Source organism: Nematostella vectensis, chromosome 7 (assembly GCF_932526225.1).
Source record: "Nematostella vectensis chromosome 7, jaNemVect1.1, whole genome shotgun sequence".
NCBI classification, from domain to species: domain Eukaryota; kingdom Metazoa; phylum Cnidaria; class Anthozoa; order Actiniaria; family Edwardsiidae; genus Nematostella; species Nematostella vectensis.
Genome location: NC_064040.1, coordinates 11,847,385 through 12,076,001, shown reverse-complemented (window position 1 = coordinate 12,076,001; position 228,617 = coordinate 11,847,385). Strand labels below are relative to the sequence as shown.

Genomic DNA, 228,617 nt, shown 5'->3' with positions numbered 1-228,617 from the left:
AACATGTGACTAGCAATTAAATTATCACGTGATCAGCACTTGAATTAACATGTGACTAGCACTTGAATTAACATGTGACTAGCACTTGAATTAACATGTGACTAGCAATTAAATTAACACGTGACTAGCACTTGAATTAACATGTGACTAGCACTTGAATTAACATGTGACTAGCAGTTGAATTAACATGTGACTAGCACTTGAATTAGCATGTGACTAGCACTTGAATTATCACGTGACTAGCACTTGAATTAACATGTGACTAGCACTTGAATTAGCATGTGACTAGCACTTGAATTAACATGTGACTAGCAGTTGAATTAACATGTGACTAGCACTTGAATTATCACGTGACTAGCACTTGAATTATCACGTGACTAGCACTTGAATTAACATGTGACTAGCACTTGAATTAACACGTGACTAGCACTTGAATTAACACGTGACTAGCACTTGAATTAACACGTGACTAGCACTTGAATTAACATGTGACTAGCACTTGAATTAACACGTGACTAGCACTTGAATTAACACGTGACTAGCACTTGAATTAACACGTGACTAGCACTTGAATTAAAATGTGACTAGCATTTGTATTAACATGTGACAAGCATATTTTAGCACGTAACTCTGCATGTGAACATGGGAACAAGCGTATGAAATGTGAAATTGTTCCTCGCTTGAACTCTGAAATAAATAATGGTGATAAAAAAAACAAGTGATCCAAATATTTCCCTTTCATAACTTCATGATAAACACAGCACAACATTTGTTTTACGGACGGTAGATTTCATGGCAGGGTTGATTGAACGGCAGATTCAGATTCTGGAATCAGATTTTCAAGTTCGGTTCGTTTGCTTGTTATATTCTACTACGATCGCAACAATATAGATTGTGAACTGTGATTCGGCCAGTCCCTAGTATAAGTACGAGGCATATGTAGCAGGAGATAATAATAATAATCTAATACTAATAATCATAATAATAATCTTAACATGTATACCGAAAATTCAGGGTGTGAAGCGCTGTTGATCTTGACGAAAAAACGAGCCCGTCAGCTCCGATAAACAATGTCTAACTCGAGCTGAGGACTATTCTGCTGCTTTTATAAATGTTCACGAATGTCTATACTTCCCTTTTATAGTTACATCATTTCGTAATACTCGGAGAATTTGTATAAAAAGAATAGTTTATTTTTGGCACATCTGAAGGCAAAGATTACCATCATTTTTTTGCGGGAAACACCCCTATGTTCTTTCGGTCTTGTAACAGGCGTGTATTTGGGGAATATAGTAATCTCGAGGTTTAGGAATTGTGTGTCGCAGAAGCAAATTAAAGGGGGAGGCTTGGGTTGGGGCTACTTCTGACCAGTAGCTTTGAACATGGGCTTTAAATATCCAAAAGAATATTTGGATAATAAATTTGAATCAAGGGAATGTATCAAGATAACTTAAAGGGAACCCACAGCAAGTAAATAGAAACGACGTATAACCAATACACAGAGGTAACCACAGGCCACCCGCAATATTAAAATACCATCGCGGTATCCGTGTAACCATGACAAACCCTAAACACCTGTCGTCCCCTATCACGTGACCTAATTAATTCCTGTCCGCGTCTTGTGTACCGCACAACAAGCAGATCATATCACTTGTCACGAGGGGGTTTACCGAGGGATTTGAAGAGCTATTTCAAGAGCAAAGACCCACTCAGCGACATTTGGTGAGTGATGTTTCTCTCTGTAAACTCTCCTAATATTCTATTATCACACTATACTTCTAACGTCGTGAGGGGTAGAGGTGTCGATTTCCTATTTGTAACTTTGAAATCTGAAACAATTTAAAAATGGTGGTATCATTGTTATTTGATTCTAGAAATAAATGGGCCAGATTATATTTGAAACATAAATATTTCTTGCATTTTTTTTATGTTGTGTATTTCCTGGGCATTTTGCACGTGCAGCCTTTCGATGAAATTTTGAAATCTATCTCTGTGAACACAAGATAGTATCTTTCACTTGAAATATGCATCTGTGAGATGCATAATTAAATCATAGCATATTTCAAATACAATTTCTCTTAAATCGTATTCCCTTGCTTTTTCAAATTAGTACTTGATGGACTTATAATGACAAAAACTTGCAACAGTTTTTATAAGTTAATGTTTTATTCCACTTGACTCTAAAGAGATGCTTGTCAACTTTTTTCACTATGCGACATTTTCGTCTTTTTAATTCCCTCCATTTTACCACAAACCCCACAGCAAAGAAACCTCATAACGAATAATAAACTGTGGTTTCGAAGTGCTAATGTACATCCATTCATACAAGGGATAAGGATTAAGCGCCACAAAATGCTTAACATCACGGGTTTCACGGGTTCTGTTGGAAACATTAAAAGATCGCTTTTAAATCGTAAATTGTTGGGAATACTTGAAAGCCGACTTTCGTAAAAATAACTATTTAAGAGGCTTTGTTTGCTGTATCAGTCTCGGGGGTCAGTTTTGATAGCAATCATAACATGAAGATAAACCATAGGAGACAAACTCACAAGAGAGGAATAAAGAATCTCTGGAAGGAAAGGTGAAGATAATCTATGTCAACAAAAGGGAAAAACAGGTTTTTGCTTGTCGCTTTGGAGAAAATCTCTATTAAATCCAAGGTTAACCTGGATTAGAGGGAGTTTGACCATTATACATAAGCCAATCTTGAATCGTGTTGCATTAGGAATGACATATCTGTGTGATAAGTGATTTTCCATTTCGAAAAACGATCCATTTTTCCCTGATGTAGCTGCAGACGGTCAGGAATATTGGCTTCGTGCGCGTTTCATTAAGAGGCAGACGGAAACACAAACTTTTTGGTAAGCAAGAATAGGAAAGAAATGTAAACAATAAGCATTCTTTTCCAATTCTTTTTCAATTTGTTAATGAAAATAATGATCTAATGCTTGGAGCAAGAAAGTAAAGAATATAAATGCGTTTTACTGTTATATAATTGTCAGTAAAATGATAAATTAACTCCTTCCATTGGATTTTATGTGTAAAACATCCGGGGTTGATACCAGACTTCCCTTTTCTGGTATGTTACAAATAATGTGACAAATATACTTTTTATAAAATTGCACTATTCATAATAATGATAAAAGAATCTAGAAAAGAAAATATCAGAAGGCATCTGTTTTTTTAAACATTTTCAAGCCTCTGCCAGCCGCCGTTTTGCCCTGTCAATTGTGAAAAAGCATCTTTTTCCATCGGCTTAATAAGAGAAGCTACTGCAATATTTTCGATTGAATTTGGTAAAGGAAGTATAATATTTGCTTTGAGATGGTAATATCGTAATATATAATGTATAGACAAATAATTTTTTTCCAATACTAAATGAATTCGCGTGTCACTTATGCACGGGCTGCTGTGCGGGCACCCTGTGTCCTCCACTGCCATTCGCCTTACATACTTTATTACAATAAAGTACTCGCTATTCGGAATACGCAAGTGGAATCGTGACATAGGAATATTTTTCGTTTTTAATTTGTATGTTCGTTAGCATTGCATAATACTAAAAAGATCTCTTTTTCAAACATTAAAACGTTTCCTTTGTCTTGCTGTTGTGGGATGTTTTAAGGCAATGCGAGTACTAATAATGCGGCCTACATATCGTGTCTAAGTGTAACCGATATACCGGATTTAGCACCAGGAGATATCCATGTTTCATGCTGCTATAGATAACTACATACTTACTAAGCTGATAAACGTTAAAACATGGATCAACATGATTGGAATTCATCGGATCGAATTGCATTGTTTGTTCTTCGTGTGAAGTGCACCAATACTAAAGACGCTCGGTTCTCGTTCCACAGATGGCGTGACTAAAACGAGCTGCAATGAACACTAGATGACAGAGACTGTAGTCATTGCAATCGAACTTCGATTGCCTTTTAGTAAACTTGAGAAGACTCAGCGAAAGGACCACCACCATGGAGATGCTCACATCAATAGAAGTGTGGATTTTTGTAACCGTATTCTCGGTACTTCTGATACTTACTTTACTAGTCAACGGTGTATTGCTGAGACTCATATTCGTGGCATTGAGGCACAGGCTTCGCCACCCGCGTCTAAGGCACTTTCTCGCGAGCCTCGCGTCCGCAAACCTGATAGCGAGCTTTGTGAACCTGCCACTATGCCTCTACGCCCTGATCAAAAGCGAGGTCCGCAACACAGACGAGATTACAAAGACCACAAGCGATGTTTATTACTACAGTTTCGATGTGTTCTATGCAGTTTTATGTATTCTACATATTAATATGCTGATGACGGAGAGGCTGTTTGCAGTCGGCTGGCCCATCCATCATCGCATAGCCCCTGAAATGCCCGATTACGTCATCAGCGTAGGGATATGGCTAGCGGCTGTACTCATCTCCACTGCGTCCTACTTGGTGTATAACCACACGGACTTCCAGCACCTTTCATTCGTGATTCTGATTAGCTGTATTGCGGTCCCTACTTTAGTCGCCATGCTGTTATTCGCGTGTATCCTCGCGAGTTCGAATCGCAGGAATAGGACAATGGCGCTGAATAACGATTTCTCCCTTTCGGTTCTCATCGCTATAATGCTTGGAGCCTTCACGGTGACATGCTTACCGCTGCATTGTGTGAACTATCTGAGCTACTTTTGCAAGGACTGCGGGCTCACGGAGCCCTATTACGTCATAATGATGTCACTAAGGAGCCTGCAGTACAGCTGTGGTGTGTTCACTCCAGCGGTCGCTCTGTTTGGAGTAACCGAACTACGTAGGAACATGTCCTGGTGCTGTTTCACGTGTTGTGCTGTGGACGAGGACTCGAACAATGACCTGTATCACATGGAGGTACCCGGCATGCTTCGCGCCGCTCCAGGCTCGCAATGCATGCTGACTAGAGTGACGCCCGCGGTCAGCACGGAGAATATCCAGCTGTCATTCCATGAACAGAAAGTTGAGACAAAATGATAGGACGATCCACGAAAGCTTTAATGCTAGCTAATGTCAGTTGTTACATTTATCTCAATAAGATATATATTAAAAGTGATGAACTGTGTAAAATTTGTTAGCGCGTCGGCCTCTCACCGCTGTGGCCCAGGTTCGAATCCTGGCTCTGACTGGGGATTTTTCCGGGTTCCTGCCTTATTCGAATTTGTGTTACAAGTGAGTTGAAGTTATTCTCCTGCGTTTCCTGTCTTCTCGGATAACGACACTAGACCGGAGGTCCCGTCTCTTCAAGCTGCACTGCACCCCAGGGGGGTACTCCCTATATCCATCGAACGGGGATCATCATCTTATCTTTTAGGGTGTAAATTTGGAATCTTGGGTATCTTTTAGGGGTAAAAATGAGAATGCAAAAGTTTTTTCTAACTTGGTATTTTTAAGGGTGCTATTACAGCCATCGCTCATCTAACTTGTAGCTCATGAACGAGCGTTAAAACGTGTCAATCTTCCATTAGAGTCAGGTTTAAATGAACTTTTTTATTACAAATTATTTACGTTTGTATCTTTTAGGGGGTAAATTCATGCCTAACCACGCCCACTTTTAGGGTTAAAATATAACCAGACCACGCCCACTTTAGTATTTTTAGGGTTGTTTTTTAAAAATATCCCAACGATAACCCCCGTCCGTTTGATATCGGAGTACCCCCTTGGGCACTGTACTAACCTGCACCTACCTGTAGGGACGTAAAAAGACCACCACGAAAAAATCCCTCTGGCAGTGACCACCCTCAGGGACAGTGCTTACTAACAATACACACATGCGGGCACTTGGTGTGGGGCCTAGCTTTGTTGTGCCTTCCGCACCATTATAACTGGTGGAAGTTGGTACAAATTAGATCTTGAGGGGCATGGGATGCTCGTATCTGTTGCACCTGCTTTTTATGTGAGACGGGTCAGGGCGCTGAATCCCGAGGGGACTTTCCATATAAGTAGACGGGGGTGATCGTCCTATCTTATAGGGTATAAAGTGCTATTATCCACTCTTCACATCGTCCTATTCTGCTATCCCCTCGCGGGGGGGGGGGAGGGGGGCCTAAGCTAGTGGATCATCCTATGCGAAAACTGGACATAAAAGATATGTACTCGTTTGAGGCTCAATAAAATTTCATTCCTCGTGTTTGAGTGTTTGGGTGCTTCTGTAGCATGATATCCTTTCAGTTTACGCATTTGCCTTAAAGCGCCTATTCATTTCTGTCCTAAGTGCTAAGAGATTCAAGATCAAGGCAATAACATTTGTTTGAAATAACTTGTTCGAGAATTCTATGATTTTTTCAGTAAAGCGGATTGTTATGAAAAAGGAGCTTCGCGTCGACTGTTGGTCAAGCTACAGATTATACCTACAAAGTGAAGGTAGTATTGCACCTTTAAACTTTTCCTGCGTGAATGGACTTTGCAAAAGACTTTGCATCCTCTTCCCCTACGTTAGACTGCTTAGCAGCCGCTCTTAGTGTCACGCAGCTTGTGCGGGAAGCGTGCGTGACACTACGAGCGGCTGCTAAGCAGACTACCCCTACATATCCTCTTTTCGTTTTCTCCCTCTGTGACGACAGACTGTAAACTTATCATCCCCCCGAGTTTTTTATGACACAATTTAAACACATGATGCAAATTCTTGTTCTAGCGCCCGGTCTTAAATGCCCTCTCTCGCTATAGCGCATTTTTAGGCATAAATACACTCTTTAACCCCCCTCTTCCAGGTAACCACTCCTCTTGCGTAAATGAAACCCTAACCCTTGTTGACTAATGGGCCTGCTTCTTCCACAACACACCCCGGCTAATATCAAAGACATGACCCTGCTCCTCCCCACACCTCCCCCCCTTTAAGCTACCCCTAGGGTACCACCACCCCCTCTCTTTCCGGCTAATATCAAAGACATGACCCTGCTCCTCCCCACACCTCCCCCCTTTAAGCTACCCCTAGGGTACCACCAACCCCTCTCTTTTCGGCTAATATCAAAGACTCGACCTTACTCCTCCCCACACCTCCCCCCTTTAGGCTACCCCTAGTGTACCACCATCCCCTCTCTTTCCGGCTAATATCAAAGACATGACCTTATTCCTCCCAACACCTCCCCCCCTTTAGGCTACCCCTAGTGTACCACCACCCCCTCTCTTTCCGGCTAATATCAAAGACATGACCCTACTCCTCCCCACACCTCCCCCTTTTGGCTATCCCTAGGGTACCACCACTCCCTCTTTTTCCGGCTAATATCAAAGACATGACCTTACTCCTCCCCACACCTCCCCCTTTTGGCTATCCCTAGGGTACCACCACTCCCTCTCTTTCCGGCTAATATCAAAGACATGACCTTACTCCTCCCCACACCTCCCCCCTTTAGGCTACCCCTAGGGTACCACCACCCTCTCTCTTTCCGGCTAATATCAAAGACATGACCCTACTCCTCCCCACACCTCCCCCCCTTTAAGCTACCCCTAGGGTACCACCACCCCCTCTCTTTCCGGTTAATATCAAAGACACGACCCTGCTCCTCCCCACACCTCCCCCCTTTAAGCTACCCCTAGGGTACCACCACCCCCTCTCTTTCCGGTTAATATCAAAGACACGACCCTGCTCCTCCCCACACCTCTCCCCCTTTAAGCTACCCCTAGGGTACCACCACCCCCTCTCTTTCCGGCTAATATCAAAGACATGACCCTGCTCCTCCCAACACCTCCCCCCTCCTTTAAGCTACCCCTAGGGTACCACCAACCCCTCTCTTTTCGGCTAATATCAAAGACACGACCTTACTCCTCCCCACACCTCCCCCCCTTTAGGCTACCCCTAGTTTACCACCACCCCCTCTCTTTCCGGCTAATATCAAAGAAATGACCCTACTCCTCCCCACACCTCTTCCTCTTTAAGCTACCCCTAGGGTACCACCACCCCCTCTCTTTCCGGCTAATATCAAAGACATGACCCTACTCCTCCCCACACCTCCCCTCTTTAGGCTACCCCTAGGGTACCACCACCCCCTCTCTTTCCGGCTAATATCAAAGACATGACCTTACTCCTCCCCACACCTCCCCCCTTTAGGCTACCCCTAGGGTACCACCACCCCCTCTCTTTCCGGCTAATATCAAAGACATGACCTTACTCCTCCCCACACCTCCCCCTTTAGGCTACCCCTAGGGTACCACCACCCCCTCTCTTTCCGGCTAATATCAAAGACATGACCTTACTCCTCCCCACACCTCCCCTTTTAGGCTACCCCTAGGGTACCACCACTCCCTCTCTTTCCGGCTAATATCAAAGACATGACCTTACTCCTCCCCACACCTCCCCCCTTTAGGCTACCCCTAGGGTACCACCACCCCCTCTCTTTCCGGCTAATATCAAAGACATGACCCTACTCCTCCCCACACCTCCCCCCCTTTAAGCTACCCCTAGGGTACCACCACCCCCTCTCTTTCCGGTTAATATCAAAGACACGACCCTGCTCCTCCCCACACCTCCCCCCCTTTAAGCTACCCCTAGGGTACCACCACCCCCTCTCTTTCCGGTTAATATCAAAGACACGACCCTGCTCCTCCCCACACCTCCCCCCCTTTAAGCTACCCCTAGGGTCCCACCACCCCCTCTCTTTCCGGCTAATATCAAAGACATGACCCTGCTCCTCCCAACACCTCCCCCCTCCTTTAAGCTACCCCTAGGGTACCACCAACCCCTCTCTTTTCGGCTAATATCAAAGACACGACCTTACTCTTCCCCACACCTCCCCCCCTTTAGGCTACCCCTAGTGTACCACCACCCCCTCTCTTTCCGGCTAATATCAAAGAAATGACCCTACTCCTCCCCACACCTCTTCCTCTTTAAGCTACCCCTAGGGTACCACCACCCCCTCTCTTTTCGGCTAATATCAAAGACATGACCCTACTCCTCCCCACACCTCCCCTCTTTAGGCTACCCCTAGGGTACCACCACCCCCTCTCTTTCCGGCTAATATCAAAGACATGACCTTACTCCTCCCCACACCTCCCCCCTTTAGGCTACCCCTAGAGTACCACCACCCCCTCTCTTTCCGGCTAATATCAAAGACATGACCTTACTCCTCCCCACACCTCCCCCTTTAGGCTACCCCTAGGGTACCACCACCCCCTCTCTTTCCGGCTAATATCAAAGACATGACCTTACTCCTCCCCACACCTCCCCTTTTAGGCTACCCCTAGGGTACCACCACCCCCTCTCTTTTCAAAGAAATGTTTACAATGGGTCTTAGGCAACTTAGCCATAGAACCTTGTCTACCAATGGGCCTTCCCCCTCCCCCAACACAACTTACCCCTCGTCCCTTCCCCGGACCTAGACCAGATGAAAGCTGACACCCTTGAACAGGTTTACAATAAACCCTTGTCTACTATTGGGTCGTTTGCTAACCGGAGGCCCCACTTTGCGTCTAAAGCTTGACTGCCTGCAAAAGAGATATCGGTAGTTCTTTTCTGGCGGATTGCCTTTCGCTCAGCAGGATAGAATTACGGCACGATAATTACACTAAAATCTGTCGGGATTAAGATTCCGCGGAGAGCAAGCCGACGCTAAACAATCAGGAACACCTCCGTTGAGATCTGTATATTAGATAGCTCCAAGAAGTAATGAAGACGTTTGGGCTGCTTGTAATTATTTTCAGTGTAATAGGTAAGTTGGTGGGTTTTGAACACTAATATATGAGAAGAATCTAATCATATTGTCTGAATAAACACGCAAACGGAGCAGAAAAGAATCATGGATGCAATAAGGTCGCTATCCTTACCCCAATTCGCAGCATCTAAAAAATAATCGTGTTACAACGATGCTTCAAAGTTATCGAATTCAGATTGATGCCCAGATTTGCCTGTTATATTTAAGTAATCTTTTATTAACTCGAACTCGAAAACCGAGTAACTGGAGCTCCCTGCTAACGCTATAATTTTTTTTATTTCCCTTGCCCACATGACGCGCTGTAAACTCAATTTTTTTTAAAAATAAAATTTCAAATCGGTTAGGAATTCCATTTTTCGGCTAAGTCCCATCACGCATAGCTTTAATCACGCATAGCTTTTAGACTCAAGCCCTCGCCCTCGCTAAGTCGAGCTAAACGGGGTTTGGAGTTCTACTGTATCATAATGTATTCATTTGTTTCAGGCATGGGCCCTGGAGCCAAGCTTGACCAGAAAGCGGTGGGTGTTTGTTTTATCGTGTTACAGCCAGTTACAGCCACTTAGACCGACTAGCTTCTGCTACCTCCAAGGGCTATGTGCTCACATATCCTTCTTTACTCTAGCACGGGTCTAGCTCTACATAAATTCTTCTTCCGTCTTATAGCCTACCTATAAATATAGTCCAGAGTGCTATATAAAGTTATTGTTATTATTGTTGTTTTTGACAATAAAATTAAGTTGTTCCTGCTTGAGGCGGACATGAGGTTTGTCGAGCGAGACTAAACAGCTTGTGAAGAGAATCGGAAAGTCGGACAAGATACAAAAAAATCTCTCGAAGTTGCATCCGATTTTAAGTCGAGCAGACAACAATGGGTGAATGCACACAAAATCGGCTCGACAAGTCGGCGCGTGTCGCCTTATTAGCCGATGATATTCCATGACTACTTTAGTGTCTTTAAAAAAGGTCGATCAACCACTCCCTTATTATTATTTATAATTGAAAATACAACAACTTCTTTTCAAGAAAACTTCGGAAATAACAACATACGAATGAAGTCTGATACGTTATTGAAGATTTGGATTGAAAATATATTGATTACTCGCTTGAATTAGGTGAATTAGATGAATTAGATGAAAATTAGCTGAATTAGATGAAAATGGATACTTTTTGCGGCTCAGCATTGAGCGGGAGCATAAAATGGCGGCGTGATTGATCTTCTTTAAGGGAGGATGTACACCCGCCCCGACTCCTCGTCCCTAATTCTAAAACCAAAACTTTATCGATGTTTGATGTTTGTTGTTGATCAGATTCCTGGAGGGGAGCGCGTGAGCCGGTTGCGTGACGCTTGTGAGCGTGACCCTTATACTCCTTGGGAAAGCCTGACGCGTACCGAGCGGCAGATTGCGTTACATCACATCCTAGTGAACGAGAAGCAAAACATCTTGTATTGTTATGTGCCCAAGGTCGCTTGTTCCAACTGGAAGCGGGTGATTACAGTTCTCGATGGCAACGCCTCAGATACGGGTATGCACTTCTGTCTGAGTGACAGGCGCGTTGACAGCAGGGGCGTGTCAGGGGCTCATAAGTAGGAGCAATAAACTTCCTCACATTCTTGTATTATATAGGTGTCACGGCGTTTCCTAGGATCAGGCTATTTTTAGACGAGCGGATTAACCAATCAGATGCGACCATAGTACGTACGTTTTGGCTGAGCTCAACTTCACGCGCAGTCTCAGACAAAAAGCTATGTTTTCTCTTCGGTACTTTGACTTTTGTTGCTCTCTTCTTCCATGATGAATCCAACTTTATCTACGAATTTAAATTCTGGCTTGCAATTCTTTTGTTGAACAAACAAAACCAACAGATGATGGATAAAGAAATATTCTTCTTAACTGAAATTTGCGCGTGCAGCCTCACGTCACTAGCGCGCGCGACCAACGTCAATGTAGCTGATTGGCCAGTTCGTGCGCGCGCGTCTAAAAATAGCCTGATCCTAGGAAACGCCGTGACACTTATATAATGCAGATGATTTCCCTTCCCACTTATGAGCCCCTGGGCGTGTCTAGAGAAAAACAAAGGGTGGGGTCCAGAGAAGTAATTCACTATCCACGGATTAAACGGCAAAACGTCATCTTCATCTTTAATAGGTCACATGATCCATCTAGAGTGGTCCGGACCCCCGAGACGTGCCTGGATAGGATTTGCTTGGGTGTATGATAGGGGTACCTAAAACGCTTATTGATAGGCGACGGGAGGGGGTTGCCACTCCCACATTTACTCACATGAATTGGCTATTGAAAAAGAAAGAAGGGGAAATATTGTCTTTGGATTTATTCGATGCCTTTATTGGTGGTCCTTGCTTTCCCTTTTACAAAATCACCAATGAATTACTAGGCACAGTCTGATATTTTTCAATAACACTTGCCTTGCAGAGACCATCAAGGCGGTGAACCATGAAGGTTTCAAACGGCTTTCAAGTTTCTCCGCAGAGGAGATCCGGTACCGACTTCAAAACTACTACAAATTCATGTTTGTGAGGAACCCCCTGGACAGGCTTGTCTCGGCTTATAAGGACAAACTCACGGGAGATAACGGCTACTACTTTGAAACCTACGTTAAACTGATGATCAATAAATTCCGCAACAAGTACGAGGACACCAAGGCGCCGCCACCTGGCACCAAGGGGGCAACGATCACGGAGTTCTTTAGATACTTGACAACGACTCAATTGGCAGCTATGGACGAGCATTGGATGCCGTATAATCTTCTATGTCAACCGTGTATCTTCAACTACGATTTCATAGGCTCTATGGAGAATCTAGACGAAGACGCCGAGGAGGTTTTGCGGCTGATGAATGTTAATGATCTCGTGCGCTTTCCGCGAAAACAGCGCATGTACACGGAGCGTGCGCACAACCCGAGCACCGCTGAACTTCTATCGCAGATTCCCAAGACGATGCTCAGATCTATTGTACATATTTATCGTAGGGACTTTGATTTATTTTCTTACGAGAAACCACAGTAATAAGAGCTCTAAATAATACAGTAGATAGAAGTAGAAGCCATTTTTCTTTGTCGCGCTCCAGGGTCCCACCCTCTCATACTCAAGACAGACAGACAGACAGACAGACAGACAGACAGACAGACAGACAGTGTATAATTTGGTCTTATACAAAGAATTCCGTGGCACGAGGGGGAGGGGAGGATTGCCACTTTTCAGCCTAACAGTCTTGAAATGTAAGATAGTGGTTTTCAAAATCCCGTGCAACAAAATGTAGTTGTTTAAGTGTAATAGTCAAGCCAGAACAAAAGAGAATAAAGACATTGGTTTATTAGCACTAAATAAACTAAATAGTATTTGACGGGTTTTTGAAAACCACTCTATAACAACAATGCAGTAACCAAGTTGCATTTTATTTCATTTTCACTTTATTAAGGCCAAAGATGCACAATGTTACTAAGTATGAACGTCCCAGAATCAAATTCTTTAAAAACTTGAAAAAAACATTTCAAATTAAAAATACCAAGTTACCTGCGATGCACAAGGCACGTTAATGTATTATCTGGACAATACAATCTTCTAAGAAAACTATGCTCTTTGTTTATTGTGATAATATGTTGGGTGAGTGACAAAATGTTGGATGGGTTTGCAATTTTGAAAAGGACAAACAAAGCTATAACGAAACGGTAACATCTTCTATTATATGTCCATCATGTGGAATATGTCCTTGCCATTCAAATAATAAATCTCGCTATACGATCCTAATGGAAATCGGAAATTCTTTGACGACCTATAGTACATCGAACCGGGTGGGCCGACTGGGCTGAAAACGTCTGAGAAACGTTCTAGAACACTTGATCGCCAGCAACGAGCGGGCGTGTCTATGATGCGGTAGGGGTCGAGGAGAATGCAAGCTTGACAGTAAATATGGTCTTTGCAGCTGAAAGAAAATACAGGTAGACAGCTGTTTATAAGCATATTCAGGCCTGTAAACACAGGGGGGGAGGGGGTTCTGCTAGAAGGGATGGTTAATTCATGCCCCCGGGGTGTGACAAGTCCAGAACGGCTGCGAGCAAGACTATGGTCTAAGAACCTCCCTCCACTCCCCTTTAGCACCCCCTTACCTTCCCTCATCTTCCCCCTTTAATTTTCCCCACAACTCAAATCAAAACTTTTCTTTAACCAAACAATCTATACACTACACTACGCCCAATATACTGGTTGGCAGTGGTGACGCGTGCTTACTTGAGTTGCGGATGACGTAATGATTGCACATGACGAGAGCCTCAAGGGCCTGGGTCACAGATTCCCATTCGATGAGACCTGACGAAGTCCTTGCTGTAAACGTAAAAAAAAAACACATTTAATTTAAAGCAACTTATCTAACTTGCAGTATTTACTTACTCGAGCTAATGTCACAAAATTAATTCCAGCAAATTAGTTAAAAGAATCAGTTACTAGTCAGAAGCTTCTTGAAGAGGCAATATCACAGTTTATCAAAATGAATAACAGCCTAAAGTGCAGTTGTTGCTGGACTTGTGAAAATCCTATAGATCTATAATAATATAAGGGAAAAAACCGCGGTACCTATATAAAGGGGCCACCATTGAGACAAGTGGCTGCTTCATAGGCGACATGCACAAACAGATCACGTGACTGGGTGGCTCTCACGCGCTCGGGCTTTTGGCGCCAAAATAACAACAAAAAGCAACTTATTTAGCTATGAATAAGCCAGAAAGTTTCATTTTCGGAAAGTTGAAGGATTTTATCTCTTTAACCTTTTATGGCATGACATTCTCAGTTATTTCTTTGTTTATTTTTGGCTTGAGTTTGTACATAAGTTAAAAAGTCGCCTGATCAGTTAGTACAACTTGCCTATTAGAGGTAACTATATAACTTCATGCACCAAAGGTTGGCCTACCATTTCCAGAGGGTGAAAACATTTTAATAGTCTTTGGGGGAGCTACGCCACAAACTTGACACATCTGAAATATGGATAATAAAAGGTATAATCAGATGCAAACAAATGTTTTCTGCCTAGTTCTTTTCTTTTTTATAATATCTACAGTAATAATATCACAGTATTTAACAAATTATTAACACATCACAAAAATTGTGCAACATCAGAGGCTCTTCTACCCATCCAACCACTGGACGTTTTCATGTCAAACGTTTTGGATGATCAATTTGAAAAATGATCCAACAAGCCACTACACTCATTTTTTTTTATAAGAACCTTTTTATAAGAACATTCAGCCTGGGGTTTACCACATGCTAAGAACATGCCAAGGCTTAGAGAGCAGCAAAATGCTGAGTTTTGTTCGTGTGATGCGTTCTAGAATGCCGATGGAATTGGTTTCATAATACACCCTTAAATATTATTGCTATTGTTCATTTGCGTAATTATCTTCTTCATATTTGATTGAGTATCTTATTCTCATATACACTAAAACTTAAAAACATTCTTAATAACATCTTTAGCCTTAACTTACTCCAAAAATAAGAACGGCCATCAACCTCAACTGATAATTAGACGTTTTTATAAAAAGAGTGTATTGACAGGTCAAGGATTCACATTCACAAATGAAAAAAAAACCCATGTGTCTGAGCAAAGATGGGATAAGGTCATTCATGCAAAATAATTCAGTCAATTTATGTAATGCCAACTACTGTAATGTCAATGGATCAGCGATAGACAGTAGTGCTGTCTTACCTCTCTTATTTGCTCCTCGGTACAGTCAACAGGAGCGTTGAAGAAGTGCAGAACCTTCATTGGCGTGAACACACCTGGTCACAGTCAGTCAAGGAAAACAGTACAGGAAACAATTTAACATGGTGAATAATTTACAGCCGCAGTTGTTCAAAAAAGCTTTTTCATTTCAAGTTGACAACTTTTACATACAGCTTCATAAGAGTTACATGTGTAGAATACACTATTACTAGTATTTAGTTCACATCTTTGGAATTAGTTAGAAAGAACAGCTGGGCTCTGAATGCCATTACTCTAACATCCAAAGAAATAATAATAATAATAATAAAAAAAAAAAAAAACCTCTTAATAGCAGTATAAAAACCTTTTAATAAAAATATGAAAACCTTGACTATGAAGGATCCTCTGGAGATTGCTAATGTGTGATGATTAAGTCATTAAAGGATTCGAGAAAAGAAAGACGTGTGTTTTGAAAAACACTCTGCTTGATAACTCTTCTTATTACTAACTAATTACTATTTGAATATCAAGGATACGGTTTTTACTGCTGGCTGTAGCACTGGTGAATCTGTTGTTCTTGGAATTGTCAAAACTCTTAAAGGAGGGGCTACCATCAGGAAGATTTGGCACATTTGCTGGTTCCACAAGGTAGTCCTGCTTGGAGAAACTAAAATGGACAAAGATAAAATTTTCTCAAAATCAACCCCATTTCTAAACATATACAGTTTAAACAGCAAATGTTGATAGGCAAATGAACAGTAGGTATCATGGCTCATTTTCATCTGAATTTAGAAGAATATTGAGTCAATAATACAATAATTTGTTTAAGGCCTTCAATGGCTACACAGTTAGAGCCAGGCGGCTCTTACTTCGCTGGAGTTCATTTATAGCCTTTATATTTGTATCAACATATCCAAGTATCCACAAACACCTTTTGGTCCAGGAACTACCATTTGCCATTTGCACAGACAATTTCTTTTATAGGTGGAAAATAACTGATGTGCAGTCTTTAGTAAGCAAACCACCCTTAGGAAATAAAAACAAAATAACAACAGAACCATCTGGAAAGTAGCAAGAAATATTATGTGGCAAGGACGACCATAATGGCTAATTATTATGCCTAAGAGGGATGCATGTTTGAAACAGGTATTTCCTTACATTTTAACAATACCTTTGCCTTAGGGAGATTCCCCTAAACATTGTGTACTACGCTTATCTCTTGTTTACCTGAACTCCAACTGCTGGTCAAACAGTGTCATTTTAGAGAGATTTTCCATCACAGTGTTACAAGCCACATGCTCATGGAGCTCTGCCATGGCAGTGCCCGGTTTGCCCAGAAGGAACTTAATCTGTTGAAAAAGAGTAAAGGGTTAGTGCTTGGGATTAAGGAAGACCAGTTACAGGGAATGGTACTAAATATACAACACAAAGGGAGGCGAGTATTACAAAGCTGGCTCAGTACTTACGGCTTAAAGGTACAGTATAACGACTATTAGCATAGCCGTCAACTCACCCGCATTAGGCAGGTGTCACAAGATTTTGGACCTCATCACAAGCCTAATTTTTGTGAGAATGTTCATACATTCTTTGTATTCACCGGCACTCACTCTCTTGGATTTCCCCATATATTTACTGTATTTTACCTGATTTTCCAAGATTTCTGTCCAAGTTGGGTTGACAGCTATGTATTAGAGATATTGTCTACTTTGCTTTTGTAAGAGCTTATTGCAGATGGAGGAAAACAAATAATTCACCCACCTTAATGACATTGCCATAGCAACAAAGAAGATTGAATAGCCTATCACAGTTCATCTTATCTTTGTCTAGCCCGTAGACCATGATGACGTTCCCACCCGAGGGGTGGTTCCTGTATGTCTGCATCTGTGGCGCCTGCATGGGCTGTGCACCATACCCCATGGGCGGGGCTCCTCCATAGTTTGGCGCCCCTCCATAGGCTGGAGGACCACCCCCGTAAGCTGGTGGTGGTGGGCTCAGGAGACCTTGTTTTGGTGGAGGATGCCCAAGCATACCTGGGAGATAAGAGCATGAGTCAGCAAACAAACAAACGTTATCACAAAAAGTCTAAAACTCTTATGTCAGGGTTGTCTCTAAGATATTTGTCTAAGAAATTCAGATTGTATGTGTAACACAAAGAGAAGTAAAAATGTTAACAAATACAGCATTTGCATAGGTACAATCCTGAATTAATATTTCCATTTATAGGATATTGGCATAAGGTAGAGACAAGCCATTGTGTTTTGCGCAGTACAGTATTTTGTTTCTGTACATGGTACTTTTGTACAGTATTTTCTTTTTGTATTGAAGCCTGTAAGCTTGCATCACCGGTATGAGCTTGTTTAAGGCTTGTCTTGCCACTTTTGATATTGCAAAAGCAAAGCTCCTTAGTATGATAAGTGTGACGATGTGCTGTCTTGATTGATGTGTCTTTGGTAAACCCAACATGCTTTTTGTGATTGTAAGATGTTCCAACCCCCACTGGAAATAGCATTTGTTTGGTATAAAATTTAACTGCTCTGCAGGTTGTATGCAGGCAGACCATGTAGCCATTTTGCCTCAGATGGTGGGGGTGTGACTTCAATCTTATACTGTTGTATTGATTGTGCTGTTCAGTGTAACTTCACGTGGATTATTGGTTTTAAAGATGCATGTTGCATAAAAGCTTTTTCTTTTCTGTGGATGACAGTTTTGCAGATTCATGTTGTAACAACTGTGTAGCCATTTTGCTCCAGTTATTTGTTTGACCGCCTTTTTCTGGTGTTGTATTGATTGCACTGTTCAGTCAAACTGTATAAGTTCTTTGTGGATAATTGTTGTTCTAGATTCATTTTGCATCCTTGCAGACTGTGTAACCATTTTGCTTCTGATAGGGGTGAATGCACAATTTATGGTGTTGCGTTATTCAGTAAATATTCTGTAGGTAATTCGTTTGTAGATGTATTTTGAATGCTAACAAACTGTGTAACTATTTTGCTTCAGAGATGAGTGGATGCACCTCCATGCATTTCTTGTATCAGTCTTTGTTGTTCTCATTGTTCTCATTCTGTTTACAGGAGGCTGTGCAGGCTGGTTTGATACAGTAAATACACCTTTTGCTGTTCGGTAACGGGAAAGGGACATTCATTTGTGCCAAAAGTTACATCGATAGTGTGTATTGTATGTTCATCAACATCGCACGAAACATCATTTAGCGTGACTCGACTTTCAATAGCAATAATTGAATATTTGTGAACATTCATTAGCATCAACGGAAAAGCAATAAGGCACTTGGACATTCAATTCGATTGGAACATTCTTTTGCGCAATGAAAATTCAATTGCATGTTTGGACAATCAGTAGCGTTTAATGACAATCAGTTATACGAAATAGATAGTTCATTAGTGCTATTAACATAAACAAGGACAATCAACAAGTCTTTTCAGACAATCACGTTCATCAAGGTGACATTCATGAATGTGGTTTGACAATCATTTGTTCCATTCAAACAAACATTATAAGAAAAGAAAATATTAGTTTTATTTCGATTTTTGAAGTGACATTTATACCTGAAATTGATCTCTATTAACACAGCGAAGTATATAGGTTTGCATAAAATAAAACCATTGCCCACATTTCGCTCCCGTGACTGTTCCTATGTTGTAGCCTCCGATGTTGAGAAATGGGCTGTGGTGCGGTAACTTTTTAGCTCAGTGTTTGGGCCGGTATCTAGTGGGTTATGGTGCGCTGGTGCACCGTCGTAATTAAAAATGACGTTTTCGTTGGGGTAAAGATTCAGTTGTGTTTGTGAAGTTGTTGAATCTTTGTGCATTCATTCCCGCGATGAAGAAAAGTGGAAGATAAGACCGTTAGTGGGTGAAATAGCCAAAGTGACTGCGATATTTCTTCCAATTTGACCACATACTTGGCGATACACTCTCACCCCTCTTCTAGCTCTTCCCTGTGTTCGAGGGGTTTCTTGGCAGCATTTCTCATACAAACGTTTTTTGTTTTTCTATAGCGAACGAGTGAGTATGTATTTTTTGCTTTTATAAACTCTCCACTAACTCTTTCTATTATTTATAACTGATTGTCAATTAACGCTACTGATTGTCCAAACGTGTAATTGAATTTTTGATTGCATGCAAAAGATTGTTTATTCCATCCCGAATGAATGTCCAATTGCGTTATTGATTGTCCGTTGATGCTATTGAATGTTCGTGCATGTTCAATCATTGTTATTGAAAGTCGAGTCACGCTAAGGATGTTTCGTGCGATGTTGATAAACGTACAAAGCACGTTAACGATACAACGTTTGGCACAAATGAATGTCCCTTTCCTGCTATTGAACAGCAAAAGGTGTATATGGCACTGTATGGCATGCAATTGCATAGTTGTGCCAAACATACTGTATCTCAAGTCACACTGCATTGTTATGTTATTCAGGTTGCAACTGTTAACCCTGTACTGTGTCTCTCAAATTGTGATTTTTGGTGAGTATCTTTCTTCTGTTGGGCTTGTACTGAATTGTAAAAACAATGAATCAGTAGGCTCTTGAGGTGTGAAATCTATTCTGTATAGTATGTTTGATTTTGTACTGCACAAGGACTCTCTTCTGTAGGGTAGATTCAATTGTGTATGAAAATTCTCTTGGAAGTTGTGCACTGAAATTTTTGTTGCATTGCCTATTACTTCTGTGTCATGCATTCTGAGATGTGCTGGGGGTATAACATCTCTTCTGGGTTCTGGTTGTAAGCAGGAATGCCCAGGTGTCAAGGCTGTTGAATCTCTTCTTTGCAATGAAACGCAAGGTCTTATATTTGCACCTATTTTTCAACCCTCAACACGGCATGTATCTCAGTGAAAGTTTGTCAGGCTGCGTCAAGAGTGATGCATCTCTTCTTTATGATAAAAGACAAGGTATGAGCTAAATATTCTTTTCCTCAAAATGGTGTCTGACCCAGTAAAGGTTTGGCAGGCTTGGCTGTAGTAAGTTATGTAGTAAGTCTGCTTTGTCAAGAGTGTTGTATCTCTTCTGTGCAATGAAGTGAGCAGCAATTGAAAGATGTGAGCACCATATTCTTGCATTCTGAAGATGGCATGTACTGGTATCTCAACTTAAGTTTGGCTGGCTTGGCTGTAGTAAGTTGTGTCTGCTTTGTCAAGGGTGTTGTAGCTCTTCTGTGCAATGAAGTGAGCAGCAATTGGAAGATGTGAGCATCATATTCTTTCACTCAGAAGATGACATGTACTGTACATTTATCTCAAATTAAGTTTGGCTGGCTTGGCTGTGGTAAGTTATGTCTGCAGTAGGCTTTATGGCATGTGTCTCGATAGAGTGGATAGTCTTGACCCTGTAATGTCTGCAGTTGGCTTTATGCAGTGATAATCTTCAAGTGTATGATTCTGTGTGCAAGTCTGAAATGGAAAGTGAAGGAAACCAGTGAATGCTTAAATCTCAGAAATATCAAATCATCTAAAAACTACTGAATTCAGGTTTATGCACAACCAAGGAGTGATACCTTATGGCATGAATCCCAGTGGTGCTGGTTGGGCCAGTGTAGTTTTATGAGCCATCAGCCTAATGAAGACAGCTGTAACACTTATAGCATGACTGCTGGAAATGCTGGCTTGATCAGATTTACAAGCCAAAAAGACACTGGAGCTTACAGTGAGAATGAAGGTTAGTAAAATGTAAAATAAAATAAAGTAAAATTTGGAATGCTATAACCATAGAGACCTGATATGCTTGCTTCTTAAATAGTAGACGATTACAATTAACCAATATGTTGTTATTATCAAAATCAAAATAGCTATTCCTTCAGGATAATTCTAGAAACAGAGCAAGCTCATATGTAAGAAAAATATGGTAGGGTAGAGCCCCACCATAAGGTCACCCACTTAAACAAGGACTTGTGACACAATATAATATATGCATTGACCAATCAGAGGATAGAAAATGTGTCCCTTTACAAATTAAAAGCTTGATCCAAAGAAGTGAGAAGAGGTATAGTATTTTGGAAATCTTGGTGAGAGTTCTAAGAATTCACAAAACTGCAGTAATAAAAGGCAGTTTTTTTGGGGACAAGCATGTCCTAATTATTGGTGTTTTAGGTTCAAAGGACATCCTTATCAGTGAGGCTTTAAGGCATAAATAAAGAGGTGCATAACTTATGCGTACATGTCTTACCAGGTCCTTTATCTTGGGTGTAGTCATAAGTCTCAGAATCATTCTTGCGGACATTCAATTGTTGAGCCTAATGAAAAAAAAATGAAAAGAAAATTAAAACTGAGTTGTTTTTTCTCTTGAAGAAGACACTTTCATTCTAATTACCTTAAAATGCCTAAAACAATGTATCATTCAAAAGAATGCTGATTAATCTTGAAGTTTGTGTTAGTTTACATTTGAAAGTTCTAAAGCCTACAGCACATGAAAGAAAACAGAGCAACAATCCAAAACTGAGTGATGACATAAAACTGATGAAAATGGAAGTTACTCTAGACAGTATTAGTGCACAGAAGCCCAACACAGGGACATGAGAGACACAGGGACATGAGAGACACAGTGACATGAGGGGCACAGTGACACGAGAGACACAGTGACATGAGAGACACAGTGACATGAGAGACACAGTGACATGAGAGACACAGTGACATGAGAGACACAGTGACATGAGAGACACAGTGACATGAGAGACACAGTGACATGAGAGACACAGTGACATGAGAGACACAGTGACATGAGAGACACAGTGACATGAGAGACACAGTGACATGAGAGACACAGTGACATGAGAGACACAGTGACATGAGAGACACAGTGACATGAGAGACACAGTGACATGAGAGACACAGTGACATGAGAGACACAGTGACATGAGAGACACAGTGACACAGTGACATGAGGGACACAGTGACATGAGGGACACAGTGACATGAGAGACACAGTGACATGAGGGACACAGTGACATGAGAGACACAGTGACACGAGAGACACAGTGACACGAGAGACACAGTGACACGAGAGACACAGTGACACGAGGGACACAGTGACACGAGGGACACAGTGACATGAGAGACACAGTGACATGAGAGACACAGTGACATGAGAGACACAGTGACATGAGAGACACAGTGACACGAGAGACACAGTGACACGAGAGACACAGTGACACGAGAGACACAGTGACACGAGAGACACAGTGACATGAGAGACACAGTGACATGAGAGACACAGTGACATGAGGGACAAAGTGACATGAGAGACACAGTGACATGAGAGACACAGTGACATGAGAGACACAGTGACATGAGAGACACAGTGACATGAGAGACACAGTGACATGAGAGACACAGTGACATGAGAGACACAGTGACATGAGAGACACAGTGACATGAGAGACACAGTGACATGAGAGACACAGTGACATGAGAGACACAGTGACATGAGAGACACAGTGACATGAGAGACACAGTGACATGAGAGACACAGTGACATGAGAGACACAGTGACATGAGGGACACAGTGACATGAGGGACACAGTGACATGAGGGACACAGTGACATGAGGGACACAGTGACATGAGAGACACAGTGACATGAGGGACACAGTGACATGAGAGACACAGTGACATGAGAGACACAGTGAATGATTTGACTACATACCCTTGAGTACTCAATTTTGAGAGTGTTGCATCCTGTGTAGATATCAGCACCATTCAGAGTCTCCTTAGCATGTCGAGCTGCTTCAACACAATCAAATCTTGATTCTCTGTCAAGGTTGACTTCCTTAGTTGAGAGCATCATAGCTGAAGTACACTCTACAACTGATTTACACTCTGCAACTAGTATTGAAGAGGTGTGGCATATATTAAAGTCATAGTGTCTAAATCAAAGTATGCGCAGACAGGGCAGATAGACCTTTCCTTCTACAGGAGTTCTTAAGTGTTCTCTGCTCAAAACCTGGTCATCTTGTTTCAGAAGTCTGTATCACTGAAGAGTTTCAACAAGTCCTGGCAATCAAAATAAAACTACAGTAATACACTTGATTAGCTTGTCTATGAAAAGGATACTCGACCATGGCCTGTAGCCCACTCTTCCTGAAGATGACAATCCGCTGCACCATTCCTTGCTTGCTGAAGATGGTGTGCAAGATATCCTGGGGAGAGAAGATGGGAGAAATGGAAGTCCATGATACTTCCCAATAATTTTAGAGAACAACTTGAACTTGGAACAAAAAATCCCTGTCAGCTTTAACTAAGATTTAATTTCCTTGGGGAACTCGAACTTAAACCTGGTTTAATCAAGGCTAGTTTAAGCTAGTGTTTTATTATCTGACTAATTTTACCCAGGTAACTTGAACTTTCATTATGTTACTCTCTAAAAACTGATTTTTGTCTCCCCAACAACAGTAAAAGTGAAATAAAAATGCATAATGTAATTTTGATAGCAAAGATTTGATTGCTTTTTTATTTTTGACATATTTTGATTGCTGTTCAGCAAAAAAAAAATCACTTAGAGCCAATAATTATTTTCCCTACTGCAATTTTATTGGCCTACCAGTTACCAAGTCAATAAGTTTTTAATCGTTATGGTATTCAATACTCACAGTAGTGACCACATATTGAGGGTTGATGATTGTGATCAGTAAGATCTTGTTGGGCTGGGTTTCTGAGCGAACATGGACATTCCTGAAACCAAACACACATTATTATTCCCTAAATCCATCCTGACTGTTGTCTTTCAAGGGCAACTTATATTACTCTCATTTTCCTTGATGTCTGCTTTGAACAATAATCTTTTCATTGAACAGTCCAACCAAAAGGCACCTTATTTTTCCAAGGACGGATAACCCTCCCTTCTAGAGTGATGCTGATGATGACTTCAAAGGGTGGCTCCACCCTAAAAATTGTACTCCCAGTTGCAATTAACTTGTAGTGGTATTTTTAGAAAATAAGGAATTGATACATTTTGTTTGGAATGCTCTAGAGGTTGCCATATCTTAAAATTCCCCCACAAGCTTGGGCCAGGTAATGAAAATCTAGTATCCCCCTTCCTCAACTGAATTTTTTTTATAGCCATCTCAGGCACAGTATTTAAAGTGATATTTTCTCATACCTGGAGATTTGTTTGCTTTTGGAGTAGTTGGCATATGCTGGTCTACCACACAAGATGACTGGGTTTCCCATCTTTAGACAAATCAATAGCATTGAGTGTTAGTGGTGATCATTCAAGTAGCACTTGGACATGAGAACAAGGTGTAATGGCTCTTAAACACCAGGCTAGTTGTGATCTTTGGTAGCACAGGCTCAGAATTTAGAAGCTAAACATACATTAGTCATATATATCTCCAAAAAATGCATTATATATTTTAATGCTGCCTTATTTGGGCTTTATGTTTTGAGTTTGCATCATATCAAAGTAATAAATAAAAAGCTACTGTATTTCAAATATTTTTAACAAAGCTTTCAATGATGCTAAAGTAAACGTAATTGCATATGTAACTTTGAGCTATGTGTTATGGACTTAAGCAATTGGTAGACTAACCTGGGTTTGATTCACTAGTGTGTTAGCACATGCGATTTCCTGGAATGCAATGAACACAAACAAGTTACAATGTAGTTTATAGTAGAGTGGCATGTTGTATACTGTTAATTTAAAAAAAATATCTCAAGAAAATCAGCCAATCAGAATATGAAAGCTTTGACACAAAACCTCAAAGCTAGAATTTTTCAAAGATCACTGAGTTAGTTCTTCTCCAAGATGATTGGTTAAGTCAAGGCTCCTCACACTCTTATTGTATAATTATTTCAAACATCAGGGGGGCCATGGGTGTATGCATAGCAATATTAAAATTCAAATATAGAAAACAAAGCATGTTTATAGAACGCAAAAAAAGGTTTTATAATAACTTATATCTTGCATAAAAAAGGACATTCTATGACATACAACATACAATTTGAATATGTAGAGGTTCACCAGACATTTTTAGAGACAACAAACAGTGGATACGGAAGAACATAGTCTGTATCACATTTGTTTGACAATATTTAAGGTGGCTGCATCAATTCAAAAGGAATGCTTTCCCAAAAAATCATGCATCCTCAAACCGCTCCCATAAAATCATTATCTACATGATTTCTCTAATTCTTTCAAATTCTATGTAGTGCTAGGTTAAATCCAAACCGATTGCTGAATAATTGAGGTTAATCGAAGTTTGGGAAAAAAACGACTGTAGTATAAATACAAAATGTGAGACCCCTCTGAAATATGCTGTAATAAATAAATCAGGTTTCAAGGATCACGCCTGTGAAATATAATGATATTAGGTTGGGCCGACCTTGCTCTAAGTCCAATATAACGATCTGAACATCTCGAGAAAGATGTCTTGAAGAATCATGAACATACTGCCAATCAAATAGTTCACAGAATAATACTACCATCTAAAAGTAGGAATTGATATGTCCCTTCATAAAAACATGTAAGTATTAACATTTGGAGACTGTGATTTCCGAGTTTTTCGCTTGGAGAAGTAAGCAGCACATTTCTGCCATCATTATAATTCAAACACATCCATTTTGATCGCTTTTAACTTTTGGTAGATTTGGTTTGGACACTTACAGTTTAATTATGATCAAAGCTAATTTATAGAAAAGTAGTTACACCAGATTAGAGTTGAATATCTATGCGGGTAACGACGTAATTTTGCTGTATCGGTTACGCTTCTAGTCTCCCAGAAGCCGCAAAGCTATCTTCGAACTTCTGTTGTTTTGGATTTCAGCTGGAATTCACATGGGTAGCAACTAGCAAAGAGCGGCTTGACATTAAATGGTGGTTCATACGACCTAGCAGATATCATATCCCATCATTAGGCCAGTTCTAGTGCAACCAGCCCCCGTAGATAGCATAAAGATAGGGTTGCAAAAATGTATACTGGATCGAGCTCTAAAAGGGTAAGATGGAGTGAGTAAGGTTGTTTCACGTGCTTCCGTCTGTTCCACTCGCAAACTTGCCGATCTGTACTCACCTCAAATTCTACAAGGGCTTGACGTATCTTAGGCATCATGGTGATACAACTAGAGAAAAAGGAAAAACATGAAGCAAGGCTCATTATGAGAGATCTTAGGGACGAATTTGGTTTGATCTTTACCTGATATTTCCGTACTGCGAGAGGCACTGCATCAAATCTTGCTCTCTCGCTTCGTCTGCAACTCCGCGCACGTGAACGACTCGACTGGGTTCAGCAAAATGAGGATCTCCACCACCATAGCGATTGTTTGAGTCTGAACTATCTACGCGAGCCCTTTTGGTGGGCTGGTTGCCGTAGTTGTACCCGTATCCTTGGACTGCTTCATATCCATGCTTTTCCGCCATTTTATCACTCCTACGTATGCACTCGGTTTACCCAGAACACACTGCGAAAGGCACATGGAGTTTCGACGCCCGCGATCATACCGCTGGTTATCTCAGATTTTTCTTGAAAATGAAAAAAAAAATATGCTATCGATCTGATCACAATAAAGTACTGGTCTATGAGATATTTTTCTAGGATTGAAATTTTGGAATTGTTCGCGAGATATTAATTGCATAAGTCATCATCACTCTTCTAGTGGTAAAAAAGAAATTGACCTCCAATGTACTTTTTCAACAAAAAGGAAGTCTTTTATTCGACGGCCCTTTTATTATTGTTAGGGGTAACTTTAGTAACATTTGTCTTTTCCAATTCTGAATCAAACGAAAAGCTACCATTTGGGAAGTATCATTTCCGGTTGGTGCATTTTACTTCCGGTTTCTTTAGAGTTCGCGACTGCGCCGTTTGACCATGGATAGACGTGGCAAGATGGCGGACGACCAACAAAGTCGCGAAGCCGAGAGTTCCCCTCACAATTTGACCATCACAGACGACCAAAATGCCTCGATAAACATCAGCAATGGTGCATTGGGGAATGAAGCCGATAGCCAGCCTTACAAATATGGTTTTAGTTTGCAGCAGTACTATAAATACTGCCTGAAATATTATCATAGAGGTTTGTGCAATAATTTCGCAAAGTTGATGTTTTAATAGTGTTGATCTACTTCTAAGAATTGCGGTGTCAGCCCTTGTATCAGACCTTGGTGCAACAAAAATGTAGTATTAACCATATATGATGTTCGCTCTATATTGTATGGATGATCCCGGTATTATTTTACCGGATGGGGTGGTCTTTCTGAAAACCAGAAGTGGAAATGATTTTTCGTCCTTTTACTGTACATAGAAATCCTTTTGCACTAAGGGACTAACGGGACCCCCTATAAATAATAGGATCCATTACCGTCTTGTGTATTGTAATTGTCAGTGTTTTGTAAAACACCCTGCAGTGTTTGTTCACTCAATTTGAGACTTTCATATGTTTGCAGCTTTATTTTATCAAGCAACCCAATGGAGACTTCAGACATCAAAACTCTTGCTGATATAAGATCATATCTTTTCGATTTGCTGTAATAATAATCCAAATAATTATTATGTAGCAGACAGAGTAATCTGAATCAATTATTTATTAATGGTTGATAATTTCATTTGTGCTGAAATGTATATTTTTTTTACCCCAGAAAAGAAAATAATCAAGATGACTTATGACGAGAAATTACAATTAACTGCATTCTGGAAGCAGGCTTCTTGTGGAAAATATGACAGCACCAAGTTCCCTGAAGTTGGATATTTTGATGTTATTGGAAATGACAGAAAGTGAGTGTTCCTAAAAGTATTTTTTTAAATGAAATAGATTATACCTTATTTGTTTTGAAGTATTCATTAATGTGACTGCAGAATCTTAGGTGAAACTGCTTGTTATTGACTGCCTAGTGAAATAATGACTGGCTCATTGTCATAAGTAGAAATGATTATGTGGGGGAGGGGGGAAACCTCGAGTCATTCCTTGTATTTACATGAGAGGGGGGAGCTTCTTTCTTGTGGTCTTAGTAAGATTCAATCGCTGTTGAAAGAGGGAGGAGCAAATTGTCCATGCTACCATTACTTTCAAAATATTGTCTAGTTAGTGTGTTATTCCAGGTTCATGATCTTGTTGTCTTTCCAAAATAACTCTTTTACAAGTTAAATACATGCTATGCAAACTTATTATCAGCTTATTATAAGCTATTAAGCTAGAGATATGAAAACAGATCTTGGTTTTTGGGGAAAGTCATTTTTTTCCTTTCAGACTAAACATGATTACCCATTTTTTCATTTTTTGCACTATATTTTAGGAGAGCATGGGAGGCTCTTGGAGATATGAGTGAAACTGAAGCCATGGAAAATTTCTGCATCTTGCTGGAAGAATGCTCTCCAGAACTCAAACCATGGATGGAGGCACAGCAAAAAGAGATGGAAGAGAAACTTAGATTAAAGAAAGAGGAAGAAGAAAGGATACAACGGGAAGCTGAAGAGGCAGCTGAGAGGGAAAGACTGAGGATTCAGGCTGAAGAGGAGGCCAGAAGGAAAGCTGAAGAAGAAGAAAGGTACAAAGATCAGTATTGTATTTTTTACCATTCATGGTGGACAGTATTGAATCCAGGGTGTGGCTCTATGGGTTCAATAAAAGCAATTTAAACCAGAATGATGCCTGTATTAAGGGACGACATTTGAGGGCTCAAAAGACTTTAGTGCTTATTTTATATATTTGACCAGTTTCTAGGACAGGGCTCGTCACGGAGATAACTATGGTTTATAGAGATTGAAGGAGAAAGAAAAAAAGAATGGAGCTGATTTCTTTTTAATTTTTTTGTGTTTATCTAAGGATAAGAATTGAGGAAATCAAAAGACAGCAAGAAAAAATGCTACAGCAACAACAACAATACCCAGTAGCGGCTACACAACAAGTGGATGGGCTTCAGCAGTCGCCGCCACCACCACAACAAACTGAGCAGGTATGGGGAATAGCTATTTGCTCTATACCAATGGACACTCTCTCGTAAGGGAGGGGGGGCAGCTCTTCTCATGGATACCTTTTCAATTTCCTGTTTTGCAACAGTGCCCCAAATCTCAAAGCCGAGAAAATACCAAAGAATACCTGACTCTGAATTCTATACCCAAACACATACCAAGATGATTTACTTCTTCTTTTTCCCTGAACTTCATACCCCCCACAATCAAGATGATTAACTTGCCAACTAAAAAAATTCACAACCCTGAACTCCATAGCCCCCAAAATCCAAAAAAAATTACTCAACATTACTTATTAGAAAGCTAGCCTTCATGAATGATTATGATTGGTAATCAATTCTTATAAATTTAAAGGATTACTGTAGCAGTTAGCCCTAGTTTGGCTCCTATGGCTTTAAGCCATAGGAGGCTTAAAACTCCAAGCATAAACTAGATACTCAAGCAATGATGTAGCTTCTATCTAATAATGGAAACATTTTTTGTTTATATAGAATAAAGTCACTACCCCTTTAGTAAATGGCACACAACGCATCGCCCCTGCTTCCCTATGGACACGCCCTAAAGTCATGGAGTTCATACAGCATGTGAAGTCAGACCCTAGCTCTGTGCTAGTGGTTGGTCGAGGGGAAACGATGACTGTCAGAGTGCCTACTCATGATAGTGGTATGCATATGTTTCTTTATTTGCCCGAGTAATGTTTGTTGTTGTTTTATGTGGTCAAATTTGGTGCAAGCAATTATAAGCGACCAGTTAATAAGGTCTCTGGCTTTTCATCATGTTAAAGTTTAGCCAGACTGCTAATTTTCTAGTTAGTTACAGTAACTATATTAAATTAATGAAAATAAGTAATTTATTTTATTTTATTGTTATTTCTTTAGCTAACATTTTAGTGTTATTTCTTTAGGTAACTAAAGCATTTAAACTACTAAAGCTTTTAGTAGTTAGTCAGTAAATTTTAGATAACAGTTGATGTTTGGAAAAACATAAGGTGTTATTTTTAAGTAAAAATTGGGGTTGCTAAAAAAGTGTTGTTCTTTGAAGAGGCCAACTTTTTGTGAAACCTGGCATGGATTTGACAAATATACATGTCTACAGTAAATTGTTTTGAGTGCAAAATTGAGCAGTCACAGAAAACTCAAGATGACAATTATAAACTTTTTTTTCTCTTTTCAGGGACCTGCCTTTTCTGGGAATTTGCCACAGAGCTCTATGACCTTGGCTTTGGTGTAAGCTTTGAGTGGTCACAACCAAATTCCAAGAATATCACAGTTGCTGTCAATGAATCAGATGAAGATGAGTTTACAGAAGACAGTGAGAAATCTGCTGAAGCTGAAGCAGCTACTGTTGGAGCTGCCAAGCCTAGAGTAGATGAGATCTTGCCGGTTGTGCGGAGACCCTGTCATGAAGAGGTCATCGTTGGCAGTCACATGTACCCTGGACGAGGAGTTTATTTGTTAAAGTTTGATAATTCATACTCATTATTTAGATCAAAGACTTTATTTTACAGAGTCTATTATACTCGATAACTTCAATTTATTGGAAACTTGAGTCTCCTCTTTTAATATAGAGCTTTCTTACAAAATCACTTGAAAGCACCCCATAGCCTCTCTTGATATTGATTCTTGGAATGAAAGATAGTTTGTGAAGGGAAGCTTTCTAAAAAGAAAGACATGTATTGTATGTGGCAGTTGCCCTTGGGCAATGGTGGTGGCAAGGTACTCAAATTATATTTATAAGAAATGGAGGATAGTGGAGGTTGCAGTTATTATTGATGCATATTTTGTAAGAAGAACAGGGTGCAATCCCATCAAGAGTGTTCACACTGTCTTTCGAATTATAACATGACTGAGAAATACCCTATGTTCAATGCAGGAGGAACAATACTAATGCATATCACGAAATCGTTGTTGACTATATTGTCCAGTAGATATCAAAGGATTTTAATTAAATAAACAGATAATTAGTGTAAAACTAAAATAAAAAGTACAAATTTGGATTTCATGTCAAGAATGAAATTTTATGAAATCTAACACAGACTTGGGGTAAGGTGGTATGGTAAGGAAAGTTTTGCCCAAAATCGATGTTTGTTTTTGCTCTACATATATTTTAGTAATCCATAGATGGCAGAACTGGGGAAATCTTTATTGCCAAGGGTCACATCATGGGTAGCAGATACAGAAACAGTATGGGTGACAGGCAACTTCTTATACTCATGCATATCACAAAATAGTTGTTGACTATATTGTCCAGTAGATTTCAAAGGATTTTAATTAAATAATTAGGGACAGACAACTTCTTATTAAAAAAACATTGAGATCAAACTTGTGTTATGAGGTGGCTAAATACAAAAATGCCCAAACACATGCCAGTCTTTAGATTTCTTTTCATGTCAAATCTTAGATTTTTCCTGCTTAATCCTTTGTCACTAAACTTGAGATATGACACAAGTTCAAGGTGTGCACTCCTACTTGGCTGCCAAAAAGTGATTCATTTCTTATTGATGGACCGTCAAATAGGGGGCCCTTATTGTAGGAGTGCAATGTGATCATTTTAGTTGTCAGCTGAATCTGTCTTTTGAAAAGAACAAACGTTCTGGAGGAAAGATTCTGGTGGTCATTTTTTCTGTGCTTTTTGGGCCACTCTTTTGTATCACTTTTCCAAAAATTTATTAGTTGGTTTAAATTTGGCGCCAAAATTGCGTCACCCAATCAGTTGGCAACACATGAGCTCATCCGTCCGCGAGAGATTGGTTCCTAGTATATCTTTGTCTTTACTCTCATAATATTTCAAAAGCTAGCTGTACATTATATTCAAGATTCCTTTGCATCGAAGCTTTTAAATCGAGAAATAGAGAGGAGAATTACAAAGCCGTGAAATTGACGGTTCTTTCTTTAGGATGAGTTTTAGCAATCGTGTTTTGATTTTGTTGATAGTCGTGGTTGAGGTCTCACAAATGGTTCGGGCACATGGTAGTAATGAAAATCCTCTCCACGACTCAAAGATCACGCACGACAAAGAGTAAGTACTGACATTTCCCCCACAATACGGGACTATTTGTACTGTATAATATGATCGGGACGTATAGCCAGAGGTTAATATTTACTGTTCGACTAATCGGCTGTGCTATGATTTTCGCACTGAAATCGATCTATAATAACAAATTAGAAAATAGATTCGATTCGATGTACAATGGCTCTCAAGATTTTATATCAGCTGCCTTAACTAAACAGCTGCTTAAACTTAAAGCATCGACAAACTCGATGTTACGGATTATCGTTTTTACTTTACGTCGCAAATCTGCTTTTTATTGACCATATCCTGGTTTTATCTTTTATGTGTTTCTCAGTATAATTTTGACTTGGCATAATGCGAATGTATAGTTTTAATGTCAGCAACAGCATAAACACTAAACAACGTATTGGCATTGATTTTAAAAGTTGTTCTTCGATCAAAAAGGAAAAATAGCAGGTTGAAATAGCGTAGTACGCCGGTAATACAGCTGGTCGTGAAAACGTTGTCCCCCTAAAATGATATTTCCAGAGTCAGAAATGTCGCGAGATTCATTTGATAAGTATCTACTTTACGGGGAGGAATTGTTGCCTTTTTAAATTTACTCCTCTTTGCAAACTGTAATTGTAACATTGATGAAAAAATGGGTAGGGAGTCTTGGGAATATGTGATGGGGAAATGGGTCTAGGGGAGTATGTGATGGTAAAAGGGGTCTAGGGGAGTATGTGATGGGGAAAGGGGTCTAGGGGAGTATGTAATGGGGAAAGGGGTCTAGGGGAGTATGTTATGGGGGAAGGGGTCTAGGGGAGTATGTGATGGGGAAAGGGGTCTAGGGGAGTGTGATAGGAGTAGGGGGGGGGGCTAGAGGAGTATGAGGGGGATGTGGGGGTAATGAATGCAAGAAATTGCCAGAATAATTAAAATTTGCTGAATTAAAAGTGACTGTTCCGATAAAGAAAGCTTTGTTTATGACATCATTTAGAAGGTACAATTAAACCTCTCTACAACACCTCAAAAAGACTTTGCCCTCTTTGTTTATATTAATGTTTGTCTGAAATTAAACATGACTGTGCCAATATAGAAAGCATAGTTTCTGAAAGCTTTTTAAATGGAACCTCTTTGGAAGTAAAACATCCTCACAACAATTCAAAGAGTTTACTGTGTTAGAGTGTAAGCATGAAAAAAATATAACCAAGGCTTTGAAATTTGTCTAGCGATAGTGTGCACATTTTACTCTAATCATACCTAAACCTTTGCAATGTCTTTCTATTTTAGTCACATAAAAGAGCACCTAAAGGACGAAATAGATATCAAAGATGAAAATCTAAAAGAGGAAGATCTTCAGTTCCATTATTTCAAGTTGCATGATTATGATGGTAACAATAAACTGGACGGGATAGAACTCATGAATGCCATGACCCATTACCATGACGAAGATGCTGCCGAACAAAATAACACAGCACAGTACACTGATGATCAAATGGCTAATATGATAGACCAGATACTGGCTGAAGATGACACTAATAAAGATGGATATATTGATTACCCTGAGTTTGTTGCATCACAGAAGAGTTAGCAACACCCACAAAATTCAATAGATGAGAAACAGCTACAGTGTAGTTCTACACTCTTTTATTTATAGTATCAATGAAGAAACATGCATGATTTTGAACTGAACAGTTGCATACAGCCTTCAATGGTGTCGTTATATCAGAGATGACACATCCAAATTCTTAAATTAAATCTTAGATTTTCAAAGGCATGTGGAAATTCTGCCTTACACCCTAGCGACATAACAATACAACAGAGTATATAAAGGAGTATGCCAAAGAACAATATCAGCAAAAAATAAAAACTTAATATTTGCCATTATGTTGTTGTTACTGCGTTGCAGCTTTGAGCTATTTAAAAAGAATCAAATTTCAAAATGAGCAAAAAGTTGTACACACTGAAATGTTGTTATGTTGCTAATGTTGGGCTTTATTGATTAGAGCTTTCCTATATTGTCAGACCTAAGACGTTAGTGTAAAGAATTGAGTGTAATTAACAAATCAATCTACAATCCATTTCCTATATATTATTTTAACTATCTACATACATAATGTTGTTTTTATTAAATAATTAAAAGGTTGTTAAAATACACTCATATCACAATTTTTAAGTAGACAAAATGGAACATTAGGGACGAGGCAAAACTAATCTATACTTTACAGAGAACTTTGTATGTACACTTCAACTATCATAAACTTTGAGATTGAGAATTATTGCAAAAAGCTGTATTCTGTGCATGATTGTGAGACTGGCTTATTGATGTGCCTCACAAATTTGATCAAGTGCTTCATACATAGCACTTGTGAAACCCCAACACATAGGTCAGTATCACACCTTCACATTAAAAATGCAACAACTCGAAAAGTATACCCAAATTGTTCTTTTTTCCTGATCTCAGTTCAGTTTGCCTTGACAAATGCACTTTGTAAACCATACAACTTGTTTGTCATATTTATTTTAGAATGTCACTCCTTTGTCACCAGAACACCCTTTTCATAGAGCATGGTTACCATGTCAACCTGAAAGGTGATTAAGTTTTCAAAGTTAGAAACAAAGTAGCTGTTTCATATTTTTCAAGGCCCAAGTTGTAGGCGAATTTTTCCTCTGGTTTTAATTGTTCTAACTGTTTCTAACTGCTTAATCACCTTCTGGCTTACTTATCATTCAAAATTCTTTAAGCATTTTCACTGGCCAACACTAAAATGGTTTCTAATCACACCACCTCTCCGTAAGGCACTGGCCAAAAAAACACACCAACATAATTCCGTTTGAATGATGAAAGCCAGACAGCTGCTAAGCAGTTGGAAATTGATGACGAGAGGTCAAAGAAAATAGAATTGAAGTAAATATTATGTTGTTTCTAAGCCTACCTTGAATTCCAAGTTGTCGTGAGGAAGGTCTTTTACTTTCACAAAGTTAGGGAATGCATTCAGAATACATTCAATAGACGGCCCAGCCTGAGAAACAGATCATCGCATGAGACACACACCAATCAAATACTATACCAGTTGGGAATTCTTCTCCACTTTGAGGAGGGTGTGTGGGGGGTCAAATATCCCCTTGCACCCACCCTTGCTAGAAACCTCATGATAAATGGAAGATTCTATTCTACCTTCTAAAATGGTTTCTATTCTACCTTCTAAAATGCACTTTTTTTCAACCCAGAAAAAGTATTGTTTTTGTAAAAAAAACAATACTTTTTCTGGGTTGAAAAAGTATTTTTTTTTTTTGGGGGGGGGGGGGGGAATGCCTTGGACCACAAGAATTATGACTTGTAGTTGTAGCTCATAGATACTACTCCATTTCCTTACATAATATGAAAAGTCCTAGCTGATAGTCATACCTCTGTTTCAAATTCCACCCTCTCTGGTTGCACTTCATGGTAGACCCTGGAGTTCTCCATGGTGTGATAAATGCAAACACAGTCTGCTTCACTCACAAGTCTAAACAAAAATTATTCATTACAACCACCAACGATTGCATAAAGAAACCATGAGAAATACACATCATTACTCACCGGGCCACACCCCTACGTATAAGTTTAACATCAGTGTCCCCTGTAATGGTCATCGTATTAACAATTTTGCCATCTTCCCAAGATGCCCCACTGCCATATACACTATGGCTTCTCTCAGCTGCAATAAAAAAATCAAACAAAGTTCAATAGGAAACTAGTAATATAAATGAAGTTGATTACTACAGGTACAACACGAAAAGTTTAATGAACCAGGCACAAGACGTGCCGTCACACAACAGCTGCTTTTAGCGTGTAACAGTTATTTTGAGAGGTTCTGTTTTCCAGATGTGGAAGGCTAAAGTTAATATGCATCTCAAACACTTAACATATTTCTTCTGCAATAAAAGTGCTCATTACCTTCAGTAAGCACTGGGGGGAGGGCATCCTGAAGCATCCTGACTGCCATCTGGAAAATAACACACCAAGATGAGTTCTTCATTGATCCATCAAGTCTCAGAATGATACATCTGAATGGAAGAGGGGGGGAGGGCTTCCAACTCTCTTGAGGTTGTTGCAATTATCCTAGTTGGGCTTGGAAATCCTTACAATGCAATTATTCCCGAAAAAATAGGAAATAACCAGATTTTGCAGTCTGGGGTATTATTTTAGAATTTTCAAATAAAATTTGAGTGCAAACATCCATTTCCTTGAAACAAGCTAAACTCTTGATAGTTTCTGGTACTATTACAATGAGATTCAGCACTAAAAAAGGGGAGGGGGAGAGGTTTGTTAATTCTTTTTAAAGGGGAGGGTTGGAGAAGTCTTGTTAAATGCAGATTTCGGATGTGTACAGGTTTATCTGTGTGGAATTCCTTATTTTACCTGATCAGCAGCTGCATCGACAGGAGCATGTGAGATCAACTTGGTCATCAACTTTTCTACCCTGCGCAGGAAGTCAGACCTCTCCTTGGTAACCTTGAAATTGGTGGAAAAACAATAGAATCTGATGGTCTACCACTTACTGATCAACAGCTTGTTTATGAAAGTAGTATTTTAAATCCATTTCCATCCACTTGATATATGGCATTCAAACTACCAAATTGTACTAATCTGAAACACCAAAGGTAATTTCCTAAACTTTAATTATTTGGGTTATTTTGTATGATTTTGACTGTTTTAATGCTTTCCAAAATAACACCAAACAGTCTTCACCCTTGCAATGCTGGTGTCATGGAGCCAGAGTCATCACTTGAGCCTGAGTGTATCATGTGTTGCCCACTGAACTAATTCAACAAAAACCCTTGCTTGTGTAACAACATACTTATCCTTACTGTGTCAGAGTTGGCAACTCCAGAATAGTTAAGATAGTTCAAGGGCAGTCCTTGTCTAAACTCAGGGTCTTCTTCAAATGCAACTTGCAAGGCTTGAGGAACAAGCTGTAGAAAAAGAAAACAAAATTTAGAGAGGGATTGAGATCGTTTAAGGGAATTCCTTGTCTAAGCTTGGGGTCTTCTTCGAATGCAACTTGCAAGGCTTAGGGAACAAGAGTAGTAGAAGAAAAAATTCAAAGAGGAAAAAGAAAAAGCATCTTCTTGGACCCTGGTCATAGAGCAGGAGATTAAAAATTGCGCAACACAAGGGTGAATTGGCTTGGTGCTAGCACAACACAAGTGTGTGCCCAGGGGCCCCAGCCCCCCTCCCCCTTCCAGCAGCTAAAAATACAGTTAATGTATCAGACATTATCTAAATTACAGGAGAAAATGCCTTTGGGGCCCCCTCCTGTTAAAAATCCTAGCACAACACCACTGTGAACTGTACAGGACCCGAAACGATCCCCAAAAGTTCCCCAACTGATCCCAGGACCCGAAACGATCCCCAAAAGTTCCCCAACTGATCCCAGGACCCGAAACAATCCCCAGGAGTCCCCGTAATAAACCTCAAGTAATTGCAGTAATGGACAAACAAAAGGAATGTGGATGTATTGGCTTTCAGTTTTAAAAACATATGAAACACTGTAACGTTATTTGTGTAACTATCAGGAAACTAACATTAGCAATAACCATAGTATTAAGATTTTAATATACAACTGCGCGGAAAATACAGTGGTAAAGTCAGAAATTGGGGTCAAATGACAATTCCCGTGATAGTAATTTGAAGAACCAGGCGTGAATAAATCATTTATAGATAAAAAGACTTAAAAGAAAGTCTTTACATTTATCCACAGATAAAACATAAGGTTATTCTTAAGGTTACTTTTGTATGTTTGTTTGTATTCGGTGAATGAAAGACCTATCACGTGCAGACTACATGAAGGAAATTAAAACTCACATAAATATTGCTTTCAACAAAAGCCACATCTTGCAACGGTAGTAAAAGGGTTATTGCGCCATCTTCTCGGCCAAACCGGCTGCCTAAAATGTGTCGGTAAGAATCGCTCATGTGAAATACATGTTTGGTTGACAAATGAATATGTAATTTTAAGGGTTATGTTTACCGGAAACAAGATTTATATTGTCAGAGTCATCTAGTCATGTGTAGAAACTGCAAATGTTTAGAGTATGATGGAAGGTCAACAGATTGGTTGTTATGAGCAAGGCTGTGCTATGTTAATGTTGTATTCCTTTCATTAGCAATTAAAAGTTGTGTATTTGTTTTGGACTCTGTTTATGCTTTAAAAGTTGCAAGTGATTTCTTCTGCTTTCCCTGTCCATTACCGCAATTCCTTGAGGTCGATTTCGGGGACTCCTCGGTATGGTTTCGGGTCCCGGGATCAATTGGGGTACTTTTGGGGATCATTTCGGGCCCTGGGGTCATTTCAGGTCCTGTACAGAACCAGGGAAACACAAGCGCAACACAAGTGGGAACCGGGTGAACACAAGTGCAACACATGTGTGAACCGGATGAATACAAGTGCATAACAAGTGTCCAGGGAAACACAAGCACAACACAAATTGAACCAGGTGAACACAAGCGCAACACAAGTGTGAACCAGGTTAACACAAGCGCAACACATGTGTGAACCGGATGGATACAAGCGCAACACAAATGTGAACCAGGTGAACCCAAGCGCAACACAAGTGTGTATCAGGTTAACACAAGCACAACACAAGTGTGAACTGGGCAAACACAAACGCAAAACAAGTGTGCATCAGGTAAACACAAGCACAATGCAAGTGTGAACTGGGTAAACACAAGGGCAACACAAGTGTGAACAGGGTGAACACAAGCGCAACACAAGAGTGAACCGGGTGAGCACAAGTGTGAACTGGGCAAACACAAGCGCAACACAAGTGTGTATCAGGTTAACACAAGCGTAACACAAGTGTGAACTGGGCAAACACAAGTGTGTATCAGCTAAACACAAGCACAGTGCAAGTGTGAACTGGGTAAACAAAAGGGCAACACAAGCGTGAACAAGTTGAATACAAGCACAATGCAAGAGTGAATTCAAAAGCAACAGAAGTAAACTGGTAACAACACATAAGAGTCAACTGAATAAACGCAAGTGAAACAGGTAACAGGAGTGCTAGCGTCAGCAATATATGATGCAACAGTAAAATGTTTTCGAGTTAAGAAAAATACACTAAATACAGGTAATTGAACTAACGAACAGCCACCTTCTAAAAGGTCAACATATTCTTTACTTTATTAATCTTTGTTACATCTCAATTATCACCTTTATTCACACTTAAAGTTAGCTCAAGTAATCAATCAATCAGCCTTCTCCCTCACAAAAGCCGAGGCGGTTTTTTATGGCAATCACTTAAAATGATAATCCTGGACAGAGATGCGGTAGTGCGACGTGCGCTATCGTGACCACAAAGGTTTAAAATTGCTTCACTGGTTTGGTAGTGAGAATGTAACGTTTCTCGCATCCTTGTTGGTTTACGAATGAACCCTCACTAAAAACTCTCACGTTCTTTCATATTTGCAAATAACAAAAGTAAAAAAAAAACTTAATTCCCATACAAAATATCAAAAATTCAAAATGCAAATATAAATGACGTTCGATTATCAGCCATAATTTCATCATTAAAGTTTTCTGATGAAAATGGATACGCGCTATCATTTTTCAGCTGGCAGACGCGAAAAGAGATAGCGATTACAAAGCACGGGCCTCCTGTGGCGGCCTCATGCTCTCAAACAGCCGAATAGTGTCGCTAAGACAATCACCAGAATTGCTACAATCCACAATACGGCGCGACTAATCTCGCTTGTGATTTCCTTGCCAAGCTGAGTCTCCGACTGAAAGGTATGTAGAGCATCGTCGTCTTTATTGACATGAGGGAACGGCTCGTCGCGGGGAGGCTTCGTCCCTAGAAAATCACACAGGGCCCCCCACCCCTCCTTCACGTCGAACACGAGCAGTCTTTCGCTAGGCACAACCGCCTTGACGTGTTCCGCGTGCCGCTGAAAGCGAACCCGACGAATCGCGCTTCCTGCTGAGGCGGGTAGGGTCCCTAGCAGGGCGGTATAACAGGCGTCTAGGAGAGGCTTGATTCTACGCTGAGTCCGGGATAAAAACCCGAGCCTGTGCAACCAGGAACTCTCCATCTCTTCCAAATGCCGGTCCATGCTCTTTGACCAGTCGTCCGCCTCGCGCGTCGTTAGGATCACCAGCGCGTCGGGAAAATCCACCAGAACTGTTTCCAAAAACGCGCTGGACGGCGCATCGACGACCGCGTCTACGTTTCGAAACATGCGCTTGAAGTCCGGTGTTTTATCGCGGTAAATCAAGCTCTCCCATTCGCTCATGAAGCACTGGAACTGTTCATCTAAATCATAGACTCTATAGCCGAGAATTCGGAGTGCTTTTGTTAGAGATTTCGTCCCGGTTTTCCAAACCCCTGCGCAGACTATCATCATGTTGACCGAGTAGATTCGCGGGCTATTTAGCGTGTTCGCCGGCTTCCTCGTTGAAAGGCGAAGGCCGCTTGCGGTTTTTCTTCTGCTTACGTGTGTTTATGCAAAACTAAGAATTCTTGCGGATCAGGTAATGTCTTGCCTTGGGGTCTAACCCCCGAAGCTGGCGGTAACAAGACCCGGGTTAAGTACCTGATTGAAATACAGCAAACACACGCCGCAAAACCATGGATTAGTGAGTTCACTTGACCAATTACGAGCTCGGAAATTAAATAACCACTTTAAGCAAATCCCTCCACGGAAATTCGCAACTCAAGAAGTCCATAAAAATATGAGTGCAGTATAAATTATTAGATACCGATCTTGATAAGTAGCATAAGCACATGGACCTCATTTAGAATAAGCCGGGATCCATTTACTAGGGGAAGTGAACGTCATTTTCGTGCTTCGTTATTCTATCATGAATCATGACAATCACGATCGCTAACAGCTCCGTGATTCTTGAGGGATACTTTCATTGATAAACGTCAATCGGAAGCTTCATGAACTTCGTAAATTGGGAAAAATAGCTTTTTAGCGGTTTTCTGTGGCTTTTAACTTTAAGTTTAGTTTGGATTGCGTGTCTGGCGGGGAACCTTCCTGGGTTTGAAACCTAAGGTTTTAGCTAAATGGGCTGCTACCGTAATAGGGAAGGAACTACGTCAACTGGTGTTACAACAAAATTGGAATAAGATGAATGTGAGCCGTTATTTTGCTTTCCGCCTTGACATTTACAACAAATGATAAATCCATTTCGTTCAGGAAAATACTACCTCGCTTACGGCCAAAGCTATAGCGATAAATTTTAAGATAATTCATGGAATTCATGTTTAGCTCTAAGCTCTGAATTAGCTACCACGTGTTCTGTTCTACCTATCCTCTGCAACACATAAACACAAACACCCAAAACACAAATAAATATAAAAACAAACAAACCAACCAACACACACAAACAAAAACACAAGAAAAGAAACACTACACAAACAAACAAACATACAACAGACAAAACAACTAAAACACAAAAACAGGCTTTGTGGAGATAAAGTTCATAAATGAATTAAAGGTTAAAGTTTATGTTGTATGCCTTTGTGAAAGCAGAGTTGTTACACCAACATTTGGACCATTTGCCCTTCTATCTGCTGCTGTTGAATTATCTGGCTTACATCATTTCTGGGAAGCCCCCTAGGTGTTCTTCTGCTATATGGAAAGGATGATGTGTAGGGAGTGACTTACCATTTCCAGGAATTCTCCTCATGTGTTTTTCTGGTATGTGGAGAGGGTCATGTGTAGGGAGTGACTTACTATTTCCAGGAATTCTCCTCATGTGTTTTTCTGGTATGTGGAGAGGGTCATGTGTAGGGAGTGACTTACCATTTCCAGGAATTCTCCTCATGTGTTTTTCTGGTATGTGGAGAGGGTCATGTGTAGGGAGTGACATACCATTTCCAGGAATTCTCCCCAGGTGTTTTTCTGGTATGTGGAGAGGGTCATGTGTAGGGAGTGACTTACCATTTCCAGAAAGTCTCCCCAGGTGTTTTTCTGGTATGTGGAGAGGGTCATGTGTAGGGTGTGACTTACCATTTCCAGGAATTCTCCCCAGGTAATCTTCTGGTATGTGGAGAGGGTCATGTGTAGGGAGTGACTTACCATTTCCAGAAAGTCTCCCCAGTGTTCTTCTGGTATGTGGAGAGGGTCATGTATAGGGTGTGACTTACCATTTCCAGAAAGTCTCTCCAGGTGTTCTTCTGGTATGTGGAGAGGGTCATGTGTAGGGAGTGACTTACCATTTCCAGAAAGTCTCCCCAGGTGTTTTTCTGGTATGTGGAGAGGTTCATGTGTAGGGAGTGACTTACCATTTTCAGAAAGTCTCCCCAGGTGTTTTTCTGGTATGTGGAGAGGGTCATGTGTAGGGGGTGACTTACCATTTCCAGAAAGTCTCCTCATGTGTTCTTCTGGTATGTGGAGAGGGTCATGTGTAGGGGGTGACTTACCATTTCCAGAAAGTCTCCCCAGGTGTTTTTCTGGTATGTGGAGAGGGTCATGTGTAGGGGGCGACTTACCATTTCCAGAAAGTCTCCCCAGGTGTTCTTCTGGTATGTGGAGAGGGTCATGTGTAGGGGGTGACTTACCATTTCCAGAAAGTTTCCCCAGGTGTTTTTCTGGTATGTGGAGAGGGTCATGTGTAGGGGGTGACTTACCATTTCCAGAAAGTCTCCCCAGGTGTTTTTCTGGTATGTGGAGAGGGTCATGTGTAGGGGGTGACTTACCATTTCCAGAAAGTCTCTCCAGTGTTCTTCTGGTATGTGGAGAGGGTCATGTATAGGGTGTGACTTACCATTTCCAGAAAGTCTCCCCAGGTGTTCTTCTGTTATGTGGAGAGGGTCATGTGTAGGGGGTGACTTACCATTTCCAGAAAGTCTCCCCAGGTGTTTTTCTGGTATGTGGAGAGGGTCATGTGTAGGGAGTGACTGTCACTTGGAGTGTCTCCCTGTGAGAAAATGAAAAATGCTTGAAAGAAAGACATAAGCAAAAATGCTACTGTATTCTCCTTTACCTCCATTTCCCTTGCTGGCAGCTGGTAAAAAGGCAGCTTAATCAAGGCAGGTTACAAAGAATTAAGAGGATGTACCTGGTGTATGGTGCCTCTGGGAAAGTACAACATGTCTCCGGGCTCAAGGACTGTATCAAGTACAGTCTCACCAATCTCATCTTGAGAAAAGTTCTCTAAAATACAGCAAAATATAGCATAGCAGCCTTTTAGCACTTTTAGGAGCAAAGGATGACTGATCTTCTGGAAACTTCTTTTGGGCATTCAATAACTCTAGAACTAGGGATGGAATAGGCTTAGGGGTGATGTTAAGCACATTAAAATGGAACCAGCCAGAAACAGCTATACTTCATAATGTAAATCTCTTTTATAATAATCACAATTTTCGGACTAGCCAAGAGTGCAATACCTGGGATATAATTTTGATTGAATGATAGTCTTGATGAAATGATACAAAGTTTGGGGTCCCTGGGCATATCACTTTCCCAAGATTCCACTGCACAAACATTTTCAAAGTTGGGTATGGTGGAATAGGTCATATGTTGTTTGTTGGTCATTGGAGAATATACAGAAATTGCTTTACTGTTGAATCCGTTGTATCACGACCCGCGTTTTCAGAACACGATTTGTTTTAGTTTTCTGTTCCGTCAGTAAAACCATTCTGAGCCAATCTTTCTGAGTCTCGCTTTGTGCACTTCCCTGGCTATCCTCTGGACGAAAACCAGACAGTGTCGCGACAGAAAGCCAGGCAACTGCACTAGGCGAGAGATGGCAAGGATCTGATTGGCTTAGAATAATTTGACTGGCAGAACAGAAAATCCCAAAAGACAAAAACAAATCGATGTTTTGAAAACGCAGCAGGGCGATACAACGGATTCGACAGTAAGGATCTGATCAACTCACTACTTGAATATCTTGGGAGTGTCTCTTCTCCATTTCTATGGGAAAAAACAGACAGTAAAATGATTGCCAATGACCATTACATGCTTATTGGGCTTAGTTACTTATCCAGGGGGGGGGGCAGGCAGACCAGTGTCCCCCTCCCCCTTGGGCAAAAGCATGGGAGCACAAATTCACAAATTTACCTCCCAGCATTCTGTAGTAATCAAATAACTTAATTATAATGCCATATTAATCACATGATCACAACTGTAATTAGCATATAGCACATGGTGTTGAATCACAGATCTACAATAAACACATACTTACATACAGTCTTTACCTATGTCTTTCTGATAGAAGAACTACGATAAGGTCACAACACATTCGTTCAATATAAAGTATGGGTGCCCTGCTTCTTTGGGTTGATGCCTCTCCCCTTCCCCCTCCAGGAAACCCTGGATCCGCCCCTCCCTCCAGGAAACCCTGGATCCGCCCCTCCCTCCAGGAAACCCTGGAACACCCCTCCCTCCAGGAAACCCTGGATCCGCCCCTCCCTCCAGGAAACCCTGGATCCGCCCCTCCCTCCAGGAAACCCTGGAACACCCCTCCCTCCAGGAAACCCTGGATCCGCCTCTCCCTCCAGGAAACCCTGGATCTGCCCCTCCCTCCAGGAAACCCTGGATCCACCCCTCCCTCCAGGAAACCCTGGATCCGCCCCTCCCTCCAGGAAACCCTGGATCCGCCCCTCCCTCCAGGAAACCCTGGATCTGCCCCTCCCTCCAGGAAACCCTGGATCCGCCCCTTCCTCCAGGAAACCCTGGATTTGCCCCTCCCTCCAGGAAACCCTAAATCCGCCCCTCCCTCCAGGAAACCCTGGATCCGCCTCTCCCTCCAGGAAACCCTGGATCCGCCCCTCCCTCCAGGAAACCCTGGATCCGCCCCTTCCTCCAGGAAACCCTGGATTTGCCCCTCCCTCCAGGAAACCCTGGATCCGCACCTTCCTCCAGGAAACCCTGGATTTGCCCCTCCCTCCAGGAAACCCTGGATCCGCCCCTCCCTCCAGGAAACCCTGGATCCGCCCCTCCCTCCAGGAAACCCTGGATCCGCCCCTCCCTCCAGGAAACCCTGGATCTGCCCCTCCCTCCAGGAAACCCTGGATCCGCCCCTCCCTCCAGGAAACCCTGGATCCGCCCCTCCCTCCAGGAAACCCTGGATCCGCCCCTCCCTCCAGGAAACCCTGGATCCGCCCCTCCCTCCAGGAAACCCTGGATCTGCCCCTCCCTCCAGGAAACCCTGGATCCGCCCCTCCCTCCAGGAAACCCTGGATCCGCCCCTTCCTCCAGGAAACCCTGGATTTGCCCCTCCCTCCAGGAAACCCTGGATCCGCCCCTCCCTCCAGGAAACCCTGGATCTGCCCCTCCCTCCAGGAAACCCTGGATCCGCCCCTCCCTCCAGGAAACCCTGGCCTCCAGGAAACCCTGGATCCGCCCCTCCCTCCAGGAAACCCTGGATCTGCCCCTCCCTCCAGGAAACCCTGGATCCGCCCCTCCCTCCAGGAAACCCTGGATCTGCCCCTCCCTCCAGGAAACCCTGGATCTGCCCCTCCCTCCAGGAAACCCTGGATCCGCCCCTCCCTCCAGGAAACCCTGGATCCGCCCCTCCCTCCAGGAAACCCTGGATCCGCCCCTGGGGCTGATTGTGCAATTGACACTGACCTGGGGTTGTAGAGTCTCCAGTGTTTCTTCCCCTCCAACTGGATGATGAATGCCTCTATGTCATCGTAGTGAGGGGCAAAGCCTTGTGTGCCAGGAGGCGTAAGGTAACTACAGTTAACAAAAAAAAAAATGCTACAATAATCATCTTAATTGCTTTTGCTAGAGTATATTTGTTCGTAGTGATTCTCTTGGACCCTTGTGTCTTCTAGAGATTTCTCCATGGAGCATTGAAATGGTTTTCTTAAATCGAAAATTGTGTAATCTACTAAATTTAGATGCTAGCATAGATATATAAGCAGAGAGTATTGTAATTTAGAGAAGTTCGCACTTATTAAAGAAACATCTACAAGAAAAATTTGCTTTTAGAGATATATAACCCTAATAAAAAACAAACCAGAGAGTGCTTAAGGTATTGTTCTTCAGGACAAGAACAGTTAGCTTTTCCCTGATTCAACATTATTTGGAGTTGGTAAATTCAAGGCTAGAACCAGATGTCAGCAAAGGGGTATCAATTTCTATGAAGAGAAGAAACACTGAGTGCTTATTTGATGTTTGTGTCTCAAGGGTGGAGGGGCGGGGGGTATTTGGCAAGAGGAGCTCATCAGGGAAGAGCTGGGCACTAAAACAAGCATTTATGGTAAAGGAACTTACGTGTTGGCTCCTACAAAACAACCAAAGTACTCTTGGAGCAGGGAGGTTAGCTTCCAGACCGGATGGCTGAAAGACTGTGGATTCAGCAGCCGCACAGAGCATCCATTCTGAAAAAATTTTTTATTGGGATTCGTAGTTTTCAAGAAACTTGGGATACAACTCAGGAAAAGGTACATGATGATTAACTTTTGTGACAAATAACAATATTGACAATAGAAATTCAAATTGCTTATTTCCAGTCATTGTGGGTGACTTTGAAAAAGTCCCCCCCTGGCTTCCAAAAAGGGGGTCATTTCTTCATATACTATATGCTTTTTCCATATGATACCTATGACAGCACACCCCCCTCAGGCAATCCTGGGAACGCGCCTGCTTAAAGATGGAGGAAGGAGTGACTTACAATAAGTACAAAACTAAAACAAATGCTCATACGTCTATCATGGGGGGGGGGGGGGGACAGACAACAGGTGTTATCCCTGGGGGAGGGGGTGATTTCCATTGTAAAAGACACAGATGGCTGGTAAATGACCTCTCCCTGGGGGGCATAGGCTAACTTACGTTGTAAAAGTCCCAGACGACAGGTGCATGCGCTCTCCCTTGAGGGTTGTGAGTCTCTCTTTTACCATCTTTGTACGATGTGACATCAAGATTACGCGAAAACTGCACATTGCGCTGAGAGAAAAACACAGTAGTAACATCAGTAACATACAATGTATGTAACAGCTACCCTGAATAAAAGTGCACCACTGACGACAATGCTAAAATAATCTCTAAGTGTTATAAGCCCACCCAATAAGGGCCGAAAGGGCGTATTACTAGGCAGACAAGTATTTATAATCTCTTGAAAGATGAGAGGTGAATTCATGGAATTTAGTCTCCTGTAAATATTGTTTAAAATTATTGTTCTAAACCTGAATGGGTACCCTGTGCCCACCCCAAGGCTTCACATATACTTTACAATTAGACTACGAGTTCCAGTTTCTATGAGTCAATAGATAGCCAACGAGGTGTGTAGCGACTATTTGACTCACAGAAAACGAGAACGAGTAGTCTAATTTTAGTATAAATCTACTCATATACTACCTTCAAATAAATGATGATAATTCTCAGTAATAAATAACTGCTTTTGTCGTGAAAACACCAGCTTTTTCGCTTCTCACTATTTATGGCTCAATAGATAGAGTACAGGAGCCAATCAAATTGTGATATTTGTATGTGAGTGCATTTATACTAATGGTGTTTATAAGTGCTTAGGGATGTAAAAGTTAAACTAACGTGTCTGAGGATCTCATCAAGATCCTTGGTGCTAAACCAGCCACTGTTGTAAGTCGGTTGATGGCGTTTAATCAGCAAAGGTTTCCTTTCCCACAGCTCACTATAAGCAAAAAGAAACCAAACTATGCTAACAAGATTTCAACATTATTTTTCAAGACAAATGAAAATAAGCACCCCTCCCCCACCACCACCAACAAAAAAGAAAGGAGTGTTTATAAAGGCAGATTTAGACAGCACAACATAGTGGTATGCAACTCGCCCTCGACATGTCTTAGCCCTGATCTACACGCTAGGACTTTCATAGTCAACCATTTTAGCGGAGTCGTAGGCTGATTTAAACTCTACCACTTGAGTTGTAAAGGTGTCGCATACAACTAAATCGTGCTGACTAACTAAGCATAAAGCAGGACTGACAGTTTCAAACTATTTGAAACAAAAGTTTAACAGCACTTATTTCCATTGGTTATACCAAGCACATCAAACCTTATGAATCATTCCCCAAGGTGTTATAAATAAATCTAAATAGTTAGTAGAGTCTCCCTCTACTAACTGTGGTGAACAAAAGTAATAAACAGACGGTACTCAGTGTTATTATGGCAGTAAGCCCACTCTGTTCAATGAGTGAGGGCCCATGAGTGAGGGCCATCTTGTATTTTGAACTGCATGGTTCCTGGGGATGAGTGCAACATACAGACCCAGGGCATGGGGAAGAGGAGAGAAAATTGCTCACCCCCAGGAACTACTTAGCTCGAATTACAAGATGAGGCCCAATCATTGAAAAGAGCGGGTTTACTGAGATAATACCACCCTGTACCACCTGTTTATTCATTTTGTCCATAGGCTTATTTCTGCATCATGGGTACAAATGGTCAACATTTATGTGGCATGGTATTTTGAAGTTTATTATTTTATAAATAGGTAGAGCATATATTGTACCTGAAAAACTTCTGTGGCTTAACAGGACTCAATAACCATTTGAGGAGCCCCTCCGCTTCTGTCTCTTGTTGTATGGTTCCCTCAGGCAGCTTATTATCCCCAAGGCTGGTACAACTGTATGTGCTGACTGGTCGACTCAATTTCTGTCCATCAGCCCGTCTAGACAAATCAGGCGCTGACCCTGCAGAAGCTACAGACTGCAAACTAGTTTGACTTGTTTTGTTGCCACTAGCTTTGGTTTCTGATTGCAAACTGGCTTGTCTTTTGCTGCCATTACATTGCGTCTCTAATTGCAAACTGGTTTGACTGGTTTTGATACTTCCAGGTCTGGTTTCGCTTCCTGGGACACTGATTGGTTTCTTGGAGGCACGTGGTTCCGTCATAGGAGCATTGCTTGTGCTCTTGCTGTGTGCTCTTCTGGGTAGATGTGTACGAGGAGTAGCTGTGCTAGCAGTCGAGGACAAACGAGGTTTCCCAGACGGAGGGATCTCACGCTTTCTTTTAACAGGGATATTTTCCTCGCTTCCCTTAAATTCCAACCCATTTTCTACACTATCTGCTCTAGGTCGCTTTTTCTTTTTCCCAGATAAATGTAGACTACGTCGTAGCTTGTTTGCTTTGGTCAATATCTTTGAACCATGCGATTTGCTTGTTGTACTATCATCAGTACTAAGCCCAGAAAATGATTCCCTTCGTGAACCACTTTCCCGTCTAGATACCTCGTCGAGCTGTGCCTTGGATGTTATCCTCGTCATTTTGGTGGCGTGGACGGGGCTGTCTTTTGATCTCTGCCACGGGGTTTTTGGTTCACTTGGCGTGTTCTTTGATCTCTCTCTGGCGTTTACTTCAGGCTCGTCCTCTGTACCAGAGCTCGCGCGGTACACGCTAAAAGCAGACCTCCTCTTTCGCGGTAACATTAGGAAGCTATGTGAAATGATTTGCTACGTATTTGCTGGGTTTACTGAACGATTACGATGAAATTGGTCTATTTTGGCGCTGAAATTCAAAATCTGAGCCCACACATACAGCATGGTATCCAGCGGAAAGTAAAACACAGGGAGTCCGAACTAATATCATTCTGAAGACTCTGAATCGAGGCTAGTAATGGCGGTCTAACAGGTGTCTTGTTCACATTTTTTTTAATATCCTGTTCAACACGTATATCTTATCACATTATCTTACATTCAAGACAACGATGAATCCTAGTACAAGCCATGCGGAGAACCTCCGCTTCACACACGGAATGGCGGTGGGATATGTTGTATTTTTGTATTTATCAAGTTTTGTCCTGGAAGTCTTTATTGTGATTCCATTTCTCTTCGGGAATACGCCTTTTTTCTACCTCCACATGTCTGCGTATCTCTACTGCATGGCTAATATTGCCGGATACTATTACAAAACTGTGAAATGCGACGTTTCGTGCGAACAGACTCCTCTGAGCCCTCGCGTTCCCGTTGAATCTTCAAGTGCCTGTTTCTTCTGCCATGACTGCCAAATGAACTCCCCCGGCAGAGCACATCATTGCAATCTCTGCGGTAAATGTATCGACAGAAGAGATCACCATTGCTACTTCATAGCCAATTGTATTGGCCTGGCGAATCTGAGATATTTCATTGTCCTGAACGTGTTTGCTGGTATTATGTCCATCTATTCTGTCACCATCAATGTTGTGTACCTTAGCAGAACGGCCATACCACTATCTCCCTTGACTGTGGATGGCATAATGACACTTATCCCTGTGGTAACATTTTACAAGTGGTTTGTCGGCACCATTGCTTTGTACTACATGTTGGTAGTCATGGTGACATGGCTGGGCTTGGTCCAGATCTTGATAAGTTTCCTTTGTGGTTTCTTCCAAATGCGACTACTTTGGACTGGACAAACTACATATGAATACAGCCATAACATCCATACGTATGATAAGGGCTGGAGGCTGAATTATCAAGAAGTGTGTGGAAGATTCTGGCTGTTACGCTGGTTACTACCACTTCCATCAATGAGGTCATTTGTCTGTAACGATAGAAGTGAGGATACATATACAGTATGGGAAGAAGATGGTCCAAGGAAAGTATTATAGATATGCAAATAAACAGCATGGAAGAAAGATAGTCCAAGGAAAGTATTATAGATATACAGATGGTATACAGTATACACCTATTTCAAATAACGTTGTCATTGCAAACAGCAAATGATGATTGTCAAATGGCAGTTCTACGACCGAAAGGGCCCATAGATCCCAAAATATTTGTTCCGGATTCAGAAAAATATAAATAAAACATACGACTGTCCATTTAATATAATTAATATATGGTTCTGACATCGCTTGCATTTATTTATCACCTTCATTTTTACAAATAATTACTACCCATAAACACCGTTCGGTCATAGAACTGCCATTTCGCAATTGCCATTCGCTGTTCGCACTGACAACCTTTATTGAAATAGGTGTATAGATATAGAGTATGGGAGGAATATGGCCCAAGAAAAGTATTAGATAGAACCAGGTATTAGAGACTTGTGCAGCATAAGGGAAGTGCTACAAAGTTTGTCTATCTTATGTCAACTTATTTTTACAATCCTGTATGAACACGAAATTGTAGCCCAAACAGGAACTTATAAGCTCAATTCCTTTTTTCTGTTATTTTATGGCCCAAGAGCCATAAAATGATAGAAAACTTTGAGGCTCCATGTGTTCCAGTTAAGCCTTAGTTATTTCTATACAGCTGGTACCTGCTTTGTATTAAAGTATTATTATTGTTATTTCATTTTGTTGTACATTAAAAATATAGAGTGTTTTTGTTAACCCGTGAAACAAAGTGTGATAGTCATAGTTAATGAAAATCGGTCTATATTTAACAATTATACCATTTCCATTGAGGTAAATAGTGGCGAAATATCTACAGACAGCAGAAGGCTCGAGGTAGATATTTTTAAAGCCACTATCTGCAGAAATGGAATAATTGTTTTAGTATATAAAACGAGCTTTAGAGCAATTTTCTTTTCGGGAACACTTGCAAATCAGCTGTTACATCCGCCATTTTGCTTGATTTCATGGCGCAGGAAAATATCCACCTCGTAGGTGTATAATGCATTTTTTCTTAGCGAGTTTCTCAACCAATCAAATCGCTTGTTCTAGCGAGGTTCCTGAGTTTTATATACTAATGTATTGTAGGACTGATTGATAGTGTCACTCATATAAGTCTGTATAACTGTCTAGCATGCTGTACTTTTTTGTATATAAAGATATTTTAAAAAGACACATAGATACTTGCAACAAAATGTAACTGTTAAGGGCCTATGGTACTATCTTGTTGCTCCAAATCTCCGTTGCTACAAAATAGAAAAGCGCTACATTCGGTTAAATAGACTAGAATCGCCGCGTCTTCCAACTTGGTTCCGTGGCCCAGTGGTTAGCACCTTTGACTCGTAAGCAAGCGCTCCGGGTTCAATCCCCGGTCGAGTCCTTTTTTTATTTTTATTTTCTTTGAAACTCCAGTTTTAATTTTGAACAGTAGCTTCTCCAACACGTTTTTATGTTCTGGGTCACGTGACCATGAGAGGGGTCATGTGACCATGAGAGGGGTCAGATGACATCATCACTTGTGTCATTTATGTCTAAAACACTTATGTTGAAAGTTCCAAGAGATTTGACAAAAAACAGAAGCTTTTATAAAACAAACAAATTTCCCTAGCAACGGACTTAAAAGATAGTACCATAGGCCCTTAAAGTGTTATAGTCAAGCCAGAACAAAAGAGAACAAAGACTTAATAAACTAAATAGTATTTAATCTTTTTTTTGAAAACAACCCTGACATCTTTTGGAATATTTCTTTAACTACTACACTGAAACCCTTTATCATAATATGGCTAGGGACAGGGTTTATATTAAGTAATAAGAGAATATTCCAAGAAATTGTTAATTTTATTTTACAAACTTACAACCTTATCAACAAAAAAACATACAATAAGGATTCATTTATTTAGAAATGAGAGAATATATTAAGCCTAAAATCAATCTTTTGGAGACCAACACATTTTATATACATAATTTCAATTCTAATTTGTATAGAATTTACATTATATACAAAGTGGTAAAATAAATATCATTCGGATAATCAAGTAAATTTTACCCCATGCGTTAGACAGTAGTTGTAGCAATAAAAATAAATTGTTAACCCTATTACACTCATCTATTTTACAGTAAAATTCACACATGCTATGCCTCTTATAACTAAGGGTCATAACAAAAATATCTTGGCAGCCTTGAGAACCCAGAGGTGGCCAGGACTTTACAACAAGTCCAATAGTCTTGACACAATCTAAAATAAACAAACAAATATTTATAAATAACATATACATTTTATTATAAGTAGACTAAAAGCATAAGTAATCGTTAATCTATAAAATATAGGAGGTTGCTGAGGTTTTCAAACTGTGTTACAGTGGTTTTCATTACTCTGTGAATTCTTGGCTTGATTTCCAAGCAGGTAAAATGACATTTTAGCATCCATTATTCAAACTTACAGTAGTTAGAGATGGCTTTGTCATGTCACTTAGTACTGGCCAATCAAAGAGTGTTGAATGAAAAGTGAATGGTGGAAACCAGAGCTTTTCAGTGGTTGGAGCTCTTTGGAGAGAGTGTAAAGTATTGTTTGTAACTGTAGTAAAAATGCACCCAAACAAACCTGTGCTTTCTGCCCTACAATTCCTCTACGTTTCTTGAGCCTGGCGACAATGACTGATATAGATACCATGGCCATGTAGAGTCCATTGACACTGCGGCTGTATCGGAAATGCTCTGGGTCAGTGTCTTTACTTGAAGCTGCCTTTAGCTGGTTCCACCATCTTTTGATCATCTCTCGCATCATGTTGAGAGCAGCTACAATGTAACTAATGAGAGAGCAGAAAAGATGGCTATGATTTTTTAAATATGGCTACAAATAGTGGATTAATGGAACAATAAAAAAAAAAGTACTTAACTTAAAAAAACGTAGCATATGTTGAATCCAAAATGGGTCTCAATAGGGGATTTGCGCTAAGATATCACGTGACATTTTTGGGTGGCAAATTCAAACATAAACAATCGCCCATCACATCAGAAAACAACGAAAAATAAAATCTTTAAATAAAGCTAAACCATTTCTGAAAAGAGAAATTCTGTTTTTTTTCGTTAGCGCTGAATAAGTTGTTTTTTGTTGCCGTTATTTTCCCGCTAAAAGCCTGAGCATGCACTAATTTGCCACCCAATTAGTCATGTAATCTCAGCGCAAGTCCCCTATTTGCACCAAAGAATATTACCTAGAGATCTGTGACAAATTATTATAGACAAATATTAATGGAAATTATGGTAATGCATTTCGCATGTTATGTGAAATTGCTGCAGTTGCCACTTACTCTTCATATTTTGATGCCAGTAGTCTTTCTAAAGCAGGTAACATCTCTAAACATGCTCCCATTGATAAACTGTGTTCCTCAGGGGCATTCTCTTTGACCCTAAAATACATATTTACTAGGTGAGTTATTTACAGTGGTAGTATTAGCCAGGAAAATCTAACAGCTACCAAATGGTGTCGCTTTTACAGTGCACCACATCACAAACTTTACCTGCTTGTCAGAAGTGGCATGACGTCAACCAGAACAGAGTCATCTTTTAACCTTCAAAACAACATTATCTTAGTACAGCTCTTGGGCTTAGTTCAAACATCGTACTATCCATGAGCCGTATTCAATACAAATGCTTGCAAATAAATTGAGTTGATTGTTTCATCTTCATTTGCATGCATTTGCATTGAATACAGCTCATGGATAATACGACGTTTGAACTTAGCCTTATTCCCTGTTAAAATAATTTTTTTAATTTTTTTTAAAATTTTTGTTTAATTTCCTACTTAGTTATATCTTAATTTTTTTATTTGTAACAGAGTACACAAGTATAAGAGAAAGGCCATGTTGGTGTCATGTTGGGTATATAAGTCCAACCCCTTTTTGGAACCCCTTTCATGTATACTGAAATTAAGCTACACTGTTGCAAGTTTATAGTTCATATACCTTTATTACAAAAGCATTTTGTTATAAAATATGGAATATGTGTCCTCACCTTAATATATACTCCACAAAACCATTGGATGTGTCCTTAAAAAAAAGCAAAAGACTTTAGTTGATCTTACTGTTAAATTTGTTATGTCAACCCTGGCCAAGACCTCCACTACTATGGACACGACTGACGAATCGAAAAAAAAAAAGAGAAATAATTGAAAACAACACCTCTCATTATAAAATCTTGCTATCATATTTTCTAGGATGTCCATCAGTGAGAGTAATCAATAGCTAAGATATCTAACCTTATGCCATAGAGTTTCTGCTGCACGAAGCTTCAGAAGTCGAGATGATAACACTGTTGTCATAGCTAAGTGACCCTTCCTAATCTCATTTGTCTCGTCGGTATCAGAGCTCCCTTGTGCACTGGACTTTCTTGCAGGATCTACATTAAAAGATGGAGTAATTTTAAGACTAGCAGAAAATACCTAGATTCTAATTACAGGTAAATTATGAATAAACAGGGAATGTCTTGAATGTTATTATTCAAGTTCATTTTTTTGTGAATGATGTTTTTTTTTCAGCCATGTTAAGATTCTTATGGTAAAAACCAATCAAATTGGAACCTTATTGGCAAACCAAAAACAGATTGAATTTAATGGGATTTTGAAAGTTATCCTAGTAGAAATTATTAAAATAAAAAGGCTATAAAGAACTCTAATACAGTTGAAGTTTGTGTATTTATTAAATGTTACAGAATAAAATAATCATATTTACCATTCTGATTACTAGAATCACTTTGACTGATCTTGATTGGCTTTTGAGGTGCCTGTTTTATAAACAAAATCAAATGGGGAGATGGATCAAAATTTTGATTAATTCTTTATTGCATAACACATGCTTATGAAATACTTCACCGACAAACCATGTCAAGTGCATTAGAAACCACATACACGTTACCTCGTCGCTTATTGGTTGGTTGATATCTCTATCTTGAAGTGGTTTCTTTGGATCATCTTCTTTAAACCTAAAAGAAAACTCTATATTAAAATATTACACAACACAGCAACAAACAACAGATCGCTACATTAGTTTAGGTTTCAATCTCTTTTTTACTAAAAATGTCTTTTTTGAAATTGTTCTTGCAATAAAAATAGTAAATAAACACTGGAAATAAATATTTTGGGGGGCATCTTTTTTCTGAGTAATTTTCATTCCATCAAATAGCTATCAGTGTCAGAGTAGCACATTACCAATTGGATAAGTTTGAGTACCGTAGTCTGGTAAAATTCCATACCCTTTTGAAAGAATTTCTTCGGCTACAGGTGCACAAACAAAATTCTTCTTTGCTTGGACCTACAAGAGAGTGAGATCGTATCGCGTTAATGAAATAACGACACGGTATTACGCGGTTACGATATGAAAATACTTTCGTCACGACTTTTAAAAAATGTTCTACATTTTCCAGAAGGACAATGGACAAAGACCAGGAAAATATGGCGTTTGATTGTATATTGGAACATTTTTGGCGGTCAACAACTAAATGAATTCGTTAATTCGCGTGTCTGTGGAAATCGAGGCGTTACATTAACATTTTAACGCTAAAAGTCAGATATCTGGCAGGAATAACTTAATATTGTACTACAAAAACGTAGATTCCTTTCAAGTAACCCTCTGCTTACAAAAAGATAATTAAATAAAACAAAACCAACCCAACCGAACTCCATTCTATTTGGAGTGCCCGCGTTCCAATAGACAGGGATGAATAATGAGTAAAGTCGGAACACATGCAATCATATCTTACAAAGCTGCAAAAGATACGAGGATTCTGAGTTTCTTTGCCTAAAATAAATCCACAATAACAATAAAGATGAATTGACGCGCGCAATCTGCAACTCCCGTTAGCACGAAAAACATTTTTTTTTTTACCTTAGCGTTCTCATTGGGAAAATGATCATTGAGATTTACTTTATTGGTCTGGTTCTTCTTTATATCATCGGCGGTCCATTTGTACTTCGCTTGCGCCCAATCGTAGTAAAAGTGACCGACATTTTCTTCAACGCTTCGCTTCTTCAATGCTGCCATTTTGAAAATTCGAATGGTCTCAATGCTTCCAAATATGGGCTGTAGTCTCGGCCAATCAAAACTCAAGACCCCGTGATGCAATGCGGCCGTGTATTATCTTCGAAACGAAAAACAAAGATGGCGGACGGTTTCCGCCTCAATACAGTGGACCTCGTCGAACAGGTAAATACACACTAAAGCTTTAACGATATGTGATACGAAACGATTAGAAAGACTCTACCAAACTTCATCTTACAATCGGCATTCCGTATTGTGATTTTTTAACCCTTGTCCGATGATGTATTGATGTTGCTTGGGTTGAAACCAAGCAGCAAAGTGCAAGCAAGTACGAAGTTTATACACTCCATAAAATCATATCGTCAGAGGTTTTGTTGGAAATATTTGAATTGATTAAAAGCATTAACACATCGTACATATCATAAGGTATAAATCACAAAGTTGAAAAGGTATGTTAATGGTTTCCATGATTTATACAACACCAACAACAAAAATAATGTGTAATGTTTTCAAAGGGCAGTGAAACAAAGATAAGGCCATTGAATCCATCTAGATTTTTATTTGTGTAGTGCGTTTGTGTTAAGTATTCGTCTAAATATTTCAACTTGATAACAATGCTAGTTTGCTTTGGCATTTTCTTTTTTGTATTTCACCCGATTCCACACTATTTTACCTTATTCCTTGCAAAGTTGAGTGGTGGCCTATGTGGACATCAAAAGAAAAATAACGAGAGTTACAGTCTTTCTAGCTCCCACAGGTTTGCGATTAAATGATCTTTGGGAGTAAAATAAAAGTCTAAATACTGCCAGCCTAAATAGGCACTGCTATACAGCATGTCCCATGCAATAAGAGTTTCATCTTTACTAGTCATCTTTACAGTCAAAGAAAACAAGGCTACACTATCTTCTCCAGGGGTGGATCTAGCTTTTTGGCAGGGGGGGGGTTGACCCAAAAAAATTTTGTCATTATTTTACCTTCATAATGATTTTGGAATGAAACAAAAAAAAAGGCAGCCCAAGGGGGGGTTAAATCCCCTCCCCCTCATAGATCTGCTACTGTACACTAACCAGAAAGTGCTAATTTGCTTACCCAAATTTGCAGAAAAATATCTCAAACCCATCAATTTTTGTTGTGGATTGCTGACTTTGTGAAACATTCTTGTATGACATTTGTATGACATTGTATGACATTTGCAGAAAAATATCTCAAACCCATCAATTTTTGTTGTGGATTGCTGACTTTGTGAAACATTCTTGTGTGACATTTGTGGGAACACATAGCTGCTATTACTTCATCCCTTTCCTGGTTGCCTATTTGTGCGCATGGATTGACATGTCAGATCTGGGAATATGTTTCAGGAGAAAACAAGCCCATTTTCTAAAAAAAAAGCAATCAAAATAATTGATTGTGTGAAAAGTGCTGAGTGAGAGTAGATAAGTCTGTGTAAGTGTGCACTATCAAACAGTAACAAGAGTTTGGACTTTCATTAAGGCATCACTCCATTTAAAAGGGGTTTCTTTATCCTTACTAAAACAGGGATTAACACAACATACTAATTTCTTCAACTTTCCCTACATCTTTTGTTCTTAGCTTGAGTTCCATTTGTAAATATCCACATCTATGGCTATACAGAGATACCTCTAATTACTTTGATGTAAAACATGTCAATATGATAATTATTTTGATGTAAAACATGTCAATATGATAATTATTTTGACGTAAAACATGTCAATATGATAATTATTTTGATGTAAAACATGTCAATATGATTGTTGTAGATCGCTGTTCTTGGGTTCATCAATGGGGGCGAGCAAGGAAAATCTTTGTACAATGCATTCGTCTCAGCCCGTGTTGGCTATGAGATTTACAAGAGGATAACAGTGTCCAGAGCAGATCGGCTCAGGGTAAGATGCTGATATATATTGAGATATCATACTGAGAGCACAAGCACCCATAAATATGTGGGTAAGGCCAGCTTTTTTGTATAGACATTTTGTTGCACAAGACCTAGACTTAGACTAGATTTTGCTGGGCAAAATCATGACTAGGCATTTATCTCTATGATAATATTATTAACATTTTTATCCTGAATTGTACTATTAACCTGTCACTAAAATGGAAACTTTAAAAAAATGATCCCTTTTGCTAAAATCTGAAGTCACAAAATCTTCAGACTTTCTGCATTATATCCATGATTATGCATCCCCCTTCAGTAAAACCTGCATCCTGATCATGTTATACTTTTCAAAGTTTCATGCTTCTATTTCAATATTGCGTTTAGGCGCAGACCATCGCCAGGGTGGCACAGTATGTGAAGGCTTACCCCAAGGCTAGCGACGCACAGATGAAGGCCATGCTAGAAAAGGAGATTGGGATGTTTGCACAGCAAGTCGCACAGAAATAAACCACCACCTGTCACAATTACATCATAAATCATTTACACCATTAGCACATTAAGCCTATTGACATTTTGCATACTACTTCAATATTCCTTTTTTCCTATTCCTTAGAATCATATTGAAAATACTTTACATTTGATCTTAGACTTCGTCAGCAACACTTTCGTATGTGTTTTCCTTCAATATTCAAACACCAATAAGGTGGAGAAACCTCCAATTTTTACATTATCTAAAAACACAATTTTAAACTTTTTTGTCTATAAAAAAAACTACATACTTACAAAGTTATCAAAACACTTTAATCACAATAAAAAGTGCAAATTTTATACCAACGTGTAAAATATGTAAAAAAAAGAAAACGTTCAATTAAATTTGGACTTTGACATACGAGTGTCGACCATGTGTGTGTGTGATTTACTAAAACTGACACGCGGTATTATTGTATGGAAGATCATGCATTTTTCGTTACCACATTTCACTCTTGATTTGCCTGTTTCACTAAATGTATTTTCTGTCTCCGCCCATAACTATGCATAGCCCTGTCTTCTAGTGTATTTTTATTGTATTTTGACATTCCTAAAGGCCTGGCTAAACTAGAAGACATGTCGAGCGACCCGAAAATGTTCCTCAGCTATTCGAAAAACATTTCTTTGTCGCCGCTACTAGATTTGGCGCGTAACAGTGTTATTTAAGGTGGCTAAACTAGGAAACGCAAATGTCGCACGCTACATGTCTCCTTGTTTAATAGCGAGGCCTTGAAATTAAGGCTAGACGTTATTGCCTATTGGATGTTGGAGTCCTCAATTTAAAGGCGAAACTGCATTTTAATAAGCCATAGTGTAACTAATTTGACCGCAAGTAAGCAGACGCCTCTGGTGTATTAGACGCACCTGTTTTTCATGGTTTATTATCGGGAGATAGAAAAAAAAATGGCAACAAAATCCAACTTTTTTATAACTGTGCCAAAGAGAATAACATTTCACCAGACGTATTTGGGTGGTTAAGTACATAAGAACCAACAGAATGCACATCTTTTTTTTTATAAACGTCAGCGGAGCTAGATGGTCTAGATATTTTTTTATGTTGATCTCTTAAAACTTTAAACCCTACTTGCGAAAGCAGACATATACTCAACGATGCGTTTCATAGAGTAATCACGTAGTTTCGATCTGTGTGAAAACCCACTACAGGAAATGAAAGTCCCTTGACTCCGGTTTGGCGCGCTTCAAAGAGGACACTATGCCTATAGTCAAAATTAAGTCAAGTGGCGGTTATCATAATAATACCACGCCAGTAATCTTTTTTTACCCTTATAGCAGCATCTAAGCTATTCAGCAACGCGCCCACGCACGGATATTTTAGATTTATACTCATTTTGAGACCAAAGGGAGACCTTCCAGGTAAAGCATACTAGCTTGGAGTTTTTCATAATAGCTTCGAGTTGGCAATATTTGTTTTGTGGCATCAGCCTTTTAAAGTACCAGCAACTTGATATTCCGAATCTTTTGGTAGCGAAAGTAGCTCCTCTAGATTTCTATCCATTTTGAGACGAAAGGAACACCCTTCAGGCTTAACATATTTGTTTTGTGGCAGCAGCCATTAAGAATACCAGCAACTTGATATTCAGAATCTTTTGGAAGCGAAAGTAGCTCTTCCGGCCAAACAAAGCAAATTTATGCTGATGCATGTTGTTTGTCTTTTTTTCTTCTTCTTGGGTTTCGTTTTCGATCATAGAAAATCTAAACGGGGGCCCCTACTTTTTGGTCATTGTATGATGATTGGTTGGAATCTAGTGGTTGCGTCAACAAAGATATATTTTTTTCCCCGAGCTATACTCCCCCGGGATCTCAGAGGGGGTATTTAAATGAATGGTGTGGTGAGGGATTGTCGGATTTCACACGTGTTCTGGACTTGAAGTGAACAAAATGGCGAATAAGGTGAGTACGAGGTCTAGGTCTAGGTACTGTGTTTTCATGGAAAAGAGTTTGGTTGAGGATTGTTTACTGCCTGGAATGTACTCTTTCCGAAATCTCAGATAACCAAAACGGCTAGATCTCTATAAAATAGATAGAACGTCCCACATTTTAAGACCTTTGATTTCTTGAATTTCTGTCTTATGTGTAAGCCTTTTTGCTAGAGCTGTTAGAGTTCGTTTAGAGGGTATTTGAAGAGATATTCTTAGGGTTCTAAAGATCAACCTGAGGTAAATGCTCAAGAAGACAGCCGTATACATAACAAGCCACTACCAAAGGGAAACTCCAACAAAATAATACCCGAAGTAAATGAAAAAAATTGCCTTCTTCAAAATAGTATATTGTATTTTAAAATTGCCATAAAATAATAAAAGATTTGCACGATTTACGAGCACATCCTAATTTATCGGGCCATGGGGGTCCTTTAATAGTTTGCTAATATGGTACATCCTGTTACAGAGTAAATCGCTAGACACCAGCCCAGCACCAATGGTAGTCGATGGCAAAGACCAGGAAGTGTTTCCTGCTTTTCATAAGCTCGTTTCCAGGAATCAGTACGGCTCAGCTCCTGGACACTACGTCAAGGTCCTGGACAACACGCTCGCGGCTGTGGGTGTGGGAACGGAACCGGAATGTGAGTACAATGTCATAGTAAGCACGAAACACTGACGCTTTGTATATTTAACCACGGGATCTAGGATAGTTTTACTCCAAACTGATGTTAATGTTAAATAAATACTTTTTAGTACTGAATAAACCCCGTACTCCTCCCTCAATTGGTTGTATTTTTACTGGAACTGGTTGATTTCCTTGTTTTCGCTTCAGCACCGAGCCTAGTCCCTACGCATTTATGACCTTCAAAGAAAGCGCTATGTTAGCGCCGCCGCCTGGTAAAACTTGACCACGGCGGCGCAACGGAAACGTTTTCTAAATGGGGAAGGGAAAAAACGCGCCGCTGTGGGGCCGAGTTACTCATTTAGCAGTGTTTAGCAGATGAAGTGATTACATAGTGCGTCTTTCACTTTCGAGTAAAACTATCCTAGCGCCCGTGATGTAACGAAACCTTTGAGAGAAACAGAGAAAGTGAGAATTTCTTGCCATAGCCAGGATTTGCCGAGGGGGTGGGGGAGGGTGCACAGGCAGTGCAATAATATAGGAAATATCCCAGCCAATGATCCGTAAATTGTGAGAGGTAACCTGTACTACTGATAAATTTAAAAGGAAAAAAAATAGTCATATGTCTTACATCATGGTCCATCGAACAGATGTTACAAAAAAAAATGCATTGTGATTATTTCTAGATAAATCGACTCATCGATAATATTATGTTATGGACCTTGGGTCTTTGAGTCATCGCGAGAGCCTCATCGCAATTTTTCTTGCAACTTGCAATGCGACCATGACAATTAAAAATTGCGATTTACAATAGCATGAAAACACAAGTGATTTTTTTGCAATGTTGCGGAAAGTATAGAAAACAAGTCTACTTTTTTTTGCAACCTGTAACGCAAAAAAAAAAAAATGGTATTGCAAGTTGTAAAAGGGGAATACCACACGCAAAACAAAAATGGCATTGCAAGTCGCAGGAAAAATTGCCTCGTATTTATTAAAGCCACGCTAAGACCGCGCTCGCGCCGATCATCAAACAAGAGGTTGATCTTGAAACGTAGCAAAATCGTAGCCATGGGGAAGGCCCATTTTAATGAAGGAAAACTGAGCGTACCACCAAGAGCTAGGACGAAAGAAAAAATGGTCCGCTTAATCGGTAAACGAAACCCCAGCCCTGTCACCACGTAAACTACGTTAAACTGTAGGTTACGCAATTCGAAAATCAGGGTGTATTCTATTGTTTATAATGTGTCGTTATCTATGTTGTGTAGCGACATTTAAGATCTACAGCAGTCTGGTGGATCTACAGACAGAACTCAACATATTGGCCAGCTATCAACATCCGAACACTGTGGTCGCAGTAGATAAAGGAGGCGACGGTAAATACAGGGTCGTCTTGAAGGTTCGTGATTTACGCATAAAGTATACTAAAGAGGTCTGGCCTCTGACTTGAGTCTTTTAGCAATAAAATCAATGCAATCTTATAGTCCTAGTAAAACAATTCATATTGCTAAAGCAGAAAGGCTGATTTAACAGCACGATTTAGTCCACGAACCCTCTACAACTCGAGTCTAGAGTGTAAATCAGCCTACGACTGACGCTACGATGCTCGACAACGCAAGTCGTAGTTTGTAATTCAGAACTAAGACATTTCGTGGGCAGGTCGTATACGACTAACTCGTGCTGTCTAAATCAGCCTTAAAGCCGCATTAACACCAGTTTACTTCCGGAGGTCCAACAGAAACCTCAACCGTTAAAAGACAAAAGAATCTATTAGAATCCGGGATATTTAACATGCCATCTGCTCTAAATTATCAATCACATCCTCAAAGAAACTTTCAATAAACACACTGCTTTCAATATTTGAAATATTTTTCGCGTTTTCCGTTAAAAATTATCGGAGATTGTTACGTAATCGACCGGAAGTAAACTGGTGACAATGCGGCTTTAGAGTCGGATCAAGAGAAAGGAAAGTTTTTTTTTAAATCGACATTTGTATTCTTCTTTTTTTGGTTTACTTTTTGGCGTAAAATAACGTAGCTATAAAATCGTCGAATTGACTTTTTTTTGCTGCCCTGGGTACCATACCGTCAGATTCGCGAAAAAATAGGGCTCTGGTACCCGGGTGTCTGCTGTTTATTGTTAGTAAATGGGACAGGTCTAGGAGTATTAAAAGAGTTTGGGGAGGGGCAGGCCAGTAGCCAGGGGGAGTTCGGGAGAACCCCACCCCACACTCGACTGGACTACTACGAGGCAGGACGAGCTATCTAAGAGAAAATGGTCCGCTTTATGGGTAAAGGAATCTTCCTCCCCCTCCCCACTCAAAATCCTAGGTACGAGCCTAAGGGGGTTGCTTAATGCGAAGAAGTGGTAGGTATTGTTTTATTTCTTCATTTTACGAAGCGAACATGGTGGCGCCCACGGTTCGCTTGGTTCGCTTTTCGATCCTGAGTGTGATAAAACTTGAGCGAAAAATGTTACAATTTTATTGTTTTTATTCAGGAGCTCCCTGAAGGCTACGTCCAAAGTCTGACCAACTTCCGAGGAGTCAAACAAGAACACCCGGAAATCCTGTTCAAGAAAGCCATTCCTGCGGGCTCTGAGTTTTGCAGCTACGTGTCAATCATAAGTGACAGCAAGCCAATCATCCTGGGGTTCGACAGAGAGGGGCACCTCATGGATCCGACCCAAGTGGAGATGGACACGGAGGCGGCAAAGTTAAGGATCCACGAGGCGCAGGAGTATTAGACGGGATACCTGTGGCATGTTGTCAAGGGTAACAGGGTGTTTCATTGCAACAGGATACACTAGTAGGCGAAAAGGATTTGTTGCTAGGCAACAAGGCATACTACTAATTAACATGGTTTGTAACTAATGTATGTTACTGAGCAACGAATTTGTTACTAGGCAACATGATTTGCTACTAGGCAACAAAAGGATATATCACTAACAAAATGGATGTTTGATTAGATTGCTGAAATTATGGACCTGTTAGAAGTTTCAAAACATGGAAGCCCGGATATTTTTGTAATAATAAAAATGTGATAGTGAAGTAGTTTGTTTGATTTTTATTTCATAGAACATGTCATCTATTAGAGCATGTCAGTCAATATTATGCCATAGATTCTCATGGTCGCAGTTCCACTTTTGGTGAGGCAAAGCATATCTTGCTCAAATTGTAGACATTAAAATGTCGTGCTCAGTAACATTCCTCCAGTGTCGTTTTTGTTATTTTCAGCAAACTTCCACGTTTAGAGTAATTAGAAAAGACTACAATACATTTGGGAAAGGGTTTAAGTTGTCTCAAATGGGGAATTGCGCTAAGAGATCACGTGACCTTTCTGTTCGTCAAATTCAAAACGAAATAATCAAACAAAAAAGTTAGAAATAACTGCGCCCGTCACACCAGAGAACGAAGAAAAAATTAAATCTTACATTGAAACTAAACCCTTGAACCCTGAAAAAAAAATTCATTAGCGCTTTTTGTTGCTGTTATTTTGCCGCTAAAAGACTGAGCGCGCTAGTTTGCCACCCAAACAGTCAAGTGATCTCTTAGCGCAAGTCCCTATTATCATAATCAAGTCATCATAATCCTTTCTCCATTTAGTCCGATAATTATTGTTCAGGCCACCTCGGGATAAAACAGTAGTAGTGCTTCTATGTTAAAGGTTGCATGCGCCAGGTGCGCGAACCAACACCTTGACCGCCAACCCCTTGACCACCAACCCCTTGACCGCCACCCCCTTAACCACCACCACCTTGACCACCACCCCCTTGACCACCACCACCTTGACCACCAACCCCTTGACCACCACCACCTTGACCACCAACCCCTTAACCACCACCACCTTGACCACCACCACCTTGACCACCACCACCTTGACCACCAGCCCCTTGACCACAAACCCCTTGACCAGCAACCCCTCGACCACCAGCCCCTTGATCACCACAACCTTGACCACCAACCCCTTGACCACCACCACCTTGACCACCACCCCCTTGACCACAAACCCCTTGACCACAAACCCCTTGACCAGCAACCCCTCGACCACCAGCCCCTTGATCACCAACCCCTTGACCACCAACCCCTTGACCACCACCACCTTGACCACCACCCCTTGACCACCAACCCCATGACCACCACCACCTTGACCACCAACCCCTTGAACACCACCACCTTGACCACCACCACCTTGACCACCACCCCCACGACGTACCCCTCCACAACAACCCCTTCCTCCCTTTCCCCCCCCACCAGCCCCTTGATCACCAACCCCTTGACCACCAACCCCTTGACCACCACCACCTTGACCACCACCCCTTGACCACCAGCCCCTTGACCACCACCACCTTGACCACCACCCCCTTGACCACCACCCCCTTGACCACCACCACCTTGACCACCACAACTTTGACCACCACCACCTTGACCACCAACCCCTTGACCACCACCATCTTGACAACCACCACCACCTTGACAACCACCACCTTGACCACCAACCCCTTGACCACCACCACTTTGACCACCACCACCTTGACCACCAACCCCTTGACCACCAACCCCTTGACCACCATCACCTTGACCACCACCCCTTGACCACCAACCCCATGACCACCACCACCTTGACCACCAACCCCTTGAACACCACCACCTTGACCACCACCACCTTGACCACCACCCCCACGACGTACCCCTCCACAACAACCCCTTCCCCCCTTTCCCCCCCCTTTCCGAGCAATTGCTGGGTTCGCGCCTTGGTTGAACTTTTCTAAGAATAACGTTCGGTGTTCGCCCGACTTATCGCCTCTTGTCACCCTTAAGAGTCTTGTTCGACCGCAACATGGTATCTGTAAGCTGGTATTTCCCAAAGCTCTGTGCAAATCCAGGTTCATTCACGGCAGTAACTTAACCCAGGTCGATTTGAAGCTTTGTAGAGCGAAATTCAGTAATCACTGGGCATCTAAACTCTGTTTTCTGTTCCACTGTACAGATTGTACAGATCTTATCAGAGGTTGTCTATTCAAGGTGACTGCCACACCCTTTAAACAGATTGACAGCACTGTGGCACCCATCTTTTATGGTGTTTTCGTTTAGCCATTCCAGCGGCGCGAATCCTCTTTTCTGTCCACTGGGGTATACCATTCTGGCAATTTGATGGCTGGATTTAACCGATAACTTTAAACACAATAATAAATTAATATCTTTTAAATCATCAATCGATATAATGTATTTCTAACACATGATATATGCGTCTTTAAGAAAAACACGGCGACTTACTTGACACAAAGCTCTTGGTTGTGCACGTGATCCGTTGTGACGTATACCACACTTCTAAGGACTGCGGGAGTCTTGAACAGGAAATTCGGTTCACGGTAATATCTGGACAAGAAATTATGTAAAGGGGTGTGTGTCACAACCACCAAAATCGTGGGAGTGTCTAGAGAAAAACCACAGGATGGGGTCCAGAGTATTTCTAATTATTTTTCTATCCAAATACACTCATAAAATTAACCGTCTTTTAAACTCCCGACAAATAAGGGGTCAACCGGAATCAAACTCATATTGTTACATGGGCTTGGTGGGTTACGGACCCTTTTTTGTAAGAACGCCTAATTTTTAGTTGAGGCTGGGCCGTTCTTATTTCTGGAGCATTTTAAGGCTGAAGATGTTCTTAATGATATTCTTAAATTTAAGTGCTTATAAAATATAGTACCCAATGAATTATTAGGAGGAGAATTCTACAAATGATTAATAGCAATAGAATATAAGGTTGTTATTAATAAACATATTTTAACACTGCATTTTAGAACACATAAGACTCGAAAAACAATATGCTGCTGCTATCTTAGCCTCAGAGTGTTCTTAAACTTTGGTGCAATCTCAGCCTCAACGTTCTTATAAAAAGGTTCATATAAAAAATAATGTAATATATGAATGATGAATAGGGTTATCAATTGCGCGCCAATTCGTGTCGCAATTCTTTCTAAGCAATCTGAGAACTACCTTGACCACCAACCTCTTGACCACCAACCCCTTGACCACCACCACCTTGACCACCAACCTCTTGACCACCAACCCCTTGACCACCACCACCTTGACCACCAACCCCTTGACCACCACCTTGACCACCAACCCCTTGACCAACACCACCTTGACCACCAACCCCTTGACCACCACCACCTTGACCACCACCTTGACCACCACCACCTTGACCACCACCACCTTCCCCAACACCACATAAAAACAACATAAAAAACATACGAGATCTGAGACTGATCATTTGCTCTACTCTTAAACTCTCTGTGCAACAGCACAAGCAAATGTTGAACAAGTCTGTCACTATTGGGGTACCATAAAAATGTTGAGCTCACAAAATTATACTTTGTGGTGTTGGGAGATATCATCGAGCTGTTTGCACCCACAGACAATAATATTGGAAAATATATTTTTTATACGCTTTTTGTGCAAATGCTTTTGGGTGCCAACAGTGTTGGTGGAAATATCACCGTTTACACATGCATTTAGAACGTGGCATCTTGTCACATACTTATTAGGAACCAGCCTTAGAAGCTCTTCAGGAAAGGTCTTGGCAAAGTCATAAGAGAAGGGTAGAATGTTTGGTTTGGTGCCAGGTGGGGCGTGGTTCACCTTATGACCTGCTGCTAGTGGATGGGCCACCATTGTTCCATCAGACCTCTGAGAAAATGATAGAAAAACACATCTCTACAACTGCCTGAAAGCTATGCACAGAAAAATAATGCTTAACTGTTGTCACCAGTACCATATTTACTCTAATAAGCACTGGAGCTCATAGACTCTGAGACAAATATTTAATGAATGAAAGTTTATTGAAATAATATTAAACAAATAAAAACAATCTTCAGTCTTCTGTGTGAATTCTGCGTTTTTTAATAGGTGCCTCCCTCGAAATAAGCGCCTCCCCCAAATATGCCCCCTGTCTATAAGTCGAAAAATTTAATAAGCTCCAGGGTGCTTTTTCGAGTCAATACGGTATTATGGGATGAGCCACCCTTGTCACATCCGACCTCTGAGAAAATGATAGACAATCACATCTAGAAAAGCCTTAAAGCTATACACAGAAAGGTGATGTTCAACTGTTTTCACAGTATAGCAGGCTGAGGCTCCCTTTTACAAGCTTTTTTTTTTGGTATTGAGATATAATCCTTATATCTAAACACTGGGTTAGGTGTTGCTGATATTGATCTGTGGTTATATACCTGTATATCAGTATCCAGACCTTTTGGATCTACGATACAACCATCATATCTTGACATGAGGTAGGTGTTGTCTTTATCAATCCAGGGATAGTTAGGCATCTTCCGTATGTAAGGAGGAAGGTACTGAAAAAAGGATTAAGATTATATTTTGTGTTAACAAAATGTAGTGGCCATACCAAGCATTTACTCAAATCAAACAGAGCTTGGGGAAGTGAGCAAAACAAATTATAGGGGAGCTTTATTTCAAACAAATATGCTAACCAGCCAAGCACAGGCCACAGGTAGCCAACACAGGGACCGCAAAGATGGAAGGGCTGGTAGTGCTATAGCCCTACCACTTTTGGCTTGGGTTGATTTTTTCAGGGCTCCAGATATATTTTACTTGTTTGTCTTGGCCAAATTTTTAGCCCTAGCACCTTAAAATGGTCTCAGCAGTCCCTGCAATGACAACAAAAATATGTTGTTTAGATTGTTCTTGAAACACCAATCTCATTTTCTGAGAGTTTCCTGCTTACAAGAGAGTTGACTGAACTTTAACTTAAATTACCCTATTCTTGACAAATAACTAAAAAATTTTTTAGGGGTAACAGGATAGTGATAATAGATGCAATTACACAATGTAAAAATTGATAGTGCTCTAACCACAAGGCCAGGGTGAAACATTACAACAGTCCCAGGTACAGCCGAACCATCTAGAAATACTCCTGAAAACACAATGAGTGTAAAACAACACATAGATGGCGCACTACAAGAGCATCCATTTCCATCAACTCAGTCAAGCAACTAAAGCCTACGACACACTAGGTGATTTTGGATGCTTGCATGAGCGAGTTCAATCACCATTGAATCAGACCTCTAGATACCAGCAAATTCACCACCTCGGAAGCAAACAGACCTGGAGATTTACAGCTGACGATTGAAATTCACTTATGTATAATCCCCTAGTGTGTCATATGGTTAACTGAGATATTTTCAATCAAATACCATTAATAAACTATCAGACTTTCATTGTGGAAGGTTATTTTGAAATTTCTTGCCTACAGACTGTTGTATTATCAAATGTAAACAAAAACAAGTGATTGACTGATTGACATTCACTATGCTGGTCCTGAGTTACTTACCCTCACCGGCCTCTGGGTGCTGAATGGTTGATGGCTTGATTGACAGTGAGAAACTTTGTTTGCTTTCACTTTGTAGGTTTCTCAGAAGCTGTATAACCTAGACAAAACAATTATTTCTTTTACCATTTAATTTATTATTTTATTTATTTACACATTTTATTAATGTTCAAACAGGGTAAAAAACAGGCAGCATTCAAATGAAGATCTTAGTTTTACGTTTTTATTTTTGAACCTCAGATTTGGAAATAAGAAGTTTGATCTTAAAGCCTGATCTTACAACCTCAGAAAAATAGCCTTATTGCAGCATATCCTTATATAATATACAGTGCCAGCATTATTAGAGTTTTAAACAAAGTGCCAGAACACACTCATTTCAGCAAAATGATGCTGCCAAGAATAATGTTATTTGATCTCGCTTTTTTTATAAATTGGTGAAATAAGAATGTTGCTGGAACAAAATAGAAAATTTACCATTCACTTTAAACACAGTGGACATTTGTCTCTGCTATACCTCTAGTCATTCACTTATTATAAAAAAAATATTGGGGAAGGGGCACATGCCCCCAGTACCCCACCCCTTGTTTCTGCCCTGCTGTCACTCACACATATGTATATTGTATCAGCTTGAGGCGGCACAAGCACATTGTTCTAGATAAAAGCACAGCTTTTTGCATGTGTTCGCTTACACTTAAAAGTAAACAATTTATAGCCTTGTTTTTATCAATGGGCAATTTGTCTTAAAAAAGGTGGAAAATGTCCAAGATGAAACAAAAGTTAAAAATTAATTGAACAACAATATTACTTTCACTGCATGTTATAATGTAAATAAAGTGTTTGATTTTTGGTAGGGGTACTGTACTTGCCTGTTTTGTCACACATGCATGGACCTCCTGATATTGCTTATCAAACTCTAGAGGATCAGGGGGAGACATCTTTACATTTTGACCCCCACAGTGTCTATAGTAGTAGGTCATACAGTACAAGTCCCAGATATCTATGGCTTCTTGATAAGACTTGCTGTTTTTTGGGAGGAATCGAAGGGCTGTTAAACTAGCACCCATCTGAAAGTGTTCAAATAAAGTAGGAGAAATTAGTAATTTGGTATATCATTGTATGGAGCCATTGCAGTTTTTAACCATGCCCGCTATCGAGAAATCCAACAGGTGCGCACACAGGTTTCGCTGAAGTGGGGAGCGCAGTCATAGGTACATTTGGGTGGGATAGCGTCTGATGGCCAAGGAAGAGTGTGCAAACCCTGTGCAACCCTCTGTGTATTCTGTCTCACTTGGTTTATGGTGCGCAGTGCACCTATGGATCTATATATGGCCTGTAGCCCACCTTGAAAATGCATATTGGCATAACTTCCAATGGCAAGATTGTACTTCATATAAACAGCCCCTTTGGAGAACCTAGATATTTACATGGGAGTTATATACAGTGGAATGGGTACTGTCATTGCCACCTTGAAAGTTTTGTGAAGTAATCCAAAAAGAATAAAAGAGACATGCCATCCGATTGTCACAAACATCACTAGCCAACCAGCCTGGCAAAGAAATGCTACAATGCACATCATGGCCCATCAGAATCCTGCTTGTTATGAAGTTTACATCAGAAAGCTGTGATTCTCACATGATAATTAACCAACGTTTATTGGACTTTGAATTGGTGGTAGCATGCAGCACTGATTTGCTTTAGTCATTGCTGTGTAAATACATGTTTTTCAGAGGTTCCTTGTTCAAGTTGATGTGTAGCTTTGCCAAGAGAGATTAAGCCTGAAAACTGAAAGAGTTGGCATATATTTGCTAGATCCTCTTGGATAAGGCATTTACCCCCCCCCCCCCCTCCCCCTTCGATATCATATATTTTACTGCTCTTTCATGTAATTGTTGTATGGATCCATATAAATATTTTAGATCCTCTTGGAAGGAAACTTGTGGCACATTATACACGCTTACACGTTTACAGTTCGTGTTACAACTCAGTCAAAGAAAACAGCGCGCTGTATAAGTAAATAATATACCCCACGTAATATGACAAATTTGAGAAAAGGATAACCACTTACGACTTCACTTCTCTCCTTATCTATCCATGCTATCAAGAAAAACACAATTCAAAACAAGAATTGACCAAGAAGGTCTTCACCGTCCGCCATTTTGAAATAAGTAGTTTCAGTCCCTTTCCTGCACAGGGTACCCATAATTTTCTACATTGATATAACTGAAAGTTCCGGAATATATTCATACTCGAACCGTTTTTTACCAGAAACTCCCCACCCCCCTTTTCCGAGACCGCGAAATAAGGCGCGACACGGATAAGTGAACTGATAGAAACAAACAGGAAGAATACTTTGCTAGCAGGGTACCCCCGGAAACTATAGTTTTTAAATGGACTTAAGTATCATATAATTATAAAACATACTGCATCACAATGAATAGCTTCTTGGAAATGGCGTTAATATCTGACGGGTCCACAACGAAAATCTGAAAATAAACCTCAACCAGGCCAAAAAATTTTGAAAAAAGTTTGAACAACCAATTCTTAGTGAAAAGGAACATCGACACTTCAAACATAATGAAACGAGTGACCCGTTCTAAAATCATCAAATGGTGGTAGCATTGCTCATTAATTCTACCCAAATTATTAAATTGTTGTTTGTTTTTATATATAAATCATTTTTTAAGCTTGCCTAAGAAAATACTTTTAAATAATACATTTGTCATTTGCATCGTAAATAAGCTGCATTTCCCATTTGTAGCTGGATTACACCTTAAGCACTTAGGGAGCCTATGGTGTATTTGGGTGTAGCTTTTTAGGAGATAAATCTTTTTGATATTTTTTATCAGGCAGAGTTCTTGGTCTCATTTTCTTATCACGATGAGAGTGACAAAATATAAAGGAATAAAGATATATTTTGTGTATTTGACTCAACCATTAAAAAAAGGTTTTGTTTGCGAGTGATTCATAGAGCAATATTTGAGAATGAAATCATTCTTTAATCTAAATAAAACTTAGTATCAATAATATTTGTGTTATTCTCATTCTTATTTATAGTTGTCGATAGATTGACTACAAACGTAAAACTAAAAAGAGCGCTTTATATAACCACATAAAAACCGAAGTTCAGAACAAAATAAGTCTATAATTCATTCTGCTTTTGTGATATTATTTTGGTAATTCATTACAAGGTATAATAATTCCAATTTTATCAAGGAGAATTATGTAAAATACCACGCTTTATTTTCTTTTTGCAAAGGCGGTTTTTACAACGGATATTGAAGTGGGTTTTAAGAGTAGTAGTAGTGTTTTGGCGCAGCTGGCGCAACTTTTTGATCTCCCCAAATTTCATTCCAAAATGGCGCGAAAGTCTCCGCGCACCTCCGCCAAGCCTCGCGACCTGCGCATGCGCGAGTTTGCCAGAGATCTCTTGCACGACCACGCCCACCTGTCAATCACTTTGTCACGTGATAGCCACGCCCACCTGTCAATCATTTTGTCACGTGATAGCCACGCCCACCTGTCAATCATTTTGTCGAAAACCTGTCAATCATTTTGTCGAAAACCTGTCAATCATTTTGTCAAAAACCTGTCAATCATTTTGTCAAAAACCTGTCAATCACTTTGTCAAGAACCTGTCAATCATTTTGTCAAAAACCTGTCAATCACTTTGTCAAGAACCTGTCAATCACTTTGTCAAGAACCTGTCAATCACTTTGTCACGTGATAGCCAAGCCCACCTGTCAATCACTTTGTCACGTGTCGCATCTAGGGGGAGCTCGAGGGGGCTAGCCTCTCAGCCTTACATCTAAAAAAGCTTTTGAAAAGTGGTTTAAAGACATGGCTGGTTTGATAGAAATGGAGAACCTGAAGGTGAAAGATCTGAAAGCCCTCGCCAAGGAGCGGGGTATCCCAAGATATTACTGGATGCGGAGAGACGAACTCGTCGGAGCGCTGACCAGCACGTCACCACCACCACCACCCCGACGGGTTCCTTTACCCAAACTTGTCAAAGGGCTGCCACGACCACCCCGCATTACCCCGTCCAACACGTCGGAGAGTATTCTCGACGGCCCGATACCTGAGATTAATGTCCCTATTCTAAAACCCTCCCAACCCCCACGGAGTTCCCGCGTCCAATCACTCAAGCATTTTGCAAACAGGGCGGCCAACTCGATCAAGAGCGAGTTAGACAAGTTTGCGGATTGGATACTATCTTATGTCCCCGAGCCCGTCAAAAAGACCGTCAAAGAGGCTGCAGATAAACGGGTCAAACGTCTGAAGGAGAGGATTAAGCGTCTACACGAGGAGGTGGAAGATCGCTTCACACCCAAGGAACAACAGACGGCGTTGAAGGGGTATCTTAAAACCCACGGAATAGCCGGGCAGAGAGGTTACGACCCCAAGACATTCATCGCCAGAATCAAACCGAAAGTCTTAGAGCTCATCAGTCAACAAAAAAAGCCTATCAAAGTGAAGTTTATCTTTACTTGCGGGTTTATAAAAGAGGATCCGGCTACAGCTCAGATCGAAGAAGAACTGGGATATTTTCATACAGAAAAGCCCGAGATTGTGACAGAGTCGACTGATCTCTCTGATTTGTTCGATACGATGACAAATTATTTACTCGGATTAGTTGAGCTGTTCCAGAAGCAAGGCTCCGGATGGCAGTTTGACCAAGTGGAATACTTTGACATCAACATAGATCCCTTTGAACCGCTTTCTGGGTCTTCCTATATTCCGCTGCCGCCGAAACTAGCGTCTAAGAAGGCGATCATCAATGTTAAGAACGAGAATGATCACGAATGTTTCAAGTGGGCAGTAACCTCTGCTGTGTATCCTAGGGAGAAAGATCCTCAAAGGCTCAGTAAACAAATGATAGAGAACTCTGGGAAATTCGACTGGTCAGGGATAGAGTTCCCCGTCTCACTAAAACAGATTGACAAGTTCGAGAAACAGAACCAGTATACGGTTAATGTGTTTGGATACGAAACCAAAGTATATCCATTGAGAATCAGCGAGAAGGATCCAGATAATGCAATCAACTTACTTCTCATCTCGGATGATGAGACGAATCATTACTGCTGGATAAAGAATATGATGAGATTAGTATCTACTCAAATTGATGAGTTTCATCATACTCGTTTTTTATGCTGTAGATGTCTGAACTCGTTTCGGTGCAAACAATCATTAGAAAAACATTCTGAATGCTGCGGCAATCATGAAGCGGTTGGAATAGAGATGCCTAAGATAGATAAGGATGGAAATCTACCCCACATTAAATTCAAAAACTACAACAGAAAAATGCGTGTCCCCTTTGTTGTCTATGCCGACTTTGAGAGCTTCACAGAGAATATAGACACATGCTCCCCAGATGGGAGTAAAAGCTTCACTAAGCAATACCAGAAACACAAACCGTCTGGTTTCTGCTATCTCATCAAGTGTTTCGACGGAGATATATCCCCACCCGAGCTTGTACGATACACAGCTGAATCTCCAGACGAAGATATCCCACAGCTTTTCGTAGAGTCTTTGGAGTCAGACATTAAGAAAATTTACGATAAGTTCAGGTTCCCTAAGAAGGTGAAAATGACTCCGAAGGACAAAATCGCCTATAACGACGCCACTCACTGCCACATCTGTGAGGGTGGATTAGGGGAAGACAAGGTTTTGGACCATTGCCACCTTACAGGGAAGTACAGAGGTGCTGCTCACAACGCGTGCAACTTAGATCACAAAATTCCAAAGTTCTTTCCTGTTATCTTTCACAATCTGTCTGGGTACGACAGCCATCTATTTATCAAGAACCTTGGTACATCGGAAGGTAAAATAAACTGTATACCTAATAACGAGGAAAAGTATATTTCTTTCACAAAACAGATTGTAGTCGACAGTTTCACGAACAAGGAGGGCAACAAGGTTGATGTTAAACGTGATATCAGATTTATCGACAGTTTCAGGTTTATGTCGGCCAGTCTCGACAGTCTAGTGGGTAATATGTCAAGGGAGTGCTTCAAAAACCTGGCGGAGTACTATGAGGGGGAGGAGCTCCAGCTGTTGTTGAGGAAGGGTGTTTTCCCTTACGACTGGTTCGACGGCTTTAGCAAGCTCGACGCAACACAGCTCCCACAGAGAGAGGCATTCCACTCCAAACTCAACGACACCGACATATCGGAGGAGGATCACCTGCACGCGCGGAGAGTGTGGGAGGTCTTTGGGATGGGGACCATGAGGGATTACCACAATCTGTACCTAGAGTCGGATGTGTTGCTTTTAGCTGACGTTTTCGAGAACTTTAGGGACGTTTGTCTCAAGAATTACGGTCTGGACCCCGCTTGGTACTACACAGCGCCAGGGTTGGCTTGGGATGCAGCGTTGAAGACCACCAAGGTGAGGCTAGAGCTTCTAACGGACTATGACATGTTGCTCATGATTGAGAAGGGCATCCGTGGGGGTGTCTCCATGATAAGCAACAGACATGGGGAAGCAAATAACCCTTACATGAAGGAGTATGACCCTGACCTACCCACAAAATATATCACCTACCTTGATGCTAACAATTTGTATGGCTGGGCGATGAGCAACCCTTTACCGACTCACGGTTTCAGGTGGATGGGTGACCAAGAGCTGTCAGGTTGGAGAGACCGCCCATGCATTCTGGAGGTTGACTTGGAGTACCCTCACCACCTACATGACTTACACAACGATTACCCACTAGCCCCGGAATCTATCGGGCTAGGCAATGTGGACAAGTTGGTCCCCAACCTTAACGACAAGACAAAGTACGTTATCCACCATGAGACTCTGAGACTTTATGTGAGTTTTGGGCTAAAAGTCACCAAGATTCACAGGGGTGTCACTTTTGAGGAGTCTGCTTGGCTGGAGCCCTACATTGACTTGAACACCGATCTGAGAGCCAAGGCGACAAACGATTTTGAGAAAGATTTTTTCAAGTTAATGAACAACTCCGTCTTTGGTAAGACTATGGAGAACATTAGGAACAGGGTGGACATTCGGTTGGTGACGGACGAGAAGCAGGCCAAGAAGCTCATATCAAAGCCGAACTATCAACATCGCACCATCTTTTGCGAGAATCTAGCCGCCATCCACATGAAGAAGACAAAGCTGATCTTCAACAAGCCTGTCTACTTGGGCATGTCCATTCTGGACCTGAGTAAGACGCTCATGTACGATTTCCACTACAACTTCGTCAAGCTCAAGTACGGTGAGGATGCAAAGCTCTTATTCACTGATACTGACAGCCTGATGTATGAGATCGAGACGAAAGACTTTTACGAGGACATCAGCGGGGATGTGAGGTCCATGTTCGACACCAGCAACTTTCCGAAGGGTCACCCATCTGGTATTGAGGTGGGTGTGAACAAGAAAGTCATCGGAATGTTTAAAGATGAGGCTGGGGGTCAGCAAATCACAGAATTTGTAGGACTGAGGGCCAAACTTTACTCGTACAAGATGGATGAAGGTAAAGAAGAAAAGAAATGCAAGGGCGTCAAGAGAGCAGTCGTCAAGAAGAGCATCGGTTTCGATGACTACAAGGATTGCTTATTTGGTAAGAAACCTCAGATGAGACTTATGAATGTCATCAGAAGTCATAAGCATGATGTTTACACTGAAACGGTGAACAAGGTCGCTCTATCTCATGAGGATGATAAACGGGTCATCTGTGATGATGGTATTCACACCTTCGCTCACGGTCATTTCAGAACGCTATTAGGTGGTGGCTCAGTATCTTCAGGGACGACTTGAAGTTCTTCCCTAACGAACGACCTCCTTGGAGCGCCTTCGGAGAGGTAGTACAACACAGGCTGTCCAACTGAAACAACACTGCGTGATAGATCAAACACTTTTAAACTCCAAATAGGATCTGTGGCTCGTCTGCGTTCACCTCCTTCCTCTTCTCCAGGAGCTAACAGATATCTAACTCTAACCCCTGGTGGTAGTCTAACTTCATCAAGTCCAACAGGCCGCTTATACGTTGGAGGGTCAATATCAACCTCTTTCAAACCAATAGATTTTGCAGGCTCTTTGCTAGTAATTCTTATGGGTTGACTATTCAGAGTTTTCAAGACACCTGGCAATCGTTTCACCCAAACTCTGGACCGATCATCGCTAATCATTTCTTGAGCATACTGATGAGAAAACAACCTCTCCGCCAGTGTTCTATTGGCGCGTTCGACAAAAGCCTGTGCGCGATGGTTCCCAGCCTCGCTTCGCTGGATGGTGACACCCTTCTTTTTCATAATCTTCGTTACCTCTCCCCTAAATTCTGTCCCCGGATCGACAATCACCGTATGAGGCCATTTAAGTTTTCTGGAGTATATCTTTTCAAACCCTTTAGCAATTCCACTCGAATCCTTGGTAGTCAGTGCTTCTGCGTCTTTATATCTCGAGGCAATATCAATCACGACCAACGCGTAACGGTAGGTTTTTCTGCCTACGTTATCGTGGGGCATAAACAACAGATCGGCTTGGTGAATCTGATTAGGTTTATTCACAGTCCAATGCGGTCTGGGGACATACTTTGGAGCTGGGAGATAGATCTGCCACAACGCCTGTTTTTCAAGCCACCTCTTAGCCTCGGCTTCACTGACTTTAGCGACACTAGCTAACTTAGAAATAGCTGAATACCCTTTCCAGTATCCATCGGTGGAATAGTATATTTTTGATAACCTGCTTTCGTTACTCATTTAAAGATTATCTCTCTTTTCTTAAAATAAAAGATGGCACAAGCGATATCAGAAAAAATTAACCCAAACAGGATCCCACGGGAACCCTTCGGCCTGAAAGCGGAATCGTCGCTGAATCGGATTACATTCAATCCCTCATCGGCAAGTCCTGGAGAAACCCTCTATATAAATATTCCAAAACTTGCTGAAAATGTAGTGATTGTTCCAGGTAGTGTATCCTTACTATTTGACTTAAACGTCGCAGGACACGCGAATAATACTCTCGTCAACAACGTTGGTCGAAACCTAGTGTCGAGACTCAAGATTCTCTTCGGCGGAGAAACACTACAGGATACTCAAAGATACGATCTCTTTCAAACCTATCACGACTTATACTTACAAGCTGAAGATCGTGAGGATAGAATAAAACAAGGTATCTCCTCTGAAAACATGAGGAAGCTCAGGACAAATGCAGGTGACAAAGCGACATCAGATGCTAAGGAAGTAGCTCTTGCAGCAGTTCACAACACCAAGTACTGCATTCCACTCGACCATCCTATTCTCGGCGAGCATGGGGTCTTTTATCCAAAGGCGTTACCTCATCCGCTAATCTTTGAAATTACTCTAGCCCCAGTTTCCGACGTCGTTGTTTATGCTGACACGGTCAAGACTCCAACGTACACAATCACAAACCTTGAGTTGGAATATGCTTGCATCTCAAGTGAATACTTGGCTCGTGAGGCGTTGTCGGCTTATCAGGTTGGTAGAGGATTCTTTTACGAGAACGTCATTCTCCACAAAACGTTCACCATTTCCAAACCTAATGATGGTGTCATAAACGAGCACATTAATCTGCCGAGGAGGTCAATGACAGGGATATTGTGTCTGTTCACAGAGAGCTATACAGGAGGGGCAAGGGATTCCGAAAAGTTTGTCAATCCAAGTATCACATCGATCAACATTAATGTGGATGGCATGCCAAACCGTCTCTACTCCAAGGGGATGACACCGCCGGACCTCTGGGAGTCGGTAAAGAAACGTTTCGGTAGAGAGGGTGTTAAGCAAAAGGATTTTTACGCTAATAACAAGTTTGCTCTGTGGGTCGACTTGAGGGCACAACCAGATAACAGCATTCACGGAGGAGGTCTGGTCTTGAACAACACGCGGGACGGAGTAAAACTAGAAATGAAACGAAAAGTTGGAGGGACGGGAAACATCACCTGCTACATGTTTGTAGTAGCCGACGCGTTGATGGAGGTTATGAACTCGAATTTGAGAGCAATCATGTATTAAAAAGGACTTGTGTGATAATACAAAAAGAATGGAAGAATTACGGGAAAAAGTTCCTTTTCATTGTATTATCACAGGACCTACTAATTGTGGGAAGACAAAGTACCTCACGGAACAGCTCCGGGGGCCGTTCCGGCATGTGTTTGAATACATTGTGTTGATTTGTCCGACTTATGCGAAAAACAAGTCCTATCGTAGATTTGCTCACGGAGATAAACGTTTCTTGGTATTATCGCCGGATGCTAGTAACACCGATGAGATTAACGAGTTACTAACAGATTGTGCGGTGCTATTTTCTGGTACAAATACGTTACTCGTTTTGGATGACTGTGCTGTATCGAAAGATCTAAAGCAACGCTCGAACAAGTTTATCAATCTAGCGTTCTCAGGGAGACACGAAGGATTATCAGTGTGGGTATTGACGCAACAATTAACATCCATAGCAAAGCCCTTCCGTGATAACGTCGCCTGTGTGGTCACATTCCATAATCCATCTCAAATTGGCACCAAAACACTGTTTGAAGATTATGGAGGTGATTTAGACGTCGAGACTCGTAAAAAGTTCGTAGAACTGCTGAAAACTGAAAAGTATTCCAGACTCTGTTTCTGTCTACGGCATCCATTCCAAAATTATTTGGAGATTCCTACCACGCGGTGAGCTCTAGGGCTAGCCCCTCGAAGTGGTTTAAAAACATCTTGGTCTACTTACAAAATAAGATGGCAAGCGTCGAGGATTACATGGAAGAGAAACCCGAGTCTGAGGGAGCCCGAGGGGCTAGCTCGAAGGGCGAGCCTCCCGAAGATGATGTTGAAGTCAAACGAGAATCGCTGGCTATTCTCGCATCTCTTGGGACTACGAAGGAATTTCTTGGTGTCGGTATGAGTCTTGGTGATATCAAGAAGCTCTCGGCGAAAGACGTCGAGAAATACTTTGTTCGCTACCAGACTGTCTTAGGCAAGCAAGTTACTGATGGATTAGTAGAATCAGCACTTCAAGTGGTGTCTCAAGTCATTTCCTACGTGGTTCCTGTAGATGACACCGAAGCGCTTAGCAAAGACTTACAGAACGACGAGTTGGTTAAACGCGAATTGTCAAACTTTGCAGGTCTCTTGGTATTGAAGGGAGGAAGGATGGTAGCACTTGCTAGTGCCCTCTTTCGGGTCGCTTAGCATGTTAAACTAACACCTTCACAGGAGACTTCCAACAAACTTCAAGAAGTTTCAAGCACACCTGAGCAAGCTCTTGAGCACACCTGAGCACGTCTAAGCAAGCTCTTGAGCACACCTGAGCAAGCTCTTGAGCACACCTGAGCAAGCTCTTGAGCATGATGTGATTTAAAGATTCTTTATTCAGTGAGTAAAGAATCATGTCTGACGAAAATCAAGAGGTTGAGCAAATCACAAAGGACCCTCCCCCCAAGAATAAGAGTGCTGCTAGAGAGAAAGACCCTAAAAAGGTTGCGTCCGGTAAGAGAGTTGCCGAATATAATAGGAGGTGTAGAGAAGCGCTCGCTAGGGAAATGGAACGCGAGGCGGAGGCGAGTTCGGAAGACGCTGCACGAGCAGAGACACCCCACCAAGAGGGAGCTCGAGGGGATAGCCTCTCGGACGCTTGGATTCCAGAGCTATCGTTTACAACTGTACTGGCTCTAGTCGGAATAGGGCTCACCGCATTGGATATGTATATGCGTTTTTACAAAAAGACGCCCGAGACCGAAACTTTCGAGAGACCTGCCGCTCGAGAGGCTAGCCTCCCGAACGCGACGCCTAAAATAGGAATGTTGTGATTTAAAGATTATCTGAATCTGTAATAAATAAAATCATGTCAACTGAAAACAAACTTGTGAAAACGATCACCGACTCAGCAGTCATCATCGGATTAGCCGCCGGTATGGGTTATGTTGCTAAAAAGGCTATGAAAGAGTCATTCATCAGCGACCCTTCGTCAAGTGTTACAAACTACGCTAAATGGGTTGCTGTCCTGTCCGGTAGTATGTATCTGAAAGATTATCTGGAAACACAAAAGATTTTGCCAAAACCGCTGTAGGCGACTTAAAGATCTTATAGATTGATTAATAAATGGCGAGTATAGCATTTATGATTGGTGGAGCTATTCTTAATGCGACGGCATTCGTTGGAGGGAGTTACCTAGCGAGATACTTATCTTCTGACGCTACTCATGTTGATAAAGAAAAAATAAGACACGATAAAGCGCTTGAAAAGTATCAACAAGCAATGGGTGATTGGCAGAAAAAAAGACAGGAATACCAGGATTGGTTGGAGGAAGAATATAATAATAAACTTCGTGCGGATGAGAATGATAAGGAGACCGATCAGGCCTTCAAACTATACGCTCAAACACATCCAGATTTTGATTTGAAAGAGCCTGAGCTCTCAGATTACTACAGACCAAGTAGCAACCAAAAGATGGGAGAGATGGCATATGTTGGAGGTGGAATGTTAGCCCTTGGCTATGTAGCGAGTAGGTGGATATGAGCCGGCACGACTTAAAGATTTCTTATTTTCAAACAAAATAAGAAATGGATATAGATTTTGATCCCACAACAGAAGAAGGTAGAGAAGATTTGAATACTACTGTAGACGAAGATTATGACTCTCTTATCCCAAACGATGGTGAGGGAAGAGAATCATGGAATGAAAGGATTTCAAACAGATTTGGTAGAGGTGCAAGCTATGTGATTAGGAGGTTGACCGACTTATGGAAAACACGAAACCCCGGGAGGGTTGTCCCCGAATACATGGAATTACAGAATATTGGAGGTTCTTCTTCAACGGACACACTTAGGGTAGACCTTTTGTTATCGAAATATCCAGATCTTGATGAAAATTTAGTTCAGATTTCAACGGATGAGAGAGGAAAACAATTCATTTCCTTCTATTCTGCGAGAAAAGGTGGTTGGACTATACCAGAAAGGTTGTATAATGAGGACAGGACGGTGCGGAAGAGTGTTGACGACAAAATCAGATCCGGAAAGTACAAGCAAATTCAGATTCAACTCGATGAACTAGACGCTACAGGTAATACACTCAGAGAAGAAGAAGAGAGAAACACCGAGCAAATGAGAAAAAATAATGAGGAACGAAGTGAAACAACTAACCAAGAAAGACTAAGAGCTATAGATCGTAAAAATGAAGAGCTCAGCGAAAGAAATTCTGTCATAGATGAGACTTTGGAAGAGAATCAATTGGAGAGAGAAAACCTTGAAGAGAGAATGTCGTTGAAAGATCGTGTTAAAGCGATTTTTAAGAAATACGGATTTACCACCGTTGCTGTCGTTACCGCTGTTGGCGTTGTTATCGGTGTTATTGTCTCTAATCTGAAAGCTGGGCTGACTAGTGTTGCAAAAGGTGTTGGAAATGGTCTGAAAACAATAGGCAAAAAATTAGGAGAAATACTCCCAGGAATGGTTGGTGCGATAGCCAGTTTCATCTTTAGAACGGCGGGTGAAGTTGTTGGCTTTTTAGCTAAAAACGCTTGGCTTCTCATCGTCGCTGTCGTTCTGTACTTCGTAGAACGATTTAAAAGTAGACGGAAATCATAACAAATGGTATTACTCTACATTGAAGGGAACGTTGGCGACTTTACCGTCTATTTAGAACACCCTATTGAAAAGCCGCGGTTTATCGCGCTGCGAGGATGTGCGTTTCATAATCGTTGTAACAGTCTCTCAAGCGAGGGGACGGTCTCCGACGGTGAGAACATTATCCTTAGGATCCCCGCGGGGCAGTATACGATCGAGACGCTAAAACGTCAAATAGATGGGGGTATGCGTCTTGGTGAAAAGTCAGTCTCTATTAGAGACTCGTCACTCGAAGTTCATCGGAACGTCGTGTTGAATGAGCCGCTCGCCTGCCTGTTAGGACTCAAGACCAGGGAGCTGGAAGCAAACACTCGCCACGAGATAAAGATGATAGGTCACGAGGCTATTTTTATCCACTGCGATCTTGTGAACGCGTCCGACTCCCTCCAACAAGGGGCGCCCTCACAAATCCTAGCAAGTGTAGAACTTGATGAAGGAAAGATATACCTCAATCCAAGCGATCCGGTACGGGTTAGCACCACATCAGTCGGTTACGTGAGTAGTCTCCGTCTTAGTATAAAGGGCGGTGACGGAAACACAATAGAGCGCGGTCTCTACCCGATACGTCTAATTTTAGAAATCACTTAAAGAATAAACTCTCCCCATAATAAAGCTATGGAAGAGTACAACTCAATCTACCCGAACGCACCCCGAGGGGTCAGCCCCTCGGGTGACAACTTCAGACTCCAAAAGACCCACGATGTTTTGGGAAGTTTGGAGCAAGAAGTTAAACATTACGAGAACGTGAGGAAAAAGTATAAACGAGGGCAGAGCGTGTTTTCAAAGTTAAGTGTGGTCTTAGGACTCTTATCCGTCATTCTTGGGTCTAGTGGTTTGGGGACTTCTCTGTCGGGTTTTGGTATCGTCGTCGGAGTTCCGTTGGGTGCTTTGGCCGGTGTTTTCGGTCTCACCTCTGTAGGCTGTGCGGCGGTTTCTAAACGGCTGTCGCAAAAAGTCTCCAAGCACGACCAAACAGCGGCGATGGCAAAGGCAAAAGTAAATAGCATACGCGACCTGGTCTCTAAAGCTTTAAAAGACAACAAAATATCAGACGAAGAGTTCTCTTTAATCTTGAACGAGGTGGACAAGTTTGAGGCTCTAAAGCTCCAGATCCGTCAAAAGTCGGTAAGAGAGGACGAAAAAAACGTAAACATTACCAAGCTGAGGGAAACAGTAAGAGAAGAGATTTTGAAAGACCTGGCGAGTCGACCCGCTCGGTGAAATTTCTGTACGAGAGAACCCCCGTCGGATGGATCTATGAATTGAGATGCGTAAAGGACTGATTTAAAAACATCTTATATGTCATATAAGATGAAGTTTACAGAATTTGTGAAAAGGTACCCTTACTATTCACGCTTTAGGTTCTCTGCCGACGAGCATGGTGATGTGCAATTCGTTTTCAATGGGGACGAATACGATCCATTCGACAAGAATGGGAATCTAGTCAAAACGTTATATCACTTCCCTGGTAATAGCTGGAAACCCGAGAATATCCAGGATTTTCTAGTCGCCGACGACACACAAGCATACAAGGAAACGATCCAGCAACTGTTTGGGTTCCCAAAACAATACAGACTAGACGCGCGTGCAGAGTACAAGATATTGCCGTGGGACGAAAACCCTACGAGAAATAATTACGTCTCTTTCGATGTTTTTATAACACCAAAGGTGAAGACACACTTTGTTTTTAGGGACATATTCACCGACAGCATGCTAGTATTCAGAACAGCAAAGGAGGCTAGTAGGTGGCTCGACGCCCCGAACCTCAGTTATTGGAGTCAAGCCTTAAATTTTGCTATGTTTTGCGCGACTGCTGGATGTGGTGTGACGCGTGACATGATTGACGACTCTCAAGTGGGGTCATTCTACAGATTTCACATCATTTTCACTATCAGACGAATATTAAACGAGCTACAATGCCCTCTTCCAAAAGATAGGCTCTTTAGTTGGAATAAAAACTTTTACAGCGAAGCGGCTTACCAAAAACTAAGAACAGAATTCCGAACTGGTGACGATTTCCGGTTCCTCGGACCGATAAATCATGGGTTAGGGAACGTTTATAATTATGATTATCACGGCTTGTCATCTTCTAACGACAAGTATAAGCCTTATGGCACCATTGATCAATTACACGACGAATGGGACGCTGCCAAAAGCGACCACGAACACATGAATCACTTTGAGATCGAGTACCTGAAAGACCTTAGAACTGGGTTTCAGTATGAGTGGTTCTTTCCGGAAAAATCAATGGGGTTAACCAAAGCTGGGTTGTCTAGGATAAACCAGAGCATCGAAGCCTTTGTTTACTGTATTCTAGGCGCGCAAGTTCAGACCCGGTCGTCAATCGTCGGTGATAGCGGTTCAGCTCAGGAAACGAAACAGGTCTTCACGAAACTCTTTGAAAGCGCGGTGGTGGAAAACAGTATATCGAAAAGTATACAACGGTATCAGTTTGCTTTACAACAGGCGAGACAAAAACTAGACCTGGCTTTCGCCCTCGGCTGTTGGTTAAGTCCATCGTATCTTGTGATAAATAACAACACTTCGATCGCTGGCTATAATAACAAGTTACAAAAAGCCACCACAGATATGAAACTGGGGCTGAATCCGATAAATAACGAGATAAAAACGATCCCAAAACATAATATGGGTCATTCAAAGATTGTGTTACCTCATACCGAGTCAGTCACGGCTCACAAACCGGAACCGGAGGCGAAAACTAACCCAAAGCCGGACGTGATTAAACCCACGAACACACAGCACGAAACTAACCTTGCCACGATCACAGCCTTCACGGCTGGTTTAGCTTGGTATCTATTCCGGTAACATGCGGGGTGCATGTGGACGGATGTGACGTACCGCAAGAAGACAATACCTGTTCACGTGCATACCAGACCACCCTGGCGACTGTGAACTCTCAATGTAAATACAAAACCTATTTTCAGAATCGCTAGTTGTTAGGGTGATTAGGAATGTATGTGTTTTGTAACGTGAGACGCGTTACAAAACTGAGTGGGTCAATGTTAATTTCCGTTACACGTTCTGCAATGGTGCTTTTGTCTATCGTGTTCGCATATTTGAGACCCTCCGCATAACTTACAAAAGGGTCTCTGTTTGCCGTGTTCACACATCCCTTTCCCCTTGCAGTCTTTACAGACATATCTCGCTCGTCTGTGCTCACAAATGCTACCGCCGTTACATTCTCTGCACCGCGTTTTTCTCCGGTTGTGAGGGCAGATTTGCGATCCGTGACAATCTTTGCAATAATATTTCACTCTGCCATGAAGACACTTATAATCCGTTGTTCGCTTTACGGGGGATACTTTCGAGTCTTTCACCGTTTGGTTCTCCATTTCTATCAAACCGGTCGTGTCCTTAAATCACTTTTCAATCCAACACGCGATACCCGCCTTCTAGCCGGCCGACGTCTACCTGGCGAAGCATTCTCCCAACATTTCCTTCTCTTGCTCATCCATGCACCAATCCCAAAACCTGTCAGGATGCCAAGCTACTGGCATTAGTTCGTCCTCCAGCTTTCTACGGAATCTCACCTTGTGTAGCTTCTCCAGGAGCTCCTCATGCACGAGACCCCACCTCCACGCCGCACGTAGCACCGCGACAATTTCGTGTAGACCCAAAAACCGCGCGTAGTTCATATGTACAATGAGATCGGTCGCGCCCCACTCCAAGCACAACCTCACAATCTCGAGGTTGTCAGATTCGGTGGCCGGTGTTATAGCATAGTCCGGGTCAAACTCGCTGAAGTTTTCTCTCAGCAACTCTAGAACCTCAACGTGACCGTTGTACGCCGCCTCGGCGGTGGCCCAACCGACATCGACATCGGCACCTAGATCTATCAACAACTCAACAACCCCCACCTGACCTTCCGCCGCCGCAGCACCCATGGCCTCGGTCATGGCCTCTCCTCCGTCGGCACAATACTCATCCATCACCTTCAAAACCTCTACGTGGCCGCCTTTCGCGGCCATGGACGCTGGATACACGAAGTCACAGGCGCCCGACTCACAACACATCTTAACGATCTCGGCGTGGCCGTTCATTGCGGCCCTGACCATCGGCTTTTCGAAATCCGTCGCACCCCAACTCTTACACAACCTCACGGTCTCGACGCACCCCTCCCACGCCGCGCGCTCCATAACGGCGTCAAAGTCTGCGGCTCCCCACCTCGCTAAGGTGGCGGCTTGATCCTCCACGGTGAGATTTGTAAGACTTCCAGCACTTTGCATATCCATTTTGTTATTACATCCACGTCTTTAAACCACTTTTTTCGGATTTTTTTAGACGTGTTAATTCACATCTACTCCGAACTGACAGTTTTCTGGAAATCCTGATTTCTCTGGAAATCAGGAAACATCATACCACACCAGGCGTACCCAGGACTGTGGCCACTTCTCTCGCTTTCCTACTGATGGTTAACTCGGAGACGCCCGTTCTTTCGGAGAATTTTTTAAGTGTAATATCAACCCCCTTTAGCCGTACCCAGTAATAGGTTAAAGCGACCGCAAAGGATTGTGGGCGAGCGCGATTCAACTCAGACGAGCGGTTCTTAGATCTGTAGTAGAGCTGGGCCACCTCCCCCTTCTGTGCGGGGGACGCCGAGAATCTGTCCATCACGTCGCAAATGTGGTCCACGACGGTGGGAGACGTTCCGTGTAGTAGGTAATCTTTAGGCATGTTAATACTGAAGATTTTTAAACCCTTAAGGCAACTCTTCTTGCTCAATCCAAAAGTTTCCATCAAGGTTTTCGGTGTCTGACACTTACCGGACATCTTGTAGGCGTAGTAGATACACGCAAAGACGATCGCCTTCCGTGGGTCGCCGCGAAAAATCTGGCCTTTCGTCACCTGAGTGTATATCTCGTTAGCTTTGGCTACAATTACCCCGCTAAAACCCATGTTCTCCACATCCTTGTCAATATTTCTATCCTCAGACCTACGTACCTGGACCCGACTTGGATTCGAAGACCGTTTGCCGTCGGAATGTCCGTAAAAACCCCATTCCCTTTCGTGCGCGATCACGCGCTGCATCTGTTCCCCGCACTCTAAGCAACTAGCGACCCCGTCTTCTGTGACTAGGTCGTCATGATTGCAAAGGGTGTTACTACTATCCTCGTCTCCCAAGAAGGCTCTACTAGTCTCGTATTCGGTGAGGGCTCGATCAAACAGTGCAAATTCCGGCACGAGGGTGGGGACGTTAATCTCAGGCACCGGTCCGCCGGGGATATTGTATGGTGGTGGTGACCGATCTTCAGCCGTACGTTCAACTGTTCGTTCCTCCATTTTATTAAACTGTTCACGTCTTTAAACCACTTTTCAAAAGATTTTTAGATGTGAAGCTGAGAGGCTATCCCCTCGAGCTCCCTCTGGGTGTGATGTGTGTGGTTGCTAAGACTTCCGAAGGGGTCCGCGTGGGGGGCGGTGCGGTCTAAAGTCTCCACACCACATTCGTGGACTAGTATCTTACCCATCTTTTTTCGCCATACCGTGGCATGGAGACTAACATTGCTAGAACACCAAGGACAATTGTCGCCGCTCCGGACACAAACCCAACGGGGTCGAAGCCTCCGTATTCTGAGTCTTCATAGTAATCAGCGTCACAACAGCAGTGTTTAGGCTCCGCATCCGCAGTGTTACTCACATTCACCTCCAGCACCGAACAACCGCCGGCTGTAGCCGCATCGTTTTTAATCTTCACCTCCGTCTTTAATGTCATTTTATCTAGGACCCCACACGTCTTTAGACCAGAATAGCCTCCCGAGCTCCCCCTAGGTGCGACACGTGACAAAGTGATTGACAGGTGGGCTTGGCTATCACGTGACAAAGTGATTGACAGGTTTTTGACAAAGTGATTGACAGGTTCTTGACAAAGTGATTGACAGGTTCTTGACAAAGTGATTGACAGGTTCTTGACAAAGTGATTGACAGGTTCTTGACAAAGTGATTGACAGGTTCTTGACAAAGTGATTGACAGGTTCTTGACAAAGTGATTGACAGGTTCTTGACAAAGTGATTGACAGGTGGGCGTGGCTATCACGTGACAAAATGATTGACAGGTGGGCTTGGCTATCACGTGACAAAGTGATTGACAGGTGGGCGTGGTCGTGCAAGAGATCTCTGGCAAACTCGCGCATGCGCAGGTCGCGAGGCTTGGCGGAGGTGCGTGGAGACTTTCGCGCCATTTTGGAATGAAATTTGGGGAGATCAAAAAGTTGCGCCAGCTGCGCCAAAACACTACTACTAGAGTTACCTCAAAAAGTCGAAGATTATTTCAAATTGCAAACATTTTCAACGGAACTACCGAGGACTGATGCCTTATAAGATTAGAAGGAAATTAGTATTTCTCATACTCGTTTCTTTCTCTAGTAATTTGATTAAGGTTCCGCCCAGCCAACTACCCGACATGCCGAGCTGAGTCTAACCAACTGTTGATAACATTACATGGCAAAAAGCTGCAAAAGTACGGTGGACAGGTGTTGAAAACGCAAAATATTCAAATGCCTAAAGCTTCCTGCCTTTCCAGTTTTTATTGTATATTTTGAATAAAAAAATCCAAACATAAAACCGTTTAACAAGATCATTTCGCCGAAACATTAGCGTTTATTTTCCTGTTAGTTGAAGAGTATTTGCGGGAGATTTTCTCTGGTATTTTAGATAAAATATGCTCTCATAAAGCCTTAAGCCCAACATTTACTGTCAAGATTAACCAAATCATCGTAAACACGCATGTAATTTGCTTTTAAGTTACCAAAATACATAGGATAGGTCCACAAAATAGTTTTTTCACAATCAATAGACCGCGAAGACGAACTCATCCTTGCCGTTTAAAAAAGTTATTTTCTAATGTATATTTTCTTGGCATACATTGAATGATGACTATTGTTTATGCAAAAGGGCGTTAAGTCATGTTTCACCTGCGTTCATATGAACTTCTTTTACGTACAGTTAGCGGGATAAATAAAACACCTACTGTGCTTTGCGAGCGGGCGTATTTAGTTTGAGTGCATATAACAATTCAATGACGTGAAAAATATATATAAAGGTGGTTCGCTTTAGAATCGTAAAACCATACTACTGAGTCGAGCGAGCGCGCAAATAAAGATGACAGATTTTTATCATACGAGGGATAGCATGTTTATAGCAAACTCTCTGGTCCATTACAATTGCTAATTGATATCTTTTAAGATGCACTTATATCGTAGTGTAGGAAAGGCGTCGCTTTTTCCAAGTCTTTTAGCTCTTTGAGGCGAAAGGGTCTTTGAAAAGTCTGGAGGGTGACAAAGTCGCAAAAAGATAAGACTTCAAAAACCGACGTCGCGAATCAACCAAATGTCCATAATGACATGCCGGTAATTCTGTACAATTGACAAAAAGCTCACTGAATTTCAATTGAGGCGATAATAAGTTATCTTTTGGTCCACGTAATGTCATTTATACTGTTCCTTAACTGATAAACGAGACGAGATAACTTGCGGGAAAGATTCGTAATTCGAGTTACCATGGAATCTCTCGCCCGCCCCAAGAATTCACTGGAAATGTTTTGGATTTAAGAAGAGGATTTTCTGTCTAAGTCAGATCCGAGGAATAACTAATTGGAAGCTGCCAGACTAAAGTTCCGTTTAGTAGAATTATTCTTTTGTTGGCGAAAAGCGAGGACAGTCAGATCAGAAAATGCGTGTAAAAGCGCATGGCCGAGAATATACTTTTCCCAGAATTTAAAGAAATATAATAATGTACGGCTAGATAATAATATACAATATCATGAATAAAGTATTAAAAAAGTTGTTTTTAAAAATCACAATGCTGTCTTTTTTTTTCTTAAATTTAAGTTCGATAGATATTGGTCTATTGGTAAGGTTGATAATGACTTGCTTTATCATTCGAAAATCCTTATTTTGACACTTTGATTCTGTCTTTCAAGAGTACTTCCTCGGGAGACATTTCCACTGTGTTTAGTTTCTACATAACAAGCGGCATTTCTTGTTTATAGGAGAGAATCGTACCGTCTCGCTAAACGAAATTGGGGGTGTGTATTTTCTCTTCTGCCTACACAACGAAAGCGAATAACGGAATCCAACACTTCAGCTGAAGGGAAATTTCTTTCGGCCAGGAAGAAAATAAAATTGACATTTTCGATATAAACGCGTAAGCAAAGAAATATCAAGGGAAAAAAACAAAATTAGACTTAAACTGGACATAGAATAAAGTGGAATTCTTGAATTGTTTAACTATCACGCTATATTAACCCTGTGTTCTAGAACTTTTCTTTAAAAAAGCGGTGAAAATAAGAAATTAGAATCGGAACAGAAGTGAAGGGGAAATTCTATGGTGACTTCCGGGAAACTGGGGCGAGCGGTTGGCAGGTGGGTGGCAAGTATTGCGCATGTGCAACAGAGACAAATAAAATATTACCAAGTCCTCCGAGGAGTAGGGATGATTTGTGTTATTGCAACAGCTGACACCGAGAACAGAGCCATTTTTGTTTGTGAGGAGCTTAACCGAGAGTCTTTGGGATCGAAATAGAATGTACGAGGAAGACCAAGATGTTGACGACAACGAAAGATTGATTCAATGTCCTTATGAATCAAAACATCGAGTAAAAGCGGCGGGGATGAGCGACCATCTAGTCAAATGTAGAGAGAAGTTTTTAGACGAAGGCGAAAAGACCAAATGTCCTTTCAATCCCGATCATTTAATCTTTGCCCAGGAAATGGACTGCCACAAAATGTTGTGCTCCGACAAAAATGGCTTTACCAAGAATTGTTTTGATGATGAAGTAAAAATGAAAGAATCCCAAGAAGAAGAAATTGTGGCGAACGAGGCCACACAAACAGAAATGAAACCCCAACTGAACGAACCGAGTCTCGAAGCGGATGGAAATTCGGAGAAAGCCGGATGTGTGAGTGGGAAAAAAGTAGGCGGAATTGAAGAGTTTTATAGAACTGTGACTGACGAAGAAAATCAAACAGTATCGACAGAAAGCTGCGAGGATTCAATTCCAGAGATCAAGACGTCGGGTGAAAATCGCGGTAAAGAAGGCGAAAATTTTGGGGATAATTCAGAATGTGTGGTGTCACACATGTACGGATCCGAGCCACAGAACCACAATATACCAATTGAAAAGCAATTACCAGAGACGAACAGTGACACGGAATCGTCGACCGATGAAACTCTATCAACCGGGGTTTCTACCGAAGGAGAACAATTTGATAGCCAAGAGAAATCATTCGACTACAAGAAGTATGCGCCTTCAAAAGAAGAACGGGATCAATTTCTGAAGCTTATCAGTCAACACAAGAAGGAAACTACTAGCCAAGAGTCGGAAAAATATGACAGTACAACACAGACATATCCTACGGCATGGCCGCCTCAATACTATATCACTCAACCATACCAGGGAGTGGGAATACCACAATACCAGAACATGCCAGCCAGCTACATTACCGTCACCAACGGCTACCCTATGATGACATCAGTACCACCACAGTCAGCATATCCTGCGGCATACACATTCCAGCCTGGGTATGTACAACAGCCAGGCGTCAACTACGAGTATGGTCCTTTGTACACTGGCAGACCATACAGACCAAACTACAGACGCCGTAACTTCCATAACAACCACTCAAACGGCCGATACAACAGCAACCATTATGGTCACAACAACTACCATAATAACCATTTCAATAGCCATGGTAGACATAATAGTTACAGCAGCCATAATAACCATTATAATGGTTGTCAGAATGGAAACGGGTACCACAGCTATTACTACACTAGCTCTAACGACTCCCATAGCCACGGCGAGACTGACTCCAACAGTTCAGGTCAGTCTGATGTCAGCCTTGGAGAGGAAGCTATCTGCAATGGTAACACCCACTATAGCACAAGTCGACGACAGCCACGCAATAGCCGTAGGGTTTTCCCTCCCAAGAACCCCATAAACCTGGTAAGAGTGGACAATACTACCGTCACAGTGGAGAAAATTGTCCATGTGATTGATACAGATGACGAGAGTCCACCAAGCTTGAACGGAGATCTCTCAGGATCTGACATATCCCCTGAACCACTGGAAGCCTTTGAATTAATGGATGCAAAGAAGAAAACTGAGCGGGAAAAGCTTGGACGCAAGTTGAAAAAAAAGTTGTGTGAGATCCAACAGCTTGAAGCTAAGAAGAATTCTGGGGGGAAACTGGACTGTGATCAGCTCAAGAAATTGTCCAGGAAACGAGACTTGGAGGAGGAGCTTGCTTCTCTTAATCTTGATTGATGAAAGTATCTTCTTAGGATTTGTAAGTATTTATTGAGTTTTTATATTTCTTTAAGAAAGAGTTCAGTAACTTGAACTACTAATTACCGTAAAAACTCAGAATTATGCTACACTGTAGATCTAATTTCCTGGGAAATTGTTTTAAGAGCTTTATTTTTTCATTCTTGACGTTCCTATTTTTTTCAATGCTTCTCCATTGTTTTTAAACGTTTCAAAGTGCTATAAGTTTCTTGTTTGGTTTTACAAAATATTTTATTGCATTGTGATGAACAATTTCATTCATTTTATTAGCATCTTTATCAAGCTTGGTTAGTGATCATAGACGACAGAAAAGACCCTGTTATTTATATACTTGGCAACTAATGGAAGTGTTTGTATTCAAAACACCTAAACAATTCCTTGACTCAAACCTTAATGTTTTATTATGCACTTTTAAGCAAGTCTCTATAAACATAACAAAACTATCTGTAGGTATACTATCTGATATGTTTCAAAGCAAATCAACCAAGTCTAGAAATGTTTTTTAAAGTCTTTAGGCTCAGTCAAAGCCATACAGTTAAGAATTTCAATATGTATTGAATAGATGCGTAAAATAGGATCCCACTTTTGAAAATAGTTCAATTTGAATAACTTCTTTTAATTGTACATGTGGTACTTTTGAGGTCAAAACAAAGTTTTGTTTATAGAGAAACCAGACCTCTATTATTGTTTGTGGTTTTTACTTGAAATACAACATCATTATTTGTGAAAGTGATTAAAGAAAATTCAACATTACATTTTGATCAGCCCAATACCACTATACTTGATGAATTGCCCAAATAGTTTCTTCTTTTTAGTCTTAGAATTCTCTGTTTCCCTGAATAAGATAATTTCAACCTTCAGATGAATATTTTTTATTAAACTATTTTTGAGGTTACTCATTAAAGAAAAGAAAATGCACAATAGAAATACATAAATCTGACAAAGTATCTACTGGCTTTTGATTTTTAACAAAGAAAAGCCATCCCTTTTTGGTTTTTTTTCTTTTTTTCTGTTTTAATCAAGTGGTATTGACCTTAGTGAGTGGGCGGAAGATGGATGATCTTTTCTATTATATATATTTTTTAAATAAATCAATCCAAATCTAATATTTTAGTAATTACATTAGAAAAAGGATGTTTCATAAAATATCATTTCAAAAATCTCTAACCAAAGGTCGATGTGCTGTGTTTTTAAGGACCTTTCTAGGGGAATATTCAAATTTTGATTTGTATTTGAATTGAGTGGGTGGGTTTTTGTGGCGGTGTATTTTTCCTGCTGCACCGATAAACAACTCTGAATATATTTGAATGTCTACCTCTATCCATCTGAGCTTTAATATTTTCCTAGAAGCCACAGAGTGTGTTTGATCCTATTTGTGTATAAGTAACATCACACAAAATCCATATGAATAAACTCAATCACAAAAGCTATAATGCATTTTTACACTGTGTTTTCTATTCATCCTTGCCAGTAAAACGTTTGGACATTGTGACATTTCAGTTTTTTTTACTTTTTTAATATTTGTGATTGCCTTAACAATGTTTTAAATCATTTCAATAAACAATTTTATTTGACCTCTAGCTTTTGGACATAAGATTTTAGAACCATTAACTTACTTGCTATAAGCTCTTTGTGTCAGAGACACAATGGTACAATAATAATATCAGACTTATATTGATTGGTTTTTAGATTTTCATTTGTAACCATTAATTTTCAATAGCAAAATATTCTAAAATTAGAGCTTAACCCTAGAAGGTTTAGTCTGTTACAGTATTTGCACTGGTCTAATTTTACCCTCCAATGTCATACAAAACATTTAGTGTGTAAATTGTCCCTTGCTCATATTTCACTGTCCCCTGTTGATAAATCTCCTCTTAAAGCTGGTAAAATTACATTTTCCATAATAAAGTCTATTTTGCATATTTTAGTTTTCTCTTAAAACTTCACCTATAATATGAAATGTTGAATATTAGAATAATGTCGAACATTATTCTAATGTCGAATAAATGGTTATGCACTTTTCAGCAAGGGAGCTTTCTTCTGCTCTTTGTTTTTGTAGTTCACAAGCATCACCCTTTAGTAAGCATCATCAGACAAATTGTCCAGTCTGGCTCCATTCTAGAGTTGTAATAAGCAACTGAATGGTTGCTTATATACTTATGATGTTGAATGGTTGCATATATATATATATATTTTTTTTTTTTCATGTACATGTATGCAATTACAGTGCATGTTGAATAAAGTAGTCTTGTTTGCAGCTAATTTGAAAAATATGTTAGTCTAGAGATAAAATATTATAGGTGAACCTGACAATGAAGCATTTTCAGGGTTGTTTTACATCTTTTATACTTTAAGTGATGTTCACAATGAGCCATCTAAAAATAAACAATTTTCTTATCCTGTCTCCTGTAAGAGAGATGATTTCGAAAGATGCATTTTTCTTACATTATATGTGCCTTCATTTAAGACCTCTTTTTTATTATAGATTGCTCAAACAATTGTAGTAATTAGACAAATAAAGCTCAGTGAAGCTGGTATCTTTAATTCTAAGTACTTAATCATGAATGATTCGCTGACTCTTTTGAGACAGTTAAATACTATTTTTAATGAGCATTTCACTTAGATACTGCCCCCAGTTTGGTACTTCTGTCTAGCAAAATAATACCAAACAAAAAAAGTACATCCCATTTTGGCAAAATAGAAAGAACACTGAGTAATGTCATTCTACAGTGTTTTTTGGATCCAGAGCAAGCAGTTCTGTCAGCAAAATGTTTTGGTCAGGGATAATGCTACCATAAAATTTATGGTACGATAGATGATTGTATGACACACTCTGAGTTATTTTTCCTGGCAAATGTTGAGTGTTTTTTGAGTGAAATTTTGTTTTTCTAAATATCATGTTTTTTTCTTTAAACAATATGCTTTTTAACAATTGTAGGTTTTAATGAATCTTCACACACGATACATCTACAAGTATACCATTTAAAACACCTATTGAGAAGAAGAATATCGAAAAGGGTGCATGCCTTGTGAGTTTATAACAACATGTCATTTTTCATGTTTATTAAAGTCTAGAGGTAGGGAAAAGTGAACTTCAGAGGCTTTCATCTGGCTGCCATATTTTAAAATTATGATAATGTGTTAGATTATTGAGAAAAGATGTTCCTTTTCTAACATATAAATGCAATAACTCTTGTCACTTTCTAACCTGTACTGCCTCCTACTTTAAAAGCAAAGTACATTTGTTGTCTACTTCTTTCTTTTTTTTTTGGCTGATTACTTAGTTAAATGTTCTTCTAGTCTATAAACCTGATAAAATTAGGGTCTTTAAAGCTAAGTAAGAAATATAAAATGGATGTCACATGCAACTCCGCCTCTTTATCAAAAGCCATTAATTGCCCTGTCTGGAAGTGTTTTTGTACAATTGAACAGTACATTTTAATGTATTTTAGAATTGGAAATTAGAACTGGAAAAATGTTTGGATGAAGCCAGAGATCTTCTATCAGAGCCGAGGGACTTAACATGTCTGATAGAAACACTTGCTTATTTTTCCACTCAAATCTCCTCATATATAGGCTGAATTATGACATATGTATAAGGCAGCTTTCCATGCACCTTCAAAGCCTTTATGCTCTGACTCTTTGGACATTTCCCTATGTTTATGAGCAAGCTAGCTTGTGCCAAGTTTACTTCAAGCCTTATTTTTCTGACATTTAGTATTCGAGTGATCTAACAGGTGGTCGCATAGAGGCCTGCAGCTGACTTTGCTAATGGTGTGACGAAGCGTCAGCCCCATGTGGCTCATCTCATCCTTTCCTGTGCTAAACTGAATGGTTTTTAATGCTCAGTCATACAAATTGCATAGGCACATTTTCAATAAATTTTTCATGACAGTCTGCATAGCAATAATTACACATGAAAGCATTTTTTATCATTGTCAATTCAGACACATGTTTTATAATAATTTTGGACATTATTCTAGATTAGAAATCTACATTTCCCTTTTTTAAATGAATTTAGATTTTTTCAAAGTTATTATCACATACAGATAGAAATATATGATATGTGAAATAAGTATTTTCCCTAGACATAGATTAACATGCAAATGAAGGAAGTATTATGATAATAATCTCCAAAGGTGTATCCATGAATTAGGATTATAATTTTTTTATTTCAAGTACTACTTGTGTATTTGCAGCCAAATGTCTGAGTATAGGCTGAGTAGTCATAATAAAAAGTAGATATCATTCATGTTAAAAGAAGAATATCTATTTATTATCTTCAATCTCAAAGCGATATAAGAGAGTAGCTTTAATTGCAATCTCTAACCACACAAATAATCTTAAAGGGCTAGTGCAGGAGTTACGCTAAATCGTGAGAATAGGATACTCTGAGGTTGCAGTATATAACATCATTATTAGAATCAAGCTCTGGGTATAAGTCTGAAACATTTATTACACTGACAAATGTTGTGTTGATGGCATATTGTACAAGTACAATTGTTAATCAGTCTGGCAATTTTGAGTTGAAACAGTAGGATGAGTTTTCAACATTCCTTGTAAAAAAGGCAATATTACCTTGCTACATTAGTTGCTCTTAGGATGTAATTCATGTTTTTTTCTTGAATTTCTAATTTGTAGATTTCTTCGTCAGCAAGAGCTGGTTGACAGAACTGACAAGCACCAACACCGCCCTTTGCTTAGGTAGGGGAACTATAATACATGGGATAATTAAAAGGGTGTGGTCTTGTTATGGAGATGTTATCTCATCTCTATTGGTATATTAAACCCTTGTTCATATAATTCACCGATGACCTTATTGAAAGGTCGTGTCACAAAAATTAAGGTTTGTATAGATTCCAAATTACCTAACATCAGAAAATTATTTTATTAAATAGTAAGGAATATACGAATAGGGTAAGCAAAGTGATATGCAACACTGACCAGCAATTTGATTACTACATAGCTTGTAGTGACAATTTCACGTTTAGCGAAGTTGAGAGTAATTTGAAAAAAAAACCCGTTAGATATTGTTTGTTCACTTTTGCCTTCAAATGCATGGCACTCAATTATCTTTAGATTATTATTATTTTTCTAAGCAAAGGCATCAGCAAAGTGTTTTATCATTGATCTAGGCATTAGATGTCACTACATCACAGTGTCTGCATAGTGCCACATCATTAGCACAAATTGATCAGAAAGACGTATCTATAATATTGTGATTTATAGAGTTTTCTGATAAAAAAAAGAGGGTATGCTATTAATCGCCTCATATCATTGCCTTTTCTTGGCATTAATTCGCTTCCTTTCAGATTAATGAACATCTGAAATTTAATTGAAATGATTGGAGATTGTTGCTTCAGGAGACAGCTACATCAAAGACATTATCTAACAAACTTAGAGATTAAATTTAAAAAAAAAGATGTTCCCATAAAGACAAAACAGATTGAAATAATTCCTGGAAGTATGACATTTAAACCCCGAAGAGGTCATGATATGTGGAGGCGGTATATTTATTATCTAGGGGGGATATCACGTCAAGAAAAAAAGAAGCAATGTATATTTCTATTATAAGAGTAATATATGCAAAGATATTTATTTAAGACTACCATTATTATGCATGTCTAGAACTGACCATATGAAAGGTTTACGGGGATATATTATAATATTTTATTTGATGGCGTCTCGCTTTTGTTTGTCTGATGTGAATACAAAGGGACACGATTTCTTGAATGAGATTTCTCGAGATTTTTCTCTGCCTCCCTTATTCCTTTTCTCTGCCTCCCTTATTTTTATCCCAAGCGAGAAGTTATACACTGAAATTTGTATAGCACACTGAAATTTGAGGAAACACTGGCAGGATTGTTTGCCCAGCATTTGTGGCGTTGGTTCCACGCCATACTGGGAGATACCAGTGAAGTAATTCGCCAATATTTCTTTTGTCTTTGTGTTCAGTTGAGTGAAGCGGTTCTAGTAATGCCGATCGATGAGGCGCTATCTTTTTTTTTTCAAAATTTCTAAGTTCGCGTGTAATTGGTCGGAATAACATTACTTTTATATATGTGCTGTTCCCGGTTTAACTGTTACGACAACTCGGTCTGCCAAAGCATCCTTTCTGTTGAGTTCACATCATGGCAATTCAAAGCGTACGCCACCCAAAGAGTTTTAAGTTATTCAATCGGGTAAATTCACGAAAATTTTATTTCATCCAATGAAACGACCACCGTACGTTAATGTACTGAAAAAATAATCAAATTTCACGTTAAATGAAAAAAAAAAAGAACTTGTAAAGAAATATAGTTTGGCATTATATTTGTCTATTTCGACATAGTCGGGATAAGTGTTGTGGTGACAGATATTTATTCTACTGGTATTAAATTATTTCAGATTGAAATCGAATTGGCATAGATATTGATAGTTGTAATATAAAGATGTGTATAGTATTATTTTGTCGTTAACGTGACACTGAACTGGACCGGACGCCTGCAGCGACCTGGCGACTTCAGTGAACACTTACTGTCATCAGTGATGCTCACGATTCTAATTTGATTGACTGTGTCTGGCTAGCTCAAATCCTATTGGTTGAATCTTTTTTTATTAATAACCAATCAATCGTATAGCTTTTCCTAAAAGTCTTTTTTTCTGTAGCGGTAGCCATTCAACAGTTGATCGTTTCTGATTGGCTCATTTATTTCGATACCCTTTTTGATTGGCTGCTTGGCTGTCATTTGACTAGTTTGAAGCGACTGATGACCGAATGTGTTCACATTAGCGCGAGTCATAAGATTGTAAATAAAGAAAAATGTGTGCAATATTTCAGGATCTTTAATAACTAAAAACTAAAATCTTAAAACTAATTTATAAGAGACCTATAATAATTAACTCAAATTACAATCCGTAAGATAATAATTACCGAAAATAATCGGCATTTTTTCTTTGAATCTTCCAACCACATTATCATTTTACCCTATAATTCCTGGAATCGCTGCATTTTTCTAAATAATTCAACAGATCTTGTATAGATTTGTTGGTTGTAGTAAATAAAAGAAGCATTTTAAACAGTTCGTCTAGCACAAGTTACCGCTATTCTCATCGTCTTATCAAGCTCAACTTGCATATACGCACACTAGTTCTCCAATAAAACCGGAACACTAACCCTCCCCTCCCTTGTGATTTGCTGTCAAACAAACGAAAGCAGTAAAATAAAGAGCCCATTTAACTTGTTTTTGCTTCCGTCGTCTTCGGAAACTTAGGTTGTCTAATCTTATCGTCGACTGGCAGAAAGGCGTAAGCCAGTGAGGCTGATAAGGCGATCGAGATAAGCGTATTGATTACTGTACCAGGGAAGGGAGTAGTACACAAATTATTTTACCATTCACTTTGTTATCATGTGAAGGAGTGATATAACGTGCAAATAAAGACGAACACGAAAATGTTGTTGTATTTTAACTTTAAACCTAAAAAAAACAGCAACAAAAAGCATCTTATTTAGCACTTGCGGATAAGAAAGATCAGACATTGTTTATTTAAGTTTATTTTTTCGTCGTTCTCTGGGGCGACGGGGAGTCATTTCGGTGTTATATTTTGCCACTCAAGGTCACGTGATCTCTTAGCGCAAGTCTCCTGTCAATCAACCAATCACCTTTTCCCGTGATACTCAAAGCCTTCACAGATCTTTCCACAAAACCTGGTTTTGCTCGACCTTCCATTCTGCCAACTTCCTTTCAGTACAGCTCCTTTGCCAGGTGGCTTCTCCCATTTTTTCGTTTTCCCTCCGGCGCCCAGCTAAGTGCAATATTGCTATCGTTGCATCAATCATCCAAGGGTTTATTAAGCTAGACTAGTCTTTCCCTCCTATTGTTTTACTTAAGTTCTGTTCTCCACAAATAATGGCCTGGTTCACTGATAACCCATGAAGTGCCGCATCCCTGCTCTATCTTCTGTTTTAACCAGGACAAAACTAGAGAATGCGATTTTGCAGTCGCTAAGGCGTGGTGCAGTCTAGCGAGCGAAACAAAACTACCTAAAAAGATACGTCGCTATATCCATGTAATAGAAAAAAAGCATACATTATACAAAAGCATACAAGATATCCATATATCTCGATGTTACATTGCGGATGTACACAGAAGAACATGAAGACAGCGTACACCTATGTCGTTACGATTTAACTGGAGATTCCCTAGAAACGAGTAACATGGTTTGTAAAGATAGGTATATTTTTGTCTTAAGTGATTCCGATCGCAACGCAAAAAGATAAGCCTGATTCCTTACAAATCAATTGTTTTCGTCCTGATCCCATAAACATATACAAACATATAAATTTATATAGGGCCTAGTGAATAATTGTTCGAAGCGCTTCGCATTTTTTAAAATCCTATTACATATTGCCTTATCACGAAACAAAATTGATCCCTGATCCCAGATCGTCGCTACTAAGTGCCCTAGTAGTTTTAGGTTCTCCGTATTGGTATTTTCTTACTGCAATACAGGTTCGTAAACCTGTTCTTCTGTTGGTTCTGTTAACTTCTTTACTTCACTTTTACTTTTTGATGTCAGAAAGATCGTTCTTGATTGTTTATCTGAAGAGTCAAGCAAATATTTTCTGGAATAAGTTTATTCTAAAGAGCCACACTTTTATTTTACATATTTACAACACAGCATAAAGACTGGGAGATCGGAGAGTGAGCCTCATTTCTTTAGTAAAATCTGAGCTTCAAAATGAGGCCAAGTGGGGTAGGGAAACTGCAAAACCACGTGCCTCAATCTGACGCTATTGTTCGAGATAATTACCATATATGAACAATTATAGAACAACACAGGAGAGTAAAATGTAAAAATGTAAAACACAAGTTATGCTTTGGTAAAGACCTCTTTTCGCTGGAATTTTAAAATACATCGGGATCATTCCCTCTAAAATAAAGTCATATTTTTGTTCTTTTCTTGGGTATCCATTCTTTGGTGTGGTTTTGTGTTAACACTATTATTTTTTCACGAAGGCGTCTGGTGGAATGCTTCCCGCAGCCTGAAACACAACATAGGATGTTTCTATTAGTAACTAGTTTCCAATGTACTGATGTCTACAACACATAACAAAAAGAAGAATGTTCTAAGAAAAAGAATGTGTAAAAAAAAATGTACTAAGAAAAAGAATATGTAGGAGAATGTTCTAAGGCTAAGTTCAGACGTCGTATTATCAATGAGCCGTATCCAATGCAAATGCATGCAAAGATGAAACAATCGACTCGATTCATTTGCATTGAATATGGCTCATGGATAATACGACGTTTGAACTTAGCCTAAGAAAAAAATATTTAACAGCTTGATTCATTTTCAGTAGCACGCGTGTTGCTAAGAAAGGCGACAAGCTGCAAGTACTTTTTGCACATCAATCAAATGGGGCTGAACCAATGACGAGGGCACGCCCAAGGCCTAGAGTGCAGTTATTAAAACATTCTTCTAGCTCACTGCCATACAATGTCCCAATAGACCATATTTAGATGTCTATGCTCGGTCCGCCATTTCTAAATATGGTCTATTGACAAACTGTGTCGCAGCTTCTGTCAATAAAGCGACTTTTTTTCTAGTGGTTCAACATCGACCAATCAGATGGATCAAAATAAAATTAAGAACTCAAAATTTGACTGACGTGGGTCAGAAAGCGGATAAACAGTTAGTAATGGTAGGTGAAAAGTCGCAGAATTTTAAGAACTAAAAGGAGTTTTAAAAGCACAGTGACTTTGCGAAACTGTTGTGTCACTCAAACATGTAGGACGATACGGCTAACTGCCTGGCGTTTATTATAGTCGAGAAATAAAACTACCTTAGGAAAAAACTAGCTAAAGAAGGGGTAATCGAGAAACAATCAGTTTAATAGCACATGCAGAAGGAGCTCGGTGACATATAAGAGTTTTAAAAGCACAGTGACTTTGCGAAACTGTTGTGTCACTCAAACATGTAGGACGATACGGCTAACTGCCTGGCGTTTATTATAGTCGAGAAATAAAACTACCTTAGGAAAAAACTAGCTAAAGAAGGGGTAATCGAGAAACAATCAGTTTAATAGCACATGCAGAAGGAGCTCGGTGACATATAAGAGGCTGTTACCTGTAAGGAGGTGAATATTTCGGCTGATTTCTCGTAATTCCACCCATTTTCCGATAGGCACCTGGAAATGGAGTCAAACGTAAACAAAAAGTTTAAAACTAACTACCAAAGCAAGACACAAAATGTATCAGGTTAATACACGATATTTCAGCTTGATTCGCAACACATCTAGAAATATTTTTTTTAAGGAAAAAGATGTAACAGCTTGATTCAATCTCGGAAGCACGCGTGTAGCTAAGAAAGGCGACAAGCTGCGGATACTTTTTGCACATCAATCAAATGGGGATGAACCAATGACGAGGGCACGCCCCAGGCCTAGAGTGCAGTAATTAGAAATACGCTTGGAGCAGTTGTTAAATTAGGTATGTTGCTCTTGTCCGTGTAACTATTCCTTCAACACCTAAAGCCGCATTGTCACCAGTTTACTTCCGGTCGATAACGTTACAATCTCCGATGATTTTTAAAGGAAAAAACGAAAAATATTTCAAAATATTGAAAGCAGTGTGTATATTGCAAGTTTCTTCGAGGATGTGATTGATAATTTAGAGCGGATGGCATGTTAAATATCTCGGATTCTAATAGATTCTTTTGACAATGCGGCTTTAACTTACAGGGTGACAGCATTCTAAACCAACCAGATTCGGAATATAAAAGGAGGGAGAAGGGGGGGGGGGATCGAAATCTTTTTTCCCCGTCCGATATGTTTCCTACCACATTGTTCCAAGTAATCAATTTTGCCGTTTCATTGTAAAGAAAATATTCCCCTTGGACTTATTCCCTTAGTAGTAAACCCAATGATATGTACGGGGCGGACTATTAGAAAATAAAAGGGGCGGTCCGCCAATAAAATGGGCGGACCATTAGAAATGGGGGGGGGGTATGGGTAGATACGGAAAAATATATATACACGATAAAAAAAAAAAAAAAAAACCGGAAAAAAATACATGCAGCCCAAACTAGACAGAAGGAAATACATACAGTAAGAAAAAAAATATTAAAAAAATGTTTGTCTTGGAGACAAAAAAAAATAATGCACGACTGAATCCTCTCCAGCCCCACCCATATCACTGTTCTAATGGCCGTCCCTAAGTAGGGGTGGCACGTGACACTTACTTAAAGGACCATTCTGGGTTCATCTGGGATTGATTCGAAAACTGCAACACCATCTGTTGTTGTTGCTGCAATTAAAAAATACATAATCGATATAATGCGAGGTGCTGTATTATTGGCCAATCAGGGTGCGAGAATCGCAGTAATACTCTCCCTACTCAACGAGCCTGCTATAGTGTGACGTGCGCTACCATTAGCCTATCAGGGTGTGAGGATCGCAGTTATACATGATCAATATACATTTTCTCCCTACTCAATGAGCCTGCTAGTGTGTCGTGCACTACCATAAGCCTATCAGGGTGTGAGAATCGCAGAAATACTTGATCAATATACATTTTCTCCCTACTCAACGAGCCTGCTATAGTGTGACATGCGCTACCATTAGCCAATCGGGGTGTGAGAATCGCAGTAATACATGATCAATATACATACTCTCCCTACTCAACGAGCCTGCTATAGTGTGACGTGCGCTACCATTAGCCAATCAGGGTGTGAGAATCGCAGTAATACATGATCAATATACATACTCTCCCTACTCAACGAGCCTGCTATAGTGTGACGTGCGCTACCATTAGCCAATCAGGGTGTGAGAATCGCAGTAATACATGATCAATATACATACTCTCCCTACTCAACGAGCCTGCTATAGTGTGACGTGCGCTATTTTCTCCGCAATCAACTGCAGTATACATTTTGCATCCCTATTCAATACTTTTCATATAATAAATTGAATTCATATCGCTTTTTTTCAGTCGCCTCTTTCATAACAAATTAAATCCATGTAACAGCTTGATTCACTCTCAGAAGCACGTGTGTAGCTAAGAAAGGCGACAAGCTGTAGTTACTTTTTGCACATCAATCAAATGGGGCTGGACCAATGACGAGGGCACGCCCCAGGCCTAAAGTGCACACTGGTAGCATTAAATGCCCAGGTTGTCAGAGCGCTATCGCTCCCAAGCTTATAAAACTTGCCACAGACTGGCGAGCCATAGCTGATCCAAAATGATGCGGACAAAGGGTAATTTTACTCTAGTCCCAAAACTCTGCAAAAAAGCACTCTTTTTCAGCACAGCTTTTTCTATAGTTTCGTCTGTAAACACCACTGGAAGTAAACTGGTGAAAATGCCGCTTTACGAAGTTATACAATGAATAGTTCACCTGTGGTGTTAGATTCTGCATCCCTGCCGCAGGCACAGTGGTGGCAGCAGGTAAGGGTGTGGCTGACGGCGCAGGCGCCATGATACCTGAACCCACATTAGGCGTGATGATGGATGCTGAGGCGGCTGAAGCTAGTTTCTGTGTAGGAGGAAAATCCAGTTAAAGTCTAATTAAGAGCAAGATTGTGATAAAAATGAAAGAGACAGTCAAGTTAAAGTTAAAGTCAATAGGTAGCGTGTTATAAAATGGAAAGAGGTCTTACCTCAGCCTGCGAGGAAGAAGCATTCCTTATATGCAATTCATCATTGATGATACTCAAACTGTGGATAGAATGGGATTTAGAATAATAGCCATCAGTTAAATCTCGCTGTTGTGTACTCCCTCAAGTCAGTATTTTACTGCCTGCAGTAGCGAGGGACCGTAATAAGTGAAACTTCCAGTCATTTTTGTATCCTAATTTCTTTAAGATTCCGGCCAAACTAACAAGGTATAATGGGAGCTCCCCCTGAAAAAATAAAAAAAGAAAATCTATGATTCTTTAGGGCCTTTCCATAGGTCTGCTATCCCTTAGGGTGTCTCGAGCTGTTTGTGGGAAAAAAATGAATTCTCTAACAGAACATTGTTTGTGCATAATGAAAACAAGTGCGACAAAGTACAAAGGAACTCTATAAACCTACCAAAACCCCTGATTCAGGTATGAAATCTCTTTGACTATGGCCTGTTTCTCTGTCTATTAGGGGTAAAAATATGTGCTACCCAAACTCATTTTGCTATCCTTAAGGGTTAAAATTTATTTTCCAAACGAGCATATGCGGCGTTTCCTAGGGCAAGCTCCCTCCCATCCCTGTGATCAAACAATCGTATTAAAGTTTGAGTTAGAGTTAAATACTCACGCTTTGCCACCAGCAGCAGGGACGGCGACGAAGACTCGCGTAAAAGACCGGGCTGTTTTGTCTTCTGTATAGAATAAATCAAATTAGAACAAGTAGTGATAAACGCTGCTGTACTTTTTCATTCATTAAGGACAGAAGAACTTCTCATTACAAACACGGTATAGTTGCTACACATGTGCAACATTGTGCGAAAATCCTATCTTGTTTCAAACAAATTTCAAAGGGAACAAGTGGCTTATCATAACCGGGCTGGGAGGATATTCTCAAGCTGGCATAGAACGTTTTTGGAAATCTTTTATAAGATAAAAACAACAGTACTGCTCTCGAACATATGTAAATCTGTTCGCGAAATTGACTTAGCCCCTCATGACAAGCTTTGTCATTGGTACTATTAGAACAACCCCTGAGGATCGGTTCATACATTAGCGAACGAGATTCTCATCCAAGGAATAAGGTTAAAACAGCTGCAAGATTTGGTCCAGGAAGTCATAAAGGGATAACAAAGATTGGCTAAATGGCTTGGCTTACCTTCCATAAATAGTCCTCTGACAGAAAACGATATAATAGTCGACTGCAAATGCAGAGAGAAGGCTAAACATTAGTATTTGAAGAGACAAAAAAAGTGCCAGAAAGGCACTCAAGGTATTCAAAGGTGGTAGGTAACATTGAACCAACAAAGAAAGTAGAATATATTTGTTACAGCTTGATTCACTTTCAGAAGCATATTTGTAGATAAGAAAGGCGACAAGCTGTAGTTAATTTTTGCACATCAATCAAATGGGGCTGGACCAATGATGAGGGCACGCCCCAGGCCTAGAGTGCAGTAATGGGATTCGCTTCCCAGCACATATCTCAGCACACTGTGACTACTGAAGCACCCTCCAATTTAAGAAAATATGGCAAAAGAAATTGACTTCCCTTGAACAACCTACATTGTTTTATTAATTTGCAGTTCTCTAAGAGATTGAGGATACTGCCTGCAGCTGGAGAACAATAGGCGGAACGAAATGGAATCTAGTATAGTGGTATCATTTGTTTTAAGTGGGAGCCGCAAATTGCCATTCTATAATGTTATGTACATCTCATAGGAAAGCAGAGTGAATATATTCCCATATACATAATACCTACAAGTAGAGTTGTACCCACCAAGGTTAGGTTAATATCAACAACAAAACTCGCCAAGTCGTGCTTGGTTCCTGGAAAATCATTCAGCATTGCGACCACAGACAGGCGGTTATGCTTGATCAATGCTGCACGATGGTCTGCAAGCAACAAAATCAACTCTATGTCAAAGATCACTCATTGTTAGGGATACTAAGAGTAGCCAACAATAGTACACAGGGAAACTATGGAAGAGAAGCCCTCTAAGATGCTTGATAGTAACAATGTGTGCGGTCATACTTAGGAAAGATTTTTTCAAAGGCGCTAATCTTATGACTTTAGATTCATCTTTCTCAATTTAACCCGGGTTCTCCACCAATCTCAGATTTTGAATCTGTAGAGTAAGGTATTCAGCTAAGTATAACATTGCTACATTATCTCATGTACACAAAAGTCACACGAAAAATTCAAGGGAAACTTACAAGTATCTCTTCGGAATTATTTATCAATATAACAGCTTGATTCACTTTCAGAAGCACGTGTGTAGCTAAGAAAGGCGACAAGCTGTAGTTACTTTTTGCACATTAATCAAATGGGGCTGGATCAATGACGAGGGCACACCCCAGGCCTAGAGTGCAGTAATTCTTTGAATGACAAAATCTTCATTCCCTTTTTGTAAGTTAGTAATGCTTGTGATATGGCGCAGATAAAGTGATTAAATTTCAAACTTACCAGTTTCAGTGACTCTCTTCATATTTCGACTGTTCCTCATATAGGGACCTAAGGAGGGTCCTCTGAAGATGGGAAAAAAACATAAACAATTATATTTGATTCAAATCTTGAGGGTTATACTGTAACACTGTACAAAATTGGAAGCTAATTCGTTGGCTTGGTATAATCACAAAAAATATGGAATTTCTATATCAAATCCATAAATATTATCCAGCTAAAAGTGTGTAAGTTATAGTATTCAAAGGCATCTCAAACAAATAGGCAGAATACCAAGGTGAATGTTCTTGAACCGAGTAATGAATATAGTATTAACTGGTAGTCAACTCAGAGTTTTCAAAATTGGCAAAGTCTGCCCTATTAAAGTTTTAACAAAGATAATATCTTATCAGAGTTGACTACCAGTTCGTTGTTATTTTATAAAAAAATAGTCAAATAGACATAATTCAAAATTAGTACAGATTCAGCCAATGCACATAGAATTCTGACAATGCATAGCTTTTATTCACAAAATGTTTACCGTGAGCCCTTTGTGCTGGAGTTTGCCTGTGTGTCCACACACATTGAGAATATTGCCTGCAAAAAAATAAGGTCAACAAAATCTATTGAACCTTTTTTCAAAGAAGGGTTTTCAACCTGTGGACTGAAGTATAGTAATATTAGTCTGAAGTATGGCAAACTTAGTCTGAAGTATAGTAAACTTAAGCTGAAGTATGGTAAACTTAGTCTGAAGTATAGTAAGTGTAGTCTGAAGTATGGTGAACTTAGGCTGAAGTATGGCAAACTGTCTGAAGTAAGCTTGCAGCCTTGTTACTGAAATTCTTTATTGGCTCTTCTTTGGTGCTTCAGGTTTCCTGTGGTTAATGTTGTGTCTTCCTAGCCCCTATTGCTTCATGGCAAACCACAGGGAACCCAAACAGAACACCAGGTATCAGGCTTGTGAACATAACTTTTCAGTTGTTTAAAAACATACACAACACAAACCTGATCGTGGTAAGCATCAAGTAGAGGCTGTCTGTCCCCAGAATCATAGATCTTGAAGTACCTTGCACAAAGATAAGGAAGGAAAACATTCTGGCAACACTGGTAAGCTCATAGGACATAGGATACTTGCAAAGAATTATACAGGATAAAACAAAACAATGTCAAGTAAAGAAGAAAGCAAATAGAATCAGCTTCTCTTTAAGGGTCTTGTTTTAAACACAATTAAAAGAGACATTTCCTGTTACCAACCCATAAATAAAATATGGAAAAAACTACCTGTTTGGGGTAAATGCTTAAGAGGGGTTACAAAAGGCCCTTTTTTGCAGGTAAAAACAGCAACAATGCTGAAATGTAGGTTTTTACTAACAGGGGTGCTCGATAAGTAGCTTGGAGTATAAAAAGCACTGCTACATGAGGGGGGGATCTCAACTAAACATTCTTATTAAGCAGATATCAAAAGACCATTCATTGTATTTTCACATGCATGCAAATATGCAAAAACTGTGTGCAGAAAATATTTGCATCCCACTGGAAAATTTTGCATCACTTGAAGGGTCCTATCATGAGTTTTTTCTCATTTGTATTTCCTACGGAAAAATCCATTTTAAGAAGAAGAAAGAGAGAAAAGGGGTAAAGGAAGAGTGCATATCACTGTGGCACATTTCAATTTGTAAATTTTGACTGACATTACAACACGGCTGTCATTCATATCACCTTGCTGCCTCTGTCAGAGGGTTGAAACAGTCTGGCTGGAGTTTGATGCAAAGTTAAGCATAACCCCTTCTGCTGCCATGACTGACCCTGCCAAAAACTGGTATTGACCCAAACACTGGTATCTACAGTGTGTAGCACACAGGGTACAGGTACAGTTGGTTAACATTGAATATAGCACCAAATAGGCTTGGATTTACATGCATTATGGTGGTCATATCTAGTACCACTTTAGTAGCCTGTGGTAGCTACATACTCTTGGTAGGGATAAGAGGGAAAAAGACATAAAGTAGATAGAAGCAAAGAAATTGCTTTAAGTATCTATAACCAGGACAAATTTCTGGCACCATTTGTCATAAACAATTATATGTTTTCAAGCTTGATTTTCATTGGATAAAAATCTGAACTGGATTTATCAATCTTATTTGACCAAAAAGTTGCACACAAATAATTGGCAAAGCTCATGGTTGCATGCTAATAACATGTTCATGTTCTCAAAAATGGCCCCTTGACATTACTGCATCCCACAAAGGCATCAGATAGTAAGGAACTAAGGATGTGTCAAATGTTATGATCAACAGAGCAATGCTTTTACTCCAAGCAATTATCACACTAAAATTAAAAAAAAAAAAAGAATATTCATCAGCAAAATTCAACAAAAATCAAGGTTTTGGATTTGGAATATCAGTTTAAAACTTTAAGAGGAACAGCTAATGGTTTAGTGTTTTCTCTGGAAGCTATTCAAGTTTTTTCTCCATTTTTTGACTCCAGGATGTTGCTCCATATGATAGGCACATCAGCAATCTATACATACTGCTCCAAAAACTTGAGCACCAAATCTTTGACAGCGGGGTCGGGGATGTAGCTTCCCTGTTGATAAAGAAAAATTAAAATATAAAAGCTTAAGGCTTAGCCTCAGTTTTGTGCTTGAAGAAGAGTCTACAGTTTAAAACCCTTGTAGAAGCAGTATTATTTTCAATAAAAGAAACAAAAAAGTCTAGAATTAAGGGATTCAATTTCTAGAGATGCAATACCTGTACTGTTGGCAACACAGTGGAGGTCTGCAAGTCAAACCCAATTGGTGGCGGCAGCTCATTGCCATCCTGCATAAGGGATCAATCACATTTATCATAAATAATAAGTCCCTTTTTTTATTCATACAATTTGTTACACTACTGTAGTTCCATGGACAAAAGGGAATTCAATACAAGGCAAAAATGTAAATTTGAGATGAACTGTACTTACAAGATTTGTGACTTTTGGAAACCTACTTCTGACAGCACTGGAATAAAATAAAACTGCAGTCAGATCTAGCTGAATTAGCTGAATACTATTCTTTTTTCTATATGATCCCTACATATGACTGTGCACCCCCCCCCCCCCCCACCAACCCCCACCTCAGCCAATCCTGGGTACGTGCCCGCATAAGAAGTCATTTGATATTAAGGTCGCAAATTCAAGTCAAAATAAACAAAGAAATGGTTGCACTCATAATACAGAGGAAAGATGAAAAATAAAATATTTCAATAAAAACAAGCCCTTTCTTACAAACAAACTTTGTGGCTGATTCATAAGCACTAAATCAGTTGCTTTTTGTTGTTATTTTGATGCTAAAACCCTGAGTGCATGTTAATTTGCCACCCAAAAAGTGACAAGATTTCCTATACAAGTAGCTTTTTGTCAGTCTATCAATCTTGTTTTTCAGTCTATCAATCTTGTTTGTCTGTAGTTGATCTGTCAGTCTATCAATCTTGTTTGTCAGTCTATCAATCTTGTTTGTCTGTAGTTGATCTGTCAGTCTATCAATCTTGTTTGTCAGTCTATCAATCTTGTTTGTCTGTAGTTGATCTGTCAGTCTATCAATCTTGTTTGTCAGTCTATCAATCTTGTTTGTCTGTAGTTGATCTGTCAGTCTATCAATCTTGTTTGTCTGTAGTTGATCTGTCAGTCTATCAATCTGTCAACCTGACAGAGTACAATATCTGATGGTAGATCAGGATCTATCCTTCTGTCCATTACATGGTTAATTCATTTGTCCGTGTGTAACCATATCCATCTTGTTGTTTGTGTGTACTTATTGGTCAATCTGTCTGTCTGTCTAATTATCTAACTTTCTACTGATCTTCAAATTCATCTATCTCTGGAACTATCCATGCATCTATTCGTCAATCTGTTGGTTTACAGTATCAATCAATCTGTCTATCTGATCATCCATCTTTATGCTCACTATTCCAGTGATTATTCATTATATTAAAATGTATGTATTTTCTTGCCTGACATAGGCTGATGATTTCCCCTCAAATGATTTACAGAATGTGTTCCCCGTCAGATTTAGGGTGACTAGCTCCTTGAGTCCCTTCACTTTGTCGAGTTCATCAATACTTTTTAACTGCAAATAAAAATTTTTACCTCTCCATTAGTGTTTAACAAATAGATTTTATCTTTGCACATTTGTCTCGCATCTGATAGATGCACAGATGACATCACAGCGTGCCGTGAACAATAAGTATGCAATTAGACGAAGAAACTTTTTGTTTTATACATCAAGTAGTTTTATGAAGGGTGCACCCATATTGACGCCAAGAGTGCATGCATCCTCTAACAAAACATGCACCTTTGACCAATCAGAGCATGCAATTTAAGAGGTTGTTGTATAATAACCCTTAAAGCAGGCCAGTCTGATAATATTTTTAAATTTACACACACTACTAGGTCTCAAAAAGCTTCCCTTTTTATCAACTCAATGAAATATGTAAGTAACAGAGAAGCGTTCAATAAATATTGTTAATGTATCAGTTAAGTTTCAATCAATTGTTGTATTTATATCTATTACAAAAATGTTGTACACCAACTTTTTAAAAAAAATACTTACAAAATTTGTCATTGTTGTATTTTTATTCATTTTTGGCTGTTTCTCTAACCCATTTGCAGGTTATAATTTGGTGATTTGGTGATTTCCATGCTTTTTTTGGGTAAAACAAAACAAGATTGCAATTGCTACTTGAACAGTCTAATTCTTCACTAACAACACTGGAAAAACACCAGCAGACACTTTCTAGACTTTGAGTAAAACCAGCCATGATGAGAGACTGACCATAGTGTTGGACAAATTGAGGCACTTGATCCCAGGTGCCTGTGTTGCCAGATCTTTGAAATGGTCCAACTGGAATAGCCGGTTATTGCTGACATCTAGGGACTCAACCTGATATAAAAGAAGAACAAGGTATATGAAAATAAGGGTGGTGTAGATCTGTTGCAGAGCCTGTGGTGTTTTAACTGTGTTAAATCCTGGATCCATAGACTAGGGACTTTGAATCCCTCACCTTTTGGATAAGGGCATTAAGTTCAAGGTCCTGTCTCTCATCATACTTTATCAACTTGTATTGGGAGACGTAAAAGAACTGCTGGCCCATGGTATGTATGGTCTTCAGTCAAAGGATTTATTCACAAACTACAATAACATTCATGATTGTTAAGTGCATGGAGCATTCCTTGTCTAGGTACTGATTTTCAGTCAGTCATATGTATAGCGCATTTGATCATGTCTTGTAATGTTAATTTGCACTATACAACATTTCATCTCATTTTCAAATCACTAAAGCAGCCATCACTTCAAACATCATAGATGTTTAAGAATAGTGTGTCATTCAAAGGGTATTTTAGGGTACTTTACTTACATCAGGGCAGTTTTCTCCAATGAGTTTTAATATTTCTTGAGCAAGTGGATACTTGTTCAGAGCTCCAAAAACATTATTTGCTTTTAGAACTGAAATAAAAAAGAAAAAAGGCATTTGAATGTAGAATAAAAATAATTCAAATTGGGTTATATATTGTAAGTACATAGCAATCTGTATCAAACCAAAATAATGATTGCAAAATAATCTCAGAGCAGACTATGCTCCAGGGATGCCAACTCTTCTGGTTTTGCCGGGAATCCCAAGATTTCTCATTTTCTCTCAAATGAAAAATTCAAGATTGCTGCCATACTTTTACTATATTTCTCCTGGGAGAAATGCAGGAAAATTCAGCATTTCAAGGGAATTTCCATATTTGTGAAGTCCCAGGGCTCATGTCCCTATATGATACACTAGAAAATGGAAGTTGTAACAAATACTCGTCTACATTAATTAACACTTCTTCAGGATGGACAGACTCAAAGGGTCTATGTACCGTACCCTGAAGAAGTTTCTTATGGCAGAGTCAACTATGTATTGTATACCCTAGGCAGTGAACACACAAAGGGAAATTGGAACTGATGTACATCAGGAATATTCATTGCCATACCTTCATCATGGAACATGTCTGTAAGATCCATAGTTTTTGTTTGAGGATTGTATCGATTGCTAAGACATTCCTAAAAAAAATAGTGATTGATCAGAATATAAAGTGTTTATTAAATTAAGGGGGAAAATATTTAGTAAAATAATGGGAAATATCAAAAGTATTTGGGATCTGTGGAAACCTTGAGAACTTGTTCATTTTCTGGACTCCACTGACTGCTACCGCCTCCGCCTCCAGCGCCGCCTTTGTGACTTTTAAATGGTTTCTGGCTTGGCCGTACTGTAATTATCAACTGCAACAAGGAGAAAAGAAAAACACTCAAGCACAACAAACACACTTTACAGAAATAAAGAGTCACAACTAACAGTGATCAATTCTAAACTGGAAAAAAAACCTATTAAGTGGAAACATCTTAGGGTCCTGACCCCATACGCAGTTCTGCTCAAGGTTAAACCAATCAGCTATCGAGCTATGATTTGGGGTTTGCACGGCGCAGATCTGCGCGGTTTGAGCCAATCAGACGTTATAGATCTCGGTGACATCAAGGAGGTGTTGACATACAATAACCAGACTACTCTGTATGGCATAAATATCTGGTTGACATGGTTACATGTCAACAGGGGTAAAGCCTTTGTTAATTCTCAAACAAAAGGTAAAACAAAACCTCTGAAAGTCTGAACGAAAACACCTTCCTTTGACTAAATACAATAAGCTAAAAAGGAGCGACATTATTTTCACAGGTCCTCTTTTATTATTATAGTTTCTCAAATTGATACTTTTTGTGTTTGATATGTGTATTATTTTTAGCTTACTTGAAGGGTGCTAATTTGGCGGGATTGTTTTGGCGCGTTAAGAACAGTGTCTGTGAAAGTTGAAACCTGTGACTGCATTGCTTCTATCGTGCAAACTAATCAGATGCACATGAACCATATTTGAAAAACATGCAAAGGCAATCACAATCAAGGTTTATGCATATCTTTTGCTAATCAAATTCACTTTTCACTTTGATGTTTAAAGCCGCATTGTCACCAGTTTACCTCTGTTCGATTACGTAACAATCTCCCCCATTTTAACGGAAAAAGCCAAAAATATTTCAAAATTTTGAAAGCAGTGTGTCTTTTGGAAGTTTCTTTGAGGAGGTGATTGATTGTTTAGAGAGAATGGCCTGTTAAATATCTCGGATTCTAATGGATTCTTTTTGTCTCTTAAGGATTGAGGTTTCCGCCAGACTTCCGGAGGTAAACTGGTGACAATGCAGCTTTAACAAGCTTCAAAAGCCACCGTGACAAAATTAAAAAAATATTTGATTGTGAAATACAATACATTTCAACTCATTTTCTGATGATCCAGTATACCTAATGTTCTCAGGCATAAAAATGTCTCAAAGCAACCACAAAATAGTCTGCTTTTACAGGTTTTAAGGTGTGATGTCAACAAGACAAGACTCAACTGTTCTAGTACTCATTTGTTCTCAATTCACCAAACACTGATTTTCAACTCTTCAAATTATTGATACTTTAGATTTTGTCATGAAGCAACAGTAAATGGTGAATTATAATAAATATTCTTGGTTGAATTCTTGCTTGTATGTCCCTTGTTAGCCACACCTTTGTTATTGTTCTCATTTAATATTGGAAAGCATAAAATCTCAAAATAACCACCTAGAAACAAAGTTTAATACTTTATATACCAAATTCAATAGAAAATATCGCATTTGCTTCCTCAAATGAGCCGATGGAAATGGATACATTTTTACACTTGGTACTTCGCTAATAGGCTATATAACAAACCTTGGAGCCATCTTTGACTGTAATACTATGACTAACACGTTTGAGAGCTTCCGCTGCTCTTGAGCCCTCCACAAAAAACACAGCACTTTCACCCATGTAATGGAACTGCAAAACAATCACAAACTCAGATAATTTCCTGAGAAAACATTAAATTGTTTCAGCTACCTGAGAAAAACACTATGTAGCTACTGCGCATATAGCTTTTTGGTAAGATAATACTGTTAATCTTTTTTTTCAGGCTGTGCACACTTTGCATCTTTAGCGCTTTACAAAGATATACATACAGTATAGTGCCCAGAAAAGCACCATATTCTTTACATACTGTAACTTTCACAGTTAAACCTGATAGGAACAATTTTTGCTTTACCAAAATTTAGTGATGATTTATTTTCACTTTCTTCTCTGAGCCACTTGAAATGGTGCAAAAAAGTGAATGCTTAAAACAAAATTTGAAAGTTCTCTTCTTCAAGATAGATATTTTTTCTCAGAGATTTGAACAAAAGAGTTTGTTACCTCAACAGGTTGGAATGCCTCCTCAGAAGAACTTTGCAGCCGTTTGATGAGCCATTCTTTGTCATGGATCTTGGCCCTGTTAACCTAGTGACAAACAGTAAGCAGAAAATTTTGTCAATTACCATAGATTCTTCGCATGTTTGATTCACAATAAATCGTCATAGAAATAGATTATATCAAAACAACATTCTACTATCTTTTGTGTTTAAAATCTAAAACTGCGCTCTTCTGTCAATCAAAATTATCGATATTACACACACACACACACAACTCCAGTAAATTGGACACAATAAAATGGATCTTATCAAGTTTTAAGATTTAGTTATTCAAATATGACTAGCCTAAAATATCTAACAATAACAGAAAAAATCATAGCAATGAAATATAATTAAAATGGTGCAATGTTAAGGTACTAGCACCGGCTATTTTGGGGTAATTTGTCCGTTAATAAATATAGAAAGTTTCTCTCTACTTAACACCATGGCCAGCCATTGATGATTATGACTAACACACATACCACAACTCTGTGCCAATCTGAATCAAATGATTTCCATCCAGAGTGTTGTCTCTGCCCAAGTCGTGACTTGATCCCTCCCCCTGCACCACCTGATCGGTCATCATGCTGATAGCCACGCCTACTAGGGGGTCGCGCGCCATATGGTGTGCTGAAAGAGAAGAAAGAAACCCTTTTTTCAAGAGTGCTTAACTTAGATGTATTTGAAGATTTCTTTATCATTTTTTTGGCACATCTGAAAAATACAAATGTCATCGTTTAGCTGATGGAGAATGTGACCCAAAAGATGCATCCGTGCTTATCGCTAGATTCTAAAGTTGCTTACTGGTTTTTATAGACCAAAAAAAAGCCTTGAACCTTACTTTTACCATAGAGAACATAGATAATCAGGATTTTAACACACATGTTCCCGTTCTCGCTAGACTGTGAAACCTGTGGTATTCATTTGGAGGAAAACGACTGAAATCAGACGTGATACGCTTTCTCTTATAAATTTCTATTGTTTTACAATTTTGAATTTCTGCCGTTATCATTTGCGTTGCTGTTGACCTTGTTTAAGTTTCGTAATTATTGACGGGTAACACAATTACTCAGGCCAAAAGCCCAGATTTTGAACAGTAAAGTTCATTTGGCTACTTACAAGAGAACACCATTTTCTTCTCTAAGCTTGCAGTGTTACACATTTTTTTTTCATTTAGGTTAACCATCCTGTCAAGTGATGGTTTTTCCAGCATATTGGCCCATTGAGTGGATAGCCTTTTACTTACTATCGTGATGTGTAGCCCCCGGTATTATCATCTGCATCCCCCATGCTTTCATCATCTTCCTCGTCGGCTAAGTAAGACCTTGGATTGGCATCTTGTCTACCACCTCGCCCCCCTCTTCCCCTATTATTGCCACCCCGTCCCCTTCCTCTTCCACGACCCCTTCCTCTGCTTCTGTAGCTGCCTTGGTTGTTGTTGTAGCCTCCTCGACCTCTACCTCTATTACTCTGCCTATCATCCTCCATGCCGTCACCTGAGAAAAAAATTTAGTACACCTTTAGAGAAGATCCTGAAACAAAAGAAGCTGTTCTTTTCATGGACAGTTTCAAATGTAAATATATGCAAGTGAACATGAAACAATTAACTTGATTTGTTTGCATGCATTTGCAATTGGATGGCACATAAAAAAAATGTCATTCAAATGAATAACTTCTTAGAAACGCCTTAAAACCGTTAGATGGCTATCTGTTACAATCTAAAAAATGCAAGTGGTGTTGTAGGTGGCTGATAGCGCTTGAAGATGGCAAAGTATTATGATTATAAAGTTGTAAAGAGGGCTAAAAAGATAGATTTTACAGACATTTCAAGGTCCCTGCCTCTTCATTGGTGTATTGTGTAGTAACAACACACATGTACACATTGATGAAGAGGCAGGGACCTTGAAATGTCTGTAATATCTATCCTTTGTAGTGCTCCATACCAATCTATAATAAATCTATAACAAATTTTGGGGCAAGCAGGCAAATTATGCAAGCTGAAAAGACTTTTCCTTTTTAATGTTAGAAAAAACAGTTTTGTGTGAGCAAAATATAGTTGTAAAAGATACTTTTTGCATTATGGTGTGTGTATTCTGCCAGAAGCATGTTTCTGTAGCCTCAGTTAACAGACAGTTTCTTTATGTTTGGTCCAAACAGTAAGCTATAGGTTTTGAAAATTATTTATCAACCTTTCCTCTACTTGCACAAAATTCCTGGCTAAATACCTTTTTATTCAAAAAAACATTTGTAAATTCCTTCTCTACTTTCTAACTTAATCATGTACCTACCTTTGTATTTAGTGAAAAGGATTACTTTATATGCTTATCATAAACAAATGGGATCCGGTTCAACAGCGTGGTAAGTTAAATGGTATTGCTTTGGTATATAATTTAGCAATCTTATAAGATCGAACAACGCAATTTAACCGTTAAACTAACAAATAAATATAATAGCTTCGATTACAATATCGTATTTTGTGAGAAGAGCTTGTTATGTAATTGTAAGGAGAAAAGCACAAATGATATGGCGCACGTTTTCTTGGTTCCAAATTATCATCACTTTACCTATGTTACTATTGAAAGTTCTTGAGCCGTCGCCTGACGTAGTCACCGAAAAAGCTACATCCTTCATTGCTCTGCCAAATATCCCCGCCATTTGGGGCACTGTTGTAGCCAATTTTGTTGTATCTTTATTTATAGTAAACGACAAGAAGTTTGACCAGTTTGAATAAAAATCTCAAGTTTACTTGGCATCCTGGCCTTAAAGAGGCAGGCGCGGTTACTTGGTCTCTGGAGGCTTGGCTCGAATGTAATTTTTATAATATCTAAATACAGTTGAAGCTCTCGTAAGCGACCACCTTGGGAACTGAAAATTGTTGTCTTTAACGGAGCTGGGGGTCGTTTCTCAAAAGTCCCGATAAACCCGGAAAGTCACCCGGTACCCTAACGGGCCCGGTAATTACCGGGAGTTTTGAGGAACGACCCCCAGGTCTTTTACGAGAGCTCGCTCTCATAAGCGACCACGGGGCGCCAAAAACTTGAACAATAGGTGTTGGTCGCTTACGGGAGCTTAATTAAAATGGAATCTAAAAGTTATCGTGATAATATTTTTGTTTATTGCTTGATTTTAAAACTAGGTATTCGACTTATCATAAGAGTGAGTTGTTTTAATGGCGATTGTAACTGGAAAAAGGATAAATCGTGGAGCTGGCAATGGACTAGAGATTCCTTGCATTTATACATTTTCTGGAGACAAAGAAATGTCAATCCCATGGTTGAAATTGAAGTTAGAAAATTGTAATTATGAAATTCTTTAATGGTTGCCTACTGGAAAGGCAGCTTTTGTGAAACATTACAACATTTCCGCTTTATATGTGATTTCAGCATGCATTGGATATGATAGATGTTTATCAGGTGTTGACTGATGTTGTAAAGCCAAACATCATTGTGGTCGCTAACGAGAGCTTGAAAATAAAGGAAAATCTCAGTTGGTGGTTTGAAATTATTGGTCGTTAACGGAGCTGGTCGCACCGATAAGTTGGTCGCTTACGAGAGCTTAGAATTACAGAGTTTGTGTGACAATTCAATCGGTGATTCGTGATCGTGGTCGTAATCGGAGCTGGTCGCTTACGAGAGTAAGATATCTGAAAGATGCATTTTGTTCTTGTCTATTCTCATATTTCAATCAACGCTTTATTTTAATTTAGAACATAAGGTTAGGGAATAGTATTGTCGGGGAGGGGGCTGGCTGTGTTGAAACAGTACAATGACGTCACGATCTGGGTTCAAGATGGCCGACGTCTTAGCACAAAGAGAACAACACACAGTTCGTGTGCTAAAAGGACCACATACAAGCACTAAAGAGCGCAAAAGAGCCAACAAATCCGATTCCTCAGATGATGAAGATGTGGAGAGTATTACCAAAGATTTTGAAGTCTGCGTTGCCATTGGAGATTACACTGCAAATGACAAGAGCCAACTCAGTTTTGAGAAAGGGCAGAAATTAGTTGTGCTGAGTAAAGAAACGAAAGATTGGTGGTGGGTGGAGCTAGAAGGTTCTTGTGGATATATACCCGTGAGCTATGTAACTTCTGAGGAAGTTCATAGACGGAATTTAGCATGGCAAGACGATGAGTATTTCGCCGATTATGGAAGTTTGAAAATCCATTTGGAAATGTTGAAGGACAAACCTCGTACTGAAAGCTACAGAATGGCCATAGAACAGGGGGCAGGTTATTTCAAGGATAAAGTTGTGCTTGATGTGGGATGTGGCACCGGAATCTTGAGCTTGTTTTGCGCACGAGAGGGCAAGGCGAGTAAGGTTTATGCAGTTGAGGCAAGTGAGATAGCCAAGCTTACTGAAGAAATAATAAAGCAAAATAACCTTGATGACAAGATAACAGTGATCCAAGGAAAAATAGAAGAGGTGGAATTACCAGAGAAGGTTGACATCATCGTCTCAGAGTGGATGGGGACATTTTTAGTGTTTGAGTTCATGTTGGAATCTGTGCTTACTGCAAGAGATATTTGGCTCAAGCCAAATGGCCTTGTGTGGCCTTCGGAAGCCAAACTTTTCCTTGTTCCCTGTTGTACTAAGACAGCTTATGATGAGGTCATTCACATCTGGAGGGATCAATATGGCTTTGATTATTCTCCAGCAATTTCTAAGGCAAAGCAAGAGTTTTTATCAAGACCAATCTACAACCATGTGTTCAACTATGAAGATTGTATTTCAACTCCCCAACCAATCATTAAACTGGACACTTTAAAAACTGCTAGACATGACCTTGAACACAGTGCTCATGGTTTTGAGTTTGTCATTGAGCAAGACTCTATGCTGTATGGTTTCTGTTCCTGGTTTGATGTGCTGTTTGGGAATATCCCACATGGGGAAGACAAGAGGAACTCAGCTGTGGTACTGTCGACAGGGCCTCAGTGTGACCTCACTCACTGGAAACAAGATTTGTTCTTGCTGGACATGCCATTACCTGTCCAGGAGAATGACCTCATAAAGGGATCAATTTGTCTGAAAAGGAACCCTGACTTCCGGCGTCATCTTAGTGTGGTGTTTGATTTTGTCATCCTTCATCCAACAAACCATAGAGACCTAGAAGTTATGCATAGTGTTGAAAAAAAGTTCGTCATTTGGAGGTAGATTCAGGTATGAACATGTATTTTAAGTGTTCAGGCATGTACCCAGGGGGGGAGGTGCAGGGGGTGCGTTCGCCCCTACAACAGCAAAAAGTCCACTTCCGGTTCGAAAAAAACTATAGTTACTGCAATGGATTAAAAAGAATCCTTTTTGTTTTTTGGGGGGGTGTTTTTTTATCAGAAAACTCCCCTCTCCCTCCACCCCCCCCCCCCCCCCCAGCTAGGTCCATTTTTTGTATTTCGCACCCCCTAAGAAAAATCCTGGGAACAGGCCTTGTGTCAAGACATATCAACATAATTGGTGGTGTATCATTTTACCATGTTTGTGGTGTTACAGTTTATTCAGATATTAACAAACAATACAGTATGTTTGCTAGCTGAACTTAAAGGTTTTCCGATGAGGTTTGATAATGGTCAGCAAGGTAACCAGGCATTTCTCCAATGCAAAAATAGTTCATTATCACGCTAGTGCTTGGGAATATTTAACATTTGTCAAGCAAAGTACTCCTGAGTTTTAATTGCTGTGTCATAATAAGTAAAGCTGCAAAATTTCTAAATGTTAGAAAAACAAACAATGCCTTTTTAAAATTTTGTTCACTAATTTTTACAAGGAAATAACTGGTCGGACATTGATGCCCATCCACTGCAGATGGCAGACACATTAAAAACTTGAACAATAATTTTCAAACTTTGCAATTTAAATTAATATTTATATTGACTCAGTTCTAGTCTCTACTTTTTAAAACCAAGTAAATTTGTTGTACAATTCTAGCATGATAATGTTGTATGAATTATGCATTGTATCTCCATTATTTAAAAAAGGGCCTGCTATGAAGCTTTGCTCAAACGTGTAAACCAAAAACCCTCTTTTGTTATTTTTTTTTCTTGAGCTTCCAATTGAGGAGGTTAACACAGGACTAAAAATGTTAATGAACAGCCTCTGTTTGTTTTATGAGAGGATATTAGATCATTGATTTGTGAATACGACTTTGATCCAAATTTTACATTGAGTTAGAAATTTGTATTTTTGCAATATTTTAAAATTATATCAGATTATTAGTATTTTATGGCTTTTATGATGTAAAGAGGTTTGTTAGTCTGGCGGATATGTGCAGATTTTACCTTGAATTGCGCACTTTTTGCTAAAGTTACCAATTTTAGCATAGTGATAGTTTTTAATACCCCTTACAAGAAAGGCTGTAGAGCCAAGCTCAGTTCGGCTTTAATTTTTTATTAATAATGGATATTGGTTTGGCCTCCATTTTGAACCGGAAGTAAACTAGCTTTTTCCAAAAAATAAATAAACTCGCACCTTTTAAGAAAGTTTACTCATAGACAAATAAAATATAAGTCAAAGAATGCATCTAAACCAAAGCTTTCTGAAAGTAACCGCAAATCTTTCATTTTTGTAACTTTTACGGTAACAACCACTTTGAACCGGAAGTAGTCAAGTATAATACTGGCACGCTTGTTTTCACTTTGTTTCAAGAGTAGTTTAGGGGAATCTGATTTAATCACGGGTTATCTTGGGATATTAAGCTCCACCAATTGATTTCAACGTCTGTAAACGACCGCACACATGAATATGTGAAAGTGCTACAAGATGAATGTCTTTTGCTAGAAGGTGCGGTGTGAAATAAACGTCCCAGGTTTTACTATCGACTACTTCCAGTCAAAGCTGGCTATCTCCTATAAAGTTCCAAAAATGACAAATTTGCGGTTATTTTCAGAAATCTTGGGTTTAAATACATTCTTTGACTTTCATTTTAGTCGTCTAGTGGAAAACAGTATCAAAATGTGCAAGTTTATTTATTTTTTAGAAAAAGGTAGTTTACTTCCGGTTCAAAATGGCGGCCAAATCAATACTCCTTATTAATTAGAAATTAAAGCCGATCTGAGCTTGGTTCTATAGCCTATCTTGTAAAGGGTATTGAAAACTATCACTATGCTTCAATTGGTAACTTAAGCAAAAAGTGCGCAATTCAAACACATATCCGCCGGACTATGTTTCAATTACAGAGCTTATATTTTATGTTTCATAGAGTATTTTATTATATCTATAGAGTTTAAATAAATTGAAAAAAAAAATGCCCTGGATAATCTTTCTTATTGTTCATTATTTAGGCGCGTCTTAATTTTTGCGAAAATTTCTTTTATTTCGCAATCACGGGGAAAATGTGGTAAAAGTGTTCTTGTTCCTGAGCAAAATAAGCAGAAAAAGGTAATGCTTAACATTAACCCTCCTTCATAACAATTTTTTTGTAATAATTTTGTAATTACCATAATAATTTTTGTAATTATCATCATGTTATTTAGAAATCCGAGCCTAATCCTCATTTAGATCATTGCTTCTGCACAATTAGGTTTGAAAAGTATATATATATATAAATATAAGCGAAAATCTTCTAATATTTATTCATCCAAATACTTCTTCGCATAACAATTTCATAGTTTTTAATACTTGGCAACAAAAACTTGTGCCCCTGAAGTTAGGGTATGCTAAAAGACGCTCTTAACAACAACGTTTTTTCATCCTCAGAAAATGAAAACACAAAACATTACTTGTAGAAAAACAATATTTAGTATCAAATATGTAGAATAAAAAAAAACACCGGTTGTGGTTCATTTCAATAAATTCGGCAATGGTACCTCCCCTCTAAGAAAACATCTGTTCCGCTATTTGAAATAATTCAAATTTCTGAATAACGTTGACAAACAAAGCTACTAACTCAAAGCTACTAACTCCTTTTTCACAATTTAAATATGAGTGCTTTTGATGCATTCCGACCATCCATTACATTATTAAAAGTATTCAACATTGACAATACTATTTTTCTTCGCCAAATGAAACAGTCCCGTTTTATTTAGTTAGTGCAGTCCGTGAGGGAATTACCCACAAAAGGTTCCCGAAGCACTCCTTGATATTTGTTTGTTTTCGTATACTAAGAGCTTTATGCAAAAAGGATTATGGGATACATTTTTTTTCATTTCGGAGAAGGTCGCAAATTACTACGAATGGTACGAAATGCTATAATCTTTACTCGACCCTATACTTCGATTGCAAAGAGAGAAAATGAAATTCGTTTGATATATTATTGATAACCATCCTTTTTATTTCCAATTGCACAGATAGTTTGAGGTCACGAAATTGTGTTTTTCTTCTTGTTGGAAACTACAAGAAACTAGTGGAACAAATGGTCGGTTTTACAGGCCAATAAAAGATATTTGACTATTCCCCATACCGCATAAACCGCTATTGTCTTCTAAAGCTGAGAGGAAGGATTCATTTAAAGTTGATATTATCGACCATTTGTACTTATCTCGAGAAAATTGTTAAGTAATCCATGGGGCGTCTGGATTCATGAAACATTTAAGACCTAAACATACTGGCAACACTGACATGATGAGAAACAAGCTGGGAATTTTCGGCTGAAGATTCGTATCTTATATACACGGTAAGAGACTTAATGCTCTAAAACTCTTGTATAGAATTATTTGCAAGCGTTTAATATCAGCAAAAGTGATAACAAGGATGTCACGAGTTCAGGGCAAATTAACCCCACAATATTATATGTTTACGCGAAAGAATGCTAAATAGGAACTTCATTTATAAAAAAGTACCACATTACAAAAGGAAGCTAGGCGGAAACATAGCCAATCCCAGCGTTTCTTTTGTTTTATGTTTACTCCATGTCTTTGTTCGTAAAATCACAAAAATGCCTTTTCCTCAGCCCATGAGTAAGATGTTAGTTTGATTTTTGTTTGCTACCCGTGATATATCCTTTTTGTGGTATGCTGTCAAGTTTATTTGATTTTGACTTATTTCCTATGATCTATTCTTCCTGGAAGTAGAGGGGGAAAACACCACTGCATTTTGATGACAGCCATTCACAGCATCGCAAAGATTTTTGTAAAATCTTTTATCATAGTCACAATCAGGCTCTCTTTTATTTATGTTTACATTATTTTTAGTAATTAGAAAATAACTTCCCAAAAGCATCTTTATCTTCGACTTTCCAAAGTCAATCGTTACAAATGCCAAAGGGATTGTAGATACGGCAATAAAAATGGTATTCTCAACAGCTCTACTTTTAGAGGCTAGGGTGAAAAAATGGCAGATTATAGAACCCTTCCTTCCTTCCTTTCTTCTTCCTTCCTTCCTGAGTCCATCTCCATATAAGGAAATTGAGAAGAGCGTTTGACAGGTGATAACGCATCATGTCGATGACAGTGACTGTCCCGTAGTGTGTTTGTGCCGTGACGGTGGCGTGACATTACAGTGACGTGAATATATCGTGGCTATCACGTTGCCTGACAAAATCGTGACGATGAGGTGGCAGTACACGTGACAATGTCGTGCCACTACAGTAGACGTGACGTGACAAAACCGTGCCGATGAAGAGTCGATTAAGCTAACCTTAACGACACGTGACATAACAGTACCATGACGACGAAGTGACGTGTACCAGTACGCGCTATGGACAGCCTTAGTTGTGAATCTCTTCTTCGTGTGGTTGAGTTTTTAAATTATTTTATTTTCTTTCAGAAATGGACGTGTTCTGCTTGGTAATGCTCGTCATATTCTGCTGTGGTCACGTGGTACACTCTAGGTAATTACCAGTCTCCTAGCGTGATATGACGAGTAGTATTGCAGGGACGGAATGCGCCTTATTTTTAGAGAGCTCTTAACGGTGTGTTCTCATTCAAGGACAAATCAATTCTCAGATAGCATCCCAAAAATTATAGTAAAAAGGCGAAACTGGCATATCCTTTGATATAACACTCAATTTCAGGTACTTTTTTAAAAGTTATGTTCCGTGTTCAACCACCACTCCAGTAGGAAAAACTACTTAAACGCGAAACCACGCTATAAAAGGAGCGTGCTAAGGGCAGTGACACCTTCAGTTGTCGCTCAGCCGTCGAGCTGTCAAGACGTATCGGATTTTCTTATCGAAATCGAATATTTGGTTCCATATTTACTAGCAAAGGTAAAAAGAACCATTAAGTTGAGAAAGATGAGTAAGTTGTTTGGGTTTTAAAGGACGCATTCAGAGTTTTATTATGAAATTTTGTGTCTTTCGCTCTGCCTAACGGTTAGTCTGCCATGCTGGTTCTGATTTCCTTTTATAGCGCGGTTTCGCGTTTCGTTTATTAGAGCTAAACTAAACAACTAAAAGCTATTGTACTTGGTCTCCTTTTCTGATTCTCTTTCCATATATATATATATAGTACATAGAACCCGGGATATAAAACTCAAGAACAAGCGATTTGATTGGTTGAGAAACTCGGGATAAAATGCAATATACACCTCCTAGAAGGTGGATATTTTCCTGCGCCCCGAAATCAAGCAAAATGGCGGGTGTAACAGCCGATTTGCAAGTGTTTCCGAAAAGAAAATTGCTCTAAAGCTCGTTTTATATACTAGGATAATTTCGTCGGATAGAAAATTTACCTCGAGCCGAAGGTATTTCGCCACTATCCACCTTAATGGAAATGGTATAATAGTTAAATAGAAAATCTTTATACCCGCTGTATGTCTGCCTGAGTGTTCAATATAAAAGTCCTCATTTTGGGAACGCTTTTGGTCATTGGGCAATGAAGCTTTTCCTTGTTTCTTGTGTGAAAACGTTTGCCGGTTTTTTTCTGCTGGATTCTAGGCCATCAAACAAACAAGAACACGGCAAACTCCGAAACGATACGGCCAGCGGCAACTTCACTGCATCGCAGAATAAGAGTTTTGTTAGTCAAAAGCTTGATGAGAAAAATGTAAATAATAAAGTGAGGCACTTGGACGCATCTGAAATGCTCAAAATACTTCTGAAAAACTACGACCGACGGATAAGGCCTGGCCTTGAAGGTAATCGACCTTCCTATCTCTCATCTCCTGTTCATTGTACCAATGCCTGTCGTTTTTTGTCCATAGACTTTTTGCAGTTAGGAGAGCTTAACTGCCCTCATCCTTTTCGTGCTTGCCCTGGTCATCTCTTGTTTTCTGTATATCTATCAACCTCATTGGGCGTCAGGATTTCTTATAGGTGGCCCAAAGGACCCAATAAATACCTCTCCTGTATTTCAAATAACATTTCAGCATTTACTGCAGGTTTGGCTGCAAGAAGGGAGAGGGTTTACCCTTGGTGCGCGCCCAAGCCTCCACTTTTTGCGTTAGGTATTTGCCTCCCCTTACAATACCGACATTTTTGCCACAGAAGGTCCAGTTGAAGTGCAAGTCAACATGTTTGTTTCGTCAATAGAAGGGTTTCAAGAGCTTACCATGGTACGTATTAGCTATTCTGTTTATAGTTGATCTGCTGATAATTTATCGTTATAATCAATTTATTTTGTTATTATCCTGATTTAGGACTTCTCCATGACGATCTATTTTCGTCAATGGTGGCGTGACTCGCGCTTGGCGTACGGTGACATGTACCACAGGGATTCCGTGACAATAGGTGGCGATATACTCAAGCAAATATGGCTTCCCGACACGCACTTCGAGTACGAGAAAAAGCCCAAGGATCGCACGCGTGATCATGTGTTCTTGTTGAAGCTGTGGAGGGATGGTACCATCATGTGGAGCAGAAGGCAAGTCATGTCTTACAGAATGCAAGGGCACCCAACGACGGAAATTTCACAACCGGCCTAAAATGAGTTGAGATACCGTTTTTATTCGTTTGCAGTCATTTTTATACAATATAGAGCTTTCCTAGATATTTTTTATTTGTTCGGATTTGCTAGGCAAAATTACAGCCATCCGAAAAATCTCGTTACTCATCCCGGGGCATCCGAAACTCCTAGCGATTCTAAGATCCGAAATGTCTAGGTAATGTCCATTGTATACTCGCTCCCGAAAATACTAGGGTTCCTTTTTTTGAAGCATGTCGGAGGTAAAAATCTCCCGGAGATTTTTTGGCCAAAAATTGTGATGGTAGTAACAAATGCAACTCCGAAAAACATAGGTGATCCAGCTCTCTTCCCGAGAGACATAGGTGATCTAGAAATATAAATTCTGAAAAAAGCAGACATTTCTAGGTCGACCCTGAAATCCGTATGTGACCTTGCTTCCGAACAGATATTTGACCGAAAATGGTCGTTTGGGTGCCCTTGACAATGGCACACACAATTGTACCGTCATGTGGAGCAGAAGGCAAGTCATGTCACACACAATAGCACACATAATGGTACCGTCACGTGTAGAAGAAGGCAAGTCATGTCTCACACAATAGCACACATAATTGTACCGTCACGTGTAGAAGAAGGCAAGTCATGTCACACACAATAGCACACATAATGGTACCGTCATGTGGAGTAGAAGGCAAGTCTTGTCACACACAATAGCACACATAATGGTACCGTCATGTGGAGTAGAAGGCAAGTCTTGTCGTCTCACACAGTACCACACACAATGGCACCATCACGTGGAGCAGAAGGCAAGTCATGTCACACACAATAGCACACATAATTGTACCGTCATGTGGAGTAGAAGGCAAGTCTTGTCGTCTCACACAGTAGCACACATAATGGTACCGTTATTTGGAGCGGAAATAGCTTTTCGCTAAAGGGGAGGCTTGGCTCGGTGGCAAAGGGGGGGGAGCCCAAAGGGGGATTTAAACCCACTAAACCCTCCCCCTAGATCCGCTACTGAAAGGCAAGTGATGTCTCACACAATAGCACACATAATGGTACCATCATGTGGAGCAGAAGGCAAGTCATGTAGTCTATGTATCATGTGGAGCAGAAGGCAAGTCATGTAGTCTATGTAAAAAGCGATATAAAAAAAACATATCTTTAATATTCAAAGTAACTAAGTGTAAAATACTTCAGATTCAGATTTCGGCATTTTTTGTAACCTTTTTGGAAATGATATAGGAGCGCTGTACTGACTGAGGGTGGGGGTGGGGGGGTGGGGTGCGCAGAAATAGATATCATATAAAAAAAACATAGTATTTGAAGATTCCTTAATAAGAAATTACCCACTTTTTGGCCGACAAGAAGAGTACGCGCACCCTTCGGACCTCCCTGTGTACGCGTCTACGATATCCATGTTTGCATAGACTCTTGCTACATACTTGATTCATTCCAGCGATTCTATCACAACAACCTGCGCCATGGACCTGCGCAGCTACCCAATGGATACCCAGAGATGCAACTTCTCCATTGAAAGTTGTAAGTGACATCAGCTGGAAGGCGATAGCGCTGAGCAGGGGTATGTTAATTTCCATAAGGTGAACTAAGGTAAGCTGAAGTAAGAAGAGATACTGCAAGATAAGTAAAGATAAGTAAGGCTAGAAATACACGTAGTATTCCTCTCTGTGCTGTTCCAGTTGGATACCCCATCATTGACGTCCGTCCAAGGGTATGTTAATTTCCATAAGGTGAACTAAGGTAAGCTGAAGTAAGAAGAGATACTGCAAGATAAGTAAGGCTAGAAATACACGTAGTATTCCTCTCTGTGCTGTTCCAGTTGGATACCCCATCATTGACGTCCGTCCAAGGGTATGTTAATTTCCATAAGGTGAACTAAGGTAAGCTGAAGTAAGAAGAGATACTGCAAGATAAGTAAAGATAAGTAAGGCTAGAAATACACGTAGTATTCCTCTCTGTGCTGTTACAGTTGGATACCCCATCATTGACGTCCGTCCAAGGGTATGTTAATTTTTATAAGGTCAGCTAAGGTAAGCTGAAGTAAGAAGAGATACTGCAAGATAAGTAAAGATAAGTTGGGCTAGAAATACACGTAGTATTCCTCTCTGTGCTGTTCCAGTTGGATACCCCATCATTGACGTCCGTCCAAGGGTATGTTAATTTTTATAAGGTCAGCTAAGGTAAGCTGAAGCAAGAAGAGATACTGCAAGATAAGTAAAGATAAGTAAGGCTAGAAATACACGTAGTATTCCTCTCTGTGCTGTTCTAGTTGGATACCCCATCATTGACGTCCGTCCAAGGGTATGTTAATTTTTATAAGGTCAGCTAAGGTAAGCTGAAGTAAGAAGATATACCGCATGATAAATAAAGATAAGTAAGGCAAGAAATACACGTAGTATGCCTCTCTGTGCTGTTCCAGTTGGATACCCCATCATTGACGTCCGTCCAAGGGTATGTTAATTTTTATAAGGTCAGCTAAGGTAAGCTGAAGTAAGAAGATATACCGCATGATAAATAAAGATAAGTAAGGCTAGAAATACACGTAGTATGCCTCTCTGTGCCGTTCCAGTTGTATACCCCATCAATGACGTCTGAGCAAGGGTTTGTTAATTTCTATAAGGGGAGCTAGGACCGGGGAGCTAAGTGTAAGCTGAAGTAAGAAGAGATACTGCATGATAAGTAAAGATAAGTAAAGTTCGAGATGCACTTAGTACGCCAGGGCTGTAGCAGGAGGTGGGGCACTGTGGGCGTGTACTTCCCCAAGTACTTTAAAAAAATGTAAGGAAATGAACAGTTGGGGCGTGACTGTGCCCCTCAATATTGTAAAATGTTTCTGTATCTTGCCCCCCAATATTTGTTTTTATTTCTGTATCGTGTCCAAAATATTTTCTTTTTTTTCTGTATCGTGTCCCACCAAAAAAATTCCTTATGGTTTCCCAATATTTGAGGCTCTGTATGTTGCAGTGCAGCAGATGTTATAATGGCAGAATGAATAATATGACATGGGGTGGGTTAAGTAAAGCAAAAGGCCATTAAGCATTTCTTCCCATCTGTCCTGCTGGGTTCCCAATATCGCTTGATATGTACTCCCATCGTTATGTAATAAACGGGAACGTCCTCCCATTGGAAAATCCACCAAGGACGCGTAGGATGAGGGCCAGTCATTTTTTATTTTATTTTCCGTGCTGTTGATGTTGGCAAAACCTACAAGGAACCAATAAAAACCTATACAATGAATTAGTGTAAATTAGGGCTTCCTATATCGAATACCATCCAGGCGCGTTCACAGGGGGGTGCGTGTTATGGTTTGATTAGGAATTTTTATTCAAAAAATTTCTTAAAAGATGAGATCATTTCTTACCGCCATCAATAGCAACCTTGGATTTCCCTAGATGACATCGTAAAAGAATGTCGACTTTGTTGTGGTTCTGGTTTATAAGCCACTATCATATCCTTTAACTTTCTTTTTAGCCTCCAAGTTGTAAACCCACCATCGAAGCCATACATGACGATCTAGAGCTATAAAGTTGATAGGAGAAATGTCTCTTACTTTTTCCTTCTCTTTTGATGGGAGAAATGATGATGGGAGAAATGTCTCTTATTTTTTCCTTCTCTTTGTGCTGTTCCAGTTGGATACCCCATCAATGACGTCGTCTACAAATGGCGTCTCGGTAGAAGCGATGAGGATATTAAAGTAAAACAAGACCTTGCTCTCACAAAGTTCACACTGTGGAAAATCCAGACTTTTACAAAAATTTCGCATTATGTCACAGGTAAACACTTGTCCAAACAAAATACAAGTGATTTCCAGGACCAGGGTGATCTCCCGATGTACTTTGCCGACTGTTATCTTTTTCCAGGGTCTTTTTCAGGGATTGTTGCCGAGTTCACTATGACAAGAAGAGCGCTTTATTACGTCATCCAGATCTTCTTGCCATGCGCAATGATCGTCTTTCTCTCTTGGGTATGTCTATCCCCGCCATCCAATATCTGATGTATGTTTTATGATTTCATTCATGATGCCAGTCATACATGATATTAAAATGTGAAGTAGTATTTGCTCGAGATTTATATAGAAAATGTCATTAACATTGTTTGTCTGTTAAGACTACGGTTTTGCCCAGGGCTGCCCCGTATAAACTGAAAAACATAAATGATTATGCCAAGTGTATTCAGCCACTCTCCTGTGCATTTTAACATCCTTGACCCGCCTTTAGTACGGATTCATTTTGCATATGGCGTCAATAAAGTAATCTATTGACCATAAGAGCTGCAAAACAGCTATTTAGGTTTCAACTTTCAAGCTATGTCTTTTGTTATCCCAGTGACGCATCATTTGATTCGTCGCACTACTTTCTTTAAGATATCATTTTGGATCGATAGTCACTCGACGCCCGCTCGTATCGCTCTCGGGATCACAACTGTACTATCGATGACGACACTTCTTTTCGGCGTCCAATCGTCCCTGCCAAAGGTCCCGTATGTCAAGTCCCTGGATGTTTACATGTTTGTGTCGTTCACGCTGGTCTTTGCGTCTCTGATCGAGTACGCATGCGTGCATTACAACATCACAAAAAAAGACAGGGCGGTGTTCCAGGTCGCCCAGCAACAGAAGCAGACCCACATGGAGAAGGCCACAGTAAGGATTTAGATTCATCAGGTCATGAGAACTATGAAAGCTGATTTTCCCGGAGATTTTTCTCCAAAATATGTAGCCTACGTAGCAAGCGTTTCTGTTTCAGCAGGAATAGAGAGCGAGCGAAGAGTATGGCCGCGCGATAAATGTCTCTATTCCTGCTGAAACTAAGAAGAAACGCTTGGTACCCAGGCTACAAAATATGATCAAGAAATCTTCAGAAAATCTTCAAGATTCATATTCCTCTGTTTTGTATTGTTTCGCTCCTCCCCGCTCCCTCTAATGACACAAAAGCACACCCAATTCTAAGTCCCCTACAAAGCAAGTAAGATGCTGTTGAAATAAGAATATCTGCTAGTAATATTACATGACATGACTATAAGCCTGCTTGCTCTCATTCGGGTTATATGTAAATGTTTTGTTTTCGAATATTGGGAATCCTGTGTTGCTCCTGAAGGCCGAGGTGCACTGGGACTGCAATCTTGGATATACCAGCGCCAGATAATAGTTATCAGTACAATAATCTTTATCCAGCGACATACATTAGAATAAGCTCAGAAACGCCAAGTATATCATAATCTAGCCTCTCCTGGGACCCATTTTTCCATCTCTCTATTTCTTCCTGCATCTCGGCTCCATGCTACTTCATACTTAGCTTGTTGTTCCGTGTTTTCAAGGGTAACAAAGAAACCGTTCGACTGCTGCGAAGAATGAAAGGTCAATCGATGAACTTCAAAATGGCAGCTTTTGGCCGACTCGGGCCCACTTCAAAAAGCTCAACCGAGGCGGCGGCATGGTCAGCGGTAAACCTCGTACCCAGTGCTTTGGATGGAAAATCGGTGCCTTCCGACGAGAACCTGGTGCCGAGAGTGAACTTGGTGGATCGCTACTCCCGTGTTTTGTTTCCATCATTCTTCCTAGTATTCAATATCATATATTGGCCTATCTACATGCTATAGAGGAATATCATATATTGATCTATATATGCATTAAAGGAACATCATTTACCCAACGCTGTTGTGACAAGTGATACCGCTGACGCCAATTACTACAGGTTCGGTGAAATGCCTAGGGCTCTGGTTTTGGCTTGAAAGTACTTAAAAGTAATAATGCAACAGCATAAGAAAATTAACAAATAAATGAAAAACAATTATATAAATTATCAATTGCCAACAGGGTAGAAGTTCTGTTACGAAGCTAGATTTAGTTATTTGTAGTCCCTAGCGGAAACATAAAATTAGCCTTGTAGTCTCTTCTGCAAAGATGTTTTTGTAGGAAACTCCCTATAAGTCAGCTTTATCATATTAATCAATATTTGTGAAAGGCTCAGCTCAGAGGAATTCCCACGGTACTCCAAAACTTTTCTTTTCAGCTGTTCCAAAGATTCTAATCTAAATCACATCCTCAGTATCCGCCCCTGACGGGGCGTAATTAGCCGAGTGTAAACCGTGAGAACCACCCCGAGCCGAGCCTCATAAAAGGGGCCTGCACGCTCTAAGTAAATCAGTGGATCATCAGTGCCATGAAAGATCCCAGAACTTGGTACCTCTCGTAACAGCAAGTTTAATAAAATGTTATGTAATAAGCTTTGTAATAAGCTCAGTATGTATATAATTAACAAAATACAGCATGGAAAATGCTTTGTACAGTTTTTATTCACTTGTTGTTTTGTATCAAAAAAACTCACTCGTTCGCTGCGCTCACTCGTTCGTTTTTTGATACTGCACAACTCGTGAAAAAAAACCGTACGCGTGCACTTTCCATGTAGTCTCTATTCACTGCTCGGAGGCAACCGCAGGGAGCAAGTCTATTCGTCGATTCGTGGTAGTGTACTAGATGGGAGTCGATTTTTCATGTCAGGTAACAGTCATGTCACAGAAGCTTTTAGTGCGTTACCGGTTCGATCGCATGGTTCGCAAGGAGTGCCAAGTTCTGAGTTCTCGATTTTCAACAATCTGCAGGCCAGCAGTCGATTTCTGGGCATACGCGAGATGTACATATGGAAGTCAATATTTCTTGTCCAGTCATGTGAGTTTCATGTCCAGTTTCACGACCAAAGCGACCGCGACTCCACGGTTCCTTCGGCCCATTTGAGTTATCAGTCGTGTTATTCGAAGAATGAAGCAAAGAAAAAAACATACATCGAGTTTTACTATCGATTACCAGAATTGCGTATATGGTCTAAAACTATGTTCTTGAAACCAACCATAATTTAAAAAGCAAAAATACACATATCAATATTTGGGTGACCTTAAATCTCGCTCTCATTTACGTATACACGGGTACTTAAAATTACAGTAGGTAGACGTAGCCCTACCTACACGTACAATATACCCCACTGGCTTGGGTATCCTGTGGAGCCGCGTCTTTGCGTGACATATCACGTGCTATCTTCATTTCTCAGAATGCTATTAATAGTTTTAAAAACAACATTCAACACCAAGTATCGCGTATAAGAACTCGTGATTTATCTGAACTAGCAGATTCCAAAAAAGATATCGGGAAATTGTCTCTACTAACGGATTTCCGACCATGGCGGTGAGTATAATACAAAAACTCAACAGTTAGTCTCAGTGAATTCAGTAGCTGAAAAGGTCAATTAGCGAAGAGCCCACAATAACCAACATATATTTGAAAAATCACTTTAGGAATTAAATATCTTTTAGCCATTTAAAAAAGTTCGAACACCCATTAGGTGTTCACATGATAGTTTTGAAGGAATCGAACATTTCTTTGAAAGTCAATTAAGGAAGTGAACTTTTACTGATCACTAATTTCCGGTTCACTAAGATACGAGCAAATTTGTGACTAGATCGATGGTAATAATAATAATAATAATAATAATAATAGATTGATCTTCGTCCTTGCTTTAAAACAATCACAAAAGCGAGTTAAATTAGAAGTGTAATTTATTTCTATTGTGGATAGAGTAAAAAAAAAACATTCAACTCATACTTTGCAGCTTTCGTTTTTACAAAGTTACATCAATGTCCCGGCTTTGACATAATACATACTCTAATAAAATACTTAGTTGGATATATACCGATTCTTATAAGCAGATTTTAATAATAATCACTCCTCGAGTCTTTAACGCGTTTAAACACATTCTCTCCAGAAACTTCCCTGCTAGCAGAGGCCTCATTTCTCTGTATTTCGCTGGGCTAGCGGAAATCCAGAAACTTGATCTAATAAGCCTTGGGCTATCACGCGCTTAAAAAAACGCAGTGGCTATTCGTACGGATCCGTATCCCGACTTCAATTTTCTATTCGTACGGAAGTTTTACTTTTTTTACTTTTTTCTTCGAATTGAAATGCAACTAAGAATTCTTATTGCCATAGATATGCTAAGGAGTATCAAGCGATAAAATAAAGCATTAAAGTTTAAAATATGGGCTCGTGAACATTATCGAGCGGCAGAATCCGCTACACTTTGAAAATCTCCGGGGCCACGCGTGAATGGAATTTGATTCTCTTTTCAAGTTATCGTTGAAAAATTTTTTGAATTTTATACTTTACCGGGAGAATAGTCTACCAAGGAAAAGCAGCAAATATGTTTCACCCAAGAGTTATGGATACTTTAGTGTCTTTCGGTAAAAAAAAACGAGAAAATATCCTTCCGTACGAATAAGCTGCTTCGCGTGCTATTCATACGGACATCAAAACAAGCGCATCAGACAGTTCACAAATGATTTGAAATTGTATTTAAGGAAGAAAATTACACTAATATAGAAATATTGAATAGACTGGTGGACATATGAAGAAAACGTTGTCGTTTTGAGGGACTGGTACCGAGGAATCTTTCTTTTCAGATACTTCCTGAAGAAAAATGAAGAAAATACACTTTATTAACCGAGCGCGAGGTCCGTACTGAGAAATCTCAGCCCGCGGGAATTTTTGTACAGACCGAGGCCGCAGGCCAAAAGAGACCAAGGACTGAGATTTCTCAGCGCTCGGTTAATAAGTAGTATTTAGTTGCATTTCAATTCGAAGAAAAAAGCAAAAAACTTAAACTTTCTTACGAATAGAAAACTGAAGTCGGGATACGGATCCGTACGAATAGCCACTGCTTTAAAAAAACATTTCGAAACTTCCTCACGTTTGGATACTTCGTGACGCACGAGATAATAAAACTAACACAACACATAATATGTCTGTCACTATGGTTGCGTACCCAGCACTCGGGGGAAAGGTTAGGCAGTTAAAGGGAAATGAGTGCATAGATTTTGACGGCAATTCAAAAAAATAGGGGGGTAGGGAAAGGGGGGGGGGGGAGGCTGCGCACCCCCTGTTTACAAATATTCAACAGTCAGATATCCAGATATCGTTTTTGGTTGATGATGAAGCGGCAAGGAGTCTTCCCTGCTAAAAGAGGCTCCTTTTCTCTGTGTTTCGCTGGGCTGGCGTTCGCGAGGAAAACAGACTGTTTTTCCTCGCGAACGCGAGCCCAGCGAAACACAGAGAAAAGAGGCCTCTGCTAGCAGGGAACAAGGAGTCCGAATTTTTGAGCAGGTTAACCTTTGCTAAATGCCCAGGGAAAGTCCAGAGAGACGATAAAAAAAAAAACAATTAAACGATACATTCGGCAGAGAAAACAATACCGAGCAGGAAAAATTAGTTACCTCTCTCTCAGATATAAAACGATCTTCCTAATTTATGTAACTAGTCTAGGCCGTAAAGGTTTTTGAAATTTCTGTCTAAATATAAATAAAATATTGTTTCCACCACTCGAAAATAAACTTAATATCCTCGCGCCACCGTGTAATATCCTCTATATATTAATGGTACTTAAAATTCACTGAATGACAAAAAAAACTTATCCTATACTTTTTGTTTTAACAGAATGTTCATGTAGACCCAAATATCTTAGTGGAGGAGAATGGGAACGCTTCATCATCGTCATCATCATCGTCATCATCATCGTCATCATCCCGAAGAAGTTCAGCTAGCAATAACGATTTTCTGACTGCCACTAGCACGCTAGCTATGTTATCAAATGGCCTATATCACAGACAAGGACGAAACTCAATAAACGGACTTCATGAACTAAGTACAGATACCAACTACGGATCGCTTGTCACAAACCAGCAAGGTATTTCACCAAATAATGAAAGTCTCAGACCAAGAAATGACTCAACAATCGGCTCAGACGTTTTCTACCTTGCCTCGCAAGAGGCTCCAAGTACATGGAAATGTGCCGTCTCCTACATGTGCTGCTTTTGTAGCGCTCTTGTCGATGGAGATTCCGGTTCTAAGCACCTTAGTATATTCCACTGGACAATCACGGTTACGTTTGGCATCGTTCTTCTCCTCGGGAGGGAGGCATCTAATGACAAAGTTCCTCTGTCCGTCTTTGAGGTCTTCCAGGCGATTTACATGTGTTTAGCTGTTATATGGATGTCTTGCGTGACATACTGCTGTCAAGGCCGCTGTTGCATTCCTAAACATCCAAAGTCACGCATTCCAGGTTATCTGATTTTCGGAGTGACTTTTTTTCTCGTAGGAAGCTCTTTCCTTACTTTATGCAAGATCGTTGGCATTCTTTTGGGGTTAAGTTGTGAAAAGGAGACGCAGTCTTATAAAGCATCCCATGCTTTGTATCATTTCTCCAAATTCGTCTTCTTAAACTTTCAGTTGTATTTTTTCTGCCGATTTTCGAACAAGTCCTTCTTCAACCGATGGGGCAGCAGTTTTTTTCTCATGCACATTATTGGTGTCAACATGTGTTCATGGTTTTACGTCATCATAGAGGAATCTGCAGAAGACATGAAACCAACCAAACCGCCAAACACCTACAGCCAGTCATGCAATGCAACAATGGCGATGGAAAACTTAATCAAAAAGGCTAACTATTTCTTGTACCCCTTTGAGATCGAATACTCTGTAATGTCTTCAGGTTTGCTTTTTAACTTATGGTACTCCCTCAAACAGCCACCTGACTACAACTCTGTTGAAAGTAGCGATGCAAACAGCGAAACAAACGGTAACGGCATCTTTTCTTCCAAGTTTTGCGGCCTGAGCGCCGCCTGCTCCACGTGCTGTAAATGTAAACCTGAAAGCTCCCCCCAAGGACATGCTAGAACGGTGGCTTTCTGGAAAAACGCCATTTGTGGGTTTTCCATTGGGATAATTACCCTAGTTGGACTCCTTGTTTTGATCATCTGTGTCTATGCTGAGAAGGATGTCGCACGTATTAATCCCTGGAATGCTTATTACGGCGTACGGATTCTTATTTACATTATGATGGCCTTCGCATCCTTGGTGGGGATAAACTGTCTCGTACATTTCCACCCTTCATCTTCTTCTTCCCACACCATTGTTGACACAGTTCTGCTAATGATTGGCATAAGTGGAGCGTTCATATTAACCGGTTTTCAAATCGTAGTGGGATTTACAGAGCTGAAAAGCAAAAGGGATAAAACCTATGTCACGTTTTTCCTGTTAGATGCCGTTGCAGCAACCGTTCAGTTCACGGTGCAAACGCTTTTCGTCATCAGAGCTTTGCTTCGTTCGGCTGAGTCTTACGATAATGAAGTCTACCGAGATGTCAGCATAAGGACTCTCTCATGGTTCATTCGCCAGATTGCGGCGCTTCTCAGCATTGTTAATTTTGCATTATGGGCTATGAACACATTTGAGATCAACTTTAAGGAGATGAATAACCCGGAGATTTCCGTGATAGACAGTACTGTCTGGTCCGTTGTTCGACACATCGCATACCCACTTTGCATCTTTTTCAGACTGCATTCTGTGTTTTGTTGCTTTGAGATCGTCATTAACAGATTTGGTATCGACGCTATTGCAGATAGCAGGCTGCGAAATATCTAGTGAGAGAAGGAGGAGAAGAAGGAAGAATCAGGGGGAGGAGGAAGGAGGAGGGATTGAGGAGTAGCAGTGAGGAGGAGGAGAAAGAATTGGTGGAAGTGGAAGGTGTCTATCATATAAGCACCATGCATGGTCGTTAAAAAGAGTGGATGCCATATTGGATTGTTTCAAAACGTCAAAACACAGGCGCATACGAGATGAGGGAGAAGGGGGGGGGGGGGAGTGCGCAGGGTGGGCGTGATCCCCCCCTGGCGGCCAAAACGTGGATCATTTCAAATACTATTGTCACGCGGGAATTATCACAGGGTGTCAGGGATAAGCTACTATTTTTCACGCGGGGAATTATCACAGGGTGTCAGAGATAAGCTACTATTTTTCACGCGGGGAATTATCACAGGGTGTCAGGGATAAGCTACTATTTTTCACGCGGGGAATTATCACAGGGTGTCAGGAATAAGCTACTATTTTTCACGCGGGGAATTATCACAGGGTGTCAGGGATAAGCTTCTACTTTTCACGCGGGAAATTATCACAGGGTGTCAGGGATAAGCTATTTTTTTTTCACGCGGGAAATTATCACAGGGTGTCAGAGATAAGCTACTATTTTTCACGCGGAGAATTATCACAGGGTGTCACGGATAAGCTACTACTTTTCACGCGGGAATTATCACAGGGTGTCAGGGATAAGCTTCTACTTTTCACGCGGGAATTATCACAGGGTGTCATGGATAAGCTTCTACTTTTCACGAGGGAATTTATCACAGGGTGTCAGGGATAAGCTACTACTTTTCACGCGGGGAATTATCACAGGGTGTCAGGGATAAGCTTCTACTTTTCACGCGGGAAATTATCACAGGGTGTCATGGATAAGCTTCTACTTTTCACGCGGGAAATTATCACAGGGTGTCAGGGATAAGCTACTATTTTTCACGCGGGAAATTATCACAGGGTGTCAGAGATAAGCTACTATTTTTCACGCGGGGAATTATCACAGGGTGTCACGGATAAGCTACTACTTTTCACGCGGGAATTATCACAGGGTGTCAGGGATAAGCTACTATTTTTCACGCGGGGAATTTTCACAGGGTGTCAGGGATAAGCTACTACTTTTCACGCGGGAAATTATCACAGGGTGTCAGGGATAAGCTATTACTTTTCACGCGGGAAATTATCACAGGGTGTCAGAGATAAGCTACTATTTTTCACGCGGGGAATTATCACAGGGTGTCACGGATAAGCTACTACTTTTCACGCGGGAATTATCACAGGGTGTCAGGGATAAGCTACTATTTTTCACGCGGGAATTATCACAGGGTGTCATGGATAAGCTACTACTTTTCACGCGGGATAATTATCACAAGGTGTCAGGGATAAGCTACTACTTTTCACGCGGGGAATTATCACCGGGTGTCAGGGATAAGCTACTATTTTTCACCCGGGAATTATCACAGGGTGTCAGGGATAAGTCTAGTACTTGCAACGCGGGGAATTAACGCAAGTTTCGCTGTTTTTATAACTTTATCATTTTAGACAATTTACCGCCACTTGTGCCGGGAGTTGATAATGCGTTTTGTTTAGTTAGCGGCCAATGGAAGTTGGCCCCTCACTAAATTGTAGGCGTGTCCACATTGTTTTCAAGTGATAGTCGAGAATCGTAAATCGAGCGCCTTTTCCCGTTCCGTATTCATCAACTACCGGTAAAAAGTTGGATTTGACTTCTTGAGCAGTTAACTCTAGGTATCGTCTAGGTCTAGTGAAACTCTGTATAGCCAGGTTTGGTATTAAGGAAGAAGTGCAGAAATGATTGAAATGCTGCCAATTATTGTGACCACGCATGAAGCTTGCCATGCGCACTAGCACAGCAAGCATCTAGTGTGTTATCTCCGAAAGTCAATAATAACCATGTAATCATTACGCAGATCACGGCAAGTCCAAGGGTAACTCACTGGCACACCCATGTAGGAAGGTCACTCTTCGTACACCTATTGGCTAAAAACCTTCCAAACAAAAATAAACGCTTTTCGGGGTGTCAGTGAAGCATTTCCTTTTGGACTTGCCTTGTTACGAACACATAAAAGGGATGCGGTACAATACCCCCCAAAATTTTCTTGTAATCGTCTTGTACACACTGTGTAAGGCATTCAGTTGTAACAGCGAACAAATAAACCTCGGTACCGTCCCAACATCTCGTCTCCAATCGTTGTTACACTATGCTTTTTCCATATGATACCTATGACTTTCCCACCCCTCCCCCCTTAGGTAATCAAGTGTGCGCGCCTGCAAACATCTTTTACTAACAAATAATATTTGATTCGTCTTTTTAAGTTTCGTGTAAGGCCATTGTAAAACAGTGTCTAATGTGCAGTTTATCGCTTTACTGATCAGTAAGTCCATCCTTTTTTGGCTCTATGTGGCAGCATACCTCAAATAGCGCACATTCCCTTGATTTTAAACACAAAACGCGTTCACTTTAACTAAATATAGAGTGAAGCTAAACTTTTTTTTTAACTTGCATACGACACAAAAAGGGAAAACCTCATTTTTGTGAGGAAATACTCAAATTTATTTTATATATATTTTATTTTCTCGGGTGGGTCCTGACCTCGCCTGAAAGGTCTTCATGATACTTGTTCAATTTCCTCTGTTCAGAAAATCTACTTTTAAGACGGTGCATCCCTTTTTTATTTTTGTGTATACCAGATGAATACATTGATCAATGATAAGCTTGTGGATTCAAAAACTGAAAGACGTATTTCATTGCATGCGGGGACAAACAGCTCCTAAGTCCACTCATTGCGAATTCTACTTCTCTTAGAGGGCGACGTATTCGTCAGTCTAAACTGAACAGCCAATCAGGATCGCGCATTTAGATCACACGGGTCGGAGGCATATGCGAACGAGCTTGTTATCACTTTCTCAGGGCGGTCGAGTGAAGGGCTTGCATCTAGTTTGTCTCTTTCTTCTGGTTGTTATATTATTATAAATCGACAAAATGGTAAGTCATACTTAATATATCATTCAGTGCACCCTAGATGCAAGTAGTTTTCTTAAGCGTATGAGACTGTTTGAGATTCAATACTTAGCGAAGTTAGAGACAGAAACATTAACATATTCTTGTTGGTATGTTTTAGGCACTAAACCTCAATACATGTCTCAGATTATTTTACACTTTGTAGAACATTATTTTTTACGCGTATAGTGAGTACAATTTCCAACAACCAATCGTGAATTCCTACACAGAACATCACTGCGTCGCTTTGTTTACTGATTTCTAATGTTAATTTATTATCAAATTACTTAAATCTACTAAAACTGTTAATTATTGTTCAGGGTTTCTCGTATTCGCTGTTAGAGTTTATTCTGTTACCCTTTGCGGGAGTCAGACCCGAGCTTAACCTTACAAGAGAGTTAAATGACTGCACCAACCCTAAGAGAAGGTGCTGAAGCCATCACTTTGCCCATTTGCCCGTGAAACTCTGATTAAGGCTATTGTTTGCGGATTACGCGGTTGTAACTCCAAAGGAATTTTATGAGGGACGTAAAGCGAAATCCCTCGTTTTTGCAAGGATTATGAGCGCGGTTGCATTTAAATTACGCTATCTTCTTTGATAAAACGTTTCGTGTGGAACTGTGCTTGGGAGATTACAAGAGAGGATTTAATAGGCGACAAAAACATAATTATCAAAGATCTTGACCCGGGCGCATCACGGAAATGTAGACTGGAATGGATTCAAGGAACTGACTGCTGTGAAGGTAGCAAACAACTCTTTCAATCAACACACACCAAAAAAACGTTGTAAATGTCGTAAATCATTTTTTGTCATATTCAGACAAAGAAACAAAGCAATGTATTTAAAAAAAATCTATGATATTAAAAGGTCACATCCGATTACAAAAAAGCAATGCGAGGGAATCTGACTTGAAAGACTGAACCAAGTCCCCTTATAATTGAAGTGAAGAAACAACAAATATCGCCTACGCAAACGTTAGAATTGCAGTGTTGTAGAAGTATCATATGTTTACAAACTCAACAGATTGAACCGCTACTTGACTCTGGGTGGCGTAATTTTGAATCGAGATTTCACGGGTCGTTAGTTAGCCATTCAACAAGAAAGGTCGCGTTGTTATCTTAACATCCCTTAAAACGCATTTGTATCTGTTCATTTGATATGGTAATTCGATGAATATTTCTTCAGAATGCCTCTGATGGGGTGATAAAATAGGGAAGGATGGATGATTAATTAGTATAGCATAGAACTTCCAATAAGGGACTGCTAAAATGGACATTTTCGCATTTTTCTGCGATGTTGTTATTGTCACTTACCTAAGCGAAAGTAGAAACACCGCCAAAAGGTTTAGTAACTTTTAAACGACAAAAACCTGTTGTGCACACTAGAGCAACACAAGAAGTATTGAAAATATAGCTGTGTCTATAGTCGCCTTAGATGAGGAGAATTATAGCAACATCTTGGTACGTTTGGGTGTCAAATTATAAAAAAAAAAAAATCTAGAACCCTCTAAAAAAGCAAAGCTTTGTACTTTATTTACCCAAGAGATAAACCGCAATATCTTTAAAAATAAAGAAAAGAAATATATTAAAACCCTATTTACTCAAAGTTAATAAAAAAACAGCAAAATGAAAAACACACTTGTTATCTTGTTACGATGTCAATTTGGAAGCTTACAGTATGCGTTTTCTTCGTTAAAACGTTCGAAGATAGCGTCGAACATAGAAAAAAGTTAATCGAATAAAAAAGCTGAATATACAATAGAATACATACTTTCTAATAATTTACTTTTTTGTTTTGTTAAAAACGGTTAGAACGGAACCAAAAATACAGTTATTTGTTACAGGCTTATTTTATCATCTTTCCACACTTCTCGGCTGTGTGTCAACCGATTTGATCCAATGTATTCAAGCCCTTTAGAGTAGGTTTTCCTTCGTGACGTCCCACTTTAGGCAGCTATTGAGAACAATGTGGAATAATGAAGATGAATTTGTTTTCCAGGGTCTAGAAGGTCTACCAGAGATTCCCGCCGCAACTATTGCAGGTAAAAGCCACGGTTTTTGGGAATCCTAATCAGTTTCCTGTCCAAAAGCGGAAAGCTGTTATTAGCTCGCTGTCATTAATATATTCGCGCACGAACACATCGAGAGCAGGTTTCCACTAAGTCCACTAAACTCAGCTCTGGTCGCAGCTCCGGTTTACCTGTGAAGTCGCCGAAAGACACCACAGGTAGACCGAAGCCGTGAAGTAGAGTTAGTTCTGATGGACTTGCTACATCTGATGATTCCGCTTTTATTGTAAATGTTGTTTAATAAAAGTTATATTATTTCATCAGTTAGTCCATTCAGCTTTTATCGTGAAAAATACGAATTTCACTAAAGTTCTTCCTACATGTTTTGGGTTTCCTGTGGCTTTTATTATGACGTCATCCGAGATCCTTCCTTCTGGGTTGGATTCCCACAGGAATCCTGAATATAGGGCTATGAGCTAGGCCCTTATCTGAAATATTGAATATCGAAGCAAAGTCAGAGGCGCACTACAAAGGGGGCCACTTGGAGACAGACTCTTATTTTGGCTGATGTAAAATTGCCTTACACATTACATATTACGTATAACACAATGCATGTAACACATTACATAATACACAATACACATTACATGTTACACATTCACATTACATATTACAACAAAAGCGGCGCCTATCTTGACGAGCCCAAGTAACTCGAGCTCAAGCGCGCCTAGCGTGACAAGTTCAAGTAACTCGAGCTCAAGCGCCGCCTAGCGTGATGAGCCCAAGTAACTCGAGCTCAAGCGCGCCTAGCGTGACGATCCCAAGTAACTCGAGCTCAAGCGCCGCCTAGCGTGACAAGCTCAAGTAACTAGGGAGGCTAGCCTTGACTGTGAGTAGGAAGTAATAGGGGTTTGATCATCCCAGTTTCATATTACTTTATCCCTAAACGTGTGTTGGTGTTTCAGAATTCAAAGAAGCGTTCAGCCTGTTCGACGCCGATGGCAGCGGCACGATCACAGTCGAGGAGTTATCGACTGTCATGAAAAACCTTGGAGAGAAAGTCGACGATTGCGAGCTCAAACAGATGGTCAGCGAAGTCGACGAGGATGGTGAGAAGCATTACGCGCACACCCCCCCCCCCCCTCGATTGCCCAGAAGCAGTCCTTGTCCTATTGAGGAATCGATTCTCCCCCCCCCCCTCCCCGCCCTCACCCCTGTAAATCCTGGCACTCACCTTTCTACCACCACCAATACGGTATAGCAACAGGGATTGAAGTTTAAAACGGGAATCGGATTTGGTTCTGATGTTAGCCCTGTAAACACGATTGGTATTACCAGGAACAGGCGATTTTACCTTCCTGGAGAGGGAGCGGGGAACAATGGCGGGCGGGTATTCAGCCCCCCCGTCCTTAAAGGAACCTGCAGGAAAGAAATAAAACAAAGAAGACACACACCCTCTTTTGGGAGGGTCCTTTTTTGTAGAGGAATTGACAAAATGGTACTGAGTTTGATAGCAAGCCATGGGAAACAGAGAGCTAACTCATTGTTCAAACGTCGCATCATCCATGAGCTGTATTCAATGATTGTTTCATCTACATTTGCATTGAATCCGGCTCATGGAGGATACGCATTTGAACTTAGCCCCTAGGGCAGGCCTCGACGTATGCTCCCCTCACCCTGGCTATTCTAAAACACAACTTTTCCTTATAGGCAGTGGAGAAATCGACTTCGATGAGTTCTGCGAGATGATGTGGAAAAAGATGAACCAGGAGGAAGAGGAAGGGACCATCATCGATGCTTTCAACGCGTGGGATGAGACAGGAACCGGGATGATGAAGATTGATGACCTCAAGAACATGCTACGAAAACTTCAAGCTGCTAAACTAAGCAAATCCGAAATCGACAAAATGTGCCAGGTCATTGACCCCAGCGGAACCGGACAGTTCAAATTTCAAGGTGGGGGAACCATCCTTAAATCGGCATTGTCACCAGTTTACTTCCGGACGTACGTAACATACCCTGATTATTTTTAACGGAAAACGCGGAAAATAGTTCAAATTGTAAAAGCAGTGTGTCTATTTTAAGTTTCTTTGAGGATATGACTGATAACTTGGAGCGGATGGCCTGTTAAATAGCGCGGATTCTAATAGATTATTGTAATGGTAGTGGTATAGTGATAATGGTAATAATGATTGCAAGTATGATGGAGGTGATGATGGTGATAATGATTGTAATGGCGATGACTCTAGTGGAGAAAACGATTGTGATGGTAATGATTGTGATGGTGATGATTGTGATTGTGATGGTGACGGTGATAATGATGATTGTGATTGTGATGGTGGCCATGGTGATAATAGTGGCGATAATGATAATTATGGTCGCTGGTGATGGTGATGATGATGAAGGTACCAATGATGAATACCATAATGATAACGACGAACAAAACAGTGACCACACTTTTTCCTCTTCTTTATTCCAGTGTTTGTCGACCTACTGGAGAAGAAGTAAAAACACATCATTGCAAAGAATCACGGGAGGGGAGGGTCATGATAACCGTAGACTTAGTAACCAGGCTTTGCACAACCAGATAAAACCCGACCACACCTCCCCCTTCTCTATCGTCGAACAATAACACTACGGCTTGGCACGCTTTAAATGTTTCTTGGAAAACAACCTATATGCCTTAACATAATCCCTGGAAAATATTTTCTTGGAAACTCTTCCTGGAAATTTTTTATCATTTTGCTCAGATGCAAGCTGTTATTTTGCTCAAAGAATTTTAAACTTGTGCACAAATTTTAGGTCCCAGCATGCCTTGCGGGCTAGCTGAATTCGCGCGCATGTCAAATAAATTCAAGCTCCGTCGAGGCTTAATTACATAGACAGCATGTGCACAGAAAGCTGACGGATAATCGTGGTGTTTTAGTTGTCTATAAAGTGTGGTGTTTTGTAATAAACAGAAGTTGGGCGCCCACACTTTAGTCTAATAATTGGTAAGTGTGTAAGCCACAGGGAACCCGCATTTGATGAGGATTAAACCTTTAATAGACAACCACTGATCTAGATGTGAAGCTATCAGATATTTACAGTCGAGAAAAATGTGTTTACACAAGCGCAGCTTTTTTATCTAAGTGATGCGTGCATCGTGTTCCTAATTTACTTCGACTTGGCAATTCTATATGGTCAACAAATTGGGGGGGGGGGGGGGGGGGAACTCTAAAGGTGAGGCATCAATATATAAAACGTATGGCGAAAGGTAACTTATTCAAATATTTCAGTCCAGGAAAGGGTTTGACGGTGGGAGACTATGAACCCCCTCCTTTGGATCCGCCAATACATTGATGCCTTTATTAAATGTCATTTTCTAACATTTTTATAAACTTTTTAACGTGTTCTGGATCGATCTTCATTTAAGTAAAGAGAAACAGTTAAATATTCCCATTATTTTATCTATCTATCTATATTTTTTTATTCTCATTGCGTTTATAGTTTACCTTCTAAAGTTGAAGTTCACAGTTATTGTTCCGTCGTGTGACCCCTGGTTGCCTATAGGAGGTAGATTTTTCAATGGAATTTGCTGTGGTTTTTAATTTGCGTGACCCTCAAACATGAATTTCTGAATGTTTTATAATAAAGTGCACATTTCAGCCTTAATCAGCCTTCGAGATTTGTTTCTTGTTCTATGATGTTCACTTGTACCTTATTTCCATGTGATAAAATGATTATTTATAATTTTTTGAAGTGGGTGGTTTAATGCATAATCAAGAAACGTTTTTGGAAAAAAATCGTTTTCTCGATGCAAAATCAATCTTACAAAATTGTCTGTTTTTATTTTTTTATGTGCTCCACTTATACGTCAGACTTTGAGCGTGTCACGAAACCCTTCGGCTTAAAAAAAATCCCTAAGTTTATGATTTTCCTTATTCTAAATATTACCGGCTCGCCACCTTTTACTCAGGAAAATAAGTCTTAACTACACGTGCGGTGAGAAGACTTCGTTGTTTTTCTTTAAGGAACAGATCTTGAAGGCTCTTCGAGCAGTAACTATTGCGTTACGGTTGTTGTTTGAAGATTACTCTAATAGATTCAGAAACCCCTAAAGCAGATTTACTACTGTGCGGAGGTCCCCACAAAACCTAAAACGCTCGATGATTATCTCCCCTTTCTCTAATATCTTATCAAAAAAATCCACACTCTATTTGGTACTTCACTTCTACCTAATTGTTTCCCTTAGAATTTTGTGATCGTTCTGGAGAGTTTTTTTTAGATAACGACTAGGGTGCAATTTTGTTCCACTGTAGGTCCCCCTTGGGATGAAATTAATATGGCTAGGTCCTAGCCCTAAATGCTTGGCATTGCTCAAGTGGAATTCATGACATTTAATTGTCCCTGTCTGGTATTTTGAGCTCTTGTAGCAGACTTCGCCGTTGTTCTTTTTCTGTCTTCTCGTGGTCTCACTTTTCGCCGTTCGCTCCACAAATCAACCATCAAAATGTCGTGGGTGAGTAGGTATCTATCGTTTGCAGAAACCCAAGCTTGTAGAATAAGATCTTTATTGGGTTATTTATGGGATTGAGAGCGATTTGCGGCGCACAAATGCCTTTTATTCAGACCGGCATTTAGACATATTGCAATACAACTGTCCGCTGCTCCAAAGAATGGAATTCGCATTTTATACTGAATATAGCACTAAACTGTAAGACTCTTTGAACCGGCATATTTCTTCTGGCCTGATGGCTAATTACGAGTATAATTTGTAGAAATAATTTGCCTTGACGTGTGAATCGAAATGAGTTCACGGGGAATTTTGCTTGAGTAAATAAACACTCATCGTTTTGGACGAATGGGCAACTAACTTAAATTTATTCATTATTTTGTGCTTTATATCACACAATTTTATTATAATGACATTATATCCCGGGAAACTGAAATGAGTTACAAGAAAGAGAAAACATGAGTAGTTTTACCTGCTCATAGTATGACAATAGACTGTTGCTTAAGATGTTCATGGTGTTATTTCTAATGTTCCAACGAATTCATATAATCGTGCCCTAAACTGATAATCTTGTTATTTATCTCGATCAATTAAAAGAAATTAATACGCCAATAATAGAAACTGAAAACCCAATTTTACAAGCTACTGCTAGACGAATATGGCAAATCTTTACAATCTATAGGGAGAGGATTAAGGCCAAATAAGTAATTTTTATCTAAATTGTTTATTTATTTTCCGAACCATGATCTACCCGGGTTGGGTGATAATGCGAGCCGTACTTTGTAACTCCGTATATGGTAAAAGTTCTCGCACTGTGCAAGATGTCAGAGTTCTTAGCGTGACTGTTTTGTGTATTGCGTGACACCCCCCTCAATGCTTCTACACGATTTAACGGTTAAATATTAATTTGACCAGTGTTTACCGAGGTTAAAAAATGCTTTTTTCTTGAGGATGAATACTCTTGATTACCACTCGGGCAAACGTTTTTTAGTTTGTCGTGATGTGTAATGGCAGGTGAAAGAGGGTAATGCGCCCGCATTCGAGGGTCGTCACTCAAGATGTAGTTCAAATTAACCTGCTTGCAGGCGGTACTCGGTGTTATCATCGCGGAAAACACTCTCCGTTCGGTGATCGGGCGCCATCTTGAATTTTAAGCTGATGCGGCTTAAAATAAAGTGCGTCTTTGGCCTGTTTTACACTAGGTCGCCCACAAGCTATGTGATAGTCTCAATCTGTCTTGCTGCCGTCCTAAGGAGAGAAGTAGCCAATTTCAACACAACCAAGAAGATCAACGAATGTTAGCCCGATGTTAGCCCAAATTCGATTACTAATGCGAGAGTAAATCATCCTCTAGTAAAAACAAAATGGCCAACAAAAAGAAACAAATGGAGTTATGCACTGGAGATAGATTTCATCCAGTCATAAGTTGTATATTAAACTTCCCCTGCAAATTATTTGTCTTGTATCTTGTGTCGTTACGGTTGTGTCGTTTGGGGTTTTGTTGCCTTTTCATGTCTAAATTTCTAGTGTCTTTCGGGGTTTTGTTGCCTTTTCATGTCTAATTTTTTGTGTCTTTCGGGGTTTTGTTGCCTTTTCGCGGTCTAATAGGGCCGTAGCAGGCCTTGAAATATTAAGAAATATTGGGGGAGGGGGCACAGCCACGCCCCTACTGGTCATTTTATTAAAATTTTTCAAAATATTTGGGGCACGTGCCCCCCAGTGCCCCACCCTCTGCTACGGCCCTGAATTTCTTGTGTCGTTCGGGGTTTTGTTGCCTTTTCATGTCTAATACCCTGTGTCGTTTGGGTTTTGTTGCCTTTTCATGTCTAATACCCTGTGTCGTTCGGGGTTTTGTTGCCTTTTCATGTCTAATATCTTGTGTCATTCGGGGTTTTGTTGCCTTTTCATGTCTAATTTCTTGTGTCATTCGGGGTTTTGTTGTCTTTTCATGTCTAATTTCTTGTGTCATACGGGGTTTTGTTGCCTTTTCATGTCTAATTTCTTGTGTCATTCGGGGTTTTGTTGCCTTTTCATGTCTAATTTTTTGTGTCGTTCGGGGTTTTGTTGCCTTTTCATGTCTAATTTCTTGTGTCATTCGGGGTTTTGTTGCCTTTTCATGTCTAATTTCTTGTGTCATTCGGGGTTTTGTTGCCTTTTTATGTCTAATTTCTTGTGTCATTCGGGGTTTTGTTGTCTATTCATGTCTAATTTCTTGTGTCACTCGGGGTTTTGTTGCCTTTTCATGTCTAATTTCTTGTGTCATTCGGGGTTTTATTGCCTTTTCATGTCTAATATCTTGTGTCGTTCGGGGTTTTGTTTTCAGCAAAAGGACATGTCAAAGGAGCAAATCCAGGGTGAGTAACGAGTGCTAATATAATTTAATAAAGAAACGAAAAGCATAGTAGCACAGTGATGGGCGAGTGTATCGTGTAGGCGTTATCAACTATGCTGGCTTCGTTTGTTCTCTTGATTTTTAATTTCTCAGTAAGCAGCAAAAGGGTTGTCTTTTTGACGTAATGGCGACGAACAAAAGGCTGGCTTCAGGAAGTGTGATAAAGAGACCAACAGTTTCGGAAAAAAACTTGATTTACTTCATAGCCCATAGCCACCTTTTGAAAGCATAGCTAAGACCGCGGCTTTTATTCGCCCGCGACCGCCGCCTGTCTTGTGACGCGGTGTGCGCCATTTGACTTTCCCGCCTTTTCGGTAATTTGGCGTTAGGCGGTATAAGACTTTTAGCTTGATTACCTTTGCCGCAGCCGAGGCATCCACGCCACCACAGGGGGCCCAGGAGGTCCAGTTTTTCTTGAAGAAAAAATGAAACGTAAACTGAGAGAAGCCACTGAAATTCTAATTTCCTTCTACGTTAAATAATTTTCTTTCCTCAGATTTTACATAAGAAACGACTCGCCTTTTGCCGCGCTTAGAAAACAATAGACTTAATTACAGCAGACCGACAATTTGCAAAACGAACCGAGCACACGCTTAATAAGTAGCTTGGCATCGGGCGCATAAGTTACTTCATATGTTCTCCGCTATTTGATAAGTTGTAAGTCACTTTACTCCGATACATCTTAGACGCTATACATGGCCAACGGTAAGTGTGCCGCCTTCACTACATATCAGGCGTCGTCCCTTTGAATAGTTTATTAAAAACATGGTTACAGTAGCAAGTTGGTCCCTGGTAACAGAGGTCTCTCCTTCAACTCAGTCATTCCAGCGAGATCAGGAAGAGGAGCAAGCGAAGAGCAGGAAAAACCATATTGAATTCAGGAAGAACATCCCGAGAACGGTGCCTTGTTGTTTGCGTCATCAGGCGGTGCAATGTCATTCAAGAATAAGGGGTGATAATTTTTTTGTGTGTGTTTCCGTTTTTAGAGATGAGGGACGTTTTCTCGATGTTCGACAAAGACAACTCCGGCTCTATCGACACAGACGAACTTCGTGACGTCATGAGAGAACTCGGAGAAAACCCTTCAGACAAAGAAATCCAGGATATGATCGCAGATGCGGATAAAGACGGTAAGGAAACCTGTATAAACTAAACACTCGGTTAAGATTTACACATAAGGACAATGACAATAAGAACCTGTATAAGCGCAACACATAGCTAGTGTCGCTTGGGTGATGGCGGCGGGGGTGTTAAGGAGGTTGCATTTCAAATTTGAAAGAAATGAAATGCGATAAAAAGAGATGCACATTCTTTAGTTTTGGGACTGCAACCCCCCGGCTTTATCTCCACCCCCTCTCCTCCCCCGTCGCTGAATTTTGGATCTACCAACGCCTGTCGATGATATACAGACGGAAAAAGACCTGTATAAACCGGACGCTCAGCACATGTAACATCGTGGGACAAACATATATGAAAAGTAAGAACTTGTATTAGAGGAACACACAGTTCGGTAGCCCATACGGATAAACCGAACACTTAGCACATGTATCATCGCCATAGCTGTTATCATAATCGTTTTGTCGACGATCAAATAATGTTCTTCTTTTCGTCATTTCTTTGGCATATTGGTACCAAAACAGTGTTAAAAAGATATTATCATGACGAGCAGCTCGGATTATAAAATGGTTATATCGACGCCCCATCGCGCGTAAATACTGTAGAGGCGGTCAGTAGGGGCTTTCATTTATGGAGATCTATCTTTTGCTAAATATCCAGGTAGTGGAGAGATCAGATTCGCGCAGTTTATGCAACTGATGAACAACCAGCTAAGAGCGGGTAGCGAAGCTGAGATCATGGACGCGTTTAATGCGTGGGATAAGGAGGGTCGCGGCGACATCCAGGTCAAGGAACTTCGCTCCATGTTAATGCGAATCCCCGAGAGACTCCAGCGCAAAGACGTGGACAAGATGCTTGCTATCGCCGACCCAAATAGTAAAGGCACCATTAAGTTTAGCGGTAAGTGAGGGAAGAAGCCAAAAGTAAAGACACCAAAAGTAAAGGCACCATTAAGTTTAGCGGTAAGCGAGAGAAGACGCCACAAGTAAAGGAACCATTTAGTTTAGCGGTAAGCGGGGGAAGACACCAAAAGTAAAGGCACCATTAAGTTTAGCGGTAAGCGAGGGAAGACACCAAAAGTAAAGGCACCATTAAGTTTAGCGGTAAGCGAGGGGAGACGCCAAAAGTGAAAAAAAAAAAACGTTTAGTTTAGCGCTTAGCGAGGGACAACGCCAAAAGTAAAGGCACCAAGTTTAGCGGAAGGGTCCTGTTTATGATCTAATGTGATATCGTTATGTATCATGACAGTCGGGCGTAGGCTTTATTGCGATGTGTTGATGGTATAGCGGTAATAGTAGTCATATGGTCCAACTGTCGGTGTTAGGTGAGGTAGTAATGTGTGTAGTTGTGGTGGAATGGTGGTAATTTCTAATTCACCGACCCGTCCTGGATATCTTGGGGGAGAGGAGTGAGGCATGCATAGAGATGAAATACAGAAATACAATTTTTCTAAAATCACAGGTCAAAGTGGGGGAGGGAGGGACAGTGCTGAATAACGTATGCGCATGCGCGTGTTCTGGCGAAAACAAACAAAGTCGTTGTGTTGAATCCTTCGAGTAAAGCAGAACAAAGGTACGAAATGCTTACTTCAGTCGCTGTTTTGACTTACTGTACAGCATTAAAACCATACTGTACAAAAGATGACAGATTTGTTTGATAATGAGGGAGTCATAAAGAAAATTTAAGCCTTAAGTTTGATCTAGTTTTCTTAGCGTTCGCCAAAATGTGACAGTTCGCCGGTTAAACGCCGCCATTGCAAAACAAAAAGGTTGGTATAATCGCGCTGTACTGGAACTAGTCTTGCGTTTTTTAGCACTGTCGGTGGGAGGGGTGCTGGATGTTTTTGGCCGCGGATATTCACAGTATTTATTGGTGGACGGTACACGCCCTACATGCTTCTTTTAGAGGCCTTGCCTTCTAATGCTGAGGTTCAAAGTGACACTGCTTTCATTCCTATTTCAGCATTTGTAAAATTACTGGTATAAGTGGACTTGCACACAGACGAGATGCAAAGAGGAAGCCTACAAATCGAGAAGACATAAGGATACAAAATTTTAATCCCGAGCTAGTGTTATCATTTGTTCATAAGTAGATACCATCTGACCATGTGATTTTAAGTTTGCCAAATTAAATGGCGTGTTTTCCAAATGGTTACTACTTATTTTATCCCCCTATTTTTATTGCCACATGCACCTCTTTTTCAGGGGCCTGGAAATACAAAAAATGGCAAAATATGTTTTATCGTGTTTATATTTTTTAATTATATTTCACGACGTATTAATTTTTCGCACGTGCGTATATTAGTTCAATATTACATAACTTTACTCGAAACAACTGCACAAAAAAAGGGTTTGGATTTGTTGGTGAATTTCCCTTCATTTTCAACACAGAACTTTTGGCTATGAAATACTTTTTTGGCTATAAGCAGGAAAACTGTTCAAATAGATTGTAACGGGTGTTGTTCAAAGATTCGAATTTAAAAAAAGATCCTAAAACAACCATTCTCAAGGAAGTCTGTATCACTCAATTTTGTGCATATCACAAAAAAAAGATATTATGTTATTTTGTTATTGTTGAAGTAAAATCAGTTTAGCTTGCGCTGCCGAATTTCAATAAATTTTATGAATAAGCATTTATATCATAAAGTCATAGATGTAGATATTTTTTACAAAATTTTTTCGTCGTTTAAGTAAAAAAAAACTATCTAGAAAAAGGAAGCATTGATTATTCAAGAATAAGACCCCAAATTGCGTAACATAACACCACAAACCACTACTGATATATGAGATTACAGCAAAAATTTGGCGTACAGATTCAGGCCTTGGTTATAGTTTAAAAGCCTCGCTCAAGACGGTCATATTACAGAAAGGTTTTTACCAATATTTCAAAACACTGAAAGCTCATTTTTTAGGACAAGTACTAATTTATGTGCTTTTATCGATTTTTGTTGTCATCAGAGTACAGAGAGTAGCGGATTCTCAAGAACAATATAAGGTGGTGAACAAAATAAAGATGGCGACTAGCTCTTTTGGTGTCCCACACGATTTTTTAACTAACTTCGTTGAGAAAAATTGCGGACATAAATGGAAGTAAAAAGACGTTTCTCTCGAAGTTTTGACTGAAAAGTATATATCTCTTTCTGTTGTATTGTTTAACTACACTTCAATCTGTTTCCACACCTGTCTATCCGTTAGCAGCCATTTGAAATTTGCAAATACGCATTAGCTATTCACTACTTATCAAAATGCCTTTGATTTCAATCAGTATTGATTGAATTGGATCAAATTGTGCTCATAGCAATCATCTTTACTGGAAAATTAACTTTGTAGGTTTCGTTGCCAAGCTGCTTTGAGAATACAAATTGAATGATAATTTAGATCAATAGTAAGCATGAAATCTTCAGGATGAGCTACTTCCGCACAATATTTATGAAGTTAACACTCGCAAGCGAACTATTGGGCAAACGAGTTGCCAAATGTTAACGTCGGTACCTTCATAAGAGCTCAAATTGATATCAAACCGAAGAAAACTCCTAAAGCGCGGGAATTTACAGCAATTTTTATCAGGCCTCAAATATTTGGGACGACTTGAGAGACTCAATGGGAAACTGAACAAAGTTGGATCCTAAGCACATCACGATGTTTACCCTCAGGTCTATCACTAATGACACTTTAACTGACGAAGTGATCTATGGTGTCTTTGGAGCAATCACTTCAGTAGGTGTAGTCGGTAATGCCTTAATCCTCGTGGTTTTATTCAAGAATCCATCTTTGCGCTCGACCACTCTGTCACTTTTGGGAAACCTGGCGATGGCTGACCTCGTGGGGCTTCTATTTGCGCCTACGCTAGCCCTGGACTATGGTGTAAGGCGTTCCTCGGTCCGAACATCCCATTCACCGCCGTTACCGCAAGTGTCCTTACTCTGACCGTCCTCGCGGTGGAGCGCCACCAAGCCATCCTTTACGCGATGAGCTCAACGAGGTTTAAACCGGAAGGACGACACGGTCCGATACGCGATCCTCGCGATATAGACGTTGGCGTTTCTGCTAATGTCCCCGTCATATATTGCTATGCATTATAGCCTGGCAGAGAAAGGTGCGTACATGTTTTCCCGAGCAGTGAAGTCCATCTTGTTTTCCGCATACTTATTCTAGCGGTTACCATCCCTGTCCGCTACATCCGCATCGTTAAAGACATCTTCTTCAGCAACGCAGCGGCCCCGATGAATGTGCCCGTTTTGGAGGAAGCAAAGAAAAAGCAACGAGTTGTGGGCTTGGTGATCACCATGACTGTCTCCTTTGCGCTTAGCTTCCTACCCACTCTGGTCAACATTTGCATTAACCATTTCTACAAGGGGGTTATTCCCAAAAATGCATCTGGAACCCTAAAGTTTGCCTTTCACTTCTGAACTCTGCTACAAGTTTCCTGATACAGGGCTGCATGAGCCGAAGCTTGAAGACGGCACTAAAACAGATGCTATGCTGTCAACGCCAAATGGTCACTCCCCAATAGTCCCTCATTGAGATACCCAACACGATACCCTACAACCCAGCCACAAAAACCATTGAAGAAGATGTTATCCTGTGAAAAACCAAGGGAACAATCCCCAAAAAGTCTACCCCAATAGCACACCGAAGAACATCTATCCCAAAAAAGCATACCGAAAAAAATGACTAACTTTAACATAATGTATACATGATACGTTGAACTCCCTGGTTATACTAAGTCGCTTCTCTCCTTCGCTTAAAGGGGCTTTCATGATTTGATAGGTGCCCGATAGATCGAGTAGGATAGTTTATTATCATATGAATCATCATTATATTTCTTTTTAAGATCGACGCTGTCTATTACTCTCAGAGAAAACCTCAACCGACAAAGGAACCTAAACTATCAGTCAGATGCTCCCTATAAAAACACTGCTTAATTACAATTTTGAAATATTTTATCGCATTTTCAGATATCATTAAAAGTTAATGTGTATCAAACTTAATAAAGTATTCAGACGACATACGAACGGACGCAGTGTTTACGCTAAAGAAAAACTGAGACCAAAAACACTGCTCACGCGAATGGATTCTCGAGCAGATGTATTATCCTCCACAGGCGCCTCGAGTGTTTTGGCCTTATTTGGAAAAGGGCTTTTTTTATTTCGGGATTTCTGTGGGGTGAGCATGAAAGAGCGGGGACATAGGAGGGAGGAAGTGACCCCTCCCCTTTCCGGCTCCGGTTTAACTCGGCCTTAGTCCCCTGTCTCCTAGAGTAGTGCCACAGGAAGCCCAAGTAATAAAAGGACTGAAAAGCATATAAAAGCACTCGAGATGTCTGCAGAAGAGGCTGGCATTTACGCTAAATAAAATACTTATTTTACATAAAAAGGCGCACAACAAGAATACCCGTATATCAGAATTTATTTTGACACCTATTCAGCTTTTTATCGGTAATATAAGCAATTACAAATATTATATAAACTCCCTTCAGATGGAAAAACTGTGCATTGAAGTTAACATCTACAAGCATATTTTCGTCAACATCTGACATCTCTAGTGCCATGTAAGAATGATAAGTGTCTTAAGTCGCTCATTCCAATGCTACAGAGAACCTGTGTGAATGCTTTCGTGTGCTGACTAACAGCGCGTTATATATCAAGGTGCGTCCTTTAACACTTCCTGGACTTTACGATCTTCCAAAGGTAATAATGAGCCTCAAGGCTTATACATATAGACAGGTTGGAGGTCGAGACAGCTAGTCTACTTCCCTCCTGTTATTGCAACCATCATCTTGATGAATTCTGAAGGGATAAATGGCAAACATCATAAGTTTTTAAGAATGTTGATCAGCCTGTTTTTTTCCCCTTGATGTCTATATTTGAAAATACAACAGTCTGTTTGTAAGAAACATAGGAATAGCTATTTAAGTTTATATTCAAACGGCACAATTTATTTAAAATATCAAAGTTTCTAATGTGTAGTTCTAGAAAATATCCATACCCCCCATGGAAGGGGGCGGAGGTATGACCCCTCAACCCTCTGGAATTTCCAACCCCCTGGAAAAAAATAAATACAGTAACTGTAAAGGAAAATTGGCATTTTACCCCCCCTCCCCTCTGGAAATTCCTGGGCGTTTGACCCCCCCCCCCGGAATTTTCAATCCCCTCAATGGGGGGGGGGGATGGATATTTTCTGGAACTACACAATATCTAAGAGTGCCATGCGAGTCGGTATCCAAAGTTTTTAAGACAGTGCTTTCACCTTCGATGTTGACGGTTCCGTCGCCGTCACTGTCGGCCTCCTTGATCATCTCGCCGACCTCATCCTCCGATAGCTTCTCGCCCAGGCTGTCCAGCACCTCCTTTAATTCCGTGACTGTGATGCTGCCATTACCGTCCTTGTCGAAGATCTGCAGATCACAACGAGTGATCATACCTGTGCTACACTCTGCTGCGTCACCTATTGTGATCACTGCGCGCATATCTCACAAAAAAAAATCACCCAACGAGCATTGCGCACATTATACGAAAAGCACTGACGCACATTATATGACAAGCACTGCGAGCATCTTTCAACGATTTCTTCGTAGATCATCCAACGAGCATTGCGCACATTATACGACAAGTACTGCGCACATTATATGACAAGCACTGACGCACATTATATGACAAGCACTGACGCACATAATATGACAAGCACTGCGCGCATCTTTCAGCGATTTCTTCGTAGATCTTCCAACGAGCACTGTGCACATTATACGACAAGTACTGCGCACATTATATGACAAGCACTGACGCACATTATATGACAAGCACTGCGCGCATCTTTCAACGATTTCTTCGTAGATCATCCAACGAGCACTGCGCACATTATACGACAAGTACTGCGCACATTATATGACAAGCACTGACGTACATTATATGACAAGCACTGACGCACATTATATGACAAGCACTGACGCACATTATATGACAAGCACTGCGCGCATCTTTTAACGATTTCTTCGTAGATCATCCAACGAGCACTGTGCACATTATACGACAAGTACTGTGCACATTATATGACAAGCACTGACGCACATTATATGACAAGCACTGACGCACATTATATGACAAGCACATTATATGACAAGCACTGACGCACATTATATGACAAGCACTGACGCACATTATATGACAAGCACTACGCGCATCTTTCAACGATTTCTTCGTAGATCATCCAACGAGCACTGCGCACATTATACGACAAGTACTGCGCACATTATATGATAAGCACTGACGTACATTATATGACAAGCACTGACGCACATTATACGACAACACTGCGCGCATCTTTCAACGATTTCTTCGTAGATCACCCATGGAGCACTGCGCGCACCACCGTCGGCGGTAGTGGTGATATAAACAAGCCGCAGTGAGTAGAAGCGATGTCATGTTCCGTACCTGGAATGCGGCCATGAGCTCGTCCTCATACGACTTCCCTTTTGTCTTTTTGGACATGAGTTGTAAGAACTCCTCAAAACCGATAGAGCCGCTGCCTGAAGGATGAGATCGATATTTAAAGATTACTAAAGGATTTTAGGAATCAAAGGAATGCTATACCTTATCCAAGAAAAAAGCTTGTCTTTGTGGGATGTGAAGAGTGGATGGGTGTCCACGTGTGAATGTGATGGGGAGAAGGGGAAGAAGTAATAAAGGGGGATAAGGTAATATAGGGAAAGGGAGCAATAAAGAAAAAGGCAATTAGGGGAAGAAGGCGATAAAAGGGAAGAGGCAATAAAGGGGAAAGAGGGAAGAAGCAATCAAAGGGAGGGAGCAATAAAGGGAAAGGGAGCAATAAAGAAAAAGGCAATTAGGGGAAGGAGGCAATAAAAGGGAAGAGGCAATAAAGGGGAAAGAGGGAAGAAGCAATCAAAGGGAGGGGGCAATAAAGGGAAAGAGAGCAATAAAGAAAAAGGCAATTAGGGGAAGGAGGCAATAAAAGGTAAAAAAGGCAATAAAGGGGAAGGGGAATTAAGGGGGAAGGGGAAATAAAGGGGAAAAGGGGATAGAACTGGGAATAAAAGGGCAGGGGGAATAGGAGGTTGGGCGTACCATCTTCGTCCACCTCTTTGATCATTTCTCGAATCTCCTCATCTGTAGGGTTCTGCCCCAGGTTCCTCATGACTGTCCCCAATTCCGCTGTCGTGACCGTGCCATCACCATCCTTGTCGAACAGCGAGAACGCTTCCTTGTATTCTTGATAAAAACAAAGCTTAGAGTTTTTCGATTTTGTAAAGGACAACAGTTACATCATCAATGTCCTTAATTACCATCGTCAACATCATCAGCACACTTATCATCATCATCATCACCACCACCACCACCACCACCACCATCATCATCATCGTTGTCATCATCATCATCATCATCATCACCACCACCACCACCACCATCATCATCATCATCATCATCATCATCATCATCATCATCATCATCATCTTCGTCATCACCCGAAGAAGCAACATCATCATCCGCTGGGACACCGTTATCATCAACCGCAGCGCAACGCAGCAACATAATTAAAATCATCCGCAGCATCATCTGCATCATTATGTTTATAATCTGCAGAATCATCATCATCATAATCCGCAATCATCATCATCACCATCATCATCATCATCATCATCATCGTCGTCGTCGACGTCGTCATCATCATCATCCGCATCATCATTATCATCATCATCATCTGCATCATTATCATCTTCATCATCATCATCCTCTGCAGTAACATCATCATCATAATTGCAATCATCTTCGCATCACCACAACTCCTATCACTGTTCCTCCCGCATCCTTAACTGTTATTGTGACGTTCTTTTTAGGCAATCGTATACAGCCAGAGAGAACAGATTTGATAACTTAATTTACCAAGAGATATATTTCGAGATAAAGAACTTATTTTTATCGAAAATTTCACAATATAACGACACCTCTATCTTTTTTACACCAACGTCAATTTGTAGTAATTAGGCATACCATGTGAACACCTTTATCACTTGACCGCTTTCAATGAATACCAACAACTACTCTATGATAGAAACCCAGAAAAGACCCCTGCCCTAATAACACTCAATGATCGTCACGACTCAGAAGTGAGGAATATATGCTCGTTTTATGATTAGAGACCATTACCATAAACGTGCAACCTCACCTTTAAAGGTTAAAATTTCTTTTCCGTCTATTTAAAAGGCCTTTAGTCAATCGCTCGTTTTACTTTAACAGTTCGGACAACTGTTATGTATAACTGCAAGTTTTTCGAACTACAATAGTGGTTTTAAAATAAAAATTGTAAAAACCCGTACTATGAAGACAGACGAATTCTCACCTTGTGCTATGATTTAAAGATAAGGATTTTCTATTCAGGCACATTGCTTAAGCGATCGAATTTTATTATTGCTGTTACAACGGGCAGTGTAAATTGTACCTGCAATTTCCTCCTCTGTTAAGTCAGCAGCCTAGAGAAGAAAAAGATGCAGTGAATACTTCTTACAAAAATCAAGTTTTTTTATGACAGCCTCTTTGTCATTAAAGGGCGAATTACATAGAATCTATTTTTAATAGATTAATTCAAAATTCCTTTCCATCACTTAAGACACTCTGAACGAAAAGATTTATCTTATCTTGTAATATTAGGATACCAGCTATTTCTAGACGAGAACCAATTGAGAAAATAAGAATTGCGAATGGTTTAGGCCCCCCCTTAGGAAGCACAAGTAGGTATTAATTGAGTATGCTTTCACGTTAGAGTGTTCTTAAGTTGATTTGTTTTTTTTGATACCAAAAAGCTTAGAGGATACGCGCTCAAAAGACTGTCGCCCAAAAAATGAAACCTAGCTTTATACTAGTAAAAGTAATGTAATAATGAGACGTAAAACCATAATTAGAGCTTACCATTTTGTATGTTATCTTGTTTACTGGTTCGGATAAAGAACACGAGGAGAAAGAGAGGAGTGTTCACAGCAGCAAACTTGTAACACCTCACACTATTTGCACAAATAATCGCTTTTCAATGTAAACCAATTAAATTATCGCCTTTTTTGACCAATCACATCTAAGCTTGCGTCACAAAGTATAAATACCTCGCATCAAATTTTACAAAAAACGGATTTCGTAAGGTTGAAGTTCGCGTGACGTCATCGATCTATTATTAAAGCAGTTAGACCACATTACAACTGTTCTGTTCCAAGGAATCTTACAATCACGCATATTAAGCTTGTAGATTTTTTTGTATTAGAGAACTGTTGTTTCATCTTATTCCCTCATATTTTTCTTAGACCTCTAAGGCTCGGATAAAGCTATTTTAGCTGGCACATTGATTTGTGCGTGTAGTAAGACACTGATAACAAAAGTTGACAACAAAATAAAAACACGTTTGATGTGTGAAAATGCTTGAAAGATTGTATAGGTATTTTCTTTTGCATTTGTGGACTGAAACAGATTAGTTAATAATAAAAATATGTTGAGATTTGACGCGAACACCTAGCACAGATGTAATAAGTCGTCTAACCATCCATTAACATCCGACTGAACGCTATCTCAAAGATCTTATCCACTACTTGATCATGTTATAAAACTGTATTCTTAAACTCACAGAGACGGGGTTAAATCACAACAGTGTAAGATAGAAAAAGCGATTTTAAAGAACTCTCACGTGTGAGCATATTTTACACGAAACAGACAGCGTTGGGTCACATCCTATAGACGTAACAAGGCTAGCAAAACGAAATTGGGCATGACGAGGGGTAAATGATGGAAAGAATGCACCAGAAATTCATCAACTAAGAGGTGGGTACCCATCTGATAGCCCACCCGGATCCAGTCTTGCATACTTAAGCTCATCTTATTGGATAATCACCATTTTTTCTATTCTATTTGGACTATCTTTGATATCCAATTGCTTTAAATCAAATGTCTGCACCTTATCCTCTGAAACTCCCGGGATAAGCCAAACAGGTGTATTGTACTTCAGCACAAAGTGTACGTGTGTAATTGGGGGAGGGGTGGATGGGTCTGCTTGCTATTATTACATATTACGAATAGGAATATGAATTGAATACAAGCTGTTTTTCAATATAAATGTGAATCAAAGATGAAAAAGTGCCAAATAAAATCAAAGATGAAAAAGTGCCAAATAAAATCAAAGAATCAAAGATGAAAAGTGCCAAATAAAATAATGGAATTGAACTGCCTCCAGGCTAGGGCTCAGCACAAACGAAGCCGTAACGAACCAGATCATGAAAATGATACATCTTATTCAAATAAGGTTGCTCTCGAATAACCAATGTGCTGCAACCCGCAGTGCTTCATGGGTATCAAATAAATAAACAGATAAAGGCGGAAATAAAACAAATCCAAAAGCTGAAGAATTATTGTGCTTGTTCTTGTGAACATTCGCATAGCTTTTAGATACCAGGATTCAGTCATTAAGCTACCCATGGAGCACTGCGGGTTACGATACAGATGGTACAGGGCGAAATATAATACATTAGTACGATAGGAATTTGAGTTTTTTTTTTTAATGATAATGGCCTTGGCGGTTTGGAAGCTGTCCAGCATTACTACTAACTATCAAATTGTTGATTAACGCTAAAATAAAACCACACTCTTAAATGACTTTTTTTATTATCCCTGTTAGCGTTCATAGATTACGAGAACATGATGGAAAACTTTCACTTAAAACAACTTTCCTTTTATTTACAAAATATTAGGCAGGCAGAAGAGTGTGGAGAGTCATGCACTAATTCCTCGCGTCTTATAGATATGCTACCTAAAAATAACAACAATAGATAGATAAATACATAAACAAATAAATAACGAGTGGTTGAAAAAATAAATAATAAAATCGCTCACAATAAAAAAAAATCTCGTTCTCAAAATACGACTGTCTGTATCTGTATCTCTATCGATATTAATCTAACCCGCAAATAACTAGTAAAAAAACAAATATAACCGATCTCACAAGAAACTGGCTTGAGTTTGTATCTTATACGACACAATATGAATTTTCAAACATATTGTGTTTTTATTCGACCAAAATACTAAGGAATAAGGATTTTAAGAGGAAAACATGCTTACATCCCCTTTCCTATGTTAGTAGGGCAAGAGCCCTTTCTGCCTCACTGAAAATAGTAAAAGATTACAATTAAAATATCAGACGGACAGACAAGTAGGTCTTAAAGTATACATCGCCTTGGGGCATCTGTCATGTCTTACATGACTAGGGTCCCCTCCCCTCTGTAGTTACTTTGTTATTGCTAGGGTCCCCTCCCCCTGTAGTTACTTTGTCATTGCTAGGGTCCCCTCCCCCTGTAGTTACTTTTTCATTGCTAGGGTCCCCTCCCCTCTGTAGTTACTTTGTCATTGCTAGGGTCCCCTCCCCTCTGTAGTTACTTTGTCATTGCTAGGGTCCCCTCCCCCTGTAGTTACTTTGTCATTGCTAGGGTCCCCTCCCCCTGTAGTTACTTTGTCATTGCTAGTGTCTCCATCCCGCTTCTGTTACCTTATCACTTACATTGCTAGGGTCCCCTCCCCCTGTAGTTACTTTGTCATTGCTAGTGTCTCCATCCCGCTTCTGTTACCTTATCACTTACATTGCTAGGGTCCCCTCCCCCTGTAGTTAATTTGTCATTGCTGGGGTCTTCTTCCCCCTTCTGTTATTTTGTCACTTACATGGCTAGGGTCCCATCCCCACCTAATGTCTCTTCATAACTAGGGGTCCCCTCCTCCCTGTAGTTAATTTGTCATTGCTAGGTCCCCTCTCCTCTTAAGTTATTTAGAGACTTACATCGCTAGCGTCCCTTCCCCTCGTTCACGCTCTCTCAAACTGCGGATAATTCTTGGATCATTCCATCCCAGATGACTAAAGGCCCGTACAACCTGTAAACAACCAGGTAATACACATCAAACATGAACAAAACAACAACAAAAAAGGCCAATCCTCTAGGATCCCTGTGTTAGGAAAGCACAGGTAACCCATTTTAGGGTGGTTGGTACCTGAATTCTGACGTAGACGCTTGTATCGAGTTCGAGTAAATCGAGAAGCGCCTTCATCTCTTTTGTGCCCTTCATCCCTAGTGTTGCCTGTTGAGTAAAATATATATCCTTTAAAATAGAGGCTGATTACTGTTTTAAAGGGGGCATCGTATCCTAACCAGCATGCATTTTGGGTGGCCCTTTAGTAAGAGACAAAATATTCAAACTCTTATCCACGAAAATATACCTCACTTTCAGAGTAAGCAAAAAAAAGTTGCAACTTTCTAAGCTGATATCACATCTCTTTTACCGTTTATGATACTTGGTGTTTTGGCAGTTTCATGTACAATAAACTAGTGTATATAAAGCTTGTCTCTGCACTAACAATGACATTTGGTGTAATTTGTTAATCTAACCCAAGCAAGAATCACTTATTACTTACTTAGGGGAGGGAATGGGAGCTAAATAGAGGGGGAAGGGTGGTGTTTAGATAGGGGGGGGGGCATAAAAAAGATGTAGGGCTTAAAAGAATTTTCACAGATCCGAGACGCGTTCGTAGGCTATTTAACCCTAATAAATTCGCTTAAAACACGGTGGATTTCAAACAATCTTACATCTTACAACTAGAACAGCTCAATTTCTATTTACAAAGCATCAAATAATATAGGGAAAGTATTCCTAAAAATGATGAGAGTTTTAAATATTTAAAATAAAAATCAATCACGCAAGTACTGCATAAAGGCCTAGTGTTTTAACAGCCTATGTAAGCCGTTATTTTGTCATCCTAGCAAAGTACCAAGCCTGATAAAAACATCCATTTCCATCGGAGGATTTGGGGAAGCCAATGCGATATTTTCGATTGAATTAGGTAAACAATATATAAAACTTTATATTTAGATGGTTATTTCGAGATTTTTAAATCTTAAAAGCACATTATGCGACTTCCAATTAATAAATTAAAACAATAACAGAGGTGTGACTGACAAGGGTACTCTGCTGCAAGTGACTTATACTTCCGGACCTAGAAGCGGTCGCTTAATAGAGGGTGTCAACTTTATGTGTGGGCACGTATAGGAATTATTCAACTCGTACGAATCGGCATACCCACCAGTGATATAACCGCTCTGCCTCTGACTTCTTCTTTGGGGTCTTCTAGTCGTCTGAAGTGTAGCAAATTTTGTAAATGACTGTTATGCCGATTGAATGATTGGATGAAATGAGTGAATCATGCTTGGCGATGATGGTGATGATGATAATGATGACAATTACAGGGTGATGATGATGATGGAATTGTTGATGAGATTATGATGATGATAATGAGAAAGTGATGATAATGATAATGATGATGGAGTTGTCGATAAGTTGCTAATGATAATGAAAATGCAATGATGATGATAATGATGGAGTTGTTTATAAGATAATTATGATGATAGTAGGGAGCTTAAGAAAAAACGACGACGACAGCTGCGACAACAAGACCGAAAAAAATGCCTTCGTGCTTTGCGCTATAAGTAAATGAACTAAGTAAATGAATAATAGAAAGACTATTATCAGAAACATATGTAAAAGACAAGGGAAATTATTTCTACACTAGAGAAAGCAGTTAGATGATTTTACAGGGCAAACGACCGCATCCTCGATACAACGTAAAACTATGAGTTTTCGTGTCACAGTTTGGTGAAAAACAGCTGAAAAGTACCACAAAGAACGCATTTTCATGTGCTTTTTTTCTGCCGTCATCATCCACGTTACTTAAGGCCCTAGTGTCGAAGTATCATATAAAATGAAAGTATAAAATCCTTAAGCACCTTAATGCTAGTGCGCATGCTCGTTGCCTAAGTCCCATCGCTGCGAGCGCCTCAGAGATCTTTAGCCTCAGCTCCTGGAATAAGAGAAAACAACTTGTGTTAAACCTCGATTGTATAGGGTTATGCACGCCTTGCGTGACAAGTAGATTGTGTGAAGCACGTTGAGAGTGCATTACCAGTGGCGTGCAGCTTGCGTGACGAGATGCGCTTGCATTACAAGTGATGTGTGACTTGTGTGGATGTCAATGTATTTTGCCTGACGAGTGACGTGCAGCTTGCGTGACAGGTGACACCTATTGTGTGACATACCTTATTGGCGTGGTCCCATAGCAGTTTCTCAAGCACGTCAAAAACCTCGTCTTCTGACATCACCTTGAATACGTCACGTGACCCTTTGGAAAAACATGAAAATTAGCTTCCGGTGTATTAAATGCTCTCTCTGCCCCAAGGGGGGGAGGGGGGGGGGCAGGAGGGAAGTTCTCGCTACCGACTTTTTCCGAGTTATAAAAAAATTCACATTTCATAATAGCTTTGTATCTTGTATATCATATCATTTGTTATAGTTTTCGCTCTTAATTTGAGAGCCAAAAGCCGAGCACTGTATATGTTGTGCAATATATTATGTTCAATGCATAACAATTGTCTCGATATACAAAATAATCTTTATTCACAAATCTTACCAATAAAGATGAGAAGTTCTGCGGCTTCTAGCCGATGCTGAAAAAATATTTAAGAGAGTTACCTTTCTTAATATTGACATATTAATATGCACTTGTTTTTATGGATATATAACTATATATAACTGTGTGAAGGACAAATTTGCAGGAATAGACAGTTTTCACAATATTGCGCGCGCACCCAAAATGCCGGGCGAGCCATAGCTATGTAAAATGTCGTACAAAGTGGAGTTTACAGACAAAGCTATTGAAAACAACATAGTGAAAACGGTCTATAAATCAGGTACAGCATTAGCACATCAGTTCCTATTATAGTCCAACCTATTTTGCACTCTATTATGATTTGCACAATTTGGGTACGTCATCGTGTATGTTAATCAGTGATACTATGTATACAAGTCTACCTTCCAATTGTACGAGGAAGACATCTGTTGCAATAACGCGTCCAGCACAACATGGTCCTTGCAGTTGAACTGCTTGATGAGTACATAAAGCGCCTATGAACAACAGAAAAAGTATTGGTAAACTGCATTCATTTATGAGACAACCGGTTTCCTAACGACTTGGGACGGTTGCCTGTGATGGCAGAAGTTGGGATGGTGGCGGGTGGAGTTGTAGTATGGATGGTTGGTAGCTAGGGTAACGCAGTAGTAGGGATGGTGGCGGGTGGAGTTGTAGTATGGATGGTTGGTAGCTAGGGTAAGGCAGTAGTAGGGATGGTGGCGGGTGGAGTTGTAGTATGGATGGTTGGTAGCTAGGGTAAGGCAGTAGTGGGGATAATGGTGGGTGAAGTTGTAGTATGGATGGTTAGTAGCTAAGGTAAGGCAGTAGTAGGGATAATGGCGGGTGGAGTTGTAGTATGGATGGTTGGCAGCTAGGGTAAGGTAGTAGTAGGGATAATGGCGGGTGGAGTTGTAGTATGGATGGTTGGTAGCTAGGGTAAGGCAGTAGTAGGGATAATGGTGGGTGAAGTTGTAGTATGGATGGTTAGTAGCTAAGGTAAGGCAGTAGTAGGGATAATGGCGGGTGGAGTTGTAGTATGGATGGTTGGCAGCTAGGGTAAGGCAGTAGCAGAGATAATGGCGGGTGGAGTTGTAGTATGGATGGTTGGCAGCTAGGGTAAGGCAGTAGTGGGGATAATGGCGGGTGGAGTTGTAGTATGGATGGTTGGCAGCTAGGGTAAGGCAGTAGTAGGGATAGTGGCGGGTGGAGTTGTAGTATGGATGGTTGGCAGCAAGGGTAAGGCAGTAGCAGGGGTAGTGGCGGGTGGAGTTGTAGTATGGATGGTTGGTAGCTAGGGTAAGGCAGTAGTAGGGATAATGGCGGGTGGAGTTGTAGTATGGATGGTTGGTAGCTAGGGTAAGGCAGTAGTAGGGATAATGGCGGGTGGAGTTGTAGTATGGATGGTTGGTAGCTAGGGTAAGGCAGTAGTAGGGATAATGGCGGGTGGAGTTGTAGTATGGATGGTTGGTAGCTAGGGTAAGGCAGTAGTAGGGATAATGGCGGGTGGAGTTGTAGTATGGATGGTTGGTAGCTAGGGTAAGGCAGTAGTAGGGATAATGGCGGGTGGAGTTGTAGTATGGATGGTTGGTAGCTAGGGTAAGGCAGTAGTAGGGATAATGGCGGGTGGAGCTGTAGTATGGATGGTTGGTAGCTAGGGTAAGGCAGTAGTAGGGATAGTGGCGGGTGGAGTTGTAGTATGGATGGTTGGTAGCTAGGGTAAGGCAGTAGTAGGGATAATGGCGGGTGGAGTTGTAGTCTGAGGGGTGGTTGGTGAAAAGAGTGATGGCAGTGGTAGAGGTAGTAGTGGGAGAAGTTGTAGTATTGGTGTTTTGTAGGAGTGATGGCAGTAGTAGGGGTGATGGTGGGTAGAGTTGTAGTATGGTTGGTAGGTTGTGGGTAGGGGAGTTACGACAGTAGTATGGGTGGTTGGTAGGAGGAGAGATGGCAGTAGTATGGGTGGTTGGTAGGAGGAGAGATGGCAGTAGTATGGGTTGTGGGCAGGGGAGTTATGACAGTAGTATGGGTGGTTGGTAGGAGGAGAGATGGCAGTAGTATGGTTGGTTGGTATGAAGGAGCTGTGCTGATGGTGGGGTTACTGGTGGGAGGGACCGTGGAGGTTAAATATAGCTCACCTCACTCTTCTCTTGAGGGAGCAGTGTTGGTAGCTTCTTGATCAGAAAGGCTTTGGCGTGCGGCTCCACTACACACAGCCTACCCAAGCTGATGGCTGCATTGAATGCCATCTCGAATGGCTTGTGGCGAATAAGGTAGACCAGAAGGCTAACCATGGCTTCAAACTCTGGCGTGTGCTATAAGTATAAGTCAAAGCTTAACCCTAAATTTACCGAAAGAACTCAAAGCTCAGCCTAGGCATGAAACACATGTAATGTTGAGTGTATCATTGATGGTAGTATTGAATAATACTTACCTTATCCACGAACGGTATGTTACGAGCTTTGGTCATCGTTAGCAGCAGCTCAGAAACCACGTCTCTGTTACCTAGAAAACAAGAGCAAAAGACAAATAGAAAAAGCGTTAGTGTATCTATACTGATAATTAAAGTAACATAACAACAACATAGTAACATAAAGTAACATGTAAAGTGCTCCTATCTTGTCTTGAAATGTTAATTTGCGCTATGAAAATACTTAACCTTTTATTTATGCATATTTGGGGGATAAATAGGGACTTAGGCAACGACGATGGCAATGTGGACGATGACGGCAGAGCACAATAGAATTGAATGCGGATTCAATAAAAGACGTGATAATGCAATCAGTTTTAATAACTGATTATAGCCGTTTTACCCCAAACCACATAAAAACTCCAATTTTCACGGTCAATTGAGGATACCCTGCTAGCAGAGCTTCCTTCCTGTTTGTTTCTATCAGTTCACTTAATCCGTGTCGCGAGTCTGTTCTTTCACGTTTGAGACCAGGGTAATCGAGGATGTTAATTTATTTTTATCTGTCTCTGACCTCTCTGACTATATTATTCCATTGCAATTAAATTGGAATTTATCTCCAAACGCGGACGCATCATATTCGATTTCATTGTCCTAGTCTTCGTCATCCTCCTTGCTTAAGGTCCCTAATAAGGAGGTCACCCACCTTTTCGGATGTTTTCCATGACAACACGCATGGCATGTGGGCTCCATGTACCTGTAACCATAGCAACATACATGATTGAGTGGGCTATATGAGCCACGATTGGCTAAGGTATGCTGATGTCATTGTCCTACCTAGCAAAATCAAGGACTTGCTGGCTTCGTAGCAAACACGCGCATCGGTATTAGAAGTGAGCTGGGAATTGTAGGAATGCATCAGAAAAAAGCAATGACAGCATCACATAAGGGGATTAGAAATCAAATTCGAACACAGAGAGAAAGCATGATGATCTCGCTAATGCAATGTTCGGCCAGTAAGACCGTTGGTGAGCCCCTGCAAAACTACGCCATATAAGGCAATATAAGGAGGTAAGAAATCAAACGCTTTTTAACAAAGCGAGTAAATACTGTATGATGATCTAGCTTTTGCAACTTTCTGGCCATTAGACTGTTGGTGAGCGCCCGCAAAATACGCTAGAAACAAGCATATGGTAGTTTTGCTAGGAGAATATGCATTGGCTGGAACTTACTGAATCTTGGAGAGCCGTGAGAATATCTGGGTGTCTGCACTGAAGTAGCCCAAGACACTAGGGAAAAGAAAGCGATACATTCTGCACGATGATACCCACAAGAAGGTGCAGCGAGTTAGTTTGCCTACAAAATCTTGCTTTCCATTGTGACAAAAATCATAACAATGGACAATTGAAAACGAATTTACAGGCTTAACTAAAACTCATCTATTCTATCATATTTTCTAAAGGAAGTACGATATCTCACCTTGGCAGCTTCCATGACAATAGTGGGGTTCGCTGATAGCAGCCCTTCCTCCCCCAAAAGAACCTGAAGCAATCAGCCAAAGACAGTTCGAGTTAGACCGCATAATAAGACATCACTTATTTAGAACACCGCAAAGATTCACAAGACAGCTTGGAAAGACAACCACGCACTATAATGAGGGAGGGGGGGGGGGAGGGGAGGTGGGCTCAAGACAAAAGAAATCCAGTGGCAAGTGGCAAGCAACGTTGATTTAAACCAAGATTGTATTAAGACGCTTTGCGTTAGGGCCTGGGGCATGCTTTCCTACAGGAACTTAAAATTTGGTGAACAGTAAAATGAGCACCTGAATCCGTCTCCACTTTGGTCCATCTTCATCCACGTAGCCCGACTGCAGTTTTTCACGTGACCTCTCTGACTCCATCACTGGTGAACAATAAGCAATATCGAGGAGCTGCTTACAGCGTTTACTTACAGCCGCATTGTCACCAGTTTACTTCCGGTCCGACGGAAACCTCAACCGTTAAAAGATAAAAGAATCTATTCGAATCCGAAATATTTAACAGGCCATCCGCTCTAAATTAGCAGTCACATCATCAAAGAAACTTCCAATAGACACACTGCTTTCTATATTTTGAAATATTTTTTCGTGTTTTCCGTTAAAAAACATCTGAGATTCTTACGTAATCGACCGGAAGTAAACTGGTGACAATGCGGCTTTAAAGCCACAAGCAAACAGTGCCAGCATTGCTAGGCCAATCAATGCTATCTTTTTTGGGATCACACGGGTAGAGTTTACCAAAATTTCCTTTTTCTGATGGAGACCCTTGTATGACTGAACAAGGTTGGCTCTATGTGCACAGGGACATTTTGATTCGATAGAAAAAAGCTCATCCTCTAATATACGCCTATTTCAATAAAAGTTGTCAGGGAAAATGGCGATTGGCAAATGGCAGTTCTACAACCAAAAGCAACCATGCGTCTCGAAGAATATGGATAAATCAAAACAATTATCCATTAAAGGTTACCAATGCTTGGCTCTGACATTGCTGGACTTTTTTTAACACCTTTAATTTTACGAATAATTAGTACGCATAAGCCATTTTCCATTTGCACTGACAACCTTTTGTGAAATAGGTGTGTGTATAATGCGACACGTTAACGTGGCCACCAAGAAAAAGTTTTAGGAAATTCAGCCAAATAGCATGCGAGATCACATATTTGAGATGGACTTTAAAACTAGGAAGATTCCGCTCTTATTTTCACTGAAGAATTTCTTTACCTTCGCTGGTTGGCTAGTGATTGGTTTACATCACCAAACTGTCAAGGTGGCCACGGTAGCGTGCGTTACTTCAGATAAAACGTTTCTCGCATCTTTATTGGTTTACTTAACAAAACTGTTAAGGTGGCCACGGTAGCGTGCGTCGTATCAGATAACATATTTCTCACATCCTTATTGGATTTCTTCACAAAACTGTCAAGGTGACTAGGGTAGCGTGCGTCGTATCAGATAACACGTTTCTAACATCCTTATTGGCTTACTTCACAAAACTGTCAAGGTGACCACGGTAGCGTGCGTCATATCCGATAACTCGTTTCTAACATCCTTATTGGCTTACTTCACAAAATTGTCAAGGTGACCACGGTAGCGTGGGTCAAATATCAGATAACTCGTTTCTAACATCCTTATTGGCTTACTTCACAAAACTGTCAAGGTGACCACGGTAGCGTGGGTCAAATATCAGATAACTCGTTTCTAGCATCCTTATTGGCTTACTTTACACTACTGTCAAGGTGGCCACTGTAGCGCGGGTCATATCCGATAACACGTTTCTAACATCCTTATTGGCTTACTTTACACTACTGTCAAGGTGACCACGGTAGCGTGCGTCATATCCGATAACTCGTTTCTAACATCCTTATTGGCTTACTTTACACTACTGTCAAGGTGGCCACTGTAGTGTGCGTTGCACTGTTATAAAACTGATACATGACGTTAATAAAAGATGGAAATGGTGGAGATGATAAAAGATGATCATGATGACAACTTACTTTTCATCGCTCCAATTATCCGCTTCACCATAACAGGTTTCCAGACGTTCTCGTTGCTGAGAGAGCAAAGTAAATAAAAGTTAAAATCCATGTTCTATGGGTAACACACAAATACCATAACTGAAGCACACTGAAACAGATCCTAATCATACCGCTCTGTCCAGGTCGGGCTTGGGAGAGGCGTTTTCTTGCCGAGGTATCGAGGCTGATAGCAGAAAATACATGATATACATCATGAGAATACATACTTCTTAGGGGAATTATCCAGGATTTCTTAAAAGGTGGGGGGACAGGATTTTCCAAAAGGGGGCACCCTCGGGGGACTTAAGAACAAAAAATATATAATAGGCAGGAGGTGAAGATGTTGAATGACAATCTCCCATACACTATTAATGAATTCCATTGATGATGCAAGTTATCAGCGATCAAATGTAACAAAGAACAGGAAAATAGAGGGGATTACTCAAGTATAAGCATGACAGGGGTATCCATACTTTTTTTGGTTTTGATTTTTTCTTTCTTTGGAAAGCTTGTCTATTATTATAATTATAATATTTGTTTGGGGGGGGGGGGGGTGGGTGGGGAGGGGGGTTTCTATTTTCGGATTTTTTGGGGGTCATTAAATTTTTTGCTCTAACACCCCTTCGCCATGTTTTACTGTAGCTGTTTTCCTGGAGAAGCACCCTTCTACTATAGACACATCGTCACCCTATGTTGGGGAATGAGGGTGTGACTAATCACATGGTACCTGTATATTGCTAGTCCTCTTCAGAAGGATTGGTTTTGACGTCACAATCCGGGGTATATCACGACCAGCGCTTACATCCTCGCACCAGTTCCCTGAGTTGCGTGGGTACATCTTATCAGAGCACTGAAAATTGGAACACGTTTTATGGGTTTTACCAAACGACTCATATTCTCTACCATTAACAGTACAGTCTACAAAATGGTGTTAACAATTTATTTGTCTTAGATTGACCCAATAACGATGGTGTTTTCTTACCTTTCTAGCAATTCTCGTCATGCTCGCATTAGTTGTCAGTGGATAACGCTCTATGAGTGACATGTTCTTCTGATTGGCCGTGCTAGGAATTGGTGGTAAGGGTTGGTCACGTGATACAGGCTTGCTGTCAAGTGCAGTCTACAATTAGAGAAATATAGCTCCATTTAGCAGAAATATAGCTCCATTTAGCAGAAATATAGCTCCATTTATCAGAAATATAGCTCCATTTATCAGAAATATAGCTCCATTTAGCAGAAATATAGCTCCATTTAGCAGAAATATAGCTCCATTTAGCAGAAATATAGCTCCATTTATCAGAAATATAGCTCCATTTATCAGAAATATAGCTCCATTTAGCAGAAATATAGCTCCATTTATCAGAAATATAGCTCCATTTATCAGAAATATAGCTCCATTTATCAGAAATATAGCTCCATTTATTAGAAATATAGCTCCATTTGTCAGAAATATAGCTCCATCTATCAGAAATATAGCTTCATTTAGCAGAAATATAGCTCCATTTATCAGAAATATAGCTCCATTTATCAGAAATATAGCTCCATTTAGCAGAGATATAGCTCCATTTATTAGAAATATAGCTCCATTTGTCAGAAATATAGCTCCATCTATCAGAAATATAGCTCCATTTAGCAGAAATATAGCTCCATTTATCAGAAATATAGCTCCATTTATCAGAAATATAGCTCCATTTAGCAGAGATATAGCTCCATTTATTAGAAATATAGCTCCATTTGTCATAAATATAGCTCCATCTATCAGAAATATAGCTCCATTTATCAGAAATATAGCTCCATTTAGCAGAAATATAGCTCCGTTTAGCAGAAATATAGCTCCATTTAGCAAAAAACATAGCTCTATTTAGCAGAAATGTAGCTCCATTCAGCAGAAATGTAGTTCCATTTAGCAGAAATATATAAAAACCACTAAAACAGACAGTAAAAACATTCAATGAGTAGGGTACCCAGCAACTGATCAGAAACAGAAAAGAACAGAACAGGAATACTTGAAAAATCAGTCCTTTTGGATGTGTTCTCGAAGACTACCATTCCCTGAACATAATCCAAAAGCAAGACAGTTCTATGTGAAACACTGACAAATCTAGTTTAAAATAGATTTATCTTATTATTTGCATTTACTTACCAAGTATCCAGTGAGTATCTTGCCATCACTAGGGGGACCACTTCCTGAAGAACGTACAGTGATAGTGGTTATCAGACTATCTCATGAGTTACTTTCACACCATCTTATCATGTGACTTCCTGTCACACCATCTTTTAATGTGACTTACTGTCACGCCATCTTATCACATGACTTATTGTCACACAATCTTATCATGTGACTTACTGTCATGCCATCTTATCATGTGACTTACTGTCATGCTATCTTATCATGTGACTTACTGTCATGCCATCTTATCATGTGACTTACTGTCATGCCATCTTATCATGTGACTTACTGTCATGCCATCTTATCATGTGACTTACTGTCATGCCATCTTATCACGTGACTTACTGTCATGCCATCTTATCATGTGACTTACTGTCATGCCATCTTATCATGTGACTTACTGTCATGCCATCTTATCATGTGGCTTACTGTCATGTCATCTTATCATGTGACTTACTGTCATGCCATCTTATCATGTGACTTACTGTCATGCCATCTTATCATGTGACTTACTGTCATGCCATCTTATCATGTGGCTTACCATCATGCCTTCCCATAGTCACTTCTAGCTTCTCGTCTTGTGGCAGGGGGTCGACAGTGAACTGGGTTGCTTGGCCTATCATGTCATACATGCGGTGAAGTCGTACAAGCAGCTTATCCAGTGCAATTTTCTAAACAAATAACACATATAAGAACATGCATATAGATAGTCATTGCACTTTGCAAACTACATTGCAAAATATTATATCTGCAATGGCTCATAGTTATACTCACATGTACATCAATGACACTGTTGACTTTCATGGGCTTTTCTCTCCAAGGAAGGTCAGACTGGAACGGGGGTCGCTCTACACAAACCACCATGCAAAAAGTTATGAGATACAGTATTCATTTGGACTGCTTGAGAGGTGAATTTAAAAACCGGTATGAAAGGTCATAGGCAGCATATAGGTAGCATAGAGCATTTGTGCATAAGTAATATCCTTTAGATGTATTATTGTAAATTTTGTTGTTGCTCGTTGCGCAACCTCAGTGAATCCAAAATCCTTGTCTCGTTTGGGAATAGCGCGTAGTCAATCAACCATCATTACCAATCGATGGCTTTCATGTTTTCACTGTCGCATCATAAATCATTTGACCTTCTCAGATGAGAAATGGATTTTAAATTCCCCTCTCTTGTGCAACAATGAATTCAACTATACTGTAAATGTATGCATTGACATTTTCTTTTTCTCTCTGTGTTCCATGGCGTCATGTGGTCTTAAAGAAACCCATAACCTTAACAAACCTTGGGAATTCCAACACACTTATGAATTCCAAGACTAGAAAGGTAAGTCCAGCACACCTTTTACAAGGAAGGTATCCTGCATAGCCAGTCCTAGGGCATGCCAGGAACGTGGGTCCAGATTCTGCATGTACTCAGACCACTGAAAGCGATGATGGTCCATTTCCCAGTAGTCCTCCTCTTCCTCCCCCCCATGGGTATCCATTTGCAGGTCCTCTTCTTTGTCAGAAGAACCCGTAGCCTGTTGTCTCACCCCTCCTGGGGAACCCTTTGCTTCTCTATCATGAGTTCTATCCTGGTTCTCTCTTTCCCACTCAAGTATCTTTCTTGGAGTTGTCATTGTAGTTTGGTCTGTTTGACTGTCAGTTGAGGAGGTCACTGATGCTAAAGAACACATATACATCCTTACCACATGTGCACGTCTGCCCATTGTTCACATTCAATACTATATCACAACCCCTCACCTGAAGTCTCTCTATTGCACCAATAAAGAGATACATAAAGGATCAAACTTCAATGAAAATTGTTTTAACAGAGGTGTACAAATAACAAACCAAACTATCTATATTATCTCTGATTTCATAACCCCCAAACAGCCCCATGTTTTTCTACAGTTTCTACAACTTCTGTAGTTACGGTAGAACCTGCTAACTAGAACTCGGCTAACTCGAATTCCCTGCTAACTCGAACTAAGTTTGATTTCCCTTGAACCTAATTTTTCACCACCACATGAAACGGTAATTGTTCTAAAGCTAGTATTGTTTGTATTTTGAGGATTAAATTTGTCGGTCCATAATTGCATGAGTTGTATTCTGTATTGGAAAAAAAGATTTTGATCTAATATCCACATCATGCACACCTTTTTTTTGTGTTGAGAATAGCAGATCACTTGTCTACTGTAAATGTAGAATGCTGTATTCAAAAAGAAATCTACACCACTTAGAATAATACAGTACAGACTAAACAGCGTCACACACGTTTTTTGCGTGTTTTTTGAGTGTAGTTTGAGTGTAGTGCATGCACGGATTTTGCGTGTAAAACTCTGAGTGTACTACACGATCGGTGCGTGTGGTGTATCGACAAAGAAATAAAAACAAGCTGTGACTCTTGCTTACTTACTGTACCATCACACTTAGTACTGGTACTGTGCAATAGGCACTCACCAGTAGTGAGACCCAGGCCCTCATCAAGTTGTACTGAGCTGATCACTGAAGCTGTCTCCCTGTGGTCGTCTTCAGCATCAGACAGGGGTTCAGGTGTGGTGTCACCCCCACCATCATACAGATCTTCCTGTGGTGCTGGTATCTGCTTCAGTCCCGCCAGGGAGGGGCTTGAGACAGGGGCGGGGTCACTACGACGCTTTGTTTTTTTCTTCCTGTAGCATTAGCTTATAGTATTAATGTATGATTGGGGACTTGTGCTTAGAGATCACGTGACTTCTTGGGTGACAAACTAGCACATGCTCAGGCTTTTAGTTAGCCTGCTTGCAGGCAGTACTCGGTTATCATCGCGGAAAATCGGTTATCATCGCGGAAAACCCTCTCCGTTCGATGATCGGGTGCTATATTGTATTCTAAGCCGCACGGTTCCTGGGGGCGAACCGTACGCCTTAGAATACAATATGGCGCCTGATCATCGAACGGAGAGGGTTTTCCGCGATGATAACCGAGTACCGCCTGCAAGCAGGCTAGCTTTTAGTAGCAGCAAAAAAAGTAACAAAAAGCAACTTACCTATTTAGCGCTTACAAATAAAGCCAGAAATTTTTTTCTCAGAAAAGGGTGTTTTTACATTTAAAGATTTTTTTCCATTGTTCTCTGGCAAGACGGGCATAGTCATTTCTGTGTTGAATTTACCACCTGAAAGGTCACATGATACCTTGGCGCAAGTGCCCTATTGAGGCATAAGGCTTGGAAAGAGTGGTCCTACACAGTAATTATCCCACTTTGTGTGAGATTATGACTAGTGTTGGCATTTTTTTATTTAGTCTTTTAGTTCCCTTCATAACGTACCCTTTATGCTTGTCAGTCATTTTTTGACTGGTTGGAGATCCTGCTATCTTTTCTCTTGTCTTGTGCATACTTGCATCAGGTTGAGAGATTGGTGTCTTATTAAACTCAATAGATTCTTGACCTGAAAAAAGCAAAATAAAATCAAACCCCATTACAGAGCATAGAGCGTAGTAGGTATAGAAATATTGGGGGAGGGGCATAAACAGACACACAAAGAAAATATAGGAGACACAAGCATGACCCTGCTTGTCTGCTTAGCAGCCACTCCTGCAAGAATTTAAAAGAATTAGAGAAAATGTGCAAATAATGATTGCATGGGAGCGCTTTAAAAAAATGCATGAATTTTGGGATAAGCATTCCTTTTTAATTGATGCCGGCCACATTAATATGTCAAGAACAGTCTGTCATTTGAACCGTCTTTCTTCACCTACCCCAACATACACACACTACTCATCTCAAGCCACAATTCAGAGGATGTTATGTCTACATATTTTGGGTCAGAGAGCTGTTTGGGTTTGTAGTTGTACTGTCTTTGGTTAGTCAGTGACAAAAACAGTTAATCTTACTTAGGGATTCTAGAACCATCCTGTTAAAGTCATTGATGACGTCTACATCCCTCTGGTTGCCAAATCTATCTGGTGTTTCTGTAATAAACAATCTCTGATGCTGGCTTTCACTGAGTCTGTCCAATAATTGGTCTGATGCTTGGTCTCTGGAAAATTTGGACTTGGTTTGCCTCTGAAGATAAATGAAAAAAAAAATATGGAAAAATAAAAACAATAAAAAGTATATCATTAAATACTCTTTTTTAGTGCCCAGATTGAGGCCCCTCTCAACACTACCCAGAAATGAAAGGGCAACTGTTTTTTTAGCACCAACAAGTCACTCTTTCTAACTATCTAAAAATGGAAGACACATTCTGAACTATTTGTTGGACTTGTTTTAAGCTCCATGCTTGTAAGCTCCATGCTCGTATTACAGCCTCCTCATACAGATACACATGGACATTTTTTTGGCATTGTAGTGTCTTTGGCTTACTGTACCTGGGATCGAGAAGACTGCAAATTAGCTGACTGACAAAACAATCGGGCACTAGAAAGAACTTTCTCCAATCTCTGCTGTAACCATTTTACCCTCTTCTTTGCAGGCTCAATCTATAATGAATTTACTTATAAATAAGCATCAAAGAAATGTTTTGCACACTTTTAAAGATTGATCTGAACAAAGATGTTAAAATTAGTAATACTGTATCCAGGAAAGTGTTTGAATCACATTTTATACAAAAACGAATGGAAATTCTCTATGTTAAACAAAATGTAAGATAAAATACAGTGGGAGTAGCAAATTGGCTGTGACATACCCCAATTTCATACTTGACAGCTTTCTCCAGATCAAGTCTTGCATAAGCTAGCTCATTCCTGATCTTCATCAACACCTGAAAACACGAATAACCATAAAAAATGTCAGCACAAAAAAAGCATGTTGACAGCTCTCCTACCCCCCTCTCCCCCTAAAAAAACAGACAAGTTTAAAGTATGCTTTGGGAGTAATTCAAAACAGTTAACATGGAAATTTAAATGTTTTTTTCATTTCAAGCTTTCGATTTGCACGGTCACATCTATGAGAAACACCACAAAATAAAAAAAGCTATTGCAAAGTCATAAAAAATGTTTTAAATGCACAAAGGTGAGAGTGACAATTACCTTAATAATAAATGTCTGCCATAATAATAATTTATCTAACTAACCTGGACCATAACAATCAACTCTTTGCTCTTGTTAAGTAGAGATTGAAGTTGCTCTTCACTCCGCTCATGATCACCCTAAAACAAACTCACCCTGATTGAGGTTATGTCATCAGAAATATACCTTATCTTTCTATTAACAGAAAAGAGAAGAGCAGTGGAAACCTGTCAAAATAAAAGTTAGCTGCAGAGTTTGAGTTATCAGATTAGACATAACTGAATGATAGTCTCAAGGGAAGTTGGAATCATGTTTAAATTAGCAGCAGTGTTTGAGATACAGAGTTCTAGTTAGCAAGGTTTTACTGCAGTGGAGTAAGACAGATAGAAAAGGGGGTCAGGCAATTATGGACAAGAACACAGATAAACAGATGGATTGGTGAATGGATGGATGGCTAAATTGACACACAGAAGATCAGTTGCATGGGTGAATAGATTAATGGCTAAACAGACAGACAGAGAACAGAAGAACACATCTTGAGGTGCATAACATTAGTTAGGGACTACTAGTTACAAAACTTGAAAGAGGTAACCTTCTATAAATAAACAGGGGAGGAAGAGTGGTCCCAAAAAGGGGGAAGCGGAAGTGACGGGAGGGGGAGGGGGAGGGGGAGGGGGTAGCGTGGTGAGGAGGGTTGCAAGGGTCGTGGTTTCAAAGGGTGGTACCTGGGTTTGACATAGAGTGCAGATAAAAATGAATACAAACATTTAAAAATTGTATCATATTTTCTTTTATCAAGCATATGATTTATACATGTAACGCTTGTGATGCTTGTAACACTAATTTGGTATGTACATGTGAAAATCGCATGTTGATGGCAAAAAAAGACATCCCCCCTAAAAAAATATACAAACAAAAGAAAATAGAGAAGAATAGAAAGAGGGGGGGTTTGCAAGCATCACCCTTCTCCCCCCTGTCCACTGCACCTGATAAATAATATTGTATTGTATAGAACCTGCAAAAACATATTGGCTTGAAATGAATAGAATTTGGGACTAGAAGGCACTATGTTAGTCCAGACCTGGGACTCACTTTGCGCTCGACATTCTGGCTCGCGTGAAAAAGGGTCCAGTATTTATTGCATGCGCATGTGCGAACACGTGCCAATTAGCGATCTTCACGGCAAAAGTTGAAATACGAGCGCGCACAATAATGGACGTGCCTAAGGAGGGTTGATCCCCGCTAGACCTTGTCGAGTGCAGAGCTCCGAAAATCGATCATCGCTAAGTTAAAAAGAATGTTTTGTGCATGTGAAGGAATATCAGCGAACTGCTTGGTTTTTTTTACTATAAAAATGCCAAAAAAGTGTGCGCTCGTTTAAAAAGGCGCTATTGCCTAAAGCGCGCGCGTGAAAATAATGAAAACGGAAAAGCTCTTTGATTGATATATTTTCCAGACTCTAATTATCATCTGTCTTGTTCTCAGAAAAGATTGACAATCAAGTATTTACCCACGTCCAAAATCAGCTTATTATTTCTGAAATAAACCCTCGCTTGTCCCTTTCGCAGCCATCTTGAACTAAGCAACCAGGCCACACCACATATATGTGGTGTATTTTCGCACATGCGCATGCAATAAATACTGGACCCTCTTTCACGCGAGCCAGAATGTTGAGCGCAAAGAGAGTCCCAGGTCTGGACCAGCTCTTTGTAAGCTTGCATAAAAAGCACTGCTCTAAATGTACTATAGTCAAAAGATTAACTTACAGTTGCATCTGTTTCTAATGTCTCCAAGGCTTTCTTTAGAGCTTCCTGTGTGTCTCTGACGAGCAGGACCTGTACAGTCAATCATAAGTACACCTTTGTGAATTAAAAGGGTTTTCCTTGAAAGGCAAAGTATTCTCCTAGATATTACAAAATTATCTCTTTCAAAAAATACCTAATACTTATCAGAAACTTTTGAATATTTTCCTATGTATCCAATGTTGTTATACGTATGACACCATATGCAAGTTGAAATTACTTAAGCTTATATAAGTAAGTAAGTAAGCAACTAAGTAAGTAAATTTACATCCCAAATTGGAATAATGGTAACCCGTGCATTTTATTTTTTGCCGTTTTTGTTGAGAACTGTATTCTTCATAATCTGACCTGTTCCTCAATAAGCGCTTGTGAACGCTTCGCCCGATCTCTCGCTGGTTTGTAACTTGTTGGACTTCGTTCTTCACGTGCAATTGATCGCCTTCCCGAAACACGCGATGCGCGATCAGCCAACGGCGAAGATGCCATGCTACGAAAACAAGCGATGAAAAACCTTCGAATAAAGATGCTGTTCCATTGTTCAAAGTCAAGGAGACTAGCATACCGCGTGAAAAACTAGTATGGTGTGTTACAGTCAAATATATTATGCTACCTTTCAGTGAGGCGTTATAATGCAGCAATCAAATGTTTATTGGTGCTAATGGCAGCGGCCATCTTGTTCTTTCTGTCGCTAGGGCGACGAGAGGATCTTACCACAGGGCTCCCGGACTTACACCGAAAAAGGAAATATCTTTTGCATTTCTATTTCCATTCTTTTTCAATAGCCCAATATAGCTAATATGATCAATAGAAGATGATTCAGTTACCTATAACATTTTATGATTTCATCCAAAACATGCAAAAAAGGTAATCAAAATTAAAGCAAAATAAAGTTGTCGCGATTTGGGCTCCCTGTGCTTTCCCACAATCCACGTGCAAACAGAAAAACAAAATGGCGGCGAACATGGAGTCTGCCATTGAAGACGACAAAACTACCTTCAAATCCCTGGTATGAGCGTGAATGTGTTTATTTTTATATCATAAGTTAGTAGAAGAATATCAAGTCTTTAGCGATGTATCTTTATTTCTATGGTGTTTGATTTTAGGGAGTTGTGGATGCACTTTGTGAAGCTTGCAAGCAACTTGGATGGAAGACGCCGTCGAAGATTCAACGCGAGGCGATTCCCGTTGCTCTACAAGGTACGAAATGTCGACCAGAGGGTTAAGTAATGTCGCCTTTAGGGTAAAGTAATGTAGACTACAGGGTTAAGTAATGTTGACTACAGGGCTAAGTAATGTTGACTACACGATAAAGTAATGTTGACTACAGGGTTAAGTAATGTAGACTACAGGGCTAAGTAATGTAGACTACAGGGTTAAGTAATGTAGACTACAGGGTAAAGTAATGTAGACTACAGGGCTAAGTAATGTTGACTACAGGGTAAAGTAATGTTGACTACAGGGCTAAGTAACGTAGACTACAGGGTAAAGTAATGTTGACTACAGGGTAAAGTAATGTTGACTACAGGGTAAAGTAATGTTGACTACAGGGTTAAGTAATGTTGACTACAGGGTAAAGTAATGTTGACTACACGGTAAAGTAAAGTAGACAACAGGGCTAAGTAATGTTGACTACAGGGTTAAGTAATGTAGACTACAGGGTTAAGTAATGTTGACTACAGGTTAAAGTAATGTAGACTACAGGGTAAAGTAATGTTGACTACACTGTAAAGTAATGTTGACTACAGGGTAAAGTAATGTAGACTACAGGGTAAAGTAATGTTGACTACAGGGCTAAGTAATGTTTACTACAGGGTAAAGTAATGTTGACTACAGGGTAAAGTAATGTTGACTACAGGGTAAAGTAATGTTGACTACAGGGTAAAGTAATGTTGACTACAGGGTAAAGTAATGTTGACTACACGGTAAAGTAATGTTGACTACAGGGTAAAGTAATGTTGACTACAGGGTAAAGTAATGTTGACTACAGGGTGAAGTAATGTTGACTACAGGGTAAAGTAATGTTGATTACAGGCTAAAGTTATGTTGACTACAGGGTTAAGTAATGTAGACTACAGGGCTAAGTATGTTGACTACAGGGTTAAGTAATGTTTACTACAGGGTTAAGTAATGTTGACTACAGGGTGAAGTAATGTAGACTACACGGTAAAGTAATGTAGACTACACGGTAAAGTAATGTAGACTACACGGAAAGTGTCTACTAAAACAGCGGCCAAATAGCATTCTGGGAGATCAACAACAAAATGGCAGATTCGCTGAGCGACTTTCATCAGGATCTGTAAATCTTGGATATTTTTATTAGTTTTTGCAAAACAATAAGCACTTGTAAAAGGTTTGGAATACATGTTTTCTCGTTGGGTCATTTTTTGGCTGGTTTCCTATTGTTTGAAATATTTATGTTTTTTTTGAGCGTCCGATAATAGGGCACTGTCTGATAATAGGTACGACTACCTTAATGTTGACTACAGGGTTAAGTAATGTCGACTACAGGGTTAAGTAAAGTAGACTACAGGGTTAAGTAATTTCGGCTACAGGGTTAAGAAAGGTCGACTACAGGGTTAAGTAATGTCTCATATACCAGAATCATTCGATGAACTATATGTAAGCTTATTGTAGATGGATTGCAAAATGAGTTAAATTTATGCTTCGGAATGTCTAACAAATATACTAAGGTTCAGTCAAATATGGTGATAAAGAGAAATCATTTCACAATTTTCTAAGACATCTTTTCAATAGCAAAGTAAACGGGGATGAAGTGGGAAGCAAAGATGTAAGCTTGCATCTTCATAGAGGATGAAGAGCATGCACATATAAACAGTTTACTATCTCTGCTTCCTTTCCATCACGTTTCCCATTGGTAAGAAAAATGGGCCTTTAAAAAATGTTAGGCAATAAGCAAAAACTATGCTTTTTTATTGGTGTAAAAAAAAAACTGTTTTTTTCTCTTTGCAAAACCACTCCCTAATGATTGTTGATATCTTTTATGCATGTATCATTTTAGGCAAAGATGTCATTGGTTTGGCTGAGACGGGGTCTGGTAAAACTGGTGCTTTTGCATTGCCGATCCTACAGGCACTACTGGACAACCCCCAGCGCCTGTTCGCCCTGATTCTTACACCCACCCGTGAGCTTGCATTCCAGATATCTGAGCAGTGTGAGGCTCTGGGCTCTGGTATAGGAGTTAAGTGTGGTGAGATTCAAAAAATAGAACTTGGCAGACTTCTTGTACTATAGATTACTATAGATCCTACTGTATACAGAGATTACGTGAAGTATCATCTACATCTACTGTACGCCTCTAAATGAAGGAACTTGTCATATAATGATAATTTAATTAATCAAGCGATTAATGAAAAAGTACTTATTAAGATATCAATGATAGAAATAAATTCTTTCAGTATTGTATGAATAGAAACTCAACAAAGTAGAAGCCAAATTTGTTTTTAGTTTTAGTATACTATAAATAGAGACTAAATGAAATGGCCAAAAAAGTTTCAGTTATAGTACACACTTATTTCAATAAAGGTTGCACCCGCGAATCAATATATTGTAACCTGCAGTGGTTCATGGGTATGACAGAATCCTTGTCTCTGAACGCCATGTGAATGTCTAGAAGTACATAAACAAGAATGCTAAAGCTTTTAAAATCTGTGTTTGTTTTTATTTACTCCAATTTTTTTTATTTATTTAATACCCATGAAGCAATGCTGGTTTCAACACACAGCTCAACCTTATTTGAAATCTGTGTAAATAGACACTCAATGGATCAGCAAAGTTGGTTTTAACCCTGGCCACACAAAATACTGTTCATCTATTGGTTTAAGTTATGGTGGATATGAAAAATTATTGTATAGCATCAGTACATGCGAGTTTTTGGCCTGAAAAGCCAGTCATTTCGGTGACCAATGCAGACCTGCCTATAGATTCGCATACACTGTATTTTCAGTAAAGTGCTAATTTGTGCTATGGATAGTCATTGTAATGAACTCAGTCATGGATGCATAAGAAGTACATACATACTATAAGGCTATCTTATTGAGATGAGCCAAGTCACCAGTTTTTCTGAGATGTTTTTGTTTCTTTTAGCCGTTATTGTTGGAGGCATAGACATGATGTCTCAAGCCTTGATGCTCGCCAAAAAGCCCCATATTATCATTGGTGAGTATTTTTATTTTACAGGTAGTTTATAAAAGCTTTATTGATGAGTGGATAATCTATCATAAAACCCCATCTAAACAAAAAAAAAAATAGGTCCATCTGAAAAAAAGAAAAACTGTTCAGCATGAAGAACTGTGCAATAGATAAGTTAAGTGCAATAGAATAACAATAGAATAATGTAGTTCAACTAGAGGAAATTTGGTGATGTTTATTTTAACAGTTATAATTGCACTTTATTTGGTTATTAAAATCAAGCCTTGCTTATGAAATGTTACGCCAATTTTTATTATTAACAGTCTCACATGATTAATAGTATTGTTAGTTTTCAGAAAAGAGAAAACATTTTATAGTGCGGAAGCGCATAATTTGGCTTTCTTCGCGTAATCCAAAAATTTCCGCATAATTTGGCTAAATTTTGAAATTTAAGTGCACAGCTAATGTGTTCTTTTAGGGTTCTTACCTCTATTTATCGTAATAAAGACATATTTCATCGTAGGAGTGTGATATTTCGAACTGAATTTCGAAAACAAATAAAATGACTAGTCATTCTTTGCTAAACTGCAAAGGCCTAGGACTAATAATAAAATACCTTTTTTAATTGGCTGGTGGCTAGGAGCCAATGAAAACTTGCATAAGATATTTTCGTGCAAAAATTGTGCTTTCCTTTGGTACAAAATGTAGTTTGGCGTAACAGTTGATATTCCGTGTAATTTAGCACGTAATACAGTAAAGAATCTTGCAAAATTTTGATTTTTAAAGAAAAATGTATTGCAAAATCCTGCGTAATTTAGTGTGTAATAATTGATTTTCCATGTAATTTGGCACATAATTTAGAAAAAATCCCGCATAATTTTGAGTTTTTTTCTGTGTTATTCCAGAAGCCCAATCTATAGCTTTAGATGTGTCAGTCCATTTATGGAAGAAAAACAGTTATTAGGGTATTCATAAGTTTATTGTTTGTCTTCTTTTGATAGTGTCCATGGATAGTTATCTGTACTTGCAAACAGCAAAAAATGAGCTTTTTCCTTAGCATTTCCAATAGGGATTTAGGTAACAAGATCACATGTTTTTAGTTGTGTTCTTAGTGCTTTTCATGTTGCTAAGTTTGGATTTCTGTATTCTGTTCATTTCTTGTTCAGCCACTCCTGGGCGACTGATCGACCACCTTGAGAATACAAAAGGCTTTAGTCTACGAACTCTTAAATATCTGGTGAGAATCAGTTATCTTTCTGTACCCATGTAGGATATAAGAATTTACAACCAAGGAAGCGGCAACAGTTTTGCCCATGGTTAACTATTTCTGTGAACATCTACGGTAGGTACTGAAATGTTAAAGGTCCTTTTTGATTGCCAGAAAGTGGAATACACAGGGGGCTGTTATCCGTAAGGCATTCTATGTGTTTTCTACAAGCTACAAAACTTAGTTATTAATACTGTAGGGCAATTTGTTAAAGATTGCATAAAATGTAAAAATGTTTGCTCTTTTACAACATTTTTTTGTATTGTATTGTTATGTAAGGGGTAGCTAAGGTATAGGGGGCGTGGGTGTGGGTAAAAATATGAGGTCGTTCTTTTTTGAATAATGGTAACAGTTAAAGTTTCAAACTTAATCTTATTCATCCCCCTTTTCAAAATCTGCCTCAGCATGACTCTAAGTAAATGTGTCTTTGTCATTATCCAGGTAATGGATGAGGCGGACAGAATTTTAAATATGGATTTTGAGAAAGAGGTAAAGAGTATGGCAGGGTCAAGTATACAGTAGTTAGGGATGAGTCCACTCCTGACAAAAAGCACTAGAGAAGTCCCTAGGGAAGTCTCAAATATTGACCATGTCCTTGTGACTTAGGCGCAGTATAGAATAGTGTCAATAATCACTCCTTTTCACGTGCTTGATATGCAATTTATTTAAATAGATAGATTATTTCTTGAACAGTTTAAGTTGCTTATCGGTTATTTTGCTTCTGTTTTGTGTTTGTTGCTCTGTAGGTAGACAAACTACTCAAAGTGATCCCAAAGGAACGGAGAACATTCTTGTTTTCTGCAACAATGACTAAAAAGGTAAATATGTTGTGTTACTTATTTCTCCTTTCTTTTACGATTACCAGGTACATTGTATTGATAGATATAGAAAAAAAAAAACAGAAAAGAAAAGAAAATAGAAAAAGAAAATGAAATAAAGAGAAAAGATATATATGTACTTTGAAAAAGGAAATAGAAAAAGAATATAGGCAATGGCATTATATATTAGGTATATTATTTTATCTAATTGCATGTAACCTGTATTGTTTTCGTTCTGGGTATACAATAAGTTGTTTTTATTGTTGTTTCTGGTAATGATAGTTATTCAAAGTTTTGTGGGGACCCTCAACTCCATTGAAACAGGTTCAATTCTGGTCGAGACATGGGGACAACTCTCTGTTTCTATGCCTTGAATTTGACTTACCATTAAATATATATTACCAGAAGCTTGTGTTCCTCAGTTCCAAGACTATTTAATTTTTGGATATTTAGGATTTTACTATCGCGACGGTTGTATTGCGACCCGCGTTTTCAAAACACGATTTGTTTTGGTTTTGTTCCATCAGTAAAACCATTCTGAGCCAATCAGAGTCTCGCCTTGTGCACTTCCCTGGCTTTCCTCTGGACGAAAACCAGACAGTGTCACCACAGAAAGCCAGGCAACTGCACTAGGCGAGAGATGGCAAGAATCTGATTGGCTTAGAATAATTTGAGTGGCGTAACAGAAAATCCCAAAAGACAAAAACAAATCATGTTTTGAAAATGCGGGTCGCGATACAACAGTTTTGACAGTAATTGTGGAGTGAAGTGCTAAGAACATGGTTGACATAAGCACTACATGTAATTTCTTCAGAACTTTTTTACTCTAAATAATTATTAATAAGAGTATTGATGATAAATACTATCAGTTGGGAAGAACACAAATTCTATCGTTTTTGCTTGCTTGGTTGCCAGGTTCAAAAGCTCCAGAGGGCATCTCTCCAGGCACCCGTCAAAGTAGAGGTTGCAACAAAGTATGTGTGTGCTTTTTTTATAACAAGCATTATAGCAATCTGGGCACTGGCAACAAGGGGTCAGGACTAAAGAGGGGGGGTGCTAATTTGAAACAATTAGTTCCAGCTCAGTCTGCTGGTGTGGGTCAATGTTTTTATTTGGAACAAAGACTAAGTTCAAACGTCATATTATCCATGAGCTGTATTCAATGCAAATGAATGCATATTAAGATAAAACAATCGACTCGATTTATTTGCATGCATTTGCATTAAATATGGCTCATGGATAATACGACGTTAGCATAATACACAAAAAATGCACAAACAGTAGGTTTATTGTCTATTAGATTGTTCAAGATTGAAAAGTGCAGCTCAGCTCAAAGGCTCTTTTATCTTTTAACTCTTAACAACGAGCATAACGTTTTTTTAACGTTTGTTTTTTGATTTTTTGCCAATTGTTTTTTTACATTGTTTTCATTTCAATTCTCCTTGAATAGATATCAAACAGTAGAAAAACTACAGCAAAGTTATCTGTTCATTCCCTCAAAATTCAAGGTGAGAATCAGCTCTTCTGTATGTGGATGCGGTATGTACAAAATCTTCGAGACTTTATGTCTTAAGCTTTTCAAAATGAATAGTAAGTGATAAGCTGATTTGAGCCTATTTCTACATCTTGTAGGACTGTTACTTGGTTTATGTACTCAATGAGCTTGCAGGGAATTCCTTTATGGTCTTCTGTGGTACCTGCAACAATGTTCAAAGGTAATGAACTGTTATTTAATGGGATATGCGATTTCTTAATGTATTAAGACAAGATAGGGGTTGCTTCCCAGGGGCGAGTGGTACTCAGGTGTAGAAGTGATGGGTTGGAGGTGTGAGCTTGGAAAGCAGAGCCCAAAATGTACTGCAGTAGTAAAAACTTACCCCCAAAGAAATTTTCTTTTTCAGAAAGGGCTTATTTTTATTGAAATATTTTTTTATCACTGACATTATGTCTCTGTGCCATATCTGTGTTTATTCTGGCTTGAATTTGTCTCACAAAAGGTCATGTAATTACTTAGTGCAAGTTGCCTATTGAATAAATAGCCTAAATCTTGGCTAATTGTTGACTTCCGTTTTATAGAGTAACCCTGATGTTGCGTAATTTGGGACTCGATGCTGTTCCACTTCATGGACAAATGAGTCAGGTACCGCATTAGCTTTGACACAACAACATGTATGACATTAAAATAATTGAAAATATCTAAAGGTTATGCCCAGTGAATTAGAGAAGGGTTTTGTTTCTACTCAGGCAAGATTATAGTCCAGACTTGGGGCTCTCTTTGCGCCCGACATTCTGGCTCCAGAATGTTGAGTGCAAAGAGAGTCCTAGGTCTGAAATAGCATGATCAGAGGGGTTGGCTGCGCCTACAGTCCCTGTTAGGAATGCTTATCACTTCATTCTAATACTGAATGAGATACAGAGTAGTCTAATCACCATCTAACTTGCATGTGAGCTCGTAACTGATGTGTAGCCTGATGCTTCCCTTGCAGTCCAAGCGACTTGGTGCATTGAATAAGTTCAAAAGCAAAAGCAGGTCTATTCTGGTTGCGACGGATGTTGCTAGCCGTGGTCTTGACATACCCCATGTTGATGTTGTCATTAATTTTGATATTCCTACACACTCAAAGGTATGTAGACAATTGTTTTTTTTTAGCAATATCTAACCCATGTTTCAGTAGATACAGATATTTGACTACACTAAGTACCTGCCCCTATGCCTTGTTTTACTTTGTGCTTATGTATTGTGTGATAAATGGTGTATATTTTCCATATTGGCACATGTCATAGGTTTACACTTTTTCAGACAAGGTTTTGTGTTTCTTTAGGATTACATCCACCGTGTTGGCCGAACAGCGCGTGCAGGGCGGTCAGGGCGGTCAGTCACGTTTGTTACACAGTAAGTGGGTCAATCACATGTTTACTTTTTGGCATTCATCTGATCTGACCTTGAATATTGACCTTGGAGTTCCACTGACCTTGGAATTACCCTCTTAATTCTCTTAATCTCGATTTTGGTGGCCTTTGTAAACGTTTTACCTTGTCGATGGTGCGTGTAGGTATGATGTGGAGTTGTACCAGAGAATCGAACACTTGATCGCGAAAAAGCTGCCTCAGTACCCGACAGTGGAGGAGGAGGTGATGCTACTGATGGAGCGCGTCACGGAGGCACAGAGATACGCGCGAATGGTGAGCAGTCACGCAACATGTCACACAACACAACTTGTCTGGTAAATGTGTCACACACATAAATGTGTCACACACTGGTGCGATTCTGCTGAGAAAACCACATGTCGGCTTTTGTACTGTCTTGTCTATCATATTAAGTAGGATAAACTTCAATCTGAAAAAAGGCAAAAATAAATGATCTAATAAGTAACACTTGCCGCAGTTTGTAATTCTACCGTCACGCAAGGGATGTCGTGACTATCACGCATGGGATGTTGTGACTATCACGCATGGGATGTCGTGACTATCACGCAAGGGATGTCGTGACTATCACGCATGGGATGTTGTGACATCTCTAGTAACGCATACTCTATCTTTTACGCTGTGGATGTTTTCTTTACGCGTGGGGGATCGACTTTATGCGCACACTGGCATTCTACCTTGGCGTTTGCCTGCGATTCATTGAAAGAAAACATAAATGTGTTTGCCTCTGCTTAGGAACTGCGTGAGATAAACGATAAGAAAAAGCGTGCCCCCGAAGACGACCTAGATGAGCAAGAAGTGAAGATACCACCACCAGCCAAGAGGAAAAAGGGCATAAAAGAGGGAGGCAAGAAGAAACGGAAAAAGTAATCTTGGCCACAATGTAAACACAGATGGCGAGATATATAATGTCATGGTGGTCGCAAAGAACGCACAAAGACATGGAAGTTGTCGTGAGTAAATTCAGTGGCGGATTTATCTTGTGGGTTCTATATAACCTTCATAGCCGAATTCTTTTCAACTGGGGATAGCGCATAGTCAGTCATACCACCTTAGCCAAGCAATTTCTTTGCTTTTTGTAGTCAAATGGTTTATGGCGCCACAAAAAAAAAAAAAACAACAACAACATGAAAGCCATCGATTGGTTTAGACGCTTGATTGACTACGCGCTATTCCCAAACGAGACAAGGATTTTGGATTTGCCGAGATGGCAGCAACAAAGAATTTGGCGATAATCTTTGGATCCGCCATTGGATATGGCGAGGAAGATGTGAGGGGAATCGAAAGGGGTTCTATCTAAGAGACAGTGATGACTACAAGAAACGCAATTAAACGCGAGAACAGTAAACGTGACAAAGTGGTTTATGTACGGTGTATTAAAAATATGATTAAATATTTTACTGCTGATTTTTATTGAAATCCAAGTAAAACTTAAAGCAAACGTGTAGGAAGGAGCGCGCATGTATGTGCGTGAAGACATCAAAGCAAAGAGCGCATGTATGTGCGGGGAGACATCAAAACTAAGCGCGCATGTATGTGCGTGGAGACATCAAAACTAAGCGCGCATGTATGTGCGTGGAGACATTAAAACTAAGCGCGCATGTGTGCGCGTGGAGACATCAAAGCAAAGCGCGCATTAGTGTGCGTGGAGACATCACAACTAAGCGCACATGTATGTGCGTGCGAGACATCAAAACTAAGCGCGCATGTATGTGTGTGGAGACATCACAACTAAGCGCGCATGTATGTGTGTGGAGACTTCAAAACTAAGCGCGCATGTATGTGCATGGAGACATCAAAACTAAGCGCGCATGTATGTGTGTGGAGACTTCAAAACTAAGCGCGCATGTATGTGCGTGGAGACATTAAAACTAAGCGCGCATGTATGTGCGTGGAGACCTTAAAACTAAGCGCGCATGTATGTGCGAGACATCAAAACTAAGCGCGCATGTATGTGCGTGGAGACATCAAAACTAAGCGCGCACGCATGTGCGTGGAGACATCAAAACTAAGCGCGCATGTATGTGCGTGGAGACATCAAAACTAAGCGCGCATGTATGTGTGTGGAGACATCACAACTAAGCGCGCATGTATGTGTGTGGAGACTTCAAAACTAAGTGCGCATGTATGTGCATGGAGACATCAAAACTAAGCGCGCATGTATGTGTGTGGAGACTTCAAAACTAAGCGCGCATGTATGTGCGTGGAGACATTAAAACTAAGCGCGCATGTATGTGCGTGGAGACCTTAAAACTAAGCGCGCATGTATGTGCGAGACATCAAAACTAAGCGCGCATGTATGTGCGTGGAGACATCAAAACTAAGCGCGCATGTATGTGCGTGGAGACATCAAAACTAAGCGCGCATGTATGTGCGTGGAGACATCAAAACTAAGCGCGCATATATGTGCGTGGAGACATCAAAACTAAGCGCACATGTATGTTCGTGGAGACATCAAAACTAAGCGCGCACGCATGTGCGTGGAGACATCAAAACTAAGCGCGCATGTATGTGCGTGGAGACATCAAAACTAATCGCGCATGTATGTGCGTGGAGACATCGAAACTAAGCGCGCATGTATGTGCGTGGAGACATCAAAACTAAGCGCGCACGCATGTGCGAGACATCAAAGCAAAGCGCGCATGTATGTGCGTGGAGACTCCAAAACTGAGCGCGCATGTATGTGCGTGGAGACATTAAAACTAAGCGCGCATGTATGTGCGTGGAGACCTTAAAACTAAGCGCGCATGTATGTGCGAGACATCAAAACTAAGCGCGCATGTATGTGCGTGGAGACATCAAAACTAAGCGCGCATGTATGTGCGTGGAGACATCAAAACTAAGCGCGCATGTATGTGCGTGGAGACATCAAAACTAAGCGCGCATATATGTGCGTGGAGACATCAAAACTAAGCGCGCACGCATGTGCGTGGAGACATCAAAACTAAGCGCGCATGTATGTGCGTGGAGACATGAAAACTAATCGCGCATGTATGTGCGTGGAGACATCAAAACTAAGCGCGCACGCATGTGCGAGACATCAAAGCAAAGCGCGCATGTATGTGCGTGGAGACATTAAAACCAAGCGCGCATTAGTGTGCGTGGAGACATCGAAACTAAGCGCGCATGTATGTGCGTGGAGGAAACCTCAAAGTGGAGCCAGCGTATGTGTCGCTTGGGTAGTTGAAAAATGTCGTGGCCTGTGATGGGGGGTAGGGCATTGATATATTTGCCTGGTGGATTGACGATTATCCTCTTCTTTTTTTTTGAGCCCGCACCCCCCCCCCCCCCCCCCCCCAGACCCCGGGATATTGGCCTTTTTTATTAAACGAAGTAACGGAGGATGTGTTTGATTGAACTACCATTCATCACGTGGAAAAAGGAACAACCAATCATCATGTATAAAAATATTTATTTGGCTAAAAAGTATTTACAACTACAATCATCCTGGAATAAATGCGTTGCTATGTCAACTAAAAACATCTCATGAATGCAACAATAATGATAAACTTGTATTGAGCTGTGAAAATGATTCAATGGATAACTTGTTTACCCTTTTAACACAATAAGAAAAACTCAACTTAATGACCGCTTACTCAATGCAAGGTTGCAATAAAATCCTGGCATGTATATACCCATTTACCCCTTTCTCGTTCCTACTCAAACACTAGTTCAAATATAACGGGAATGATTACATGTTTAGGGCCTTTTTTCCATGGTGACAATTGCGAGGGAAAATAACGTACATAGAAAAAAAATATACGATTCCTATTATATGTTACTTGACTTTTTGTGGTCTGCGAGATTCCTTACGAGGAAAGCAATTGTTTCAAGTCAATGAAATTTATAAACATTCATTTTACATCATGAAATATGGCTGATACTCTACAAAATTATTGTGTCAAAATACCAGATAGGCTCTATTTCCAGCCGTCGATAGGCACGTACTGGGGGCTCATAGAAACGAGCTGGAAATCGAGCCTAAATAGCAGATGAATTTGTGATTAATAATTCATTTGAAAATGTGACAGCTTATCTTGCAATGGCTATAAAATAAATGAGCATTTCTCCCTTTGAAATGTAATGATCAAGATACAAGCATCACCTTTGTCGTATAAAGATAACAATTACAAAAAGATAATGCCAAAAGATTTCTTTCATTTCTGGAAAACCAAAATAATTCTGTTAGAATGAAAATGACTTAATGGTTTTTTGGCGTTTTGCGTCGATTAAATTTTGTATTTTGTATAATTTGTAATTTTAGAAAATGTTCACGCCTCATCAAGAATTCAGACTTTGTGTTTTCATTATAGATAATTCAAGCCATGCTTATCATGAAAGAAAATATAATAAACTAATACATTGAATACATATTTGCATGTTATTTCAAAATAAGCAAGCTCTTTTAACTATCTTAAAGATTTTAAGGTATCAGAATCGGCTAATAGAGGTATTTTTTGAAAAAATTGTACAAGCAAGTGCATAAAAGCTCAGGTTTTGAAATCTTGTACCACCAAAGTATGATCATCGAGGAACAATTTTCATTATTTTTTTTTACACCTGATACCATTCCCTAATCCAATTAGGGTTGACCCCCCATTGAGAGTCTAAATTGGGAAAACGCATTTTATTCCTTTGGAAAAATACTTTTTGCGATTTTCTTTTTGCAGTCTTCTAGAATGTTACATTTTCGAGGTGCTCTCGGTTGCGTAATGGGTTTTGAGCTATATCAACAATATTTTAAGAAATTTTGTTTTTCAAGAATTTGACATGGCACCGTTTTTTTAATATTTCGAAAAACGCAAAATGCAACCGAGAGCACCTCGAGTTTAGCGTTAAAAGCATTGTTGGCAAATTTCACTACAAAATATTAAATGCCAAAGGAATAAAATGGTCTCTTAGGTCGACATCTATAATTTTTTCGTATAATTTGTCTAATTTTACAACAAATCGACTTTAAAACGGTAAAATCTGGGTCAAAGAATGTTTTGCCGCCATTTTGAGTCAAAATACTTTCCCTACCCCAAAGGAACCCCAAATTAAGAGTTCTTAACAGAAATAACTAGTTGCTCATTTTTTCTTAAAAAGAAAAAGTCTGTGGAAATTGAGAACCAGTCGTACCTCAACACGTTTGGCATCAACTCGACGTCAGCGCGCGAGAATTTCTGCGACAAATTCCAATTTTTTTCATTTTGTGGGACCGCATGGCTGCTATTACGTCACTTCTTTTCTGATTGGCTATTCGTGCGCGCGACATGTCGGATCTATGATTACAGCCGTCAATTTTTGTATAACGTTATTAGCAAACCGCTGCCAAATACAAAAGCTATCCGAAAATTTCATACAAATACTGTGGAACTTCCAGCTTTCTTTTCATTTGGATTATAGTTTCGCGGCTTTTGTCATATCTTCGGCTAGTAAATCAATAGCTATTACTAGAGTTGGACTAAAAGATATATGTCTACAGCGAGCTCATATAACACGCAATTTAGGCCGACCCCGTTAAAACAAAAATTGAGAACTAGTACAATACAATATGCATGCGTAAACAGCAAAGTAAAATCTCAAAATAGTTATATAATTGAAATAAATGCAATTTCAGACGACATTCCATAAAACATTTGGTTTTCGATAATAAATTTACTTAACGGATGATAACGACGCTCTAAAGTGGGTAGCATGAAGGACTGGTAACCACTTTGCGTTACCGTGGCCAGAAGACTGGTACCCATTGTGCGCTACCGTGCCCAGGAGACTGGTACCCACTGTGCACTACCATGGCCAGGAGACTGGTACCCATTGTGCACTACCATGGCCAGGAGACTGGAACCCACTGTGTGTTACCGTGGCCAGGAGACTGGTACCCACTGTGCGTTACCGTAGCCAGGAGACTGGAACCCATTGTGCACTACCATGGCCAGGAGACTGGTACCCATTGTGCGCTACCGTGGACAGGAGACTGGTACCTATAGTGCGTCACCGTGGCCAGGAGACTGGTACTTATAGTGCGTCACCGTGGCCAGGAGACTGGTACCCACTGTGCGTTACCGTAGCCAGGAGACTGGAACCCATTGCGGCTCATCTTCTAGCCTGGCTATGACTTGTCTAAGCTCGTCAAAAGTTCTCTCAAAGTCCGTATTAGTGATTGTGTGGTCGAAGTAATGACCGTACGCTTCCTCCATTTCGCGGGCTTTGGCCACCATCTCATGGATCTCTCGGTCCTAGAGAGAGATATTGCAATGTCATGAGTCAGTAAGAGATTCAGGGGTAATGGCAAGGCAGACTGACATGAATAAACTTTAGAGCACATACCACTGCTTAACAGTGCTTGATATCTGGGGGTTGTATACGTACCGTAAGTGCGACATTTAGCTTGGGGTTGAAAGGGTCGATTTTTCCTCTCCTCAGAGCTCGAACGCGCTCGTATGATGGTGAAGATATAAAGATGACGTAAGGCTTGATGTTTGATGCACGAAGCGTCTTTAGTGCCTGGAAAAAAATACGAAAGATGTAACTAAACCAGGGGCTTAGCTAGAAGGCCTGCTTGCCACCTCGACCACCAAAAAGCGGACCATTTCTTATTGGAGAATCTTCAGATATTTTACTTTACCCAACAACTACGATCTTTTTATTCACACTTAGCCCTAGTCTCAATACCCTTTTGTTGTAGTTTCAAATTATATTGCCTGTGAACTTATATGCTGAAATCTCGGAATAACCGAATACATAATTCGAATCCTCAAACCGATAGGAGTGGATGCTTTCTCAAACTTGGTATTTTGTTAAGGCTGGTTTAGACAACACGATTTAGTCGTATGCGACTTGCCCACGAACCCTCTACAACTCGAGTCGTAGAGTGTAAATCAGCCTATGACTCCGCTAGGACGTTCGACTACGAATGCCGTAGCGGAGCAGAGATGCTTTCTTTTTGGTAGTGTGTGGTGGCACAGAGACGCGTTATCTTACCTCACAATGCAAATTCAAGATGCAAGTCTTCCCCGCGTTGATGACCATCTTGATAGCGTCGAAGCTCGTGCCGTAGAAATGGTCCTGCAGCTCGCCGTGTTCCACGAACTTATGCGCCACGATGTCCGTCACGAACGTGTGCCTTGGCACAAAGTGATAGTCATGGTCGTTTATCTCACCTGGCTTGATGGGGCGACTTGTGTCTGAGGATGAGAGATGAAATGTTAAATACAACAGGGCACGGATATAAGGGATGCTGACTTTCCATTATTGTACATTGCTGAAGGAATGTCTGCTGACTTTCCATTATTGTACATCGCTTATGGAATGTCAAATACAATAGAGCTCGCATATAAGGGATGCTGACTTCCGGGTCCATTATAGTACATTGCTGAAGGAATGTCAAATACAATAGAGCTCGCAAATAAGGGATGTTGACTTCCGGGTCCATTATAGTACATTGCTGAAGGAATGTCAAATACAATAGAGCTCGCAGATAAGGGATGCTGACTTTCCATTATTGTAAATTGCTGAAGGAATGTCAAATACAATAGAGCTCGCAAATAAGGGATGCTGACTTCCGGGTCCATTATAGTACATTGCTGAAGGAATGTCAAATACAATAGAGCTCGCAGATAAGGGATGCTGACTTTCCATTATTGTAAATCGCTGAAGGAATGTCAAATACAATAGAGCTCGCAAATAAGGGATGCTGACTTTCCATTATTGTAAATCGCTGAAGGAATGTCAAATACAATAGAGCTCGCAAATAAGGGATGCTGACTTCCGGGTCCATTATAGTACATTGCTGAAGGAATGTCAAATACAATAGAGCTCGCAGATAAGGGATGCTGACTTTCCATTATTGTAAATCGCTGAAGGAATGTCAAATACAATAGAGCTCGCAGATAAGGGAAGCTGACTATTGTACATTGCTGTAGCACAGTCCTAAGCATTAGGGAACTTAGGACGGCGGCAACGAGAACGAGAACGATAACGGCAGAAAACAATTCAAAGTGCCAGATGGTGCACTCTGAAGACACATTTGAGCCGTTTCCCACAAAACTACAATATAAAATCTCCAAGTTCCACGGTCTAGCGATAAAGGGAACGCGTGAGCTGAAATGACACCCCATTGACCTCTCAAAAATGTCAGTTGAAAAACACTGTTCCGTAGAATTAAATTCCATAGCTTCCATAGGGAGTATGGGGTGAAATTATGACTGCTTCTTTGTCGGCATACTTACGTGGTATTGCGCCGGCGAAGCGATCTGGATCGTACTGAATGAGGCGCTGTCGCAGCTCCTTCCTGCCGATTTTGGGCGGACCTGTAACCGAACAAGTAATCAGTCCACTATCGCCCTATAAACGGTATTCCCTATTTGATCGGCATTTAATTGGTGTTTTTTCAAAGTATTATGTTTTCTAACGCGAAAAGGCTGTTAAAATTTCCGAATAACTCCAAATAATAGCCTGCTATAGTAGAAGTTGATTTTTTTTGGGGTGGGGGGAATGTCGGAACATGGCTAAGACTTTAAAAACGTCAAAGATATGAAAGCGAGTAAGTAAGAAGCCCTTAAGGTCCAGCTGGTCGCTTGGGTGGAGGCGAAATGGATAATTGACACAAAACAAGCCCAAGGAATCTAACACGGGTGTTGCAGCCCAAGCATCACCTATTAAGACGATCGGTCTTTTTCGTGACGGGTTCGGATGTAATAAGTCGACTTCATCGTACGTAAGCACTTGATCCACCTCAAAAACTGCAAGAAATCACAAGGCAAGTTATGTAACCAGGAAATATTGAAATGTCGCTGAATGAGTACCCTACACCCCAGTTTTTTTTTTCACGCAAAACGCTTGTGTTCTTACAGTGCGAGGCGCACTGACGTGGTCAATAAGAATATCAGGGGGGGATTACAGTAATGATTGTCACGAAGTATTTCTTTGTCTTGTTCGTTGGCTAGTGAAGGAGTTCAAAAGTGGTCACGCTAGCGCGCGTCGCATTGTACATAAATCGTGTCAAACCGGAGATGGGCACGCTAGCCCGTTCGGTGATTTATTCTTATTCACCTTCATTCTGTTGAGCATTGTATAGCACTTTCTTTCTTCGCTTTCTCTTTATACATAGGCATTTCCTCTCTGAAATAAAAAATAAACATTTTTCGACTTGATTCTTTGCGTGTGTTCGTGGAGTGCACACAGAGATTTTGACATAAGGGTAAGAGAAACAGTTATGAGAGAATCTCAGATCATGTTAATCAATAGTATACTTACTCTTTTCTGTAGTTTTCTCGTTGTCGGCAGGCACTGTGTGCTTCATCGATTCGCGTCTAAAAAATCACACTCTTTTGTTTAAATTTTGCTTTTTATAACATCTTACGGCGCTTTTTTTTTTACTCGTGATTCCGAAATGAGAATGATTAGAAAGAAAAAGCGCGCCTTCGTTTATCCCGCGTTCCCATTCCGGAATGGAATGAAGGCCATCCCACTTGTTCTGCTACCTGTAGCAGAATGACTCGAATGCCACTCTGAACATTCTTTACCAAATATTCCCATCCCAGAATGTTAGGGGAAAAAACGCGCCCTTACTCTTTGCTATAATTGAACTGCTATTATTTGACAATATTCCCTGCTATTGCGCGGCACATACATCTTTGAGCAAAAACAAATGTTTATAAATAATTACGACTTCCAAAATAAACTTTGTTTTTTCCTCTGTCCCTATTATGCATTTACTTACTGTTGTTGGAAATGCTTGGAAGGAATTAGGCCAGCTAGTTTCTTCCCTTCCTCGCCCGCTCTCCACGCCTTCAAAAAATATTGTGAAGACGTCTGTTAAACATTTATAGTATAAAAGCATTATAAAAACAAGAAGCAGTATAGTAGAGTTTCATTTTAACTCTTATTTGAGCCAAACAATGTACGAAGAAGTAACAACTCGATAACATTAATGACGAGAGCTTTTGGTATAACAATTACTTCGCCAGAATAGGACTAACAGCCCTGAAGAGGGAGGTGTCGTAGGGGTATAACAATCACTTCGCAAGAATAGGACTAACAGCCCTGAAGAGGGAGGTGTCGTAGGGGTATAACAATTACTTCGTCAGAATAGGACTAACAGTCCTGAAGAGGGAGGTGTCGTAGGGGTATAACAATCACTTCGCAAGAATAGGACTAACAGTCCTGAAGAGGGAGGTGTCGTAGGGGTATAACAATTACTTCGCCAGAATAGGACTAACAGCCCTGAAGAGGGAGGTGTCGTAGGGGTATAACAATTACTTCGCCAGAATAGGACTAACAGCCCTGAAGAGGGAGGTGTCGTAGGGGTATAACAATTACTTCGCCAGAATAGGACTAACAGCACTGAAGAGGGAGGTGTCGTAGGGGCATTCTTGTCTCTGTCTCAGTCAGCCAAAAACTCAGCAAAATACCCAGTCCAAGAAAGCGTCTGTTTCCATCGGCTTAATTTTTTTTTTATGTTATCGCTATCTTCAAAAGTATTTGGTAATCGATTGAAGTTATTGGCTATTTCAATAATTCTTTATATAATTTGTCTTTTAATTATTGCTTGAGAAAGCTAACAACACTGTGACAGACGAGCGGCGCTCTTGAAGTGCAAACCCGCATTTACCTGCCACCAATTCTGGTCCTCTTGGTCGACAACGTGCAGGATATCCCCTCGTCTGAACGCTAGGCCGAGCTCCCGGCAAGGAATGAACTCGTCGTCATACGGGTCGTAGTCGAAGTTCGCGCGCACGTGCACCGCCCGGTCACGTGACAGGGTGCCAATGGACCGGGTCTTGGGGACGAGTAGGAAGGTCAAGGTGCCGTTCATGTCTGCGAGTAGCTCGCACACCTCAGACACGCTCTTGCCCTTCATGTGCACGCCGTTGATTTCCAAGATCTCGTCGCCCTCGTGGAGGAGGCCTGGGGAGAATACGTCAGTCAATCAGGCAGTATAACCAAATATAAATAAAATGCGTGGAAATATTACATAGAGTGTACCAAAACCATGTAAAATCTTTACGCTTAGTTCAAATAAGATTATACAGGTTTTTAACACAGGATTTCCAATTCCATTCGCTTTATGTTAGATGAATACACCTGCTGAATTAGCTTTTCAGGCCGAGGTCTGAGCAAAAAGACCAAAGGCTGAACTTACATATTAAGGTCATTTATTAACGTTTGTAAGCTTCTCGATATAACGCTTACTGCCTTTTCCAACATTCTGCGAACTCTAGTCTACAATTTCCAACTGCTAAACCTCTTTCTGGCCTTCGTCATTCAAACTAACGTGATTTCATTTGGTACTCTTTGATTAGTCACCAACTTGCGGGGAGGTGTCGTGATTCGAAAGCATTACAATGATGACCAATGAGAACGCTTTAAATTGGATTTTGAATGATGGTTGGCAAAAGGCTACTTAGCTGTTGGGAATTGTCGCCGGGAGTTGAGCAAGAATTTTGAAAACTGCAGTAGCATGTGGCCTCTTATGCCAGGTGCACACTAGTGACATAACAACATAGGCTCGCGCACTCTTTTAACTCCCAAATAACGACATGGACACAATGACAAGTTTAATAGAAAAAAAAAGTAAACTCCCAAATAACGACATGAACATGATAACTTTTCTCTTATGTCGTTATGTTTTTGTCATTATGTAGGGCTCATGTCTTAATGTCGAACCATTCACACTTGAACATTTGACCGTAAGAGTGCTCGCGCCCATGTCGTTATGTCACTAGTGTGTACCAGGCATTAACACATACCACTTTTCTCCGCAGCGCCGCCCTTGACAATTCTGCCGATCAACACCGCCCCATCTTCATTTTTGACGGTCGCACCCAGCGGGTCACATGACTTATCGATGCGCACGATCTTGACAGAGTCGTCCTCCATCTGAGACGACTGGTCAGCGTCACTGCTATTCTGACGGCTCAACTCTCGGCCTTCGTTCTCCTCGTTCTCGTCTGGTAGAGCTTCCCTGAACGCTAGTCTGTCATGTGCAAGCAATAATCCCTAACAACGATAATATCACAGCGGTAATCTCAAAATCGAAATCACTAGTTTTGTTTTTAACAATATTTAGACGACTTATGTAACGGTAGTACATATATCTCGACGTTAAATCATGTATTTCAAGGAATATACCCAACAGACTAGTTTCGTTAGAAATTAGCGGCACATATAATATTTTGTTTACAATACCTGCATGGTCGGTGAACTTAACAAACTAGCGAGTTCAACTTCGTCCCTTGTTGAGGGCGCTGCCGAAATCTAAGGACAATACATAATAAAAAAAAATTAGGGCAACTGCACAACAGTTTCATTAAAAAAGGCCAATCACGTCACAATTTTACGCTCCCACACAATACCGAGTCGCACGCAGAATCCGTTCCCATCGCTTCATTGAGAAACTTTCAATCAAATATCGCTTATGAGTATCAGACTATAAGCATGCATGGTTATTCTATTTTTTTCTTGCGAAAAGAGACTGTTGTATTTTTCGATGTAAAAGGACTGGTCGATCGACAACTTAAAATTTAAAGATACAGAGCAAGTGGCTATCTCACTTTAATTAAACAAACAACAACAACAGAACAATCTTTTTGTTTAACACTTTAACCCAACATAGTTTTCTTGTCAAAGTACAGTAACACAAATCCGATCTTTTTTTGTAACGTTCTTTCATTTTCTTTACCTGCGAAGTCAAGTTTTGTGCGCTGGTAGACTGGGGCCGACTGAAGCCTGGCCCACTTCTTGCTCGTTTGAGGTCCATGATCTTGTCGTAAATCTTATAAGAGACATGGATAAGTAAGCACAAAATATTCCTCCCCTACTATCTACTCATTCCTTTACAAACATTTTAAAATTTTACACCTTAATTTAAAGCATGCCCACGCTTATCTTCAGCTGTATATTGATAACTATCATGTCATTATTTCAAGTATAAAATTGAAAAAAAAAAAGGCTCCAACAAATAGAATAGGTGCGTTGCAGCTTTTGGCAGGCATCGCTGTTGCCCAAAAAGCAGCAAAAAAAAAAAAAAAAAAAAAAAAAAAAAAAAACAGGCGCTGGGGTTTCCTGTGGCGAGCGCGAAGTCTCTCTCTCCTTTTTCCGCAATTTATATTGTCCCCCCCCCCCCCCTTAACAGAGGAATTTGACGACCAAAGGAAACCCGCGAGATTCATTCTCGGTTTGTGACGCTAAGAGACGCCGGAGAAGGCTAGGTCCGTTGATGTTCGATAACAAAAAAAAAGTAACTTCTGGGTGGTAAAAGCTTTGCTATCGGTCCTCCTTACAATTTTTAGAGGTAGCTGGGCGGTAAGACGAACATTCTAACGGTAATAAAAATATATACAAAAACGCGACCAATTAAAGACTGCGTATCTGTATACTACCACGCATTTTATAATCAAAGACTACCGTCACTATTGCGAGCGGTTTATAAGCAAAGACTACTGTCAATATTGCGAGCGGTTTATTCGGCTCTGGTTTCGTTGTAAAGGAGCTAAAGCTCACACAACCTGTTGTCTCTTCTCGCCTTCTTTATTTTGCCGCTTACGCTATTACACACGTCACAACATGTAACTTTAACAACAAAAGTACCTTGGTAGCATTTTGGACATCACTGTCGCCTAGGTAACGCTGTACACTAGCCAAGTTCTCTCGATCATGCGCAGACGTTAACTTCGGACTTAATGCTTCAATGCAAGCCATCTCAGGGGATTCCTGTGCTGGAAGCGGCGAGAAAGTACTGGGACGTGCTGTGGAGACCACGGGTGGCCAGTCTGGAGTGGACTGGGAACGAGTTGGAGTCACCGACTGCACTCTTGATTGTTCTGTTGGATTTCGAAAAGAAAAAAAATCAGGAATCGGCGCCCGATAAAATAAAAAAATAATAATAATAACGATTTAAAACAAACGGTGAATTGCGAGAGACTGCATTATATGCAATATTGACCAACAAAAAATTGGTGAAATGAGGGCCGTAGCCCGTAAATGTCTGTAAAATTATTTCCATCTATTTTTAAATACCATTCCATCTATTTAATCATTATGCATTTCAACTTCTCAGATCACTAGTATTCTTAATCCTTTGATATGAATGGAATTTGGTGGCTATTCCGCCGAAAAGGCAACGAAGGCAGTGAAATACTATTTGAAGCAAAAACCCACTTCAAGTAACTCTAGGCGCTACAAATTTTTGCATTAAAATAGGGCGAAGTCGGATAGAAAACTAATATCTTATTTACCTTGGTCTTAGAGAATCCCCCTCCAAGATTCTGGTTTATTTTTTTTTTTTGAGCAGTTGAATATACACTCGATACCGAAAGGTCCGTTTCTCCCGAAAGTAAATTTTAAATGCACAGCACTAAATGACTGATAACAATGCATCACGCTTTATATGGAAATGAGTAAGACAAACAGTGACATAACATCACTGGTGCGATACGATCGAGCATCGTGTTTTTGTGTCGTAAGAATTTACAAGGCAACTTTCGGTCGGTCGCTATGTCTGTGTACTTGCTTGTCTGTCTGAATTGTCTTTTAATCAGTCAGCCTGCCTATCCGTCTGTTTGGCTTCTGCCTGTTAGTTTGCGTTCCCCCTGTCTGTCTGTCTGTCTGTCTGTCTGTCTATTTATTTCTCTGTAAGCTTGCATTCTTGTCTGCAGCATGTCTGTCTGTCCGTCTGTTTTCGAAGTTTCTGTCTGTCTTTTATCTGCTCTCTGCATCTATATCTTTGTCATGTCTACTGTAGCTGTGTGTCTGTCTGTTTTCGAAGTGTCTGTCTGTCTTTTATCTGCTCTCTGCATCAACATCTTTGTCTGTGGCATTTCTACTGTAGCTGTCTGTCTGTCTGTTTTCGAAGTGTCTGTCTGTCTCTTATCTGTTCTCTACACCTACATCTCTGTCATGTCTACTGTAGCTGTCTGTCTGTATGTTTTCGAAGTGTCTGTCTGTCTTTTATCTGTTCTCTACATCTACATCTTTGTCATGTCTACTGTAGCTGTGTGTCTGTCTGTTTTCGAAGTGTCTGTCTGTCTTTCGTCTGCTCTCTACATCTACATCTTTGTCTGTGGCATGTCTACTGTAGCTGTCTGTCTGTATGTTTTCGAAGTGTCTGTCTTTCTTTCATCTGCTCTCTACATCTACATCTTTGTCTGCAGCATGTCTGTCTGTCCGTATGTTTTCGAAGTGTCTGTCTGTCTTTCATCTGCTCTCCACATCTACATCTTTGTCTATGGCATGTCTAGCTGTTTGTCTGTATGTTTTCAAAGTGCCGAGAATTGATCCCGTCTGTGGTGTGTTTCATCTGCACGTCATCTGACTGTCTGACTATCTGTCTGCTTGATTGACTATTTTTCTGTTAGCTTGCATCTCTGTATAATGCAGAAAGTCTGACTGACTGTCCGTCTGACTGTCTGATTATCTCAGTGGTATGTCTGTTTGTCTGGCCACATGTCAGTGGTATCTGTCTGTCTGGCCGCATGTCAGTGTTGTCTGTCTGGCTGCCTGTCATTGGTGTCTATCTGTCATTCATCTGCTGTCTGTCCATCTGTTTATCTGATAGGTGGGTGAAGAAAGGAAATTTGGGTGTCCTCGGGACAGGAGGTAAATTTTACCTGCGCTTGTTGAATTGTTATCACTATCAGTGTCATACGCATTGTTCTGCATGCTCCAAGCTGGAGGCCCTTCATCATCGTCATCCAGCTTTGTCAAGTCAAACACTGCTGTGGACAAGGACTTGTTCTTCTTAAGGTTGGACTGCAGGGGATCACTGGCCTTGTAGTTCCCTGAAAAGTTGTTGTCCAAGCCTTGGGTATCGCTAATCCAGCTTGAATTTGGCCTCACGTTTGAGGGAACATCAACCTATTATGAGGAGAGATCCAGGCATAGAAATACTGTACAGTCAGTTCTGCCACGGTCACAAAATGCTGGAAATTCCTCCTTTTATGAGAACATCTGGGCTTTAATCCATGTACAGTGACCCTAGGGCTATATACCAGTAATAATAATAATAATAATAATAATAATAATAATAATAATAATAATAATAATAATAATAATAATAATAATAATAATAATAATAATAATAATAATAATAAAAACAATAATAAAAACAATAATAAAAACAATAATAAAAACAATAATAAAAACAATAATAATAATAATAATAATAATAATAATAATAATAATAATAATAATAATAATAATAATAATAATAATAATAATAATAATAATAATAATAATAATAATAATAATAATAATAATGTAAGGTGTTTCCAATCAACCTGACTTAACAAACATCTTTTTTCTTATTCCCACCTGGTCTGAATGTACACTGGCTGTCTCAGCGTCAGAGTTGTAGTACACAAACTGAGGGTCGTTTTCTTGGTCATGGATAATGGTGTTCAGCTTCTGCTTGGTCTCTTGGTCTACATGAACATGGCCATTCCTATCTGGGCCATCCACAAACGTCGAGAAGTTTCCTACAGGAAGCATAACATATAACAATTAATGGAAACAATGACGTTAGCCTTAAATGGGATTTGAGCTTGTTGTGGCTCACAGTGTACTGACAAAGAACTCTGTGTGCAAACTGGATGTGCGACTGATAAGGTAGGCACTAGCAGAGGTATGCAAATCAATGCAAACAGAGGCAAGTTGTATCTAGCATAAACTAAATCTGTACCTTGGGGATTATCACCCCGGAGAATCTTCAATGCAATCACTCTGTTCTTCAAACACTAGAAGGACAAAATAAACAGTGTTGAAATTAAATATATATAGAATGGTAACTTACCATACGTTACTATCATTCTGCACCTTTTAGCAGTATCTATTTTAGATGCGGGAATCATTCAGGTCTTAGTTACTGTAAAACCTATAGATAACTCTGAGTCTCAGCTAAGAAATAAGGGAAGGTTATAGGGTGCATGAGCTTAAGTCTATCCCAGGGGGCTTGAGGTAATTCCCTTAAAATAGTTCTGCTATTCCTAGATCCTTTGAAACAGGAATAGGATAAATTAAAAAAAAAAACATACTTAATTCAAAATATTGCCCTCACCTTGTGTATAGATAGGATGACTTCAGCATGGGAGAAGTTTTCCACTGAGGTTCCATTTACTTCTAAGATCTCATCTCCAATTCTGAGGTTTGCCCGCTCTGCGGGAGATCCTGTAAAAGATGTTATTTGAATTGATCAATAACAATATATTTCTTCTGAAAAGGGCGTTATGGATTTGAAAATGAGAGTTTCAAGAACAAGGAGCCAATCAATGCTAGCTTGAGCTTTGAAGGGAAAAAATTAGCAATCAGCAATACAGGGCTTCTGGAATTACCCGCTTGTACGGAAGCGCGTAATTTAGCTTTCTCCGCGTAATCCACAAATTTCCGCATAATTCAGCGTAATTTGGCTAAATTTTGAAAGACAAAAAATTTAAGTGCACAGCTGATGTGTTCTTTTAGGGTTCTTACCTATATTTATCGTAAAAAAAAGGAGAGATATTCTTCGTAAGAGTGCGATATTTCGAACTGAATTTCTAAAACAAATAAAATGACTAGGCGTTCTTTGCTAAACCGCGAAGGCCTAGAACTAATAATAAAATAAAAATTAACCTTTTCAAGTTATTTCATGCATTCCTTCGGTACAAAATGTAGTTTGGGCGTAACAGTTGATATTCCGTGTAATTCAGCGCAAAATTCAGTAAAGAATCCCGCAAAAGTTTGATTTTTAAAGAAAAATGTATTGCAAAATCCCGTGTAATTTAGCGCATAATGATTGTTTTTCCACGTAATTTAGCAAAGAATCCCGCGTAATTTTGAGTTTTTTTCAACATAATTCCAGAAGCCCTGGCAATAGGGGGTAAAAGAATTGGGGTTGACTAAAAATCCATATATAAGCTGCTCAAATGATGCTTAAAGTATTGAAGCCATTTATAAAATAATAATAATAATAATAATAATAATAATAATAATAATAATAATAATAATAATAATAATAACAACATCAACAACAACAACAATAATAATAATAATAATAATAATAAATCAACAGAAAACAAATTCTTACAAAAAACATCTAAACTAAATCAACATAACAAGTTGTGACATGGTCGGCTAACTTAACAAATACATGAAATATGCCAATCTAAACAGATGGGTTTTTAGAGCCTGTTTAAATGGCTCACGGCCTTTTATGTTCCTAATTAGCTCGGGTAGTGTGAAGAAAAAGCCTAAAGAAGAATCAAACATATTTTCAATCGTTGAAGGGTTACAAGAGTACAGTTAGTGCTAATGGGGTAGAATTTGGGCAATGAAAAGATAGTCCAAGTTAGCAGGGAGAAATATTTTAGCTTTTAAACAGAATATGGCTTGGCTTCCAACAGTAAATTAAATTATGACACAACACAATATTTTTACTATAACTGTTTTGTTTACCAAGACCTTTTTAACTGTTTCGCAGGTCCAATGGGGTAGAACTTATTATTTACTTGTTTACCTTGGGCAATGCTGTCAATGTTTGGGGCAAATCCCTCATCCACGCCTCCCATGACAGAGAAGCCAAACCTTTTTTCATCTCCCATCATTCTGACATTGACTGCAAACTCCACTGCTTGTTTCTACAACATAATATTGATGGCCTTTAACTCCAGCTAGCTCCAGTGTATAATGCTGTATTATACAGGACTTTATACAATGATGCTTGTAAATCATGTGTTCTGATTAGTCAAGGGTCCATGAGCTATTGGAAGACACACGCATGACTAGAAAACTAGATTGCACCGTAAGGAAATGTTTTCAATGTTGTATAAAACAAATGGATATCATTTTTTTATGTGCTGTGATCTAGAGGTGACAGCATAGCATGAACAAAGTCACAGAACTCAACTGCATCTTGTTGCATACTTTTTGTTCATGACATCATCAGGGAATCCATAAGAGGACAGATAAAAGCAAAAATGACGACTATTTGTTAAATAGCAAATGAGACAGCACCATACCATGTTATGCTGAGAGTCGCCCCCATAACCGTTTATCAGGTGGTCAGGAACACCATTGCTGAGGTACCCAGGGGAGTCAACATCATCCTCCTCCCCTCCATACATCATTGATAGGTTTGATGGGCGGACGTGGGGGACATTACCATTATGCTACAAACAAAAAGAATGCTATTGTAGATCTAGCTAAATTAAACCAGCTAGAAGAAACTTCTACATAGCTTCTTACCATAAGACAAATAAACAAGAATAGAGACAAGGATTATTTTAGTACTTTAGTAAGTATCACATTATACTATGATTTTCAATATAAAAGAAAGGTATTTAGCAAGAAAAGAAAGGAGGAAAAAGAAATTAACTGACCATGAACAAAATAAATTATAAAAAACAAAAGGAATGGAAGATAAATATTGATTGGAAGATGTGAAGTATTTTAAAAAACATTACCTAATCAAGAAATCAAGTCCTTCTGTACAAATGTGTTAAGTACTTTAGGAAAACACTTGATTTAGCAGGGACCTGAGCCGTGTTACCAGTATGGTACCAAAAGCATAGCTGTCAACCCAACTTGGACAGAAATCTTGTGAAATTGGGTGAAATACAGTAAACATGTGAAAAAACCCAACATAGTCAATGCAGATGAGTACAAAAAATGTATGATCCTTCTCACAAAAATAAGGCTTGTGAGGAGATCCAAAATCTTGTGACACCTAACACAGGTGAGTAGGTGTCCTTATTGGTGTCCTAAGGCAGGGTTTTACAGTGTTACCTTGGTATTGATAAGATTATCACTGCTATTGAAGTGTGATGGGCCGAGAGGCCCTTTCTGGTACGGCATTATCCTGAGTCACCAAAAGCCCCTAAACAATCATGAAAATAAAAGTATTGTAAGTTTGACACAGACATGGTAACTAATCCAAATTCATATTTACTATACCTTTTCCTACTACATCACACTTTGGCTATAATGTTTATCTGAAAGCACATCAATAAAAAGAAGATTAGAAAGAGAAACGAAAATGACTCAAGAACTTATAAAATAGTGTTGGTGAACATTGGATTAATTAAAATTTGTCACACAACAGACATTAAATACAAGACCAGACTGCATGTGAAGATGGGTGAAAATTACAAGGGCACTTTACATTAAAATGATGCTATATATATTTTTATATTCCAAATAAAAATGATTTCTTCAAAAAGTTATTGCTGTTGGTACCAAAACCTTTAAGAGACAAAAAAAAAATAAAGGAAGCAAATAAACCAAAAATATGCTAGCTATGAGTTGGATGAAGAGAATGTCCTCATTTAATCATAATGATAATCTGAAATTATTTGAATTTTTTAGATAAACCTATTAGAAAATTTGTTGACGAAAAACTTTTATATATCACTCAGACATTTTAGATTTGAGGGGTTGGCTAATCTCACAACCCCAAATGAGGCAAACAACTTTTATCACTTCTCTCTTTATATTTCCTCACAATGGCTAAGAACAGATAGCAAATATATCAATTTCCAAATTTCCCTGCTTTTATGAGGACAGAAAAATGACCTTGATTACATATAATATATACAGGATGATGACTTACTAACAAGCTGTAAAAATTTCATGAGAAAATATTACGTAACTATGGTAACGATTTTAAGAGTTTCAAATGGCAAAATTATCAGAATTTCCATACTTGCCATACATGTTTTAAGTATGTATTCATGGTACTACAAAGATAAAAATACAAGGAAGAAAAAAAAACACTTTAAAATTTAAATAAGGCCATATACTATATAAGTAGGGTGTTTTCAATTATAAAACTGATTGTTTCTTTAAGTTCCTGGGATAAAAACTTCCACTTAAACAATGAATATTGCATTATTGAGAAAAATATATGAATATTAAATTGCTAAATATACAGAACATATAAAATATAGACATTAAAAAAACAGTAATGAGATTGTCCTTGTCTAATATCACTGCAACCTATCAATAACTGAGGAACATTTGAAATCAACACGATGGGGGCACTCAGTTAAAAATGTGATGATTGAAACATTACTTTGAAAAGTTTGAAAACACTCGAGATAATGGCAAAATAAAAATAAAACAAAAATTTACCATCCCAGATTATTATACACATTCTAAGACAAACATGCATTCTAGACCGAAATCTCTTCTTTCAATATCGTTATTAGGTGGACATTAATCAACCATTTTCCAATGATTGAAGCAAATTTGTGAAAGATCTTACCATTTTAATATTTGGTGAGAATATCATAGGATTTAATGTAAGCTGGCTAATTTCTAATTCAATCTCCTTATGGAAACCGGTTTGATTGACATATGCACCAGCCAAACTAATTGAAAGAGGTTTTTTCTCTTAACTTTATTCATTACACTTATGGATAAATCAAAGATCATGATTTAGTCACACACTTGGTTATATTATTATAGAGTATAACAAGTCCACTCAGGCTTTCTGTCAGATAAATAATCTAAGTGATTTTATAAAAATAACTGTGTTTCTTTCACGTTTTAAAATTAAGACTAAATTATGACCAAACAATTTTACCCAAATCAATGGCAGGGTTTAAGCCAAATTATGGCATGAATAAAAAAGAGATGATAAGAGGGGTCTAGACACTGTATGTTTTGTATATTAGTGTTATCGGGCTGCCTTACCCTGGTTCCAGAGCCTCGTGCATCTCTCGCTGGCCACTGAATAGAGAGACGCTCATATAATATGCTCAAGGCTCTGGGACCAGGGTAGGGCTTCTTAGGTTATAAGCCCAGAAATGCAATGTTTAATGTCATGAAAGTTTTCTCAGGTGTGAAATGCCTTAAAAACACTACTTTTAATAGTAGCTGTTAATATTTACTGTCACATAGACCCCCTTCCTATCTAAACTCTCTCATTTACCACCCAAACTGTCTTGGGGGGGAATGGAAACCCCATTCTAGGGAAATGAAAAAGCCTCAACGGGACTACAGGGTTGTAGCAAGGGGTGGGGCACTGGGGGAATGTGCCCCCCAATATTTTCAAAAATTATAAGGAAATGACCAGTACGGGCGTGGCTGTGCCCCCCCCCCCAATAATTTCTTAATGTTTTTTATAGTCCCCCCCCCAAAATCTTACGTGGCCTGCTACAGCTTTGGGCTGTGATGAGTACAGATAATTTTGAGATGGGGTTTGTCAAGGTTGAAGTACACGATGATTTTTTCATCAGTTTTAAAATGAAAAGTAGGCTGCACATATTCCTCTATTCTGTGTGTTATATTCCACTCATATATACTATTAGAACACTACAACTATCCCAACTTGAACCACCTGTAGTGTCGATATGTAATGGTTGAACTGTGAAATATTCGATCAAATACTGTGTTATTTTATATAGAATTATCAATAAGAATTAGTTCGAAACAGAGTGCAGTGTAAATTGTTGAAAAGAACACATTAAAAATGTCAAAAAGGAATAAATATCCCAAATGCATTATATAATACATTTTCTCAATCACCTAACGTGAGCCATTATAAAGCATTTTACCTCTAAATTTGACCAAGTAAGGTTTCCTGCTTTTAGAAATAATCAATGGGCAGTTATTTGAAAAAAAAAAACCTATGCACCCAAAATATAACCAGTAAAAACATCTAAAAATTATATAAAAAAACTTCGCTGTTTCGAAACAAATAATCACATACACAATTTCATTAATTAAGCTTATGTAGTACCGATTTCCTGACCTCAACTATAAAACAATCGTGCCCTAGTTAGTTCTAGAAACTTTTTAATCAATCTAAGGATTTGTTAAGTTCGTAGAGAGTGTTTTGGCTAAAGGGTTTGACTCAGAATAACACCTAGACGAACAATCCTGATCTGAACAAACGTAAACAAAAATGGCGCTTTGCTAACAATGCACGATTTCCGGAGTAATACATACAGATACTACTCCATATACCGCAAAGGTTAAAACAAGAATAGAGGAAAACATTTTTAACTATCGTCTGTTAGGTGTTAAAAGTTTAATAGCTGAAAAATGTGTTTAAGGGGCCTTAACAGCGGTCTGGATTCTAGTGTAAAGCTCATAATATTTGATACGACGAGAGGGTGAAAGCCGAAAGGTGTCGAGCGAATGCAACGAGAAATCCAACTTCAACTTAAAGAGCACGATCTTTGAATAAAAATACATCTTTGAAAAGTTTGATATACAAAATTTACAGTATAATCGTTGAACTGCGGTTTCATTTAAGGTTTCTAACCACATTTACAAATAATAATAATAACAATATGCGGTTTGGTTTTCGGTTTGCATCCACCGTCCGTAGACTCCAACATCAACAAGCATATTTGCAATGGATTGGACAGTAAAATCTCAATTATTAGAAAGTCTATTCAGTAGAAATACCGCTGTAGTAAAAGGTTTTATGAGTAAAATTAAACATGATAGAAAAATTTAAACTTACCAGTTGGTTTACACATCCGCTTTGAACACGTCCATCCAGGTTCCTAGTGATAATCTGCAATGTGAAAACTCACTCCAGTCACATTGGTATCCTCGCTATGAAGCTAAAAAAATTAACTCTTAGAACCAATAACCTTAGAGAACCGACACTAACTCGAAGACGAAGCCATAATTTCCCAGACAACCATAATTCGAAGGGGAGAAAGGAAAGATATTCTCGTAAGAAAGTGGTCCGTAGTCGATGCTAGGTTGCTGGTAGATAAGATACGTCGCAATCCAGAACGACAAGAATCAGTAAATTGATACCAAAAACTACAGGAGACTTCACCAAACCACCAGCCTTGTCTGATCTAAGATTGAATCAGTATTGAGGGAGCATTTCCCCCTCTCTACATTTAATCGTTAGCTCATGAATCCATTTACGAAACGAACCAATCTGACATCAGAGAATTGTCTCCAAACTTAGCTAATTTCCGAATATTTCACCAAACTTAGCCCTTTCGAAGATACTGACCATGAATTTGTTTCAGTTCGTGCACGTCTTGGTACAGATCGGTGACATTTGGAGTGGTCTTTAGCCCAGAAATGATTGAAAATAGTTAGGCAAATACTTGCTAGCGAGTTTGTCGTAGACCGCTAGAAGAGTTGTTGCTATTTGTGGAATGTTGTGTCGCCTGATCTGATTGGTTGGCAGACAATAGGGTCGAGTGTGTGTATACTTTCGCCCGCACACCCCTCGAAAAGTCGACACAGATCGAAGTACCCCTTTCGAATATCGACCGGATATAAAAAAATGGATCAAACCTATTCTCGAGTTGCTAATCAAGGTTAAACTCACCCCTCCCCCAAAAAATGAATATACCCCACCCCTCCCCCCAAAAAATTCAAGCCTTGAGATTTTCGGAGGTTGAAAGGTATGTATTATTAGCGAATTAGGCATTCTAGATTACTCTTGTATGTCAAAAATCTAAAAAAAAATTCAAACTTCTTGTGAAAATGGCATAAATAAATCCCTTTTTGTTCTTTCAGGGATGGTCAGAATATTATCAGAAATCTCCCCCCCCCCCATCGCCCCACCCCCCCCCCCCCCCCCCCCCCCCCCCCCATCCTGGAAAAATTAGGTCCACTTTTTCGGATTTTGCCCACCCATGAAAAATCCTGGGTACGGGCCTGATTACTTACTCATAAACCTACAAAGATCAGCAACTGTTTGACTAGCATCTACATACTTCTATAAAACGAAAACCCAATGCTATCTCATTCTATGTGATCTCTTGTGGGACATCCATGATGATTTTGATCTTTGGATCTCTGGATATATCTCACTATGCCTGTAATCTTCAATCTGTTTCTGCAGGTCAATGCATTTGTAATTAAATTCTATGACAGTCTGGTCACATTTCTCTTGCAATTTCTTGTATTTCTGCTCCAGTGCCTTGTATTGCTCCTTCATTGCTGCTTTTAATCTCAATGATTCTGCATCAATGGTCTTATCTCCCATCAACTTCTTTATGAAAGTTGTTCTTTTCTGTTGTTGAAAAAAGGAAATAATCGGCTTAAAACTCAGCTAATGCAAAGACCTCAATCTACATCCACACTGCCTATTTGATGTCAAAATTTTATGGCATTGTATCACTTCATAGCTATTTACTCTTAAGAGTAAATAGCTATGAAGTGATGTAATGCCATAAAATTTACTCTTAAAAGGTGGTGTGAGACCCTGAGGGGTGACTTTTTTTGAAAAGCACTAGAATAATTTTTAACCAACATACATACAACCTATGTGATCAGATAAATTTATTGACATACTTGACAAAACATTGCGTTGCTATGGCAACCAGGGGGGCTTAATTACCCCGAAATCATGGTATCCAGTCTTACAGTGATAACTCCTTTATTTTTTTATCAATAGCCACCAAACTTTTAGGAAATCTTCTACTACAACATATGCATACAATGAAGTATAGAAATTACCCTGGTGATATTTTTCAAATTAGAGGAATATTTTGTCAGAAACTAATATTTGGATATTTGTTTGTCAGGTTTGAAAATTATTTTCAATTTGAGATTTAAAGCAAATGTTTATCCTTTAGGTCTTTGTATAAGAATACATATACTGCACATCCCCTGAAAAAATAGCCAATTCCAACAAATTCTCTGGAAGATATCACTGTTAGAGTATTACTAATATACGGAAATCTCACAATTTGAGAAATCTCAAGTTAAAGATAACGTAAATGTGTAAATTCATAATATGAGGGCAGTGTTCAGATCATACTTTCTAAAATCCACCAGGATCATACAGAGAGCCCTCAGCTTGCTTCTTCTTGTCCTCTTTCTTTTTTCTTTTGCCTCTCAGGACCTTTCTCCTTCTTTTAGATGCCTCCTTACTTTTATACTCTGCAAGCCGAACTCTAGAAGTATCCTCAAGGCCACAGCCTGCTTCCGTATATTTGCCGGCAGGGATTTTGAGGGCTTCCAACAGTCTTAGTACAGAGCTGTACCCCATGTTAAAATGACATACAGCATCATACAAGCCCAATTCCAGAATATCCCTGCCGACATGCACCTCCTTGGGCACTCGCTGCCAAATCATTGCATTCAAACTCTCATTCTGGTTCTGTGTTTTGCCATGTAGGCATTTCTCCAGCAGACTGGCTTCACTTAGCCTAACATATACTGGCTTTACCTTGGCCAGTATCTCCAATGGCAGACCAGCACTGTGCTTAAATGTATTGGTGTGGTCTGCTTTGTCTTTCTGATTTTTACACCAGCTTGTGCTTCCAGTCGGGCAGTGGTCATGCAGCACTCTAGCTTCATTAGAAGCACAATGCATAAGACTAGCATGAATTGCCTTACGCATCTGCTCCAAGTTTCCAACATTTGAACGTATGGCAATGCCATAATAATTCTGTAGTTTGTCAATGAGTGCATCGGTTAGCTTGCCTTTGCCGCCTAGACCTGGGATGTCACGTTTCAGTTTTCGAAGGGAGTTACCAACTCTCTTCTGTACGTGCCCAATACACTCCTTTTTCTTAACTATAATATTGTCAGCCTCATAGACTTTCTCAACTCTATTAAAGCTTTTGCAATCGCCATCACCATAATATTCAGTGTAACGGATATTGTGGGTCTCTACAGAACGATTAAAGATTCGCTGTACACCCTCAGGCTCCATAGCAGGTGCGGAACCCCTGAAGTTGGCCTTGCAGTCGTTGTGATTTGCCTTCCACAAACTGTATTCCTCGCTATCCTTATCTAGATGATCATGCAGCTTGCATTGTTTGCAGGACACCGTAAGGGCCTCTACATCGAGAACTTTCCCTGTGTCAATAGAGATGCCGGTGACACAGCCATTCAGAGATGAAAAGCCCCTTCTCTGCCAGGTGCCATCGAATGAAGCACCGCAATTGGTTGGCCCATCCGATGTATCTGCTTTAAGCTCTTTTGCAGAATCACCCATACTTTTGGTTGCAATTTCCTTTACATGCTTCAGCAGTGTGCGCGAGTTTTTAGTGAATGCCCTCGCAGTAGGTGGTGGCGGCATGTTCATAAGTAAACATAACTTTCTGGCTCCAGTATGTCCCTTTCCGAGTGTTCTCATGCTGTAAACAAGTCTGCGATTCACTTCATAACTTTGCCCTTGAACTTTCGAAGTATAAGTGATATGCTTCCAGTCACAGTTCTGGCAGGTTAGACGTAGCTTCGAGGCACAACCCTTCCGGTTGTGCTCGTCTTCCCCGAGCACGAGGCAGAACTCGCCACAGTCACCACATCGTAGCAAAGCGAAAATATTGCTAAGAATGTCCATATCCACGAAACGATACCCGGTCACCTTAGCATCAGATACCTTTGCAGTGGATTGGGAAGGTTTAGGCACTGTATCTGCCTCGACAGCGGTTTTCGAAAGCTTTCGAAAAGAAGCAGATTTTGCAGGATTGCCTTCTTGAACAGGCTCCATGTCAGTCGAAAAACTCGGTTCGTTTTCCGACTCATTAGGACTGTTTTCAACTCTCTTATACTCGCTTTCCTCTAAATTGAGACTTCCTGTAAAGCGGTTCCCACAAAAACGCCGCTTTTTGCGTCTCTGGTTAGCGAATTTAGGCATATTTGAAGAGTAAAATGGAAGGTTGTATTTTGATTTGATGTTGAAATGTGAAGATCGATATTTAGGAAGGTACTGCATGTAAACTCTCTTGTTAGTGATCTATTCAGTCACGTGGATAAAACACAGGGAACCCAAACAAGAGAAAATCGAAAACCCCATCGAAATAGGCCCTTTGAAATCCGACTTCTAGATCAAAACAAATTGCAAACAGACCGGTTGCCCCTAGCAACGGCTCGCCAACATTTTTTAAAAGCTGAATACTATAGGAAAAAATATATTATCATTTAAATTACACTAGGGCATACATTTCAAGGATAAATAACGGTAACTTTGAGACGAAAATAATTTTTTTCACAATTAATTCAAATTTGGTAAATTTTAGGGTATCATACCAGCTATGAAGTGATGTAATGCCATAACATTTTGACATCAAATAGGCAGTGCAGATGTAGATTGAGGTCTTTGCCCAGGTGGGGACTCCAATAAAAACAGATGTGGGTGATTGTAGGCAAAATCGATTCTAAGCTTGAGGGATAGCACTTTGGGCGTGGTCAACAGAAATCTTACCCAAAATTGCAAATTGGGTGTGGTCGAAGAATTTTTAAGCCTAAGATATAGCAGAATCAAAGAAATCACCCCCTTCTACTTTTCTGGAAAGTTCCCCCAGGGGGCTTATGTTTAGGGAATTGACCACCCAAAAGAAAAAGGATGTTTGTTCCCCAGTGTGCTTTACACATTCAGTGCTGTAGCATTGTCATATACACGAGGACAGGTGCCCTAAGGGATGGAGCATTTGATATTTTAAGGGGGAGTGGTTGATGGCCAAGATGGGAAGACAGGCAGAAAAACTGTCCTGGAAAAAATAGAGCAAAAAAAAATAAAAAAAAATAATAATAAGAATAAGTCAACTCCCCCTGTCAAGAATCAAATGGTCTGTGTTTCGACGAAGTAAGAGCGAACGAAATTCCAACTCAACAGTTTTATTACGACTACATCTCCCGAAAACTCACCCATCGAACTCTCTCGGAAAAACTCTCGCACGTGCGACTCGCATACCAAAAATGTCAATCAAACGTCCGACGTCACGCCACGCGTAACGCAACATATAATTTTCTCGATCGAACATACTCCCCCTCGTGAACGGGCCCGACTGGTCACGTTCACTACATACTGAAAATGATACTTTACAGTTCTAGAGGACATAGCCTTGTAACAGGACGTCGGTAGACCTTCCCCATGGAAATCACATCAACAACTCGAACATGTCCATCAGGCCCAGGGTACACCTCTGTCACTCGAGCGAGCGGCCACTTCCCTCGCGGATTGTCCTGGTCCACCATCAGCACCACGTCGCCCACACTTGCACCTTTCTTTAACTCCGTCCACTTTCCGCGCGTGTTTAACGTTGTCAGATATTCCTTCATCCAACGCTTCCACGACTTGTTAATCAGATCCTGTACAAACCTCCAGCGATTACGAGGGTTAAACGCTACCTCATCGATAACTCTTGGTGCTAGCTGTCCTCCCGCTTGCCCGTACAAGAAATGATTGGGAGTTAAGACTGCGTCATCCTCTGGATCATCACTGACGTAACTCAAAGGTCGAGAGTTCATCAGTCCCGCTACCTCAACGATCGCTGTCAAGAGCTCCTCATCCGTAATCCCCGCATTTCCTAGTATCGCGCGTATCGATTTTTTCGAAGACTTTATCAGCGACTCGAATACACCCCCGTGATAGGATCCAGTCGGGGGATTGAACTTCCATTCAATTCCTTCGCTCGCTCCCATTCCGGTGACCTTGTCTTGATCAATTTCTTTAACTAGCGCACGTAACTCCTTATCCACAGCCGTAAAATTAGAACCATTGTCACTGCGATTATATGCGGACGACACTACGCAGTACTACGCAAGCACCTGCCCGGTAGCCATGGAATTCGCCATGAATGGAGATATCACTCGAATAAATGACTGGTTCTCCAGCAATTACCTCGGCATTAATACCAGCAAGACACAGGCAATGTGCTTGGTAGGAACAGTGGCTACGAGTACGATCTCCACGTTGGTCCCGACCACATCAAAGTTGAGACAACGTTGAAAATACTGGGCGTCTCACTGGACTCGTCCCTCACCTACAAGGAACATATAACTACGGTTCTTAAAAAAGTTTATGCTAAAGTTGCTGCGCTGCGCCGAATCAAGTGCCTTGTACCAATTCAGACCATGGTTGCGCTATACATGACTTATGTACTCCCTCACCTCGAATACTGCTCCCCTCTGCTCCTCGGGGCTACGAAGACTCAGAAGGACAGGCTAGAGAAGTCTAACTATTATAGTTTAAGGACACTTCTTAATCTAGGTAGATCGTCATCGTATGAAAACTGTTTAGCTATATCCAATATGCGTTGAGCATAGGCGACAAGTTCAGGCTCTTCTATTATTTTTTAAATCATATAGGATGCAACAGGCTACTTATATTGCCAACTTCTTTGTAACCCGGTCTTCACAGTACAATTTGCGCTCTTCTGTTCATAATCTTACACAGCCATCCTATCAATCGTTATATATGCATAACTCTTTTTACTACCTAATATCACATTTTTGGAACCAACTACCTAACTCTGCTAAAGCTGCTAATTCCGTCTTTGAGTTCCGCAAGAACCTACCCGACATCATTCCACATGGCTGCCAATGCAGCAACTGTATTTAAATTCTCCCTATTTCCCATAATTAGAATTATTATGTAATGTGTAATGTAATCGTTGTCAGTAGTGTTGTCGAGCGTTTGTACCATGAGCTCCCCGAGCTCGAGAGACTGGGTGACCACTCCTCACGTCATCGACGGAAAATAAATTGTTGTTGTTGTTGCTGTTGACTTCCGGCTTTCCTGCTTTGCAGTAACTCTCCTTGTCATCTTCACCGTGAAAGGGCCTCCGGAGTCCACGCAACAACGCGCAAAACACCGCATCGGGCCTCCGAGCCTCGCTTTCGGCAGCGGCGCCATCACTTGTTCTCCTGTCTTCTTCCGCACGATCTTGCACAAGCAGCATTCTCGCTTCACTCGCTTGACCAATTCCCTTCCATGAATAATCCAATACTTCTGGCGTAATTCAGCCAACACGTGATTCGTTCCGCACGAATGCTCCGCCCTTTTGTGAACATGCGTAACAATCAAATACGAAATCCAATCACTCTTCGGGAGTATGACTGGATGCTTTGCGTCATACTGTAACGACGAATTCTCTAATTTGCCTCCGACACGCATAATACCTTGTTGGTCGACAAATGTACTAAGCTGTCTCAGATTACTCTTGTTCTTCACACCTTCTTTTTTCAAGGTTTCGCACTCTTCTGAATACTGTCGCCTCTGGACTTCTGAGATCCAGTACTTCTCGGCGTCAGTGATCTCCTCTACTGTCAAGGACTTCGATTCTTCTGCCGCTCCTGATTACTCCGAGTTCTTCTTTCGCTTCTTCTTCAACTTAGCGATAAAACGCATGACATACGCTGTGACTCGAAGCAACCTCATCCAACTGGAGTACTTCTCTGGATCTAACAACTGCTCTATCCTCTTCTGTCTGGAACTATACACTGCACTCATTTTGTTCGTCTCTATCTCTGCTTCTTCAGACTGCTGGATGCTGTCAGACCTCTTCTTAGGCCATTCTGACTCCCCCTCCTCCAGGAAATCTGGTCCTCGAAACCAACGATGCTCACGATTCAACTCTTCGATGTTAAGACCTCTTGTAGCGCCGTCAGCGCTATTCTCTTTTCCTGGAACGTGCCTCCATTGCTGTGGACTTGTCTTCTCGTGAAAAGTCGAAACTCTATTGGCGACGAACGGCTTATACCTTCGCGACTGTCCATGGATCCAGTAAATCACGTCCATACTATCTGACCAAAATGTGTGCTGGCTCAAAGGAATGTCCAGAATTCTACTAACACATTCTGCTAGCTTCAATCCTAGACCTGCCGCCATCAGCTCCAAGCGCGGAATACTGATTGCTCTGATGGGTGCGACTTTAGCTTTAGCTGCAACAAATGAAACTTCAACCAATCCGTCTTCGTTTTCGAAACGCACGTAAGTGACCGCAGCGTATGCCAGCTTCGACGCATCTGTGAACGTATGCAAACTTGCATTTCTATACTCTTTGCCACTGCAGTAACATCGGGGAATTCGTACTCCATCCAAACGATCCTACTCGTCCAGCCAACCTTCCAAGGTCGCATTCAATCTCTCTAGAAATCCTTCATCCCAGTCCAAACTTTCTAGCCATGCTTCCTGGAGTGCCATCTTGGCGCTTATGACGTATGGTGCCCCGCCATCTGCAACGGGTCGAACAATGACGCCACTCGACTCATCAAACCTCTCTTGGTAAATTCGAATGAAGTCGCATCTTGATCAACGGCGAAGGAAAACTCATCGGTGTTCGCATCCCACTGTACACCAAGAGTCTTTACACTAGGTAACTCACACTCGTCTAGATTAACTCCGCTTGCGCGTTCTTCAATGGGAATGCCTTCAAGAACTTGTGCCCTGTTGCTGCACCACTTGCGAATTTGGAACCCTGCTCGTCCCAAAAGTTTCACTAGCTGTTCTCTCGCCTTAATTGCGTCGCGCACTGTATCCTCCGAATCCAAAATAGCATCCATGTAGATTCTCTCTAGTACAACCGGCGCTGCTAGCTTATACTCATCGCGCAACTCTTCCGCGTGGCGCTGCATGACAAACTGTGCGAGAAAAGGCGAAGCGCGATCTCCAAATACCAGGCGCGTCGCTTCATATACGTCAGGTTCGCGATCTGTCTCTAAGTCTCTCCGGAGCAAGCGATGATACCGACGATCTTTCTCTTCTAACACGACTTGGGGGAACATCTCTTTGATGTCTCCAACAAGCGCAACAGGCGTCTCACGAAACCTAAGTAGGACTTCCAAAATATCGCGCTGTAGCTTGGGCCCGGTCAACATCGCATCGTTCAGACAAGCTCCTTCGAACTTCGCCTTAGAATCTAGAACTATGCGCACCTTACTGGTCTCCTTATCTTCGCGAACCACTGGAAAATGTGGTAAATAGTAAGAGGCCTCGTTCTCTACTTCGTCTCGTTCTACCTTTCTAACGTACGTCGGTTACTGTATTCCGGTACACGACCTATGCACGTCCAACCCTGTGGCGTCTTCCGTGCGACAGGCTCTCCTGGCTCGCCGACGCGCTCCTCTAGAGCTAGCGCTAGTTCCGGGTGGTCTGAACCCATCAATATGTCTACTGTCTTCCTACCAGGAACCTTATGGAACGGCAATCCTTTCAGGTGCTCCCAACGCTCTTGATGTCTGCTCCAATCTGGGATAGGCATACCGGAACATAACTCATTCATCGTCCACACTGTCATCTTCCTCTTGGTACCTCCCTCTACGCTCGATACCTCTATTGAAACGGCCTTACTTTTCACTATAACTTTAGTGTCGGTTAAAGTGGACAATGCCAAATTGTTCTCAGGGGCTTTGATGCCCAAAGCTACAGCGACATCACTTCTCATATAGCTCGTGTCTGATCCGTCATCGAGAAACGCGTTGACTTTTATTCTTCGTCCTCCGTCGCTCGATACCCACACTGGCACCGTCCGCAACAGCACAGAAGCTGGGGCATTTGAACTTCTACCCGCGGCACCGAACGCAGCATTTGTAGCTGAACGACCTTCATTACTGGTTTCACTTGGCTCTTTATCAAAGTGTAAATGAAAGTGGTGCGTGCTTTTGCAACCTTCAACGCTGCATCGGTCATTGCTACGACATTCGTAACCTCTGTGATTTTGCTTTAGGCATCGGAAACAGAGATTCTTGGTTTTCGCAAGGCTCCATCGGTCTTTGACATTCGATTCCATCTATTTTTTACAGTCAGTTATAAGGTGTTCACCCTCACATATCGGACATACTCTCAAGGGTTGCGCGCAGTGGACTGAAAACTAGACTTATGCGAGCTGTCATTTCGGTTTCTGCTTTCACGTCTTCTCTTCCTCGTTTTTTCTGCCTCGGTTCTGAAGAATACTTGCTTTGCTAGCCATTTAACAAACGTAGACAATCTGCCCGACTTTCCGTTGTCAAATACCCATTGCTGGTACAGGACGAGCAAAGTTTCCGGTATCTTAGATTGAGCCGCCGTGTAAAGCGCCGAGATTCCCGTCAATTCTCCTCGATACCCATGATCCTCTAGTTTCGCGACGATGTCTGTCAGACGGTCTGAAAATACTTCTAGGTTGCTTTAGGTTGTCCTCTGACACTTCAGGTGCTTGAAAAATGGTATCCGAATGGCGCTGTAATAGGAGCTTCTCTCCGCCGTACTTTTGGTCTAGTTTCTCAAGGGCAGTTTTGTATTGAGCTGGGGAGTACCCCAGTCTCTCTATGACCTTCAATGGCTTTCCCAAAACTGCACTCTTCAGCATCATCATTTTTACTTTTTCCGGCACCTTAGTTTGATGAACAAATACATCGAACTGCGCTCTCAAGTCATGATAGAGATCTTTATCACCTGAAAATATTGCCAGCTGCGGTTTTTTGAGCCCCCTAAATAAAGAGTCTAGTTCTTTGGGGATGCTAAGTTCACCCGCTTCGTTATCTTCTGCTTCTTTTTGGCTCGCGTCGTTATCGGTATCGCTCTCAGATGATAAATCACTCTGCAATGCATGCGCCCAGTCCCCTGTACTTTTCTCACCGGGGTCCCGCCCCTTTCCGTCTCCCTCTACACAATCATCAGGCACAGCATCGCTTTCTTTCTTTATTTCTTTCACACAATGTTTCCCCTTTATCCTCCTCGATTTTGTGACCCATTAACTCTGCTTTATACTTCTTTCTCGCTGCTTCTTTTCCTGCTTCACTCTCATGGCGGCGATGTTAGCCTCAATCGAAACGGATTTAGACTCTTCGAAATCATCAACATTCTCCGAGGTTTCGGCCGTTTCACTACTGGAATTTGGGTTTTCGAGATCATGCAATGAACCCTTCTCGCTGTGGGTTTTTTTGCCTTTGAACCCAAATAACGAAGACCTTCCCGGTCGATAACTGAAAGTTGTTGATTCAGCTTTTTCTACATCCTCGAGATAAGCATCAATTTCATCAATACAGTTCTCTACGTTTTCCCTTACCTCCTCCAGCCACTCTTCGGCATTCAACAACTCCACCTCTATCTCCAATGCTCCTAACAACTGTTTATGCACTTCCTAAATTTGGTCAACGCTTTTCAAGACTCTATCTTTAGCGTTCTTCAAAACAGTTCGGCTGCCCTTCTCTGCGATGATACTTGTCGCTTTATTCTTGTTTCTAGTAATCCCTCCTTTTAAAGTTGCCCGTCGCTTGCACAGGACTTCAATCTGCTCCATTATCCGGCTCGATTAGGACCAAAATGTTTCGACGAAGTAAGAGCGAACGAAATTCCAACTCAACAGTTTTATTACGACTACATCTCCCGAAAACTCACCCATCGAACTCTCTCGAAAAAACTCTCGCACGTGCGACTCGCATACCAAAAATGTCAATCAAACGTCCGACGTCACGCCACGCGTAACGCAACATATAATTTCTCGCTCGAACAGTCTGTCCCTTATGTGTTACGAAAATAACAGGTGAAAATCACTGCTTGGGGGACTAAAACTGTAAGACTTTCAAAGATATTGGTGGGAAGGGGGCATGCCCGCAGTATGGGAGTGCAGGGAGGCTTTTGTACATTAAATACCCTGAATACCTGGAGAAGGGTGGGGATAAAAGTGTGTGTGTGTGTGGGGGGGGGGGGGGGGGGGGAATTGAGGGACTGAAAAAAGAAA

The 228,617-nt window shown here is 40.2% G+C and overlaps 23 protein-coding genes and 1 long non-coding RNA gene across 37 annotated transcripts; 12 read left to right on the top strand and 12 right to left on the bottom strand.

Moving 5' to 3' along the window:
• The first annotated feature begins 1,470 nt into the window (after positions 1 to 1,470).
• LOC5510750 (carbohydrate sulfotransferase 14) lies at positions 1,471 to 12,701 on the top strand. Of its 4 annotated transcripts, XM_048730592.1 has the most exons (5): positions 1,517 to 1,722; positions 6,297 to 6,371; positions 10,139 to 10,173; positions 10,963 to 11,179; positions 12,088 to 12,701. In XM_048730592.1, the coding sequence occupies exons 2-5, from the start codon at positions 6,311 to 6,313 to the stop codon at positions 12,678 to 12,680; spliced, it is 906 nt and encodes a 301-aa protein (XP_048586549.1). In that variant the 5' UTR covers positions 1,517 to 1,722; positions 6,297 to 6,310; the 3' UTR covers positions 12,681 to 12,701. The 4 variants fall into 4 exon arrangements, with proteins under 4 accessions (XP_032235879.1, XP_048586549.1, XP_032235880.1 ...); XM_001631164.3 differs by lacking the exons at positions 1,517 to 1,722; positions 6,297 to 6,371 and adding an exon at positions 9,070 to 9,652; XM_032379988.2 differs by lacking the exons at positions 6,297 to 6,371; positions 10,139 to 10,173; positions 10,963 to 11,179; positions 12,088 to 12,701 and adding an exon at positions 3,858 to 6,138 and having other exon boundaries at positions 1,471 to 1,722.
• Positions 12,702 to 13,066: 365 nt separating this feature from the next.
• On the bottom strand, positions 13,067 to 26,769 carry LOC5510753 (heterogeneous nuclear ribonucleoprotein L). The gene is made up of 15 exons (XM_048730591.1): positions 26,510 to 26,769; positions 26,387 to 26,435; positions 24,907 to 24,945; positions 24,478 to 24,548; positions 23,969 to 24,050; positions 23,433 to 23,518; positions 23,026 to 23,122; positions 21,551 to 21,617; positions 17,125 to 17,396; positions 16,594 to 16,715; positions 15,903 to 16,033; positions 15,370 to 15,443; positions 14,578 to 14,641; positions 13,902 to 13,994; positions 13,067 to 13,596 (listed from the first exon to the last, which is right to left on the bottom strand). Exons 1-15 carry the CDS (start codon positions 26,731 to 26,733, stop codon positions 13,538 to 13,540), a joined length of 1,530 nt encoding a protein of 509 aa, XP_048586548.1. The 5' UTR covers positions 26,734 to 26,769; the 3' UTR covers positions 13,067 to 13,537.
• A 397-nt stretch (positions 26,770 to 27,166) lies between these two features.
• LOC5510752 (Golgi resident protein GCP60) lies at positions 27,167 to 31,274 on the top strand. The gene is made up of 6 exons (XM_001631163.3): positions 27,167 to 27,386; positions 27,949 to 28,084; positions 28,603 to 28,854; positions 29,133 to 29,262; positions 29,770 to 29,941; positions 30,452 to 31,274. The coding sequence occupies exons 1-6, from the start codon at positions 27,182 to 27,184 to the stop codon at positions 30,802 to 30,804; spliced, it is 1,248 nt and encodes a 415-aa protein (XP_001631213.3). The 5' UTR covers positions 27,167 to 27,181; the 3' UTR covers positions 30,805 to 31,274.
• A 739-nt stretch (positions 31,275 to 32,013) lies between these two features.
• LOC116617336 (multiple coagulation factor deficiency protein 2 homolog) lies at positions 32,014 to 34,560 on the top strand. The gene is made up of 2 exons (XM_032379974.2): positions 32,014 to 32,296; positions 33,563 to 34,560. The coding sequence occupies exons 1-2, from the start codon at positions 32,175 to 32,177 to the stop codon at positions 33,861 to 33,863; spliced, it is 423 nt and encodes a 140-aa protein (XP_032235865.1). The 5' UTR covers positions 32,014 to 32,174; the 3' UTR covers positions 33,864 to 34,560.
• On the bottom strand, positions 33,903 to 49,621 carry LOC5510735 (ribosomal oxygenase 1). Its single transcript, XM_032379971.2, has 15 exons — positions 48,705 to 49,621; positions 47,769 to 47,868; positions 47,052 to 47,165; positions 46,494 to 46,600; positions 45,843 to 45,950; positions 44,149 to 44,183; positions 43,327 to 43,421; positions 43,102 to 43,185; positions 37,127 to 37,231; positions 36,678 to 36,770; positions 36,213 to 36,261; positions 35,856 to 35,973; positions 35,682 to 35,781; positions 35,209 to 35,295; positions 33,903 to 34,857 (listed from the first exon to the last, which is right to left on the bottom strand). The coding sequence occupies exons 1-15, from the start codon at positions 49,619 to 49,621 to the stop codon at positions 34,804 to 34,806; spliced, it is 2,166 nt and encodes a 721-aa protein (XP_032235862.2). The 3' UTR covers positions 33,903 to 34,803.
• Positions 39,417 to 41,535, bottom strand: LOC116617335. Its single transcript, XM_032379973.2, has one exon. The coding sequence runs from the start codon at positions 40,659 to 40,661 to the stop codon at positions 39,927 to 39,929; it is 735 nt and encodes a 244-aa protein (XP_032235864.2). The 5' UTR covers positions 40,662 to 41,535; the 3' UTR covers positions 39,417 to 39,926.
• A 201-nt stretch (positions 49,622 to 49,822) lies between the features above and the next one.
• Positions 49,823 to 52,831, top strand: LOC116617334 (palmitoyltransferase ZDHHC22-like). Its single transcript, XM_048730593.1, has one exon. It carries the CDS (start codon positions 49,900 to 49,902, stop codon positions 50,779 to 50,781), a length of 882 nt encoding a protein of 293 aa, XP_048586550.1. The 5' UTR covers positions 49,823 to 49,899; the 3' UTR covers positions 50,782 to 52,831.
• LOC5510751 (KATNB1-like protein 1) lies at positions 52,608 to 56,857 on the bottom strand. The gene is made up of 10 exons (XM_001631129.3): positions 56,670 to 56,857; positions 56,038 to 56,096; positions 55,701 to 55,767; positions 55,518 to 55,569; positions 55,046 to 55,185; positions 54,802 to 54,836; positions 54,309 to 54,359; positions 54,099 to 54,197; positions 53,390 to 53,594; positions 52,608 to 53,023 (listed from the first exon to the last, which is right to left on the bottom strand). Exons 1-10 carry the CDS (start codon positions 56,823 to 56,825, stop codon positions 52,994 to 52,996), a joined length of 894 nt encoding a protein of 297 aa, XP_001631179.2. The 5' UTR covers positions 56,826 to 56,857; the 3' UTR covers positions 52,608 to 52,993.
• Positions 56,858 to 56,877: 20 nt separating this feature from the next.
• On the top strand, positions 56,878 to 59,605 carry LOC116617333. The gene is made up of 3 exons (XM_032379970.2): positions 56,878 to 56,987; positions 58,601 to 58,726; positions 59,104 to 59,605. Exons 1-3 carry the CDS (start codon positions 56,901 to 56,903, stop codon positions 59,224 to 59,226), a joined length of 336 nt encoding a protein of 111 aa, XP_032235861.2. The 5' UTR covers positions 56,878 to 56,900; the 3' UTR covers positions 59,227 to 59,605.
• A 1,363-nt stretch (positions 59,606 to 60,968) lies between these two features.
• On the top strand, positions 60,969 to 65,011 carry LOC116617332. Its single transcript, XM_032379969.2, has 4 exons — positions 60,969 to 61,158; positions 61,654 to 61,828; positions 63,075 to 63,205; positions 64,306 to 65,011. Exons 1-4 carry the CDS (start codon positions 61,147 to 61,149, stop codon positions 64,549 to 64,551), a joined length of 564 nt encoding a protein of 187 aa, XP_032235860.1. The 5' UTR covers positions 60,969 to 61,146; the 3' UTR covers positions 64,552 to 65,011.
• A 1,882-nt stretch (positions 65,012 to 66,893) lies between these two features.
• On the bottom strand, positions 66,894 to 72,338 carry LOC5510740. Its single transcript, XM_032379920.2, has 8 exons — positions 72,226 to 72,338; positions 71,027 to 71,224; positions 70,164 to 70,260; positions 69,685 to 69,746; positions 69,043 to 69,165; positions 68,352 to 68,500; positions 67,082 to 67,183; positions 66,894 to 66,979 (listed from the first exon to the last, which is right to left on the bottom strand). Exons 2-8 carry the CDS (start codon positions 71,222 to 71,224, stop codon positions 66,895 to 66,897), a joined length of 816 nt encoding a protein of 271 aa, XP_032235811.2. The 5' UTR covers positions 72,226 to 72,338; the 3' UTR covers position 66,894.
• A 15,772-nt stretch (positions 72,339 to 88,110) lies between these two features.
• On the bottom strand, positions 88,111 to 89,037 carry LOC125568308 (transcription initiation factor IIB-like). The gene has a single exon (XM_048730262.1). The coding sequence runs from the start codon at positions 89,035 to 89,037 to the stop codon at positions 88,111 to 88,113; it is 927 nt and encodes a 308-aa protein (XP_048586219.1).
• Positions 89,038 to 92,155: 3,118 nt separating this feature from the next.
• On the top strand, positions 92,156 to 101,475 carry LOC5510741 (dr1-associated corepressor homolog). Its single transcript, XM_001631160.3, has 2 exons — positions 92,156 to 94,043; positions 98,684 to 101,475. The coding sequence occupies exon 1, from the start codon at positions 92,279 to 92,281 to the stop codon at positions 94,019 to 94,021; it is 1,743 nt and encodes a 580-aa protein (XP_001631210.2). The 5' UTR covers positions 92,156 to 92,278; the 3' UTR covers positions 94,022 to 94,043; positions 98,684 to 101,475.
• Positions 101,476 to 102,641: 1,166 nt separating this feature from the next.
• Positions 102,642 to 120,236, bottom strand: LOC5510737 (nuclear RNA export factor 1). Its single transcript, XM_001631127.3, has 24 exons — positions 120,019 to 120,236; positions 118,701 to 118,950; positions 117,937 to 118,084; positions 117,420 to 117,503; positions 116,907 to 117,011; positions 115,298 to 115,408; positions 115,120 to 115,189; positions 114,513 to 114,601; positions 113,930 to 114,037; positions 113,109 to 113,224; positions 112,081 to 112,117; positions 111,870 to 111,938; positions 111,650 to 111,705; positions 110,125 to 110,185; positions 109,661 to 109,716; positions 109,144 to 109,205; positions 108,457 to 108,572; positions 107,839 to 107,881; positions 107,311 to 107,374; positions 106,680 to 106,737; positions 106,418 to 106,555; positions 105,263 to 105,327; positions 104,150 to 104,210; positions 102,642 to 103,067 (listed from the first exon to the last, which is right to left on the bottom strand). Exons 1-24 carry the CDS (start codon positions 120,107 to 120,109, stop codon positions 103,026 to 103,028), a joined length of 2,100 nt encoding a protein of 699 aa, XP_001631177.1. The 5' UTR covers positions 120,110 to 120,236; the 3' UTR covers positions 102,642 to 103,025.
• An 837-nt stretch (positions 120,237 to 121,073) lies between these two features.
• On the top strand, positions 121,074 to 135,467 carry LOC5510742 (glycine receptor subunit alpha-2). Of its 6 annotated transcripts, none has more exons than XM_032379948.1 (10): positions 122,478 to 122,614; positions 127,151 to 127,214; positions 128,262 to 128,461; positions 128,811 to 128,878; positions 128,963 to 129,186; positions 130,685 to 130,767; positions 132,876 to 133,019; positions 133,107 to 133,210; positions 133,610 to 133,885; positions 134,560 to 135,467. In XM_032379948.1, exons 2-10 carry the CDS (start codon positions 127,153 to 127,155, stop codon positions 134,839 to 134,841), a joined length of 1,443 nt encoding a protein of 480 aa, XP_032235839.1. In that variant the 5' UTR covers positions 122,478 to 122,614; positions 127,151 to 127,152; the 3' UTR covers positions 134,842 to 135,467. The 6 variants fall into 6 exon arrangements, 5 of the variants coding, with proteins under 5 accessions (XP_032235839.1, XP_032235840.1, XP_032235842.1 ...); XM_032379951.2 differs by lacking the exon at positions 122,478 to 122,614 and adding an exon at positions 125,626 to 126,059 and having other exon boundaries at positions 133,630 to 133,885; positions 134,560 to 134,700; XM_032379947.2 differs by lacking the exon at positions 122,478 to 122,614 and adding an exon at positions 125,652 to 126,059.
• A 143-nt stretch (positions 135,468 to 135,610) lies between these two features.
• LOC5510756 (proton channel OtopLc) lies at positions 135,611 to 142,889 on the top strand. The gene is made up of 2 exons (XM_032379946.2): positions 135,611 to 136,420; positions 138,722 to 142,889. Exons 1-2 carry the CDS (start codon positions 136,415 to 136,417, stop codon positions 140,705 to 140,707), a joined length of 1,992 nt encoding a protein of 663 aa, XP_032235837.1. The 5' UTR covers positions 135,611 to 136,414; the 3' UTR covers positions 140,708 to 142,889.
• A 657-nt stretch (positions 142,890 to 143,546) lies between these two features.
• On the top strand, positions 143,547 to 155,874 carry LOC5510755 (calmodulin-like protein 12). Its single transcript, XM_048730261.1, has 10 exons — positions 143,547 to 143,699; positions 145,714 to 145,756; positions 146,689 to 146,832; positions 147,434 to 147,679; positions 148,203 to 148,228; positions 150,129 to 150,224; positions 152,542 to 152,572; positions 153,597 to 153,740; positions 154,387 to 154,626; positions 155,689 to 155,874. Exons 1-10 carry the CDS (start codon positions 143,697 to 143,699, stop codon positions 155,709 to 155,711), a joined length of 996 nt encoding a protein of 331 aa, XP_048586218.1. The 5' UTR covers positions 143,547 to 143,696; the 3' UTR covers positions 155,712 to 155,874.
• A 3,242-nt stretch (positions 155,875 to 159,116) lies between these two features.
• On the bottom strand, positions 159,117 to 163,773 carry LOC5504786 (calmodulin). The gene is made up of 6 exons (XM_001625630.3): positions 163,646 to 163,773; positions 163,179 to 163,209; positions 161,807 to 161,950; positions 161,156 to 161,250; positions 159,975 to 160,122; positions 159,117 to 159,514 (listed from the first exon to the last, which is right to left on the bottom strand). The coding sequence occupies exons 1-6, from the start codon at positions 163,646 to 163,648 to the stop codon at positions 159,474 to 159,476; spliced, it is 462 nt and encodes a 153-aa protein (XP_001625680.1). The 5' UTR covers positions 163,649 to 163,773; the 3' UTR covers positions 159,117 to 159,473.
• Positions 163,774 to 164,232: 459 nt separating this feature from the next.
• Positions 164,233 to 182,960, top strand: LOC125568393. Its single transcript, XR_007312333.1, has 5 exons — positions 164,233 to 164,539; positions 176,158 to 176,244; positions 178,159 to 178,245; positions 178,605 to 178,667; positions 182,520 to 182,960. It is a non-coding gene; the product is annotated as an uncharacterized LOC125568393 (long non-coding RNA).
• On the bottom strand, positions 165,360 to 184,930 carry LOC5504792. Of its 3 annotated transcripts, XM_048730625.1 has the most exons (33): positions 184,727 to 184,927; positions 184,465 to 184,603; positions 184,081 to 184,149; positions 182,380 to 182,454; positions 181,993 to 182,067; positions 181,676 to 181,786; positions 181,199 to 181,370; positions 180,633 to 180,753; positions 179,786 to 179,997; positions 178,683 to 179,006; positions 178,112 to 178,185; positions 177,879 to 178,008; positions 177,311 to 177,354; positions 176,150 to 176,287; positions 175,895 to 176,017; positions 175,299 to 175,351; positions 175,147 to 175,202; positions 173,441 to 173,520; positions 173,098 to 173,160; positions 172,851 to 172,907; positions 172,456 to 172,516; positions 172,325 to 172,375; positions 171,643 to 171,713; positions 171,347 to 171,523; positions 169,616 to 169,708; positions 169,215 to 169,251; positions 168,844 to 168,926; positions 168,535 to 168,608; positions 167,835 to 167,886; positions 166,748 to 166,834; positions 166,539 to 166,630; positions 165,830 to 165,873; positions 165,360 to 165,521 (listed from the first exon to the last, which is right to left on the bottom strand). In XM_048730625.1, exons 2-32 carry the CDS (start codon positions 184,600 to 184,602, stop codon positions 165,840 to 165,842), a joined length of 3,027 nt encoding a protein of 1,008 aa, XP_048586582.1. In that variant the 5' UTR covers position 184,603; positions 184,727 to 184,927; the 3' UTR covers positions 165,360 to 165,521; positions 165,830 to 165,839. The 3 variants fall into 3 exon arrangements, with proteins under 3 accessions (XP_048586582.1, XP_048586583.1, XP_048586584.1); XM_048730626.1 differs by lacking the exon at positions 165,830 to 165,873 and having other exon boundaries at positions 184,727 to 184,930; XM_048730627.1 differs by lacking the exons at positions 184,465 to 184,603; positions 184,727 to 184,927 and having other exon boundaries at positions 182,380 to 182,470.
• A 69-nt stretch (positions 184,931 to 184,999) lies between these two features.
• On the top strand, positions 185,000 to 194,670 carry LOC5504794 (probable ATP-dependent RNA helicase DDX47). Its single transcript, XM_001625643.3, has 15 exons — positions 185,000 to 185,122; positions 185,220 to 185,313; positions 187,136 to 187,324; positions 188,221 to 188,292; positions 189,432 to 189,502; positions 189,974 to 190,021; positions 190,279 to 190,350; positions 191,266 to 191,324; positions 191,801 to 191,858; positions 191,983 to 192,065; positions 192,427 to 192,490; positions 192,837 to 192,974; positions 193,173 to 193,243; positions 193,404 to 193,533; positions 194,011 to 194,670. The coding sequence occupies exons 1-15, from the start codon at positions 185,066 to 185,068 to the stop codon at positions 194,143 to 194,145; spliced, it is 1,341 nt and encodes a 446-aa protein (XP_001625693.1). The 5' UTR covers positions 185,000 to 185,065; the 3' UTR covers positions 194,146 to 194,670.
• A 2,000-nt stretch (positions 194,671 to 196,670) lies between these two features.
• On the bottom strand, positions 196,671 to 217,370 carry LOC5504795 (protein PALS1). Of its 4 annotated transcripts, none has more exons than XM_032373119.2 (23): positions 217,217 to 217,370; positions 216,704 to 216,757; positions 213,184 to 213,221; positions 213,016 to 213,106; positions 212,250 to 212,399; positions 211,748 to 211,868; positions 210,314 to 210,423; positions 209,939 to 209,993; positions 209,572 to 209,735; positions 208,869 to 209,115; positions 206,851 to 207,083; positions 205,943 to 206,035; positions 205,450 to 205,518; positions 205,011 to 205,260; positions 203,873 to 204,168; positions 202,982 to 203,049; positions 202,516 to 202,571; positions 202,312 to 202,380; positions 201,915 to 202,001; positions 201,489 to 201,569; positions 200,242 to 200,444; positions 199,630 to 199,764; positions 196,671 to 199,496 (listed from the first exon to the last, which is right to left on the bottom strand). In XM_032373119.2, exons 4-23 carry the CDS (start codon positions 213,082 to 213,084, stop codon positions 199,320 to 199,322), a joined length of 2,733 nt encoding a protein of 910 aa, XP_032229010.1. In that variant the 5' UTR covers positions 213,085 to 213,106; positions 213,184 to 213,221; positions 216,704 to 216,757; positions 217,217 to 217,370; the 3' UTR covers positions 196,671 to 199,319. The 4 variants fall into 4 exon arrangements, with proteins under 4 accessions (XP_032229010.1, XP_048586585.1, XP_032229012.1 ...); XM_048730628.1 differs by having other exon boundaries at positions 216,704 to 216,806; positions 217,217 to 217,369; XM_032373121.2 differs by lacking the exon at positions 217,217 to 217,370 and adding an exon at positions 216,837 to 217,074.
• A 1,114-nt stretch (positions 217,371 to 218,484) lies between these two features.
• Positions 218,485 to 221,061, bottom strand: LOC116612432. Its single transcript, XM_032373127.2, has one exon. The coding sequence runs from the start codon at positions 220,886 to 220,888 to the stop codon at positions 218,984 to 218,986; it is 1,905 nt and encodes a 634-aa protein (XP_032229018.2). The 5' UTR covers positions 220,889 to 221,061; the 3' UTR covers positions 218,485 to 218,983.
• Positions 221,062 to 224,254: 3,193 nt separating this feature from the next.
• Positions 224,255 to 226,685, bottom strand: LOC116612438. Its single transcript, XM_032373142.2, has 4 exons — positions 225,929 to 226,685; positions 225,174 to 225,860; positions 225,022 to 225,132; positions 224,255 to 224,922 (listed from the first exon to the last, which is right to left on the bottom strand). Exons 1-4 carry the CDS (start codon positions 226,683 to 226,685, stop codon positions 224,255 to 224,257), a joined length of 2,223 nt encoding a protein of 740 aa, XP_032229033.2.
• Between the last annotated feature and the right edge of the window lie 1,932 nt (positions 226,686 to 228,617).

Excerpts from the sequence above, each read along its gene's own strand:
- LOC5510750 (XM_032379988.2), top strand. The coding sequence starts at position 3,975 with ATGGAGATGCTCACATCAATAGAAGTGTGGATTTTTGTAACCGTATTC.
- LOC5510753 (XM_048730591.1), bottom strand. The coding sequence starts at position 26,733 with ATGGCGGAAAAGCATGGATATGAAGCAGTCCAAGGATACGGGTACAAC. Across the intron at positions 16,034-16,593 it reads GACCAGCAGTTGGAGTTCAG|TTTCTCCAAGCAGGACTACC; the intron begins GTAAACAAGAGA and ends TGTCCATTTTAG. Across the intron at positions 13,995-14,577 it reads GTTTTCACCCTCTGGAAATG|CAAGGACTTCGTCAGGTCTC; the intron begins GTAGGCCAACCT and ends TTACGTTTACAG.
- LOC5510752 (XM_001631163.3), top strand. The coding sequence starts at position 27,182 with ATGGATAGACGTGGCAAGATGGCGGACGACCAACAAAGTCGCGAAGCC. Across the intron at positions 29,263-29,769 it reads CACCACAACAAACTGAGCAG|AATAAAGTCACTACCCCTTT; the intron begins GTATGGGGAATA and ends TTGTTTATATAG. Across the intron at positions 29,942-30,451 it reads AGTGCCTACTCATGATAGTG|GGACCTGCCTTTTCTGGGAA; the intron begins GTATGCATATGT and ends TTCTCTTTTCAG.
- LOC116617336 (XM_032379974.2), top strand. The coding sequence starts at position 32,175 with ATGAGTTTTAGCAATCGTGTTTTGATTTTGTTGATAGTCGTGGTTGAG. Across the intron at positions 32,297-33,562 it reads AAGATCACGCACGACAAAGA|TCACATAAAAGAGCACCTAA; the intron begins GTAAGTACTGAC and ends TTTCTATTTTAG.
- LOC116617335 (XM_032379973.2), bottom strand. The coding sequence starts at position 40,661 with ATGATGATAGTCTGCGCAGGGGTTTGGAAAACCGGGACGAAATCTCTA.
- LOC5510735 (XM_032379971.2), bottom strand. The coding sequence starts at position 49,621 with ATGTTACCGCGAAAGAGGAGGTCTGCTTTTAGCGTGTACCGCGCGAGC. Across the intron at positions 47,166-47,768 it reads TTGATGAGATCCTCAGACAC|CGCAATGTGCAGTTTTCGCG; the intron begins GTTAGTTTAACT and ends TTTTTCTCTCAG. Across the intron at positions 45,951-46,493 it reads TGTTTTGTAGGAGCCAACAC|TTACCTTACGCCTCCTGGCA; the intron begins GTAAGTTCCTTT and ends TGTTAACTGTAG.
- LOC116617334 (XM_048730593.1), top strand. The coding sequence starts at position 49,900 with ATGAATCCTAGTACAAGCCATGCGGAGAACCTCCGCTTCACACACGGA.
- LOC5510751 (XM_001631129.3), bottom strand. The coding sequence starts at position 56,825 with ATGGCAGCATTGAAGAAGCGAAGCGTTGAAGAAAATGTCGGTCACTTT. Across the intron at positions 55,570-55,700 it reads ACCAACCAATAAGCGACGAG|GCACCTCAAAAGCCAATCAA; the intron begins GTAACGTGTATG and ends TTTATAAAACAG. Across the intron at positions 54,198-54,308 it reads ATGCCACTTCTGACAAGCAG|GGTCAAAGAGAATGCCCCTG; the intron begins GTAAAGTTTGTG and ends TATGTATTTTAG.
- LOC116617333 (XM_032379970.2), top strand. The coding sequence starts at position 56,901 with ATGCAATGCGGCCGTGTATTATCTTCGAAACGAAAAACAAAGATGGCG. Across the intron at positions 56,988-58,600 it reads CAGTGGACCTCGTCGAACAG|ATCGCTGTTCTTGGGTTCAT; the intron begins GTAAATACACAC and ends TGATTGTTGTAG. Across the intron at positions 58,727-59,103 it reads CCAGAGCAGATCGGCTCAGG|GCGCAGACCATCGCCAGGGT; the intron begins GTAAGATGCTGA and ends TATTGCGTTTAG.
- LOC116617332 (XM_032379969.2), top strand. Across the intron at positions 61,829-63,074 it reads TGTGGGAACGGAACCGGAAT|CGACATTTAAGATCTACAGC; the intron begins GTGAGTACAATG and ends TATGTTGTGTAG. Across the intron at positions 63,206-64,305 it reads AATACAGGGTCGTCTTGAAG|GAGCTCCCTGAAGGCTACGT; the intron begins GTTCGTGATTTA and ends GTTTTTATTCAG.
- LOC5510740 (XM_032379920.2), bottom strand. The coding sequence starts at position 71,224 with ATGGGTGCTAGTTTAACAGCCCTTCGATTCCTCCCAAAAAACAGCAAG. Across the intron at positions 69,747-70,163 it reads GCACCCAGAGGCCGGTGAGG|GAGTATTTCTAGATGGTTCG; the intron begins GTAAGTAACTCA and ends TTGTGTTTTCAG. Across the intron at positions 69,166-69,684 it reads TGTTTCACCCTGGCCTTGTG|TACCTTCCTCCTTACATACG; the intron begins GTTAGAGCACTA and ends TCCTTTTTTCAG.
- LOC125568308 (XM_048730262.1), bottom strand. The coding sequence starts at position 89,037 with ATGGAGGAACGAACAGTTGAACGTACGGCTGAAGATCGGTCACCACCA.
- LOC5510741 (XM_001631160.3), top strand. The coding sequence starts at position 92,279 with ATGTACGAGGAAGACCAAGATGTTGACGACAACGAAAGATTGATTCAA.
- LOC5510737 (XM_001631127.3), bottom strand. The coding sequence starts at position 120,109 with ATGGCGGGGATATTTGGCAGAGCAATGAAGGATGTAGCTTTTTCGGTG. Across the intron at positions 111,706-111,869 it reads CTGTGTTGCCAACAGTACAG|GGAAGCTACATCCCCGACCC; the intron begins GTATTGCATCTC and ends CTTTATCAACAG. Across the intron at positions 107,375-107,838 it reads CAGAGGACTATTTATGGAAG|AAGACAAAACAGCCCGGTCT; the intron begins GTAAGCCAAGCC and ends TATTCTATACAG.
- LOC5510742 (XM_032379948.1), top strand. The coding sequence starts at position 127,153 with ATGGACGTGTTCTGCTTGGTAATGCTCGTCATATTCTGCTGTGGTCAC. Across the intron at positions 127,215-128,261 it reads GGTCACGTGGTACACTCTAG|GCCATCAAACAAACAAGAAC; the intron begins GTAATTACCAGT and ends GCTGGATTCTAG. Across the intron at positions 130,768-132,875 it reads CAACTTCTCCATTGAAAGTT|TTGGATACCCCATCAATGAC; the intron begins GTAAGTGACATC and ends GTGCTGTTCCAG.
- LOC5510755 (XM_048730261.1), top strand. Across the intron at positions 148,229-150,128 it reads TCGACCTACTGGAGAAGAAG|GCTCTTGTAGCAGACTTCGC; the intron begins TAAAAACACATC and ends CTGGTATTTTGA. Across the intron at positions 153,741-154,386 it reads CGCAGATGCGGATAAAGACG|GTAGTGGAGAGATCAGATTC; the intron begins GTAAGGAAACCT and ends CTAAATATCCAG.
- LOC5504786 (XM_001625630.3), bottom strand. Across the intron at positions 161,251-161,806 it reads CAAAGAGGTGGACGAAGATG|GCAGCGGCTCTATCGGTTTT; the intron begins GTACGCCCAACC and ends CTCATCCTTCAG. Across the intron at positions 159,515-159,974 it reads CGGAACCGTCAACATCGAAG|AATTCATCAAGATGATGGTT; the intron begins GTGAAAGCACTG and ends TTATCCCTTCAG.
- LOC5504792 (XM_048730625.1), bottom strand. The coding sequence starts at position 184,602 with ATGGCATCTTCGCCGTTGGCTGATCGCGCATCGCGTGTTTCGGGAAGG. Across the intron at positions 176,018-176,149 it reads TGACGAGAATTGCTAGAAAG|TGCTCTGATAAGATGTACCC; the intron begins GTAAGAAAACAC and ends TCCAATTTTCAG. Across the intron at positions 167,887-168,534 it reads GCATGCGCACTAGCATTAAG|ACGACTAGAAGACCCCAAAG; the intron begins GTGCTTAAGGAT and ends GCTACACTTCAG.
- LOC5504794 (XM_001625643.3), top strand. The coding sequence starts at position 185,066 with ATGGCGGCGAACATGGAGTCTGCCATTGAAGACGACAAAACTACCTTC. Across the intron at positions 187,325-188,220 it reads TGGTATAGGAGTTAAGTGTG|CCGTTATTGTTGGAGGCATA; the intron begins GTGAGATTCAAA and ends TGTTTCTTTTAG. Across the intron at positions 192,975-193,172 it reads ATATTCCTACACACTCAAAG|GATTACATCCACCGTGTTGG; the intron begins GTATGTAGACAA and ends GTGTTTCTTTAG.
- LOC5504795 (XM_032373119.2), bottom strand. The coding sequence starts at position 213,084 with ATGCCGTACCAGAAAGGGCCTCTCGGCCCATCACACTTCAATAGCAGT. Across the intron at positions 211,869-212,249 it reads GCGACTCTCAGCATAACATG|AAACAAGCAGTGGAGTTTGC; the intron begins GTATGGTGCTGT and ends ATTATGTTGTAG. Across the intron at positions 207,084-208,868 it reads TAACAATTCAACAAGCGCAG|AACAATCAAGAGTGCAGTCG; the intron begins GTAAAATTTACC and ends GAAATCCAACAG.
- LOC116612432 (XM_032373127.2), bottom strand. The coding sequence starts at position 220,888 with ATGCAGTACCTTCCTAAATATCGATCTTCACATTTCAACATCAAATCA.
- LOC116612438 (XM_032373142.2), bottom strand. The coding sequence starts at position 226,685 with ATGGAATCGAATGTCAAAGACCGATGGAGCCTTGCGAAAACCAAGAAT. Across the intron at positions 225,861-225,928 it reads ACCGGAATACAGTAACCGAC|TGGTTCGCGAAGATAAGGAG; the intron begins GTACGTTAGAAA and ends CACATTTTCCAG. Across the intron at positions 225,133-225,173 it reads ATTCGAATTTACCAAGAGAG|ATGGCGGGGCACCATACGTC; the intron begins GTTTGATGAGTC and ends GACCCGTTGCAG.